The sequence below is a fragment of the Scleropages formosus genome, chromosome 5 (assembly GCF_900964775.1).
Source record: "Scleropages formosus chromosome 5, fSclFor1.1, whole genome shotgun sequence".
NCBI lineage: Eukaryota > Metazoa > Chordata > Actinopteri > Osteoglossiformes > Osteoglossidae > Scleropages > Scleropages formosus.
Window position 1 is genome coordinate 22657746 of NC_041810.1, and position 227143 is coordinate 22884888.

Consider the following 227143-nt stretch of genomic DNA (forward strand, 5'->3'; position numbering starts at 1 on the left):
TATGTAGTGTTGAGCCCACACACCTTATTTGCAAAGGAGACTTACACTGTTAGATAGACTACTTACACTGGGTCACTCCTCCATGCATCAGTGGAACACACTCTCTCTGTCACTCACACACTGTGGGGGAACCTGACCAGCATGTCTTTGAACTGTGGGAGGAAACCAGAGCACCCAGAGGAAACCCAGGCAGGCACAAGAACATAAACTCCACACGGACTGAGTGGGGATCGAACCCATGTCCTCTCACACCACCCAGGCGCTGTGAGACAGCAGCAGTACTCCCTGTGCCTCTGTACCGCCCCATATAGTATGGTTAGGTATAATTGTAAAGAACAGAGAGGTGTATTAAAAAAAGGTATAAAAAGCTCAACGTACTCTCCCAAGGGCCTGTATGAAGTGTTTGGTCAGACACATGAAAACAGAGACAAACTGGTGCCTGTAAGGTTCTTCGCTCAAATCCCGCTCTCTGCTGTGTTACCTTTGATTCCGTTACCTTACCCTGCATGGACGCAGAAAGAACACGTCCGTCCGTCCATCCATCCATCCATCTTCATTATCCATTTGTCCTGCTCCAGGTTGCAGGAGGTCCGGAGCCTCCAACACGCAAACTCCACACAGGTCGAGCCGAATCTGCACCGACACCCCACCCTATTTTTACTGTGCCACCACAGTAAAAAAAAATACCCTGCTGTATAAATGAATCACGCTGCAGTGTGTAAGAGACGCGGGGCGACAGGGGTTCCCGCAGACACACTTCCATCAGACTCGCTCAATGTGAGCTACGCACGTGTCGGAGGGAGGCCACCGTCACACTGCGCCCTGGGGGTTTTGTCCAGGGAGGAATTCCCTCCAGAAGATGCAAATGCAAGGAGCTCCACGACATTTTCAGTTTCGTTATTAACGTCTGATATGAAGGTTCCGTTCGCCGTTCTTTCGTCACTAATTCAAACCCATTGCAGGTGAAAGAAAGCGGCAGAAACCGAGCACAGGGGCGGCAGTAAAGTGTCAAGTCAGGTACATCTGCCCTTCCACTAGGTGGCAGCAAACTGCATTTTCAGTCACGACAAAAAACGTTAAATTCGAGCATGGTTTGAGTACGGTAGATTCTGATGCCGTAAACAGTGCCCAAATAATTAAAAAAAAAAAAAAAACAAACTAAATTATTGATGCGCAACCTTGAATCTCCAGTTGCAATGTTTTTGATTTTTTTCCCCATTATAAAGAAATCAGCGAAATCTAACAGTTTTTGACACCAAAATATGGCCTTGGCTTTATTTCACTACTTTTGGGGTATTTCATCAGTTTTTACACGTTTCATAAGTCAGCTGACAGAATGCCTGCCCCCGAGAGCTGAGGGAACAGGACACAGGGAGAAAGCGGCACGACTCCAAAGGACCGCGAGGACAGAGCGACGAAAGAAAGAAAGAAAGAAAAAGAAAGAAAAGCCTCGTCGTCCCTCTTGCTCCAGGACACCAAATACCATTTATTAGGGCTTTACAAAGACTACAAAATTTTCAGGATGACTTAAATCGCTGTCTCTGTCTATTTACATGATATGTTACATAGAAATGTACAAAATATAAACATTTAAGGACAATGTTTGAAAATAAAAACAGGACCGACACTCGGTGAAATGGGACGGGTCAAAGCGCCGGGTAGAGCAACGACGGAGCGGCTGAAACAGGGTACCGTACTTTTGTTCGCACGCGATCTGCCCGGCCGTGCTTCACTAGTTACGGCTCCCTGGAGGAGCGAATCGGCGTTAACGGCGTAAACCCCGGAATCGACCCAGCACGAGCCCGTCGGCCGTGAGGCGTGACCTTAGCACCACACGTTTGGCGCGAGAGGTATACCTTGGTCCCGGGTGTGCCGAGCGGAGGCGCGGGGGGAGCAGGAAGGGCGGGGGGAGAGATGCCAGCAAGTCGCCGGCAGAAAGCCGGATCGTCCCGAGGTTTGGCACCAGTGACTGCACGCGGGAGCAGTAAACCGCAGTCACGTCTCCTGCACTTGTGGTAGCACCGGTTGCCGGTCAACGCCGATCCCGCCTTCCTTCACCCCCCACACCCGGGCCCAACGGTGCACGGCTAAGCTGGAGTGACGACGAGTCCAGAAAGTCAACGGCTCCTTCTCAGTCGATGCACACGAGTACATTTACTCTGAGTTCTGCGGGAATTTCGCGCGACGGCTGCGTTGACGGGACCAACAGCTGGCGCGAGTAAGAGTAAGAGAGAGCGCGTGACCGTGGGCCGTCACACTGGACTCTCGCCGTGGACCTTTGTCCTCGTATCAGGGACGCAGCCGCTATTTTCTTTGGCGGAAGGTGCCGTTACTCTGGTGTCGCTGCCGTTTTTCAATCGGTGCGTCGACGGTTCATTTCCACGCGCCGCGGTATAAAGAGGTACAGCACGGTGCGGCATGCTCTCTTCCTCTGACCGCGTCTTTGACTGCAGGATGTGAGGAAACGTGACCGAAGCGGAACATGCGTTAGCAGGCGATGCGGCTCCGGCGAAGGCCGAACGCCCGACCGGCACAAGACAGCCGTCTACAACAGTTTCTTATTTTTTCCCTTTGCTTGCGCAAGAAGTGTAAAAAAATTGTCAGCGGTTAAGCGTGGCACGCGCGCGCACGCTCCGACGGGTGCAGTTTCTCGAGCTCTCGTGCGACGTGTCCTATTTACAGTTTCCTGGCGCCGTCGGAACCGCAAGCTTTCCGACGGGAAAGGAATTCGGTCGAACTTAAAACTACGTGAGCGACGTCACTCGGTCGCCCACAACGCGACGCACTTCACCTCCTACGCACCGCGGACTCGAACGAGGCGCTTTCGGCCCTTTCCCGCTTTGTGCTCCTGCTCGTCTTAAAACGGAAAGAAAAAAATGTGCTCCGCTAGTCAGTTCGCCCGCTCCCAGCCCCGTTACCCTTTATACACCGGTATTCCTACCATTCCCACCCTACCCTTACGTGGCCCTCGAGGCCGTGTTTTCTCGTACAGTTTTACCACGGTGAAATTACAAGTCGAGGCTGGCGGTCCCGGGGCATCGTGGGAAGGATCGTCCAGCATCTTCTCCGTCGCCCTCCTTGAGTGACGCACAAAAACACTTCCGCTGGGAGGACGGAGAGAGGTTCGCACCCGGTGCCCCTGATGCTCAAGGCACGGTCTCGCGGACCTGCGGTTCAGACGCCGCATCGCACCCCTCTAACACACGTGTGTTCATATGTTTAAGGCAGTGAGAAAGCACCGTTGTCACATTTGTTCCCTCCTTACATCAGACTCTTTGAGAAGCGTTTCAACAACAACAACAGTAATAATAATAATGATAATAAAATCAATCTCTATTCTCTCGCCGTTGAGCAGCTGCGTTGGCACACCGCCCTCCACACGCAACATAAACCCCAAACACACAGGATGAGTTCAACTGGGCACATGGCAGAGATGTCCAGTCGTCGGCGCCGTCCCGCATTTCACAGTAGCTGTTGTCCAGATGTTGCGTCGCTGAAGAGGCGGCGACATGTAAACCTCAGACTGGCGTAGTGACGTGCGCAGCCCCGCGGGGGTCGGCCGAGGTCCGCATCGGGCTACTGGTAACGCCCGTCTCCATAGCACCTCAGTAAACGGAACAAAATTAATATTTGCCCAGCAGACGTCCGTAGTGAAGAAACTCAAATTTAAATTCCAGTTTCCAGACACTATACACACGCACACGCACACACACACACGCACGTATTCCCACCGCACTCATCCTACACTTTGACACCAAGTGTCACAATGTGCCAGTAAATGCACTGAAACGTGAACTCAATCAACTCGATCTAAACGCAGTGTCCTCGTGGCCACGCGCGCCTTCCCCTTCTCTAACCCTAACCCGAACCCGAACCCGAACCCTTAACCCCTCGCTCCTAAGCCTTCCCGTCCCACTCCGGGGTGCAGCGCCACTGAGACGACTCTCCGGTCAAAACGGCACTCGGCTCCCCCCTCCTCGGAGACCCCCCCGTGGGGCTGCGCCCTTTACAGCGTGGACTCCATGGAGGAATCGTCGTGGCAGCTGGCACCTTCACCGTCACCGTCACAGCCCTGGGCGCTCGAGAAGTTGGCAGCCTCCTGCAGCCTCATCAGCATGGTCATCTGGAGCGGGAGAGGGGGCGGCGGCTTAGTGAAAGAAGCAGGAGCCCCGAGCCGGAGCGCTCGGAGGAGAAAACGTCCCGGGAACCCGTCGGCCTCACCAGCGGGTCGCCCTCGCTCTCGCTCTGAGACACCGGATTGGACGAGGCCCCCTCTTTGGCGCCGAAGCCGTCGTAGCCGACGTCCTCCGGCCGCAGCCGGAGGAGACCCTGCCAGTCGTGCTGCAGGGAGGCGGAGCTCCAGGGGTAGGTGTCCATCACCCACTTAGACGGGTCTTCCCACGCAGCCCTCTTGCCGTACAGCTGAAGACGGGACAGGAACACGGAGACGTAACATTTCGGAGGCTCTGGCGCCGAGAGCGAAACGGCTCCTGTCTCACGTCTCCAGGCTCACCTGTAACCCCTCCCTCACGGCTTCCAGCAGATATGGGACGAGAGAGTAGTTCCACAGGTCGGTGAACCAAACTCTGGCACTGTCTCCATCCATGGGGCAAGACAGGAAGAGCCGGGGACCTTTAAGGAAGCAACACCTTTCAGTATCAGTGCCCTGTCAGTGCCCGTACAGCCTGTCAATCAAATAGGCCCCTCCCCCGATCAGCGCGGTAAAGTAGCTCAGCGGAAAAACAACCAGCGTGTGACCTCATATTAAATGAGAATCCTAAATAAGGGGAATTTTATTCACAAAGATGACAATGTATTTTATAATATTTGCAATAAAAGTATTACTTCTAGCTTGTCTTTCAACGTTATGCTTTAATTGCCCAATATGCTAATTATGATCAATAACTGCTGTAAATGCAGTGCTCAGCAAAGAGAGACGCCCCATATCGCTTAGTCTTTACACGTAGATAACATGTGCAGTACAACTAGGATGTGAAAAGAGCTGTTTCTGTGGTGGTTTTTACCACAGTAAGTTCAAGCCAGTACTGCGGAACCAAGGTGTCTAATCAGGTACAGGACAGGGTACTGTTACCGTACCTGAAGATACTGCATCTTGTTAAAGCAGGCCACGTGTCCAGTATCGCTTCACTACACCATTAAAATTGACAGCTGGTAGTGTAGTCGTTGGAGCTGCTGTCTTTGCGGGTTTGATTCCCACCTCCAGCCGTAGTACCCTTGAGCAAGGTACTTACCCTAAATTGCACCTGTAAAATTACCCAGCTTTATAAATGGGTAAATAACTAAGGAATTTGACATTGCAAGTCACTTCCTAGAAAAGTGTCAACTAAATGAGCATATGTAAAATAAATGCCATTCTTTCAATTTAGAGATTCAGTACATCACTGTGGGGGGATGCGGTGGCACAGCGAGTTTGGCCTGCGCCTGCTCTCCGGTGGGTCCGGGGTTCGAGTCCCGCTTGGGGTGCCTTGCGACGGACTGGCGTCCCGTCCTGGGTGTGTCCCCTCCCCCTCCGGCCTTACGCCGTGTGCTGCTGGGTTGGGCTCCGGCTCGCCGCAGCCCCACTCAGGAGAAGCGGCTTCAGCCAATGTGTGTGTAAATCACTGATTTTTACACACGTGGCCCTCAGACCAGTTCACATTAATGATTAGTGCTGGACCCCCCTGAACTAAATAGTCTTTGACCATGACACGAAGGCTTTATTTACACTGCTATAAGGTGTATTTATTCCTAAGCTGTTTACATGACTGTGGCCATTGGCTCATGCACCCCGGGGGGGTTGGGCGGGTTCCCCATCACCCTCTGTTTAAAGCATCTCTGCTCCCCATGTTCAAGCCACCACCAATAAAAGCAGACAATTTTTCACCTTAAAATACACACACTTCCCACAATCATTTTAAAAACAGTCAGCTGTTACACGTTCGTAATTTATGTCCGTCGAAGCACTGAGGTTTGGATCCCACATCCTGCTGCAGGGTCCTTCCTCAAAGCAGTTACCCTGAATTGCTGCCGTAAAAATGACCTAGCTGCGTAAAAGGGAAAATCCTCGTAAGCAATTTACCGGGGTGTGTTGCTGCGGAGAACAGCATGAGCTCAAGGCTGAACATCCCTCTTACACGTGTGTACAGCGCACTCAAGTAAGATGACCGCTTGATGTGTGTGAACGTCACTCAACCGGTCAATTGTAAACGCAGAGTAATGTCGCCACGGGCCACCGGAGCAGGACTTCATCGAACGGGACCGCGTTTGCGCGAGAGATGTGCGCGCACGTATTGCGAAACCGCTCATCCCTGGAGGTTTCGAGTCAATCGACGGCGCTCGGACCCGACGGAGGCGATACCAACCAATGGTGACGTCAGAAGAGCTGTGCGCCTCCAAGAAGCTGTTGAGATGCTGCCAGGTCTTTGGGATCCAGTCCACGATCTTGATGAGGTCGTTGCTGCGCACGTTTTTTTCGATTTCGGTCTCGATGAGCTTCCTCCGCAGGTAGCGGCCCAGGAAGCCCTTCACCGGCTCTGTGTGGTTGGCGCACAGCACCCATCTGCCGAGAAGGATAACGGGGACAATCAGGTGCACGTTTTACATACACGTAATTACTATACAGGGGCGGTAATTCCCGTGTTCCACCCATGATGCACCGCTCTTCCAGAAGGAGTGCAAGAAGCTTTACTGCAGACACGTTTCTTCAACTCCTCCGTTTTTCAAAGCCTTTGATTCCCTCTTTTCATTTTTCTCTCATTATTCTAGGGCTCAAAACCCGTTGTGTTGATTGTGCTTTGTGAATAAATCACTTCCCTTTTTTGTCTTCCCGACTGTTGGCGCCTAAACACTGCATCTGCTATGTGTGCGTGTGTGTGTGTGTGTGTGTGTGTGTGGGGGGGGGGGGGGGGGGCTCTGCTCACCCACAAGTCCTCACTTGGTGATGTAATTTTCTTGACTGGTTGTCACTTCTAATCCTTGCAATAGGGTCACTTTTGACCTCCTGGGATCTACATGTTCCCACCATGTGAGCTGGACAAGACACCGGGTGATTTCCTGTGACTGGAGTCTTTTGCAGGAAACCCTCTGGAGGTCTATCAGCAGTGCGCGGTGCACAAAAAATGCTTCACAGCGAACAAAGCATGTAATTTACTCATAAAATATAAGTACCGTCTCACCCCATTACTGCTTTATCTGTCCATTTGGGCCCATTACTGTCCTCAATCAGCCATGTAAATGAGTGTTTTCCGCGCACACCCACACACACACACACACACACAGCTTTTAATCTTTCTACGCCAAAGGGAACTGCACTGCGTTAAGACGGCGCACTAAGAATGCTTTTCACACAAAGGTGTAAAGGAAAAACAGCGCAACTGTTACGGATTTACAATCTATGAACACGTTTAGGGTGAAACGTGAACTACGGTGACAAGAACAGAAATTAATCCATACGTTGAAGACGTTACATCCTTACTCAAAGTTTAGCCCACATCCAGCATTCTGAGAGAAAAATCTGAGGTTCGACTGAGCCCGCTGAGAATAACTGTCATGAATATACGCAGACACCCCCCTACCCCCGTATTCTGGGATACGGCGACGGAGGCCGAAGCACACCTGAAATTGTGGTGGAGCTCCAGGTTGGGTGAACAGGACGCCCCTTGGCTCATGGTCCCAATGACGTAGGGGCTAAAAAGATACGATGGCAGTAAAGGCAATTCAACAAACGACTCAGCAATTACAGGTAAGGGAGCGCTAATGAAGATGACTCAGCAAATGCACGTAAGTTTTACAATCAAGGTTCTCGTCACTTTAAATCCCAGCGTTAGTCCTGGGAAATAATGATGTCTGTTGAAATGTCTAGACACGGGAATTGTGCACCACTCATAGCATTATACATTATTACTAGAGCCAAAGGTCAAAATCACTGCGTCTTAAGGAGAAAACAATGAACGATTTATCATCATCATCATCATCATCATCATCATCATCATCATCAACACCTTCCCACCCCTCTTGGGGCACAGGCTGCCAACAAGGGCTCTCCAGGCATCTCTGCCCTGTGCTTTCTTCTCTATCTGGCTCCAGGTGTATCCTAGCATCCTGGTGTCAGCTTCAAGATCCCTGGGCCAGATGTCGCGCGGTCACACCCTTCTTCTCTTTCCCCAGGGGTTCCAGGTCAGCACCTATCTCGTGATACTGGTTTTCAGTTTTCAGTTTGCACAGAGTATGGCCAATCCACCTCCACCTTCTTTTCAGTATTTCCTCCTGAATTTTAGTTTGGTTTGTTCTTTCCCAAAGTTCCATGTTGCTAACGGTGTCTGACCAGCAGATCTGGAGGATTCTTCTCAGACAGGTATTCGTAAAGGTTTGTATTTTTTTTTTTCCTGGTGGCCACTCTTGTTCTCCAAGTTTCTGCTCCATACAAAAGAACAGACTTGACATTTGAGTTGGAAATCCTGACCTTCGTGTGGAGTGCTAATTGTTTTAACTTCCACATGTTCTTCAGATACAGGAAAGCTGTTCTTGCTCTGCAAATTCTAGATCTGACGTCCGCGTACGATTTATAAGAGAGCGGAATGACCGCAAGCTGTCTGCGGGCACAACACACTCACCACCTGTTGTACTTGCAGTTGAGGAAGCCGTTGAAGATGTCGCTCAGGGATCCTACGTGGTGGAGGTTGTCCAGGATGACCACGGTGGGGACCTCCGTGTCGCTGTCCTCTGAGTTACACTGCTCTGCCAGGGTGGACAAGTACTGCCGCAGATCCTGAGCAGAAAAGTAAACGCGCAAAGTGTCCGACTGACTGAGTGACCCTGGTCTACGAACGCAGCCTTGGTGAAACTCGAAAGCGTACGCGACCTGCTGTTTTGGTTCCGCAGACATCGCACAAAGATAAACACAAAGGGAGAAGAAAAAATGTGTACACTTGTGCTACTTCTATTTCTGGAAGAGATGGGAAGCACTGGGTGTTTTCATAAGCATGTTGAGATGACATCAGATGACAGGGTGCACATGCTACCTTGCTGGACTGCTGGTCCACATTGAAGCATGCCAGGCTGCTCTCTGTGACCTCTAGGCCCGACTTGGCCACGATGTACTGGGCCAGCTTGCTGGCCAGGAAGGACTTCCCGGTGCCGCTGGGTCCGGACAGGATGATGCGCCGGTGCTCCACCAGCAGGTTGAGGTACCGCTGGATGATGCTCTTGGGGATGAGTGTGTCGAAGGCCAGTCCATCGATACTGTTCTCCTTGACGCCTGGGCAAGAACGCAAACGGGACCCGAAGTAAGACTAGTGATGGAGTCAGTCATGTGCCACCTGGCACTGCACCTGTGCTCAGCCTGTGAAAAAGGAGCACCGTTCAGTGAACAGAGGGCATCCCCACGTGCAAACATCTTTAGCCAGAGGCCAAAACAGCCCCTTCCCTCAGGTGTCTACGAAGCAACCGAGTGACAGAACGGGACAGGATCCCCGCTAACGACGATCGCCAGCAAGAAACGGACCACCGCCAACCAACGCAGGATCGTGTCAAAGTGACTTTACCGCTCCTGCCTCACATTGCCTCAGCAGTGCCTGTCCTGCAGTGACAGGGGGTCTTTACCTTTGAGGCTTACGATGATGGTGTTGTTGTCCCCCACCAAGTAACCGCAGGGCAGCAGCTCAGGCAGCTCCGAGCCGTGGCAACGCACCACGTCCCCCAGGCGGTAGCGCACGATGCTGTCCGAGCCGAGGCCCAAGCTGGTGAGAGGGTCCAGGCGGAAGACGTACTCCTGCCAGAGACGCAGCGAGACTGAGGATCAGGTGTCCAAACGTCTCACGTTGCTCACTTGCTAACTTTCCCTCATTAACACTGATGTTATTTTTTCGTTATTCTTTTGTTGTTTTTGTTTGAGCTTTATTTTAGAAAATTTCCACGGCAGGATATTTAATCTTGTTAATGCACCCTCCCCCCCGGTGGTGTAGAGCGTGAACATTCACGGTACCAATTTGAGCACCTGAGAGGATTGCAGCTCCCGTCCTCTGAGTGCCGCAGGAAATAATACCCTGCAGTACTACAGTATTATAACAGAGGTTCACTCCCAGTGAGTATTTTACCACAGTTTTCATGATTAATGTTTAGTTGCGGGGGGCGCGGTGGCACAGTGGGTTGGACCGGGACCTGCACTCCGGTGGGTATGGGGTTTGAGTCCAGCTTGGGGTGCCTTGCAACGGACTGGCATCCCGTCTTGGGTGTGTCCCCTCTCCCTCCAGCCTTACGCCCTGTGCTGCCGGGTTAGGCTCTGGCTCCCCGCGACCCCGCATGGGACAGGCGGTTTCAGATGATGTGTGCGTGTGTGTGGTTAGTTGCTCCACTGCAGGGGAGAGCTTATGGGCCGGAACAAAGGGCCGAGTTCCGGAAAGCAGTAAAGCACCTGCGAGGAAGGCGTGGTGCTTTACCTTGAAGAGGCGCCGGATAACTCCATCCAACACGTCCCACTTGGTCTTTCCACTGACCCCAATGGACCCAATGAGGTATTCCTGGCTCTTGAAATCCTGAAGCAGAACACACAATGCGCTTTTCTGCATCACGACCGTTGCACTCACCTGGAGCTCATCAATAACCATACTGTGATGAACAGTGTTTTTCCCATGTAGCTCAGTCACCTTGGTTCTGTTGGCGCTGTTGTTCATGGTCACCACGATTCGCACGCTGCGTCCCTCCTTGCGCAAATTGCCTTCGTACCCATCATCCAGGAGAATATCTGCAAGAGCAGAACCAGAACCAGTGAGTTTTGAGGGAAAATCGCTCAAAATGTGGTCGTCCGAAACACCCGTGGGACACGTCACCCCAGCAGACAACATTATGACTCCAAAACAAAGTACTACTAACACATGACTGACCACCAGATTGTACACATTACAACCAGATATTGGACACATTTACTCATTTATTTGACACTTTTCTCCAACGTGACTTGCAATCTAAGTGACCTTATAATTATTTACCCATTCATAGATCTGGGTCATTTAACTGGAGCAATTTAGGCTAAGTACCCTGCTCAGGGGTACTACAGCTAGAGGTGGGATTTGATCCTGCAACCTTTGGCACCAAAGGCAGAAGCTCTAAGCAATAGGCTACCAGTTGCCCCTTTAATCCATCACTAGCAATACATTCAGATCGTTAAACTTCTAAAAACATCCTCGATTAAAAACGATAATTGCGCATCTTATTCCAACGGGGTTTTCAGTGGAACCTCCTCGGAAGCTCAAAGAGAACATTTCCCAGGAGACAACGAGCAACTTGTCGAGAAGTCGTCATTACGGCTACAGCGCGAGCGCGGACCCTGCTGCCAGAGGGAGGGCACGTCTGACGATCCGTCGCTTGCCTTTTTACGAGGAGCGGAGCGCTCGGAACCGCCTCTCGGAGTTCCTCCCTCCCCGTGAAACTGGGACGTAAACGAGTTGCTCTCGCGGGGTGAAGCGGTAAAGGTCGGGCTACGTGGTTTAACTGACCCCGTCGGCTGCGCAAGCGCCACTTCACCTCGGAAAGTCTGCTCGAGATGATGTTTTGAAAACGCGTATCTTCGAGTACAACGAGTGTGAAGAGCGTAAATTGGTTTCAAGTGGAACCTGGATTAGAAGAGGTGACGCGATGTTTCGCATGTTCTCGCACGCTCCGGCGACAACGGGGGGCTCTCGCTGACACTACTGCCGGGTGTCCTTCCCGTCCGCGGCACAGCTCAATGTTTCGGGTGCTTTCTTACCGGACATAATGGTGTCAGCGATGTTGAGGTTGTTCAACGAGAGTCCCAGCGACTGACGCGAGGAGGACGAGGAGGTGCTGGAAGTCTCCGAGGGGGGGCGGGCAGTTTTGGCCGGGGTGGCTACGGGGGTGTTGCTTCCCGTGGACTTGAGCCGGTCGTTCTCCGCCTTCAGGAGCTCAATTTCGTTCTGCGAAGGGACAGACACTTTCTTCAGACAGCGAACCAACACAGACAGGAAACTGGGGACAGCAGCAGCCTACAGGGAGACCAAGTGGAGAAAGAAGATGGAAAAAAAGGACTTGATAATCTCATCTTTTACACACCACATGTCACGATGGGAAATAAGCAACGCTGCCACTGTAGCGGAGTTCCTTCGTCTTTACAGAACCCTACGTTTCCGGGCCCGAAAGAGCGCGTGAACAGGACAGGCTGCATTAACAGTTCTGACGTGTTTTTATTTTAACTCGGAATGTCTGCTTTTCTCCGCTCTCTTTTCCCGTTACAGGACCAGCCGGCCGTGCTTTAGCCCTGCGCCTTTTTCAAAGCTCCGCTGCGGCACTGAGCCGAAATCCAGTTCAAGGCCGAGTCCAAACGCGACCGATTCTGACCGGGGAGCGGAAAAGGGGGGACCGGACTAGCAGACTGTTCAGGACCACGAGCTGAACTGGGCCATGATGACGTATCAATGTTTTGTGACCAAAAATTATAAACTCTTTTTTTTTTTTTTTTTTTTTACTACTATAAAGAAACACCAATTTTAGTGACTCTTAAATATCAGCTAGTGAGTGTGCTAATGCGATACAAATTAAAACCCACAATTTCCTTTATAATTAAAGGCAAAAATCTTACTTTTTCTCAATTAAATCTATGTAATGTAATATAATCTGAGTCCATGTAACCTTTCCAGCAAGTCTACCTGGTACCTTAGAACAGGACCGGACCGAACAGGAGACTAGGTCAAGGTGGATTACTTTAATTTTCACTTATTTAAGATTTTTCTGGAACATTATTACGGTTCCAGGGCTTATGTCCCTTCTGACAGCAGCAGGTTTATCTTCCATATGAAGGAGGGAAACACTCCATCGATATCGCCTCTGCAGCGGACCGGTCTCTTAGAACGTCGCATTTATTAAACTCGGCAGGAATGCGAAACGGCACGGCTCAGGGACGACACTACTTTACGAACAGAAGAGCGCGTGTGTGCGTGCGCACATTTGAACTTCAATATCTTTATATTAAAAACAAAATAACATTTGGATGCAAAGGGGTAATCCCCGCTGACTGCAATGACGGCAAATATGCACTCGGCCTCCTACAAAACTCACGCGGGAACCAACGTATAGAAATTCATTTGAAAATGCAATGATGTCTCCAGCTATAAAAAGATTCTGGGAGATACGGACTGCTCGCGATGAAGCAACACCAAGTAATAATGGAACGGTAAAGTATACCGTGTTACTGGCTTCATATGCAGCATCCCTAGTCACTCTTACTACAGATCTTAGCGCTAAGCAAGACGGAAGTGCGTAGGTGGGGTGGGGGGGTGTTTTCAAGAGAGATGAGAAGTTCACCTGAGCAGAAAGTGTTATTAATATACCTGTTTTCACACATCTCACAGGTCACGAGGAGGTGTAAGTCGTGCGATTTTAATATTTTCGTTTATATTGCGAACCTCGATTAGAAAAGCCACAAAGTGTAAAAGTAGTTGTCAGCAGCACCCGGCGAGTGCGAATACGCGCATCCTACGGCGGGTCGGCGGGTACGACAGCGTGTTGCAGACCTGCATGCGGTTCATGGCCTCGCGGATCTGGTCCAGATGGTGGGCGGAGCTCAGCGCCTCCAGGCGGATGTCCGTCAGCTTCAGCTCCTTTTCCCGCAGCTCATTCTTGAGCTGCAGAATGATCTCGGCCTCTGCCTCGGTACATTCGCAGAGGCTGGAGGGAGGGGAGGGGTGCAGAGTTGACCTCGGGCCACGCAGCCTGAGCACGTCGCAACAGAACCGACGCTGCCGGGGGCACGTCGAGTTCCATTTGTGAGTGAACATGAGTCACTGAACACCGGGCCCAGCGGAGTTGCTCACTGCACACACCAGGCCTTGGCTGATTGCTTCCGATTCCACACACTGACCGCACGATTCCACATGCATTTATCGTATGATTCCACACACACAGACTGCATGCTACCAAACACACCGATTAATGCCACACACACCGATGATATGCCCGTATTAATTAATTCTCAAACAAGCGTGGAAGCGGGCAGTTCGCACCTTGCTACAAGTCGGTACGAATAAGGTAAATCCACGCCAGACGTGGCCGTCAACCACGGCGAGATTACAGCCACGGCTATTACAGGGCTGTCAATCAAACCGACTTGAAAGGCCAAAGCAATCAAACTCAAGCTGCCTCATCAACGTGTCCGCAAGCCTAAACGCTGCTGCCGGCATTCGGACCGCTCCGTGAGAAATGATTCTGTCCAGACAGAGAACCCAAAGGGCCTTCTCACCTAAGCGAGCGAGCGGCGTGACGACGTTCCGCTTAAGGAACGCGGGAGGTGAGAGCCCATTATGGTGGGTTACCGTTCTCACCTGACAACTCGATATGAGGTTTCAAATTCAAAACCTGTACAAGTTTTCTTCCCGAACACTATTAGTATGTGCAGAGTAGGGGATTCAGTTGCATGCAAGTGCGCGCGCACGCGCGTGTAGGGCAGAGGTGTACGTCAATGCACACTCACTCTGCGGTGGAGGGCGAGACCCGGAGCAGGCTGACACCGCCCTGCTTGGCGGCGGGCTGCAGCTTGGGCGAGGAGGGCGTGCAGGAGTCCAGGATCTGCTCCTCTGTGTCCGAGTGGGGCGACGGCGGCTTGGCGTTCTTCTTCTTGCCGAAGGCCTGCTTGAAGGAGCTGCGCAGCTGCAACAGGAAGCGTGAGTGAGAGGAGCTACCGTTTACCCCCTGCGGTAACCGAGCCCAGGGGACGCGTCCGACCGGCCTGCTTCGGGCCGGCGAGAGGGGAGCCGAGCAGAGAGCCGGAAGACCGGCGAGAGGGTTTAACGTGGTGCGGCATCCGGAGACGTCAAGATCGGCCAATAACGCTTCCGTCTTCCTCTGCAACATTCCTACTGTGAAAACGTCTCGTGGAATCAGCAGCGCGTAATTCACCGTTACGGAAGCCAGAGCTCAAGAAGTATATCTTATAATAGACTGATTTGTTAAAAGTGTAGTTACAGTTTAGCATTCTACTGAAAACAGTGCATAATTTATAGAAAACATCAAGAAAACAGTTTCATCTTTCGAGGTCTATGACAAGGGAGCCATAGGAAGTGCGCTGGTGAATATTTCAGGGCTCCTAGAAAGTATAGATTGAAAACACAGGGAGCAGGAGAATTATTCCTTAACCTCAATGTGATGCTGAAAAAGAATGTGAGATGTGGATGAGATGTGGTTGCAGCTGATGTTTATTCGATATTTTATGTTCTGCGCCTCCCACTTCACTCCATGCCCCAAATGTTAGATTTCACTTTTAGTTTTTTGAGTCGTACTTCACGCATATCTGTTGTCAAGTAGATGGGAATTGCTTCCTCTGCGTCTCTCCATCCATATTAATCGTCTGATGTGCGTGAGAAGTTGTTCCAGCCATAGAGGGCAGCATGGTGGCACAGCAGATAGCGCTGGTGCCTCACAGCTCCTGTCCTCATTTAGTCTGTATCAAACTTGAATGCCTTCCCTCTGCTCATGTGTGTTTCCTCTGGGTGCTCAGGTTTCCTCCCACAGTCCAAAGAGGTGTGTTTCAGGTTAATTAGTGATTCCATTCCAATTGGCCATAGTGTGTGTGTGTGTCACAGTGCTCTGCTGTCTCGTTAAATGAGTTCATCGAACATTTAAATCTAAACGTAGAGGTTGTTTAAGGACACCCCTGAAATGAACAACCAATCAAGACAGATGTGGGCGTGGCTCGTTGTGCTCTCGCGATTCAACACGACTGGACTTTGGGTCTTAGGGAAACAGCGCAGGATTTTAGCTTTGGCTACTGAGTGTGTTCCCTGAATGAAACGAAACATGTTCCACACATTAAAACTGGTCTTCTGATGATATTCCACTGGAAAATGCAGGGGCAGAACATACACGTCCATGTTTAACTCCACCAAGTGTATTATGCTGTGTAATAAATTTTACAGTTTCTCAGTATCGCTATGCAGCAGAACATCTTGTGCACAACGGAAAGCACAGTATCCTTCATGGTGGCTCTTGGTGGAGCACCCAGCAGAGCTAGATTTCTGAAGCGATGGCTGAACAAGTCTGTGATTCGTAGAGAAGAACACGAAGGGTCCGACTTGTGGACCCACGGACCGTTCACCACCATCACCTTCACACGAAGCCCTCGCTCATCCTTCTCACTTTCTGCCCACCACACACCTTCAGATCCTAACACCGCAACCGTCCCCCTCCCAGCCCCCTTCCCGCCCACACCTCCACACCTACCCAGCTCTTCTTTTTCTTCTTCTTGGCCTCTGCGTCCGCAGTGCTGCTCACGCTGGAGTGACTGGCGGCGCTGTTGATGCTGGACATGCTGTCAGAGGAATGCTGCCGCCGGATACTCAGGTCTGGAAACATCGCCATGGCAACCATCAACCACGATCCAATTCCAAAGGAGAAAAAAAAAAACATCCTCCTGAGGACACTAACGCAAATGAGGCGCTATGGTGATATTAAAAAGAAGATATAAAATTCATATCTATTGCCGCACATCAGAGATTTACTGCGATGAAGCGGCTGGGAAGCGTCGCTGTAGAGCGACTACAGACCACACGGCGGGAGGTGTCGAGATTTCTATAGTTACTAGGACTCCCAGTGAGGTACGTGCTGTGGGTACGTTTCCCGTGTTAAAGAGTCACAGATGCACCTCGCCACAACAGCCTCCAGCTGCAGTACCTTTGTGCTGGTGGTCAGGCCCATTGAGGGCCACCTGTATGGCCGTCTGGGCATCGGTGTTCTGGGCTTTGAGCGCCTCGATTGTCTCCCTGAGCTCAGCCAGTTCAGATTCCTGAGGAGAAACCAGCGGTCAAGTTATAAAACCACACTTCCACCAGCTCCCATGCGATCATCAAGCGACACATAAAAAATACGAATATAAAATACGAAACGCACGACCTAACATTCATTACAATGAGCGACTTGAAAGCATAGAACTCCTAACCCTTTCATAACGAGCATAAAGATTGACTTTACATATTTGTACTCATGACACAACGATGTATATTTACGACGCATTTCTTAATGATTGCGATATACCGACTATTTTAAAGCCAACTGCAGAAAGGACATGAACTGGTTTGGGGACAAAGAGCCTATATTTTGCTAGTCTTTATTTTTCTGAAAACTCTCCAACGTGAAGAAGCGCTGCCGATTTCGCCCCAAGTCTGCGCGCGCAAAGGAGCGGCACCGTTCCAAACGTGGACTTGCAGGCTGTTGCCGGAAACTTCCAGTTAAACGAATAGCTGGGCACCGCAGTCGGTTTGGCAAAGACGTCCCCGCGGAAGCTCATCCGTTTCATTCCGCAGGGATTAGAGCCGCCGCAAGCCATCAGCTTTATCGAGGGGCTGATGGAAGCAGCCGGCGAAAATCACGGCTTCGAACGCGAATTGAACGCGGACGGCCTTTGACGGGACCCCCGTTTGAGAACCGTTCTTCTTAAACGCTCGCGAACGTTTATAAATTGGAGGAACCGTCTGCATGTATGAGAAACGAACAGCTTTGCGGCCCGTACTCGGCCGAGACGACGAACCTGCTTGCGCGTTACATTTACTTTTCTTGACGCGGTACGTCTCGTGCCGGACTACAAACGACAGCATTCAACCAACGGAGCCGTTTCCCTCGGGGGAAGCGAGGCGCACGAAAGGCGGCGGCGGAGGAGGGCGGGCGAGGAGAGATCCGGCGGCACGGAGACGGACCTTCTGCTCGGCGGTCATGGTGAGGCTCTGCAGGCGGCACGTCATGTTCCCCAGGCTCTTCTCAAAAGCTGCCACCAGGTGAGCCTGCGGAGAGCGCAGCACAGGACTCCGTCAAACGCGCTGCCGAATGACACTCGCGACATCTCATCTTTCCAGCAGATCCACAACTGATGTGTGAAAACAGAGTGCGGTAAATAAGGGTGGTATCTCACAGCCCTGACCGCGCATATCCTCAAAGGGGAACTATTTCACTTGCGACAACCGGTGGGGTAAACCTTCTGAAGCGTGCAAAGGTTTTACTGTGTTGTTGGGGCAGCTGGTACCACAGTGGTTAGAGCTGCTGCGTCTGGACCCAAAGGTTACAGGTTTGAATCCCTCCTCGGAGTATCTTCGAGCAAGGTACTTGCCTAAAGTACTCCGGTAAAATTACCCAGTCGTATAAGTGGGTCATATCCAAGTAGCTTAACACTAGTCGCTTTGGAAAGAAACCTCGGATAAATCATGTGCCACGATGAGCTGCTGCGTGTGAATTTTACGTGACATTTATTGTGTAATTATACATAACTAGACATTTACACATTCGTTTAGCTGACATTTTTCTCAAAAGCAACTTACAATGTTAAGGTATTAATTATTCACCCATTTATGAATGTTGTGTTAAAATTATATTATTTCACCCTATCTTTACAATCACGCGTCTCAAACTCCTCAGCCAGGGGCCCCGACGTCTCACATGAAGACGCGCTGTAATTTGTCCGCCGGAAGCACGGTAATGTGCGAAAGTGTCGGGTGCGAAAGTGGGAGGGGGAAGAAGATTTTGGAAAACTGCAAGTGAACAGCTGCGGAAGGTGACAGGTCATTATGAAGAGTTGGGTGTGTTTTCCTGGGGACGGTTTTCGTCCCACATCTACCTTTCGGCAGCTTGACCTCACAACATTTTGCGCACAACGCAACTGCATTTTTCAAGTTCTAATTCATGTCGATGTTTGCGTTCGTTATGATTCGTTCAAGTTTACTGACTACAAAAACAGCATTCGTTCTTCTAGTGTCAGTTTACTTCGGTACTTTACAGACATTGGAAGATTCTAGAGGCGCCAGAACATTCCAGAAGGTACTTAAGCACTGAAAGCAAGCATCAGATCCTAAAAGGCACTGGAATATCCGGTGCTTGGAAACTGGTGCCAAAATTCACCAAAATTTGCTAATTCCAAGAATGTGGAATATTTTACATTTAGCTGATGCTTTTCTCCAAACCGACTTACAATGTTAAGGTTACAACTGTTTACCCATTTAGACAGCTGGGTAATTTTACTACAGGAATTTAGCATAAGTACCTTGATCAAGGGTACTACAGCCAGAGATGAGGATTAAACCTGCAACCTTTGCATCCAAAGGCAGCAGCTCTAACTGCTACACTACCAGCCGTCCCAGAATGTTTTTCCTAGGAACTGGCATACTGTACAAACTAATGTCAAAAATATGTTTAATGTAACAAAACTGAACGGAAAATGAAAAAAAAAGACATAATATTTTTGTTGCATTGTGTAATTTGTCTTCCAACCATCCCAGTCGTACAAAGATTTATTTGTCAGTGCTGCTGTACTCGACAATCTAAAATTTATATTATGGTCTGAAAACGTTGAGTTGTATCAGTTAAGGAACAAAAGGGTTTGTGCAAAATGTGATTAACTGGAATGCAGAGTCAAAGCAATCTGGCACAACGGGACATTTTTTAAAAAAAAAAAAAAAAAAAAAAAAAAAAAAAGAAAAAAATCAGCATATACAGTTCTTTCCAAGACTGTGAAGCACAGCATGTGTAAAACAGGCAAGTTACCAGACAGCTTGAGAGCGAAACTTTTAATAAAACAATTATGACAAGTAATAATCCCCTTGTTTAGCAAAACCAAAGACTCCGCATGCTTCAGAACGGACAAAAACAAGAATACGAACAAAGTTCCTCGTTTTCTCATTAATAAATCTTGTTTCTTCTTTGTTCTGTTGATGATTACAATGAATTTCAATCACATTCTGGCTGCTGCTCACCTACCCACATGTAATAAATAGGACACAAGCTATACATTTTTCACCACCCTGCTCCGAACTTACGTTGCGCCGCATTTCCCGACCCCTTGTTCCTGAAACGCATTGGGACTGATGCACACTACCATCAGCCCTTCAGTCTGTCCTTCTCCTACGATTCTCACAGCGTCCCCACCTTGTCGGGTCGCAGGGGGGGCCGTGGGACCGCCCGCCGGTCCCGCGATCCAGTGGTCCCTGCGGTTCCCACGTGTCTCTGGAAAGCGGGGTAACGATTCAGAGACCGCCAGACCAGTGAACCCGCAGAGGCGATCGTTCGGTCCTCAAGCGACTTCCCGCTGCTCATCCCTGTGACCCACATGCGCGTACGCGCACACTGGTGTGGACCTAACTACCAGAGTAAAGTGGGAGGCCCCGGGAGGAAGGGAGGGGCCAATGGAGCGGCTAGACAGAGCGGGCAGGAGGAAAGGGCCGAAAGGAAAAGGGGTGGGGGTGCAGCTGAACGGAGCGAGCTCCCCTGGACAGGGGCCGAACACCACCTCGCACCCATAGCCTTCGGCAGGGACTGTCCAGTCATGGAGTGTGCACCTTACACTTACATTTATTTATTCAGCAGATGCTTTTCTTCAAAGCGACTTCCAATAAACTCTATGTAGTGTCATCAGCCCACACACCTTATTCACCAAGGTGACTTAGACTGCTAGATACACTACTTACACCGGATCACTCATCCATACATCAGTGGAACACACTCTCTCCATCACTCACATAATGGCTAAACCTAAACAGCATGTCTTTGGAATATGAGAGGAAACCAGAGCACAAACCCACACAGACACGGGGAGAGCATGCAAACTCCACACAGACTAAGCGGCGTTTGAACCCATGTCCTCTCACACCACCCAGGTGTTGTGAGACGGCAGTGTTACTCACTGTGCCACCGTGCCGCCCACCTTAATCACACTGAATGGAAACGCTCCAAAGAACAGGACACACGTATCTCACCGCTTTCATTCACCAATCGGCTGTACCATACGGCTCAACTTCCAAAACAGCAGCAGAGCTCAGACACTTTTCTCTGCGAAGTGGAGCAACCAGCCCGATTTTTATTCATCCACACTAATATGTCTCATTTCAGCCTTGATAGCAGTTCAGAAATTATCCTCTTTTATTAGACAATTTGTACCCATATTCAGACTAAACACTTCTCAAGGACAGATGAGTGCGCTCAGCCCGTCTCTCCCCGAAGGGAAAACACATCTGTCCTGTACAGCATAGCTACGAGGAGGCACTGTGTCACTCTGAATTATTCTCTCTCCTTTGTAGTACTACGGCGTTTACCCCGGTACAAAAGTACTACATCCCAGTACTGTATGTTTACATAACAAAAAAAGAGGGAATTCTGTGGTCAGATATTGACATTTATTAATTTAGCAGATGCTTTCCTCCAAAGCAACACACAACTGGGAGAAAACAATTTCACAACAGAAGCTGGATTACAGGGGCAGACATCATTTTTCAAGCACAGTTAGTTTGCCTAAAAAGACAGTTTTTGCCAGCCCACAGAAACAGAAAAGTGACTGATAATGTGCTGCAGGGTCAAGGAGAACAAAGGAGTTCAAGAGAGAAGTTGCTTTGAAAGATGTGTTTTGAAACCCTTCCCGAGTGCTGGGAAGGATTCAGCAGCTCTGAGGGACACCGGGATCTCACTCAACAACGGGGGTCAGTATTAAAGATCACTTCCGCTACCCACAGACTACAGTCATGCCAGGGAAGTCGTGCTGTTGGAAGCAGAATACATGGTTTATGCGGTATACAGCACACACTAGACAACCTTTAAGCAAATCCTGATACTCCACACAGCAAAAAAGGAAAACATGAATTGCAAATTGAGAACCGGGCACCGCGGTGATTTCAGAAGAGCGAACCCTTCATTCCAAAGCTCCATCTGTTCCATTTAAAAACAAAGCAGAACACTTTCAAAGGCCCTGCGCCAGCTCCCTTATCAAGCCTGCGCAGCCCCACACAGCCCAACGCACCCCCACGCAGTCGATTCAGCGAGACTTTACAAAAAGCTGAACTTTGATCATACGTGGAGAAGACCGAAGACCGAAAGAGCCGTAGTGTTGGTGAAGAACGACCGACAGCGCCTCGCGCGACCCTTTGACCCGGCTCCATGAGCCGCTTCCCAGAGGGCAGGCGTGGCCATCCTCTGTTTCGAGGAGGTGCCCCAAGGAGCGACCGCTCCGCATCTCGCAGCACTGGCGCTCGGTCAACCATCAAGCATCACCACACACTGACGCGTGAACGACAGCCGGTCTCGTCGTTTTCCCTTCGGCTCATCGGAGGAGCTGCGTTGACGCCGCGGTCAGGAAGAGCACCCAGAAGAAGTCAAATTAGACAAGTGAAGAAATCAGCAGAGCAACGGCAGTAGCGATATGCCCGTGACTGCGTCCCATAGTAAAGCAAGGTAATGATGGTAACGGGGTGCAGCTCGTGACTTACGTTGGATGACAGCTGAGAGGTGAGCTTTGCCACCTTTTCCTGGGAAGCGTCCAGCTCACGGCGCAGCTTGCGGATTTGCTGTTGGCACAAGGACGTCCTTTTAGTGCGTTCCTGCACCGAGGGACCCCAGCAGACAGAAGAGCGCACCAACTCGGGAGCCAAAATGTTTGTTTCACTAAAAGTCTACTCGGATTCCTCAGTTTTACTGCTGCACATGGGTTTATCTGCTCCTGGCGACAACCAGCCCACCTACTTTTTAGGACCTTTCTAGGAATAGTGCAGCGCAGTGTAAGAGCAAACATGTATGTGCAAGTTAAGAGCCCCCCCAGATTATACTTTTTCTGGCAGCATCTTCAGCACTGAGGGAGCGTTGGCATTTTTGCTCATATTTTTGCACAGGCAACTTGATATTTGAGAGAATAAAATATTATCATCTTCTAACCGATTGGTATTACAGTAATGTTGGTGTGTGCTCATCGGAAAAGTAGGGGTTCTTACTTCCGAATGAGCCTTTTCTTCGGTCTGTAAGAGAGAGAAAAGAAAACGGTTCTCAATATCAGGGCATAACAACAGCTGCGTTCATCAGAACCAACACGTTCGTAAGGCTGTGGTCAGACGGAATAAATAAAAGGACACCAAATGAGTCAGACTGTGCTCAAATAGCGATAACGCACATTAAGACTCAGCTGGCCTTTGTGAAACATGCCTGCTGTGCCATCGCAGCATTTCACTGGACTTCTTTCCAAACCTGCTGTCTTTGTTTGTGTTGGAAAAATCACTCATTTGCATAATTCTGCTTGCTGCTCACTGAACGCTGGCATTGATGCCTTATTACATCTCCCACCTAATGATAAAGAGCATGAAGGATTTCTACAACAATCTCAGCGGTACATTCCCTAGCTGTTCACTATTGCCTTACGATAAAAAAAATAATCAGTATTTTCAGCATTTATTTATTGTCCACAGCACTCAGATACACACGGTACACACAGCGAAGAGAAACGCCACAGCTATTCAGAGTAAACTACAGAAGACTACACTAGAATAGACTGGCCTAGGCTAGAGTAGACCACAGGCCTGGTCCTCATCACTGGTAAGCAGTTGTGCAGTTAGGCAACAAGGAGAGACTCACAGCGGAGTAGAGAGAGGATGTGCTGGACACCAGTGACAGAGATGATCCATGGACTGGGGAGAGATTGGACAGGCAGGGTTAGCTACATTTAATTGGTCCCATGAAGAAAGCATTTTATTCTTCTGAACAAGGCAGTGGAACTCTCAAGCAAACACCAGGTGAGTTCAGCAGCAGGTAGCACAGTGCTAGGAGCCACTGCCATGACTTCGGGACACAGTCCTGGGCCTCCTTGACCATGGGACTTACCCTGAATTCACATGGTAAAACTACCCATCTGCGTACAGGGATAAATCACTGCAAGTTACTTAATACCGCAAGGTGCTTTGGAGAAAAGTGTCAGATAAATGAACAAATATAACCCCCCTCCCCATTTGACTGCTACTTTTCTCCATTGCAGCTTAATATATCAAACTACTTGAGTGAAACAGAGTACAACAAATTAACAACAGAGAATGAGTGTACAGCGCTACAGGAGTAAAGGTGAATACAGCCTCTACAAGTACCATATAGTATGGTGCAATGCCCGTGAACAATGGTCACCCACCCTGCTTGCTACTCGCCGTCTCTGTCATTGAACAAACGTGAACAAAACCGGCCCACGGCAGGCAACGCAAATCCCGATTGTCCAGCTGTATGAAAATAGGGTTGACACCCCGGAGTGACACCATCCATTCACTGCAGGTGGAACATAATTGGCATCCACTGGTGTGACAGGTGGGAAAAGTGTGTCCCTGGCTTACCGCTCCACACTCAGTGAAAGAGCATCACTAGGTGGTGCAAGCAGGAATCTCAAAGGCTCCAACTGCAGGTGTGCATGGGGCTCCCGGTGTATTCTCGGGAACAGCGAGGCAGGGGCGGCACACACACCCACCTTCCTCCATGCTGTCTCGGAAAGATGCCGAGCGGCTCATGCCCCGAGGGCGCTCCTCCAGGGAGGTGGCGCTGCCGCCCAGCGCGTGTGCCTCCCCGCGCAGGTCGAACGAGGAGTCCTGGGCTGGGATGCTGTTGGAGCGGCTCATGCTGGTCCCGGGTAAGGGGAACTGGGACGGGTTGGTGGGGCTCACTGTGAGAGCACATGACTGGCAATACATCACACACCCTCGAGAGACCTCACAACCCTAAGGGCCTCATCTGCACAAAGTCAGCCATGAGGACAGAAAACTCACGCAGGTTGGAGTAGTGGTATTTTCCCGTTGTGGAGGCTGCACCAGGAGGAGACAAGGGGGACTGGCTCCCGGTGTCCTGCAGGCCCCCTGTGGAGTGCGAGCGAAGCCACTCCTTCCCCTCCTCTTGAGACATCTGCCCAGATGAAGGGGGATACCTGTGCGGAGCAGAGGTGTGCGGGGTCAGTTAGGTACGGTGCGTTTGACAGTGAAACCGTCCTAAAACCATACTCTTATGCATGCAGGAAGCATCTGAAACATGTGACAGAGCAGGCGTGTGTGTATGGGATGGTGCCGTTGGCTTTCTTGTGCCATACACACGTGTGCACTCACAACGCAGGGTAAGTTCCCTCGGTCACAGTGAACCCATGTTGCGTTCGCGGTACGAGAGGGCACAGAAACCCACGCAAACACCGTGAGAAAATGCATGCTCTACATAATGCGACGCAGATTCAAGCCAAACACATAGTGCGGGAGCTGTGCGGCACCACCGCTACCCACCGGGGCACGGTGCCACAGTCGGAGCGAATGCACCCATGTACCACTTTGATCCAACCGCACGAATGCAACCGGCAGGGAACAGGCGAGTCAGCTGCGAGATGTAGTCCTGCCGGCGACACGCTGAGACCAAGCAATGCGCCTAGTTTGTGCCCGAGCTTTTCAGAGGCACCGGGTTCGAAGAAACCCATTAAGCTGAGCCATTCACGCTAACTGCCTGCACAACGAGGCATTTTTTAAAGACAAGAAGAATGATGATAATAATGAACGATAATAATAACCCAGAAAACCCGTCTCCTTTTATTTCCTCTTGTGCCACTCATCTGAGCCTTCGCTGCGCGTTCGTGCTACACTGAACACCGGGGGGATGTTCTGAACATCGCAGCACGGTCCACGGTGAGCAAGGGAAGACTTGCACTCGCAACTCTGCCTTCGGACCCACCGGAAGCTCGAGCGCGGCCCGGCCGGCCCGCTCCCCCGACATCCGGCCGAACCGGGTATAAAGGAGGAATGGCCTCCGGCAGGGTTGGAGGAGCGAAAGCCATATTAGAGGCAGCAATCAGGTTATAGAGCAAACAGCTCATATAAGAGGTTTCGTGTGGAACCCAAAGCAGTGGCACAGTGGACAATAATGAGTAAAAGAAGGAAACAACAGTAACAGGAAACTGTACCTCAGCCCCTTCTTGGGGAGCGTGTTCCTGTCCAGTGGAATGCTGGGAAAATTAAAACACACAAACACATCGGTTATGGCACCAAAACGGGCGAGACGAACGGGAAACGCTAAGAATGCGAACCGCTGTACACACACTGTACACAGAGTGTCACACGCTGCACACATAGCCTCGATGAGCTATGAAGGTATCAGCGGCCACCTTTCTCTACACGGTAGGGCACGCCACTTCGCCCTAGTTGGACACGCGACGGACTCTCACCCCTCGGACAGCGTGGACTTGACGCTGCCGGTTCTGGCCGCGCGGGGGGCCGAGCCGTGGTGGCCCACGAGGTCGATGGACTCGGAGCTGGTGGGCAGGCTGCTCATGCTCTGGTAGCCCAGCGTGTCCTTGCTGCCGGCCGACGAACTGCTGAGGGGGGCCCAGGGCCTGGTCCCCGGGGCCGGCGAGAGGGCGGAGGCGGGGCTGGATGCCGGCGACTGCCCGGTTCCGCCCGCGGCGTCGCCGGTGCCCAGTCCATACAGGGGACTGCTGCCGCCGCTGTGCCCTCCGCTGCCCAGGCTGCCGGTGCCCGAGGACGGAGAGTCGAGGCTGATCTGGCGCGCCAGCGTGCCGTGGGGGCTGCCCAGCAGCGAGGGGCACTTTCCCGAGTCTGGGGTGCCCGGGGAGCTGGCCTTGCTGCCGGCCTTGGCGGCAAACAACCTAAGAGCGAAGACAGGTGTTCGTAACGAGGGACTACGGGAGCACAGGCGTGGAAGCCATTTTGGCTCGTTTGTACCGCGTTCACCACGGTACCAGTTTCGCTTCACCTCTTGTTAACACAGCGCTTCACAACAAGACTGTCTAAAGTACATCCACTACTGTGCTCTTCAGCAAACGAGGAACACACACACACACACACACACACACACACACACACACACGTACAGGGCGTCCAGAAATGACCAAAGTGTAAAGTAATACATTTATGCACTGAGCTGACAATTTTACACCAAATGTACCGCATTGACCTACAGCAGCAGTTACAGCGCCCATCGCCGGAAGGAGCGAAATCTCCCTTTCGACTTTTCTCAGTAGAGCGAGGAAACAATCCAGCCGGCGCGACGGTATTCGAGTGCACACAAGTAAACTCTCGGAAACGTGAAAAAGCCCAATCGCCCAATTGGCTTCTAGTGACACGGTGGTTACGGTTACATTTGCTCATCACCAGCCAAACCGGTCAGATGAGCTTCCTGTGAGCTACAGGTACTAAAGTCAACGGTTCGCTGAAACTTCTCATGTTTTTTGTCCTTCTGAGCAAAAATGCTTGCGATTAGCAGTGGTGACTGCAACATCACCGCACCCCAGAACCGCAGTAATTTGTCTGTGCCCGACAGTCCGTGTACCGGTGCGCTCCCGGCATTCTGCCCCTAGAGGCTCGGCCTCGAAATCGCACCTCCGCGGCCGAACAGGAGAACGTCGCCGCCCTCTTAACTGTACCCCCGACGGACCAGGTGGTGCGGTACACAGGACAAATAAGTGCTCTCCGCAGCACCCTTTGTTGCTTGTGTCAGGGAAATTGCTTCATGTGCATTTACACAGACGAGACACAAGGTGGCACTCTTCTCTTATTCCAGCTTTCGCGAGGCATGGAGAAGGAACGTTAACGTAGCAACTGGAAATCGGAAAACGACGGACCGTCGCGTACGCTCGCGTTCCTGCCCACTTCCTGCCTCGTTTCCTTTAGGGGGTTTCAAGGTCACCAGCAGAGGCGACAAAATGCAGCCTTCACAAAGGAAGACTTTTCCCAGTAGTTTAATGGAGTGTTGCGTCGCGTTCTGTGTGAATTTTGCTTCGTTCTCATTACAGCAAACGCGTCTCGGAGGGAAACCGAGAAAATAGACACTTTCAGAAAACCGGGTGATCCAGATGACCACAAGAAGCGGTTCTGACCTGCGGAAGGTAGGGGAAGCGATGTCGGGGTATTTGGACCCAGGTTGCCGGAGCCCAGACTGACCCGTGGAGGTGGGGCTGGACTTGGGCGACAGGCCAGGAGCCTCCGAGTCGGACACGGCTACCTTCTCCTTGTCCGTCTGGTTGACCGTGACGGGGCTGGAGCGACCCGAGCCCACCTTCCCGCCGTCCCGACGCTTGGCACCGGCCGGTTTGCCTGCAGCAGCAGTGTCGGCGCTACTGGACCCTGAGCGCCGGGTCACCGCACCGCTGCTGGAGGACTTAGCTGGCCGGGGCAGCGAGCGGTACTGCAGTGGAGCCCGGGGACTGCCGCAACCCAGCAGCGCGCCGTCATCCTGCGGCTGCGACTCATCTAGACTGGTCTTGCGCCCTCCTGTGGTCGCGCCACCGTTGCTCCTCCCGGACGTTAAAGACTTGGGCGCCTTCCCCAGCGTAGATGAGCCGCTGGTCAGCGTGGCCCCGCTGGCTGTGACCAGCTGGCCCGGGCTGGCTGTCGCCTTCTTGAACCCAAAGGAACCGGTGGTAGGGGGCCGGACGATCCCTGAGGGGGGCTTCTTGCTCTCGTCCCCGCTGCTCTTGCCGGCATCGGAAGGTGAACGCTGGACACCGGATCCCTTGGGCGGAGCTTTGCCCTTCTCCGATGCCTTGGCATCATCCGTTTTACCTGAGAGACAGAGAGACAAATTGGACCGGAGTTGTTGCCCCCAGAGTTGCCTGCTTGGACAAACCGGTGACCCGAACAGAGCTGATGAACATTTAGCACCGTGCATCAATATTTGGCTGTCTCTCTGACTCACGAGCAGCAGGACTGAAAAGGGAGGAATGAGAAAAACGTGTGCGCGCACGCACACGTCGCATTCGGCGTTCCCACTCCCAGACAAACAGAGAGCTGCCGAGCAAAGCGAAACGCGCTGAGAGTCCAGCAGAAGAGCACTGAAGAGCAGCACAGTTCTCTCCCCGCTGTCTTCACCACGTGTCTCAGTTAATAAATTAATACGTTAATATGAAATTATCACTTTCACCCACTCTGAGCTCACAGCTCATCTCCACAGGCTTCGTGTGACTAACGCTGGCTTCACAGATGCCTACCGGGGCTTTTCAGCGTCCCTGGGGTGCCTTTGGTCCTGGGGGGAGTCATGCCCCGCCTCCAGGATCCCGTGTGGGAGAGGGACAGACACGTCCTCTGGCCCAGCCGCTCTGCGTCCTCATACTGTCCCGGGGAAGGGGAGGACGGCTTCCGTTTGGACATTGGCTCCGTGGTATCGCCCTGGTCCTCCTCCTCCTCCTCCTCCGTCTTCAGGCCATCTGTCCCGGCCCAGGTGCTGCCGCCGTCGTGGTCGAGGGCCGTGCGCTTTGGGGGGTCCATCTGAGACAGCGGCGAGTCGGTACGAAAATAAATGCAAATCAACGAGAGATGCGGCATAGTAAACATTTACAGCCCCACGTCCAAGGGCAGAACGGCGTCAGCATCTCACACACGCAGAAACACACAAACAAAATTCGCCATGCTCCCCGTAAGCCCTCCTTTGCTAGGGAACCAAGAGCTGACTCAGCACTCTTTCCCATCATTCCAAGGGGCAGAGGAAGATGTCACACCGTCGCACTGCAACATGTCAGTATGCGGCTCTTCAGGAGAACACCTTGCTCACCTCCCCTCATCCCTACGGGAGCCGGCAACACAAGTCTTAATCATCAGTAACGACACGGAGCCCGACGACACGCCCGACGAACCGGAGACGCGGCGACTCGGCCGAGGAGCAAATCCATCAAGCTATTGTCGCACTCTATAACGAAAATGACAGCCTACTATTGGATCTGTCAAAACCAGCCGAGGTAATTTTTTCCCACCGTTTTTAGACATTGTGCTCCAAGATCTCCACCCACCCCCTCCACACACACACAAGAAATATTTTAACATTAAGAATCTTATCAAGAGCTTCAAGGCATTTCTCAAACATCAGGCTACATGAAGAACAACAGCGACCGGAGCACAATGACATGGACCGGATAAATGACTCGCTCTCTCAGGGACGGGTGGACGCGCGCTCGGTTCGTCTCGGTTCGCACCTGGGGCCCTTTGGTCTTGCGGGGCGAAGATGTGACGTCGCGGTAAGAGGGCGCGTTCAGGTCGTCCGTGCTGACGTTGTCCAGCGTGTCACTAAGGCCGCTGCTGACGGAGCTGCTGTCGTCCCAGCTGGCGGAGGAACAGGGAGCGCTGAGAAACGGAGAGGTGAAGAGATCCACAAGCGCACACACACACACGCACGAGAGGGAGAGCGATAGGCCGAGAGCAAAGAGGCAGCGCGACTGTACAAGCGCATAGAATCTGAATAAGTCGTTCACTTCCCAACTAAGTGCTCCTTTGATGGGGAGGGGGGGGTCCTGCCTCATTACTGGGGAGCGCCGTCTCCGGAGACAGAGCTCCATCAGAGCATCCCAGCATCCTGCCGAAAGCCAGGATGTGCCAATTTCCAATTACCGCCTCTTTCCTGCTGCTGCTGCTCCAATCATTCATTTTTTACACATCTAATTAGTACATCGAGTGTGTGTGTGTGTGTGTGTGTGTGTGTGTGTGTGTGTGAGTGTGTGTGTGTGCACTGCTCTTTTAAACCTTAATTAGACCACTATTGACCTGTAGGTGATTTCCATGAATGATGTGAATTCATACTTGTTTCCTGCTATTTTTTTTTCCCCCCAGAACGGCTTGGCCTTAGAGCTCTGTGAGTCTATGTGGAGGAGTGGACCACGGGGATGAGCAGACCGCCGGGATGAGTGGACCAGGGGAAAGGAAAAGTTGATCTATTATCCACTACAGCCCAACTATATTCATGTCTCATTTTCTGTGCCTCCTGTTGTGTGATGGAGTTCACACACCTGAAAGTTAATGGAATAACTCACTCACTCACCCACACACACACGGCACCCTTACAGAATCCATCAGTGCTCACCTTCAGTTAATATCTGTTAGGATCCGTTTGCTTTCCGAATGGTGCTTCTTGAATGTCTCAGCTGGGGAGACAAAGACCCTCTGGGCCAGAAGGCCAGTGAGCATCACTCACCCTCCCTCACTCATTATCTGTCACCCATCAGCCAGCAGAGCCTTTCTGAACCCTCTATCAGTGAACCAGCCACATGAACAACTGTCCTGCAGGAAAAATGTACTGAAATCGATTAATGAAGCCAATGAATCACCTGGTGCTCATATTTATTTATTAGCACCACTTCTTCTCCAAGACAACACACAAAATCACTAACTTGTACTGGACACCTTTGTCTAAAGTGACTTACACTGTTAGTCACACACACACACACACACACACACACAGAGCGAGCGAGTTCCGCAGCCCCACGACACCCTCAAAGGATCTTCTTCCTCAGTGTCTGTTTCCAACAGATGGGCCCTACCCTAGAGTACTGAGGGGTACCACACGTTGTCACCAGAATCACTGTGGCCAGCAGAAACAAAGCGCAGCGCAGCGCACCCCCCCCGCCATCAGAGCAGAACTGACAGATTTGCACTACTCTTTATTCCACCGATGCGTTCTTTCGTTTCGCCTCAAAGCGAGCGAATGCGATCGTGGGTGATGAAACACCTCGTCTCCCCGTCTAAGAGCTGCGGTGTCACACAAATTCCAACTTTCCTTTAAGGAAAATGGAACTTTGCCAAACTAAGTGCTCCCCGTCTCCCACGCTGCGTCTTTGTCGCTGGTAACCGGGCCGACAGGGACTTCCGTCACGGCGCTAGTTACACGACCGAAATGACAGTCCAACAATTGATAAAAGATCCAATTCAGAAACTTGTTAGTACCCACCCGCCCCTCTCCTTTCACTCATCAAGAGCATCTCAGGCTGATGGGGGTGCGAACCATGAACAGACTGACATTCTAACGCTGATTCCAAATAAAGCCTTTCCCACAGGCTAAGCTGACTGTGCCATCTGGGTGTTCGTTTGTAAGTAGGACGTCTCCGCCTGCTTAACACTGAAAATTTGTTTTAAAAAATATACACACATGTCATTCAGTTTCATGGGAAGAAAAAAAAAAAAGAGTAGTTATTACTTTATAGTCCTTTCCCAATAACACTGTCTATAGAACTTGACAAAATTTCCGCAAAAACAAACTATTTCAAGGACAGCACAGCGGCACAGCGGGTAAAGGCTGCTGCCTCGCAGGCTGTTTGGCCATAGGTTTGAACCCGGCTCTGTCTGTACGTATTTTGCACGGGTTTCCTCCCGCAGTCCGAAGACGTGTTTCGGGTGAACCGGTGACTCTAAACCGTGCGTACGGAGCGTGCGTCAGCGTGCACGTGCGCGCACGCGTGCGTCTTCCCTGCGATGGACCGGTGTCCCATCCAGGCTGCAGCACCACTACCTTTGCGCCCTGTGCTTCCAGGACAGGCTCTGCAGCACATCGACTCTCACCTGGAGAGGCAAATCGGTAAATTCTTTCACAAGAAGACGGTGTGAGAACTTTACCATAGTTTCTATTTGTTTGCTTAGACGATTCCAGTAAATAAACAGTGATGAACAAAGTCTGGTTTTTCCTGTGATTTTCTCTTCTCAGGAACAGTCACAGGTTCACTGGGGTTTTCTTATGGTCCAGCTCTGAGGTTTCCAAGGCAACCGCCTCCCTGTGTCAGGTCACTGATGTTCAGCCTTCACAGCTTTTCTGAAACTGCACTCACCTGCACCACTGCTCACGCTTAAAAGCCTGCACCACCACAGGGGGGTGGGGGGGTGGCTGTAAAACGACACGTCTCCCTGGAGACCGCTCCGGCGTTCAGACAATACGGGGGGGGACCGCAGTTCATCAAAGAGAAGGCCTGGTGTGAGCCGAACACATACCTGACAGCTAATGAAGATGAGCAACCTGCACTGGGAGTCTCCCCCCACCCATCAGCAGCAAATCCAACTCAAACACTGGTTTCATCTACCAGCGAAGGCCTCCATACGTGAGCCCTAAAGAATGACTCAGGGTATCAAATCACAACCCAAGTTTCTCTAGTCCAGCTCACTACCTACAACATAGTGAGATGTTCCACTTCACGGCTATTTGCCCATTTTTCCAACAGCACATTCCTACTCTATCAGTTCTGGGTAAGTACCTTGATCGAGAGGAATTCTAACCAGGAACCTCCGCTCTAAACAGCGTATCACCCGGCGTCACATTGAAATGTTCCCAGAAGATCATTCAATTAGGCTCCTACTTCTAGACACATCGCACCGGGAGAGGTGTGTATAGTACACCATGTTATAGTTTACTACACTACACGGCTCTTCGTACCCATGCCTGGCCACACACGTGTACCCGTATACAGTCAACGCAAACACACTTTGGCTACGAAAGGCTGCGAATGAAGGCGTTCCCAGAAAAGTAGAGAGAAGAGCTTGGCAGTGTAGAACCCCCCCCAGAGCCCACTGACTGATGTCACATGACTGGAGGCCTTTAATTGGAAGACTTGAGCCACATTACACTGTCCTACAACGGATGTGGGAAATCTCACAGCTCCTATCTGTTGTTCTGTGGGATCTGAGCACAGCGCTTCAACACCGCAACCCAAAGCCCAGCGGAAGGACGCATCAGCATGACTTCTTTAATTATATTGCAATGGGAGCGATCGAGCTGCGGGGGGCGGGCCTTCTGGCTTCGCAGTGGGCTCACAGTTGTCATCCAGGGAAAAGCAGAATTAATATTCAGCACAAGAGGCTCCGTGGGCCCTTCGTGGCGGTAGTTATATTCAGCTCCCTCGCTTAAAAGGCTGAGTCACTCTCACTGCTCTCGTCGCCTCGCCGGGACGCCGACTGCGTTCAGTCGCACACAACGCTCAAGCTCACAGGAACAAGAAGCAGGAGCCTTTTTTGGTTTGAGCACAGCAGCAACCGTGTATGTGAGACCAGACAGGAGAGTTCGAGGCAAGGTTCAAGTTCGACTGGTATTACCCTGAAAATTACCCTTAGTTACAGCACAACTCTGGATTGAGTGACGAATCACGAATGAATTATCAGCATTACTGAGCAAGTGAAGCATCTAATAGAATGGTGCACTTAACGGATACAGTTAAGACAAAAAAAGGTATAAGGGTATGAAGGAGCAGGTGAGCGCAAGCAGTTACCGCTGACCGTTCCCCTCCGCTCTGGTCCCGCATTTCGAATTCATCGAATACGAATGTGTGAACAAATCACTGTCCTCGCAAGGAAAACCCCGCTAAGACTGTCACATATTGTGCTTTAATAGTTCTGACAGTGTACCGTGAGCCCCAGCTGCCCGTGTCTCTCGGTGCCCCCTCCACCACCCCACCCACCCCGTGAGAAGGCGTCAGAGAGCCAGCTAACAAAAAATGACAGCAGTCCTTGGCGAACTGTGTCAAGGGCAGCACGAAGGACCATCGGTGATGAGTGCTGACACTCCGGGTTGACGGCAGTCGCGTCACCACGGTTTCGAGCCACGTGCCGGGTACTCGTGATGTTCCGTCTCCCAAGAGCGCTCGTTTTCCCTATATTAATGCGAAGATCATTGGGAACATTTTGTCTTCAGCGAGAGTCAACAGGGAGCAATAAATAGGAGCGGCAGATCTTCTATATAAAGGATGATCTGACAGGCAGCCGCTCTTCACGGAATGTTTAATTACTGCTCATCTCAAGCTGTCAACTCCCGACTCTAATCCGTGACGATTCCGACGGACCCGTCGCGTACCGGAGGCGGAACCCAGTATCACGAGCGAAGGCCGATTGCGGAGATCCTCACGGAGAGGAAGGGCGGTGCCATAGCAGAGGACTGCGGTGCACAGGGTGCAGAACAGAGTGAAACGCGCACCGTGGGCCTCCGGACCGATGAGTCTAAATGGGAACATTTGGGAACGTGGTACATAAAGGGTCTCTCTCCATTCTTTCAGTCACTTCCGCTGCAGCGCTACAGGACCTCGCACTTCCTGGCACTGAGAAAAAGCACCATGGTGCACCGCTCAAGCTGCAGGCTCGACGCACCCTCTCCACGCAGGCTAATATCTCCTACTGTGTCGAACGGCCCGGCAAAGGGCTCCGTCGAAAAGGCGACGGCGCGTGACGCTTCCGCCCGCTGTGAAAAATCTCCTCATGTAAAATTCAGAGTCCCTGAATGATCTGCGCGCACCATGTATAATTCACTGTACATCGCTGTACAGTGCAAATAGACGCGCTGCTCAACAGCGCACTGTTTGATTTGAGAGGCTGTTTAAGCAGGATGTTGCAGCAAATTTGGAAGCTGGGGAATTGCGTCGGGAGATCTCGAAATTTGAAGACATGAAGCGCAATGAGTTCAAATAACCCGGCAGCCTTGCTGTCAGAAGCCGCATGTGCGGCTACAGCAACGCGCTCCGCACTTCTACACGCTGAGAAATCATACGGGCTGCGTCTCTTCTTGGAATTCTCTGCAGATGTGCGGTTAAAGTTCTCCGTTCGGTGCTTTAGAAAAGGTCGCTACGCGGAGAATTGGCCCGAGTCGGAGAATGTTTTGCGTGGATGGGTTTGAACGAAATGACTCTGCGGGAGGAAAGTCCACTAGCGAATGACGCGACCGCTCAACGGAGGTGTCAACACGCACAGAGATCCACACGCGTGTGCGCTCAGCTGTGACCACGTACAAATACCTATTTACACAAGATCAATTCAGAGGCAAAAACTTCACACCACCCGATGCAAAACATTCCACGCAGTTTCCTATGATCGTGTAGCGTGAGCCGACTCTAAATCAGAGATGGACCCTGAAGTTCACCCTGCTCTTTAGAAACTCTAACGGAATAATGGATGGTCTTGGTGAGCATGTCTCACCAGTAAGGCTGTGAGAAGGGCACACACTTCCCAGATGGAAAAGGGACAGTCCAAACGACTATGATTAATTACAGATGGAGACTATAGGAAGATTAAAGACGGTAACAGCACCGGGGGGGTGGGGGGATGGAGAGGTTACAGTCCACCCCCTCGTCTTCTTGGCTCCACCCTGGAGACGCTCCGCAGAGATGCAGTCGCTCCTTTCCGCTGTTCACTTGGGGGTCTGTTCATCGCCGTGCGACACATACGACACACACCATTAAACACACACAGAGACTCGTGAAGGTCACATGAGGTGACGAAGACAAGCAATCGTTCATACAAATCACTGAACTTGTTCTACAGCTCGACTACTTTCAAGGATCCAAGCATCCATCTTGCTCTGTGCCGCAGCCCAGAAAAGGTGCACTGGTCGGCACTTGACACAAAGTACCCTGACAGTCTGGTAGAGACCATGTGCCAGAAGCACATATTACACCAAGCCCATGACACTTTATTTATTATTTTGGGGGGGGGGGATTATGCTTTAAGGTAATTAGTATCTAGACTCATGTGTGTCTCTTCACTTGTTGGCAGAATAAAGAAAGCCGACCTGAAATGATCATGTGACTGTGCCTCTGACCTCAGTAGCAAAGAGATGATCAGCTGAAGTCTCACTTCAACAGATCTGATCCGATTCGATCAATCGGTGTGACTCACTGTCTATCAACAGTTAAGTTCCTCCCGAGAACTGGCATTTATTAGCCTGTGTTTGCAAACTCCAACCAGAATAACTTCCCAGCATAGTGACAGCATAATCATGATAGCAGTGTGGAAGTTCAGAAAATCTGTTAAAAAAGAAAGAAATAAAAATAATAATAAAATCGCAAAAATTTGGCGACGTGGCAGAAAGGCTGCAGCCTCTAAGCCTCCAAATGCTGACGCTGCAGTGCTGGTGGTGCATCGCTGCTTCACACACCTGCGTGCCTCCACCCACCCAACACCCCCCAGGTCCCCAGGAAAGCCTTGTTTTCCGCTAAATCTGCTCAGCGGCGAAATCTGCCCACCGAGAACTCAAAGTGCTGGAGACTACAGCAATGTGATAGTGAAAAGGATGGAGCCACAGTTCAGGCTCCTCTCGCCCTTCTTTTGCGCGGACTTTTCCGGAGGTGAAGCGGTAACCGAGGAACCCATCGCAAACTACCCTTTAAGGAAAATCCAAAGCCGTGCTTTTTCACCTTAAACAACGCACAGAAAAAGTCCCTTTTACTTGTGCCGATCTCAGAGGAGCTGTTGAGATACGCAACACAACTGGATTTTTTTTATGGAACAAAGCTAACCCAACAGCCTTTGTATAGACTTATGTTAATGCTACCTTGCATGGAACGTCCCTGGATGTGAACCGACAACCTTACGGTCCTTACAAGTTATGCTCCGGAGCTTGAAAGGCGTATTTGGTCCCACCCCTCCAGCTTCCCCTAATGACGGTGGCATACGGATACACAGCCCCTAACGTAGTAAACTGACGTAATTTAATCTCTTTTCACGCCATATGGTTACCCCACCCCACTCAACTTGTCGTTCCGCTTGACGCTTTCAGGCAAAAACACATTTACATTGGCGGTCTTGGGCGGACGCCCAGGGAGCGACTCAGCAGACGGTAACCACAAAACGGTAAAGACCCCCCAAGGAACATTTTATTTGCGAAAGACTCCCCACCCCCCTCGAACCTGATCGCAAGCTTAGGCTCATAAGGAGAGAGGGAAGGATAAGCCAATGAGCAGCGGAGCCAGAACAGTGTTCCCACTGATGGGGCAACAGCAGCAGCGGACGCCTTTGACGATGAAAACTCCTGACCCTGCCGTCTATGACACAAGAGCGCCAGATCAAGTCTTGAAAGTCCAGAAACATCCACTGCAGTGCTGTTCAATGCCAACAAATGCAATATCGATTCATCAAGAGTCAAAGCTTTTTCTTTATGCAAATTCTCAGGGTGCCACCGCAACACGGAACACGAGACCCAGCCGGGCCTTTCCCGAACACCAGTCGTAGGGATGTCACAGCAGCTTCGCAGCTCAACGGCCCCATCAGCAGAATGCCGGTTCAGGCTTGCGAAACGAGGAATGGGGGACGTTCTTGACATTGGGGAAACGGTTCTGATTATTCCTACGAGAGCAGCTGGGGAGAAACCACTGAGAAGAACGAATGATTGGGAACAGCAATGGGAGGGTGGGGCTGGGGACAGCGAAGATGTGGCAGTCACGCCTGTCCTGAGGAGTCGTCGTCATCGCTGACGCACCTCAGTTTCAGCGCTGGCTTTAGGTTGCTGCACGGCCTGCAGTCCAGCAGGAGCTTGCGCCTACAAACCTGCTGTCACCACAGTCACATCGAGAGGGACAACGAGCGAGACATTCCGAGACGGGCGTCGCCGCGCTGTCCTCACAACATTCCTGTTCTGTCCCCCTTCCAAACTCTTCACGTTTTGTCCCTGCAGATTTCCAGTGTAAACAGAGTCCACACCATCCCGACTCTTCTCTCACGCACCAGACCGTTCCCGTTCTCCACCTCGGATGTAAAGAGCTGCCCTCCTGTGACGCTCAGTCAGCGATGTCACTGCGCTGCTCAGCGCTGCTCATGGGCACCCGTGTCTCTACCTCATCGCTATTTGACTATTTGTCACACTGGAACACACATATCATCTTCAGCAAAATATGCACCTTCCATATTCTTGCCTCTTCCATTTACAAAAAAAATATGCAGCTGAGCCCCTTCAGAACGGACAAAGAGGCAGGAAAGTGATTCTACATATTAAGTGCGGATCTGCTCATGTTAGGAACCAACTTCATGAGTCCTTGGACATGCCAACGATCGTTTCTTTATAAAAAATTATAGAAATGCCACTGAGTGGTAGAGTATGGGGGGGGTATGGATTCACTGACTTCGTAATTGAACAGAGCTGTGAATGTGACCAGGAAAGCGAGAAGTCCAACAGTCCAACGTCTCAGACATTCCAGCAGGGCTCGGAAGGCTTCACGCTTCCACGATTACTAGCCCTGAGTCGAGTGAAAACATTTTCTGTGTTTTCCCCCTCGCTGCTCAGCGCACAATAAGTCACGACTGTTACAGAGCCTGAAATCTGGAGCGAAGTGAACAGAGGAGTGGGGTCTGAGTCAGAAAAAAAATCACACAGAAGAGGACAGGTCCATGCCACAGTGACGGGGGAGCACGTGCCAGCAGCGACAGACTGAACCCGTCTCCTACCTGTCGGGATCCACCTGCACGTCTCCGAGCGCCTTCTGGTGGGGGTCGCGCCCTGCACTCGGCTCAGGGCCACGGCTTGCGTTCTGAGGATAGAAGTTCAGACCCCCGTCTGTCAGGTACCTAAAAAGTTACAATCAGTCAGAGGCATGGAGCGAGAGAGAGAGAGAGTAGGCAGACAGAAAAAGAGTGAGCGAGGGAAAGAAAGGGAAGGAGAGAGAGAAAAAGAGAGAATGGGAGAGAGGGAAGGAGAAAGATAAAGAGGGAGAGGGGAGAGAGAGAGAAAGAGGGAAAGAGAGAGAGGGAGAAAGCCATGAGAAAACAGCACTTCTCCACACCTCTAAATCTAGCAACTTTTTTTTTCCTTTGTTCTTCTGCTGTACCCGTCAAACAGGAAGATGGGGCTCAATAAACCAGACCTACATACGGCAATAGTAATAAACTGACTGCATGAAAACTGACTGACTGCTATGCAGAGTACAGTCATTATGTTCTAATACTGGCCACCGAGTGGCGCTGCTGAGATTGCAAGCCAGGGACAAGTATCACAGCAGCGTCACACGTTGGCCAGTGACACAAAAACACTGAAAGGTGTCATGCACATTCAAGATGTATGTATTAGATGAAATATTCATATGTTTTCGGAAAAGATTAATTTCTTTACTTTTACTGCTGCTTCAGTGAGAGCTATGCAATACTGGAAATATTACACTGTGTTTACAAACACCCTGCTATCTGAGTATCTCTTACCCACTGCTGACTTCCTCCGGTCTGACATTCTTTGCCAGGATGTCTCCATCGCTCACGTAGCCGGTCACCTCCGACTCCACCCCCACCTCAGTGACCCCCTCCACGCCACCCTTCTCAGGCAGCTCCACCCCTCTCGCTCCCGCTGCCGCCCTCCTCAGGGGTGCCGCGTACATGAAGCGAGAGGGGTCCGTGGGCGCGAAGCGGCCTGCGGGTACTGCCCTCGGAGCAGCGTACGCGCCGGGCAGCGAGGGGGCGTCGCCGGCCTGGAGACGGGGGCTGGCCGACTGGCCCAGGCGCCAGGACATGGGGGAGGAGCGGCTGCCAAGGCTGGGGATGCTGCGCCCGTTCACCTCTGTGGTCACTGTGCTGTCAAAGGTCGTCTCCAAGGTGCTGATGGGGCAGAAGAGTTTGAAGAAAAGGAAGAGAAACTGTCAGGGCAGCTCAGCTACACGCTTCTTTCCGGAAAGAAGGGATTGGAGGAAAACGGATCAATAGGTCTGGCAGCGGTGCCCATCTGCAGTGCTGACACCAGAGCGTCCGCCCAGGGTAAGGTGACACTGGAGCCGCAGCACAGGGCCACCAGATCTCTCCAGCAAGTCAATCCATAACCTTTAAGATGTAGGACTTTGCAGACACAGAAGACACCTCCTCAGATTCAACCCAAAACTCTCAATCCTTTACCTCTTCAAGTTGAAACGTGAAGGATCCTTGATCAAACTGCTCATGGTAAAATTTAACCCTGTACACTTTGTATTTTCACTACTGTAGAAAATAGTAAATATTGTTAAGCCGCTTTGGAGAAAAGGATCAGGTAAACCTACAAACATTAACGTAAATCAGTGATCGGGGGTCTTCTGGATATCTGAAGGTGGAGGAGATGGTGCAGCGTGATGGACAGTGACCAAAAGGTTTTAAATTCAAACTGTAAAATGGGCACTGCAGTTGCTGAACTTTATTTATGAGCAAAGTAAAATAAGGTAAAGAATGTATGCCAGTGTAAGTCATAAAATAGTTACCTAATATTACATCACATCTCACTGTTTCCATATGCAGGTAAATATGATTTGTGCATGTCCAGTATGTCATGTGCAATGTGACCTTTCACAGAGCTGTCAACCTGCACCGTGGTGAAAGTGAGAGCAGTGGGAATTAGAGGTCTAGCTCCGTTGTAAAGCTGCCGGAGCGTGGCGGCCCGCTGCTGTGGAGTGACATCTGCTCCACGGAGTACACGCGCGCACATACACACGCGCACACACACAGCCATACACTGATGCACAAAGCACAAATGCGTGCACTGAATTCTGGGAAACTCAGCAAACCTCAATGATTTCTTTATAATAGCACATACATCACTGCTAATCCCCCAGAAATAACCAGCAAACGGAAGAAAGAAGAGAAACGATGTGTGAACAGTGCTGACTGCAGACGGGTGGACGGTTCCACCCTTACACCCAAGAGAAGCTTCAACACACCTTGAGGGATGCAACAGCAGCTGCTCGATGAGGGCAGAACTACTGTGACGTGCCTCTAGCAACGAAGAGCGACGGAGCGCTCGGAATCCACGGCACCTCGGCCTCGCAGTCTGCACGGATTATCATCCAGTACAAAGGGACGTCATCACACTGTCCCCTGTCCCCAAAGAGAGGAGCACAGTAGACAGAGCCAAGACCCAGGTGCAGACAGCTCTGCGGCAAACTCTCTAACCTTCACTCCATCACTGAGGACACGAAGTGGACGCGACACGTCAGCCATCATCAATACGGCCCATCAATGCGGCAATGTCTCCATCTCCGCTCATCAACTTGTACAGCTTCAAAGTTTCCATCCTGGCTCAACTGCCACATCGTGATACAGCACCGACTCAGTGTAACACCGCAGAGGGTGGTGAGGTCCCAGCTCAGCGTCACTGGACAGAGGACACCTCGGGAAGGCAAACAGGCTATTGAAGACCTCGGTTGCCCTGTATCAGCACAGAACTATTAGCACCACAACCTATAGTACAGTTGCACTGTACTGTTGTTCTATTTACTGTCTGTATGTATTGCCTGGTTAGGAGTTATAACCGTTACAGTCTACGAGGGACGCATACGCAAGCAAGAATTTCATTGTGCAACGTGCACCTGTACTACACACACAGGACAATGAAGGGACTTCAGGCTGTGGAATGTTGGGGCCGCATGTGTGAAACAAGAGCAGCGGTACAGCCCAGCCACAGTCTTTGCTCATACACTAAAACTGCTCCCATACTCATATAAGTGAGTATCTGTCAGTTCCATCCCTCCCCCGTCCCTCCCCACACACCATGGTGAGCTGCCCTGCCTGGTTACTGGTTACTGGCTCAAAAAGGACACCTGTCTGTTGTCCATGGCTCCCCGTACCTGCTGGCGCACCTGGCAGGCTGTCTTGTGGAAAAGTACGGGACGGCGGAACATGCCTGGCGAGGAAACGTAATTCATCGCTCTGCAGGTAGCACAGGTGAACCAGAAGCTCTGCCAGCCTACCCCAGAGCAGAAGCCAAAAAGTGAGACGGGTACAAATGTTTCGAAATAAAAAACAGGCAAAAACAATAGTCAGAACTTTGTGAGAATGTTGGCACCTTCTGTGAACGTTGGCACATGGGCACCGTTCCCACAAGCAGAGCGGCTGCCAAAGGAAAAAGGAGATGGAAACCAGGGCTGTGGAATCGGTACACAAAACCTTTGACTCCGAATCTGACTCCAGTAACCCGAAAATTGCTTCCAACTCCACAGCACTGGTAAAAACTGAGAGGCGAGTCTGCGCTTACTGAGCTGGGTACTGTGTCTGGAATCAAAGGCATCCCCAACGAGAGGAGGTTGAGACCCCAGAGCCAGCAAATCGGCTCAATTTCCTGCTGGCCACAAACAGGTAAAGGGGTTGAAAACCCTACGTTCGGAACGGTTGGGTCACCGAGCTCATGTCATAAAGAACAAACTATGCGAAGCAGTTTCCATGTACATCGGCGGTCGTGATGGGAATAAAAATACAGACAAAAATGTTTCTTTAAAATGACCCTATCCAGATTAATGGGCTCCTTTAAGAATTAAGGGGAGAGGTTGTAGTGTAGTGGTTAGAGCTGCTGCCTTTGGACCCAAAGGTTGCAAGTTTGAAACCCACCTCCAGCTATAGTACCCATGAGCAAAGTACTTACCCTAAGTTACTCCAGTAAAATTACCCAGCTGTATAAATATGTAAAAAATTTTAAGTAACATAACACGGTAAATTGCTTCGGAGAAAAGCATCAGCTAAATGAACAAACGTAAATTAAGATTTCCTGCAGGATGCCATTTGTGTCGCTCACATGGTGAAGGCCTTGCGCTCAGCTGCATCTCTTTGGTGGTCTTTCGATTCTCCACGACACCTTTATAGGCATCTGAATGACCGAGCGCAGGATAGCCTGCTCTGTCACTGGGAGTCGCTCCCCTCGGGAACCAATGGCTCTCTGCCGGCGACCCCATCGACATCCTGGAGCGGCAGTGTCGGCAGCGGTCTGCCAGGCGACGCACGATTGCCATTTGTCATTCCCCTCATTGCACGAGTTGTCATTTGCTTCCTTCTCATCCCAAACACGTCTCCGACCGCATTCCGCAAAGGGGACGGTAGTCAGTGCGATGCGACAATGTGATGATGCGTTGTCAGGCTGACGATTCCGCCCTGATGTTTCTTTCATGTTGGACAGCACCGAAGGCCCAGCGGCAGCAAGACATGCAGCACCTCAACGGCATTCAAAGAGCCATTGAACAGGATCGCTCTTCTCATGGTCCAACTGCTCATCCTGCACCTTTGGCTCAGTTCAGTTCAGTTCAATTCAAACACAAAAACACTTTTATGTTCAACCACACGCTCCTGCAGTTATTTCATGCTTTTCTGAGTCATCCGAGTCTCATTTTTCGTTCGCTCGGCTGCCTATCAAATTTTTTCGGACTAACAAAGACAAAGTTCCAGGCAGTGAGCTTGTTCATTCAAAATGATACCTTAGTTTACCAACAGCAATCATAAATCATAAATGGGAGCGACATGAATATGAGGTATTGCATGCATAAGGGCAAAAGTTCAGGATTCATCATCAAAACACAAATCCCCGTGACAAATTATGCATGAATTTCATTGCTTCTTAATCTCTGTTTCCTTGCTTATAGCATCTCAGCAGTACCTTGAGAACCAATAAGAAGACACTCCACACCAAGAAATTAGCATATCCCCTTGTCCCCACCCACCTGTGACCGATCTGTGTCCCCCGCAGGCTGGACATAGTCTCCTCGAGGTTCTGCCGCAGGTCGGCAATGTTTTTCACCGTTCGCATCCGCCTCGTCTCGGGGTCCTCGCCTAGAGAGCATGGGGTCAGGAGGTCAGGGGTCAGAGCGGCCTCCCGCATTCCCACCGTCGTAAAACAACCCATCTGCTGCAACACAGACTCGAAAAACCGAAACAAGAGATGCACATCCACCTGGGCGCAGCATGTCTTTGCAGTTGAGCGCCTGCTGCCGTCACTCAAGATGGTCGCGTCAACAGATGGGACGCAAGGCAAGGTAAATAAGAGAATGTATTTTGGTCACCCTTCATCACTCGGAAGCTGATGTTGCCGGAGACGCATCGGCGTATCTTCCAAGAGCGAGCATCACTGTGCTCGTGTCCTCGGCAGAGCCGCCACACAGTCGCCGAGCTCCACATTTGCACATGCGTTTCCTGACGCGCTCACCCGCGGAGGATTTCGGTGCAACGCGTAAAGAGCGAATGACAACGCGCTGCACACGAGTGACACCAATGGCGTTCACCGCATGACGAAGGTGCCAAAAGCGTCAAAAGGAGCTGGCAAAATTTTCACAGAAGTCGAGGCACGCAGAAAATGTGGCTTTTGTTTTTTGTTTTGTTTTTTAAACGTAATGCATAAAGAATAGAGTGAATAATGTGTGCCAGACCTAATTGGGAAGGATTTGAGATTTGTCACATTTCAGCACAAAGGGATTTGCTGCCTGTCAGCGTGCAGCTGTTTCCAAAAGCGCTTCTGTTCACTCTGTCTCATAAAAAGTGTTTCAAGTGCGGCTGTAGCAGCGCCTCTCTGAAGACCTTTGCTGCGAATTTAGGTGCTGCGAGGAGTCCCTCCTTCACACCCATCTGCGTGTCCGACAACCGCGTTTCTCATCTCACGTCATCACACGACATGCGCTCACACACTTGTCAACATACACTCCCAAAGGCGCCTTATCCATTGTAGGCCACCGCATACCCAGGAGCGGGACCTTTCGGAGCCAAGGGCTAAACGGGAGCGACCGAGTCGATTGCAGCGCCCCGAGTGCCACGCTGGCGCCGCCTTTGCTGGCCACAGGCTGCACGTCCACTGCCAACGAGCCACGGTGGTAACAGGACTCAGCGAGCGACTGACCCAGAGCTCAGATCATACGTCTCAACTCCCTTTTCACACAAAGGCTGCAGCGGAACGGTCCGGATTCCAGCAGGACTGGACAGACAGAGTGGGAAGCTGCTCCACGTTGGAATAAACCCCCTATGGGTGAGAGTTCTAGGGACATGAAAGATGGAGAAGCACCAACAGGAAACACAAACACCCCGCAAATGATCACTGGTCGTATCTGCTGTATGTTGCACGCACACACACACACACACACACACACACACACACACACACACACACAGTGGGTCACAAAGGTTCTGAGCTCATCTGGGGGGTTCAATCCACCCAGGTGATGTCCCCTCCCACCCAGAAACACACTATTTCCCTCCCATTTGGGACCAAGATTACAGTCTTCTCTGCTCAACCTAGACTTCCCACACTGACACATCAGGACTAGCACCGCGGTAAAGCGTCCACACGGACAACAGGACCTTCCATTGACCCATAACATCTTGGACGCCTGTTTCCCAGAAGGGTCTCATCTAATAAGTGATGTAATCCTTTCACCTTTTTCATGTCGACATCAATACATCGAAGCAGGCAGCATAATAGATGGCGAGTCAGGAGTAAAGATGACATTACTGTAGGGGGCTTGTACATCCTGACTGTTTCACTACACCGAAAGATGTAAAAAGCTACTGAGTGGACACACTACTTTGTGTGACGCACTCAGCACAAGCGCCAAAGCGACATGTGAATTGCAGGAAGACCATAATAACACCATTTACTAAAAACAGAGTAAGATGGAAAAGGATTTATGATCCTTGTGGCCACAGCTGTGTAAAAATAAAAATATAAAAATGAATTTAATTGAATTGTACCCCCACCCTTGGCCGGGTCCTGCTCTCTGGCGGGTCTGGGGTTCAAGTCCTGCTTGGGATGCCTTGCGATGGACTGGCGTACCATCCTGGATGTGTCCCCTGCCCCTCCAGCCTTGTGGCCTGTGTGTGTTGCCAGGTTAGGCTGCGGTTCGCCACGACCCTGCTTGGGACAAGTGGTTTCAGACAGCGTGTATACCCCCACCCCACGCCAACTGCTCTGTACACTAGGGTTACTTATCGCTCTCATTCCCTGTTTAACAGTGGACGCCCCACCATGTTACAGCTGGAGCCGTGTACTCACTCACCTGCGCCACACCCCCCTCAGCATGTCATGCGACCGCTTGCAAAAAAAAAAAAAAAAAAAAAAAAAACCACGATAAAATCCCACCCAGGCTCTGCCAACCAAAGCACCCATCTGCCTGCTCTTTTCACAAAAACTTAAGGGGGGGGGGCCCTGCTCAGCTCCGTGCTTACCCCCCACCCCCACGGCATTACACAGCTCCGCGAGCACACGCTCCCTAGTACCGTATGCAGCGATACACACGTCAATGCCACAGCCCCACTGAGCGCCCTCAGATGTATCACCGCTGCTAAAGGGATGGTGGTGTCAGGAGTCACGAGTCACAGGTCAATGTATCAACTGTAGGTGTCAGTCCAACAGTCAAATTAGCATTTAAATTGTGTGACAGAGCAGCATGACTGTTGAGGAACCTCTTCTAGCCAATTCACGGACAGTAACAGTTCAACACTGACATGTGTCCATCTGAGCATCCATCTCAGGGTCCAGCAGAGGCAGACTGCCGGAGGAAGCACTCTGCGTGTGCGTGTGTGTCTGTGTGTGTGTGTGTGTGTGCGTCTTTCACCAAGGTGTGGGTCACACTTACGGAGCGGGTGGGTATGTAGAGCCTGTTCCAGGTCGCCCAGCATGGTGAGGATCACCTCCTGGTCCAAATGGGCGGTGCCCTCACGCACGCACCCCGCCTCATCCTCGGCCCAGAACCCGACGCCAGCGTCATCTTGTCGGCCACTGCCGCCCTCCTCGCGCGCGCCCCGCCTCTGCTGCCCCCCCGGCCCCCTGGTCGTTCGCGCCAGCAGCGACTGCTCCGAACGGGAGAGGACCCCGGACAGGGAGAGGGACAGCGACCGGGCGCGAGCCCCCGATCCCACCTCCCCTGGGGCCGAGGATCCACCCGCTTCGAGGGCTCCGCCCCCCTCAGACCGGCCCTCGCCGAGCAAGAACAGGTTTGTAAGCGATTTGGGCTTATGCAGCTTGTCGGGGGCCGGCGAGCTGCGCCTGGTGGGGCTCCCACCCTGGAAGACGGAGAACTCTGCCACTTTCTTCATGCCGCCCGTCTCTGTGGCTCCGGTGTGCTCTGCAACCGCGGCTCCACCTGTTAGCTCCTCCTCACATGCTCATCACGCTCAGCGCTGGGCGGAGACTTTTTCTATTCCGGCGTGGTGCCGGCAGCTCTGCTCCTGAGCCGCCGCCGAGGACGGTGCCGCAGCCGGCTGCTCTGCTCGTCCTCGAGTGCAGCGGGAGCCCGTGTCCAGACACTGCATTCTTCTGGTCACTCAGCGCTCGTCCAGCCCCCCCGGAACGCAAAGCATGTTGCTCCTCCCCCCCCCCCCACCTTCAGTCCTCTTCTACACTCGCTCTCCCTGTGCTCCTTCACTGGCTGCTCAGCATCTCGAAGAGCGGGGAGGTGCCGATGCTCTCTCTCTCTCTCTCTCTCTCTCATCCACAGTTGAGAAGCACAGCTGCTGTTTAATCTCACTCCTGCTGCTGATTCATTCAGACAAACCCAACACTCAAACCTCAGTAACCCCCGAACGCATTGAGAGTCTGGACCCCCGCACCTGAGCTCCCGTTCCTGCGGTTGGCTACCATGGCAGCAGAAGAGCACTGAGGAACAGGAGCTTCCCGGGTCTGCAGGAGCAACAGCCCATCCATCTGAGCGCACAGTCGCACAGCGTTTCACCGGGGAGGGGTGTGACTCGGTCTCACAACAGCTGTGGACTTGCTTGTGGGTGTGTAGGCTCCGTAACACTTTCACGCACACGCACACCGGTGTGTATCACTACACAGAGTAGTGCAGAACTTCGCACTCACACAGCCACAGTATCGCGCCGCTTAAAATACCGATGATGAGAGGAGATCACAATGAATGTGTGTGCTGGACACCAGGGTGAAGGGGGTCTAAATCCTACAGTAAAAAGAGTTGAGGGGCTCAAGAGATGACTTCACCAAATCAGTCGGCCGCCTTTGCGTTACTGGTGTGCTTGTGTGTCAGTGTCCGGCGGTCAGGGTTCAGCTCCAGGGTCAGTGTGAGTGCTGGGAAAGGGCCACAGCTCCATGTAATTAGAGTCCAGCAAGAGAAAGACGAAACATTCCAGACACTGCTGTGCAATTTGACCATCTGTGCGAGAGAACGGCAAGCGCTTTAACTGGTCCGCGCGGCGCACCAAAGAGACCGTTTAGATTGTTCCTACAATTTGGAGTCTCAGTCTTTCCCAACAACACACAGCTACAAAGAGGCGCAGCGTGCCAGGAAAAGAAGTGGTGGTGTCGTTGCTGCCGCTGGCACCCTTCTTTATCTGCCGGTTCAGCAAACGCAAACGGGAGTGCTCTGGTGACAATTTTGCAGCCCGGTCGCCGCAGCAGCTCGGCACAATCAAAGGCGGAAGAAGCCACCGTCACCCCTGCGAGAAGCAGCGCAGGATCTACCGGCTTTACCAGCACTGGTGAAGGACAAGCGGCGCTTCTCCCCCTCAGCTAGATCCCCCAGGAGGCGGGGCTGAAAGAGACGCTGACAATCTGCTCATCGCAAAGCTTCAATGTGTGGCAGGCTGCGCAAAAAGCCATCTGCTGTCATCTCCAGGAGCTTGTGGTTTGACATACTGTCTTGTTCCTCAACTTAACCTGCTGTGAAGGCATGAGGAATAAGAAATACCCACAATACCCTCTGTGTCGCTGCTGACCTTTCCTTCTCTACTCGAGGACGGGGGCTACTGGCGGAGGACACATGTCAGCTCCCATTACCTACCCGAGATCTCCTCCAGGCACTGCTTGGCGGTCTTTCCATAGACCAGGTCGGTCTTGGAGGGGCTGAGGCAGGGGTCGGCGGGAGCCACACTGGTGCAGTCGTTCTCGGAATAGGTCCTGGAAGAGAGAGACGCAACGCAGCGGATCAGTGACGGTGCGAAGACGCAGCAGAGGGCATCGGTGACGTGAAGCGAACCTTCCGGTACGAACCACCAAACGACTGGATGGAAACGCCAGACGCTTTCAGACAGGGAACAAAAGTTCATTGAACTCCAGTAACCGAAGACCAGTTTGTGCCCAAAACAAAAGCAAAAATAGAAAAAGCACCGAGTGGAACCAGAGCACATTGAGAACTTGGACCACAGCTCTGGTAGCACCAAGGAAAAGGCCCCGCAAACCCTCCACGAAGTGTCTTCTGACATGGACCCCAATATCAGCTAGTGTCAGTGGAAAGTCCTTCAGTGTTGTTGGTGTGATACACTTCTGTCAAGGCTTGCTCACTTTGTTCTGAGCTCTAGTCTGACTGTACGAGGCGATTCCAACCTGAGTCAACTCAGCTATACATTTTTCTGACACTTTTCTTCAAAGGGAATTATAATGTTAACCTACTTACAATTATTTGCTGCTATATACAGCTGAGCAGTCTTTACTGAAGCAAATTAAGGTATCGTGCTCAAAGGTACTACAGATGGAGGTGGGATTTGAATCTGGGACCTTTAGGTCCAAAGGCAGCTGCTCTAACCAGTACGCTACCAGCTGCCCATTTATACTGCCGAGTGACCTTTACTGGAGTGATTCGTGGTTAAGTACCTTGCTTACGGGTAGCAAAGCAGGTGGGATTCAAACCTGAGTCCTTTGAGTCCAAGTGTAGCGGCTCCACCCATGGTGCCACCTGCTGTGCCTCACTGTCCTCACTCATCCCATTCACCCCCTTTTCCACGGCTGCCATAAGGAGAACTTGGAAAGCTGCTCAGATGGGACCTCGTGGACACCAATCACAGGGCTTGTTGCACCGATTCTCTGACATACTGGTGTTGACACTAAAAACGCTACAGCTTTGAAAGGGACATTTGCATTGTTGAGGGAGATGGAGATGAGACTCAATTCTGTTCTTCCAGCTTTCCTCATTATACAGGAAAGGGAAAGAAGTACCAGTGCGTGAATAAGTAAAAGCCCACGGCAACATAGGTATCCAACATGTTCAAGTACACTGCCAAGGGGTTAGATTACGATAACTTGAAATACACCCTGCAGCTATTAGACGGAGAAGCCTTCAGCTTGTTTCAAAGTGGAAAATATGAAGTACACAGTGACATCCCTGTATTCTGTCTATGACACAGGCTAGGGAGATGCTCCTGAGAGAAAAAGAAATATAGGAACACATTTGTTTGGTCCTTCATGTCCAACACCGCTGGTGAAAGGTTCAAAGGCGACGTGGAGGGGGTCAAATATTTACATTTATTTATTTAGCAGACGCTTTTCTCCAAAGCGACTTCCAGTGAACTCTATGTAGCGTTATCAGCCCACACCTTATTCACCAGGGTGATTTACACTGCTATATACACTACTTACACTGGGTCACTCATCCATACATCAGGGGAACGCTCTCTCTCTGTCACTCACACACTACAGGTGAACATGAACAGCAAGTTTTTGGACTGTGGGAGAAAACCCACGCAGACATAGGGAGAACATGCAAACTACACACGGACTGAGCAGGGATCGAATCCACGTCCTCTTGTACCACCCATGTGCCACCGTGCCGCCTTCAAGCCGCCATGTTTGTGTAGGTGTGACGAACACATTCCTGACTATTAACATGAGTTCCATCTCCCTGGATGATGATTCACTTGCAGCCTCTGCTCTGTGAGGGACTCCAGCTGGAACGGCAGCCACCTCAAAAGCAGGGGTCCCAAAACCATTCTAATACCCACTCAAAGCCCAATATCTGCTCTAGGATTTATTCATCTCTAAAGATGTTGGTAAATTCACAGCTAGTCCTGCAAGAACTTACAACAGTTGCTAGTATACTGCAGACAGTCACCTGTACATGAAGGGGGCAACAGTCGCCGTGTTGGGGTGGTTGAGCTGCTGCTGCTGGGGAAGCTGCACCACCCCGTTCCCTGCCGCTGGAGAGGCGCTGTCGAGGCTCAGCGCCGAGGTACTGGAGGAGGAAACCATGCTGGGGCGTCGGCCCCCAAGGCCTGTCGGCCCCCCAAGTTGCCGCTGACTGCCCTTGGTCGGCTTTGCCGCGTCCCCCTCGCGGCCCCCTGCGCCCAGGGCAGCCCCACTAGGTGCCAGTTTGGTCCCGCTGGGTGACGCTTTCACACCGGGCTTGGGGATGCCGCTGGAAACTGGGGCGGGGCTCTCCTTCTTTACCGCAGAGCACTTTCCTCCCTTGGGGATGAGGCTGGCGATCTTGGAGGTCTTCTTCGAGGGCTCGACAGATTGCTCTTTCTCCTCCTTGTTGGGAGTACTGGCTTTAGATTTGCCCTTGGCCTTGTCCTCCTTCTCCTTGGGCTGGATAGTCATTTTGGCTGCAGAGGCCTTGCCAGAGCTTTTGAGCAGGCCAGTGCTGGTGGACTTGAGGGGCTGGCGGGGACTGCTGCAGGCTGATCCAGGGCCCATAAGTCCTTCTTCCCCATATTCGAGCAGCACTTCCTCCTCGCACAAAGGAAGCTCCGTCACCGAACCCGGCCCGGGGAAGGGCGGGTGCCGGGTGGACGGCCGCGTGTTGATGAGCTTGAACCTCTCCAGCATGGACCTCTGGCCCCCGCTGACCGCCTTCGGTGCCTCGGCCAGCGGGGGCCGGAGACGGTCATAGTTAGGGCCAGAGGTGGGGCTGAAGAGCGGCGAAGGCGTGGGGGAGGTCACTGGACTGGGCGGCGTGACAGCCAGCATGGAGGAGGTGGCGCTGTGCTTCATGTTCATCGACTTGCTGCGCCACGGGATCCCAGAAACCGGTTGCTGGCCATCAGCGCAGGGCGGTGGAGGGGAGCTGCCATTCATACCCGCCAGGTATGGGATGCTCGTCACTGACTCTGGTGGAACAAATGGGGACAAATTTGTGTTTCAAAAAATTAGAGCGTGATATTTTCATTCGTTTTTTTGGGCTTTACTTTTTTTTTTTTTCTGCGGCTTCAGAAAAGAAACATTATGATGGACCGCCATCCTGTCCAGGGTGCATCCAGTTTTACACCCCTTACTTCTGGAAGGAGCTGGGAAACAAGGAACAGTAATTGGTCATTAAAAATGGATGGATGGATGGTTGGTTGGTTGGTTGGATGGAGAGAAGAACAAGTTGTGCATCCCTTTTTCTTTTTTTTTTTTTTTTACAATTGTAAATCATGCAATACCACATTCACGCTTTCCAAGGACTCACACTACTGTGCAGATGAAACTCAACAGTTTACTTGTCAGCAGGTGCAGTTTGACAAAACAGTCCGTTTACAGATTTGTAAGAAAATGACAACATGTCAACATAGCTGTAATCATGATTACCGCTAAACTAAAGACAGACAAAATCCCACTCCGTAATTCAAAAAAAAAAACACCTTATAGAGAAACTGTTGAAGCAAAGTACACGTGTGTGTTCTGGAACGTAGTGTTTGACATTTGTTTGTACAAAAAGTGAGGTTTCCCATGAGATGCTGAGGAAAGGTTGCTGCCGAAACGAAGATGGGTTTAGAAAACCAGCAAGAGCGCTCGACGTGCCAGCTGAGAAGGGAACTGGGCTGCAGCCCTAACAGGGCAAACACAGCAGGTACACAGCAAGGTACATAATGGTGTAAAAAGCGACCAAGATTAGCGGGGCTGGTGTAAGAAGGAACATTCCACCTCCCGATGCTCCGCTAACATCGCCAGAGGCGCCATTCAGGAACTCGTGCGCCGCCTTCGGCCAGCGAGCCCATGAGAGAACCCACGGCAGGTTTCCATGGCAACGCACACTTTTTTTTTCTTCCCGTACACCACTCTCCGCAGCGCCAGGGCAGCGGAATGTCGCGCCTCACGCCTCCGTCTTCCCCCGCAGTGACACACTCCAACAAGCAGGGCGCGATGGCAACGCCCATCAAAAAATAGAACTGAGTTCTCTTCGTTTTGCGTGTGTGTGTTACCAACCTGGTGGGTGTACCTCTACCTGTGACTCACATCCACCTTGAACATCTGGAGCATAAAAGTGGTGTCACACATGTCGCTGTAGTAGGTGAAGGGCTGAGGTCTAATGACACATGTTCAACATGAGACAGCTGTGAAAGGCTCTATTGCTGCACTACAAAGTCTCTCACACAAAGAGTTATGCTCTCTTCTTCTAAAAAGAAGCTTTCCATCTTGCAATTTACAGCTCCATGCGGACCTTGAACCTTTGCTCGCCGCTAAGGGTATGTGAATGCACTGACGCCTGTCCTCGTGCGGCTTTCGAACGTCACCCCCAGGGCCTCCCGATGGGTCAACTGCGAAGCGTTGTGTCGGTCGCAGGGGTGTGACTATGGTGTATGGCACGTGCGTGCATGTAATTCACACCATCTCGAGGCCCCAGGAACACGCGGCAGGCAGTTCCAGGCCCGGCGCATCCATTGGCTACCAACACCCAGACTCACACCCCAAACGGTGACAGAGAGCCAAGTGCTCCAAGATGCAGGGGGCAGGACCATAAACTAGCAGCAGGGGAGCGCCGCGGCTACAAGCGCGGTACTTCAAGGACAGGAAACACTCTCCGCGGGTGGAAATCCATCAAAGGGTCTGAAACGGAACATAAACTGCCCTTTATTTAGCCGGGACCCCCGCGAGAGCGCGGCCCCCGTGCAGACGGGTCGGCTACTGCTGGCCCATGGGTCCCAAGGTCGTATAAATCCAGTGGGTCGCAAGAGCCAAAACAAACCCGAAGCAGAATACAGTAAAGGGTCATGGGGGGAGGCACTAAGCAGAGCATGTTGATCTTTGCAGTGACCTGTGAGAACTGGGGCAGGACTGACGTGGAAGGTAGAAGCAGACTGGAGCGGGGGTGGGGACACTAAAGAGGTTGTGTTACTTCACGTAGCCAAGTTTGGACACACGGTATGAAGTAAGCGTAAAACAGCAGCAAAATTTCAAAGTTCCGGCCATGCAGGTTGTGAGAAGCTGCTTTTTTGATGTCGCTGACAGCACCGAGACCCAGGGAGGCAAAGCCCACCTCTGTCGTTGCCGCTCGCATACTGCAGGGGTTTGCTCTTGTCTATGCTGTTGAAGCTTTGGCTCCGCCGGTTGAGGTTAGAAGCACCATGGACCTTGCTGGTGGTGCCACTGCCTGCAGCTGAGACCCTGGCAGGTCCTGGTAGCCTGGAACAAACACGAAAACACACAAACATCAGCACAAAATATCCGTACAGTTGTGTACCTAAAAAGGATTAACTATTTCTAAAGCAAAGCATAAAAGTTACGGTATCATGGAGACACGCTGAGGATGATGGGAAATACACCACATGACTAAATACTTTCTGTTAGACCAAAGAAAGCCTAAAAACAGTCAATTTTATCCCAGCGCTCCATTAAGGACCTTGTGACAGGTGCAGTAACAGTACGAATTCATGGTAATATCCATAGTAATACCACCGATCTCTGGCCAATGGCATAGCAGCTGGACGGAGCTCATTCCAGAGCGTGTTGAAAAATCGTTCTTGATGCTCTTGTCGTGGCAGCGGTAACGGTTTTATCATACAAAGCAGTCGAGGAAGAAGGGGCAGTGGCCAACAGGTCGGGGGCCCAGAGGAAAGTGACATATTTAAAATAATTGTCTCAATTTGTTTGCGCTCTTCAGAGAAAAGCTGCTCCATTAAGGACCTCCTAAAAGCATCATAATCAATGTTTATATGTAATTAAGTAAGTAAAATCCGGTGGTAGGAAACAGCTTTTGATTACCTTAGATGTAATTACTTGGTCGGGTTTATCACCAGGGTAATATTTTAAATCAATTATATAAACATGGAATCAGAAGTGCAGCTTTTTTTGGTTTTTTTTGTAAGGTTTTTATCAGCTGCACATTCAGTTCTCTCCATATTTCTGGAGTGATCATAAACTCCAGATGATATTTACCTTCAGTCCTCACTGCTTTGTGACCATGAAGTCATGGTTTATTGAGCTTCTCAAGGGCATCGGGGAATTACCACAATGATACCCTGTTTGTCTGTGCCAGGCGACTCAGACCCTGTACCTTTGTCTCACTGCTCTGAAAAAAACACGGTAAAACAAATCCAATGAAACATGCAAGTCTCGTTCCTCGCCCTCGATTTGAGGCTTACGCTCCGAAACGCCCGCTGAAGGGAAGGCCTGTTGAGCACCAAAGAGGTATGTCGTCCTTTCATTCACTGCACACATTTGTTGAGGCCTCACAGCTCATGGGCTGCGACTTGTGGTGCGGGTTCGAATCTGGCTGGTCTGTGTGGGGTTTGCGCCTTCGCTTTGCGTCCCCGTGGGCTACCTCCCACAGCCCAAAGATGCTTTTCACATGAGCTGGTGACTCTAGTCTGCACGTTGTTTGTGTGTGTGTGTGTGTGTGTGTGTGTGTGTGTGTGTGTGTCTGTGTGCCCCCATTGTGATCCGATCGTTGCCCCTCTCTTGCACTGCACAGGCGGTGTTTTTAACAGAACCCAGGTTACACACAACACACAGGTAGGATGAGAAATGTCAGAAGAGGTGAAACATGCAGCTGAATCCTGCACGGGTCGCTGTGTATCTGCTGTACTCTCGCTTACCATGTTCTACATCGAATTAACATTCAGTGTTGGTGTCTGTCAAACACTGCCCCCTGCTGCACGAATGGGGAGTTTGATTAATGGTCTCGAGGTTCTGGTCAGGTCCACAGGGCTGGATGAGCGGCACGGGAGGCATTGTGGGTAACGACAGTGTTTCGCAGCTCTTGAGCTACTCATCTGGGGCGCAGGCAGAAATGAAGGCGTCCGGAATCCACGCGTGATTCTTGTGTAAGGAACACACGTAGATGCTCAAAATGAAACCCGGTTCAATAAAGGACCCAGTGGGGAACTCGCAGGTCCAAGAACACAGTGACCACGAATGTGTTTTGAGGCACAGCACACCGAACAGAACCACGCACAAGCCGCACACGTGTCGCGACATCTAACCGTCTGTTCAAGTCTGAGAATGGAGAGCAAAGTGGCGCCAACAGACCGCTTATTCACTGAGTGAACATGCCCCCACGGGCTCATTCACCCCCCACTTTACAGCCCCGGCCGGCCGGCCAACCGGCTGCCTGCCTGCCCCCGCGACCCCTCGCTGTCCCAGCACTGCCCGCAGGGAGTCCACAAGAGACAACCTCACAATGCAAGTTTCCCCCACTTATTAGCGGAGATGACAAACAGCACTTTGTTCACTGGGGGGTCATGAGGAAGGGAGTGACAAGGGACACAAGAACCTCTTCCACAAACAGCTCCTTTTTGTCTGAGGCTTTACCTTTTTTTCACTTGACTGTACTTAGGCAGAGCGCAGTGTGTGTTCACAGTTGGTTAAAACTTCCATGAAAGGAAAGTACCGCATCGTCACCGCATGAGCTCGTCAAAGGCTCGTCTCGCACCCCTGTCCTCTGGGAACGGACGGTCTTAATGGAACCAGGAACAACTGGTAAAATAGTCCCCACGGCCGGGCTCTCAAAGGGGGTACAGTGTAGCGTGTACAGCGTAGGGAGTGTGATAATGCGAACGGGACCAGCTGCTCCTGAATCTTTGCCATTGCAAAGTGTCGAGAGTCACTGCACAGGAAGCATAACCCTATTTACCGCTAACTTACTGTAAGCATTGTGTGTCTGTTACTATTTACCCCGAACTCACAGACGGTTACTATTTCATCACTGCTCTCAAGTGTTGGATCAAGAAAAGTGACGTCAGAAACCTCTCACACGGGCTGCAAGTTTTATATATACATATATATGTATGTGTGTATATATACATACACGTCACTCCTTATCAAACTCACACTGATGAGGGCATTTTGCTGAAAGGAGTCCACTGTGCACAAATTGAGCTCGACTGCCCTGTCTCAGGGACGGCTTGTGGCGTGGTGGTTGGAGCGGCTGCCTTTGGCTCTGAAGGTTGCGGGTTCGATCCCCGCCTCTGGCTGTGGTGCCCTTAAGCAAGGTGCCTACCCTGTAATTACTCCGGTAGTGTGAACCAGCTCTGTGTCCGGGTACATAGTTCTGACCTTGTGATGGACTGGTGTCCCATCCTGGCTGTACCCCCCACCCCCTTCTGCCTTGCACCCAGTATTTCCAGGATTGTCTCCGGGCACCCCGCAACCCCATGTGGGATGAGTGGTTGTTGAAACTGGTTGGTTTGTCCTGTCCCAGCGCTCTTCTGTCTGAATGCAAGTCATCAGGATTCCAGCACCCAAGTTTTTTTTTTTTTTTCCTTTTCAAATTTTTACCTGGAGTCCATCTTTTGATAATTCTCATTTTTACTATACCAATCTAGGGTAAGTACCTTGCAGGAGTGCGAATTTGATGTTCAATCATTCAGCTGCAAGCTCCAACCAGCAGGCCACTTGCTGCTCCCTTCTGAACGCAGCGTTGCCATGAATTCCTAGGTGGAGCTGTGCGAGACTGGTCTTTGGCGGTGCAAGAGCGCCCCCAGTATACTCACCGGGTTGTCTTCTTGGGAGGAGCCGCTATGCCGCTGTGACTGGCCGGAGCCGCATATCGGGCAGTGAGGCTGCGCACGCGGGAGAGAAGAGCACAGAAATGAGCTCAATGACGTCACTCCGTCCAGTTCAACTGAACGTCACCACAATGTCCAAACACGAAAACTAAACAAACGAAGAGGGGATCAAACGACACGTCCCGTCGTGGCACAGAAAGTAGAGGGAGCCAAAGCCAAACATTTGTTTGTTCCTTTGATAATTCCTTCACAGGACATTGTCAAGACTAGCCGCCATTAGGAAGCCGCTCCTCAAAGACGCCTCTAGGACCCTGTGAAAGTCCCGCTGCTGAGTGAGAATAGAAGAAAGTGTTGCTCTACGAACCTTGAGCCACGGGGAGGAATGGGAAATTCTTGCGAATAAAGTCACAGCTTGGGAGGACACACTCCTCCTTAGTCATGTTGAAGGAAAACAAGCACAGCTCCGAGTCATCCCCTCTGGATGGAGTTCAGGATTCACAGGAAGGAAAGAGTCTTTCATAGAGGAAAAGAGACCATAAAATTGATTTTTTATTTCTTCAGACTCCACTAATAGATATGGAAATGTGAAAGATAACAGTGTGTTCTAGTCACACTGGAATGAATCACAGCAAAAGCATCTAGATCCCACGAGGCCAGCGGTACGGGCCCAAGCACCGAATTGTTGCCCATTCCGTCACACGTTATGCGGTGAATCGGCGCTACGACTCAATTTCCTGCCTGGAGCCACTTGAACCCCAGTTAGCAGACACCGCACAGAGGCATTTATTTTCCTGCCACAAAGGACGCCCATATTGGGATCTGGCAACTTTCAGCAAAACTCATGTTCACACTGCTGTCTGAAGCTCCTGGCAGTTTAGTTTCAAGTTTCAAGTTTATTGTCATACATACAGTACCATGTACATGTATCATGAAATTCTTCCCGAATGCTTCTCCACAGACCATGGACAAGGACAGAGACAATAGAAATACTGCACAAACAAAACAATGACAATGACAGTGAGTAGTGCAACAGCAATAGCATAAATAATGGTAACAGTACTAACGATAATGGTAACAGTCGGAGAACTCAGAACGAGAGAATGAGAATGCTTAAAGTGACAGAGTAATTTACCAATGTGCTTGGGTGGAGCAGTCCAACTCTAGTTACTAAAGGTGGCACATTGGTTAGTGTTGTATAGTCTTACAGCAGTGGGGTAAAAACTGTTCCTGTACCTAGCTGTGCGGGTTCGAATAGACCTGAGCCGTTTTGCAGATGGCAGGGAAGAGAAAAGTGCCCGTGCGGGGTGACTACGATCTCTCACGATGCGCATCGTCTTTCTGAGGCAGCGTGCGGTGTAGGTGTCCTCGACTGCTGGTAGCTGCGTGCCGATGATCCTGAGCTGTTTGACCACCCTCTGTAGGGCTTTCTTGTCCTGTATGGAGCAGCTGCCGCCCCAGGATGTAATACACCCTGTGAGGATGGACTCCACAGCATACCTGTAGAAAGTGTGGTGAGGACTGTAGTGGACGTCCTGGCTTTCTTCAGACGCCTGAGGAAGTGGAAGCGTTGATGGGCCTTTTTGATGGTCGATGCTGTGTGCTCAGTCCATGTGAGTTTGGCAGTGAGGGTGACCCTTAGGAACTGGAAGCTGTTGACCCTCTCTACAATGTCCCCTCCTATGTAGATGGGTGCATGAGCCATCTCCTGTTTCCTGAAGTCAGTCACCAGCTCCTTAGTTTCACTGACATTGAGAGACAGGTTGTTGTCCTGGCACTACTTTGCCAGGAGCCTCACCTCCTCTTTGTAGGCCTTCTCATCGTTGTTGGTGATCAGACCCACAATGGTGGTATCGTCGGCAAACTTTATGATGGCGTTGGGGCTGTGCCTGGTCACACAGCACTGGTCTCAGGACGCTTCCCTGTGGAGTGCCAGTGTTGAGGATCAGTGGGGAGGAGATATTACTGCCAATCCGCACTCGCTGGGGTCCGTTGGTGAGGAAATCCAGGGTCCAATTGCACAGTCCCAGCCCTAGTAGTTTCTGGATCAGCTTGGTTGGGGTGACAGTGTTAAATGCTGAGCTATAGTCTACAAACAATAGCCTTGCATAGCAGTTTTTATTATCCAGGTGAGACAGAATGGTGTGAAGTGTGTGTGGTATTGCGTCTTCGGTGGATCTGTTGTGGCGGTAAGCAAACTGCAGTGGGTCCAAAGTGTCTGGGATGGTGTCCTTAACGTGTCCCAGCACCAGCCTCTCAAAGCATTTCATTGCAATGGGGGTCAGTGCCACTGGGCGATAGCCATTAAGGCAGCTCACTTTGTTTTTTCTTAGGAATGGGGATGATGGTGGTGTTTTTGAAACAAGTGGGTACAGTTGAGGTTTTTAAGGAACTGTTAAATACATCCGTGAAGATAGTGGCCAGTTGCTCACTGCATGTTTTTAAAACTCGCCCTGAAATTCCGTCCGGTCCAGCAGCTTTGCGGACGTTGACTCGGCTAAAAGTTTTTCTCACCTGTGCCATAGAGGCGGTGAGACCGGCGTTATCATGTACTGTGGGGATGCGCAGAGGGGGGTCTTTCAGCTCGAAGCAGCCATAAAACGCATTCAGTTTGTCTGAGAGAGACACAGCAGCACCCGTCAATGCCCGCCTTTCTGGTTTATAATCCGTTAATGTTTGAATTCCCTGCCACAGCCTAGTGCATCTTGAGTGCAGTTAAACTGTGATTCCACCTTCCTGCTATTTTCCCGTTTCGTGCTGGCTATGGCTTTGCGGAGCTCGTACTTGCTCTTCTTGTACGCGTCCGAGTCTCCGGATAGAAACGCGCAAGTTCGCGCGCGGATCTTATTTTGGATTTCTCCGGTAATCCACTGTTTTTTGTTGGGGAATAAGCAGACTGTTTTTTGTGGTATGCAGACATTTACGCAGAACCCGATGAAGTCCGTGACCACTGTGGCATACTCGTCCAGATCGGAGGATGAGTTTCTGAACATGTCCCAGTCCACGGAGTCGAAGCAGTCCCGGAGCCTTTCCTCCGCTTCTGGTGTCCAGCGCTGTACAGTGCGCGTCACGGGTTCCTCTCGCTTCAGTTTCTGCTTGTAGACCGGGAGCAGCAGAATCGAGGCGTGATCTGACTGTCCGAGGTGTGGACGCAGCAGGGAGCGGTACGCACCTTTGTGTGAAGTGTAGCAGTGGTCGAGGGTGTCCGAGCCTCTGGTGGGGCAGGAGATGTGCTGATGGTACTTGGCGTATACGTTCCTGAAATCGGCTTGGTTAAAGTCCCCAGAGATAATGAACAGTCCATCTGGGTGCTTGTTCTCGTACTTAGGGACGACGTGGTACAGTTCGTTCAGCGCACTGCGTGTGTTCCCTTGGGGTGGGATGTAAACTGCGGCCACGAGCACAGCCGAGAACTCCCGGGCAGGTAGAACGGTCAGCATTCGATCAGAAGGTATTCAAGGTCCGGAGTGCAGTTCTGTGTAATCGCTTCCACATTTGTACATCATGCGTCGTTAATAAGAAAGCATACGCCCCCTCCTCTCTTTTTCCCCAATGAATCAGTCCGACGTGCACGGTAAATTGAGAAGCCCTTGGGTTGGACCGCGTGGTCCGGTGTGCTGGCGGTGAGCCACGTCTCCGTAAAGCAGAAAACACAGCAGTTCCGTAAATCTCTTCGGAATTTAAGTCGCCCTCTGAGATCGTCCAGTTTGTTGTCCGGAGACTGAACGTTGGACAGGAAAACGCTGGGCATCGGAGGTCGTAGCCCGCTGCGTTTCGCTCTCACCTGAATGCCGGCCCTGCGGCCCCGTTTCCGAGATCGCGTCTTCCGTGTGGCCTCAGGTGGGATGCAGTCACGATGTTGTTTGTGGCAGAGCGAAGGTAGCGAGTTCGGCTCTCTAACGCTAGAATTGCGTCGTACTGTTTCACGTATTTCCAGAAGTGTTTGGCTGTCATAAGTAATAAGAGAGTAAATTGACTGGAGGAATAGTGACACAAACTAAAATAATATACGCTAAACTAACAAGTCTGCGAGGAGAAGCAATCAACACGTCGCCTCGTGCTGGCGCCATGATGCAAGACCAGAGCAGAATTGAAGGATGAGCCAAAAATGCACAGAATGGACAGAAATGGATAGAATCACCTATTGAAACGCATTCGATATAGACAGTAAAGTGATGCCTTGCATCATGTGACATTCTGGGGCACCCAAAATAACAAAAAGCACCTTTGTGTATAATTTATGTCATTTACATTCATCAAATCGCTTTTCTCCAAAGTGACTTCCAATGAACTCTATGTAGTGTTATGAGCCCACACGCCTTATTCACGAAGGTGACTTACACTGCTAGATACACTACTTACACTGGGTCACTCATCCATACATCAGTGGAACACACACTCTGTCACTCACACACTATGAGTGAACTTGAACAGCCTGTCTTTGGACTGTGGGAGGAAACCAGAGCACCTGGAATAAACCCCCACAGACATGGGGAGAACATGCGAACTCCACAGAGACTGAGAGGGGATCAAACCCACGCCCTCTCGCACTACCCCGGCGCTGCGAGACAGGAGCGCTACTTGCTGTGCCACCATGCCGTTATTTAGCTCACGTCCACCAGCTTTGTAAACACAACCATTCCAACCTAACGAGACCGTCTCCCCTGCTGAGGCACAAACCCAAGGATGTGAATTGGAAAGAGTCAGAATCTTTGGCAAATATGCTGACACAGGAAAATCCAAACAGCGGGATGTTTGGAGGGGATCTGACTTGACACCTTTTCTTTTTACTGTTTTTTTGTAAATCAGCACCTAGACATGAGCTGGTCACATCAACACAGAGAAATATCAAATAGTCCATAAATGTAAAACAAGGTCACAAGGTCAAAAGATCACAGGATTACAATACATCTCAGGTGTGATCAATTGCATAGCTCTGTGTAATAACTCCCAGAAGGCAGTCCAGACTTTCTGGAATTCCTCTCAATTGTTGTGCTGATCAGCCTCATTTTACCAAATTGAACACTCTGCCCATCCACACATTTATAGCAGGAAGTTCCAGAATGTGGAGTAGTCAGCACATGCTCCAGACCCTCACCCAAAGTAATGGGTGGTGGCTTAAGAAGAAACCAGAAGACAAATCTAACTTTTGGTGAAAGGTTTTTCAAATGGTTGCGTGAACATCGCACGGAGACACACTGGACTGAGGGACATTCTGTGAACGAGCGTCAACTTTTATTCCCGGATGCTGAAGGAGGAGCACATATATCATCACCCATCCATCATCATTCTAAGACAAGTCAAGGTCAATGTATGAAACCATGTAGGAGTAGTAGGGGCTTTCAGCAACAGCAGTTCCCCCCCCCTCCGGCCCCCTTCCATCAGACACCAGGGAGCACTTTGAGCCACTTGGCTGGTTAAGAACAAACAGCCTCTCTTGGTTGCTGGTGCTCCCCGGTCATTAAAACCCGAAGAAGCGGTCCATCCAGCGGCGCATAAATCGACATGGCGAAGACAGGACACGATGCGGGAATGTCAGCACTCCCCTCAACACCCACAGTCCCTCTTTATTCGGCCTCACAATGGAGAGTTCTTCTTGGGCATATCCAAACTGGCCCACGGGGGCCAGCGTCCTAGAATATAAAAACTGGAGATAAATCCAGGTCATATACTGCCCACCGTTACCACGCTTGGTCTTTTTTTTTTCCCCTCCCCTCAAAGGTCCTCTGTCCGTGGGCACAAGGAGACCTGCAAAGTGCCACTTCTTCCCGGGGCTCAGCAGTGGCAGGGACAAGGCCGGCGGGCCCCTCGCAGCACCGCACCAGCCGCACAGGCGCCTTCGTTCAACTCGGATCGACACTATAACGTGTGGCACGTTAACCGTTTCGCTAATGGGGCCGTAAGTTAAGATGACGACAAGTACGGAAGAGCGAGCTGCTGTAGACCAACGTGTGCATGAGCTGCGATATCCCGCGCAATCAGGGGGCATTGGATTCGGAGGAGAGCTGGACAGGGATTTTCTGCCATTTTATATTTTTTTGTGAAACTGGCGGGATTATGAGATTTGTTGGCGCCAAGTCCTTTTTCCAGGGGTCCATTTCCCTCCTCCCGAACCCAACAGACGTGCCTGACCAGGTGTCTGCCGTTTCCCTCACCATCGGAGCCCTAATCCTTGGCCTCGACCTTACGGCTCAGAGCGAGGAGGCCCGGGAGACGACCCAGAAGCTGCGGACACTGCCCTCTGTGCGCAAGCTGGGAGGCGGCGCACCCATCCATAAGAGCAATGGCTGTGCCTCTGTCACTAGGACCCAAGTTGGGGGTGGCACATGGCCTGACAAAGGGGATGAGAAAGATCACACTTGACTCATCTGCTCTAGCAGAAACACTTGCTTTGCTAAAAAGGAAGCACTGAAGGCTCTTCTTTACATACTGAATGAAAAGACGCCATTTATCAGATTCTTGCGTTTTGTTTACGTGCCCATCAAACGCAATAAAAACCCGTAATACATTCATACGCCTGACGTCAGTTCCCATGTTAATGACTTTAAGAAGCATATATATGGCATTCGTTTACATACTGGTGCACTGAAGAAACGTGTCCATCCTAAAAAATGAAGTCTTTCGGTGAGCTGGAGGGGTGCTGTCCCACCACTGCTCGAAATCCTACAGACAATAGGGGGGTTGAGAACCTACACCCTCCATCTCTCATTTACTACAAGTTGAGCGCGTCGTCTTCTTTGTTCTGATGTATTAGTACTCCTAAGGGCCTCAACTTTAAGTCGACAGTCACAACTCATCAAGTGCGAAAACAATGTCGTTCCAACGAAAACACTCGAACTTACAGAGCAGGTCGAAAGGTATAAAATTATTTACATCTTCTTTAATGAACGTGTGCTTGAACGGTGGCTTCAAATGAGGTCAGAGTCATTTTGCATATGACAGAAGGCAAATGTGACAAAATTTTAAGGGAAAATACTGCACGGGGACGAGACCGACCCAAACTCTTGGATCAAACCTCCTTTCCAGTCGAAATTAACCTGCACGTTAAAATGACCCATCGCAAAAGACAACATTCCTTTCCACGGGCAGTTAAGTTGCCCTTTAATTAATTGTCTGTAACTGAAATGTAATCGAGTGTCTCGCGTAAACACGAACCCAAAACTGAACAGTGTGACAGGGCAAAGCGCTCATTTCTTCACACACCCTCCTAAGTCTCTCCCCGGTTGGTCTCCTTTCAGCACAACTGCACCAAATGACATGGACTTTGGGCAAAGTAATTGACGAAGCCCGTCATTCCCCAGGAAAATGTCTCGCGTCTCGTACTTGGGGACAGATGAAGCATAATATGAAGCAATCCTGGCCTCTCTCCTGTCAGCATTCAACAAGTAGTCTTACGCCAGCAACGGCACCTCCTTTCCCCGAGACAGCCGGTAATCAAACATGCGTTACCACAGCGACGGGTATCCAGCCGCCGGGCCGTCCGGGGTCTTTTCCGCACAAGGAAAACGCGCTTCTCCACCAAACAGCGGGCCCAACGTGCGCTGAGAGCAACTGCCAAAAAGCCGAGAAGCCGAGAAGCACGAGAGCCGCGGCGGCCTCCTCTTCTTCCCCTTGTCCAAAGTGTTGGACCGGGCTTCTTCTCCTACACGCGCCCGCAGCCTCGCCCGAACCATTGACACCCCCGCGTCCCGGCCCAGCGGCCACGCAGAATCTTTCCATATGGGAAGAGCCCTACAACATGCAATTATGGCTTTGGGGAGAGCAGGGAATCCAGAGATTAGGATCAAACGCTGAGAGTGGTGCCATAAAGTGAAGTGCTGGAATGCTAAATGGAGCCTGCAAGCATTCAGTGAAAAACAACCTCTCTCACATTGCAGTAGATATCGGACCGTATTGTCTGTTGCGGTGCCAACGCTAAATATGTATTTGACCCTGTCAGAGAAGGTCTCGGCTCGACGGATCGAGTGAACAGATACATAATGCATGCGTGGAATGCGCTGAGATTTACACAGGGATCTCATATACTAGGAAATAATGGATGACGGAGCAGTAACACCTTCACACTTCTGAGAGCACGTTGCAGGCCTCATATTATATTAATGACGTATGGACACAGCAGTGCCGTGGGGAGTAGGGATGCGGAGGTCCGGACAGGTTCTCTGGGCAAATCAAACCTTTTGACCAGTGAGAAATAAGCCGTGCCCTTCCATTACTGCAGGTCAACTGCGCACACACACACACACACGTGCATGGGGTGTACCGCTGCACTCTGCTGCTGTGACCCTCCAGAATAATTCACCTGCTTGGCTCAGGCTGCTCTCACTCACCGAGGACCTTCCAGGCCACAACGTGCCACTGCTGGTCTGACCAAGTGGCCAGAGGACTGTCCAGCCTGACAAAACAAACTCAGGTGGACAAAGTGAGTCCAACTCCAAGTTAGAGAAGAGGAGGAAACCTGAGCAAAGACCTGCAGATGACATCAGTCACCAAAAAGCCACACATGACAGTGGGGATTAAACGGGACATGGCCGCGTTGAGACGACCAGCACCACCCTCACGCTGTGGTACAGCTTGCTTCTGGCTGCACAACAAACAGTACCACATTTACACTTTCTGCCTGTGACGTATCAGTGCACATTAGTTCAGCATCTTTCACCAACTAAAACTGCACGAAAACATAAAGACGGCATTGATAGCTTTCGGATCACAAGGGAGTGCGAACCGCTGGGGCGGCAGTCTGGTGGGGCCCAGAAACCCCCCACAGCCCCTAAAAGGCCAGAACCAGACAGGCCACATGGAAACAAATGCGCCTTATCGAGGGGGGGGGGGAGACCTCCAGTGTCTGTTTACATCACTTGACCTTTCCCGATGCCAACTTCATCTCATCTTCATGCCAGTTATCAATAAGAACACAGCATATTATGAAAGTTGTTTACTTTATTTTATTCTGATTTTCTTTCTATCAGCAGCCATCATGCAGCAGGGGGTGACCTCTAAATGACCGAGTGGTACTGAGCTGCTCTGTGCTACCTCAACACACCTCACTTCACTTGTGTAAATACACTGGCTTATTTATTTATTTCTCCAACATTCATCAGCCTCTCTGTCTCCCCGCTGTGTGTGTGTATAGATGTACGTTTGTGTATGTTGAACATTGTATGCTGCTGCAAACAAGCGGAACTTCCCTTTGAGATGACAGCTTCATTCATTCATTCCGTTTCCTGGCAAAGGTCAACATACAACACAAGGGATTATTTTAAAATAAAACAGATTACTTGCAGAAACTCCTCCAAAAGCTAATGAATAAAATTACACTGATGTTAACTATTGCAAATTAGCATTAACAGTCATTAAGGAAGGGGCAAAATCATAGTGGGTTCATTTAAAAGGCTGAGGCTGTCCCACAAGAGCAGCAAATCATTCATTTCTTTCAAGTGTTTAAACCCACATGGAAAGACCGGAGGAAGGCAAGAGCGGGCAGCCAAACGTACCTGGACTGCATGTCCTGTGTCTTGTGGGGACTCGCTGGCGCCGCCCTGGTGGTCTGATGCGTGACGTGCTGCTGGAGCTCCACAAGGGACTGGTAGTACTGCTGTTGGTGCTGCTGCTGCTGCTTGTAGCGGGACAGGCTAAAGAAGAGCCCCAGGATGGTCTTCAGATTGCCATTCCTGATCTCTACCGAGGGCAGGCAGACGACAGACGTCACACCACGGGAACAAACAGCGTACAAACTCTCACTCGGTACCATTCAGACCACAAGGAATTCCTCAAACCCCCGTTTTTACAAATCAAGCTGCCAAAGTAGCTGTAAAAACAACTGTTTGAAAGCGGCCGCACTGACCACTTGAAGCTTAGTCATTTGAAGAGCATTCCTTACAATGATGAGGCGCGTCTCGAAACCCCTCCAGTGATGAGACCCATCTTTTTAGAGACTTTCATGTCCTGGAGCTGAACGACTCTGAAAAGCTCCTATTCAAAATCCCAGACTTTCGAGATTCATGGAGTCAAGGCTGAATTGGGGGGGCTCTCTGTGCAGAACTAAAGTGGGTTAATATGAGCTGGTTTTAACACCCACTGCCTTCCATTAGGGGGTCTGTCATGTGCAGCCCAGTGGAAGGTGAAGAGCAGGAAAGCTGTAGCAGCAATCGAACAGGATGCTGGTGCCAGAGGTGGGATGTATTTCAGCCCTTCTCCAGCGAGATAAAACACTCCTCTGATTTACAGCTCGCTTGCCATTTGCAGATAACGTCTCAATAACTGCCATTTTGACTGCTTTGAAAACAGATGATGTAATTTTGCATGAAACATTTATACGGCAGCCTCTTTGTGTGACACGGCATGCAAATGAGTGTTTCTATTGCATAATTTCCTTATCAGCATACACTTGGGAGTACAAAACAGGGTACGCATCAGTTTGTAAAAAGCGACTCGAGAGAAACCCTTTGGTCAAGAGCTAGAAGAAGCTTTTAGTTGCAGTCATTGCAGCTAAAGGCACCATTCACACAGTACTAGAAGTGGGTAAAAAAAAAAAAAAAGATCGCATATAATTTTACGTCCAAAGGGTCAAAAAAAAAAAAAAAAAAAAGGGCGGGGCAAATACTTTTTCCACGGCACTGTGAATAACATTCAACATACTTTAAACCCTCTCTTCTGCAAAAAGCAGGAAATCACAGAGGCTTTGGCAAACCGAAGGTTAACGCGTGCGGTGAGGCTCTTTTCGCGTCCGAGCTCGGGCGATGATTACAACAACCCTGCTTTCCTGGAAAGTCTAGTGTTTCCTCTGCACATCAAACGATGCTTTCTTTTTGTGACGCATCATAAAATGTGGCGCGACCATGTGTGTCAGCCTGAAAGCCCAAATACGGGACTCGCTGTTAATTTAATTAAACCTGCTCCTTTCGGCTGCGGCAAGAGGTGCGTCCTCCTCGCTCCAAACACATCCCCTTCAATATAGTGCAATGAGCCCCCCTCCCCGTCTCAAAACTGCTGTGTCCTCCTCACCATTTGAAGAAAGGTCTCATGTGTGTCTCGTTTGATCCCACTTGGACAAAGTGACTGTGCATCAAGAAGTGCATGTTTGAATCCATAGGCCATCGTCTGTTGTGGGAAGCACTTGTGTACACAAGGGGGGTGTACGATACTTGTGTGCCGAGTGAATAAAGGTGACTGTGACATGTCACAAGCTACACCGCAGGCCATTGGAGCAGCCTTCAAGAGTTTTTCTGCATTTTCGGCATTCCGACATTCCGTGGGGTGTCCTTTCAGTTAGTCTGCTGCCAACGAGACCAACACTTGGAGCCATAAGTTTGACTTTACAAACAAATGTAGTACTTCTTGGCACACAGAGAGTATTTTGTTGTGTCTGAAACAGTTGTGTGGTGGCTTGCAGATGGTGTCACAACCAAGAGCGTACATTTACCACAATGTGCTGGGTACAATTAGCCCGACTGCCACGAAATGCAACGTGCGGAGCAGTGCTGAGAGACGACAACTCGCCTTCCACCTTACCTTCAGCGGAGAGGCCTTTCGTGTTCACTCCCCTGGCTTCCAGAAAACTGAGGCAGGCGTCCACGTTCTCAATCTGACAGAAAGGAAGTGAGAAGCTTGACTTCTCTGCAACCCACAAAGCAGAGGTCTCACATATCAACACTTCAACCTCAACAGAGAGAAGTATTAGCGGCCAGGCTGCCACGTTGTCCACGGAGCAAATATCATCTACCTTTTTGCAGATTTTAGCCCCCCACCCGCTTTGGCGTCCAACTGTGTGTAACGTAGCATCCCGAGAGTCCCCTCAACACAGCGAGCGGCCAGTAAAAACCAATGTTCGGCTGCCAGTTGGACACAGTGATACTTCTTTAGCCCAGGCTGGAATGTCAGAAATGACAACTGGACTTTGTGTAATAATGAAGTTTAACTTCCAGCTTCACAAGAGGCCATTTACCCCAGAGATGACACCACCACCACCACCAACAGCAGGCTTATCTGTACTGCAGTTTACTGCAGGTGACTCAAAGTCCAACAGGAAGAGTAGCAGGAGGGGGAGCTTGGCACCGGACTCTCACTCGGCAAACAGGCTTTTTGTCACTTCGGTGGGAACCCAGGCATTCGGAGGAAGACATTTCTTCAAGACATGGTCCCTGGAATGTCACTCGATCGCTCAGACATTCAGGTCCTGTTTTTTACTCTCATTACTACCAAGTGCAGCCTTTCCACGCAGTACCAGCACCCATAAATCCTCCGCGTTTGCTTGGGACCAAAGCCAAAAGGTGGTGCGTGAAAAGCTGAAATATGGCACCGTTTCACTAAAGGTCTCCACACAAGCGCTGGAGTTCCACATCGTTTTCGATTCTGTTGTAACGCACACATTCATTTTTAAACAATCTACATTGTTATACTTTAGTGCTCATTTGCCTGAAAAAAACAAATAACGGAAACGTACAAGCACATGGGTTTGCCAAGAAAAATGAGACCGATGAAGGAGTGTGGTGGGTGCAGGGCAAAGTAGCAGTACTTGAGTTCAAGTAAATACTGCACATTACTGTAATGTAGGCGGAGATAAAATACGACCAGGCAACCTGCAGGGAAACTTTCCCAATCTTTGGAGTGATTACCACATCACATATTTAATTACAGTTTTCAAATATTTAGAGCAACTCTTATTAATTCTACGGTACATTTGTGGTAAAGGAAACCAGAATCTGTTCTATATTACAGTGTAATATTACAACATGAAACACACAAAGCACCATGGCTATAAAATGAGATGTTTGTAAATGACACAAGTGGAGGGCAGTGATCTTAAAATAGTAAAAACATTTGGCCAGAGAGTAACTTGCTTCTATGACCTGCAATGATATTTACGTTTATATTTACATTTTATTTTTATTTCACAATTCTACACAAAGCAACGCTGTCCTCCATTCAGGTCATCCAGGTTGACGCTAAATACTTTCTTTCTCAAATTAACTAAAAAATGTTTTCACAAGTGGCTTGAAGTGCTGTGATGTACACATCATCAAATAATTTTACGGTGGCTTTCATATTTTGGAATGGAGCGAAGTTGCTGAAGAGAAGAGCGATCGAAGGGTTCGGGAAGAGCTTCAGGCCACTGGGGCACACGGGAAGAAACAGACTAAGTGTTCCCGGAAAGCCTCGGAGAGACAATTGAGCTGTCTATTTTCCGTCTGCATCCCGATGACGACGACGAGGCCGAAAATTATTGTAAAGGATTAACGACAAGCAGAGTGGAGGCGCTTTCCCACGTTGCGCAATACGAACTGCGGTATTAGTGGGGCAGAACCTCAGTGCTGTCTATTATGAAGCTGCAAACGAACTAAGTTGGAAAGCAAAACATCCGACTTGAGACAAAACCACAGCGAACTTCTTTACCACCCAGCTTCCTGGTCATGATGACAACAAATGACGGCTACTACGGGTCGTCAGATTCATTCTCATTATGACACTGCGCCATACCACAGTCACACTTACTGTAAAACACGGTTAGCAGCTTCATACGCTGGACCACGTCCTGGCTGAGCATCAATGATGCACTGATGATCATCTACTGGGAACTTCTCACATGTAACTGAAAAACTTTTGAAAAACAAATTACTTTTTGTTTATTTTGGTCCCATTATAATTTACCAACAGAGCATTTTAAAATGTGAAAAAATGTCAGATTTTGATGATACATCTAAGACTTGGCTCCTCCACCTATATCACCACTGACATATTTTATTATTTGCGCTAGAGAGACTGACATATACTTTCTTCCTCTGTAAACAGGCACATAAACACAAACCTGGCAATTTTATCTCTTGGACGCTCGTCCTACAGCTGCGTGCACGGTGGTGCACAAAAACGCCCGACTCACTGAAGAGACACCGACCCTTGAGACACGAACAGTACCTGAGAGTCTCCTGCTTTGAATGATGTCCATTTCTGCCGCAATGTAACGACATGGCACGGTCGGCGAAGCATCAAGGCACCCCTGGCACAACGCTGCGCTCGCTCATCTTTTGGCCAGACTTTCTCAGGGTACATCGCCGCACAAGATATCCCGAAAGCAGAGGAAGAGGGAAACGCGCCGTAAATTCCTGCGGTCGCTTCAGTCCAATTAGTGACCACAACAATTTATACGGATGCATTAATTGGCCTCTCCGAGCGCACGCACTCCACAGTGGTCCTTTGAAGCCAAAAAGCTACCAGCTTGCTGGTAACATTAATTATTTCAATGGAAAGCAGCTAAACCGCCACCCTTCCCTGTTGTTTAATGTACATGAGGAAGTCTTGGTGTTTGCAGATAGCAGGTTGCACTGCGGTGAGGTTAAGTAGTGGACAGGTGAAGACAGCTCACCTAGCGCATAAACTGCAAAGTAAAAGCAGCTGTGCGGCTGCATCGGTACGTGCTGGTAGGGACTCGACGTTAGTGCGGCGCAAGGTGCGAGCCTGGGTTACACAATCTCCCCCGGATGCTCTCCGGACAGCCTGCCTCTCCGTTTCCGTGGTTACAGTAAAGCTGTGGAGTTCAGGGACCCTCGCCGTCACAGCCTCACGACAGCAAGAAGCTCACCGTTTACCACAATGCAGTTCTTCGTGACACTGGAAGGCTTGATGGTCAAAGTCTGGCGACCCGGTGACATGGAGGCGGTGGTGATGACAGCATGGCGCATTACTGTACATGCGATGTCTTGGCGGTACAACACATGGACTGTGTCACCGTTACTGGTAATACAGCAGGCGGTATAAGATACAACCCGAGGCAACAGCGTAGCTTTTGTGCATCACTGTAACCGCGTCTGAAAGCTGCTTTTCATACTCAAAATTAAATTTAAAAAATTGAAAATTACTCCGATGATGCACATCTCCCTAAACAAACCCTCCTCCGTAGGCAACAACAAATAATGGGCTCCATTAATCTTACTTTTGCATGTGTGCGAGTCGTTTATGGGGGGAAAAAAATCCCCCTTTGGGTGGTGGTTTTTCTGGAAACGTGCAACGACTCCAAACATGAGGAGGGGGTTGGGACATCTGCAAAATCCCCCCATCCCATCTTAACAAGACTCCCGATAAAAACAGACATTATTCATCAGGGCTGTTTGTGCCTCGTTAAAATTCACTCTGCTAGTCAATTTGCCCTGAATTATGCAGCGATCAACGCAAAGCCCAACGTCGGCCATGCTGCGTCTGCCTGGGATTTGCTGATCCAAGATGATTTGTAACGTCTGGGAGACATGCAGCCAAGCAGCTCTGGGTTGTTGACGTTGTCATTACTCAGAAGACATCGGTCCGGTGGCGAAAGGGACGGGCGACAGGGGTTACGCTTTCCGATCGCTCAGGGAGTCCAGAAAGTGCAATGACTGAGTGGCTGTGACCACTCTTGGTGCGAGAAGATCGAGAAGCTCACTGCTCCGTTCTCTGCTCTCCATCCTCAACGAATGTCTGTTGCTGCGTTCAGCTCAAAGTTGGCAGATAGCCCAAGATGCCTTTAGGGTTCAAACCATTTTCCTGCTGATTTACACCTGAAGATCATCACTTTAAACAGAGAGCTAAACAAGTCCTACAAGCTGGGAAAGAAAATAAAACTTGGGAGAAAGGATAAGGGCTCTTTCTTAAACTTGATTGCCAAGGAATAAGAGGCACAGACCTCTGGCAGATGATCTGCTCATTATGGGGCTCTACGAGTACGAGAGCAGTGGACAGCAGAGCAGCCTTGACCCAGGAACTGCGGAGGAGAGATCTTCACAGGGCAGTTGGAGCAGCTCAGGTCTTCAGACAAAGAGATTGATGGTTTTCCGCTTGAGGATTCAAAAGTACTGATGACTCCTCAAATCCCAACCCAGAAAAGATGGAAGGAGCACCGCACAGGTGCCAAAGACAAAAGAGCACTGTGAACAAGTGAGGGGGGGTCACCTCCACAAGGCGTCGATGGTGCTCTCCACTTTGACACCTACCTCAAGGTCAGCCAGCTGCCCTCCGCTCACTTTTAGAATTTACATGAACGCATAACCGTTGTGAGAGACACTTCTGCATTTTGAGAACTTGAGGGTTTTAGGAGTGCGAATGCAACACAAGCGGGACCGAGGTTCTGGTGCAAGTAGCCGAGCGGCACGAACTCAGCTGGCCGTGGCGGAGGGGACCCGTCGCCACCTGCTGCCGCACATCTCTAGAACATCCGCCAGCAGCACATCCCCCTGCCCCCAGGTTCTTCCTAGTGCATAACTGCGGACCCGCTCGCTCAGCCTCGTTCAAGAAAAGAAAAAAGAAAAAAAAACCAGCCATCATGCAACTATTGGCACCCTTTTCACGCACACCGCTGATTGCTCATTAAGCACTTCGTTAGACACTCTCATTGGATGAGAGGTTGTTGTTCTCTCCGTCTCTCTGCAATGACACTACACACGAGTGCCTCCAGTAACCGCCATCTAAAGGCAACTAAATAAACAGCGAAGTGCTTTCACGCTGCTGCGTTCGAGCGATCGACACTGACGACTGCTATCGCTTTTCACAACGCTGGAGATCCGTGCAGTCAGTACATCACCAGATGTGCCAGACGTAGATGTGATCACCCCACCATAATCCATCTCTCCTCAGTAAACTGTTCTCGTTATTCTACTTAACCTCGAGCGATGTTTCCTACATGTACGTTTATTCATTTATCTGACACTTTTCTCCAAAGCTACTTACAATTATTTACCTATTTATACAGCTGGGTAACTTTGCAGGGCCACTTCAAGTTAAGTCCCTTGCTGGAGGTGGGATTCGAACCTGCAAGCCTGGGGTCCAAAAGCAGAAGCTCTAACCAGTACACCACAAGCTCCCCGTCTTTGTTCAACAGCGCCACCCCGTGTTTGTGAAAGAAGGGCTGGGACACAGAGCGGAAGGGATGCTTGTCCAATCCCGGCGAGACACCGGAAGCTGCCGCATCAGCCGGGAGCGCCGGGCCGGGTTAGGGTTAGTACCGCTGTCAGCTCAAAGCCGCTGCCTCCTCCTCCTCTCAGCGCTACGTTAATTAAGTCTCCCGAGAGCCATCGAATCAGTGGGAAAATGTTTACCGTGCATGTGATTTACAGGGCATTTCTTCAGTCGTTCGCTGCGGTGCATCAAAAGAGACGCACAGTGCGGTCGACGTGAGACCAACGAGTAACCAAAGAACCGCGTTAAATCCTGTATCTAACAGCCTTTCAGCCTCTTCCAGAACCCCAGCAGAGCAGTTTGTAACATTTTCCTTTATTAGCCCCACCAGGACAAAGAAAGGCCAGTTCAGCGAAGAAAGGGGTCCCACCTTGAACAGGACCTGTGTGCGGCACGCCATGCACTTCCCATAATGCAGCACCACTGCGCTGGCCCTCCAGCAGTTCTCTGCTGCTGTCTGCCCCCGAACCCTGATGCCATAGCATTGGTCACCATGCCAAAGGCCTCTTTTTGGACACGGGCCCATCCACAGTGAGGAAGTGAGGTCAAAGGTCATTGAAGGACAGCCGAAAAGAAGAACCCCTCTTTCTATAGAAAGTAACTGGGAGCTGAGCACCGGGAAACTTGTACGAAATGATGGGGTCAGACCCACTGGCACCAGCACCACTGGTTCGTCTCTCTCTCACACACACACACACACACACACACACACACACACACACCAAACCCCACTTCCCGCTCCAGCCAGCAAACACATACAGCAACCGCAGGCGCACAGTCAACGGGAACGGCCCTAAAGATGGTTCTGAGGACCAGTCTGTTGAACCCCAGGAGTGATAGTCTAGCAGACTCCGAGCAAGCCCATAATACCCCGGAACAGCACCGGTGGCGACACGTGGCTGAGCGAAGCTGGATTCGCAGTAAACAAGACACCTGCGGACAGTCCCTTACACCATCCAGCTGTGCGGAACGAACTAACTCGGCAAACTAAAGACATGACCGGGCGTTTGCTTTGGAGGCGAACGGAACACGGTAAGCAGAACCTGTAAACTTTCGCACTGAACTCATGCACAATAACTGACGTACCAGCGGCGGGCTAAGCGGTTAAGGAGACAGGGTCGTAACCTGAAGGTTGTTTGGTCGAGTCCCCTGGTTGGGCTGTGCAGTACCATCTTGGAGCAGAGTAATCAGTGTGAACGAGTGAAGTGAAACCTCCAGCTGTATGAAGTGACGCCGGGCCGCAAAAAACAAGGACAATTAAGCACGAGTGCCGAGAAGCGTGGCAGAGGAACGAGGAAGGAGACTCACCATCTGAGAGCGGCTTCGCGGGCAGCCATTGATATCTTCCACCTTCTCGTTCGCTGGAAGGACAGGAGGAGCGGCGTGAGCGCGAACGAGTCAGGAGGGGCAGCGCGGGGCTCGATCGGCTCTGGGGATTCGGGGACGAGGAGGCCCGCTAACTCGGCGGCTGCCGCCAAGCCGTTACCGGCACCAAGAGCGGAGCCGGGACGCTCCGTCTGCGAGGGCTGGCCGGGGTACTGTTTCAGCACGAGTGGGGGCGTGGGGGAAGGGGGCGGGGGGCAGGGGGAGTAATTCAAGGAGAACACGTGGGAGACACATGCTGTATGCTGTAGGGTAACAACCTCGCTTCATTCCATGCGCCAGAGAACAAACCTGTGTTAGGCACCTGAGCACAGGGGGGTTGGGGGGGAGGGGGGAGGTGTAGGGGGGAACTCTATGGCACCACAATAACCTTCACCGACACTTCTGTGCACGCTGTAGGGAATGGGAGTGTTTGGAAGTTTACTTCTTCAGAGGTGTGTGTCACTGCTGTTTGCATCTTCATTCCCATTCAAGTGTGTGTATGTGTGTGTGTGTGTTGTAATCACTGTCACAAGGCAGCAGCAGGATCTCACCAATGATCTGGATGATTTCGGCCAGCAGGACCCCATCGGCGATGTCCTGTGCCAAGTCCTTGATGAGGCGCGGGCAGCCCGACTTGGCCAGGTAGTGATTGGCCCAGTCCGTGTAGATCTGCACATGGAGGAGATGGAGAAGCACATGGTGAGGAATCTCGGTCGGCCCTCGGGGGGGGAGAGAGAGAAGTCCAGCGTCCGCTCTGGGTCCAATTATCGGGAGGACGCACTGGTCGTCGTGGGGGGGGAAGCTGCTGCAGCCCCCTTCTAGGTGAGGAATGACTGTGGGTTTCATGCGAGGGTGCGCACCGCACTGCACCGTTTAACAGAAGAGAAGAGCGACCCGCACACCAGCCAGACCCCTCTCACGGCAGCGTTCCGGGAATCCTAACCACCCGGAAAGCCAGCATGCGACAGCACGGAAGGAGGCACCCCGACGCTGAGAGGGAGAATAACGGCAGAGGGACCAGAGGGACGTGAAGAGCGCAAACGTGGGCTTGTAGGGTAAAACACGGGCTTCTCCACTACATCTAGCAGGAAGTGACTGAACAAGTGTGACACATTGATGCTGTACTGTGATACGTTACGCTGGCCATTACGGCGTGGGGCAGCGTGTGGTTCGTGTACCCGCGGCACACAGGGAGTTCTTCCTGGATTTTCTGACTTTAAAAAAAAATTAAAATTCCTTTAAGGACACAGCTGGCATACACCCGCTGACACGGTGCTTTCGCTCACTCGCTCGCTCCCATTTACTACATTACAACGCTGTTCTAACGGCAGCGATTGAGCCTTTTCACTAAAAGGGATCATTTCCAGTAAGAAACAATCTCTCGGCAGAACCTGAGGGCGTCTTTTCTGAAGGTCACTTTAATATCATGAGAACAGCAGCGATCAGCGGACGGTACGGCTGCCTGCACATGTCCCCCCCCCCCCCGCCGAAGAATCGCATTTTTCACCCGGTCGACCAGAAAACCCCAGTCAATTAAGCACATTTCTTCCTCCTTGACGCAGCCCTTCAAACCATCGTGTGATGTGGCCGCGAAGCCGCGCTCGCAGGACCGGCACGCAGCCAGGAGATGCACAGAGCGCTCGCTTCCCGCCACCGTGCTCTCCGACATGTTCCCCTCCACAGCCTCTGCGCTCCCCTGACCCCCCCCGCAAAGAGCAGTAGGACCGGTGCTGGTGGCGACTCAGCAAATGCCACGGTGTCCAATGTCACGGCACCACGGGGAACGGGGCACTTCCTTCCCAGCGGGACTCGAACCTCATTTCGGGTTCCCCTCGGTCACCCTCACATGGGTCCCGAACCAGCGGAATGCAGCTGGAACCGTCATAGTGCTGCGTAGCGCATATGCAATCTGTGAACCGACACACACATACTGCACAGAGTGTGTGTGTGTGTGTGTGTGTGTTCACAAATTAATGTTATTAGCAACCCCTCCCCTCCACCACCGAAACTTGCAATGACACTTTCAGAAGACGGATCCCACCACTACCACCTTTCTAGACCATCGACGGTTCTAGACCCCAGGGAGCCCTGTGGGAGGTCCTGGCCTTTCGATTCCGTTGTGTCTCTAAACGACCAGCAGCGTTCGCACACATCCGTTTACGTCCATCACGGAACACAGATGTCACAAACAAGAGGAGCGAGCAGCGGTCACCAACGACAGACTCGGGTTCGACCGTGGGTTCCATTCACTGACGGGAGAGGGCCCCGCCGGCACATTTCCACGCAAGCCGAACGGAAGGCCGAGGGATCGAGGCTAAACACTTTCAACGTCCTTCACCGCAATAGAACTGCGGGGAACAGAGTGCAGCCCCCACCACCTTCCCAACCCCACACGCCTTCTGCCCTCCTCTGTGACAGTGGGGGGGTGCATTACCCTGTTCTCAGCACGGTAGAGCAAAACGCAGGAGCTCTGAAAAACAAATGCAGTGAAATCCATCTCAGCTTGGCACAATTCACAAGCCCCCCCTTCTTCCCAGGCCAAGAGTTTACATCACCTGCACCTTCAAATACCCCCCTCCCCCAGCTGTGGAACAGCAGCATCACAACTTGCTTTATTTGTGTTTTCACTGCACATCCTCTCAGTCTCTTTAAGACGCGGGATGTTGAATTTTGCCCTGCCAAGCAGATGTCTCCGCTCACCGATCGTGGCTCCGGCGGCACTCGCTCGCCCGCTCGCTCTCCCTCCCCCGGCGATGAGCCGCTGGACTCGGATGGCGCTGCACAGCTCAGGTGCACTAGAGTGCCGAGACGCTCATCTTCGGCGCGCAGCCCCGCTCTCCTCGTCCCCCTCGAAAGGAAAACCTCTGGCGGCCCCCCCAGCCTCTCAGAGAGGCACGACCGCGGTCTGTTCGGCCGTCGGCTCAACTTCCGAGAGCGTTGTGGGGGTCGGACCCAGGAAAAGGACAGGACAGGAGGCGTGCAAACGTGGCGAGAAGTGTAGCGGGAGGATGATGATCACATTGTGGCGTCCACAGTCCACAGTGCAGGTGCGGCGAGCAGCCTGCAGTGCCTCGGCTCTTCCACCGGGGGGAGTCGGCACCCAGGGAAAGTCGGGCAGCCGACCACAGTGAGCGAGCGAGAGAGAACGACGGTGACACAGTAGGGGATGAGCGAGCGAGCGGACGAGCTGTTTTCACGGGGGGATCGGGCCACGTGGGGTTAATTGGATCTGCAATCAGGGCTGAAAACACAATTAGCACTTTGAGAGCAACACGCCAACTCAACAATGTTAACGTGACGCAGGAATACAGCCAATCAGGGAGCACGTTTATCTCTTCATTAAATACATAGGACGGCAGCAGCTCATTGAGGTTTTATACACTCAAAGAGGGCTTCGGTGTGTGTGTGTGTGTGTGTGTGTGTGTGTGTGTGTGTGTGTGCAGGCGCACACAACAGCCCTGTTCGCGTTCAAACCAACGGGGCAGGGTGAGAAAGACCACACACAGCGTCCAGCGTCGACAGCACGAGGACACGCCGAGTTCGGCCCCAAAACACTGTCACGGCAGCAGAAACGCGGCCCTTTCCTGATCCCTCTGCTGCGGTCCAGTCTCATCAGTCTGTGTCTCATTTCAAGTTGCTGCTGCTGCTGCTGTTGTTGACTTCAGGGGGAAGTTTCCAGCAATATGACCATTTTTCCCCTCATCGACCGCATCAATGTGACCAGAGACCAACAACATGTGGCAGCGATTTGACCGTGGTCCTCGGCCGCCGTGCTTCGGTCGCAGGCCCTATGCTCAAGTCGCCAAGCTCAGCGGGGGATCTCGCCGTCTGGGAGACGGACGTGGACAGCTGTCAGAGCACGTCTCCTCCGCTCCTGGCGGTCCCCAGCTGTCCCGGGTTTGAGAGGTGAACGCCGGGAGCTCGCTAGACTCTCTGTTCTCCTTGCGAGCGGAGAAGACGACACTGCGGTAAACACACAGTAAACTGGACAGTGTTTGGGAGAACTCGACAGTGAAATCACATTTCAGGGGTTTGCAACACAAGATCCTCACACTGTAAGGAGCTCTCTTTTTATTCAAAGGGACAACAGCACAGACCCTCGTGGGATTCAAGTCTACGGTGACCAGGCCACAAGCTTGTGTCCTTAATCACTGTACCAGCTCTACTGTACAGAAGAGACCAATGGGCAGCGGCGCCACTGGCGCAAGATCACCGACCCATCGTGTCGTTAGATTTAACGGGAGACTCTAGACGCCCAGCGGTCATCAACGGCCACTGGCCGTCGGTTTTAGCAGCCTTTCCTCTTCGCTGGAGCTCAAAGTACTCAACGCTTTGTAGTTCACGGCCCTGAGTCTTGCAGGAGTCCCAGGAAAGACACTGGGAGTCGCTCAAATGGAGGCGTCCTCGCGGTGACCCTCAGTGCGGTAAATCCTCCATAAACGATGAAGGACCGTAGTAAGACGTAACGACTCGACACCTGGCGACAGGCCGCGCTCCGACTGAGCGCGCAGAGCAGGTCCACGGGAGCGATGGCTGTGAACGGATCCTCAAAGGTCGTCACATGGCAGCCATGAAATGTGCCGGTCCAGAGCCAAATGGCATCGCCAGGGGTCCCCCGGCACCTGTGTCTGGAAGCGGTTTTCCACGGTCAACCTGTTCTGAGCAGGCAGCCCAGCCGCATGTTTCTGAATTGATCACAGCAGAGAAGCACTTCTCAGGCGTCATTTCCAGGAGTAATGGACATCAGATGTTAGCATTCGAGCAGAACGTCCTTGAGGACATTCAGCGTTCCCGTAAAGTCACAGTTTAACTTTACTCCACCCGGCTGGAGTAAGGGACACATGTACGGTCTGTGTCACGCTAAATAGCAGCAGCCACACCCCACCTGAGAGAACGGTCAGTGGCTCCATGACCATCAGTCTTCTTCGGTCAACAATGGCGGGTGGACACCAATGTCCAGCTGGAACTTTTCGTTCCGTAAGAGTCCAGTTCTTGTCGAGTTACAACTCTGAAAACTCAAAAAGCTCCATTACATCAACAGTGGACAGGGGCTGTGGATAGAGGACAGGGATTGTGGACAGGGGCTGCGCTGCCGTCCGCACGTCTCAATCTCCTGTAAGGGAGTTCAATGAAACGCTCATCACCCCCTCGTTTTCCCGAAGTACGGGATCAGTACGAGAGGCAGCTGCACTCAGGTTCTCGCAGCACTGGGTTGATCACAGCAACAACCAGCATTTCCAAACAAACAAACAAACAAACACATTTAATGCGAAGAAAGCGAGAGCGACTCCCACGGTGCCTTTTTACTGGAGAAAAGAGGAACAGAAAGTTAATTCATAGCAGAGAGGTTCCTAACTCCATCAAAAACCAAACCACTGAATGAAGTCCCTGCACAGCTGGGGGGAGGGTGCTGGGGATGGAGCTGGGGAGGGACTTGGACGTGTCTCCCTGCCTTGGATCTCCTGGACGTGTCAATCGGGAAGCGCCGGGAGCCCTTCAAACGGCCGATTCCAGCCCAATGACAGCTTTGGCTCGACCCGTAATTAGGAACAGCACCGGAACTCCGCACCGTTTTTTCTGGCTGAGCCCATCCCCACCCCCCCGCCGCTCGGGGAGCCGAGGCGTCCGCACGCGCCTGTGGGAGTAAACAGCGCCGGCCTTGAAGGGGTTTGGGGCCGCGCTTCAAGGGCTGGCAGCGGGTGCGAGGTCCCGGCCCGACGTGGGAGCGCTAGCTTTCGCTCCGTGCTGCCAACTGCGGCAGAAAAGCAGCCAGAATAACAAACGGCAGCCGACGCCGTCGAGGGGGGGGGGGGGGGGGGGGAGCGTGGAGGGGGAGGGGTCTGTGGGAAAAGCTGCGATGTACTCAGAATGTCCTGCGGACGTCTGCTGCAAGTCTCCGGTGTGGCCTAGACCCGGGACCGGGAGCGCCCCGCTCATCTGGGGCAGCACACCTGTGTACCTGTCCCTCTGCCCTCCCAGCACTCAGAGTGCAGCACTGCGATGTCAAAGATGAGCCAAGAAACAAACACAAACCCACAACTCAAGAGTGGGTGAATCCAGGAAAAAATTACAAATTAATAATGAAATGTGTCACTCAGCAAACACACACTTTCATGTGCTGCTGCAGCATCCTGGCAATTCATTAGCATATGCAAATTAGTGTGTGTGTGTGTGTGTGTGTGTAAATGTGTCTTTGTGTTTATGTATATTTGTGTTTGCATGCGTAACTGTTTGTGTATACTGTATGTTTGTTTGTGTGTGTGAGAGAGGGGGACAGAGACACAGGCGCACCCCCCCCATGAGACGTCCCGCTGTCACGGGAACCCACTCGACACACAGATGATTTCACAGAGGATGCCACACCGTCGCAAACAAAGACAGACACACAGACACAGTGTATCTACCACCCGCTGCCAACTCCCCTACCTCACGCCCCCCACCCCCGGAGCGAGGCGTTTGTCGGGACGAGACGTCCACACCGCCGCGTATCCGAGGCCCTGCAGATTCACACTACAATAAATATCCCAGTTTGCGAGCTTATTGGAAACAAACAGTTGTGAGACAAACACTCATCCCAGTGACAAATCTGTGAGGGACATCATTCTACCGGATGTGGTGGGGGGGGGGGGGGGTATGGAAGAGAGAGAGAGTGTGTGTGTGTAATTTGGGGGGGGTGTAATTAAATAAAAGCGAACGCTGTGACACAGGAAGCGCCAGCGTGTCCTCTGGCTAAAAGGGCTGTAATTAGGGGGCTTATCGAGAACACGCGTGATACGCAGCGTGACACTTAGCGTGAAGACGGCCCCTTATCTCCCGCCAAAGAGAGCTCTGTAATTGTGCATTCGTAACGGTGTAAACAGGGGGACGGCGTCGCTGGCACAGTGCCCCTGTACGGCACCCTCTCGCACCTCTAGGCAGCGCTGCGCCGTTTCTAGGGCGTCCGCTCCATAATTAGGAGTTGATCACTGTAAAACGTGCATTTTGCTATAACGCGCACGCAGACGCTACGAGCGGTCGCTAGAGCAGGAGAAACGAGAGTGCGGTAACATTGTCCAGGCGGAAGGTGCGACACACACGGTGTCCACATCCGAGTCCGCCTTCCCTCCAGGGGTCCCTCCGCGACATCCCCGTGGAAACAGCTTCTACCCTGTGTGCATCAGGACACAGCGGAAACCTCCCGTGAGCCTCGCTGACCGAAGCGTCTTATTGGTGGAATACGTGGGGGGGGGGGCTTCTGCGTTCGCTGGACAAAGCAGCGCAGCTCGTTTCCCACTCACTGTCTCAGGGTTACGTTTGCTCACAGTCTATCCTGGAAACACAGAGCTCAGGACGAATGAAGGGTGTACCCCAGACAGGACACCACTCCATCAATGGACAGCCACACACACGCTTTCACTCACAACCACATGGTACAGGCAATCTCCAGTCACTAACTCACCCAAAACACATCTTTAGACTGCGGGAGGAAACAGGAGCACCCTGAGGAAGCCCACAGCAACACCGCCAGAGAACCTGCAAACTCCACACGCAGTGAGCCAAATTCCAACCAACAGCCAAAATCACCACTGGTACTGTGAGGCACCAGCGCTACCTGCTGGGCCGGCATGCTGCCACCACGGTCCTCCGCAACACCGATTCCACTGAGCAATGCCGTGAGGAGTGAGGCATGCTGGGAGCACATGAGCCCGATGCTCCGGAGGAGGACTCGGCATCAGGCGAGTCATCGCCAGGGGTCGCGACACGACTCGTCAGACACTCGCGACATAGCGTTGGCATTTGCACGAAGACTGAACGACGGACAGGGTGAGAGCCGAACGAGGGACAGAGCGATGAGCAGAACCACATTCTTCATGACGTTCCTCCTCGGTAAGCGCCTCTTTCCGTTTACATGTCGCCTCTTCATCCTGCTGAGCCTCATCCTTTCCGTCTCCTCGGTGCTCCTACCGTTCCCCATACAGACGCACCGGCCGCCTCCCGCCAGCAGGGGGAGCTGTTGCTTATGACGTCCTCTGTAAAAGTAGAGGCTGTGGAGGCTGGATGGGTTGGTGGGGTGGTGCGGTGGGGGGGGGTGGGATTATGGTATTTTCCTGAGCGCCTCAGAAAAAGAGCTGAGTCATTGGCTACGTGAAGAGGAGCGACGAGCGAAACCAACAGCGACGCTTTTTAACGAGAAGCAGACAGAACCCCCTGCTCACCCTGCAGCTCAAACTGCCGCCGAAGAAACTTCCCGGACTGCGCAAAGCAGACCGTAGTCTGGGCACGACCCAGACGTGACCGCAGGCGTCAGGGGACCGGGAGCCTGGGGGGTTTTGGGGGGGGGAGATGCTGTCTAAGGGCCACTGGATCTCGTCGCTCAGCGCCCGTGGCCTCCACGTCCGGGATCTGATGACAGCGCTGTGCCTGGGCGAGTTCCCGTTCATCCTTCACATGTTCCGGGTACACCCCGCCCCAGAGTGGAGTCAGTGCTGTGTGGCACCTGTGTGTGTGTGTGTGTGTGTGTGTGTGTGTGTGTGTGTGTGTGTGTGTGTGTGTAAAACCAGCGGATGCAGGGGGGAAACGCAAGCCAAGCACCTCCAGGTCCTGTGAGCAGCGTTACAAGCATCACACCCATCACATCTCCAGCACCCCCAGAGACACGTTCCAGCAGAAAACGATAGCTGCAAAACGACTCGTATCCCTCATCTACGAGTGCTGCGCCTACCGTGTATTTACAGCGGGACATCCGCGGGCAGGGAAACGGGGCCCGCAGTTCATTAACCGCCTCTCGGTACGGCCGTGGTGCATTTTCGTGGACGAGGGAACGGCGACCGATCGCAGACAAAACGCACCTCATTCGCCAGTGACCCACAGGATTCGTCCGGTGAATAAAGCTCAGGATTTGCGTGCGAGATGAGCCGCGTGGTTAACGCTCTCGGCTCCTGGGACGAGCAGCTCTGCCGCAGAGCCCTTTTGGGGCCTTTTTTTCCTGATTGCAGTACCGGGATGCACCAACAGGGGGACCCGTACACCACACAGCCGTCCACCTGAGCACCGACTCTGCGCTCCCACAGGACCGGCGAAGGACTCTTACCCTGGAGAAGGTGAACCGGGGTCACGGCGCCCACATCCCAGATCTTTCTAGAACAAGCAGCTCGTGTTCAGGTAGCGTCCTTCCTAACGCTGGACTCCACCGCCATCGGAAAACAACATTCTTCTGTTGAATCAAAGGGCGACGAGTCACTTGGGAAAGAGGACGTCACGCTGAGTCACTCTGGTCCCCTGTGGCTCAAGGCAGGACTCCGGTTCAGGTGTACAGGGTGTGTATCTGAGGTCAGCAGACTGTGTGTGTGTGGGTGTGTGTGTGTAATGGGCATGTTTCTTTCAACAGACTTGTTTTCCTGGCCTGTGTGTCCCAACAGAACCCTCTGCAGCTCATGACCAATCAGAACTTTCTCCTGGGGACCTTCTGAAAACTCCCCTGCACTCGAAGTTCATCATAGCAGGAAGAGGAGGGACTGCTTGCGTGCATGTGCGTGTGTGCACACTCACACTGAGCAGCTGTCCTCCGTTCCACAGGTGGCTGGGAAAAACAGGAGCGAGGTGACACTGGCTGCCCGTACACCTGCTAGCCAGGAATTCTGGGTAACCTCTTCCGCACGGAGCACGTCCGTACGTATTGGACACAAAATACCTCGTGCTCCTTTTTCGCAGCGTGTTCGTTCACAGCCTGGACTTTCCGCTCAGGTCGCCCCAACTTCCCAGCCAGGCGAGTCGAGGTGCTGCTTCCTGGAGGCGCGGTAAGAGCGCAGAAGGTGGCACGGCAACACACTCAGAGAACAAGATGCCTCACACACCCCTGTAGTTAGAGGGCCTCCAGTCTTTTTTTTTTTTTTTCTTTTTTTTTTAAAAAAAGACGGATCTTCTTTCCTCCATCGAGTGGCAGCTTGAAAAATGAGAACGTCAGACCCTCCCTCAGATGTGCCTTTATCTTCCACATCTAGGTCTTCATCACCTGTCTTTCACAAAGTGTCAGCAGCTCCAGGAACTTCTCATTCGCCAAAGATCTATTATCCGCTCTAATCACCGCGTGTCTATCCACTGATGCCTTACGCACATTTGCATCCGTCACTTCTGGGATCAAAGGTCGCTCGAGTAACTTCAGGTGAACTTCACTTGGTAACGGGCGCAGACGGCGACACGCACGTTCAGTCCCAGTGCAACACGGTGATGTCCCCCGGACGTACCCTGGTCCCCATTCTTTTTTTTCCCCGTCGACTTACGTCACAGTTACTAGTCACGAGGACCCCTTTGTTCAGGGGGTCGGTGTTGGGTTCAAATGCTAAACTGCTTACAGCAATTTAACCATTTAAACAGTCTTAACACAGCAAGGTATTTTTTTTTTTTTTTTTTTTTTTTAAAACTGTAGCCAGTGAGGTTATGTACCCCGCTTAATGTTCTTCTACCTGGGTCTTTTGCTTCCGAGGTGAGAGCAATAAAATACTCTCAAATACCCTCGTCCTCAGGAGAGCGGCCGCAAGGGAGCCCTGGACTGCTAAATGGCGGGAGGCTGGCAGACGAATCAAAGGAGGGACGTTCAAAGGGCTCGGCGAGACTCGGCGCTTTCCAATACTTGGCAAAGGCGGCGCTGTAATGACTCCAATCGCTGCGTTCATCGGAGACGCACAAGGGCTTCGTGACGCAGACGCCGCCGAAGGGCGCGGCGGCCCATCTGTCCTCAGAGCTGCTCGCATGAGATGGGTCGTCTTCATGTCCAGGGTGAGGACATAACGAAAAAAGGTGTCGGGGAAGAGAGAGGACCATGGAGCAGAGCATTTGGAACAGCGGTTACACTTTCAAACACTCAAAGCCCTGTGAATAAGAAAGTGGGGAGGGTGTGACCCATGAACACAGCGCTGTTTCAGGTTCATCTGAGAGCGCTAAGGGACACCACACAAACGACACGGTCACCGTGTTCAAACCGAATGGCAACCCCAGGGACGTAACAGTCAGCTGGGACTTGAGAGCTTTCCTGTCTTCACTTTATTGGAAAGTAAAGCAATTTCCCACAAGGCCGTTCAGACCACCTGTGTTTAAAAGCCTTCGACCAGAAACCCGTTTCTATCAACCAGAACAGGAACACTTTCCGCTGTAGCCATTAGTCTCTCGCTCTATGGCAGGGTCACAACGGTCTGGAGCTTATCGCAGAACCAGAGGGTGGTTGGGTCAACAGGGTACACCCTGGAAGGGACACTCATCCATTGCTGGGTACCAACTCGCACAAGTGCGCACACACACACACACACACACACACACACACACACACACACACACACACACACACACACACACACGTCATCTGTTACTCTGAAACATGTGCCTTTGGACTGTGGGAAGAAACCAGAGTAGCCAGAGAAAACCCATTCAAACAAATACAGACATAGTAGCTTTAGAAGAGACTAAGATGGACTCGAACCCAGCACCACCGTGCAACCCGTAGAGCCATTACAACTTTAAATAACCATTTGGACATGATGGTGTAGACTGCGCAGTGTAATAAATGTCTCTTTCCAGGAAAGATATCACTTCAGTCAGAAAGTGAGCAAGTTTCCCAACTGAGGGCAAAAGGATGAGTGAAAAGAGCTGAGAGCCAAACGTCAGACGTGCCGAGACACACGGGAAACGCAGCAGAAGCCCTCGAGACGTCTGCATGTCACATTTCCATTCTCTCCTTTCAGATCCGCGGCATCCATCTCTGCGTGTTAAAAAGAAACCCCCCCCAGCCATCCAGCACACAGGTGACAGGTTCCCATGGCAAACAGGACAAAGAAGTGGGTCGCGTTTTACTGCATCTCACAGCGCTGCCAACTCTCTGACAGTGACAGTGTCGCCCACCTGCGGGCTCGTCCTGCCCACAGTCCATCAGAAGGCTGAGCCCGGGGCTGCGTCCACACAATGTGCCTCTTCAGTGTGGACGCGAACCCACGTTACACCCTCCTCCGGGTGCCTCCGCGATCGGGGGTGCGGGGGAGCGCAGCCTGGCCTGGGGAGGGAACGAGGACAATGATTCCCATTTATCAGACTTCCGAAGGCAGCCGCACAGACAGACGAGGAATATTAATGACAACGAATATTAATAACAATGTGAGCACACAGTATGTTTGTCCAGCGTGGGGTAAATGAGTCTCATGGCAACATCTGTGGCAGAGCGGCGCTGCTTCCTCCTGTCCAATCATTGACCACACTGGAGCACCGTGATGGGCTTCATGAGGAGCGCTACAAAACACACACACACACACACACACACACACACACACACACGTTCTTGAGCGCATGGAGCGACTGTTTGGACAATTCCCACTACTTGGTCCAACAAACAAACGTGACAAGTCCCCTCCTCACAAAGACTCGAAGGTGGACCACTGTTAGGATCACTAGTGGACACCTGCAGAGTGTAGGACCACGATGGGGTCTTGCCCCGTCCTCGGTTCAGCTTCTTGAGCGAAACGGGTTTTCAAGGAGAGAACAACAGGAGCACTGAACACCGACACTATAACTGAGATGATACGTTTCTAACATGAACAGCATTCATCTGATGCGCTCTTTAAAAAGTCACAAGGCCTAAAAATAAATCATAAACTCATTTCCCCCCCAAAATTAAGAGAAGAGCGAGATCTTCTCACATGGGCTGTTGATTTAAGGGATTACTGAACACTTACGAACACAAAGGGTGATAACACTAATATGGCCTCGCGTTCGGGACACGGTGCGCTTAAAGTCAATATCAGGTTATCACTCTGTATATAATTCATCGCTGCGCTGCAGAGCCTTTTATCTTTCAGCAGTTTAAGGAGATGATTTATTTTCACAACAGTCCTACAACAAAGAGCTACTGTTTTACCCTAGACACCCATCTCTAAATCATCTGTCTACTGTGCTCATATTTGGACCGTGCTGCTCTCATATGTTTAACGCTAATGTCAACTCCAGGCTATGTAGTGCTCATGCAACAGACCCTGCATTCTGCCAGCGCAAGGGGGATTCTGATTGGCCGGGCAGCATCACCAGCGTCGCAAAGAGAATTCTGATTGGCCAGACAGAGTCACCGGTGGCGTAAAGATACTTCTGGTTGGCCGGGTAGCGTCACCAATGTTGCAAACAAAATTTTGATCGGCCAGGCAGTGTCACCAATGTGGCAAAGAGAATTCTGATTGGCCAGGCAGCATGACCAATGAAAGAATGCATGACCAAAAAAGAATTCCAGTTGGCCAGGCAGCATCACCGATGTTGCAAAGAGAATTCTGGTTGGCTGGGGAGTGTCGCTGATATCGCAAAGAGAATTCTGATTGGCCAGACAGTCACCAGTGGCGTAAAGATACTTCTGGTTTTCCGGGCAGCGTCACCAATGTTGCAAACAAAATTTTGATCGGCCAGGCAGTGTCACCAATGTGGCAAAGAGAATTCTGATTGGCCGGGCAGCATCACCAGCGATTGGTTGGGCAGCATTAATCATGCCAATAGTGAAAGTCCTATTGGCCAAGCAGCAGAACTGATTCTGCGAGTGGAATTTTTACTGGCTGGGGAACATTAGCGATCGCTTAAATGGAATTCGTACTTGCTGGGAGCGTTACGCGATGACACAGGTGGAAAGCTGTGGAAAATAATCCATATTGCTGCGGCATGTTTGGCATTCCGAATCAATTCATCGGAGCGGCATCCATCGGGGTGGTGATGCACCGGTATTACCGGCTTGAGAGGGACAGCAGCCAAGATGGGCTTAGAGCGGTTGGAGTCCATAATAGGGTATTACCCTGAGGCTCATCCAGCGAGACGGCCGAGTCGCGGCGGGAGCAGAAGTAAGTCTTAAAATCCAAATAAAAACAGGATGTTTCTAGAGCCTTCAGACAGCAAAATATCTTCCGGCAATCAGCAAAGCACACAGGCAAAGAGAATGTTCCCTGGCATAAAATAATGTATCGATCGCTCTTAATGAACGCACCAGTCATCGAATACGACTCCACTGACCTTTTCACTGTGCTTTTAAAAGTCCATTTGCAGACATTCATATTCTGGAAAACAAATTAGGTTAAAATAAATCATTAGAGACAGACCAATATTGGCTTTGAAGGTTAACTAAAAATAAACTAAAAATATGGTTTAATGATTTTCACAAAAATTGGTTACAGACAATTTCAATAACTATTAAAACAAAAAAAAAAAAACAAAGAAAAATTTTCCAAAGTGGGCATGTAAATCACTGCTGCTTTTATTTCATTTTACTTGCAGAATAAACCTAAATTGCTGGACAAATTCCACCGACGCCAGCTCGGCAGGATCTTTTTCAGGCCCAAATCATTTCTGCCCATGTAAACTGCCATCCAAGGGGCTTCTTTGAAAAACGATACAGGCGTCTCAAAGACAGCTTTTAAATCCCCTCGCAACCTGAGCCTTCTGCTTTCTGTGGTACGTGTCAGTAATCCTCCCCAGTGGGGGAAAGCGATATTTCACCGGAGCGGGGAAATGCCCACGGAGCCAAGGGCCGTCCTCATCCTTTCAGCGTGGAGAGCAGGCCCCGCAGGCTGAGCGGGGGTCTGTCCAGGAGGGTGTGACGCCATGGCCCTAGCTACAGGATGACCGGACGCAGGCGCTCGAAGCTGACGCAAGCAGCACCGGAGGTTTCTGCGGCCATGCCGAGTGAATCGCATAAAAAGGAAAGGCCCCCCCGTGCTCTGCACCACTACCACCACTTATGTCCCGCTGCCCCCAGACTGCAACTGCAACTCAGACACTCTTGTCTCACACCCTACAATTTGTCCGATGCAGAAAGGCAGATTTCCCTCCGACGAATTAGCTGAAGACGGACACCGGGTCAAACCCGCGGCCGAGCTCCACCACAATAAGTGCTCAGTCACGGGTGAGAGACTCAGCTGTTTGGAGCCTTTGTTTCGATCAGCATCTGTTACTTTCGTAGCGGGTGGGAGGGACGGTCATACCCCATGACCCGCAACATACTTAGAGTGTCAGTAACAATGTACCGCATGTTCTGCCCCGAAAGCCAGGTACTCCTTCCTCCTGCAGCAGAGGCCGTGTGAAGAGCAGCCCCCCCCCATGGGCAGATCACAGAGAAGGTCCCTGTTCCACCTTTGAGGTGACCATACAGCCTTGAGAAGGACCTCAGTGCCCCTGCCCCCACATGTTCCTGCGTTGCTTAACACAGACCTCAATGCGGTACTTCCATATCTGCCCTTCCGCGAGGTACTCCTCCCCTGGCCGAGTTTAATCGGCCCCCTCCATTATGGTCTTCACCGACAGTCATCTCGGAGCACCGGCTGTCTCAGACTACCTTGTACTCCTGTGCCATATCGGAAGTATAACACCGAATCAGACACTGCATGGAAAACGGCTCCTTCTGAAACAAAGAAATACGATCCATTAAAAGCCGCCTATGAAAAGAGACAGTAAAACAGAAAAAATGAGGGTTAAGCTGTATCCGCCACGGTCAAATTATTGCTGCTAAACAGGCAATAATGGGTTTTTTCTTTTTAAAAAATGAGCAATGAATTGTTCTTCTCTTCACTTCACAAAGTAAAAAGTCAAAACTTCCACATAAAGACTACCCCATATAGAGTCCCACAGTTTACAGTTACTCACACATTGGTTTCCTCTCACCTTCCAATGACACATGCTTCAGGTGAACTGGTGACAAAATTCACCATAGTGTATGTTACATTTATATTAATCAATTTACTTGATACTTTTCTCCAAAGTGACTTACAACATTAAGGCACTTAAAATTATTTACCCATTTATACAGCTGGGTAATTTTACTGGTGTGATTAACATTTCTTTATTTAGCAGACACTTTTCTCCAAAGCGACTTCCAATAAACTTTATGCAGTGTTATCAGCCCCCACACCTTATTCACCAAGGTAACTTACACTGCTAGATACACTACTTACAAAGGGTCACTCATCCATAGTGGAACACACTCTATCACCCACACACTACGGGGGAACCTGAACAGTATGTCTTTGGACTGTGGGAGGAAACCAGAGCACCGAGAGGAAACCCACGCAAACATGGGGAGAACATGCAAACTCCACGCTGAGCGGGGATCGAACCCAACCGCTGAGAGACGGCAGCGCTACTCACTGTTCCACTGTGCTGCCCATTTAGGGTAAGTACCTTGCTCAAGGGTACTACAGCTGGATTTGGGAATCAAACCTGTACCATTTGGGTCCAAAGGCAGCCACTGTAACCACTTATGTAGCTCTGTTGTGTTGATGGTTAAGAGGATTTGTGTAGTGTACCCAGGGATGTAAGAAGCTGGACCAAGGCATGAACGAAATACAAATTAATGATAACGGTAACAACAACAACAAGGAAATAGGGTCAGTCAATAATTCACTCAGAGAACGAGATGTACCAAACAAGTACTAGCTGCACCAAAGAATGTCAAAAACACAGCTCACCGCCGCCACCGCCAGCAGCAAATAATGGACATTCCCGGTGAGCTCACAAAATCTCCTGCAAGAATCACCTGCCGTTTTACTTCCATGTCCGAGTCACACTTCAACTTTCAGCGTGGAGCTTGGACACACGGAGCACGGCTGCCCCAAACTAGATCAAGAAAAGCCAGTCGAGAACTGAAATGCCCCTCATCGTTTCTCACAGGCACTGAGTATTTTGGAAAACGGAATGACTGGAAAGTGATTTATTAACAGAGTAATAATCTTTGTCCAACTAATGGCTCTGTTGTAAGTGACAAGTACAATGGAAATCACGGAGAAGGACTTTCTGGAGAATCGACAGACATGCAAGCATGAAGACAAGACAACAGTAAAGTATGACTTAAATGGTCTCAAAATATAAGGAAAAGGAAAGTATTTACAGTCAGTTCCACATGGCATCACCTGTAATTAATCCGATAGCATCGAGGAGAAAAAAGACGCAAAGAACACACTTAAATTTAACCTGTGTTGACATCAACAAATGTGTTCATTAAAATGTAATCAAATGCTGTGTCATTGTCCATGGAGAGAATGCAATAACCAGCTTTGATTGCATTTTAATAGGGCTATTAGTGTAACTCAGAGTGCTACAACTCACCACAGCTGGTGTAAACACGTAATATCGCTCTTTTACAGTGTGGATAGGAGTATGGGACAGGCTGGGGCCGAGCGGGATGGACGTACAACGGGGTGGGGGGCGAGGGAGGTGTCGCAGGAGCCAAAACCCCGTTGTCTGCATTTTTTTCCCCTCAGCCAAGATCTTTTGTTCCATGACCCCTGCAAAGCTCTGCTGGAGGGCCTAGTCCATGTTCTTCCTCCTCCTCACATACTGCCTCTGTGGTTCAGTGCTGTGAAGGAGGGGTTCAGCGGGCGTTCGGCTCCACGGTGACAAACATTATCTGGACCACAGTCTGCCCTTCTGTGCACGCCTTGGCAGGAGAGCAGGTGGCACAGTGGTGCAGCAACCCTGGCGTGGCACACAGGTATGAGAGGGTCATAGGTCAGGGTCTCTGTAAGACACAGCTAACCTGGAACTCTTTTTAGAAAAAGGAACCAGGCTGTGCAAATACTGCCAAGGAAGGTGTCACTGTGGATAACTGTTTGAGCCACAACATCATGCAATAAAAAATGGAAATGGAAGATTGTTTTCCATTGAAATCGCAGCCCATTTAATCTCAGAGAATAAGGCTGAATAAAGATAAAGACTCCAAAAGTACCATGTTGAAAACAGTAAGTGTTCAGTAGTAAGTCACTGTGCCACCGGGTGCTCTGGTTTCCTCCCACACTCCAAAGACATGCTGTTCAGATTCACCCATAGTGTGTGAATGACAGAGCGAGTGTGTTCTACTGATGTATGGATGAGTGACCCAGTGTAAGTAGTGTATCTAGCAGTGTAAGTCACCATGGTGAATAAGGTGTGTGGGCTGATAACACCACATAGTGTTCACTGGAAATCAATTTGGAGAAAAGCATCTGCTAAATAAATAAATGGAAGTGGTTCAGAGGGAGTTCTTCTGTGTTTCAGAACATGAAAGAAGAAGCACCACCAACCACTGCTGTGGTTTTGGCAAAATCAGAAGGACACTGACGGCAGTGATTCAGCAGGGAGGAAGTGTGGTCAGACTGTACCGCCTCAAAGTGCAGCCCTCACAGTGACTAATTTCCGGGAGAAATGGAGGCCCACCTTCATATGGGCCAGAACATCACATCTTCACTTTCTGGTCAGTAGTGATAACTTGTCTATCGCCTGTGTTTTGGTGAGTCATACAGCAGCACACAGTCTCTTGGCAACCTGGATTTTCGGGAGACTTAGTTCATTCTGCATCGGGGGTCATGCGCTCAAATCCTTAGCGAGACACCGTTGCGTAGCCCACTTGACCCAAAGCACATCAGCTGTATAGAATGTGGAACACTGAACAGCAAGTGATGAACAATATTTCAGTTCACTGTCCAGGAAGATGTGCAGTCGAGATGCAGAGAGAAAACAGAGTGTGAGTGGAGGTTCCTTTAAACCAGTTCCAGAGACTCCTAATCTCAGGCCAGGTTATCAGTCTGTGTCATATCTGAGAAAGATAAACTGAGCAGTTGGGTTTCCTTCTGTTAACCTTTCAAGATAAGGGCCCTCCAAAAAGTACGACTATGGACGCCCGTCCCAAATTGACGGAACTCCTGCTGACGACCAGCAGCCGCGAACTACAGCAGCAGCAGCAGAGCAGCCGGGTGGCTCCCAGTGGGATTACCATGGTGAGGAAGACCATCACAGCGCACCCACAGGCCCTTTCCAACAGAAACGCACACCTCTGTCCCTGCATGGGCAAAATATCCATTTCGGGGGAGATCCTTGAACAATATGCATTATGCTTAACATGGAGCTACAAATGGAAATCAAAAAACAATCTATTATTATGTTGTCATCAAAACCTTTAGACCCTTAGTACTGATAAGCATGATAAACATTGTAAATACTGACTCGTTTCAGTATCCAATCAGCAGAGAGCGAATTTCGTCCTTTTTCTCCCTCTTTACGATTTCCCGCTTTGTCTCTTCTCTGATACAAACCCTCCCATCCATTCATGTCATTATCAATTTTCCATCACCACACTGAACACTGTCTGTCTGGTGTGATTCCGGAAGCTCTCCACACACCAACATTCAAATCCAGGGAACGACAAAGGAGAATCAAGGTGTTTTATGGTGCCCAACAAAAAGAGATGCCTGATGAAAACGCTAACAATCTCCAATCTGAATTAAGCGAATTGCATCCTGCAAAAGCAATAACGTATTTAACATTCAGCACTTTATAGGGCCATTCTTCTACAATGACCACCAATGAACTCATCACAGCAGCAGCCTCAGGGAGGAACACACAGCAGTTTCACGTCACACTCACAGCTTTAGTACTGGGTGAAAAAGTGATTTCAGCAAATGCTGTGACTCCAGTGCTGTACTGACCTCTTTGGCAGCGAACAGCTAAAGCTGCTTTTCGGATCCTGCAATTACTACTCTTCACCAAAGCAACGCGCAACTCCGAGTAAACCAAAGATCATTTCACAACAGGCAAAGAGCTTCAGACGGAGACACGTGATGTCAAAGCAGTTTGTTTGTCCTACCACTGTTTTTGCTGGCACACATTACATGAGTAGCTGCCTACAACACTGAGCCTGGGAGGCAGAAGAAAGGTGATCCTGACATGCTGAGATGCACATTTATGGAGCTGTTAGGAGATCAGTAGAGAATTATTTTACAAGAGATGCTTTTTGAGACCCTGCTGGAATGCTGAAAATGGGATTCAGCCAATTTGAGGAGGTGAGCAAGCTCAAACCACCAAGAACCTAATGACTTCAAATTCTGAACCTCTTATGATAAGCATGACCAAGGGGTCAGAGGCTGAAGAGTGCAGTGACCTTTTAGGTATTGGGTTGCAGATGTTTTTACCTGTCCTACAAACTGTGACATGATATGGGTGAGGGGGGCACAGAAAGCCAATGAACAGAATGGAGTTATTATGGTTTATGTTGTTGCTGAACAACAGTTAAATCCAAACTCAGTACAAACGGCTTCAAGATTAAGTGTTTTTACAGTAAGAATATCAAAATACACATCTATAAAACTGAGAGATGAACACCCAGTTTTCCCTCATTGCGCATTAATGCAACCAGAGCCTTATCATTATTATTATGTGGCTTAGAAAAGATGTATCCAAAAACAATTTCAATTTTTTTGCATTAAGATACTTTAAGAGAAGCCACTCAAGAGTAGTACCATGTAACAAAACAAAAAAACTACAGCAGTGACTTTCCTGAAACTTGAATCAGTAACAGCTTAAGTCTTTTCTTTAGGTTACCTGCCACCCTTGTGTATATCATTAGTATTGCCATCGTTTAGTTATTTGAGGAATTGAGTATAATCGCTCAATGTGCTGCTTACTCAAAGTTCACGGTAAAAGACTGACTTTCCGATGACAGATCATCCAACCGTAACAAGAAGTGTGGTCCTTGTTATTTCCTTTTATTCCTTAACCTCTTTATTGAAAGCCTGTTTCCCATCAGCTCCCATCAGTAAATAATCATTTCTTTAAAAGTCGATGACAAGTACCACGGTACATTCACATTCCACAACGAGATGTCCCATTCAATGTGCAGTGCAGCTTTTTTACAATGGGCAATTACCATCAAACACAGCCAGAATACAACAATCATACTGCCAAGTTCTTTGTCCTCTGAAAAAGTGACTTTTCCCCAGAAAGCATTAAGAGGCACAACCAACTCTCATATAAATGGTGAATCACAAACAGCACTGAGACATTTTGTTCTGTCGTATCTGGTGTCCTCATTAGGGGAGTCGTTTCTCGTCGGCTATCAAATACCTATGAAAACTGAATTTTCCAGTTTTCTTTTTTAATTTTTCTTTAAAATATAGATTTCAACTTAAAAACAATGCCAACAATCACATTCGAATTTCAGGGCTTTGATATAAAATGTCACAGATAGCAAAATTTCAAAAGACAATTTATGACTCGACAAAAGAATACCGCTGCTAGGCACCGCACCAAAGAAAGTTACGTCACTAAAGATTTCCATTAAATTCTGTATCTCATGCATTACTTTGCTGCCTAACAGTACAAGGTCAAAGTGTGGCCAATATGATGATGTGCAGATGAAAGTTCACGGTAACAACAGACTGCAAAACAAACTGACAAACTTTCTCAGGTCCATCTTTTGGTATTTTGCGTTCATTCAGTGAACGAACATGGCATCTTCCTCCTTTCGTCACTGCACATGTAGTAAAAGAGCAACTGAGGAACACTATCCAGCTCAAGGATCTGGTTCATTTGGAGCTGTATACACCCAAATTCTACAAACGACATCAGTGTGGGTGTGAGGTGCTCTGGTGTAGCACCTGCAACCCTAGATCTTTAAGCATGAAATATGACCAGCAGGCATTAAGCACTTGACCTCTCCATCTGCTACTAAACCATTTAAGTCTGAACGTCAGGGTAGACCTGGCTGCCACTTATGTCACATGGTCGGCTGCAAACTTGACATTCCTAGCATATTAAAACTCAGACGGACTGTGCAAGAAATCAAATGCAATGCATCCTCTAAAAAAACTGGCCGTTTGACCATAAAGCCTGCGAAAGGAGCACACTTCGTCTGGTAAACCCATCTTGGGAAGAATATTTTGCTACAGCTCCATAACTAAACAGCCAAGTCGTCCCGCCAACAGCCATATGTAAAAACAAGAACGTCAAGGATGGTGCAGACTGCAGGATATTAGAGAGGAGCTGAAATTCCTCCACCCAACGGCCGCGATCAACAGCCCCTGAAACAGACCTGGAATTCTGACGGGATTTCAGTCAGATATGGAATCTGAAAGACCTGGCAGAGCAAGGCTTAGAAAGAGCAATGAAAAGATGGAGCTGGACAACTCTGACGTGTGCTTTCTCTCTGATGTGTGTTCAAAGCCCAAAAAGGTGATGTACCGGATTCCAAACGTATTGGGGAAATACAACCAGAAAGGCTCCAGAGCACCTGTTACAATTCCTCAGCCTTAAGGTGACTTTCTATAAAGAAAGCAAACATTTGGTGCATCAAGAAAGGGGGGGGGGGGGAACACTTGAGATCTCAATTAAGGTTCTGGAAGAGTGATCACACAACTACAGTGCAGCCAAAGGCACCTGCACAAGCCTTAGACTACATGCTGCAACAGTTCCCTGGATCTACCTAATGAACTACTGCAGCACTCCACTATCCAATTCAACTACAAACCCATCCTGATTCTTCATATCTTCATTTCTGCAATGAGCAATAACTGTTATGCATTCACTATGTAGTGTACATTACCACGCTTTGCTCTCACTGTAGTCACGAGCAACCTGTCCGGGGTAGGTAATGAGAGGTAATGCGTATTCACAGAGCACAGTCTCTCTAAGAGCATGTCCAAGATGAGCACATCTCTTCATGTTTTTGCTCAATATCCACTAGCAAACTGTCCCAGTAGAACGGCCGGCTGAGCTGCCGGTCACAGTGAGGTTCGAATTCATGCCGCCATTAAAGAGACCTACTCTGCCTCCAGACTTGTCCCGGTGAGCTCTTACGGGACACCATAGGGCAACGACGAGCTGTGCAGGCAGTCTGTTCAGCCCCCTGCAGAAAGCCAGATACCTCCCCTGCCTCCCACCTCCCAAAGCAGGTGCTTAGCACATGAGATGCTGTAGGTTTTTTGAGTAAGAAGAAGAAGGAAAAAAAAAAAAATTAGAGGAGTCAGAAAAACTGTGTGCCAGCTCATCTGGTTGGGAAGAGGAGACCACAACCATCAACTCCTTCCCAAAGGCATCTGTTGTAGAGCTCAGAAATGACTGCGTTCAAAAAAAATGCACAAACAGCTACAGTTTGGAATCTCTTTTCACCATCTCATCCTGAGAGTTCTCTTTCTCAACTCATACACTGCTGGGTTTCAGGCAGAGGACCTGGAAGATATGGCTGTAACACTTTCTCTCTGCCATCAAATTCATAAACACTTAAGTACTCCGGAGCCACGTGGAGAGGAGTGGATCCCCAGGGCCAGCATCAAGTTAAAATTCCTAGGGAAAGTTACACAACCGCTCACTTTTGTTGGGTAAGAAAAAGGTCGAATGTGGTCACGAATTCGGTTAACGGGGGAAAATTAGGCAGGCCGTGCTATAAAAATGGCGACGTCTTGCCAAGAGGGAAACAGTCACTGTTCCTATATTGGGTAAAGTTACTATGGAAAAAAAGATAAACGTTTATGCAATGAAAAGGTTTTGGGCTTTGGTGGAGCAAAGGAGCAGATCCACAACTGTGAGAGGGCCAGCTGGTAGTATAGTGGTTAGAGCTGCTGCCTTTGGACCCAAAGGTTGCAAGTTTGCTTCCCACCTCTGGAAGTAGCACCCTTGACTAAGGTATTTACCCTAAATTTCTCCAGTAAAAATTAGGCAACTGTGTAAATAATTTCAAAGTAGCTTTACATTGTAAGTCACTTTGGAGGAAAGTATCAGTTAAATGAATAAACATAAGTTTGAGGGGTGCTGCGTTTGAGCAGGATAAGATTTCTATTGCAAATAGTTGAGAATTGTGGGTAAAACGTGATTCATGTTGTTCACCCGTTTTGGGGGCTAACGGCGATCATGAAGGTGCGAGCGTCTGTCGGACAGCGAGAAGGGGAAGGAAAGCTTGAGGTACAGGTCCATACGGAAAAGGGGGCCTCAGACCGAGAGCATTTTTCCCCTTGTGTTCGCGCCAATACCTTTCGCTGTGTGCCGGTGTTCCGATAAACGTTCGTAACGAACACTTTCCGTGAGTCCTTCTTCGCCGCATGCGAACCCACTCTACAATATTCTCAGTGACAAGCTTGGAAAAGTACTGTAAAAATTTACTGAATCACCATGTTGCACTGTCAGCATTCTGCCCTTGCTCATGCAATACAGTTCTATTGTCCCAATTGGCCCAAATGTACCCCCACTTCTTCCGTTCTGAACTATTGTGCTTCCAGTCCTTTCCCACACTTTTACTCCAGCAGTCAATGATCCCCAAGCGCTCCTTAGAACCCAGAGCTGAAAGGAATACACTCACCCAGAAGATGGGAAAAGCCAGGCCATCTCTCTATCAGGAGTCATTCCTGTCTCTTCGGGACGTCAGGGGCTGAGCCCAGAGCCGCTCATGGGGACACTCTAAAACAGGATTTGTGTAATAAAGGAAGCGGCTTCCCGAAGAGTTGAGGGATTTGGCCAGTTGGAATGCCAAGAGTGTGAGTTCCTTACCACTGCTGGGCGAACCAGATGTCAGTCCTCAGCAGGGGGTCAGCAGGCGTGGGAGCAGACCTCGTTCTATCTTAGAGCAAATCTCTGAGAGGAACATTTCACAACGAAATCCCGATCCACATGCACCTCACACACAGTTGTGCAACATCCAACTTAGCTATTGGTCAAGAATCCTGTTTATGGAAGGGTAGCTAGAAGACGCGATGCACTTAAGACCTCCCAACAACCTCAGTGTACTTAAGGGTCCAGAACAGACAACCCAACAGTGTTCTGATGTTGGCAGCTGACGAAAATTGCAATGACTCTAGAGCTTCACAGGCAAGAAAGAAGAAATTGTCTCTTTACATTGACTGGAACTCTGCTGGTATTGGGTCACTTAATTGGCTGAACTGTGCTGGTCAAAGTCAAGTCAAAGTCAACTTTGTCAGTATGTGTTTGTTTGTCCTGCTGCAACAACCCTATCAGCACAGTGAGAAATGGCCGTTGTGCAAGACAAGAGACACACACACACACACACACACACACACACACACACACACAGCTGGAGTCCTGCTGAATGTGTGCCAATGATCTTTATCCCAAGCGCTGTATGACAAGTGTTTCTCAGGAGCAACGGTCCGTACGGAACGGAGGAAATGAGCATCAGCGAGCCTTTGACCCTGGACACGGAGGAGGACGGGCCTCCTTCGAGCGTCTGTGCGCACACACACACACACACCATTTCTACACGCTCCCCAGCTGCAGGGATGCGAGGCGGCGTGCTCAAGAGTAAAGCCAGGCACGGCGGCCGTCCAGCAATCAGGTTCACAGACGGAAGGCAATGTGTTTTCAATTCCCAGCTTCTCGTTCCCTTTGTAGCCTAATTAAAACAGTAAAGATCAGTGGAATATCAAGTTCCTTAACTTGCTCTCGCCCCCCCTTCCCACAGCAAAGCCAGGGAGCTCTCCCCCTCCTGACTGTTCACTTCAGTGTCCATATGTGGTCTTTTCTCTGTGTGTGTGTGTGTGTAAGATACCTGCACTTTCTTCTCACACTAGGATGGATATGATTCTATTTTCTCCTTGAATGTGGAGTGTAGACTTTCCTCTGCATTGATTGACCCCAAACAGCAACTCCTTAATTCCTTAATTTTCCGAGACCGCGTTTATCGTCCTTGGGCCAAGTACCACGGAAAGATAAGACCGAAATCTTCTGAAAACAAATAGTCTCCACAGTTGGTCTGTTGCCAACGAGTCCAACCATTTTTTTTTAAAGGTGTCTTCTAGGTTATAAATCACAGCACGCTCCATAGCAGTACAAAAAACGACCCTCTGTCTGATTATGCCAGCTCTGTGAGGGTGGAAACAATACACTCATGGACAAAGGTGAAAGAGAACTTTAGAACTTTCAAAAACGAAGCGGAGCGATGTGCTTTTGAGTGACATCTGATTGGCGTGTGCACCACATGTCGCAGAAGACACAGAACCCTTCATAACATCGGTTCTCTCATTACAGAAGGCGACAAGGTTCCTTTGCCAGGTGGGCATTACGCCCTTAAGCCGCTTTTTTTAGCGAATAATGAAAGAATATTTGTTTGCAGGGTTCCTGAAGGCTCATCAAATGACCGACTCGCCTTAGCAACCAACCTTATGAACAGGAGGCAAGTGGAAGACAAAGAGTTTGTTCATCGAGGGAGTTCCTCAGTGCCGGAGGGACGGAGAACGTTTGGTGGTTCCGGGAATCCGCAATGGTCAGGAAACACGGACAAGAAGATGCCGCTTCTCGTTTCAGTTCGACGGACACAAGGCCGAAACTATTAAAACGCGAAACAGAACCTCGGCTGCGAGGAGCAGGCAAAGCAGAGGGAACCCAAAAAAGTCAAACAGTTTTAGGAAGGAACAGCAACAAACGGGCCACGAAAGCACAAATGATGTCACATAGCGGATGAGATTTACTGGAACAAGGGGGGGACATCAGGAGTGTGTCCAGCATCCTCCAGGGACAGGACAGACGCTTGTCATCAACCACAATCACTGCACTTGCACGCTAAAGCACTTTGGTCTGTTAAGAGGAGGCCCTGCACATGGGGCAGGTTTCAGCTGGAACAGTGCACAATGAACCTGGAGCTCAAGAAGAAGTTCTGACTTGTGGTTCTTGTTTCATTTTGACTAAAGAACCTTTCATTAGTCGACCGCAGCCTCAAACAACCCTGACTAGTACACACACCTTGTGGCCCACTGCCATCGTAAGCTGCCCGGAGCTGTACATGTACACTACTGGGCTGAGGGAGAGTCAGAGAGCCTAAAGCAACAAGTTTTATCCTTGTGAAAACCACCGTGGGAGAGACTACACAGTTAGAAATACCAAGGTGAGTCTTCCCAGTGCAGGACACATGATAAAACCTGTTCTTTAATCATCCAGATGAAGGGGGGGGGAAAGGGGAGGGGGAAAAAAAAAAAAAAAAAAGTTTGCTGCCATCAGGCAGAGAATCTCTACGGAACCCCTCTAAGCGCGCTCGCTTCAATGGACTGCGGACCGCTGGGGTGAACCGTACCGCGCTCACTTTCACGGCCCATTTAGCACGATCAAAGGCAGCCCATGGATCAAAACAGCAGCACAGTCCACCGCATGGAGGGCAGAGAGGTGATGGGGCAAGCGAAAGCAAACAAAAACCCCCACACACACACACACACACACACACACACACACACACACACACACACAAAAAACTAAGGACATTGCACCTCCATAAAGTGGATCCAGGCAGCAGGTCCACACAGAACCACGTGAGTGACGTGACCCAACGCTGCGGTGAACTGAAGAGCCCATTGAGGGAGCCACAGAGCAGGATATCACACTCCATACAGCCACTATGCTTCAGAATATTAGCATGATCGCATCCCAATTATCACATTTTCCTTTAAGAAAACGCAAGGAAGAACATCATGGGAGTGTTTTTGGAAATTCACTGAGCCTTGGCCGTTTCGGTACGGACTAAGCCCGGAGAATCAATCTGAGCGAAAACCAATAAATGGCACCGAGACCTCTGCGTTACAGTAAAACCCCGGTAAGATCCCAGAGATCCGACTGTCTCCAGCCACACCGGTCCACGTGCAGCCAGGTTTGTTCATCCCGTGGCCGAAGGCGCAGGAAGCCCCGCACCGCAGTTCATCCAAAGGACCGACTCAGCAGGCCCCCTCCCACCCCACCCCCCCACAAACAGTCCATCTGCACTTACGCTCGACTGCAAGCGGAGGTCTCGTCCTGGGGACGGGACCAGCCCAAGAAGCGGCGCTCGGGGTCAATTGGCACTCGGAAGGCTCTTTTATATGGTAATGGTATGCAAATCAATATCGAGCAGAAAAAAGGTGAGGGGCGAGGAAGGAAACAGAGCGACGGAGACTCTTGAGACGAGACTCTGGGAGAAGGGACGACTCCAATAATGGTAGATGTGCAGCGGGGAAAACACGAGCGTAGGACAGAGGATGGCAGGAAGGGCTGAAAAGGTACAGAAACGGGAGGAGAAATGCTGGCAGAAAGAAAGAATATGGAGGATAAACAGAGACTATAAAAGGACCTGAAGGCTTGGACTGTTTTCACACACGGGTAAGCAGGACTGTCCACTTCAAGCCACTCAACTTGAAACGGACCCACTGTTTCTTCCACTTTCAAAACGAGCGTGTCGATGCACAGGAAAACAGAAGACCAGCGAAGGAAGAGAGCGATGTCGATTCCTACAGTCACAGTGGGGACCCCCCACGGACAGGCCCTGCGACCCGGAGCGTGTCTGGTGCGTCCAGCAGCCGCGCCGTGGAAGGGAAGAGCGCGTTTTTAGACAAACGGAGCACTTGACAAAATGTGTTTGGGAAGGTGATGTTTCTGTCAACGTGTACGTGCACCACACGGCCAGCTTCCCTCCGCAATTGTTCCCCCGGGACAAACAGGATGTTTCCCAAAGCCACTTTGCGCTCGGGCCCTTTTCAGCCCTGCTATTTTTCTTCCTGTTCCACCGCGGCCCTGGTTTGGCGCCTTTACCACGTTATATTTAACCTGTCGGAGAGATTCCATACACACACGCAGTCACCTTGCAAAGTGTTTCTCAAGTATACTTGTAGAATGTTGGTCGAAACAAAGGGGGGGGAATCGAAGGTTAAGGAAAGAGAAAATAGGAAGGGACAAACATTATTCTGAACCTTAGCCACATTTGTGACTCAACACACATACTCTATACAGTGCTTTGAAAAACTGTTTGCCCCTTTCCAATTTTCTCCATTTTTGACAAATCTCACTGTACATTTTTTTTTTAACAAAATAAAACATTTTAATTTAAATTTGATAAGACCTTTGAGTCAGTTGTAGTGCTATCCAAATGAAGTGTTGGGGGGGGAATGACACCTGCATTATTTATGCAGTTTCTTATGTATGAAGCATAATGCGACGGGGGCGCGGTGGCGCAGTGGGTTGGACCACGGTCCTGCTCTCCGGTGGGTCTGGGGTTCAAGTCCCGCTTGGGGTGCCTTGCGATGGACTGGCGTCCCGTCCTGGGTGTGTCCCCTCCCCCTCCGGCCTTACGCCCTGTGTTGCTGGGTTAGGCTCCGGTCCCCTGCGACCCCGTATGGGATGTGCGGTTCTGAAAATGTGTGCGTGAAACATAATACAATGTGCAATTCTTGTTGTGAAAAGTAACTTCCCCTTCACAGTCGTACCTGGTTGTGTCACTTTAGCTGTAATGATTCCAACTAAACACTTCCTTCGCCTACTGGCAAAAATCACTGAAAATTTAATGCAAAAAGGCTAAGGGAAAAAGGAGACAAAGAGGGGGTGAAATCATTCCACAGCAGCATACTCTGCTGGAGAAGTTAAGGTCAAGTACCTTTTTTGGTACAGCAGCTCTTTGCAGAGATTCTGGAACCTTCAGCTCACAGTGACTGGTCCTGAGACAGGAGCAACATGTGGCAACGTGAGCAACATTTGCTGACTGCTGAAATGTTCACTGGAGGACAAACATTTACAGGTTCCATTTCGTTCCAAGTCCCTCTTTAGCAGACTGGCACCTGCTCTGCCTGTGTTCTGCAGGGCCAGTACTGTTGTTTCTGGAAGAGTTGAAAATGGGGGGGGGGGGTTTGTGGAGAGACGCTGATTCGAAGGGGGAGACACCATCAATAACCCCCAACTCCCGGCTCCCAGTTGTGTCACTCTGCAGTGTTGCTCTCTTCCAGATAAGGTCTCCCTCTGGCCAGACCACCCGCGGCTGGACGCAAACCGCTCTTACGCTGTTTGGATGACACAGCCAGATCTGACAGCTCCGTGTGCTGCGACCACCTCTCCGTCTGCTTCAGCTCTGTTTATTTTTCCCGAGCGCGCTCTTTCTAACTGCAGTGAGTCACGCACTAGGCCGGAGCCATCGCTGGGAGTGCGGTGCGTCGCACGAGCGCATGGTGCTTCTGTCCTGCATATCCACGAGTAAACTAGAGGATATCAACATGCACAAGTTTACTGCACACTTATTGCGGGCAGGTCTGATGGCAGTCATGTGTCATATGAGTAACTACCGTGAGTCACATTGCTGTCCAGGACGTTTTCCTTCATTCTCGCTCAAGAGAAGCCACGGAAACATTTCTGATTACCGGAGTGATTACGTGGTAATGAAGGTTCCAGAAGTGCCTGGAGGAGGAGGTCCCTGTTCTCTGAGTCCAGAAGGAGCACATTGAAAGGGGTAACATGGCAGGATGGCGACCAGCAGGGTGCGATGCGTTTCACATGTGAGGGTGGCGCTCTGATAAATCAGCTGCACTGAGCTGCGGGACACAAGAAATCTGCCAGCGGGGAGCCACGCTCCAGACATCCCCTGTCCACGTCCCCGAGGGGCTTATCCCCACACGGAGGATTGGTGCGCAGCATGTGGCAGAGTGCTCGAGTTATCTAAGTATCTCTGGGGACAAATTGAGATCAAGGCACTGTGGCTGTGGCCAAGTGGCACCACCGCCTCACCATGGTCTCACCGTGATCCAGGGGTCTGGCAACAAGTGGCAACGACCGAGACCCCTCATGAAGCCACGGGATGGCTAAGGGACGTGGCCGACACTGGGACTAGGCCGCGCTGCAAGGGGCATCGAGCGGATTCGCGTCTTGACATCCGCCTGAAAGCCTCGACTGTGGCTGACCTTCCTGGAGAGCAGGGACTCAGAGGACCGGGGTAAACACACCAAATACCTGTTCGACTCTTCTGCTCTTTATTAGTGTGACGCGGGCAGGGACGAGAGTGTTACACAGCTGTTCTCTAAAACTGGGAACAGTACAAAAATAGCAGAAAACAGCAGCTCTGTGTAAGACAAGCAGTTGATGAAAGCAGACTAAACTAAAAAAAAAAAAAATATTACAGAAAATGTTATGAAGCATTACAGATTAGTCCTATATCTAGTGGTAAAGGTGACCAGATTTACCAGTAGCTCCACCTACAAAGAGACTTCTGGTCACAACTGTGCTCATAAGCAGAGGGCCACGGCCCAAGAAAAGACATTTAGCTTTAATACTTTCCGCCCTTATTTAAAAAACTAAATTATTGACCAGGAAAGGTTTTGGAGATGCCAGCAATCTAACCCTAGCTGCACTTTTTCCTCGAACTGCCTGTTAAAGAAACCCAGGAGATGTTGAATGGTGTCCAACATTGTGTCCAGTCCACTTTCTCATAGAAACTGGCATCAGAACTCCAAGGGTGGCACTCGGTAGTAGTTTGGGCCGGTGCCCTGTTCTGCTGTCCGATTCAGAATCGGATCATCAGCACAAACCCCACCTTCTGTACTGGGACACTGGGACACTGTGACACAAATGTATCACTATGGCAACATAGTAACTCAGCAACCGTCACAGCCACACTCATCACAGTTGGACTTTCTCCTGAACTGTCTGAGAGACAGTGGTGAGAGTGGCAGTCTCCGGATCTAAAAGTTACCAGCAGTGCCCTTGAATAAGGTACGCACCCAAAAAATTAAAAACTGCCTGGCTGTACAAAGGTGTATAAACCATTGGGAGGATCCTAATTGGTTACATCTTCAGGGAAGTCACTGGCCACGGACTTCGTCCCTTTAACTGTGGAAGGTTTTGAGGTGGTGGGACAGCGGGAGGGGTGTCTCCCTGCACCCTGCACCCCGCCCCCCGCAGCTGGCTTCAGGGTCCACCCCTTCCAGGTGTCCTCCTACCTCCATGACCACAGCAAACATCTCCCATTATGAGTGACTTTGGAGGAAAGCATCAGTTAAATGTACAAATCAAGAGGACGGAGTTTCACGTTGCAACGCTGTCGCCACCGTGGGGAGACTACCTGAGGGAATTCAGAGAACGATGGACCGAGCGACAAGCTGGAGAAGGTGAGGATGGTGATGTTAGTTTGATGTTGGGGTGTGATGATGAAATCAATCCCACCTTCTGAGTGAGAGGATCGAGACCTATTAATTACCCCAGCAAAGCACTATTCACCCCGAGACAGGTGACCCAAGGATTTAAAGCTTGTCCGAGAAGGTAAAGCACGGTACGACCCATCGTAATTCCGTTCCAATTCAGTTTACGGTAACTTGAAAAAAAGGTTGTTAACCCTCCGAAAACCCAACCCTGGACCTTCATGTAAGCACGTGACAATACCTGATAAAACAAACGGTTTGTGTTTGGCATAACATATATTTGGGGAATATTATAAAAAAAAAAGTTTCAGCTCGTATTTTGCAATCCGCTCGCGTCCATTCTGCAGCCGGCAGTATTATTAAAAACGAGAATATTTGTTATCAGCTGTGCAGAGCGGTCAAACACTCAAGGACATCAGCGGTCCTTACCAGTCTTCCACTGTTCATGTGACTTTACGAAGCTGGCGTAGCAGCAGCGCCAAGTTATCTGTGCAAAATCACACTCATCATGCCAACAGGGGACCTCCAGGTCAATTCAGGTCATTCTGCTCTTTAAAAGTCCTTCTGGAGCAGCACCGATTATCATGCCTTGAACGGGCATCACAGCTCAGCAAATAGGCAGGAATCGGAACAGCGTAGCATCACAGTGTGCGCGTGCACACACACACACACACACACACACACACACACACACACACACACACACACACACACACAAAACTTTGTGTTTACACACTCCAGGGTGAATACCCCAAGTACAAATGTCACTACTGCTCATACCATTGATTTGCCGTAAACCAGACAATGAGTGATCAATAACGTTCCTATTAACACAACAAAAAGGTACAAATTAAGGAATGTCAGGAAGCTGTCCACTCAGAAAAAAAGGCCTGTTAATTTCAGACACAGAGTCCACGCATAAGCGAGTCAAGGATCAAGGTTTAAGAGCCACGGGGCGGCACTCTGCCCTTTGACCCCAACCTCACTGACCTTACTGTCCTCGGACTCCTGTTCCTGTCCCGTTCCCTGGGGGGGCCTCCGCTCTGGCTGCTCGCAGATGGATTTCATTGACACCTGACAGGAGAACACAGAAGAGTCTGTCCCCCGATGGTCAGAAGCACGGGACGTGGGGCTCCTGCCCAGGTTGGGGATGAGGAACGCCGTGGGGACGGGCTTTGACCCCACGGTGGGTTGTCTGAGTTTGGAAGCCACCCCGACCACTGGCATGGTCACAGCAAGAGAATCCCACAGGAGGGGGGGGCCAAAAAAAAAAAAAAAAAAAAAAAAAAAAAAAAAAGTTAAAAAGAGACCATCCAGCTCTCAAATGTGAGTCAGGAGGGGGAGCAAGTGCCGCGTCTCCTGACGTCCGACAAGAAGACCAGGGTAAAAGAAGTGCGGCTCAAGGAGAAGCCCTAAAAGGCAGAGCGGTCACAGTCATTCTGAGGCGGTCGGCAAGAGGAGCGCTTCGCCGGCTCCCTCCCCTCCCCTCCCCTCCTCTCCCCTCCCCTCCCTCATCCCCCCACCTCCTGCTCCACGCGAGCTCTGCCTCTGCTGCTAAACTAAACACGGCTCGGGGGCGTTCAGCTCCTTCCGCGCAAGAGCTCTTCTCGCCCAGAGAGACTTGGGGGCGGGGGGGGGGGGGGGGGGGGTTTATAACATATTTTTTTTTAAAAAAAAAAAAATCCAGACTATAAGTGCCAGAGCTGCACTCCTGCTCCACTACGGTGATCTCTGGAAACAGACACCTCTTCCTGGCTGCAGGCTACGCCAGCCTGCTCACGCATTCAGAAAATAAATTATGTTAATAATAACTTTTTTTGGTTTGGGGGGGGAAAAAAAAAAAAAAAAAAAAAAGGACGAGGGCTGGGTTTACGCGTTCGCCAAAACAAACAGCCATTGGAAAAACGTTTAGCCCGGAAACAATCCCTTCGCTGAAGCCGTCTGTCTGGTTCCTGGCTATTTTTCACCACTGAAGGCACTGGGTTGGGGGAATCTCTCTCTTTTTTTTTTGGTTTAATGATTTTGTGACCCGCGACAATGAAAAGTCAGAGAGTGGGAGCAAAGGGATATTCTGGGTCGAAACGCAGCTCCCAGCCTCAGTGTTACGCCGGGACAGGTCTCGACGACCCCCCCTCAGCCCATCAAATAACCAGTTTCACTCCAGAACACTCGCCTCCCTCCTTTCCGCCGGCCTCACGGAGCCCCGATCGAGGCCAAGACGTACTTACTGGAGACAGCAACGTTTTTCCTTCGGCGCGATACGGCAAGGAAAAGCAGGTCACGGAAGCCACGTACCGGAACGCGTCTCTCGCAATCGGGACCCCTCGGAGCCTCGCTCGGCTGCACAGCGGGCGAATCTCTACACGGGGCGAGACGCCGTCCAAGTCGGACACCTGACGCCGCGCTTTGGCGCTCGTGCCCCGATGCACCGATTGAGAAGTTTTATACGGAGAGATCCCGTGCGTTTGGTCCGGGGCTTCATACTTGCGAGGAGAGGCTCTCGAAACACCACCGAGACGGGACATCCCGGCATCCTGACATCCACGGCGGAGCCGTGTTGCTCTTCACAGCCTCTTTAGAAAACCAAACAAGGGCAGTAGGTCAAGTGGGTCAACACAGCTGACCCCAGCGCACATCCTGCACATTTTTTATTTGTCTGTCACCTTCTCGGGGGGGGGCTTTAGAAGCTCCTCACAGCATCCAACCTCTCCAGTGCAGACACGCACGCACACACGCACTAAGAGAGGCAATGCTGCAAAGAAAGTGTGAGGGCAAAAAGCAGGGCAGCGATAAACCTCACGAGCCAGGAAGCCACGTGTCGCACCCACGGTGCTACGCTCCACCACCGAAGGCCACAACCGTATCATTATCTCCAGCTAAAGAGATGGCCACATCGTGGTGGAGATGCCTCCTGCTTCCAAACACACACACACACACACACACACACACACACACACACACACACACACAGAGTCAAGAACGAGCACAGCGCTAACGCACATGCTGACGTCCCGAATGGCAACGCTTTCCGAAAAAACAAGGAAAAGGGTCCAGAACATATCCCCATTGGAAAGAAAGTTCCCCGCAGGGGTATGGACACGCAGGGACCCCCCCAGAGGGAAAACGCTCTCCAAACAAGCCACCCACACCCACCGAACGGGCCCCGTACCCAGGGAGAGGTTTATCGCTCACTTGCACGGCTGTTGGAGCAGAAAGAAAAACAAGCTCTGTATCCATAACACGCAGAGTTCCCATACGAGCACGGTAATTGAGGATGGGTACGGTAAAGCAGCGGAGCGTCTTTCCCGTGGGGACCTGAACGCCGCACCTCGGTTATTTGGCCCCTCGCTGGCCAAACTTCCCAGGACCGGTCACTTACATTCCTGCTCGCAGAGTAGAACCCTGTTAACATCACGTTTATTCTTTTTGTCTCCAAAGCGACTTACAGCTACTTACCTATTTATACAGCTGGGTAATTTTTACTAGAGCAGGACTTGAGATCTGAACCTTGAGTTCAAGTCCAAGGGCTGCTCTGCCCATCGCTCCAGTCGTGCCCCAATCGCATCGGTAGATGTCGTTATATGAAATCTAAAATGAGCTCCGCAACACTCCCGTGTGTAGTGCAGTCTAGCGTGTGGGTTCACATGTTTAGGGGTGTAAAAGCACTGTAAACGCAACAAGCACCACAATAAAAGACACGCGCATCCTGCTTCCTGCAAGGACCTCCCCCCCAGCATTTCTCAGTGAGCACAGCGCTGGTCTTCCTGCTCCTACAGACCACACACAACTGACAGCGCCCCCCCCCCCCCGTAGCCTGTCAGCTACTTCAGTAAAACCAGAGACTCCATGTTTGAAGTGAAGCCCAAGCTCATTTTTTCGCGGTAACTTTCGGTGATGCTCATCACCTCATGAAAGAGGGTCTCTTCACCCTGTGCCAGTGGGAAGGATACGTTCCATCGGTCCCTCTGCACAAACTGGACTTTGTTACAGCCCCCCCGGTTTCTTCTCAAAGGTCCCACTGTTTGTCAGCACTTCCTGGTCTTCAACAGCTGGCCCTGATAAAGGTCCACAAGGGCTGGCAGTGGGATCCCCATCCACAACGGCAAGCAGATGCAGAGCACGCAGATGTGTCTATCGCTGGTTAAAAATAACATAAAAGGAGACACACCATTAACGTGAGCAAGGGGAGGAAGGAGCTATCATAACAGAGCGAGCGGACGGGCCTTGACTCGGGATTTAGCGTAAGCCCAACACAAAAACAAACAGCTGCAGCAAAACTCTAAGGACTTCAAGGAGAGCAGCTGCACAACGTGGGAGACGGGAACCCGCCATGCGAAGCCTCACCAGACTGCAGTCGCACTCATACGGGGCACGAGATGTGGGAAAGAGTCGCGGCAGCTCCTGGGAACTCAACGGCCGTCTTTCGCGATGCGCATATCCTAAATGCGCACCCAGAGACCCTCAAGGAAACAGCTCACGAGACAGGTCAAGGACAAAAGACGGAAAACGATTCGCGCTACAGTTGCTCGCTGACTCGAACCGTCCAGTTTCCTTCAACACTGAAGCCGAAGGCAGAACATTTGGCCCCCGTGACATGAGGGAATCGCGCTACGGCCGAAATGCCATCCATCCGACCGCTCGTCCATTATCAAGAACTTCTCCAGCGCTCGGTCACAGTGGTCCAGAGCCCACCTTGGAAGCGTGCAGTGTGAGGATTAGGGTACAACCTGAATTAGGAGACCAGTCCATCGCAGGGCAGCTGAGCACACACTCATATATATATATATATATATATATATATATATATATATATATATATATATATATATATATACACACACACACACACACACACACACACACACACACACCAGTTCACCCAAAACTCATGGTTTGGGCAGTGGAAGGAGACATTAGCACTTCCCAGCATGCCCCTGTCCACCCCTCAAGCAATCAGCGTGCAAAACCGCCACCGTTCGCAGTAACGCTGGTTTTCCAAGGACAGCCTGCAGAAATGCAACGCGGCGTACGCTGGCCGAGGTTCTCCGCTAGGACCGCGCGCTGCCCACATTCCAAGGTGGCTTACACTGGCACCCGTTCTACCCCGCGCACAACACTAAACAGAATCACTGCCCCGGCCTTACAGGGTAAAAGCATCCAGCGGTGCCAGCGGCTGTGGCCCCGGTCGGAGGTGGAAAACCTCGCCCAATATAGTCACGGCACAGTAAAGTGTGAATAGAGGCAGCGGCAGCAGGGCCGCACTGACTCTCTGGTACGGAGGAGTCGCGTGTGAGCTAGAGTTCCAACTTCAAGACTAACGTTCTGATAGATGAAAAGTGCATTCAGAAAAACGAAAGCGACTATAAAATCGCCTTTTTTTTGCTTCAGTCTAGAGGCCCCCCCATAGATGCTATCACTATCGGAGCTGTCACATCGTAATCAAAGATCCTGATTTTGGATCCCCGCTCCTGCTCTTACATCCTAACATCTTGCTTACCCAGAACTGACACAGTAAAATATATCCAGCTGTGCATGTGGGTAACTCATTGTAAAGTCACATGGAGGGGGGGGGGGGGGGGGAAAAAAAAAAAAGAAACAAACCCATGACCACCGCACCACCTGCTGCTTCTTCCTACAGCACTCTTAGTCATCATGACAGCCACTCTCCACAATGTGTGCGGGGAAACGGCGAGTGAATCACACAGAAAAGGGAAAGGAAGAACCGTACACTGTTCCGGTAAATATCCTACTTACCGTGCGAGCGGTAAAAAAACTGCACGTTCACTTAAGTCACTGCGGACAGGGCCGTGTGCCGAGCAAACGGATGATAACGAGGGGCAGGATGCTTTTAAACGTTTTACAGCCGCCCCTGTGTGCGCGCTGCCTGCCCGCTACGTCTCGCGCAGATGTTTCCCCCACAACAAGGCCGGTGATTACAGACACGTTTCCCCCAGCGGCTCTACAACGGCTCCACATGTGGTCCTGCTGCTGCAGCTAAAAGACTCCGCCTGCCAGCGCTCCCTCGTCTCATTACGTTAACCAGTTTGTGGCCAGGTGCCCTTAACCACTGCGTCTGCTCTGCCTTACGCACATTCGGATTGTGTTGCATTTTGCAGGATTGCTCGGGGGGGGGGCTATTGGAACAGGTGGCTCCTCGAACTCTGCACCTTCTTTCACTACACGTCTCCGACGTCGCGTTGTCGTCCACCCGGCCCTAGTGATGCTCCCTGCCGCCACCCTCCGCTGTCTCTCTGTCCTCTCTGGCTTTGGCACCTTTACAGCTGTGCTCAAAGCCCACATTAGAGATCCTGTCTGGACACTGGGACACTCTTCATGGTGTCACAGGCCTGTTATCTCCGTTTCCTGTTTACTTGGAAGTAGCCAAGGCTGTCCGAAACCACGCGGCACCGCAGGACAGGACGGTATCTCGGCCAGCTCCATCGAAAGGGATGCGGGAGCGATAGCGAGACCTTATGCAGCACAACACTCCAAATGCTCCCGGGACCGACTCGTTCATAAAATGCACCGAGCGCTCTAACTCTTACTCGAAGCCCAAGGGTTCTGAGAACCACGAATATCTTCACCCAAAAGCTGTGAAATAACCGAGATCTCACTGGCTCTTCTCGCGACGAAAACATATCGAGACGCTACGTCTCCCTCTAGGCAGCACCGAGGAACGTTATTTACCCCGACCCGTAATCAAGCACATGACCCTCCACCAGAGTCTCTCACGCAGGACACCAATCAGTGGTCATGAGCCTCCTGAGACTCTCCCCCTGTTCGTGCCCTACTGGATTGTCCACCAGAAGTGAAGCGTTTCGCTCATTGCTACACACCTCAGAGAGACCCTCCGCACAAATCAGCTAAGGGGTTCATGCATGTTTTGGCAACATCCTGAGGTCTTCTGGTCAAACATGAGTGGACTCTTACAGTAATAAAAGCTGTGGTTGAATCATGATTTCAGACACTCCTGTCTCGTAAGGTTCTTGCAGAGAAGCCCTGAAGAAAGAACAAACTGGGTCTATACGGAGGGCTACTTGAGGTTCTTTTTTTAAAGTTAAAAAAAAAAAAAAGTCCCAAAATGACCCTTCAGAATCCCAAAAAGTGAAATCCCTTTTCTTGGGGTGGAAATAATTCATTCTTATTTTTGCACCAAACAGCAGATTAAGGTGCACTTCTTGGAAAGGAGAACTGCAAGGATGCAAGAACGCAGGCGAGACGTGAGGAGGGACACAATCAGTCAGAGCATCTCCCGCAAAGCGGGTACCTCGCCGTCCGTCACTCTCCAGGACGCTGCCGTAAACATTCGTATCGATCTCCTCGAAAGATTCCGCCCCTGATTTAAGGGCGTTGACAGCACGTTTAGGAGAGATTTAAGCCTCGGCTGAACCATACATCTCCCCAGGCCAGCAGCTCCTCGCACCACTTCATACCTGGAGGACCCTGGCATTCTACTTACCGCCAAGGAGAGGAAACCATCGAGTCCTCCACCGCCTCGCCAGCTCACTGTCAGAACCCACCATCTCAGCGACACAGTTACACCCCAGGACAAATTACACAATCTGTGCAAAAGTCGATTTCTGGAAATTTCATAATCACCATGTAAAACATAATGGGATTAAGGCGCTGAATGGATTTAAATCAATGGAATATGATAGGATTACCCTAATGGATGGGTTTAAATCCAATTCCGCATGTAAAACAGTTGACTTTATCGGTGCCGCGGAGGTAAGTCCTGCAGTCCTGTTAAGGAAACAAAGACGCATTTGCATGACAGCGAACACCATCGCCATCAAAGCGTCTAGGAACACCCCCCCAGCCAAACATAACCGTTGTAGTATTGAGGCCCATTCAAAAATATATTTAATAAGAAAAGACTGAATCTGTACATGCAATGGCTCTACAAAGTGCAGAACCCCACTGTCCCGCATCTTCCCCAGAGAGGGAGGGGGTGGTCTTGCTTAGGCACCGGACATGTGACTAGCACCCCGAAACCTCCGCTCTTGCTCTGGCTCCAGTGCCAGCGAGGTGGCGCAGTGACGTCCCACGGTCAGCATCTCCTCGCCGATGTCTCGGACAAAAGCGAAGCCAAGGAGAAAAGGAGCTGCAGTTCCTCTGGGTGACCAATTAAGGGCCTGTCAAAGAGCCGGGCAGATGGGTCAGAAGCTAATCCGGCGTACCTAATGAGCAGCTCGGCCACTTTGTCCCTCAGGCGGGAACGGTTATGTGGAAGAAGACCATAAAAGGCTTGTGGGGAAGCCCTCAGTAGTACCTGCGGTCCAGCCCACCGCAGAGGGAGAGCGCTTCCAAACAAGGGAGACCGGGAGCTCTGGGCTCGGACTCTGCACTCTTCTCACGTCCTCGGGATATTCAGCCTGCCCTCAGAATGCGTTCGGCCACGATACAGCGGCGCTCTCAGCGTCCCGCAACCTCCTTCCGCTGCGCGTTGTGCCAGAACTTGGGATTCTCGATCCAAAGTGTGACAGAGCCATGGATGACGCTCAAGAGCCCTTTGCTGTTGATACCGTGGTTCAAAGGCACTTCCTTAACTGCACACACAGCCACTGTCCACTGTTAACCTCACAGCCCTGTAACTGTGGCAGTAACAAACAATGCACAAACGTGCAGATAAGGGGGGGGGGGGACAAATGCCATGTGGATGATACTTGAGTGAAGGCCCATAAAGGTCTGCAAATTTAAAGAAGAGTGACTGAAGTAATTCATCCATTTGTTATCAATATCTGCATGGCAGTCAAGGGGTGCGGTGGCGCAGTGGGTTGGGCCACAGTCCTGCTCTCCGGTGGGTCTGGGGTTCGAGTCCCGCTTGGGGTGCCTTGCGACGGACTGGCGTCCCGTCCTGGGTGTGTCCCCTCCCCCTCCGGCCTTACGCCCTGTGTTACCGGGTAGGCTCCTGTTCCCCGCGACCCCGTATGGGACAAGCGGTTCTGAAAATGCGTGCGTGCGTGCGTGCGTGCGTGCGTGCGTGCGTGCGTGTGCGTATCTGCATGGCTGGTGCTGGGTCTTGGTGGTCTGCGGCCTACCCCAGAAATACAGGCACGGTACGTGCTGGATGGGATACCAGTCCATTACAGGCAACCCCCCCCTCATAAATTTCCCGGAAACAAACATCTCTGGACTGCAGGAGGAAACCGGAGCACCTGGAGGAAATGCACACAAACATACAGAGATAACATACAAACACCACACAGATGGAGCTGGATTCAAAGCCCCATTTGAACCCAGGAGCTGAGAGACACCAGCTCTACTCCGCGTGTCCCATGTGCCAACTTTCCTGAGACACAGAACCGAAACCTGGGCACCCAGAGGACCGTCTCGCTCACCGTTACCTTTCCGTGACCTCGGTCACACTCAGCCGTTCTCTCATGGGACTAAACTGCATCCTTTCGTTCCGCTGGTGTCCACAGCACTTCACAGCTTCTCAGCCCCACCATCAGGCTACTTTACTTATCCGGAAGGAATGCGCTTCGATTCCCATAGCGAGCTACACCGATACACCGGCTCCAGTGATTCTCAGCACAAAGATGGAGCAAATACCGCGGTTCGCCGAAGGTAACGTCAACGCACCTTAACTTGGGTTAACGGCCCCGGGTGTCACGCGGCGACGCCACGGAGCTCCAACGCGTTGCGAAAGGTTCCCGACGACCGCAAACAAAGCAGCTTCTCGTTCTGTTCGTTTCTCATTCGTATTCTGTTGTGCTCCTTCTAATGATGTTGTTTCTGTGGGCGAGAAACCCAGGGGCCGTCTGTGCTCTGGCAAGATAACTTTGTGCGTTTCTCACCCAAGCAAAACACACACGGTCTTGTCACAATACGCGGACACGAGGAGCCACGGGCCGTATTTCACGCCAGACAGCAAAACGGTTCAAACGTTGCCGAAGTATGATGCCAGCCGTCCCGGAGCCAGCCACGTCACGGCGCGAGGACATTTTTCCTCATTCTAATCCAAATTACACGCAAACGTGGTCCCGAATGTCCCGTAGAGCTCTGCGGCCTAAGGTGAGGAAGGAGGAAAAGATGCCCGAAGAAAGGAGAGACGTCGCCACATGGCGACATACGCACTTCTAGAAGTGCTGCAGGACGGCCAGAGATGCAGACGGACACGGGAGAGCAGTGGGAATTCTGGGACGTAGTTCGGACCACAGCGTATGAGCGATCCAGGGATTTTCTAATTTAAGGGGAACGCGATGTCACCCTCGCCCTCCAAAGATGTGCTGCTGCCGCTCAGCTGTGAAATTACCACTAAGATTAAATCGTTCACAGCTCTGAATTTTAATTGAGACAAATCCCAAATTATGTTCCTCACTGACTGTTAAATTAGTAAGAACAGGGAAAAACATATGAACCTGAATTTATATAATGTGTAAGCAAACAAAAAAATTAGGAAAGAATATTCTACAAAGACTGAATACGTTCAAGGGAAGGAAATCTGAATACATTCAAAGGAAATCAGTTTTCCGGGAAGATCTGATTTCAAGTTTTAAATGTGTCACAGATGGGTTTCTCTTCCACTGAGCACAAACTACACAAAATAAATAAAGCAAATAAAACAAACAAGCAAGCTAAGTAATAAGGAAGCCACAAAAGTAAATGGAGGGTAACCAAATGTTTAAATTACACCCGAGCCAATGACTTTTGCCTGGGACGCACCCATGGCGGCCCCATGCGAACAGCAGTCCGGCCGTTAGTGGGAAAAGGTGTGGGCGGCACGGTGGTGTAGCAAGTACTGATGCTGTCTCACAGCGCCTGGGTGGTGCAAAAGGACATGGGTTCGATCCCCGCTCAGTCCGTGTGGAGTTTGCACGTTCTCCCCACGTGTGCATGGGTTTCCTCCGGGTGCTCTGGTTACCTCCCACACTCCAAAGATATGCTGTTCAGGTTCACCTGTAGTGTGTGAGTGATAGAGAGAGAGTGTTCTGCTGATGTATGGATGAGTGACCCAGTGTAAGTAGTGTATCTAGCAGTGCAAGTCACCACGGTGAATAAGGTGTGTGGACTGGTAACACAACCTAGAGTTCATTGGAAGTTGAATTAGACAAAAGCATCTGCTATATAAATAAACGTAACAGAACCTCATGCACACTGGAGCCAAAGTGCAGAGGAAGAAGGAAGTGCACCCAGAAACCAGCTAAGGGCAGAGGAGGACAGGACACCTACAAGGAGCGCAGGGACGCTCGTTCGTACGAAGCGCACGCAGTCATTACAGCACCAACACGTCAGACGTGCGCCATCAGAGCCTGAATCCCCACAAGCTGCAGCTTTGTAAGACCCTTCCCATACTTCATTTAACTTCGCTTTCATGAGCAGCGGGGAGAGCGCATCAGCTCTTCAGCAACCTTCCACCCCCTAAGAGCGTGGACAGATAACCCAGGAAACGCAGACCGACCCTCCCCCTGATGGTCGGAAACACCGCAAGAGGAATGTCACAATGCACAATTTGGCTAGATGTGTCACCAGAAGAGAGATACTGGACTCCTCGTATGAAGTCAAATGTCTCCATGAAACGCACAAGGGCTGCAATCGAAGCAAGAAAGCAGAATGAACACAGAACTCTGGGTTTTTCCAAAGAGTACAACCACTTTACTGGTCTTTTGTACAACACCAGCATCCCTGAGAGCCACACTGGTTCAAAACTTGTCCACAAGCTCTGCTACCAGGGAGCAGGGTTGAAAGAATGGCTCACAGGGGTAAAAGCACACTACAGGCAATCCCTGGATTACAAATGAGTTCCGTTCCAAAGTCTAAGTCAGATTTGTATGTAAGTTGGAACAGTTAGGTATGGTTGGTATCAGTTAGTCAAATGTTTGGCGTAGTATATTGTGTACTTCTCTATGCATAAAAAAAAACATTAAAGATACACTTCTGGAAATACTAAAAGATTTTTAATATAGTACATTAATACAATGCAGTGATAATAACAACAATAATAATGAATGTTACTACAGTATTTATAACAGAGAGCGAGAAAGAGGAGGAGAGAGAGTGCGTGCAAGTATAAAAAAAAAACAAAGTAACTAATGTTAACTTTTTCAATATTTGTTAGTGTTTCACCTTTTTCCAATCGCTTTATTTCCGCTTTAGTTTCAATTGTGATTCTTTTCTTGGATGCATCATCACGTGCATCACATATACGCTTTGGTGCCATGGTTAAGAGGGTAAAAACAAAATTAAAGCCGACCACAGTAACACACAGGAGACAGTTAACAGTAATGTGGTTTTTGTCATACCGAGCGGGCAGGCGACTGAGGTAGGTGTGTGGACCCAGTTGCGGGATGGTTGTCGGTACACGGGGGAGCGGGCGAGATTCGCGGTCGGGGACAGGTGCGGGTCGGTCGATGCGCGAACGTGGGTCTCGGGGAGAATCCGATGTCGTGGTCGAGGAGGCGACGCGAGTGTCGGGAGCAGGAACGAGGAATTGTGGAGAACGAAGGACTTGACGGGTAGGTTGTCACGGGTTCACTCGAGAGCGCTGGAGAGACGGGTTTCTCAAATGAGATTCCGCAACCGGTGTGTGCAGGTGCGGCTTCTTCATATGCAGCTGCTCTGATTTTGGGCAGGTGTGGATGTTTGTTGTTCAGTCCGACTGAAAAAAAGTAAATCTTTGTCTTACCTCAGGCCCACTGCCCACGAGCCGACGAACCGCTGTAGAAGCGCAATGTTTTGTGTCGCAAAGTAGGGCCCGTGTGTTGTTACAAATCATTGTATGCAACTCAAATTTTTAATATAGTAGCCTTCACGGGGGGGTGGTTCATAACTACGGGCCGCATGTAACTTGGATGTTTTTAACCCGGGGACTGCCTGTAATCTGTAGCGGGGTGTTGAACACCACCAAGTAGCCCAGGAATAGAAAGAACATTCCACATAAATTCCACATAACCGGACGCGTTTCCTGCAGAACCAGATCACTACAAACTATAGAACTAGGCTCGAGTTCCATTTCTGTGCTCCTTACAGGTCCAGCGCTTTGCTTCCGATATATTTTAGACCCGTGTACTCCATAGGACCAGAGATGTGCTCCCTAAACAATGGCGACCCTGAACTGGAGCCTATGAGCGCCTTGGGGGGGTCTGCGAATGGGCTGCAGGGGGTAACGCACACGCAATTTTTGAAAATAAGTTGATAAAAAAAAAAAAAAAAAAAAAAAAAAATCTGATGCAACAAAAAAGATTTAATGCTTTTACTTTATTTATTTCTCTATGTTCCTCCGGAGGGGTCCTCAGCTTCAGTCCCATTCTTAAAGGCGTTAGTAGGCTAGAAAAGGATAAGAGCATCTGCTATAGAACCAGACCTCGGCTCCCATCCTGCAGGATGAAACCTCATGGCAGCACAGGGGAGAAGTGCTCTTTCGTGTAAAAACTACTACACATGGACGTCAAGGTTCCAATGCATCTGTTATCATCATTGCCATTGCATAGTAAAAATGTCAACAGAAAAACTTTCTTCCAAAAATATGGGTGGAGCTTTTTTTTTTTTTTTTTAAAATGATTTTTACTTTTCTTATAACTCTGAGAAGGAAACTGGTTCTGGGTTTTACAAGGTCAACTTCACCCCCCTTCACCCCCTTTTTCTTTTTAAATGCCATTTATTTTTCAAATAATTCTTTGGCACAAACAATGGTGACACGACAAATCAAAACAAATTTGAGAAGACAATCAAAAGGAGGAGGAACAAAAAAAAAAAAAAAAAAAAAAAAAAAAAACATGTTCTAGCTCATATATGGGGGAAAGACAATGGAAACAAACTATGGTTCATGTCTAGCATTCACCAAAGTCCAAATTAAATAAACTGATTTTCATCACAAAACCATTTAACTCCCTTTCTTAAATAAAACAGAAAAAGATCTGGAAGTGTGTTTAACAAGAGCAACTGAGAGCTTTTTATTAAAACTCTGGTACATACATTTAGATTCATTTATTTAGCAGACACTTTTCTCCAAAGTGACTTCCAAAGAACTCTATGCAGTGTTACCGGCCCACACACACACCTTATTCACCAAGGTAATTTACACTGCTAGATACACTACTTACAATGGATCACTCATCCATACATCAGTGGAACACACACACACACACACACTCTCTCTCTGTCACTCACACACTACAGGGAACCTGCACAGCATGTCTTTGGAATGTGGGAGGAAACCAGAGCACCCGGAGGAAACAGACAAGGGGAGAACATGCGAACTCTATACAAACTGAGTGGGGATAGAACCCACATCCTCTCGCACCACCCAGGCGCTGTGAGACGGCAGCGCTACTCGCTGCGCCACCATACCTCCCCAGTACATCTTCAACCCACACATCCAGCTGTCACAGATATCAGCAGGCAGATTTATCCCGAGTCTTTAAATCTTTCCCACGTTTATGAGTGGACACCAAGTGACGCCACAAGAGCCATCAGTCAACAATGACAAGAAACTTATCAGGTAGATAAACGGCCACTGATGGCACAGCCACGAAGACCCAACTACCGTTAGTCTTTCTTACACTTCACTTTGAGGGACAAGGCTTTTAAATCAAAGGGAGTCCCTTTAAGCTACCATTTGTTCAATGTCACAGTCATGTTGAAAGGAAGATGCACAATCCTGTAGACTGAAAGCTCATCTCACTGCAACGAGACGGAGACGCGGTCAACAAATCCTCTCCTTCCTTGCTTCGTTTTAATCCAATGCATCAGTAGCGCATTAAACGCCAGTGCTGCAGTTCAGGGAGGTTCGAACTGATTTCCTGCCACTCCACACTGAGCATACATCCCATTTCCTGTCCGTTTGTCAGGGAGCAACAATCTGCAAAAAGTCATCTGAACCAATGTGTTGCAAAAGGCTTCTGCACGCACGCACGCACGCACGCACACCGATAACCTTACTACCAGTATGTTCTTTTCCCAAAGCCATGCATTTAGAGCATGACAAGGCAAGTCTAACACAGCATGAGAATTTTGAATAGGAGCTGTTCAGAGAATCGAAATGTGTGGTCAGTAAACCGTGCATCATACAGCAGGTAACATCCATTAGCATTCTTCTTTGCCCACGAGAATGTTTGGACACGCAGCAAGATGTTCTTGGTGCGACTGGCTTGGCCCAGTAAGACAGGCACCCGAGCCATCGACTTGCCCTCCCACAGCTCGCTAACGGGGGGATGTTCTCCAAAAGACGGCTTCTAATTGCTTCAGCCCCCCCATCCCGCCGGTGCTGTAGCAACGTGCCAGTTCCGCAGAATAAATATGCATGAGCAGCTGGAGCTCCGTACTAAAGTAGAACCCCTGTGCTTGCCCCTTCATATGCCTGCATGCTGCACCTCAGCGGTACCTGGTGGAGGAGCTGCCCAGCTTCCCTCTAGAGTGCGTATGCTACGCTGCGTTGCACAGAGAGGTGCTGGCGCAGCAGTCGGACACCTGCATTGCCAACGGTTATTGCCGAGACACTCTACTGGAAACCAAACGTAAACTCCCTAAGAAGTGAAAGACCGCACGTGACGTACGAGTGGAGGGTGGGGGTGCGGATTGGGTGCGCTGAACCCCAGCGAATGCTCCACGTGCAGACACATCGCAGCTGCCTCCTCCACGCCATCAGAAGCGGTCGCTGTAAGGGTCCCGTAACGCTCGGCGACAAAGACTACACACAGAGCCTAAAGTCTCACTACAGGATGTCCCGTTACCATTTTCCTTCGTTCATTTAGCTGGAGCTTTTATCCACAACGGCTCATAAACACCCATCCATCCATCCATCCATTCATGCAAGGTTGGTCATTCTTACTGGAGCAATTTGGGGAAAAGACCTTCTCACCAGCAGTACATCTGGAGTGGGATTTGAAGCAGGGCCTTCAGGTGCTAGGTGGCAGCTGTAACCCCAACCCTACCTGCTACCTGTTACCGTGGCGACAACTTTTGCAGGGCACATCACTGAGTACATCACTGAGCACGCCCACACGTGGTTGTGCACTTAAATTCCATGCGTGACCCTGCTGCCTCATCTTGCTACATGTAGCGTGTACTATAAACAGTACAGTCTGGCCAGCACTACATGAGTAAGTGTGCCATTTAGTGGTACAGTGTCCATGACACACTACAGCGCTCACATACTAATGCTGTGTGTGCAGGGCAGCAGTCCTGCTGCAAGAGCAGCTACAAAGATCTGATTCAATTCTCACACACACACACACACACACACACACACACACACACACACACATATATATAGTATGTTGTGTGGGACAATCCTTCATATTGCAATCAAATCTCAAAGACTCAGCACAATCCGCCTTTAATGTTCGCTGGCTTGTCTCCATGGAAAAACACTCGTGTTGTCAAAGGGAAATTATATGTTGAGCAATGTATGTCTGACATAAATTGCAATACAAAATGAAACTGCTTTATTCTGAAGCCTTGCCAAAGGCAACATGTGTGTTGACATTTTCCCATCAGAAAGACAACCAGAAGCTTCCCCTTGGGGAAGTACCCTGTCTCAGCAAGGGTAAAGTTCTTATTTACCACACCTAGGCTGCGATGACCAAAGGGAATGGCAACAAGCATATTCCTCCTGACTTTTTCATTTCCTTCACTGTGTTTCTCACTCTGGCCGTGGTTATTCTGACAATAATCTGCGAGACTAATGAATCTAATATCACTCTGCAGTGAAAAACACTAAACTGATTCATTCCTTGCAAAGATTTTTTATTTTGATTTACTCGCTGAAGAGGTAACCTACCTATCTTCAAGATTTCCTGGCAACGACAGTTTCATTTGAGCACCTATGCCTTGCTCGTCAGTGGTTCCAATAAGTTCCTTTGCTTTTCCCCAAAAACCCTCTGACCACGGACATCGAGGTCAACCCATCTCGCCGACAACCACGCAGATCCATATCCGAGCTGAGGTCACTTTAGGCTGCCTCCCCACCAATACCGCCTTCACATGACAACACTGGTCATGTATGAGATGCCTTACATGTGTGGTTTGGACCAGTCCTTTCATGTGCAGCACGTCAAATGCACCTCATTACAGAACTATAGCAAACATGCAGTTCTGGTTTTTAACGCAAAGCACATCCATGTTGACTCCTTGAGGAAGCAGCCTCCCCCAACAGCAAATCACAACATGGACAACAAATCAGCGCACGGCACAAAAAGATTTCAAAGCCGTTCCCAAAGTCCACATACAGCTTTTTACAATGAAGACATTTTGATGCATGGTTCTCCGTAAGGCGACATGAAATTCAGATGCACCACTCAACATATCCAGACCTGGTTTTGACGAACATGACAACTGTAGTACACAGTAGTACCAAAATCCTGCACACTGAATGGTGTGGTGTGTACAACAACGCTCCGATCTGTTCTGGAGCTGCCCTTTACACCATGGGTGTCATGCAAAGAAGGCTGGACACACATCATTACATTTGCATGTATTCATTTAGCAGACAGACACTTTTCTCCAGAACAACACACATCTCATAGAAAATACAATGTGTTCATTACATTAGCAGGAAGAGAAACTTATATGCAGATGCGGAATTCTAAAGTGCAGCTAATCTCTTTCCACCATATGAAACAATGTTCATCACACGAGTAGCTGCATAAAACTTGCAGAATATCGACGATTCCAAATCATCTTCCTAGTCTTTTTTTTTTTTTTTAAAGGATACATATAAACATTTGCATTACATTACAGGAGTAGCTGTGTAAGAGTTTATCCGGGGATGATCTTAAAGTTATAGTGCATGAACACTTACACCTTACATGAAGTTAAGAGATTATGGGAAAAGTGAGTCTGGAAGAGGTGAGTTTTCAGACCCTTTTTACACGTGGACAGAGATTCAGCAGTTCTGAGTGAGAGTGAGGTCGTTCCACCACAACAGAGTCAGAACCGAGAACCTTTGCGCTTTACCTTTTATGCATGGGACCACCAAGTGGGCAGATGTGGAAGAGCGTAACAGTCTGGTTGGGGTGTAGCAGATGATCAGGTCTTGTAGATATCTGGGAGCAGTTCTACTGATGCATTTGTAGGCCATTACCAGGGTCTTAAATTTTATCCGGGCAGCTATAGGAAGCCAATGTAGAGAGATACGTGGGAACGCTTCAGCAAGTCAAACGCAATTCTTTCTGTAGAAGTTCTTATAGACCTGATCATCTGCTACATCATAAAACTCAATGCTAAGAAACAGAGAATCACCAGTCAAGAACCTTCAATTAGGTGCATCCTGATGTTCCTAAATATAAAAAGATACTTCACATGTGGTGGTAATTAAATTCCACTGCACAACCATAGCAAAACAATGTGTTTTAGGACATCGGTATTCTAGAACTTCCCACGACCTGGGTAAGAAGAGCAGCCTGATCTTATCAGATACAATATAATGAGTCCTTTATACGTTTGATCCTGGCCTGGAAGGGATTTCACAGAGTTCACCTCCACCATCCCCGTCTCTGCTCTTCCAAATTAAGTGCCTGATCCAAAGAGAGTAAAAGAAGGATAACTGATGCTCTCCATTTGATTAAATTCTTTTTAAACGACGTAAGTCTCCCCATTATCAGGCGAAGGTGTTTGTAAGAGACTCCGTAGAACATAGCAACACAATTTTTTTTTTTTTTTTTAGTTCCACCTTAAAACATCACGAGTTCTGCTTGCTGTGCTGAATGGGTCAATAACAGTGTGTGTAAAATTGGCAAAATGACCATGTAAATCTTTTCAGTCAAGGGTAAACAAGACAGTCCTCCTATCTTTCAGAGACATACATTAGGGGAAACAGCAAGTTCTGTGGCGAAACTGATCAGTTTTTACAAATTGCATTTCTGCCACCGTGACAAGGTGCCGCACTCCAACAAGCACTTTGTTCAGCCTCGACAAACCATCGGAGCAAATCCCTGCAGAAAGGAAGCCCATTTGAAAAAACACACCATAAATCAGGCTGGGGAAGCTGCTGCGATTCGTAAGTCAGAGCGTTTCAGAACATCTCCGCTGCCAAGAGCGGGTAACAAACACACCCACAGAGTTTAACCGAGGGATAACGTTACGGAGTCTCATGAATTTTGCAACCGTGCATTTCAGGATTATTTGAAAACTTTACATATTAAAAATTCATTGCTGCAATACTTTAAGTAAAATGTTACGAATACAATTAGGGCCAAACCACCAATGTTTTGAATAAGCAGTCCTGGTACCGCAGTGTTTGCTGGAGCTTTACAATCTTCAGCTTTACAGGAAACTAACAGAAACTACCATAACAAAAAAAAGTCCAAAAAAAAAAAAAAAAAAGAAAAAAAGTGAGCAGACTTGCTTTAAGAGAAAAGTCGCAATGGTTCTACCTGAGCTACCAGCAGTGTCGGCTGCTGAAGACACGCATGTCCATGTTCCAAAGTGACCGCGTACAAGTTAAGACGTCATGCTCAGTCTTTCAAATTTGATTGTGAGTAACAATGTGAAGGAGCATTCTGCACAATTGATTTTGATATAAAGAGCACAGGATATCCGCACCAATATGCTGTTTTTTGGATTCGTAATTTTTAACATACTCCTTTATACGCGGTCCTTTGACCGTCAGACCCCAGGCACACTTCTTGCTCCTTGTCATTTTCGGACAAGAAGCAGCGCTCTCACGGTGCCAAGGAAGTTCCTCCCCTCAAACCGTACATTAGTGCTGACAGCATAATGACAGGGAGCCTCCAGCGGAGCTTCGACGCTCACATTTCTGGACGACCATCTTCTGCACTCATTTTTAGAAAACCATAGAGAAGGACTCATTGCATGACGAATGGCACATTAATTTTACTCAGCCGGGCTTAAAACCAACAACGTGAACACATGAGAATGCCTTGCTCCTCAGAGAGCAATCGGAGAGTTTCATCTCAGTGGGTCCCGAGCCCCCCTCCCTGTGGAGAGCATGTCACAGTCCACGTCCAGATCCCACAAAGTTTCATCCAGGGCCTAAGGCGAAGGGAGCGACAGCGATGTGCAGTACGGCAGCGGCAAACGTATTACAACAGCGGTCACAGTAAAACCACAGGCCAGCGGGTCTATCACATCCTCGCTGCCCTCTTTTCCTCTAGCACCAGTGCCTATGATCACAACAAGCTTCACTACTAAGGACAAGGGAAGGCCTTTCTTGGAGTGTACTTTCTTTTTTCGCAATTTCCTTACTATTAACTCTTCATTACATCGTTATGACCTACCTTAATCATACTTTACTCATTCTTTATTCTATTACTCACTATATGGTATTCATTTGTCCCTTTTGTTTTTACTCCATTATATTGTACTTGCATGCCTTCCTTTTCTTTCCTTTGTCTACTGCAGAAGATTCTAGAAGAAAGTGCCCCTGTTTCCGGTCAATTGCATTCTGCTGGGACTGGCTGTAAACGACACCTGCATTGTCTGTGTTCCTGATAAGTGGGCAAAGACACTATAAAAGGTTGTGAAGAGAGCGCAGCACAGTTGATGGACTTTGATGAGTAGCATCTAGCAAGAACGTACCGATTTGAAAAAAATCTTTTTGAAGCTTATTTCTGCCTTTTTGCTGAAAATTCCAAAAACCTCAAACGTGGAAAAAGATCAATTGCGACAAATGCGGTCGCAAATGGGATTGTTGAAAGCAAAGACAATTTGGAACAAGAGTCCAAAAGGCCAGACCCACTGGCCACAACTGAGACAGAAGTAAGATCTCCTGATTTCTTTGAGACTTGCAGACATTTACTGAAGCTCGACACAGTACAGGAGTTCTTGATAATGAAGGATAAAAATAAACGAAATTAAGAGCAACAGTTTTGCGTGGAACAGATCCAGCAGAAGACAATCCAACACGTGGTTATATGACCTGGCGGCTGCAACAGGTGTGATCTACTCAATAGGCAGACCGTTGTTTTAGTCTTGATACAGTCCTTGCTCCGTTGGCTACAGGCTCTGAAGTTTCTTTATTACATTTAGCTGACGCTTTTTGAAGTGAACGGACATTCTCCGTGACCTAAGCTGTAGCTTGAGTTCAGCTACGCAGCAACGGTCTACAATTGACCTATGCATGCTGTTTGCATTATCGTCTTTTTCGCTTGGCAAACGGTTTATAGTCTATTTCTGATTTGCACGTTTCTTTGTGAACTCGTAGTGAAACCTGGTTGTGTTCAAGCACAGTGAATTCAAGTGTTTTTGTCATTTTGATTTTCAGTTTTTCTTTTTTTTTTGCTTGTCTCTCAGATCAATTTGGAACTGGAGCTCCAAAAAAGGAGAAGTTACTTGGAATCGAGGGCATCTAGAAAAGAATGATCTGATAGAGCACTTGATCTAGTCAAAAGAAAAAGATTATGGCTTCCTTCAGAATTCAGCATTCTTGTGGAAGCCTTAATTTGTCCAATAGTCCTGTGTGACACACCTTGTCAACATCTGTAAATGACTTTCTCACTTCTTGTTGTACACTTCTTTTGAACACTACCATAACAAAATATGGTTAATTAGTGTTAAGGAGCACGTGCACACACAGTGTCAGAAACTTCTTGTCCCAAGCGGGGTCACAGCAAGCCCGAACCTAACCCGGCAACACAGGGTGTAAGGCTGGAGGGGGAGGGGACACACCCGGGAGGGGACGCCAGTCCGTCACAAGGCACCTCAAGCAGGACTTAAACCCACTGTGCCACCGCACCTGCTAGGGAGCATATAAAGCCTATTCTTAACTGTGTAAAATGGCTTACTACATTTATTATACAAGAGATATTCAGGAGGTGTAACATAAGCTATGATGTACAAATCTAGTGTGGTGAAATCAAAATGTATGAAACCTGTGCCCACACTGGCTGTTGTCCCTGTGACTGTACACCTCCTTACAGTAACTAAAATTCAATTAAGACTGCTTTGCACATGCTGTATTTATTTTGCTTGTTTGTTCTTACCATACTATTGCATGACATATTCGCATCATGAACCAGACAAAATGTTACACAATGTGCTGTGATTTGTGGTCAGCATCTTACTTCTGTACTTGCTGTTATTGACAGAGCTGTCACCCCATGTATGGCCCCTCTCCTGGAATGTTTACAATTCCATCAGCGAGTAACACGTGATGTAATTGCATTTGAATTTTGTTTACAAAAAATTAAAGGAGAAAAATAAAAAGTAATCATTTCACACTTTTTCTGTCATCTGCATTTACTGTAATCACAGGTGGCAATCACCATTTACACTTCCTCAGGATTGTTTAAGGCTGTATTTAGAATCAAAAGGGAGGACTTCTGTACTGTTTTGACTTTTCCACAATTTCCTCACAATTTATTCATATGCTTACTACTTTAATTACACCTCAGCTTCTCTTTATGTTTAGTCACTTTTCTCCAAAGTGACGTTCGCTAATCTACCTACAATTATTTACCAACGCGAAAAGCTGGGTAATTCCATTGGTGCAATTTACTTTAAGTACCTTGCCCAAGGATACTGCAGCCAGAGGTGACATTTGAAACTGGGACCTTTAGGTCCAAAGGCAGCACCTCTAACCGCTGTGCTACGAGCTGTCGATTATGTTAATCATTGTATGGTATCGATTTGTTTTATCTTACACTTTTTTTTTTTTTTTTGCTCTGCTGTGGAAATTTCTACAAGTAACCCATTACCAGTACATTCTGTTCTGCTGGGATTGGTTGGAAAAGACCCCTGGAAGGTCTGTATTCCTGTTAAGGAGGTCAAAGGGCTATGAAAGATAGTTAAGAAACTGCAACAGATTGTGGGACTGAGACACATAACATATAGTGAGATTGTACAAATTTGTAATAATCCAGTTTTTTCTTTTAGCCTTATGTGCCTTCTTGAAAATTCCAAAAAACCTCAAACTGATAAAATTCTAACCATTTAGGACATGTCTCACTGTGGCCATTTCACCTCTGACGATCAAGAAAAATGTAGAGAAATATTTCAGCAACAAATCAGACACCAGTTATTATAATGCAAAACATATCTTAATTTTTAATAGCTCTCCTTAACTATCACTTAAGAAGTGAATCTGTGAGCAATAAATCTTGATTTAAAGTATGGACAATATACTAGGTGATGCTATACGGATTCCCTTTTGATGTCATGGGTGGCTAGCTATTTCTCGAAGTCTTTAATGCTGCAAGTTTGAGAATTGTAACAATGGAATTAAATCTGAGAAGAAATTTTCCTATTTCAATAAAATAATTAAAAGCAAAAACGACAAGCCCTAAGGTCAGTCACCAGTGACATACAGACACCCCTCTACTTATGTCAATCTGACATATGCAAATCCGGATTTATGTAAAAAAAAAAAAAGTAGTCCTGGCAGACACGTTTACAGACAGCGCTTTCATTTTACGCAAAATACCTGAAATACACTAAGTTGGCATAGCCAAACGAGGCACAAGGGTGCATCTTCCCAGTTCCTGCGTGTTTTGAGCCATGAATGTATCTGCTCTCGTTAGCGTAGTGTTTTTCCCCCCCACATTTTACTCATTTCATTATTCACAATGCCTGGTGGTAAATGTGCACTTGAAAGAAAACAAGAACAGTCTCGCAAGCATACAGCAATTAATTTAGAGACTAAATTAAAAATAAAGGATGGATGAAGGTGGACAAAGATTATCGTCTATAGCATGGTAACAAGGTTTAGCTGTATTGACTACAATATTGAAGGATGCTGCAATCTAACATAAGTAACTTTTAACTTACGTAAGGGGACTGAACAGTCTATTTGCATAAGTCTAGGGGTGCCTGTACAAAGAATCCGGGGGGGACGGACGGACGGGGGAAATAAGATTTTCAGTCTGAGAGAAAAACAAACATCTTTTAATAACAGGAGAGTGCTTGTTTTCCGTTCCGGGTTGCAGAGGGACAGCTTCCAATTTGTAATGAGGAACAAAAGTGGCGGGTGAACCACACTTCTGTTGTGGCTCTGTCAGGAATGGGAAGATGACCTCAAAGAAAACTCCGACCCCTTTGTAGAAACCATGAAAAGATTGCACTGGGCGAAGGCAAAGCAGTCTGAGCAACCAAAACTGCTAGCTATACAGATCAGAGCTCAATGGAAATTTACACATCCTTACAGGCACTGCAAGAAAGACAGAGTGAAAGCATTTCCCTGCCCGTGACCCAAGCCTCCTCAGCAAATACAATCCTCTTGTGTCCGTAAAATAAAAAGTTAAACTTGTAAATAGTTTCCTTTGAATATTGCACACCAGCTAAAAAGTTGTGGGCACTCTGAATGTATTGGAATGCTGTTTGGCTCGCCTGATGCGCCTCCTATCTCAGACACGTCCAGACATGCGTACAGTTCAGTCTACTATCAGGGCCTTGAGCCTTTTAAACATGATATTTCAGGATCACTCACAGAGACACCATTAAGCCCACATTTGCACTCACCCTGGGGTCACGCCCGCAAGTAAGCCAAGCTATTCGTTACAGTCTAATGAAGGCGAGAACTGCAGGTCGTGTAATGAATTACAATCATTCACGATGTCTGCAGCTCCCACTCCCTTTACATTATTGAAGGCTATAATGGAATATATTGGAAAACATTGACAAAAATGCATGCCTCTATAATGCTGATGATGAAAAACTATTCAAATGGCAGCCTTGAATGAGACTGCAGTGCTCATGTGTGAACTGCTTATTATCTTAAACGCGCTTTCATTATATTCCTTCCTCAGTTTAACTGTTTGAGGACAAACTTATTTACTGTTTATTTTTTCTTGACTGGTTAATATTATTCTATTTTGCTTGTTTTTTTTTTTCCTTTTATTTCCTCAAGTGCTTTCAAAACACAAAATCCAACGAAGTCATTGTACAGTGATTGCATTTGTGATTCAGGCTATCCATTTTCATGATCATTTCCCAAAAGACTATTTATTCATCATTATAACAAGCTCCGGTCAGCAATTCCTAAAAATAAATTAAGTGCTACAGAAAGTAAAACAAAGGATAAAAGAAATATCTTGTTGCCATTCAACTATATAAAATCCGTGACCGCAATTTATAATGCCATTATAGCCAATAAAAGCTGAAGTGACTTCCTCAAGTGTCTCATGCATACAAGGCAAATAAAAGTGGAACTGGAATAACCGCTACTACACACGCAAGGTCAATGCATACACTATGAATGCTGTTAAGCTGCTATTGCAAAGTATCACGTGTACATATCCCCTTCAGAATTGTCATTCATGAAGACCACCTAGGAGAAAGGAAAGATGCTTGTGTGGCAGCCATTGTTTAAAACAAGGACCGTGAACTCCGGGTGACCAGACAACACTTCCTTTCTCTAACCACAGAATTCCACACTTCTGGGTCTCAGCAGTCATCATTCATTGCATGCCAATGCATTGCAGTAACAGTACTGTGTCTGGATTTCAGATGAAACTGCAGGGAGATCTAGTTGAAGGTGCCAAGCTAAATGGGTGAATTTTTTTTCTTTTTTTGAGATGAGATATTTAAAAAAAAAAAAAAAAAAAAACAGGAGCAGAAACTGCTCACAGCGTTCAGTTAATCATAATATGTACCGGTAACCTAGAGAATCTGAAAACTGCCAAATGTACTCATAAAAAGGTTTTCACGTTCTTTTATGTGACCTTTGCATCAACTTGATTTTACAATTCTAGTGGTCTCATAGCTCTTGTAGGAAGAAAGAATAAAACAGATGGAACCATGTACCCTCCACAATACAAATGAGCTTTAGGAGGCATTACATAATATTATTTCATTAAAAAACTGTTGATCAGACTTTAATCAATGCAACCTACAATGTAATTCATTGTACAGTAGAATATTTTCTTGGGGCAATTTAAGTATTTGATCAAGTGCAGACTACCACAGGACATCTACTGCAACATTTGTGGTCCAGGTCAACAGCAATGTTCCATGTTTGTAGAGCAGGAAGCAAAGGATGCACGGACTCCAATCCAAAAGTCCCAATTTTTCAGTCAGGGATCGGAAAATCCAGTGAGTAGCATTAAGCATCATGAAGATGAATGGCAACCTTCACCAGCGGACAGCGTTTTCAGTGGGAGGGTTCAGTGGTTTTATCTCTGTAGCACAAACTCTGCTGTGACATCATCATGGCTGGAGAGATGGCAGACAAGATGGCCCTCAAAGTCAGCTCAGCAGGAAGGCTAATTTGGGTCCTCCAGGGTTCTTCCATTGACAAAAATTCCTCAGATGTCTCTCTTCCAACTGAGACAGTCATCACCAAAACTACTTCAGCAATCGGAGGGGCAATCAACTCAAAATAAACCCTGGAAGATGTCCACAATGTTGTGCAAGAGCACCAGACAAATTGTGTTTGTTTCCATTCCATGTGGTTAGATACTAACTGACAGGACAAAGACTGAGAATTTCTCATCTCTCCACAAATTTGTTGCGTCTGTCAGGGCCAAGGGAGGTTTGGAGATACAGCGGGAGGTGGAAAGGTGTGCAGCCCAACTCTAAGCTCTAATGCAGCAGTGCAACCTTGGCATCTTTACGGGTAAGACTTGACAGGCAAAGATGTGTCCTTTTGCATTGAACTGTTTCTAGAGCTGCCACAATTCTTCTTTTAGAAGGTGCTGACTGGTTTTCAGAGAGTCATTGCATTCTTTTGTAGTATTTTTTTTCACCTCCTCTCATCATAGGAGTCTACAAATAGGCCTCAGATAGCTATCCAAACAGTATTGAAGTAAACCCCTCAAAATATCCTCATATTAACTTTACTCGGCAGCAACGTTTCCATTTGTGACCGCAGTAGTCTGCCATTTCATACAATCTCCGTTTTACTATACAGCCTTTGAACTTGCAGGCAGCAGTACATTTTAATAACATTTACCACTTAAGTTTGGAATATGTACAGTTTATGACAGTAAACATAAGCCTATTTACTCAGCAATGGACAAACTCAACCAACAGTTCAAGAACATGATAATTAGTCTTCAGAAAGCAACATAAAGGCGAGGAGATTAAGGTGTGCCATTACGTATGTAAGAACAGATGTAACACACATCCTTTCACTTTCACATGCAGAAGTCATGCAACAGAGCAGCCGATGTCAAATCGAATCGTTTCCAACGTCTGACTCTCACGCTGCTCTGAGAAACCAGGCCATGTGACCATTCCTCCTGCCTATAAGGGTTCCTGGCAGTGGGCATTTGTACAGGTCATGGCTTTTTTTTTTTTTTTTTTTTTTTTTAAAAAGCAGACCTGTTCCTCCATCAGTGCCCATTGGTGCAGATTTATTTCTTCCTATTCATACTTGGCAGTAAGCTGATGAATTCTGCCTGTTCTGTACACTGTAGAATTAAATTACCGATACAGCTCATTATTCGGTACTGCTGCAAAGCTTATCTTGCTAAATCACATCTGACGTGAAATATGAAAACTTCTGTCTCCCCTCACTCATTTGCTATAAATTCAATTAAGTTACCTGGCACGCCAAAGATGTTCAACAGATGATTAATTCAACTTATTATACCAATAAAACAAATTACTATTTTATAATTTCTTCACCACTATAATCTACCCTGCTTTTATCAGCACATATAGCTCTATAAATTACAGCCATCAAGTTTGTTTTCTGAAGTCTCGTTCAAAGGTTCACACAGCAACAGCCAAGTCAAATCAGCCTAAGACGACTTTAATTCTATCCAACCGGGAAAATGTGCCAATTCACACCTGGTAAGAAGTTTCCCGCCTCACACGAAACACCATAGTACAAATGGTGTACACTACTCACCTGAAGCCATTAAGCTGTTGACATCAAGAGGGTGATGACATCACACCATCCATTTTTTCACATTGTGTATTACATACTGAAATTGTGTGGGACAGCTAGTAGCATAGGAGTTAGAGCTACTGCCTTTGGACCCAAACTGGTTGCACATTTGAGTCTCACCTCCAGCTGTAGCACCCTTGAGCAAGGTACTTACCCTAAATTGCACCAGTAAAATTACCCAGCTGTATAAATAGGTAAATAATTGTAACCTCAACCCTGTAAATTGCTTTGGAGAAAAGCATCAGCTAAATGAATAAATGTAAATGTGTGAACCCACCAAGTGACACTGCCAGCACGCCTCTGCTAGAGAAGCAATATTTACTACTAAGTTGCTAGTCCTTTGGAAGGTGTATTCAGGGTCTCCTGTCTGTAACATGCCACAGACTAGATGGCGAAATTTCAAGTGCACAAGGACAAATTTCACGAGAACAAGGTCACTTCAACCATCCTGGACAACCTCATACAGGAAAAACTGGGAGGGGAAAAGGACCCCCCCCATCAGGCCCTATGAGCCAACCTAGATACCACAGTTGTGAATGATGAGCTAAACAGAAATGTCTATAAATGTGTATACAGACACAGGGTACCAGGCAAAAGTTTGAATACACTTGTTATAAACCCAGCAGGAAATAAGCCAACATCTTTCCAGCTCCTCTGTAGCAAATTCTGAGGAGATGCAAGACACCGGTGGGTGGCATCGCTTTCACTCTTCTCTCCAGATCATCCCACACCATGTACACCCAAAGTTGCCCGAGTACTCAAACTTTCGAGACACACACAAACTTCCTAACACTGTGGGGGTTTAACAGATTTGCATTTCACTACAACAAATTACATGTATTGAAAGATCATGAAAGTTGAAAAACATTGCGTTTTCAGTACTTTATTTGAAAAACATTTTGTTTTATGGGAATATTAAACATACCTCCACAAAGATTAGTAAAACAAGGCCATGCACACATTCTCAAGTGTGCAGTTCTTTTATGCTAATACACAACATCCGCAATGGAACGAAGTTCAATCCAGAGCGAGCGGCAACTCTTGTGTCCTGTGTTTCCAGGATGGGCTCCGGACCTCCGCAACCACGAGATGGACAAGCAGCTACCAATAGCGAGTAACACAGCGTGACTTGTGTGTTCTTCCTGTGAGCTCATAATTCTCCCAAGCTGGTAAGAGTTTGACAGTGCAGTGAATGAGGAACTGCGTTAGTTCTATGAGCCAGGGACTGGAGACACGACTAAAATATGAACCAGTGGGAGCCAACGGGATATGCTCTCAGGCTCTTGCTGCATTCCCACCACGGGCACAGGTGAAAGATGCAGTAGGCCAGCAGGTTGACTTCACTGTACCTGCTATGGAAATGGCCTGGCAGCAGGCCACAGAGAGTTTCCATCCTCCCTCTGGATGAGAGAGATATGTGGACACATTCTCAGTAAATCCCTGCAGGAAACAGGGGACCTGTTTAAGACAAAGAGGCATTTTCTCAACGGTAGTAAACATTTCTGCACACAATTTCCATCGAAGTGCAGCTCAAGGAGGCATCTTTCCGCAAAGGGAATGGCTGTGTCCTGACTCACTCCCTCCAGACCATGTTTAATGCAACAGATCACAAGGACAGCAGATTGTCTTTTTCCAGAGCTCCGTATGACCACTGGGCCAAATGCTACAGATTAATGGGTCACACGAAGGGGGGGAAAAGGACCGCTCGCAGGCTTGGCCGGCACCTAATTCGTCTTCATAACAACAACAACAATCGTGTACATTTTAAAATCGTTTACCATGAAAAACTAAAGCGCTTTTGATCATCTGTTCTCTCAAATGACTGTCCTGAAAGAACTTGTTCCAGAAACTACATCAGAAGCCTCAACAAAGCACAAGTCCCCAAAGCAGCGGACTCAAGAGGATGGAAAAGAAATAGCACAGAACTCCCTAAACTGCAGTGTTGGTCTTTCCCAAGGAAATCCCAAACCATGTCCATTCTCCAGCAATAAAACTTTATAGGGTTTATATGATGTGGATAGAAACACATGCTGGATGTCCATGTGTGCATGTTTTGAGGTCACAATCTAATTGTATTCATACACCACAGTTTACAAGACATTTGCAATACATTTTGTAGTACGGAGAAAAAGTGGGAGCACTGAAAACTGTTCCTTGAGCCCTGAAAAAGGTGATCTACTAGAAGACCAGGAAGTAAATCAGGAGGTTCACAGCCTTGTGTTGGCCACACACCACTACAAGAATCTGATGAAAGGCAAAGAAAAATGTTTATAAAACAGAATATTGCATTCAGTGTAACGCAGTGAATACTGGTCATCTCCAGAGCAATTTCTGTCCTATACACAGAGTTATTTTCAAAGCAAGTTTGAACTTTGGAGACCCCCCCAAGGGGTTCATGGACCTCCAGGTTAAGCTGCTCTAGTGGTCTTTCTGCTTGTTGGGTGAAAATCAGTATGACAACTTCACAGATAGAGCTTCAGGTTTCACATCTGACATCCAGAGGGAAACTGTACAGCTCAAGGTCAGACTATCCATATAAGGAAGTAGCTAAATGTGATCAAAGTTATGCCCTTTTATTTCCAATTAGTTTGAGTTACAGGTCTGCAGCTATAGACAGCCATGCCAATCAAAGATGGGCAACACTGGATCACAAATGTGTGCTCATACACAAAGTTAAAGTGGCACCAAGCGCTGCTCTGTGTATAAGTGCTGTTATATGTGTGCAGCTGTGCTGGTCCTGAACCTCAGAAAACAGACTTGCAAAACTGAAAGTCTTTTTCCCCTCTCTGAAACTGTGCCAGGTCAGAACGTGTGCCCCGGGGTCTAATGAGATTACATGACCTCACAGTCATGTAAGCACACCTCCATGAATCCTTCAGAAACCTGACAAACTCAAGAGCTGTCGATACATGGATCAGCCGTTCAGACTTACACGATCAAGCTCAACGGTAAGTCTGCTGAGACATGTGACTCGGTTTAGAAACATTACAATTTTAACTCATTGAGCACATTAACGTGAGATGGTTGATTCTACTTGATTTACTGGAAGGTGACAATGGACTTTGCTGGGAGAACTTTCTTCCCCCTTGAAGCAGGCTTCACCTTGTAGGGTCACAGCACTGCTAGCCAAGCTGCCTGGAGCTCGCATGTCTGGCTACAACCAAAGAAAACCAGACCTACACAGTTTCCCGAAATGTGACACTTGTGTTTCCACAAAGGATGGAATGGATGGCCCACTGGTCTCAGGACAATCAAATTAATGGCAAGCATTTAAAGCCATGGGACCAGTACAGGTACAGAGGGTTTTACACACACACACACACACACACACACACACACACACACACACACACACACACACACACACACACGCCAATGCTGTTCAAAGGCTCAAACAAGTCTATTAGAGATGCATTCAATCAAACAGGTTCCTGAAAACAAACCTAGGGAACCTGTCACGATACAGTGAGACAATGGTACAAGCAGGTTGGCATGTTTAACAAGCAAAAAAAGCTGTAACGCATATAGATTGCTATCCATTACCTCATCTTGAATAGTGACGTACACAAACCTAGAATCACCAACAGGTGGCACTTTCCAATCCATCAAACAGAACGATTAAACCAATCAAACACAACAAGGCTGCTATGAATAACTCCGCCAGCCTTCTGACATCGGTAATCACGATTGATTCTACCCAGGAAGCAACAACACGCAGCAAACCTTATTCCTTAATCATGGAAATAGTTTCTGGGCGGAGAATCACATGCTATCGCTAACACCGAGCCTGGGCCCAAGTCCCACCATCCAATGAAGGAGAAATCCATACCCACAACAGCTACCACTCAGGCGGTCCCCCTTGATGGACGGAAGAGACGGTCGAAGGCATTTACAATCAAGCCCACGTTTTATTTTTAATGTGTCTTGGAAGGTGGCCACTACTCATGGTCTTGATGCGTTAACCAGTTTGGTGGGAGTGCTAAGTTCTGAATCCAAACTTTTACAGAGCATGAAGAGAGAATGGTTTAGGGTTGGTCAGGCTGAAACAACAAGAAAGCTTTTTGCTTAGTTGGCATTTTCATACAGGAGAAATGGAAGGAAGCTTGCAAAATAGCCTACTATGCCCAGCCTGCACTCAGGAACAAGAGTAGCACAGTAGGGTGGGGGATCTGCCTTAGCGTCAGGGTAAACATTTTTGTATATAATGGGCAAGAATGAGGTGTGCTCCACCATCAGAATTAAACCCACTGCTACTGTTGTGTTTTCCTCCTACAAAGCAGAAATATAACATTCTTCTAAGGGTAACAAGCAGATTGTTATACAGGGTTGTGTTTCCCAGTAAGAAATGATAGAAAATGCAGTAAAATGGTTGAATGGTACCATGACATCATAAACTTTGACAGCTTAAATGCAATGGTCAGGCAAAAGTACCTAAAGACTGTAAGCACTGTAATTCACAGGGTAACCAATAAGTAGAGGGGGACGCATGGAGAATGAAAAATGTACATGTCATTCATTACAGCGCTCTTAGCAGAAAAACCTCAAATAGGTCTCCAATTAGGACATTTTCTATGGTTTCCCAGCATAACATTTGGCCAAAGAGGTGCAGAAAGCCTGTTGCTAGTTTGGCCAGAAGGCCACAGTGCTCGACACGATACTTTTGCCAGCAGGCTGGGCTGTTTTTCCATTCCTCACACGGTCAAGGTACTGTGTTACTGCAGCTACTAGTGTTTCCGTTCCACATTTCGGACAGCTGTTCTTGCCAGGGTGGGTCCCCGTTATTTAGGACTCATGTTATCCTCCAGTATGTCCGGATTTCGGAGGTAGCTAATCGTAACTTCTGATTGGCGCGAGCAGGATAAACGAATCTCGGTATTCCACTAATAAAATCAGGTTCTGTACTAAGCTGCTCAAAAACTTAAGCCTTATGGCTACAGCCACAGAGCACCACATAAACAACTCCGGGTCCAGAAGTACGAGAAAGAAGCATGCCTGCGACTTGAGCGAAAAAGGCTAACGGTCCTATGTTCACAGCAGTCTGGAAGCCATGGCGGAGACAGCATTAAAGTGATCCATCAAGCTTGTGGTTCAGGCTACCTTTCTAAAATTGCTTAGCAAATAAGACCGAGATCGGTATCTTTCACGGGAACACAGACTCTCATGAATAAGGCATGAATGGTAGCAAGGAAGATTTCCCAGGCGAAGGAGGATGAGTGCTCCACTCCACGCTGAGTGGAGAAGAGTCAGGCAGAATACCAACAGTTTTCGTTTGGGTTGGCACATTTATAAAGCTAATATTGTTCCTATAACTGTCATAAAGGCACTGCAATGGGAATGAGGGAATGGCGTAATGAAACGGGGCACAAATAAAGCAGTCTTTGCTCTTGATTCAGAGTTACTTGACCAATGGGGGCACAGCTCGAAGCACGGGGCTCATCACTGGAGCTCTGAGAGACTGGGCTGCACCGGTAGCCGTCACCTCATCGCAAGCTTGGCAGGCATGTCCGTGGTGAGAGCGACCTCTTTTGGAGCTCGGTGGTAATCAGCCTTTGTGGAATCTGAAAACCTTCTCAGGATTTTGCTTGCTAAGCTGCCACATCCAATGAGCAAGCCCCTTCCTTGTGCTCTTCTTCCAACAGTTGTACTTCTGAAACTTCTGTCTTGCTGAAAAAGTGCAATTCTTATGTCCAGAGTGATAAATAAGGAAAAAGTGATAAAAGTTGAGATTTTACAAAAATGTGATGTGAAAAAATAAGCAGCTATGATATAATTCGATCACAGTGTGAGTTTATCTGCACATTTTTAATTAACAAATCAACATCAGGTGAAGTGTCAAAACAATCCCAAGCAACATGGTACCCAAACACCACTATAAGCAGAGCTCAGAAAACTACAGAATGCCAAAATTTCCTGCACAATTAAAGACTAAAAACTGACCAATGGTGCTCTATTTTGTTGTTGTTCCTCTCTCTTTGTTGGTCCCTTATGTGTTGAAGTGTCCAAGCTATGGGGTGGACAATTTTTACAGTTTTTTTTTTTTTTTTATTCAATTCCATAAGCACCATTAGAACTTCACAACTTATTTGTGGAGTTCCACATTACTTTACAAATTGGTTGTGCATAACTGCCTGCTTGTTTAAAACCGATGAGAGAAGCTAAGGTTCCATCAGAGGAAAAGAAAATCCAGTTTTTCTGCTTTGTTAAATTACGTGTAAATGACAGTGTACACAACACAGATGAGATTATGAGCAACCATACGTGCGTACAAACGTATCTGAGTCTGCTCATGTATAGATGCATACGAGCATGAGTGTGTGTACATCTTCAAGTGGTTCTCGAAGTCGGGAGGAAGTCGGCTTTGGATGAGTCAGTAACAGCCTTACCACACTACAGCCTCTCTCCTACTTAGAACTTACGGAGCTTACAACTATTCAGACATACAAAAAAACTTTATAAATAAAAAAAATATATGCAAATATAAAAATTACGCTTGGTCATATGTCCACCAGCGCCAATGGCTGCGTGTGTACGATACTGACCGCCAGACGATATCCTGGCATTGTGTACATCGCAACATCTCTCTCTGTTGCCATTTGGTAAAAATAGAAACTAAAGAATGATAAATGTACTACTGTATTGTGTTTGGCGAAATCATAAAAAGACTAGTTAAAAAATAAACAAAACTCAGACGTATGTGGGGAATGGCTTTACTATACTCAAGACGTGTGCGGTATTGTTGTTGGACACGGTGAGAAATCCATGCTTTTCTGACAGCAAATTGTGCATATCTGTCTAAATCATACATTAAAACTGCATTCAACGCCTTGAATCGCTATCAGAGAAATCCACTGCTATCATGCCATGAGATACACTGTGTAAAACTACAATGGCAACAGCACCGCATGGTAAAAGCAAAATGGAGGGAAGCGATGCAGAGGCAAAGACCAACTTCCTGCTTTACCAGCCAATGCACTGTAGGTTGTGCATTATGATTCACAAATGGAATAATGCATTCATAAGAACTGCTTGTAAATCAAATTTTCATACACTAGGGAACAAATTTCCATTACTTTAAATGAGTAATTTTACTTAAAAATAAAAATCACCCAAATTATTAAATTAAGGACACATTAAACAGTGCTGACTAACATAGCAGAATTTTAAAAAAAAAAAAAAAAAACCAGCCCCAAGTCTGACAAGTACCTCGCAAGGCTTGTAACCTGCTGTTGAACTAATTCCTAAAGTAGTATTTGCACTGATAATCAGTACCAACATTTACCACAAACGAACCAAAGGACGCAGAACACATGAAAGGTCAAAACACAAGCAAATTGGACATAGAGGAGGGAGGCGCCTAGTAGACATATGTACCACACCATCCTCCCTAGAGAGTTTTCAGAACTCAGTAGCACAGGATTACCATGTAGTTAACTGGAGCCTGCTGGACTATTCATGGAGAAGGCCACACGAAGAACCTCGAGCAGAGCAGGTCCAATTACCTGGATCGCACATAAACAGACAAAAGAACCAGCACAGCTTTCCACATAGGGGCGCAGTACTGCCACAATTCACCGTGCCACCGGGGCATCAACGACCACACCCTAGGATCACCATGGCAGATTTCCTCAGGGTCGAGCTGTGAAAGCACCAAAGCAAAGCTGTCAAGGACTATCTTTATAAAGGTGACTAATAACTTGACAACCAAGCACAAGACTTTGCTGAAGCCAATACCGTTAACCTTGCTATTACCACTAATGAACTGTAGCCAGGAAGTTACTCCTAAAAAAAATTAGGAATATTCAGAGGATAGCAAAATCATGGCGCTGGATATGCGTACATTTATTTAACAGATATTTTTCTCCAAATCGACTTCCAATGAACTCTATGCAGTGTTCTCAGCCCCCACACCTTATTCACCAAGGTAACTTACACTGCTAGATACACTACTTACAAAGGGTCACTCATCCATATTTGAACACACTCTCTGCATCACCCACACACTATGGGGGAACCTGAACAGTAGGTCTTTGGACTGTGGGAGGAAACCAGAGCACCGAGAGGAAACCCACGCAAACATGGGGAGAACATGCAAACTCCACGCTGAGCGGGGATCGAACCCAACCGCTGTGAGACAGACGGCAGCGCTACTCACTGTTCCACTGTGCTGCCCATTTAGGGTAAGTACCTTGCTTAAGGGTACTACAGCTGGATTTGGGAATCAAACCTGTACCATTTGGGTCCAAAGGCAGCCACTGTAACCACTTATGTAGCTCTGTTGTGTTGATGGTTAAGAGGATTTGTGTAGTGTACCCAGGGATGTAAGAAGCTGGACCAAGGCATGAACGAAATACAAATTAATGATAACGGTAACAACAACAACAAGGAAATAGGGTCAGTCAATAATTCACTCAGAGAACGAGATGTACCAAACAAGTACTAGCTGCACCAAAGAATGTCAAAAACACAGCTCACCGCCGCCACCGCCAGCAGCAAATAATGGACATTCCCGGTGAGCTCACAAAATCTCCTGCAAGAATCACCTGCCTAGATCAAGAAAAGCTGGTCTCACAGGCCCAACCTTTCAGAAGTAAAAGTGACAGTCCTGAAATACCACTTCGGAAGAGAAAAATATAAAAAACACACACACCACTACAAAGCATCGTGCAAAGTGTTGAATAAATCAACAATCCGGCGAAACAATTGCCACAGGAGGAGTACCGAGAGTAAACATGCGAGTCTGACTCCATTATACATTCACACTGCATTCAGATGGGGTTTCCCCAATATTTCCCATCCTATCTGAAGAGACAAAACAGGACAGATATTAGAGCCAATGTGGACCTCTTCAGATTCTGTGGATCCAGGCTGCACCTACACTGTCCTGAGCCTGCAGTATGAGGAAGTTTAACCACGATTTACAGCATTGTTAAATTTCATCACTAGGGCAGATTACACAAATTGTGTACTGCTGATTCAGGTGACAACCTGTGCACAATTGCCCCGTGATGGACTTGTGTCCGATCCAAGACGAACCCCGTGTTGAGCCCTACGTCTCCAGACACCAACATCCTGTTTAGGATAAGAGGTTAATGGAAAACAGTACACCCAAAAAAAAAAAAAAAAAAAAGTTTTGAAAAATATGACTAATCACATTATGTTGAGGACCCAGCTGTTTAATTCATCACATTTCCATTTAATTCATATGTATGTGTGTCAGAGTCATGTCAGCATCAAGGACACTGGACCGTGCATCTATAGTTCATCTGTTTACTGCCATAAATCTCAGCTCATGTGCATCAGCTTAATGTGACACAAATATTCCCCTTCATTGTAAAAAAAAAAAAAAAAAAAAAAAAAAAAAAAAAAAAAATTAATTTTTTTTTCCCCAAGTACTAATCGCTTTGCTGCGCTCTGCAGAGTCACTTCAGGACAAGCAAGTCATTCTTCATCCAGCGGAAGATGAACGCAACTCAACCCACTTAGGCCCCTTTGCACATGCTAACGGCGCCAGCTGCAAATTGCCTCCCATCATTCACTGTGGTTAACCTTTACATCAGCACTTCTCAGACTTTGTGCAGGAATTATTATTATTATTTTTTTTTTTTTTGCTGGCAGCTTCAAAGGAAGAAGATGTCTGGCAGCAAGACCACAGGCTTCTGAGATCTGCTCAGTTCAAGAAGGGACACTAGCCAGCAGGATGCTGGGTCTGATACATGGGCAACTTATCACAGTTTTCACCGTTCTTTCATGGTTTTCCTCATAACTGCTCGGTCACTCCTACAAGAGTCAGACTTATCACCAGAAGGAAGCAAGCAGTCAGATGAACCTCCCATCAGCAATGAGACACACTCAGCACTTCCATCTCTATGCCAGGGAATGTCACTTATGTCACTGTCTATTCTGTAATAACCTGCCCACCCAACACGCTGCTTGAATGACAGAAAGCTTTTTTTTTTTTTTTTTTTTTAAATGGTCTCCATAATCAAAATGAAGCCTGTTGGAAGCAACCGCCAGAGCAAACTGTCTAGTGTGTTTGCCATGATCAAACAACATGCAAATCCTAAGTATGCTGATGCTGTGATGCATATTAATTATGAGCCAATCACAGAATCTGCAATTTACAGAAACTTCATTCTGATTCCAAGTGCTTGGAAATAGCTGACAAGAACATGATGAAAAAAATAAATAAATTGTAATCATTGCTGCTATTTTATATTCACCACTTCAAAAATACGGCTAATGGCAATTACAGAAAGTTCCAACAACAGTCTTTTTCCACACTTTTCTTAGGACACCATGAAAGGCCCTTCAATAAAAGCCCAAACAGCAATGACACAAACTAGGCAGAGAGTACAGTGTCAAAAAGTGCCCCAGATTGGGGGGGGGGGGGGGGGGGGGGCACGATGACTTGTGGTTATTGAATTAGTATCACACTTCATCAAGTCCGTATATATTAAACCCAGTATTACCAACTACAGTTTTAATTCCATATCTTTACCTGTCTCCTTCCCTTTCCTTACATCTCAGCTACCTGCAGAAGTAAAGTGATGTTCAGTGCAAAAAGAACATCTAAGTGATCAATAATCACAATCGGGCCCACAGATGCTCAGGCCACTGGATGCTGAGCTCAACAATAATGGTCACATTAAAGACGATGGCTGATCGCTGCAAGGGAATAAGTGAAGCAAATTCAAATGAGTCATTTTAATTTGTACATTTATAGCACAAAGAAGGAATAAGCCTCATCTACTGACACCTCTGGAAAAATGTGTTATTAGTGACTGAGTAGTGTGACTGTACCAATATGTAAACTTGCATAGTAACCATGCGGTTTGGCATTGAAACTCTACATTTAATGCCCAAAGACTAAAGGAATTAGAATAAGCACATTTTTAAAGACTGGGAACAAATATGTGAAATTTATTACAACTTCATTTATAGTATAAAATGTTCAGGGTGGAGGGCATTGCTTTAAATGCAGATTAAGTTCTTCGCCGTCAGGCCGAACGGCACAATACAGAATCCCTGCCGACTTGAAACGGTATGGTCTCCAGGAGGCTACAAAAAGCTGAACGCGGCTGGAGGAGGCTTCCGGTGTGATCCCTCGGTCCCTTTCTCACATCTGCCCACACATGTTCAGAATACCGTCTGCACGTGGGACAGAGCCAGGAGCTCGCTTGTCTCAGGTGCTTTCTGGAAGAGTACAGGGATGTGGAGTCACTGCAGACTGTCCTGTGGCAATACTTGTGAAACCAAAGCATCTCCTTACATGTCTGTAGAAAAAGGAGTGCAGCAAAGGACGAGTGCGCTACAAATATCAGTATTACTCATTGCTTAGCTAAAGCTATTGTCCCAAAGCAGCACGCAGCTGGATGCTGTCATGGGCATAATTCAAGTGTAAACCTCTGCATAAGGTCACAGATCAGAAGCCCTCAAGGGACATAAACAACTTCAGCCGTCAAACCTGCATCTTCAACTTTGCCGTTTGCTGCTACCCTTAAGAGAAGAACTCGTTCCACAGTCAAGGTGTTAAATTCAGCAGCTGGCTGACCCAGATCGGAACCTCCAGTCCAACTGGCCCCATGACACAGAAAGGGAAGGAAGTCCAACTCACCTCATTTCTCTCTGACCCGCACCACACTGCACCCCACCCCTTCACTTCACTGTCTGTCCACTTCACTTTGTGGTTAAAGAGGGAAAGTCTGGCTCATCAGCTTAAGAACACAGATTGTGGGGTCTCATCACAAGGGGAACATTAGATGTTCTAGAACATAATGGATAGCAGGCCTGTTGCATTCCAACGTGTGAATTAGCTGATCAAAGGAGCACATTTCAGCACCCTATTCCGGATTTTTCACATATCGGTAATGCCATGTGTTGTCTGCTGACCACATCTCAGTAAAGGGAGGCTCAATGCCCTTGTAAACCTAACCTCATTTATTACATAGCGCTTTTATCAGACAGTCCAGGGTAAAGGTAATATCCACCATATATTATCTGTATTGCAAGAGAGCAGCCCAGAAAAGGGGTCACAAACCCTGCTCCAAGGAAAATGAAAGCAAATAAATCACCTCCCAAGAGTCCAAAGGGTCATGTCATCATTGATTCAATAGCAGTCAGTATTCATATCGCTCTACACATGAATATGCATTAATATGACACATGAGAGTGTTGTTACATATCAAGCTGCCTTATGGGATGCCTAAATCATGCTCTCTATATCTCTGTCACAATACATATCCAGTGAGATCATAGAGGAGAGACCACTCAAGGAGAGTGGAGGACTGAAACATTCCTCAGGTGCAAATGGGGCGTTGACTGGTGGGCTAGAAGTTCAGCCCTGGAAAGGAAGTGGTGTCCAGATTTTATTTTGCTTAGGCTCCAAGAACGCCACCCTGCACCTGCAATGTGCCTATAAAACATGTTTTGTTCAAGGGGTCCTCAAGAGCTTGCAGTTTAGGATGGGATGTTTTTCTGAACTTGTCAAGGGAACCACTCCTACGAATAGCAAGTACATTTCAAATACAAGCAAACGACACCATGGCAAGAAAAAATGTCCATACCTGAAGGAAAATAACCAGACTCTTCATCTTAGTCCCTATGAAGCTTATTGAGTGGAACCTCCTGCCTGGACACCTCCCGCAATGAAATGTTACACATGATGTTCCCCAATTCTGAGACAGCCCTGTTCCACTAGGTGACACAAACAACATGCTTCCACGCTTCTCCTGGCAGCTGCCAAACAAACAGTGGCACCAACACAAGCATTGATGGAAACTCACCCAGGCAGGACGACAGCAGTCTGCTATTCACAGGGAAATAAAATCTTTTCAAAGGTCAGGTTGACCACACTGACATTTCAGGAAGCCAGATGACCCTGGAGATAGCTCTGGTTGGGTAATTGAGGTCTAATCAACTGAACTTTCCTGCAACATCTGGTCAATTGGACAAGCTGAATGTTTACAGTAAACAGAGTTTAGTTGGCTTGTTTACGCAGCGCTAAAGAAAGCAGAGCAAACAAATGTCACACAGAGACCGTTCCCGCAAAGGCATATGGCACTTTTCCCCACAGCAAACAATTGTTTTGGCCTCTGCATATTGACAAAGCCATTCACCAAGCATTCTGAACTAGACCAAGGGCAACATAAACCAGCAGAGAGCTACCCTACACAAGTCAAGAAACGACAGTACAGGCAGTCCCTGGATTACAAACGTCCTACTTTCGTACAACCTGTTGTTACGAACCGCCACCCGTAAAGCCCATTATATTAAATTTCAAATTACGTACAATGACTTGTAATAAACGGGTGCGATTTGGCTTGGCATCAAAACATTGCATGTCTACAGCAGTTCGTCGGCTCATGGGCAGCGAGCCCGAAGTAGGACAAAGACTTCGTTCTTTTCAGTCGGACCATGTTGGTGTTAACAGTGTCTCGTGTGTTACTCTATTTGGCTTTAGTATTTTTTTTACCCTCCTATAACCACATGGCACCAAAGCGTAAATGTGATGCAAATGATGGTGATGCATCAAAGGAAAACAATCACGACTGAAACTAAAGTGGAAATAATAAAGTGATTGGGAAAAGGTGAAATGCCAAGGAACATTGGAAAGTGAATATTAAAGTTTCTTTAATGTTTTACACACGCACACTCTCTCTATTATAAATACTGTAGTTGTCACAACCACACCCCGCACCTCAACCAGCAGCTTCAATGGGAGAACGCAGCTATAAAAGACACTTCTGAACCTCTTTCCAGTAGCGGAATCTCACTCGAGACAACCATCCCCTCTGTGTTCTCAAACCTACCTCGCTTTGCTCTTCCGACTCGTTCCCCAGTCCCGTTCCACATCTCTTTGATAAGGATCACCCGCCTTGTCCCTCCACCACGATCTTGGATCCTCGTCTCCATTGAGTTCACCGACCAACCAACAATTCGCCTGTCTTCAACCACGAGAACACGTCTAGTCCTGTGATTCTTAATAAACGATACTGCACTTGGGTCCAGCCTCCTCTGTGTCCTCTCTTCATCATGACAGCAATAACATTATCATCTCTCTCTTTGTCTCTCTCTATTATACTGTAGTTACACTTATTGTTACCATTACGTTGTATTACTGTATTGGTATATTAAAGATGTTTTAGTGTATCCGGAAGTGTTTCTTTAATGTTTTTTATGCATAGAACAGTACACAACATACTAAGACAAACATTTGACAAACTAACGTCAGTTACCCACCATACCTAATTGTTCCCACTTACGTCACAAACCCACTTAAAGACAGACTGAGGAACGGAACTCATTTGTAACCCGGAGACTGCCTGTACGTGAGCTCAGACTACGAGGTTAAGTGCTCATGTGCAGTCGTACGCCTCTCTCCCAGCAATCATTCTTCGAGTCACAAAATAATTCAGCTCGTATCTTGCAATGGATAGTATCGCAATTGTGTCGATTGCTTCCGTGCAAGTTGACCATTTGTGAAGCACCATCTATATTCTCCTGTCCCGCTCAATAACAAACAGTACATGTCTCGGTCAAAGGTCCTTGAGAAGGTCAGAGGACAACTCCTGTGGACAGCACCTTTTCAGATAATAACAGTAACATCAGAAGCCTGAACATCCACATCGTTCTCCCCATGATCTGATGGCCACGAAGCCACATCAGAACGGCTGGTGAAACACACGCTGAATAAGATCATCCCGTGTTGTCCTCATGTTACACTGGTTCAGTTAAATTTTACGGTCAATCTATAAGCGAAGCCTTAGGTGGTGTGATATGAGTGTTAAGTTTCGGCACTGTCGTCACCTGATGGTATATTTTCACTGAAACCGGTCAACAGAAATCATACAATCATGAGTATCATACTAGCAGCAGAACCATAACACAAAGCATGTAGAAAACTGATTAATCACTAAAAAGGAGGACAAAGTGAAGCAATATGAGTCACGTGGCAGCGAGACATTAATGCTCTGATGACAAAAACCTCTTTCTGGAATGAGCCCGCCCCCCAAAGAATAAAAACCTTGCTTTAGGGGTCAGCTCCTGATGCTGACCATTAAAATTCCATTAAAATTAATCAAATTATGGAGAGATTTATGGTAGCAGCCTAGAGCTCAAGTACTTTTTCCACCACCACCACTATTTTGCTGAATACAGATTAGAACTTTTAAATATCTGCAGGGTTTTGATGTAAAATGCAATTACACCTCTCTTACTGGTGACAATACAGTACAATTAATGAAAAATTAGCCAATTAAATCCTTGAAAATACTAATTATACACCAATTAGAAATTGTTACAATAAGCCTTACAGACTCAGAAACAACTTTAAATTAGGACTATTTTGTTTTCATATTCTCAAGACTCACTGTGCAGAATTGCTGTCAGTTAACGAGAGAACAAAAAAGATACGCTATTGTGTCTTTATCATGGTAAATATCCACCGATTGCATACTTTTGTTGTAAAACTCATTAAATGCTGAGTTACCAATAGTTCTGCACTTCACTTTAAAAGAATGGTGTAATTTTTACTGATTCACTGAAAATATTAACATGAGGAAAATAGGGGAAAAAAAAGTGAATGAAAAGATATACCTGCATAGACTCCACTCTTCTCCACAGGTGTGTAGCAATAAATATTGTGATGCTGCAGATTCAAGAAAAGCAGCAGTAACACGGTCACCCTCTCGCTCTGCTTTTGCCACTGACTGTGTTGGCTGTCAATCCTAAATCTTGGCCATCTGTGCTTTAATGGAGAATGTGACTGGCTGAGTGATGCACAGAGACCCACGGGGAAGTCCAGTTGATGCGGAGCCGGTTCCACCGCATGTAGTAGATTTGAGCTTCCCGTGAGTCATGCCTCCATCACTTCCTCAACTGTGACAAATGTCAACCGGTAGTTTTTACACTTTACGATTCAGGAGACCCTTTGCTGCAGCACTAAAAGCGTCAGTGCTCACAGAGGACGAGAACTTGGCACCGAGAACTCGTGAGCGCCTCCCTCCCGCCGACAGCAAGAACAATCAGGCCCACGTTCTCCTGAAATAAGCAGCAGTGGAACAAAAAGGGGAGGGGGGAAAAAAAAAAAAATTTAGAATTTCTACAGAACCCTCAAAGCAGTATCTCCTAAAAATACCACTGTGACATGGAGGTTGAGTTTGAATATTTTTAGCACTCGCATGCATATTTCAGCTCTCCTCCCACCTTGGCAGAGGAGCACGTGACGAAGCGCGTACAGCCGGCACAGATGAGACGGCTCAGTGCGCGCGTTCGCCAGAGATAACACTTGCGATTCAGTAGAGGTGGCACAGATGAGGCTGCAGTCTGTGCAGACACGAGAGCGACGGTACCATGGGATGAGAGCGCTCCCTCCGTGTTCCACTCCATCTCAAGACGCTCGGCAGGACATTTGTATTTAAATCTCCGATTTGTCACGGAAGGAAAAACGCAATATGCGTACAGAGCTGAACGTTGGCAAATCGGCGCAGCCCGCACTGATGAACGCTGCATCAAAAGAGAGGAAGCGATGAATTAGTAAGCGATGCCAAGATTACTTTTAACTCATTGTGTTTGCAAAGTTTGGAAAGACACTTCCATAACAGCAAACTGCGTCACTCAGCACCTCAACATAACTGCCTGTGTTTGCACAGAACTGTACAATACTAATGTTTAGCTTGACTCAACAATTTTCCTGTAAAGCATTTGCATCTCAAACTCAATGCAGGAAATAAGACCATTTTTAATAAAAAATTAACAGAAATGAGCCCTTGAACCACAGTCATACGCACTCATCTGGAGATTACACCTGCACCGAATAAGATCTGTCCTACAGCAAAACACAGGAATTGTTTAATAACTATAATCCGGTAACTTAAATATAATGATCTGGTTCTTTGCAAACCATGTAGAATTAGCCTTTCCGGAGCCCGGACAACATTTGACCCTCTTACCGAATTTCTTACTTGGCCTTCATCTAGCTCTCCTCCATCTCACAAAGAAATTTGAATTTTTAGGTGAGAAATGAGCCCTGAGGCAGCTATTTAGGTAAAGCAATAGCCATCTGTTTGTGACAAAGGAAAGAGTTCAAGTAAAATCTGGAGGACAAGTGCAGCAGAAACATTCCTGTAATCAGAGGTGGGAAGATGCACTGAAAACTGGTCAAAATACATGCCACTAAAAGGGTCTGAAAGAAAAGAGGAGGGAAAAAAAAAAAGAAAAAAAAAAAAAAAGGGAAAATGCATACAATTTTTCCATTTTGGCTCTGGGCAGTATGTTGCTTAAGCGCTGTGTGAATGGCATTCTGGGAGCTGAGAAGAGGTTATGTCAAAACACTTCAGGGGGTTTGTACTCATGCCTTTCCCCTCACAATAAAATATAAACAAATATTTATTATCATTATCAAGTATTAGGTATTGCACATAATTGTATGTACTATACTTTTATATGACTGGCAGCACAGTAGGTTTGTTTACAGCAGCACCACCACAAACACACGTGCAATATGCTGCGTTACGATGTTACGACTACAACGTCAGTAGTCGATAAAAATTTTTCAGCCCCATTATCTTACGGGACCACCGACATATATGTGGTCAGTTGTTAAGCGGTGCATGACTGTATAATGCGTTAACGTCATATGACACCATCAGCACTCAGTTACATTAATTCATACAGCAGATGGAACAGTCGCTGCGATATCGATATTATAAGGTTAATCAAATGGCCATCGTAAGTCTGGATCCCTGAAAATTGTGTGTGTCATATTTTTCAGGATACCTGCACATGCACTTGTATTAAATTTCAGGACAGAAGTATAAGATGCGCTGGACTGATTCCTGCTTCTGAGGGCCAAAAAGCCGAGCTGCAGCCCTGGACTCAGCATTTAATAAGAACAGGCTGTGGTCACCGAACAGGCCTGTATGATGCCCCATCCTGTTTGTTGGACATGTCTGAGGTGAAAATTAAAGACAGAACCCCAAACATGCACAGACATTTGTTTGGAATGTGCAGAAAATAAACGTCCTGCCAAGCACTCCTTCCTTGGAAAACATCACAACTGTCATCAATCTTTTAATCAACTCATTTGTGTACCATGTTTACCCCAGCAAACATTAAAAATCTAGACAATCTGCTATCTCATCAGCTCCACTGCGGGAGGGGGGGTTCAGTGCCAGAGCGGTGACAAAGGGTCTTATTTCCCCATGAGGGCTCTTCTGATCAACTGGCCCTCATGCCCCTCTCCCTGTACATCATCCAGAGCTACTTCGACATTCGCCAGCCAACCACAAGGAGATGTGTCGCCACGGCAACCAAGACGACAGATATGGAACAGACATTCATTAACTGATAGGGAAAGTTCATCCACCAGAAATACAACACTTGTGCAACAGTACAAGGAAGGTTGAAGCGGTGGCCTCATGCAGAAGAGAACGTTCAGTCATCACAGGAACACAATCTTTTCAAATTTCCATCATACAGCACACATTTATGCTCTATAAACGGCAATTTATTGCACCAAATCACAGATCGCAGTGAAAACTAAGACTGAATTCTGCAGAATGGTAAAAACTACTCTGACGTAACCTGAAGAAGAACTTTGCACACATCTAAAAATCACCACAATATTGCAAAGGTACAGCAACTTATTTTTTCCTCAAAAATAAATCTAAGGACTGAAGATTCAGCTTTCCTCAGTTGGTTTATCAATAAAATTCCATTTAAATCTACTGAACCTGGAATCCTTTTCAACTAACAACCCCATAGGCCATTACAGCATTTGCCAGTCTATGTATTACCCCGTAATGAGGTACAACAGATCTCATTATGGCACAACTACATATGTTAGTACTTCATTACTGCTACAGAGTCTGGGTGACAACCCTTGAGATTTGAGCCATAAACTGTAGCAATATATACAGTACCATCAGAGATTCATTAACTGCTAATGTACTGGGTGCCTTCAGCCTGCCAGGAGCATTTTACCATCATAACACTGGTAATGTAAGTACTTGGTATCCATTGCATTAATAAAACATTTATGACAAGCCTATTAATCATAACTATAATGTAACGCTAAAACAAGAAGCTGTCAAATAAAATGTAGTATAAAATGCAGGAACTGCAACAAATATTTGACTATAGATCAAAATGAACTGCACAGGAATAAAATTAGGGAAATTAGGGGGAGGACAAACGGCAAAACAAGGTACAATCATTTGCATAGGATCTTAAGTGTAGATGTGGCCCAGGCCTCCCTTCGTACCATATTTATCTTTATCAAACCGCCCCTGAATATGCTAAAGAACACTTAACGCACACAAAATAAAACTTACATATTTTTACACACACGGAAGAGTGAGTGTAGCCAGTGCAGGCTATCCCTACTGGCAACAAAACCATTGTGATTTTGCAGAAAACAAGTGGCAGTAAAAAGAAAAAAGCTGCAGTTAAAAACAGATGGACACTTCTTGTCTCTATTTTAGTAAAATTGTACAAATTCTGAATTCCAATATCTTTAAAAGCCCAGGACTTTAGAAACCATTGTCAATACAGCATTTCTAAAATAATGGAACATTCATGATGTTTGATGTGTTTGGCCATATTTCTGGCATTTGAGGAAAGAAGGAATATTCAATGGGTAGAAAAGCCATTCAGAATAAAAGAGTTGAGACTCAGAGTGAGAACGAGAGCTGCGGTTCTGACAGCCTCGTAAAGAGCCGTAATTGTGCCGGATTACTGAGGATAAGGATCCCTTTTCCATGACGGGTTTCACATACAGAGATGAAGACCGAGGCTGTAGCGGCCATCCGGTCCCTATTCGGTTCCCTGGTCCAGGACGGTGTTGCTGAGAGCCACACACTAGAGCAGGAATGAGCTTCATTAGAGCAGCTATTAGAGGTGCAGCTCTTAGTCAAGAATCTACAGTCTGAACATGAAAATTAAAATAAATTCCATGAATCCACTTTCCCTGCAGCATCTCACATTTCAAAGGCTCACTCAGCAGGCCGCCTGTTTTCCTTCAGCTGCCTGTTACTTTGATGACTGTCGACTGGGTCGAGGAAACCGGACGCACAGGATCCACGACTGGGATTTTGGACGGTGGACCCAGTCGACAGTTCAAAACTCCACGCCTTCATCTGTCACACTGATACAATCGCACTCATTTAACATGTAATGGTAAGAAAAGTGCGCTTGACCATCTACATTTAGTAGATGCCCTTTCTCAAAAGTGACATACAGCTCAGAGTAAACAAATGTGCGTTTCAAAACTGGCGAAGAGCAGATGCAGACAGGCCACTCTCAATGTTTGTGTGTCTGATAATGCTGCTTGTGCTGCTGCACATTAAACAAATAGCTCCCTATTGAATTGACTCTGGCAAGAAATACAAAGGTGATGCTGACAGGTCGTATGATGCAAATTTATGAAACTGTTGCGAGATCAGGAGAGAAGGTGATTCAAAAGACATTAGTTTTGAGACCCATCTTGAATTCTAAAATGAATCAGCTGTTCTGAGAAAGAGAGGGAGCTCATTCCATGACACTGAAGCCTAAACTCAAGAACCTACAAACAAATTTTGAACCCCTTGTGCACAGGGTCAGGTTACCAGAGGCAAAGGAAAGTTCCCAACAGTTGTATGGACCTGCTAGGTGATGGAAAATCTCATTTGAAAGTCTTAAGGATGGAGGTCAATCACCCAACCAGACTCCAAAAGGCAAGTTGCAATGCAAAGGGATACATCTGGCAGATTGGGCGGGAGAATTAAAACTGGGTATTGTGAGCATAGTAGTGACAGAAGTTATAAGATGCAAAGACAAACAAGGGAATTGTGACATTATGTCTTATGGAACACCAGTTTAGAGAGAATGAGGATGAGAAGACAGGGGGCCATGTGAAACCACCTGGTAAGAGATACCCAACTTGAAGACAAACCACTTGAGCTTTGATTGCAAACTCTTCTACACATTAGACTATGACCCAGTGGTTGCCTGAGTGAAAAGCCAAAAAAGAGGGAATGCTAATCTTGTTTTACAGTCTCTCCCCTCAATGTGCAAACATTCGTCAAAATGATGCATTTCCAGTGAATGATTTTTCAGTGTTGATTCCTTATGGAATCAATGGTGCTGTTATGGTCTGAGGGGAAATGGGCAGGCCAGCTTTTCTGCTCTAATGACAGGTATAATGACTGCTGTGCCTTTTCTCCACTAACAAGCTTTATGAAGGCTAAGAAAAATGAAAAGCTGCAATTCTGGGACAAAAGTAATGAGGTGGGTGCAATTTTGGGAGTGGACACGACGCACACCTCAGGAGGCGTAATAAGGGGTTGTCAACTTCCGGTCTAATCACCACTCTCCACCTGCAGCTTCTGCAGTCAATTACAGATACATTAAGCAGCAACCACAGAAAAATCAGTTGACTTTGTCCTCTTCTAGCAGTCAAACATTTTCCTCTGTTTGAACGATGACACTTATGTTCTGAATGACAACGTTTCATTCTTTCCAGTTAAGGCATGCTTAACAAGGTGCGAGACCCCCTGGAGGCAGCAAATTTCACGTTGTGGCAACAGCCAATCATGGTTTCCATGCTGGTAAAGATGCACATCGTGGCAAGCATCCACCGCTGAAGTCTCAGCAGTGGGTGAGTTTTTACATAACTCGCCCAAACTCGCCCCTCATGTCAGCGAATGTGCTTTGGACATCTTCCCATCTGAAATAATCAACACTTTATAAATTCTACTGCTTTTCTACTCATTCACAAACAGACTTCAATTGTCACATCCTGTTAAATTTATCATGCTTTAAGATTTACCATAATAGAGGGAAAAAAAAAATTAAGGCCTATTTAATTGACTCTGGAAAATATGCAAATGTCTCAGTTCACCAATTTGACACAATGACAGAAGTCTTATATCATTCTCCAGAAATGACAAAAACCAGCATCTGTTTTCCATACATGTATTGCCCCATATTGCTCTTATTTTCTCTTAAGAGGTAGGCAAGGTATTCCAAAAAACTTTATGCTGCAGAAAACATCTGCAGTTTTCTGTCTTTTTTTTTTTTTGAAATATACATATATAAATTTAAGTGAAAAAATCTGAAATGTTATTGCAGTTAACAGGCTATTTCACCACACATTCCATTCTACTTCCCTTTTATTTGAAGTCGTATGACTTGATACTCTACATATGAAACCTTTTTGAATGTCACTAATTAATAGATGGCGGCTTCTTACTTGATGCTGCTATTAAACAATTTTTCCAGTCCATACTGACTTTATAATGATCTCTCATTGATTTTCCTCAAAACTTCTGAAAATACTGCCAGATGTTGGAGCTGTCCTAGGTAAAGATCTCATCTAATTGTACCAAAATGTTATTCATGCGTAGCCATGAGTAAAATGAGCATGCCTCAATACAAGGCTGATAACAAAACATTTGTTAATCCATGCAAGCTGAGATGAGTGAATCACTTCCAACTCAAAGAAACACGAATAAGACACAAAATGGGGAGAGTGACCCCAGTCTGCAAAAGGCAACACAACGAAGCAAGGGGTGTCAGTTGCATCAATAGCTCATATGACTGAAGAGGAAAACCAGATCCATCAGCAGAACTGAAACACATGAGCCTCAGGCTTTATGGGTACTCTTTGTTTTTAACATGCCCCATCTCACCCTTCCCAAACTTTGAAATGAGGACTTGAAAACATTATCCAAAAGCCCATCAAAGCTCTGGAGACCAAACCATTCCTGCCCAAGCTTTCTGTCAAAAATGGAGTCTGCATGTCTGAGAAACTGACTAATGTCTCCAGCAAAGGTGTCACCATCACTAGTATACCAGCTCACCTGTGCTATTCACCAAGGTCTCAGCAAACAGGAGGATCAATATTTCATGTCAGGCCAATCAGAAAAACATTTGAGAAGGAAATTCTACTTGGAACACTTATCTACGATCACTACCTTTCAACCAGAGGTGTCCATCTGAGCATTCCTGGACACATGACCTTGCACTTCAATGAATAAGGTTCTTCCACACTACAGCTGCCTCCAGTAGCAGAGTCAAGAGAAGCCATCTGAAAGGAAGCGGTAAATTTCTGTAAATCTAGAGTCCTGAGACATAAACCTTCTGTAAATCTATGGTGCTAAACTGTAAATCAAACCATAATATGTAGTTCTCGGCAGTAAATATTTGAGCAATCGGACACCTTTTTACTAGGCGCAAGAGGCAGCGCATCTCAAAGTCCCTAAACCCAACTATTCAAAACAGGTAATACGTTGCATACGTTGAAGCTCCTTGACAAGAACCAGCTGAGGTTTGCAGAGGGTTGAGAGCACCAAGCCCCATGATCAACCCTTAGCCAATGATCAACAAGGGCACCAGCAAATACGTATAGTTACACGAGGGAGTAATGTTACCTTACCTCACAATTACCATATCCAACCAGTAGGTGAACATTCCTAGTACCTAGTGTAAGTCACCTTGGTGAATAAGGTCTGTGAGCTAGTAACACTACGTAGTATCCATTGTAAGTCTCTTTGGAGAAAAGCATCTGCTAAGTGAATAAATGTAAATGTAGTGCTGGCCTACATACTGGATCAGCCTGATTAACAAATGATCGTGTGTGTTTTCAGTTAAGGAGGGCGACCTCCTAAATGTTTGATTACAGATTCATATCTCCCATGCGTTTGCTTAGTGAACAATACATCTTGCTGATTAAGAGTGATTAAATCACACTTGTCCACGCAAGTCACCAGAACACAGGAAGACAACACAGCAGGGCATTCCTCCCACAACCTGCTGTGTTCAAGTCTCTCCATAATTAGTTGCCCTTATGGGACTCTAAGGACCAGCTGTTTCTGGCTGAGAAGAAAGGAGCTTTTGGTCATTAACAACTGGAGCAGAAGCACCTGTTTGGCTCAGTTTTACATCCATTTCAACTAATAAATCCTTTTCTGGACCTCACCAATGCTACCCTGAGCATTGTTGAGCAACACCTTGCCTTTTGTGGCCCAGTCACACATTGCATTATTCCACTTCATCCTCGACATAGATATTAGGTCAAAACGACAGCAGTATGTTTACACACAAAGCAGAAACAATAAGATCTTCACAACCTTTCCAGAACTACACTGTAAAGACAGTTCTAATCTGGAGGCCTCACTTACCTTCCTTCCTCCTTTACTTCCCTGTTAATGTGACATTTTGACAACCTTTACTGTGACAACCTGTCAAGTCCCAAAAGCTCAAGTGCCAGGCAGTCACTGTTTACACTGACCTCAACCATTTACTCTGCATGTACCTGCAAGTGTCTGACAAATCCATGAGCACACCTAGTAACCAGTCAAACACAAAAGCTCTTAAGAGAAAATACATCACTGACACATCCCATCAAGTAACCAGCCTCAGAATTCTTACCATGATATTAGTTGCTCGTCCTACATTGGCAGCACTCATTTCTCCAGATAGGACTTCTGAAGTTCTTTCACAAAAGGGAGTAAAAGCTGATATTCTCAGAGCCCACAATTAAGTCACATTTGTGTTTCTGAATAATGTCTGTTAATGTTATTAAATGTTTCTGAAAATTTGTCAATGCGTAGTTTATCTAGGGTCAGCAATAATTTAAGTTAATTGCTACTTACAGTAAAGTGCTGAGGACTTAAAACTCTAAAATATCCAACTCTTACCATGTGAGCAAAAATTTAATTAAACTCACTGAGCACACACTATATTTCACACTGTGTTCCATGCACACACCTCACAAGGCAAGAATGCATGGAAAATGTCATCGCACACAAGCCAACGTGAGCCCCAGGTAGGGGCCAGCTGTGAGCATTGGTATGGTACATAGAGATTTCCTGGTGATAAAATCTGACAGGGTCTTTATTTAGCCAAGTACCCCCCCCCCCCACAAAAAAAAAAAAAAAAAAAAAAAAAAAAAAAAAAAGGCAAGCCAGGTTTTGGATGAGGTCCCAGCTGACTCTCACTGCCACCCAGGGAACCCAACGGTACCTCCAGCATGGCTCTGGAGATCCTGGAGCAAATCACACATAGTTCAAGCTGTGTTAGGAAAATATGTGGGTCATTTCTTTTAATCTCTGTTGGAACAATTAGAAGCGGTTTAGCTAGCCACAACCCTTGACACACAATACTAGCGCAATGCACAGTGAACGCCACATCATCTAGATTCATATACCTCCATAGCACTTCATTGGCTGAGCAACGCTTTCTTCAACACTTAAGACAGTAAATGACCCACATCTTCTCTTCAGAGCTTGTACACAAAAAGTTTTTACAGTATCCTCCAATGACCCCCCCCCCCCCCCCCCCCAAAAAGGTACCAGAGAACTAGATGCTGTTGATGCAGGTACAGTCAGGGTAATCCAGTCCTCTTCACCAGGGTTAAACAGGGCTTCAAACAATGTTGACTTTTTTTTTTTTTTTTTTTTTTTAAAAACTGAAGCTGATTTAGGGATGTGATAACATTCACCCCCCCAAAAACAATTTTGTCACTATCTGGCCTTTGTAGGTAACTGGGGAAGGACACTTGGGATATGAAATTTGAGTTCAACTGTTAAAGGTACAACGTGGAGTCAGGGAGACTGTTTCAGTGCATCAAGTGTGTACAGTCCAAACTAATGACATTTATGTGACATCAGAACTCAAGATCATCCTTACAAATGCCCAAGCGCTACCTGAAAGACCAAACCCAAGCTCACATCAGGAAACTGACTGTGTCAAAGTCATACCATGCCACCATATCCCAGTTCAGCAGTAGTTTTGAAGACAGGAAAAGAGCACCAGGTAAAGCCTTGTGGGATTCCAGTCTCACCATTGGTGACACAATCACTGTCACAGTAATGCCACCAGCACTTGTGGCTCCCTGACCTCCGAATCCTGATCGTGTCAATAAAGTGTTGAGAATGGGTGCAAGGATGGGAGGTCACGTCTGCAGAAGATGGACCATACGCAAGGTGGGAAGTGGGCACCACTCGCATGTTCCCCTTTCCCATTCATGAATAATTCATAGCTATAAACACAGCTGAGATCAAAGTAACCGTACCCACACACGTTAACAATGCACCCCCTGGCCGGCCGATTGCCATTCCCAGCAAGTATGTGAATGAATGGTCCCCTCTATCCAGAACCTCTCCAACGTGATTGCCTGTGAGCCTTGTTTCTGTATTCATGGTGAATCGCTTCCAGTGGAAAAAGGACTAATGGAGAGCAGGTGTCTTCCACGCACAGGAGGGGTGATTGTGGGGCTGATGTCTCTCGAAACCAATTTGTCCCCCTAATGAGCTTTTATGTAGCGCTTTTTGACTCAACATAAACCTTGATGCAACGCAGGACAGCAATATTACATTTCTGTCAGATTTCCTCTGCATTACTGAGGCCCAGAAAGCCCATAATACACTATCAATAACACAAGCACTCTTGTTTATTCATAGGGCTAACGACACTGTACTAATAACGGTGTGGAATACAAACCTTTCAGTTCATTAAGGGCCGCGAGGCTCTCGGAATTATATATTTATGAGAACAAAGTCAGAAGTAACTTTTTTTTTTAAAACATTTTCTAGGACATAAGTACAACAAACATAATGCAATACATTTCCTTCAGCTTGAAGTAAATATTACTTCAAGTCTCTCATTCTAGATGTGAGAGAGAGGGAGATCCTGAAAAAAGGTCCAGTGAGTGCAGGGCTTTTCTCATGGAAAAAAACAGGCTTTTCTTTGGATGATTTTTAGGACGAACTCTTTATGATCTTTAAAATTTCAGCCATAGGGATGAATGGAGAAAACAAATGAAGGCTTCAAGGCTGTCCTTGCAGAGACTGAGATGATAGCTCTCTAGATGGAGCATTACCGTGAAGTGTGAACCCTTGCCCCACATGAGTGAGTTCTCAGACTATTCTATGTATATTCCCTTATTGAGTTTTTCAAAAAACAGATGTAGAGGATGCACATGTAACATTTAAACGAACTTGTTGTAAACTTAACATAGTAACTTCCAATACAGCACTATTGAAGTAAAACTTAGATTTTGTAAAATTATCCAGAAATCATTTACAAGTTCCTGTTGTAGCATTTACTGCTATAAAACTGCTCCATAAATGGTAGCATCAAACAAAAGCACTGGCTAATTGCTTAATCAAAATAATTGCCCAGACAAAACAGTATTTCCTTTCTCTGCAGATGTTTGGATGACCTTTTATTATTTCATTCCGTAATGAGAATTGTCATTTCCTCAACAACTTATTCATTATTGGTCTTCAACTAGTTTTTCCCCCTCAAAAAAAAAAAAAAAAAAAAAAAAAAAAATTACTTGAAAGGTGATTTGGAATCGTTGATATTCTGATAAAGCTTTATGGAGCTAATCGTGTGATGAACGCTGGTTCATATGAATCTTAATCTAAGTGCGTTCCTCCTAATGTAATGGACACATTGTATTTTCTATGAGATGTATGTCGCTTTGGAGAAAAGCATCTGCTAAATAAAGACATGTAAATGTGGGGACAGCTGGTAGCGCAGTGGTTAGAGCTACTGCCTGGACCCAAAGGTCGCAGGTTTGATCCCCACCTCTGGCTACAGTACCCTTCAGCAAGGTACTTACCCTAAAATTGCTCCAGTTAAAAATTACCCAGCTGTATAAATGGGTAAATTATTGTAAGCATGTAATAAGTGTGACCTTAACATTGTAAGTTGCTTTGGAGAAAAGCGTCAGCTAAATGTAAATGTTTTGCAAACAAACACTCAATGAGGACCTGAAGAATGTCATCACATCTTGAGAACTTCCTCCTCTATCATGCTCACTGTTCTTTGTACCATTTATCACTTCCTTAGATGGTTCAGAAAAGCTTGAGTGTAAAACAGCTCAGGGAACTCTGATTTCCAGAAAGCCAAGAAACAGCAGCCTGCCTTTGTTTTGGAGCAGAGCCAGGTGACTGACACTACCACTGGGATGAGAGCGCTTTCTTCCCATAACCCTGTTCCAGAACATGCTACAGAGAATCCTAGTGCTGAGCAGACCTTTCAATATTCATAGGTGCAGAGCTGTGACAGGAACCAGGACCATGTGCTTGGCCTCTTCCATCTCTGTGGTCCACGTGAGAGAGCGCCGCACTGGAACTGAAAGTCCTTCCAGCAGCAACACGTCCTGATGAGCGAACTACAGCAAGTGTCATTTTAAGTGAGGAGTACATTTGCTCGAACCACAAAGAATGTCTGAGAAAAATGGATAAGACAAATGCAGCCCTGTGATCGTCAAGAGTGAAAGTTAAGTACTAAACTAATCACTCAAAAATGTTCCAGCAATGTGGTGAAACAGACACCAGCTTCAGGGTCAACCCACATCGAATGGACTCTTCAGCAAGTCGTTAACGTCCAAAAATGTGCACAGTTTTGCTAGAGCAGAAACAGATCTGGACTCCAAGCGTCCTGAGCGCTCTTCAACATACAACCTTATATCCTCTAACGTAACCGGGCCTTTGTTCAGGTTTGTTCAGATAATTCACTTATTTTACACATGAACTTATTTACCTATGAACCGTTAATAATGAAAGTCTCAGAAATCAATGGAAATAAATAAATCAGCCTGATGAAAATTCTCCTCAAAATAAGTTCAAGTGCTGTAGCAGCTCGCACCAACCAGTTCAACAGTAACCCAACGCTCCAGCCAATTGAGACTAGTCTAGTCACTCCTCTCCATTCCACGTGAAAGAAAAGACGTGACAGTAGCAAGCAGGGCTGTGGAGTCTGTACACAAAACCTTCAACTCCGACTCCAGTGACCCAATAATTGCTTCCAACTCCACAGCACTGCCCAAAAGTTGCACATTATTTTGGGGGTCAACTTATCCAGCGTATATAGACCTAAACCTATAGAACACCTCTACTTTTTGGGGGTCAACATATACACTGGCATATAAGGTACATTTAGTTGGTGTCGGTACATTTTTACCGATTCTGATTCCAGTAACCCAATAATTGCTTTGGACTCCAACTCTACAGCACTGATAGCAAGCGAGGTTTCTACTGCATAATGAGAGATTCCTCACCAGCTTTGCCTGAAAAGTTATTCTGTTTTGTTCACACTTCCTTCTGAAGGTTTTTTGTGCGTGAGCCACAACTAATCTGTGAATGATGCAAACAGATCAATACTCTCCTCTCTAAGAGGCCTGAATCCAGCCTTCATCCAAAAGGAATCACAATTGCATTAAATCAAGCATACAAAAAGGAATAAACTCCACTTGTAGCCTGGAATTCAGACAGCTAATCTCATTGCTCTTCACAAATACCTTTATATACAAATGTCTAACACAGCAGAATGGGAATTAGGAATCATCTTCAGCCATTTAGTCATGAGTTAAATAACCTTTCAAGACTTTCCTGTATATTTTTACTCAAGAGAACCCACACAGTGAATAATATCACCTCCGCAGAAGTCAGCAACATCTACAAGTTTTATCCACTGAGGAATCGGGGAGGGGAACAGCAACTACTCTGGACAGTCAGACACGCACATATATTGTACTTCAGCATTTGTCTCTCTTGTGGACATTGTCATGTGCCAAAATAAAGACGCTCGAGATTTTGTCATGTCCATGTATGAAAAGGTATCGTGAAGACAAATCGGGATCTTCCATCAATTCGTCAATGGCAGGAATCGAGGAAATTGACACTCGGAACACCCCCACGGCAGGGATGGTGACTAAACACCATTCCTCACAGGTAAGAATAAGCCTGACCTTGGCAATCCACAGAGCATCAGGGAGTCAAGAGTGACGTTAGGTGAGAGCAGCTCTGTCTGCATGACGGGCAAACTGCAAACTGCTTGTCATACTTGCATTTATTCATTTAGCTGATGCTTTTCTCCAAAGCAACTTAGTGTTAATCTGCTTACAATTATTTACCCATTTATAGAGCTGTGTAATTTCACAGGAGTAATTTAGGGTAACTACCTTGCTCAAGGAGGGTGCGGTGGCTCAGTGGGTTGGACTGGGTCCTGCTCTCCGGTGGGTCTGGGGTTCAAGTCCTGCTTGGGGTGCCTTGCGATGGACTGGCGTCCCGTCCTGGGTGTGTCCCCTCCCCCTCCGGCCTTACGCCCTGTGTTGCCAGGTAGGCTCCGGTTCCCCGTGACCCCGTATGGGACAAGCGGTTCCGAAAATGTCTGTGTGTGTGTGTGTACCTTGCTCAAGAGTATGACAGCTGGAGGGAGGATTTGAACCAACAATCTTTGGGTCTAAAGGCAACAGCTCTAACCAGCTGTCCAGACTGATACTCTTTAAATAGATATTTTAGTATTTTAACTGAGTGTGAGGTTATACAGTACACATGCAAAGAAAGACATAAAATTTGGCTAAAAGAGAAAAGGATCAAGTTTCAGGAAATGTCCCCCTGAGTTTGACTATCTATTCACTGTCATCAGAGGTCAAGACTACAGTCCAGCTGTACGGTGCTGCCAGGTCTCATTCATGCAGGTTACTGATGGGGGGGGGGGGGGGGGGGGAAGAGAAACTCACACTGACCTCTGCTATTCGTGGTTACATGGAAATGTTGCTGCAGTTTTACTGTTGAAGACACTAAAAGACAGATGCTAAAGAGAACATGAAGGAAGAGTTCCGCTGGTCTTACCTTCTTCTGGTCCTCCAGCTTATGACTTGCTGCTTTCTTCCCATGCTTGCTGGCTTCTGATGTTAAATCCATCCTTTGACAAGATGACAAACTATCCATAAATGCAAGGAAAAAAGTACACTCAAGCAAGGGGGGCAAGGCCGGTGGGGGGGCTACAAGCAGCCAACCACACCATGTCCCCAAAATGCACCTCCTCTTCACTCCATGGAACTGTCACTGGCCTTGTGGGACAAACTGGTCACGACAAATTGGGAAGTCAAAGGAAGGTCAAAAGGTCACCCACATCAGCACATGGCCACATGGGGAAAAAAAGATTATGTAACCAGGTGTGTGTCAGCAGCTTCTTTGCCAATTGTATCCACCCTTCAGGTCTGGTCTTCACACCTGAAACAAAAGGAAACATGTAAGTGTTGCCCACAGGAGACACTCAAGGAAGTGAGGCGTGGAAGGACCCTGCTGTTCTGTAATAACCGCAGTGACTGACACACACACACACACACACACACACACACACACACACACACAGGCTGAAAACACTTGGCCCGAGCAGGGTTGCAGTGAACTGGAGCCTAACCCAACAATACAGGGAGCAAGGCTAGAGGGAGAGGGGACACACCCAGGACGGGACGCTAGTGCGTCGCAAGGCACCGCAAGCAAGACTTGAACCCCAGACCCACCACAGAGTGGGCCCCAGCCAAACCCGCTGTGCCACCTAATCGCACTGACATTTACCACGAAACAATATGCAGTACAACAGTAGAATTGCGAGAAGTACCACACATACAGATGTGACAAAAAGCTTGTGAACAATTTGGAATTAAGTGGAATTCCAAATGAATGGACATTATAGGGTGAGGAATTTCACAGCAACAAAGTGTCATACACAAGTGTAAAATGTAAATCCTTTACAAATCTTTTTTTTTTTTTTTTATGCTACCACTACAGTTTGTGTACATAAAACACCAGTCAACATATGAAGCAACAAACTGTGTGAAGTGAACATGAAAGTGAGACAAACTGACTAATTTTACATTCTTTACTCGTTAAACAACAAGTAATATTTAACGCACAGCAGGTCACTTGTAGGATCTGTTTGTTATTTGACACTCACACACACACACACACACACACACACACACACACACAGTAACAGATGGCAGCTCACAGCAACCTTTTCCCAAGTCCCCCCCACCACTCAGCATCCTGACCTATGGCAGTCAATGAGGCCACCAAATTCGGAGCACCGTTCCTGAGGAGATATGACGACAGGAAACGCCGGAACCCACAATGAGCACTAAACACACACTTGTACAATTATGTACTGTTACACATTGACTGCTGGTAGTGCACTGGTTAGAGCTGCTAACTTTAGACCCAACGGTCGCAAGTTTAAATACCACCTACAGCTGTAGTACCCTTCAGCACAGTATTACCCTAAATCGCTCCAGTAAAATTATTCAGCTGTAAAAATGGCTAAATAACCAAGTCATTTAGGAGAAAAGTGTCAGATAAATGAAGTATTTATGCTTCATTTACTCCTATACAGTAAATGAGTAAAGATCAAATTAGTCACCCAGAAGCAGTTTCCCCCCCCCCCCCCCCCCCCTTTAAACTTTATTTAAGGAAAAAAAAAAAAAAACCCAAAAAAACCCAAACACTGACCCAGGCTCAAGCAAAAATGCCCTCAATATCCAGTCTTCAGCCTAAATCCCTTTATATGTTGGCCACAGAAGACGCCAAAACCCTAGTGGAAAGAGCTCACCTGTGCCTGTTGGCTCAAACATGAAGACAAGGCCAGCTGATGCCTCTCAACCACCAACTTTCAGGTCCCACAGGAGGCCCAACATGGCCCACCAGAAAGGTCCAACTTCAGGACATCATTCATGTGTTACTTATTGCACAGCACAAGTACTGCAAGGCACCAGTGCTACCCGCTGCACCACTGTGCAATCCCTTTGGTATTTTGTGCAATTCATTATTCATTGAGGCAACATATAATCAGACTCCAGAAAAAAAAGCATTTAATATTAAAATGTATTACATATGACTGACTTTTGCCAAAAATATGTCTGGATGGCATTTAAATAACGCACAGATGGATGGACAAATACACAGACATTCAAAAGCCAGGAAAATGAGAAAGTCACAGACCAATCACTGACCATCGAAAGCAACTGTCAGTTAGAAGCAGTTCTGCAATATTGGCTTTTTTTTTAAAAAAAAAAAAAAAAAAATCATCGCCGATGAGAAGCAGGACTGTCACTGACAGTCAGTCTTCCACATGTGCTCTGAAACAAAAGGTGAGTTCAGTTTGTTGGGATACAACCAGTTTCTGGCAGGTGAATTAAAGCCCGACTCAGCCGGACCACTAAACAACAGCCTGGATATTCATAAGAAATGTCTAATTGGAGTTTTAAGCGACCTCAAAGACTTCAGTGTAAGGCTACCTTTACTGAGATTTCACCGTTTGTCAAAACTGCAGGTAAATATGGTCCATCTGAAGACCTTAACCACACCAAGCTTACAACCCCAGTAAAGAGAACCGTTAATGATGCCGAAGCAGTGTTTACAGTCACCATGTGAACACAGCCATGAGTGACATGTCGTTTTAAGTCTGCAGAACGCAAAAACGAATCATGTCTCGTTGCTGAAGCGATGACTGACTGTTTCGATCTCTGAAATCTCTACGGGATCCATTACTACAGATACTTCATTCTTCATACAGGGAATCCAGCTGCCCGCTCCCATACCTAACAGCATCTACCCTCACAGAGAAAGTTTGTTACCATGGTGAACCGCTTGGAAAAGGAACAACAGACATGGTGCGCAGCACTTTGAGATGACAGAAGTGAGTCACAACGCAACAGAAGAAAGTACTAAATAACTACCAAATACTATATTAATACTATCACTATAAAAATTATGACCATTCTCATAGCATTTATAATAGTCCAAGAGATCAGTCTCAACAAAGAGACAATGTGCTGAAGCCATAAGGACAGACAGAGCTGCAGAATTTCTGTGCATGAACCACAAACTGTATGAGAAGAACCAGGCAATCTGCCTCCACTGCACCACTAGGCCCTTCGCCTGAAATGAGCCGCATTCCAAAGAGTTCCCCCATTACACAAGTCGCTTTAACCGTCACGGATTCACGTTGATGTCATGTGGCCACATGCTTCGTCACGGCCACCTCGCTGCAGGGTTCCCTCTACATGCACCCAAATGAACATGTTCTTTTGACTGGGCACTCATACTATGTTTACTCTTCAGCCCTCAGTGGAGAACTTCAACCTTACAATGTCTGAAAAACATCAAAAAAAAAAGTGAACCATAGCGAAGAACAAGGTCTCAATGGTACGCTGAAAGTCATATTGACTATACGGAAGACGGACGGACTACAAATATGAGGAAGTGCTGTCACAACATCAAGGCCCCTTTTCTCTCTCACACACACACACACACACACACACACACACACACACACACACACACACACAGTAGAAGCAGCAGGGAAGACCTCCAAGACCAGTATTAACAAAACCACATCCCCGGGGATGGTCTACCAGTAAGGGGTTGTCAGACTCCATCCTCTGTGGGCCACATGAATATTGGTTTTTCACAGTCAAATTGTTCTAACTGGTAATTCTGCCAATGCATCTCCAAAAGCACTGATGTAAAACACTATTTTCTAGGTATGTGGGACAAGCTACCATCCTCATAGGGACTTTATCACTTTGCGCACAAAAAAAAAAAAAAAATTGAAAGTTACGGGTTGCATTAAAAAAAAAAAAAAAAATTGCTTCTGAAACGTACCTTGCGTACCGATTAATGAAGGGGTAAGTTCAGAGTAAAGAGCAAACATGTCAATGGCACTCGGCGAACGGGGGTTCCAGAAACCTCTCCCAGTGCTGTCACCGTTGTGTGAAGAAGGTGCCTTTTGCTCTTGAAAAAAAAGGCCTTAAATGCCAGTTTGGCAGACTATCATTTAACGGAGGCTTGACTGGAGCTTGAGGAAAATGACCCAGGCTTCCTGGTTGTCACGGTAACTGACGGCAGAGCAAAGCGCTGAAGGCCGCAGGTACCACTGCAGTACTAATTCGGTTACTCACCACGCTGAGGGAGGTGTTCTTAAAGGGGCGGCGAACGCAAATACAAACAGGCTAAGCGAGACCTGTTAGCTGCCCTCCCCCTCCCCCATCTGTAATAAGGAGGCACTGCAGACTAAAGTTTGTTTTCACATTTGCGCACCCTTTGAACAACCAACCTGCTATAGCAGGGAAGTCAGACTGTGTATAAGCACAGTAATTTGCAGTACAGATTGCGGATACTTTGAAATAATGATGAAAATGACGGCGCGGTACATGACACAGTCAGTCTTTGTTGTTTCTACTTTTCTAGGCTTGTACTGATGGGAATCAGCACGGTGAACTCCGGCATGTAATCAGAAGCTGCGCAAGGTCGCATGCCGTTTTATTACATCATTTGAATTTCAAATGACAGTCACCACCTTATTTTTATCCTTTTGTTTCTTTCCCCTGAGCGGAGACCCAAGGAAAGCTCTACTGAGAGAGACGGCTCCGAAGATCTCAAGTTTACCATGTGAAGTGCACGGTGTCACCTGTGGTCCATTCTGGCCCCCAGAGAGGGGGAAGATGTCAGACAGACGTCTACAATCGGGTTCATCCAACACCAGCCTTTCTTCTCAACATCCACAGCGATTTTGGCAAATCCACCTTCGTGCAGCAGAGGAGAGCAGCAACAGGGCTGCGATGCAATTATGCTCAGATTATGTTGAAGAGCTTTGTGGGTTTTCATCTGAAAAAGCCTCTTCTCATCCTCACCAGCATTGAGTCTGTGAGGTGTAATCTTGTAAAATCACGCCAGGATTAAAATCAAATCTCATTAGGAGCCCGGCACGAGGAGCCAACCGCCAGAGCTGAAGAGACCAGCATTAACATGCGCCATGTAATCTCAGCTGATTCACACGCCGTCGCCCTCTCCCCAAGTGCACAAACCCACCCGTCAAGATGATCCAGAAGTGCACGAGACAGGGGTCAAAGGTTAGAGGAGGCACGTTGCTCTGCAGCTGCAATTTATTGCTCTCCCTGCCCTGGCGCCAGTCTTGATTCATTCTTAATTCATGTGCTCGCATAACCTGGGGTCACCAGCAAAGCTTCACTGCAAGACATTCTCTCCCTCTCTCTCACACACAGAATGTGATTTTAAACATCCAGTTCCCTTTACAGCTATCCGAAATGGTCCAACACACTGACAACAGTCCCCACCTTGTTCATAAAAGAAAAAATACATTCTGAAGCTTAATAGCACTGAAGAGAGACTCCCATCTTCACACCCATTTTACTTTACATCTGGTGCTTTTCTCTGAAGTGACCTGATCTACCAATTTAAACAGCAGGTTAATTTTTACTGCAGCAATTCAGGGTAAGTACCTTGCTCAAGGCTACAACAGCATGAGGTGGAATCTGAAGCCGAGTCCTTTATGTTTAGAGTACTCGAACCACTACGCTTCTTGCTGACCATCTATGCAACACCATTCGGTTCATTCTGAAAAAGTTTAAGAGGGACACAGGTTTAGGGTTAGGGTTAACCCTAGTCGAGTACCCCATGGTTGGCTTGATGAAGACCAAATACTGTATTGTCCACAGAGCCTCATGAAGAGCTGGAGAACAGAAATAAAGCAGAAACCTGGGAAGGAGAAAGACCACCAAAAAAAAAAAAAAAAAAAAAAAAAAAAAAAAAAAAAAAAGAATATTAGTTTGTTGATGCAAATTAAGGTTTTGTTTTGTCAGTCTAAGTGGCTGAAGTTTGTGTCCTCAATACAACCAAATTTCATCCCCCGTGAAGTCTTTGGAAACGTTGGCAAAGTGATGAAAGAAATGTAAACAGTTGCTGGAATTTTTAAGTTTTGTGTAAATCGAGTGCTCACAACAACTGCAAGAGATTAATATAAATATGTGGTGAAACAAGCGACGAGCAAAACCCATCACTGCATGCAAAGGCTACAACTCGTACTCGGTATGAGATCCTGGAGGACCCCTGAGGTCCACCACACATGGTCTCATGAACGTCCCCGTCTGGACAATTACATGACCGTTCAGAGTTTTCTCCACTTTGGTGCCTTCTATGACCTCTGCTCCTTTGCTCCAGTCAGCACCTGCTCTGAGGTCAGCAGCAGAGCTGCCCATTACCCAATCGTACTTTTACTACGCTCCAGCGTGTTATGGAGCGCACTCAGCACAGGATCCTCGTCTGCCATCTAAGCCACAATGGTATCCATCTGAGCAGCGGCATAGAAACACCAGTGTTCACCGCTAGTTCCCCCTCTTCAAAACTGAGCTCAGAGAGAACGCCGGGCACGATTTTGAACCACGTATGTGTCCATGCAAACGGAAGGCGTGTTCCACCATTTGCTGACAAATATTTAAAAAAAAAAAAAAAAACTGTCACAGTGCTAAGAAGAGTAGGGAACATTACCGCACACAACATTTTCTCTGGAATCACATGAACTAGCTTGTGATGTCCAGTGTCTCAAGCTCGGGGGGGGGGAATGTATTCGGATGTGTTCCCTACCGTCCGTTTACTGAGCCTGGCCAAGACTTCCAATGCAATACCATCCATCAGCTATTGATCGCAGGCATCCACACCATCACGGGGAGGACACTGAGGAACGGCAAAGGGCAGCAGTCGCGCATCTGAGAATGGCTTTTGTGGGAATACGATTTTACCTTGTTAGTTGGCCACCACCCCATTCATACCTTGTTAGTGCCATGTATGAGCAGCCAGTGATGTCCTATCAGAGCACAGGCCAGGAGTGGATCACACCATTCCAGAACAGATTTCAGGAGGCCTCCGACACCAGCCTCCCACTGCTCTTCAGACACACACAGACATCCACCAGCCCTCGTAGTCCAAGTGGGGGGGGAGTGAGATGACAGCGATGCCTCCCCCAAGGAAGATTACATTGCATTGATGAAATTTTAATGCTTCCTTTCTGGAAGGACAATGAAGAGGTCAATACCAGCGAGCAGAGCGCTATTCCTACAGTACACTTTCACACGCAGGTATCCACTCTAAACACACAGGCACCCGCTCCACAGAGTCTCCATCACACAGCTCGCCTGAAGGGAAAGCATGGCTGCCTTTTAAAAGCATAAATAATAGAAGAGGAGACAGCAAGGAACCTTGTCAGCCATCTGCACAACCTGTCAGCTACAGCGATTGTCTCACGAATGAACACATCTCTTTAGGTTCTCATTATGCACATATATTAAGATGAAATCAATGTGGTGACAGCGATATCGCTGGGCGTCACTGTCTCCAACACGGCATGAAAAAAAAGAAAAGAAAAGAAAAGAAAAAAACCCACACACACAGCAGAGTCGCCCACCTCCTCTGCAATGTATTCTCGTCCCATCCGAGTCCCGACAGCGGTTCCTCAGGCCGAGGGAAGGGGTTAATAGGAGCACTTTCACACCTCAAAAAGGGAAATGCACAGGGAGAGATTCGAAATGCTGTACGGTGTTAGGGTACCAGGAAAGTGAACGTGTAGCTAGGGTGGGCATCCAGACAGTTTTTACAGATAAGCGCGTCACACGACCCGAGAGCCACGTACTTACATACACTGAATCTGGGGCAGGACAGTGGGCCAGGCATTCTCATTTAAATGCTATTTGTCATGAATGTCAAAGTAAACAAAGACTCTAGGGTAGCTGCGGCAGCAGGAGACCTGCGAGGAATCACAAGCTCAGCCCAGGCGCAGCGCTTCAACTGATAAGGTGCACTTCCATACCCATGTGCTTCACTGCCGTTGTGTAAAACAGTACCTCTATAACCCCGTAATAAAGGGTTTGCATAATGAACACTCTGGGGGAAACCTTCTCCCCTCAATCAAATCTTCCTCTGCAGAAGACAGATTGGCCCTCAAGTCACGCATTTCCTACAGTGTTTACATCACGGTGCACGGTTCTACAGCACGCCTCGGGATAACGAGAAACTCTTCCTGCTCATCTAGTTCAGCAAATGCGTAAGGGACTCGAGACAAAATCCACAAAACCTTGAATCACTTCTCTCTGCAGTACAAACAGTCTGTGCGGCGCTTTCTGAGGTTGGGTCTTATTCCGCAAGTGCATGACCAAAGCTTGGAACTGCTCTTTCATCACCTCCAACCTAAATAGGCAACAGGCCTTCCACATGTCAGGCCACCCCAACTCATCCAGTTTCACTCTCCAATTAATGGCAAGTGCATTTTACACCAAAAATTGCCCTGCAGATGGACAACAGCTTTGTGCTTTCCCCACGCGGAAGGGACGCACAGAAGGACAAAGATGTCGTACCATTAGCCACAATATCCTCTTCTGCAGGGAGAGGCAACGGGAATGGTGATCATGGACACCGTTTACTGCTTGTTTTGAGGAACAAAAAAATGTTCTAGCACCATTTCGATGACACGCTACACACTAATACAGCGTTGGACTCTTCACAGAAAGAGCAGATCAATTCAATTCCGATCTGTTCTCACTACAACATGGACACAACCCTCCAAGCCCTAAAGAGTGTTTGAAATGCATGAAAGAGGACATCAAGACCGCACGGAGTCATTAATCCCTTTTGTACTCATCACAACGTCGTCAGATGACGACAAGTCCACGGCAACGTGTTACAACAGGCCACGTTTCCCATCCTGAGCACCACTGTGTCAGGGAAACGCAAAACAAATGTTGCCGTAACCGAAAGCTGCTGTAACCATTCCAGATGCTTGGCTCGCCTTTGCATTCATACATAATGTGTTGAACGAACTAATCGTCCAAGGCTGGATATGGGATTTCGGGATGCTGAAAGACGATGGATGGCTTAACCGGAACTGTCCGTATCGTGCGCTGCAGTCGGCCGCATCATGAGAGTCGGCCTCGCCAGGAGGTCCTCTTTCAATGGATGTGCTACACTGTGCCAGACAACCACAGTCCAGTGCTATAGACGTACACACCTTGGCTCGCGTTCACTCTCCTTCCAGGAGAAGAGGGTTCAAATCAACAGCACAGGGACACATTTCATCTACATCTTAACAACTTGCAAACAGACACAAAGCATCGCCTCTGAGATCTTGCCAATAAAAAGCTCTCGTTTCCCTGCATTCTTTTCTACTAAAACAAAACAGTGGATCCTTGTGGCATTTTTAATTATGGAGAATTCCCAGACTGTAAAAATGGCTCTTTTGTAATAAGACTCATTTATGGGCAACAGCAAAAAGTGGATCCAGATCAGAGAGGAATGAGCTGTGGGAACACTCCTACACTAATGCGCAGGTAAACAGTGGGGGAGAGAGTGAGGGAAAAATAAATATTTTTAAATAAAAAAAAAAAATGAAAGCTCCATCAGGTCAAATTTTCACGCTCAGTTTTGACAGGCGCTCCTTCACTCCAATAACCAGACGTGTCGGCTTCCCACCTGACCCCGCAAGGCCTGTCATCACAGTTTCCCCTGACGTGGGCAGCTGCTCCTTCCTCACTGCTACTCTGGAGTTGTGTTAGAGAAATATTGCGTCACGTTCCCAACCGCATGCACCCTCTGGGCTTCGAAAGGACCGTTTCTACAAAATATAATTATGTACTGCAGGGTTTACAGTTTCTCAGACACTGTGAGAAAGTTCTTCACACGCAGCACTTTCAGCAGTCAATTCCAGTGGGCCAGTTAAAGCATCCTCATCTACGTGAGCTTTTTTTCTTTTGTGACGGTAAACAAGAGCAAAGACCTGTACATCCGACACATTCAGCATCTAGCAGACAGTGCCCGGTCGACAAAGAGATTAGGGAAAAGCTAAAGGGGAGTCATGATTAAGTTCAATTACAAGAGCCCTATTGAAGACCTCATTTTATGTCACGCTATCTACGAAATGACCCCGTTGGCACCAGCTTCTCTTGAACTAGAGCAGTGATCATGTTAATTAGTGCAAGTCCTGTTAAGAGTGCTTTATGTTCTGAATGCAGGTCGAAGCCTAGCTATGTGCTGTCTGGAAGGCTGAGGATTTAACACAGTTCCTTCAGGCACAATGAGGAACTTTGTGTAAATTTACGATATGAATATGCAGCAGTGCAGAGTGGATGCTGGCAGACCCAAGCAAGTCATGGATGGTTTCTTTACGGGAACCCAGCTGTACCCATGACAGTGTGTGTGATGGGGGGGGGGGAGTAGTGGTGTGGTAATTAACACAAACTATGCAGAAGGTGGAATATGCATGAGTAGAGAGCAGTGATTTTTTTTTTCCTCCCCTCCTTTCTTTAAATGCTCGGCTCTCGCCAGGCCTCCACTCCTTTTCACAGCTCAATCTTCATAGGTGGTCCATCCACTTGTGATCCTAACTCCTGGAATGAGGATGAACACAGCAAATTATCCACCGCTCATTCAAAAGCACTCATTCAACAATTGGCCACAAAAGAACAGGAAGAATGGACCACTGAGGGAAAATTTACTCCAATTTAGCTGGTTCACATTGCAATTATGGTGAAATATGCTTTGCAGTAGAAGCACATAGTGTTTAATGGAAAGGAAAACCTAAAAATGACTTAGATTGGTATTTTTTTTTAATGCTTCGATGTTTATTAATGATTTCCTGGGTGAATTTAAGGCTTATGTTGCACAGGACAATTGTAAAAACTACCCTTTCCCCTTATACAGTGAGAATTAATACACAAAGTACATACAATTCATAACTACAGGTCAAATATTTCTCCCTCATAACCATAATGAAGCACGCCGCTTACGAAAACTAATTTTTAAAGTATTCATTACCACAAGATTTCAAAGGCTCATTATGAGAACTGACACATCAACTCAAATTACCAGAACAGGCAAATTCTGAAATTCAGCATAAGAAACAGGAAATTTAAGAATAAGGAGAGAGAGAGAGAAAAAAAAAAAAAAAAGTTTGGTGTATACACTACATAAATGGGGGAGTGAAAGTTATCTAGATATCTCAACTACAGCATGGAAGTGTGCTCTTCAGCATTCATTTTCTCTGACTTCTACTACATATTTCACAAATGCCAATTAGTTTGCCTCAAGGCCCTCCCATCTCCCTCTGTCTCAGTGCCCTTTATTATTACTCCACTATTACAGCAACATTTGATTGCCACATATTATGCCACTGTATCAAAGCAGTGCAAAAGACAGGCTGCCTGCAAGATTGAGATTCCCCAAGGCCAACCATGACAAGCTGAGATGGGATCATAAACATCGATAGGTTAAGAAGTCAAGGTGGGCTGTTTAGCTGTCATCTTAAATGACGAGCGGCTCTTTGTTACTCCATCTGTGCCCCCCCTTATTATGTGGCCATAAATTTAAACCACAGTCATGGTAATCAGTAGTATCCTAAAATCAACAGAAGCTTTTTTTTTTTAACGTTCTACTCTATTCCAGGGCACTGCTGCATACTCCAGCTGCGTTTGCTCTCTCACACACAGAGCTCAGCTTAGAGATACCCAATTACCTGTGTGAGGAAAGGAGAAGCATGTTGATGACCCGGAGCGCCAAGGCAGCAGTGCTTCCTATTGAGCCCTTTAGAGAAGGGCAAACCAGACCAGTAAGAAGGCAAATTCGATTTCCACGCTCAGTCATGAGCTCAAAGACAGAATGAAGGAAAAATTCCAATCAAACACAGAAAGTCCTTGCGCTCCTGTTGACTTCAAGGAAGGAAGTATCAACTGAGTGAAAGCAAATTAAAGAACAGAAGTTCAGATTAATCTGCATTAAGATGATGAATTCATTTCTTTTTCATTCAAGGAGAAACTTCATGTGACAGACGAGGACACAATATATATCTGAAAGTCAAAGGTTTCTGCTCAACAGGATGACAAATACACAATCGCTAATACGGAAGTTCATTTTAGTAATGCCAGTAATGAAATGGTAATTAATGCCAAAGATATTTGATGACATTTCTAACTGCAAACAGTTCAAAAGCAGCAGGAAACCATGCTACACACCAGGAATACACCTCTACTCTGTGGGGTATGGTGACACAGGTTAAGCCTGATGCTTCTCAGCTCCTGAACACACGTTCAAGTCCAGCTGAGTGTGTGTTGCATTTGCTCGTTTCTCCAAGTGTTTGCACCCTGTACACACGCTCGGAAGACAGTGGACAACCTTTCGCATCTGTCTTATGCCTGGAAAACCACAAGTTGTCATTGTGTGTCAGACTCAACCTGACAGCACTTTCACTCACACACTCTCACACACACACACACACACACACACACACACTCTGTAAGCATCGCACGGGTTTTATTCTAGAAACTCACCTAACTCAATTGATTTTAACATTAATGTTTTGCATCTGGGGCGCAGTGGGTTGGACCGGGTCCTGCTCTGTGGTGGGTCTGGGGTTCGAGTCCCGCTTGGGGTGCCTTGCGACGGACTGGCGTCCCGTCCTGGGTGTGTCCCCTCCCCCTCCGGCCTTACGCCCTGCATTGCTGGGTAGGCTCCGGTTCCCCGCGACCCCGCTTGGGACATGCGGTTCAGAAAGTAAGTGTGTGTGTGTGTGTGTGTGTGTGTGTGTGTGTGTGTGTGTGTGTGTGTGTGTGTGTGTGTTTTGCATCTTTCCTGTGCATTACTCCACTGAGCCACAGCAGTGGTTCAATTCTGAGAAAGTGCCTAGCAGACAGACTGTGAGCTCAGAGCCAAAGGGCTAAATCTGCCTTTCTTTGAACCCAGGTCCACTTTCAGCGTTTCCTTATTTTTGACTACTCGTCTACCAGAAGCAACAGCAAAACTAGTAAAAATAGACAACTGCTTCTGACAACTTTAATTTGCTTTAAAATGACCATCTTAATTTATTTTATTTTTTATAGAGCGCTCTTCTCACACAGTGACACAGAGCGCTTTAACACAGGCATACAGCAAGAAAAATTGATACAAACAAAGAAGACAGTCAACTAATGGCTACCATAATGAAGAACTTATTATAGAGCTATAAGTATACCTACTGGCTGCCAGGGAAAGGAACAAAAACTCCCAACTGAAGGTTGAGGGAGAAAAAAAACCTCTGGGGGTCCACGGGCCAGTGGTTGCCCACCTCTCCTGGGCATTCTAGAAAGTAATCCATTCAGCACCAGATAAACACAATGTAGTACAATCTCTTCACTGGTCTGGAAAGTTCAACTTATAAGTGACAATAACATGTGGCTGTAACAGCATGTGGTTGAGACATCAAGGCAGAAGACAGACGTTAAACTCTGGATGACTTCCAAAATGCAGTGAAAGTCACTTGAAGTTTCCATGGAAGTGACCATGCAGTCATGTCTAGACATGGGCAGGAAATCCACAGGATGAGTAATAATCTTATTAGGCACCTTGTTCAGTCGATTACCACCATTTCCTCATGAGAAGGATGCTCGAGTTGTTTAGGGCCATTTCCTTCATGGTAGCGACAGTGCTAATGACAGAGTGCACTCACCACACCAATAGGTTCAGAGACCAGTCTTCTTATTCTGAAACACAGTTGTGTTTCCAGCTTCTTTGCTCAAGGAGACACTTGAAGACCTCGTACCCTTAAAAATGTGACCTCGCCACACCGGCCAGCTGCGCATATGAGTAAGAACATACTCAGTTTTCGAAGAATACCGAAAGAATCGTTACAGGCTTCTGACTGAAGCTAAAACCTGTACTTGTTTCACCACTGTTTACTTGCCCTCTGGATGGGTTACTGTTCATAAGATAAACATCTTACAAATCCTTGAAAATAGGTTCTGACAATAAAAAGTAAACAAATGAGCTTTAGTACAGTTGTAGGTAACTATTATTGTCAATCCTATATTGAACTAATTGCTTTGTCCCAAGGTAGTGCACAGACTGTTATAATAAAAGAGTTTACAACATACTCTTGGGGTGACAATGACTTATGCTGATCTCAGAAAACTTGTAGCTGCAACTTTGAGAGGTTTCACCCCAAAGGTTCTGCAAACCCTTCACAAGCCTATAAAACTGTAGTTGCCCTGAGCATAACTACAAAAATCTGCTTCAGTTAAAATTTTTATTTATTTTTTGTTTTTTAAAAAAGGGGGGGTGGCTTATTAAAACACTTGTATCTGTGACAACATGTCATTATAATATACTGAAGAAACCCTTGGCTGTTTGCTTTGTCCTGCCTTTGCTACGGTGTAATCACACAGAACAATTAAAACAAACCCACTGTCGAAGACGCACCAAATGTACCCCAAAAATATCTCACTGATTTACTGAGCCCTGCAGAAACCCAGTAACCAACTTGAAATCCCAGAGGGAACTATCCCATCGTGTGTAGTCCTGGAAGACAAGGTGGCCTTTGTAAGAATAATGCGTTAGTGACATGGCATTTAATAACTTCATGCAAATGGCATGGTAATAGCATGATCTCATTCTGATAATGAGTGTGATCAGTCTTTGTTTCCTACGACTTGTCTCATTACATCAACATACTTGACAACTGCTGTCAGCCTATTGCTGTGGAATCACCTGAGCACAAAGGGGTCATGATGCATCATCTCCCACAACTCAGTTTCCATTAAAGCCTCTCAGGAATATCATCATCATTGACCACTTTTTTCTTATTTTTTTAATTAGCGCTGCCGTCTTACAGCACCTGGGTGGTGCGAGAGCATGTGGGTTCAATCCCAACAGTCTGTGTGGCGTTTGCATGTTCTCCCCGTGTCTGCGTGGGTTCCCCTGGGTACTCTGGTTTCCTCCCACAGTCCAAAGACATGCTATTCAGGTTCCCCCATAGTGTGTGAATGATAGAGTGAGTGTGTTCTACTGATGTATGGATGAGTGACCCAGTCTAAGTAGTGTATCTAGCAGTGTAAGTTACCTTGGTGAATAAGGTGTGTGGGCTCATAACACCACATAGTGTTCATTGGAAGCCGCTTTGGAGAAAAGCATCTTCTAAATAAATAAATGTAATAATTAAGGTCCATGGTTGAACACTTTGCAATGTCCTGCCTGTATGCACCGGAGGTCTCCGTCAGTGTCAGGTATAACACAAGACAGAGAGGAGTGGTCTGACTGATGATCTCAGGCACGGTCATAAGGCTGTGTCAACCACACAAATATCTAACGTTGAAAAAATATGAAAGAAGACCAAGTCATTTCACATCCCATTTCCTGTAGTGACAGCAGACACTATTACAAGTTGCTGACGCGACAGTTGCCAAATGTACTAAGCAGAATCGAGGGTGAAACAAGCACAAGCTCAGCATCCAAGCAATTTGCCAATTCCTTACATTTTCCAGACGACAGAATATTTCAAAAGCACAAGCCCCACTGCAACGTGACCTTGCAGAACATGCTAGTTTTAACATTCAAGCAGAGCACGCCTCCGAAAACATGCAGGTGTAAGTTTCACTTGAGTCTTGTCAAAGATCACTCCCATTTAAATGGGGGGGGGGGGGGGGGGGGGGGGGGGGGAATGAATGAAAGAACATAATCATGGAGCACGAGACCCATTGCGAGTTCATTTACCATCCATACAATCACAGAAATACAGCGCCCGTGTTATACAGCCTGCCCATTTAAGCACCAAACAGCGCCGAATTACCTCTGAGAGCTTTTCAACAAACTAGACGATGCTGCGCCCTTCAGTTCTCAGCTCCCTTGAGCACGATTCAAGTTCAGACTATTGACTGCCTTGATCAATTTAAGGCCAATTTATGGATATTACCAGCATTAATTCAGATGTGTTTACAAGCTCTGATGTATCTGCCTTCCAGCGCCACTCAGTATTCTTTCAATTACAGTACACACTAATTATCAATTACTCTATGTTTTAACACGATTTAATTACACTGACAGAGACAAAATTTAATCTGAGAGAAACCAAGTTTGATTTATTATGAATAAAGGTATTCATGAGAAAATTAGTAAAATAATTATTTATTTCGACTGAGCTGATCAGGTGTCAGTAAACCGCTTGGAAAACATCTGACGTAATACACGGTAAAGTCGCACTATATTGATAAGCCCAAGCTTTTTTTTTTTTTTTTTAAAAACACAAAACTACACAAAAGCAAGAACAGGGATTCGACCCCAGGTACTTTAGACTATACGGCAACAACTTTAACCACTACAATACCCGCTGCCTGTTATGTTTTACCTTACCTGTAACAGATCTCTTCCTTTTCACATTTAGTACTTTTTTCAAAATTTTTTCAGGCAAAAAAAAAAAAAAAAAAAAAAATTCACACACTGATGAATTGCACTGCACAGAGACTACAGTATTTCCAGTGAATAAGAGAATACAAATGAGACAGAGACATTTATTCTATTCTACAATACTGTCCTTCAGGGAAACACCCATCGAATGTCACTCATCACCAAACAAACATAACTGAAAAGCACCCAAACACATGTGAAACATACTGAAGCCCACAGTATTCGGCAATGTTCGTTCCCTATGAGACATACTGATGTACATCGCAATATATATATGAAATTATTGATGTATGCTACAAAACTGGGTTTGCTCTCCAGGTGGAGATCACCAACACACCAATCCAGTTCTCACAAGAGAGCCTGGTATCACAAGCCACTTTCTCGCTTGCAGCAAGAAGTGAAAAAGAGCATTAATAACTATAGTCAGAGATAAGTGTACTCAGATGTTTTGGAGTTGCCCATCTGAACGGTCCCAGTAAGAAGAGGTCTGCTCAATAGGCCCAAACTGATGACGCTTTTAACACTGCTGACGAAACAATCATTTTCAGCAACAGGCCACTCAGTGACACATTTACATTACATTTATTTATTTAGCAGCTGTTTTCTCCAAAGCAACTTCCAACAAAATCTATGTACTGTTATCAGCCCACACTCCTTAGTCACCAAGGTGACTTACACTGCTAGATACAGTACTTGCAATGGGTCACTCATCCATACATCAGTGGAACACATACACTCTCTCTCTCTCACACACTATGGGGAACTTGAACAGCATGTCTTTGGACTGTGGGAGGAAACCAGAGCACCTGGAGGAAACACACACACACACGGGGAGAGCATGCAAACTCCACACAGATCGAGCGGGGATCGAACCCACGTCCTCTCGCACCACCCAGGCGCTGTGAGACAGCAGCGCTACTCGCTGTGCCACGACACAGCAAATAAGTGTGGTCCGTCTGCACTACTCTAACAACTGGACCAGAAGTCAGTGTTCCTTCACTGGCTATAGTTCCCTCAGCAGTGATCCAAGGGCCCGACTGTCCCTCAGCAATCTCTCTCACTTCCATTTAAACAAGTCATATGGGAATTAAGGGCAAAGACTTGTAACCTGATGCAATTATTGTTAAAAACTAAAAGGGGGTCTTCTGTAGTACTCTTGAGCCAGGTACTCAACCTAAATTGCTGTGGTGAAACACTGAGCTTTATAATTGAGTAAGAAGTCAAGGTGTTTTGTGTAAAATATGTGAGAGAAGCAAAAGAAATGTTTCTCCAGAGACAACAAGACCAAAAGTAGAAGCAGTGATCTAGGGGATGAGGATTTATTCTAATCTCTACCAAGACGCAGTGTGCAGCATCACAATGACAGTCAAGCCTACAAGGAATGGAGTCCACTGCTAGAACGTGACACATGCAATAAAGCTCATGTGCTTCGCTGTCGGCAGAAGGTTAGGTCCCTCCACGGGGGACCATGTCAAACAAACGGAGACCTCGCAACCCTCCGGTCCTTACCTTCTGCCTGGGAAAGTGAAGAACGTAGTTCTGAAGAGAGAAAGCCAACTGAAACAGAAAAAAAAATGCATACTGAGGAAATACATTTCATTAAATCAAACTATTTATCAGCATTCCACGATAAGCGCAACACCTTAACGGAAAGCAGACGCTCGAGCCGAAGATCTCCCTTGGCCTTATTGCTGTAGCCCTGATTTACAGCAGATTGCGACATTGTGCAATCACAGTGTGGTAAATTCAAGGTCGGGAAGCGAGGAGGGATGGCGGTAGGAATGAAAATCGGAACGCGAGCACAGCGCAATTAGCAGTCAAATGGCATCGGGGCTCGGACCTCCAGGGGCAAACAGCGATACGGACCCAGCCACCTTTCTCAAAAACCACGTCAAGGTCTGCAATCCCACGTCGCACCAACGCCACTTCCGGGAAGAGTGAACCCAATTAACAACAGTCCATTCATGATATTTCAGGTAATAAAGAAACTTGATCAGGTCAAAACATATAGGAAATACACACACACACACATTTTCAGAACCGCTTGTCCCTTACGGGGTCACGGGGAACCGGAGCCTACCCGGCAACACAGGGCGTAAGGCCGGAGGGGGAAGGGGACACACCCAGGACGGGACGCCAGTCCGCCGCAAGGCACCCCAAGCGGGACTCGAACCCCAGACCCACCGGAGAGCAGGACTGCGGTCCAACCCACTGCACCACCGCACCCACATATAGGAAATATTTAAAATAATTTAAAAAAAAAAAAAAAAAAAAAAAAGGGGAAACTAAGGGGGAGGGGTTAAAACATTTTACTAGAATTCTGATTTAGGAAATGTTAAAAGTATTTTCTTTTTAAAAATGTTAGTTTCAAGTGCACACAAAAGTGTGAACAAACTGAATCTGACATCAAGAAAGAATAATTCCCCTTGCTCGGCCACAACAAATTTGCTTACCGCACCAATACCACACTGCACACCCTAAACTGAAAGAACGCACAATAATCAACGCACACTCAACAGTGCTTTGTCTTCAGCATATTACAATGATGTCATTGCATTAATTTGTACATAGACTCAGACGGGAAGGTACTCAAACATGGCCTCAGCTTTACTCTGATCGCACCGCTTCGTCATATGAGAACCCTAAATGGCATCGACTACCATGCAGTAGGAGAGCCTGTCAAATATTTATTGAAACAGATCGGCGCTTATCTCCTAGAGGCCAAGGCTGCATTTGGTTATTTGCTCTAAATGAGATTTAGGGATTCAATTCCCTGGAACAATATAGGTATGCAAACACAATTACCCCCCCAACAGGGCAGGGAGGAGAGGAAAAAAATAAAATAAAATATATATATGTATAATAAAAAAAAAAAAAAAAAAAAGCCCTCACCTCTGATGGTGAAGCACACACACAGAGTCTGAAACTGCTCGTCCCAAACGGAGCTACAGCGAACCGGAGCCGCAGCGAACCGGAGCCTAATCCGGCAACACAGGGCGCAAGGCTGGAGGGGGAGGGGACACACCCAGGACAGGATACCAGTCCACCGCAAGGTACCCAAAGTAGGACTCAAACCCCAGACCCACCAGAGAGCGGGACCCAGCCAAGTCCGCTGCACTCCCAAATGATGGTGAAACAGTACTGTTAAATTTGGATCAGGTGGATTGAGACAAACCCTCCACAATCACACACTGGGCACATGGAAGTGGGCAAAGATGCAGCAGGTGAAAAACAAGGGAAAGTGGCAATTCTCATGAACCAGTGATGTGACCAATGACATCTGTGGTCATTTCAGTTAGATTTTTAAAAAAGTAATACAACTAAAATGTAAAATCTCACGAGTCCAGACAAAATATCTAACAAGAAATGCACAGTATTTTTGTAATGTCAAATAATGCATAAATATTGTAAGAAATCTGCATTTTACTATAAACAGTGGAAAGACCTTTAGTGAAATTACGGTGTCTGAACACACATTTATTAAATAAAGCTTCGATTCTTCCACAACGCCTCATCAAGAAGATGACGATATAGATGAAGACAAGTTGATATTTTGTTTAAAACTTGTCTTCTCTGCATGCCCTACAAAAGCATGGCACCTCTTTAAGAAGGGCCTTGTTGGAAATATTAGTTCAAGTTTACACTGTGGAAGATGAATAATCTAAAAAGGCACTAAAATGTCTATCTGGCTTGGTTTCATGTTCATGACACTAACCCACAGGCAAGAGGTGTCTGACAAAGGGAGAGCCAAGAACACGTCACGGTTTGATGTTAGTCACAGGTGCCATGTAGCCTGATAAATCGTCAGTAAACTCGATGACTGACAGCCAATCACCACATCAGATGCCTTCGCTCCATTGTGCACCTCAGCTCCCGGTTGAGCGGACCTGAGACGAAAAAGAAAAACCGACAGCGGCCAGAGACACGGGGGGCAAAGAGAGAGGTGACACAGCCACAAAACCGACCCCTCCCCCTAAGCAATGAGACGAGATGGTTTGAGTAACAGTTCAGGAGTCCACGCTTGGAGTTGCAAGCCTCATATTACCAGACAGTGTTACAAAAATAATGTCGACTTCTGCCCGTGTACATGTGGCTTCAAGCCTTTCTGCCAGCCACTGAAGGAATGTCAGACATGGAGAAAGGGCAGCAGGTGGCGTAGCGGTTACAGCTGCCGCCTTTCACTTGAAGGATGCAATGCTCCCGAATCTCGTACCGTAATAGTCTGGCGAGTGCGATTCCTGGAGATCTTCTGCGGATTGTACACTGGTACTTTAGCAGAGGCTCCGTCTACTTTATCCCAGCCCTCCAGAGACACGGAGCCAGCGAGCTGTAGGTGGAGATCGTAGGTCTCCCTGTTCAGTTTATCTAAAAGGCGCCGGTGCTCCCGAATCTCGTACCGTAATAGTCTATTGAAGGAGGCAAGTTCAAATACTACCTCCTGCTGTAGTACCCTTGAGCAATGTCCGAACCCTGAACTGTTACGGCAAAAACTGCACAGCTGTTTAAATGAGTAAACACTTCTAAGCCGCTTCGTAGTAATAACAGCGTTAACTAAAGAAGCAAACAAACGAGCGGAAAATTTCCCACCACACTTTTAGTAAACCTTCCCAGCCCTGCGACCTAAAAAAGCACTTTCGCATGTACACCCCGAACCATGAGATAAGCAGTGGCGCACTGTTACGTTCTCCACATCTGGTGAGGTTATTAGGAGACTCCCCAGCTTCACACCGAAGGGCGATACCTGCCAGACTGCAGCAAAAAGCCATTCCAGAGCGAACGAGGACGTCAGTGGAAAGCTGGAAACCTCCAAACGAAGCCATGTAATATTCATCACTGATACTCGGAGAGGAAGCATCCAGCCAAAAAAAAAAAAAAAAACAGCCCATGCACTCATGGAGCCTTCCTCTCAATAAACGTGGATGCCCATGTTGACATCTTGGATAACGGTGAAAGTGGCAGGCAGTTGGGTGCCGTTGCTGGTGTGTCACACACCATTTGTAAGCCATAGCTTTGCATCACTTAATTTATTCACAGTCACAGACAGCAGCAGCATTAGTCTGCTGATTTATTTCCAAAACAATCTTTCAAACACCTACTGTACTTCTGCTTTAAAAAGGGCAAGGTAAACGACTTCCATGGGTCAAAAAAGGCCCTTTCCAATTCCATAGACTTTGTCCCAAATTGCCAGAAAAGATCCATAAATAGACTGGAGGGATAGGGATACAGGGATCTTACTAAAAATTAAATAAATAAATACATACCATTTGAAAGCTGGCTTTCTGTGACTGCTAAGGACTGGGGGTGGGCATTGGTGTAAAGCAACACTGCAATTCCATGTGTGCCAGGGCTGGGAGGGGTGAGAGGATGTATGTGTGAAGGGTGATAGAGACAGATGACTAATGGTCAGCAGACGACAGGCCGCCTGGACACAAGCCGAGGTGGGGGGGGATGGCGGCAATAATGAGGCCACTTTGTCTGCCCTCTCACACGTCCAGCTTTATAGTACACTGCCAAAGTTGGACCCATACCGAGGGTGGGGGAAAAGAGTGAGCGAGAGAGAGAGAGAGAAAGCGAAGGGAAACAGGAAGTGTTTGGCTTACCCGGCTCATACCTAGACCAGCATTTCCCAAAGTGCGGTACACAGAAGGTTGCCAGGAGGTACACTGAAGAATTTTGTACACAAATCTGAATGAATTCGTTATCACAGCAAAATACTTAAAATGAGCAAGTTCTCACAATCGGACATCTTTATGAAAACAAAAATCAAGCAGCAGCCCTTGTATATAAATAAATCATATATGAGTCCATATGTGGACAACACATCAGATACATCAAATAGAGCACTTGACTCTGCAGTGAGCAGGCAGTGGACAAAGGTGACTCGAAGCCTTGAGTACAAAGTCTTCGCGACAACCGAGCCGAACCGTTTACTCCGCAGGCTCCAGGAAGACATGCTGCACCATGAACGCTCTGGGAAAGGGGGCCCATCCGCCCACCTATGCCAGCAGTTCTGTTCGCAGACACAGGCTCACCGAGGAGCTCGGCATGAAACGGGGCGGGGGGAGACAACGCACCGGCAAAAGAGTGGGTCTATCGAGCTTGGAAACCTTATCATTGCAAACGTGAGATTGGCACCGTTGTGTTGATTTATTCCCTCCCAGTGCTTCACCCCCACACACACAATCCCAGGAGCCACAATTGCAACACAGTTCCACCGAAAGAGTCTGAGTTAGGGGGTTGGGAAACTCTTCAAATTAAGAGGAAAGTCTGTCTGGACGACAGCCTCCCGTGTGTATTTTAGACTCTCACATAAGAGGGAGACGGTTCCCATTCGAAGCTGGATGTGGAATTTGAGCAGCAACTCTTCGCACGGCAAAAACCACTCGTTTCGCCAGGGTCCGAGGAGCCGCAATCGTGCGGAGGGAATCTGGCAAAACCACACAGCTGCTTAAAACAGGGGCAGGCCCTGCACAAGTGATTAATCCCCAAAAAAAAGGCTGACCGCTTGTAAATTTACAAGTTTGAGGTCAAGGGGGAGGGGGGAGGAGGAGGAGGCTGGGTTACATTTAGAACTGTTGGGTGTTTCCCAAAAACAAAGTGCTGAGAGTAACAGAGCAAGTTCAAAAAAACCATAAGGATGGACTGCAAGCCAACAAATTGAAATTCAAAATAAATAAAACTAAGTGTTTGAAAACCTCTCTTCCTTCTGTGAACATTCAATAAATGGGGGGAGAAAAAAAAAAAAAAGGAAAAAAAAAATCACTGTCCATCCCAATTTGAGGCTAAATAGGCTCATTATTCAATGCAGCCACACACAATATCTTGAGAGATCACACAGGTTATACGCTGCCATGAGTGAAACCATAATTCATATACAATAAAATCAATGCTAAGAAACTAACAAACAGCAGAGCTTCCAAAACACCGCCAACATACCGCCTTTTGCATTATTGCAAATAGCTTTAAACTTTATTGCCAGGCTGAGAATTATGTAGAGTAGCGTCTGAACTAACCAAAGGGGCTGGAGGGCAGAGTGCTGGCTGAGAGTACCCATCTCCCTCGTATTATTTAAATAGCCACCAACGTCCCATGACCGATCCCGTAATCCTGAAGCTGGTCCGAATCATGCCTCGCTGCCTTTGAACATACCTGCAATCGATGGGTTTGGCTTTACCTGCATTCTTGCCATCAGAACACTGCAAATATGGATACCTATAAATTTAGCACAATTTGCACATATCTGACATGGGCAGTCATCTGTAGGCGCAGTCGTCAAGCTGCAGTCACGCACCAAGCCCTTGTCATCACACACACATTCAATTCCTATTAAGGTCATTAGGTTATAAAGAGGCCAACAACTGAGAAATTAAATAAATCGAGACATTCTGCTTCAGCGAGGCCCTTTAACAGGAGAAACCAGCTGCACAATTGAGAAATGAAATGTTCTGCGTGACGCAGACTATAGCGCTCGCTGTAGCCAAGGCCTGGACAGCTGCCCTGCTGATCCTCCGGGGGTGATTGCTATCGTTTCGCTCCATGCTTTGGCAACTGCTTCTTTATTTGGATGGGAGATGCACTAGGCCTTGGTGTTTTTTTTTTTCTTTTTTTTTTGATGGTTGTTTCTAGCATCTTGTAAGACCAACATTCAGGTGATGAACACACACACACACACACACACACACACACACACACACAGTGCAGAAGTCTAAATCATGTGCACACCTGCTTCATGAAACATACAGTTGATGCAAAAATGTACAATAGATAAGCTTGAAGAATCACAGCATGAAGCTCTACATGCACCAAACTAATAAATGTCTATCCCTCAAGTACATTTTTATTTTACTGAGATTTCACAACAAAAGCCAACGAAAGCAATGAAAATCCAATTTAATTCTCCCTGTACTGTTAACAAAAGCAACATGGAATTACAATGTTTAGCGTGCCTGTGATATGTCAGCAGATGGTGTGCATACTTTTTTCTCGCTATGCAATTTTACGATACTCAGTAATTGCTTACACTTTTCCTGCTGGTATGAGATAGACTGAGGACTCATTTCACATTGCTATCCAACAACAAGTAACAACTGGTCATCCGATTTTGACAACATGGGGGGGAAGCATGGCAAACATTTGCAGCAAGTCCCGGGCTATAAATTGTGAGCACGCAGCTTACGCCGAGATGTGAGCAGAACTCTTCCATTTGAGTCGGCTTCAGCGCCGCAGTAACCTGCCGGAAGAGGAGCGCAATCCACGCGATTCCCCTTCAAGTGGAGCCTCAGGGTAAACACTTTGCCTAAATGGCAGGAACTATTAAAGTCGTATTTCCTCTGGTCTCCCCCACCTTTTGTTCTCGACAGGCCGTTACAGGGAATATGGTAAAACACTCCAAACTTTCTCACAAGCCTGACAAAAATAGGAAGGGCTGCAATCGGCCTTTTCGCACACAAACAGGAATACAACCGCCACGGACAGATATTACGGGAATTAGAGAGAACAAGGGGGGTGAAGGGGGGGGGAACAAAAAAAAAAAAAAAAAAACTCTGCTTTTAGAGGTTGTGTTGTTCCTTGGAAGCAACTTGGCTCAGAGTGGCACAGTACAGTACAGCCCCAAATGCCACCGCACCGGGTGCCACGGACAGAATCTGTCGTCTACCCTTCCCTGACATCATAATTATGACTTCCCCACAATGATTTCAAGAAAAGTTCAAATTTGTGGGAAAACCAGCATAAACATGATGCCCAGTTCAGGCTTACATGGACGTGGTTTCACCAATCAGACTGCAGACAAAGTCTGGCAATTGGAGGGTAGAAAGATATTCTTAAATGTGGGGTGAGGGGAAGGAGGCAGGAGACAAAAAAAAAAAAAAAAAGCCGGGCAACAACTGAAACTGCCCTTTCTCCAGAGCAGCTGGATGCTTACCGATCATAAAGTTAATGGGTGACACATTTAAAAAGTTTTACACAGGTATAAAAACCACTAGAAAATGTTACTGACCTGATGCATTTTCCCTTGGAAACTGAATGAGGAAAAAAGTCTCAAGTCAAACAATCTGCTAAATCATTCTACATTTTTAATAAGCATTTTAATTGTTAAAGTGTAGACATCAAACAGTTGAACTTGAATTTTGATCATATCTTCAAAATGAAAATGGATAAATTATGGAGCATATAACCAAATGCAGAGATGCAACTGTCAAGAAGAGACCGCAAAAAACAAACCCACATGAAAACAAGACGATCGTTTCCTCATATTTATCTTACCGTCAACACTCTGAGCTGTTGACGGAGCCACTTGACCAAGTTAAACCCTGCAAAAGTTGACCCCGTTTCCAGTTTAGGGAGGGCCAAACTCGAAATACAGCAGATACATCATATTCTACACTCTTTGAACTGACACAGCAGCGCTAAAGCTGTCCTCCGTGAGCCACAAAATCCACAAAAATAAACATGTCCTGACAAGGCTGGTTGAGATGATGAATAGGCATCTGTAGGCAACTGGCCTGCACGACAACTTTTGCCCCAGTCTGGACTTTGAGCAGATCCACCACGACGGAGTTGTCAGGTCTGCAAAGGGGCCAATCGGCAAAGACTCCATGCAAGACGGCCAGAACGCTCAGAGTGGGGAAGCACTGATGCCCGTTTGTCGCCCAGCTTCTTGTTTGTTTGTAGCCCTAATTACATGCTCCCTGAGCAAACCAAGAAGGCTTTGCCAAAAGCAGTGAAAAGGAATCCCTCCAAGGCAACAGGACGTAGCCACCTGGACACCTGTTGTTCTGAGCACTGTCAGGCTGGATCAGGTACACCTGGATCTGGGTCTCACGAGGTCTAACATGAAATGCATTCACCATCCTCCACACTCGCGCTGCTGCCTGCAAGCAACAAATGTAAAGATAGGCAACAACTGCCCACTTCATCAACTAGAGCCTCACGCCAGACCCTTGAGCGCATGCTGTGAATGTAATCCAAGACACTTTGTGGAAGCAGCCTGCGTGAACAGACCGTTTGGGGGCTGACAGGCAAAACATGACGTGTTTACAGCTGGCGACTCGGGGGTGATAATGCACGGTACTCCAGCAAGGCCTGCAGGGTAAAGCATTTTCTGCCAGACTCCAAAACGTGTTTGTGTTGCTCCATCACTGCAACTTGGGTGCAAAGTTTTTAATCTGGTATGGAGGACCAAGGGCGCATCACATCAGAACAATCAACCCAAGGCTTGTTTGATCACTTCTACGCGTGATAGCTCAACAGCTGGGAAGCAACCAGAGGCATTTATGGCAGCTTGACAAATTGACTGGATGTCTGGCAGGCAGGGATCTATACTCTGGATGGTTTATGGAAATTTGGGATCGGGGCTTGCCGCTGAGGCCCAGTGCAGCTGCTTTCCCTGGAAGAACATAAAGAGCCCAGTGGCACTGATACACACCTGAAATCAATATCCAAGAACAAGGGCTCAAAGACAATACAAGTCAGAGCAGATGATCAAATAATTACAGCCACACAGGGAAATAATGGTTTCTATGGAAACAAACGCCCAACATCACCAGAGGCACAAGCTGTGTTCCTGTGTTCTGGAACGAACATCATTGCAGGAACCCTCCCCTCCTTACTGTATATGGGCTTCTCTAATGTTCTGAGATGTGCGAAGGTCTTCTTTCTTTTCCCTGCACATCTGGGGGGGGGGGGGGGGGGGGGGATTATTGCAATGTCACCCAACTTCAGGCAATACTTCATGGCTCTTCCAGGTGACCTGGCTTGGGGGCCAAAATATTTCATAAACCCCTCCCTCAACCCACAAAGAGGAGGACCCGAACATGACGTGTGCCAGCCTCATTGAAATCTCATCTCCACTGCTTACAACGAAGGACACAATTTGAACCCAACATGCATATTATTACATTCCCCCCCCTCCAAAGTACACATTTCAAAGTCAATACTCAAAACGCACATCATTCTCTCATCTTCATTTGTTGAAGCCAATCTGAGGGAACCATCGGAGGAGATGAATAAAATGCGGTTGTGAACAAAGGAACCGCATGGCCAGGAAAATGTCTTTGCCTCCATGTACGCCAATTCCCAGCTCTTGCTCATTCCTCAGTGTTGAAACAACAGAACCAAAAGCTGATTAAAATGGCCAACAAATTTTGTGGGGCACCACGTTGTTGAAACACATACCCTGAGCAAAGTGTTAAGAGCGGGACTCTTCTGCCATCCTGGGGCATAAACTTTCAAGTGAACCCAACTCAACTGTTTGCTCTTGTTGTGCTGGGTTTCCCTGTGGTTCATTCCTGTAGCTGTCATCACTACACTGCTGTCTAACTTTATTGCGGAGAATAAGAAAAAAAACTCCCATGACATATTGAGTTGCCAACTTGGATTTCAATTGGTTCAAGCACCTGAAAATAAAAACTGCTCAATTCTGGGAACTCATGTGGTGGTTGCATATCTGAGAGACCAAACAGAACTGAAGAAATATTGTATTCCATCAAAATTTCAACTATGACACTCAGCACATGATCACCAAAGCCACGACAAAAGAGGAAAAAGACTAATGCAAGATCCATCTGATAAATAAAGGCAAGCCACCTCATATATCCGGCTATAGAGCAAAAAGTATGAAAACTGAAGTTGTACAAAAAACCATCTGCTAAGCACATAAATGTATAAATACTGGAGAGAATTCTCACACTGACAAATTCAATGAATATGCTCACTTCCCCACTGCAACGTCCCGTTGGCTCAAGGAGGAACACCTGTCGTGTATCAGTGGGCAGAGTACTGAAATGATGCGAGCAACAAGCGGACCCAGCAATGCCATGCACGCACCAAATAAAGCTGCCTTTTTGGGGGTCAGAGGCAGCTGCTTTTATACTGTGTTTACAACACATGGCATAGATCAAACAGCTAAGGCCTTGAGCTCCGAAAATACCCTGCATGCATATTATGAAAACATTGTAGGAAAAATTCAGTGTGGTGAAGCTACACACCCAATTCTTCCTAGTGTGCTTTTGCCACCATTGGGTACGGTTGAGATGCATGGAAATACGCGAAATCGCATGGAAGTTGCACGCCGAGCGCAATCACAATGCAGTAGAGCTTCACCTTCTCCAGCAGATGCAGGCTAAACAGCAGCATTCAGCAAGGAGCATGCCAGCCTTTTCCAGATGATTCTACAACGTTCCTCAGTAAACAATGACAGGTGTTCTGGCTTGGGTGGCTTAAATAAAAAAAACATTACAAAACCAGTCTCCACAACACAAAGACCTAAAGGACCCAGTGTAAAGCTCAGTGGTTGGATACATCACTCAAATCAGTCTCCTCTACTTTGACACAATTCTGTTTCAAGCCAACTGGTTTCCTACAGAGTCACATCCCTCGGGTGTCAGCTGCTGGTGTCCCATTATGTCTGAACACCTGAAGAAATCTGGGAGGAAGCCTCTGTTCCAGCTATGCTCAGAATTACAAGTCCTGCAGTGACCTCGTGTCACCCCATCTCAGCACAAACCTCTTTGTAACTGTACGGTCTCATGGACATGCAAGCATGGGCACGGACAGGGGTAGCTGTTCCGATTTCACCATGGAATGCTTCAACACACACTTGCTCAGTTTGAGAGACCAGCCACCCGACGTGTGTAATACTGGCATGGTAAGGATGCCAGAATGTTCTACAAGAGGAGTCGAAAGCCATATTGATTCAACCAGCGAGGAAAACGAAGGAGGAGAGTTTCCCTATTTCATCTGTCAGGAGAAGATTAAGCCTCTAACTTGCCCACAGGAGGAACCACACTGGCTGAGAAGATGGGGAGTGCTTTTCAGACAATGAACTTTTCTAGTATATCTGCAGAGTAAGGATATCGACATTTTTGAGGGTGAAATACTAACAAAGCCAAAATTCACACGGAGACCAGGGCCTTTTTCACAGAATATGAAGTGAAGTAAAGAGCACCTACACACCTTCTCTTCCCTTCATCTGATCATAAATGTATAACCCCTGCACCTGGTTGAAGGCAAAGCCTATACCTTGGGGAAGACAGTGTGATGGCACAGATTAGGTCTTTCTCAAGCAGTCATGTTAAACCTCAAGTCCCCTTCCACTCAAGAAAAAGGTCTACAAGTTAGTTGCTAAAGGTTGGATTTTACACCAAAGCTGAAAAGAGCCCAGCTTGCTGCTGAGCAATGCATATGTAAGACATTTGATGTAATCAGATGGCTCCATGAAGATGTTCTTCAGGAGCTCTGAAAGAGCCAACCACAAGGCCTCTTAATGCCTTACTATATTTTCCATTATCTCCATACCTTTGGAACACCTCCATGTTTCACTGAGAGCATTTCTACCAGTATACTTACAGGTATCCTACATATACAGTTACAGTGGTCTACCTTGAGACACATTAATAATCCACAGTTTACAAACAGAAGCTGGTTTACAGCAGTCCTAGCAATAAAATATTTTACGTTTTTTTATTTTTGACTCAAGGACGAGATGTGGGAATGAGGACCAAAGTACATAACTTCCTCCAGTGGAAAGACTATTTTTTACCAACAGAAAAGAAAAATTCAACACTTTAGTAAAGGAAACATGCATTAAATCTCAATGCTCCGCAACATAAAACTGAAGTATGTGGTAGATCACACCTAACGGTGATGACAAGTGACAAAGTGAAGGAAAAGCTGCGTAAATCGACTTCGGAGCTGGAAATGAACCATGGTACACTGAAGGAAAACTACAGTCTCACTTTAAAAATACAAAGAATGTAATTTGACTCCCTTGGTCACCTCCACAAGTCCCCGTCTTCTTGACCATAAACCACAGGGTTATCAGTTCTGTGTCACACATCCAATAGCAACTGACTGAACACACACTCAACTGAAGATGTCCCCCAGCCTACAAGAAGCCTGGTGGAGAGACATCTTCCAGGTAACCAACCAGTTAATCCAGCAGGAACATGACCCCTGACCAGCTGCCTTGTATGTATGGTGAATTTAGGCAGGGTGTTAAGGAAAGTTCACCACCACGACCTTCAGAGCACGTTCTTCCTGGAGCCTGAGAAGAACATTAAAATGAAAATGTGAGTTAATTTCTGCTTTTGCCCTTTGCTAATTCTTGTTAGGCACTGGGAACTGAAGCCAGCATGCAAAGCGCCAGAAAATTTCCTCCGACAATTACTTAGCAAGGAAGTATTTTTGTGAATGGTCCACTGGTGCATATAAAGAAGGGCAAGCTCATATCAGGCTTTTTTTTTTTTACTGCCTTATGTCTGTATATCTAATAAGCGGTCGATGTCAGAGCTACACTTGACTGCTTGGAGGAGGATCTGACATCCATGTGACCTGTTTGCTTCCACTGCTAGTACAGCAATCCCCCGCTTAACAAAATTAATTAATTCCGGAAAATAGCGCAGATACCAAGATGTCAAAGCGTAAGCCTGTTTTCCATAATTTTATATGGTGAAAATAATGCATTCCCAGCCCACCCAAAAACCTCAAAGCCATTTTCCTAAACACTGTAAAACACCTATGTAACTATTCATCCGTAATTTCAGCACATTATAAAACACTTCATGATTATCAGACACTTAATGAGGTAATTCATGGGTATATTTCTAGGTGGTAAGTTTCGGAAACTAATTGTACATTCTTTCTGTCTAGTAGACGGCAACAAATATTCAAAAATCCAGTTGATATTAAAGAGAGAAAACCAACAGGAAACAGCCAATGGTAGAGAGGCACCAACTAAAATACTGCACTTCTGCTTCACTCACAGAATGTGCAAGTCAATTTTTTTTTTAGGCATGGTTGGATAAGTTTCATTATACTGATTTTTTTTTGTTCTACAAATCGAACGATAAAAAATGAGCACATCTCAGACCCAACATAATGTCTCCCCATTCCCTCTTCAGCACACATGGCTCCAAGATTTATGTGCACAATAATAAAAATGGTCCCACTAACAGACTGGCCTTCTGTCGAGGCAACATTCTACCTCCTGTTTCCAGGATAGGCTCCTGACACCAATGATCCTCCACTGGACAAGCAGTCATTGATAATAGGTGAATTAATGGTAGTGTTAGTTTTTTCTTCTTTTTTTTTTTTTTTTTTTTTGAACAGAACTTGAGCATAATAAATGAAAGGACATCTGCAGCAAGAGAACACATGTACAAAATCTCATCATTCGCCAATCAGCCACTTAAAAATTTCCCCAGCAGGACGGAGACCCTGAGAAGATGACCACAACATAACATTTAAACATATCACAAATAAAGCTCCATTCTAGACTGACCTTCAGTCTGCCCTCAGTCCTGCAACCAGAACAAACAGTAACTTTATGACTTACAGGTGGAAGTGACTCAAGTTAAGAACAGAGTTACAAACTGACTTGTGGTCTGAGATGCGTTCACAAGGTAAGGAGCCAGTGTAGTGAAAAGGAGCACGTAAAAAGTATACAGATGAGTTAAATGTCCTTAAAAGTCATACACAGTGCATTTGTCTTTGGACGCAGGCAGGCACACACAGTTTGAGCTGCCTTGGGTCCCATCTCTTCAACTTTCTTTTTCAGAGGCCCTGTGCAATTGAATTTTCATAGGTTCCCCGCAGCCAAACAACGCAGGAGGACAGCAGTATTGACAGGCCACGTCATTTGCCATCAAAGTCAAGGCAGCGTGAATGGGTTCCTAACGGCCAGAGCAGCACAATTCCACTTCCAGAGGGAATTCCACATAAATCTCAGAGCCACGCGTGCTCTCTGAAGTGCCAACAGGGGAGACGTTATGTCTAGTAATTAGGCTGTTGGGGTAATAAATGCTCGGTAAATAGTTCAACACAGACTTCTAAAAGAGCATGAGGGGACTCTCCGCTATTGGTGAGCAAAGCTCTGTTCAGATGATTTGTTTTATGCCACATATATAAAATGTCTTCCTGCAGAGTGCTCGCTACTGAAGGACCAAAATGCTCTGCCACCTTGAACCAGCCGGTCAGATTAATCACTTTCCAGAGACCCGTGGCGACAACTTTAAACCTTTGCCACGTGGCTAAAAATTCATAGGTGGCAAGACTTTTTAGAGAGGCGCAATTTCACACTGTGTCAACACTGGTGAGGGATAAATCCCCTTGTGGCCCCTAAAGCCACACCTATACAACTGCACTGCTGAGTGTGTGTGCACACACTATGTTGCACATTCTTATATTTGTCACCTCCACTACACAGTGCCACCCAATACCCAACATTCTTTTGGAGGTCAGAGGTGAGCACACTGCAGTAAATGGCCATGCAACTTGACCCAGAGGTTACTTATTGTAAAGGGTTTACTTACCATAACTGTTTGTAGGACCACATCTAAGCCTAGTAACTGTTCAACCAGCAAGAAGAATTTCCATAATGTTGTAATGGCAAAACATCAACATTTCCACATTGCAAAGTTGTGTGTGGGCATTCAGCACAAACTCTGCACAGCATCCAGTGTTTTACCTACAGTAATTTGTAAGCCTTAGGTGACGGATGTTATTCTAAACGGATTCTTTAACATCTGGGTTAAATACATCAGAGAGACACCATTTCAAAACACTGTCTGTTACTGAATATGTGCTAATGATCCTTTCTTTTTTGTCCCTATAAGCTCATATAAATGATTGCAAAAGACTATGCAGCCAAGTGAGTGATCTTCAAAGAAATTATACAAGGGGATATAAAAAAACAAAACCAGAGGACTTGTCTCCCAGTCTAGCTGCAGTATTTATGGTTATATTGCTGTCTATTTGGAGAGAGTTGGTAGTTTTCATCATGCATTCCTAAATACACAGAGCTATGGCTCTGCTTTGGATCCCCATTAAAACAAACAGGGGTCATGCTTCACAATTACCAAATACTGCATTCAACACAAGAGATCAGACAGTGATGCGAGTCTATTTAGAAATGTGGAAAATGCAGTTCCATTTGTTCCATCTGTGACCTCAAAATCACAGTCAACATGCATGTGGATGCTTCACTCTTCACACCGAAGCCGTGTGCTCCGAGTCACGTCGCTTGGTAAACAAGCATCTGTCATATAAATAAATGTAAATGGAGAAGGTGCAATGGCAAAGCTCATGGATGAATTTGGCAAAGTGAAACTGAAAGGCTTCCCATTTCAGGTGTTCATGTCCCACATACTTTACTGGTTGCCATTTTCAACAATTTGGCATCCTTAAAACATACTTTCAGGAGAAGTCTAGTTGGCTTTATTACAGATACTCTCACAGAAACCAATCAATCAATCAATCAATCAAGCAAGCATCAGCACCACAGTCCCTAGTCATCAAGTGCCTGAGGTTGGTATCATTATCCCCAGCTGTAATGAGGGAAACTACCCATAAATCTACACCCGTAAACCACTGTTAATGACCTTCTGGAAACACACTTCCCTTTTAAACACACCTAGAAGAAAAAGTTATGCGGTTGGTTGCACATTCTTTTCTTGTGTGCAAAACCAGGAAACCCCTTGTCCTCCCACCCACTGCCAAGAAACAATGACTGATAGGCATCTTAAGAAATGCACCTTTACATTCAATAAAACAAGCGTAACACAAAATGACCTTGAACAGGATGCTGGATATGAACACTCAGTACAGCAGCAGAAGGTAACAAATCTCCAAATAGAGCACTTGAAAACCAGAAATGGATGTTATTTTTACTGCGGCGAACATGCACCCATTCCGTGCGTTAATCAGAATTCTGCATTGTTGTTTGCTTTTTCACATTCTGCAGCCCAGCATGTGATTACTAAGCAGTAATAAATTGCCTGCCATATAGGGAGACGTGGTATTTGTCTGTCAGTATCAGCCTACTGTTTCCCAGCTAATATTCCTGGTTCTAGCAGTACAATAAACTCGATTGAAGAAACTGTATAAAGAATGTAAAGCATTGTTCCCCTTAACAACATGGGTACAAAACCCACCAGTCGGAGCCCCTGCGAGTCTCAGCTCAGCCCGAACCATGAATCCAGGCCCACAGAAAAAAAGTGGGCCTTAAAGTGAGGAGTCCTGGTGATGATGGCACAGACGGCATTTTGTGGAACATTAGCACAGAGAACCAAATGGAATGACGCAAATGATGCCGACAGATCCCAGTTGCGCTCGGTGACCAGTGCGCATCACGCAGAGTCCAAATGACAAGCCTGACTGGTAAATACAGACTTTCGCTGAAGGCCGCCTTACGGCCAGGATTAGAAGTGTGCCGTCCCAGATGGGTCTGCCCTCTGCCAATGGAAACTGTGGCCGGGTAAATATGCCCAAGGACCAAGGTCAGTACAAATTGCTTGGCAGCTGCTGGCAGCCACATGAGAACCGGGCAACAAATCACGGGAAAGAAGGGGAGAAGGGGGGGGGGGAGACAAAACCATAGGCTAAGGGAAATTCTGATGAGCTCAGGCAGTTGGGTATCCATTGGGGGGGCTGGCACTGACGTGGCATCATTACCCATTCAGTCCACATGCAGCATCAACATGATTCTTCATATGGGGGGTGGGGTTTCCACATTTCTCTCCTGTCTGTACCTCCAAAGGACTCAAGAAGAATTTACTAATGTTGTATTTCAAGTAATGGAGGGATAACAGAGTACATTTGTTTAACTGGTTTAGCTTTTCACCAAAGCAACTTCTATTTATATACCCACTTACACATATTGGTCATTTCAAACCGAGCAATTTAGGGTCAGTGCCTGGAAAATAGTACAGTAGGGAATGGGATTTGATCCTGGGCCCTTCAAGTGCACAAGGCAGCTCTAACCACTACACCACCTGCTGGTGGAAGCAGTGCATTCAAGGATGCAAGAGCGGAATGGTGATCCCTGTCTGGAGATGCTGATGATTAAAATTACGACACTTAAAGTGTTCACTGTACCAGTGAGCTACACCCTCTTCTATAACGGAGCTACATTACTCCTCTATGTCTGTGGAGAAAATAGGGAGCTGTAGATGCAGAGACAATGAAGGGGCTCAATGAAGCCCCTGGCCTGTTGGGAAGTGTTCCTTGAAAGAGCTAAAAAGAGAGGAAACCAAACTCCTTTACACCCATTATTCACTAAGGACTTCTGTGTGCGTGAGAAAAAGGTGCGTAGCCACATCTGATACCTGTTTTTTCTGTGGAGAGAAGAGAGTGCGACACAAAAGCAGAATGCACACATAGTAGGAGGCACACTAATGGAAAGCATTATCTATAAGTCTGTCACTTAAGGAGTTCACAAAAGGCAAGTTTACAATTCTGCAACCACACTGACTTCAGAGCCTGGAGGATAAGAGTGATGAATGCAGAGAAAAAAGGACAAGAAACAAGGCTTTTCACTGTGTCATTTTTATAGAATCACAATTAACTTACAAACAGAGCTAAAGGAGGCAAATAAGCTTGATCACCATAACTTGGCAGGAATAGCAGTGGGCCTGATACTGTATATTCTTACGGTTTTACTGCCTTCTCAGCTTCACTGGTGGTTTAGAATATTGTACTAAAGCGTTACTAACTTCATGTTTAAAAATACCACATTTTGCCATTTTGGAGATGATTACTGCCAATCGACAAACCTATACCCTATATATAAAGTCATTTACCATAAACCAGTTTCCTCAATTACCAAAAACTTTTAAAGCACTTTAGTTGAGGGTGGTGACTCAGCTGTCCCCCAATAAAAATGACAATGTGGAATTTAGCAGCCTCTAAATGTAGGAATTTCTGGGATAAGGTTATTCAAAACTGTAAAAAAATTAAAGGACAGTCATGTACATAAAGGCTCATATACCTAACTATGCACGTCTATCTGTACATCCATCCACTGTCAGTAACTGTTTGTCCAGCACAGGGAGGTTGCGATCTAGAGGCACAGGGTACACCCTCCATGGTAGAGCAGTTCATCATCGGGTGATCATACACAGCCATACATGGGAATACACTATGGGACACTTGGAGTCACCATAATAAAATTTTTGAATAATACATTCTATGGCATATCAGCAAAGCAGTAAAAATAAAAGCAGGCTACAGTCAGAGGTAGACTAAGAATTAGGGTTTGATATAGCTCATAGTAAATAAAACATGATAGATCTGCCAAGATGATCAAGAGGGTTGCGGAGGAGCACCAGAACCTGTTTGAAATGCGGCACAGGTGAAGCCGTCTCCCAGCTCTGACTCGCACCCTTTACCCTTAATCCAATCTCATTCCAAACGAAGCAATTTGACAAGAGCTTCAGTGAAGCACCTTGAGTTTAACTGGTGTTTGAATTGCAATGAAGGAACCTTTCGGTACACAATAGCAGAGTCAAAATGTCAAAGAACCTATGAAATTGGTTATCAGGCAGTCATTAAAGAGATGCGTATGTCACAGTAGAAAGTCAAATCAATGCTTTCAGATTCTAATGTGACTGGGGGGAAGCTACTGAAAGGGGACTCAAGGCAAACAGTTTCCACTATAAGAAAAAAGTCAACATAAACAGCCTTACACAGACAGTGAGAAAAGTACTCACTGTTCCAAGGGAATCATTTTCATGAAAAAGTGGTTCCCTCCACATTAGGATCCAAAAGACCTTTCCAGAGATTTCAGGAAAGACATTTTACATACTTTTACCCCACATGTGCATCCCTTGGAGCACTGCACTTCTACATATTTTGCTGTAACTAACTGCTCTTAACATTATTCACTTGAAAAGGAACTTCATTTACATTCAGAAAGCAGGCCTGGTAGTGTTTGTCATCTCCGACAAACTTTATGAGCAATAGTAAAATTTAATTCCCACAATGCGTTACAACTGCCGTAAACACGGCTCCCAAATTAGACTCCCACGGCACAGCGGCAAGCACTCGCCAAGCAGGCCCTGCACAGAACGTGACACGTTTAGCAGACCTCATGGTTTAATCCTGGCTTTGCTCTGCTCAGACCTGGGCAGCACTTTGGCAGCGAAACCTTCTCTGTACACAAGCTCACCCTAGTGACACAGCAATGGTGCACATGTTGAGTGCAAAATGAGATGGGGTGGAGGGTGCACACCTGCGTGGCTCAAGCGAGTAGCACAAAACACATATATTGTCTCCTTCAGACTGTTCTCTACCAGGGTTGGTGCAGGGCTCTACTCCTTACCTAACAGCACGCTACCTACATGGTGTGCTGCAAAGGAAACAGGACATGCTCTGTAGTTACAGTTTGCTTTGGCAGCCTCTCAGCTGGACTCGGGTGTGAGGGAGGGCAGGAGGTTAATACAATGGGCGAGTAGGACTTAAAACCTCACTGGCAGGGGCTCAGAATCAAAATCAAAATTCACCTGCGACTCAAGTCGAACGTGATGCGTTCTCAACTTCCAGCTGACAGACCACAGAGCAGATGCATCCTGAAAGTACAGCATGCTTTCCTGACCCATAAGCTCCTGAATCCTGTATGACTCAGTAATCAAAAACCGTTCAATGTATTTGCAAGGGTTCCAGCAGTATAGACATTTACACAATTGCCCTGTCTGGTGTAGCATGCATTGACATTTTATGAAAACCAACAAATTCACTGATATATAGCCATTTGTTATTAATAATCACTTGTCGAATGCAGATTCATGGTGGGGCAGATCTTATCCAAGGAGCAAAGGGTATGAGGTAGGGTACAACCTGAATGGAATGCCTGTCCATCACAGGGGAAGCACATGTGCGCACACACACAGACAGACACAAAGTGGAAATCAGAATCAGCAGTTCACCTGGAACACATCTTCAGAGAAACCAGAGTTCAGAAAACCCACACGAACACAGGGAGAACATGCAAACTCCACACACAGAGCCCCTGTCCAAAGTCACGGCTGAAGAGCAGGACCTACCGCTTCGCCATGCTGCCTCAGACAAAGAGTAACTCTTGGTATCTTAGTTGCTTGGTTGATGCTTCAATCTAAAGTATCGATTATTGCACCTATTTGCACAGCTCTCTAATGTTAATGCCAGTTCAAAGAGGCACAGAAACAATTAGAATAACAAACCATCACACCTCTGTATTTCAGCTAATCTGAACTGTGCGGCTGGTGGCAGCGGAACATGTGTTAACTGTCACGTTTGCTACTTTCCATGTGAAAAAAGATCCCCTCAAGAGGGAGGACATTCTACAAAATGTCAACGAATAAAGGATATCCAACCGAACAACGTTCCATTTTCTTCAGTACCTCCGTCTTCCCTCTGTGCTACTCTTCACCACCATCTGGATCCTACACACAAAGCAACCAGGGAAGAGAAATGATGAAAAGGTGCCATAAAATGTCACGCACGTTTTGAGATCCAGACTAAGTTTGAGGAGCTGGACAAGATGGCAAATGAACTTTTAAGTGGGTGTAGGGAATGGACAGGAAGTGGACACGAGGGTAACTGGTGCAGCAGGAAATCAATCATTGTAAAATGTTAATAGGGGGTCTACAGTCCCCGGAAACGTGCTGACAAAACCCGCAAGACTCAGAATAGTGACAGTTTATCTCTTGACACACTCGCACGACAAAAAGAAGAGAACGGTCAGGCTTATTTTGCAAGGAGCCTGGTAAGCTTTGGCAAAGCTCAATATCCATTTCTGCAGTATTGAAAATCATCTTGCTACTCACTACCCATCTGCAGCTATCGGTTGCATGAAGTTTGCTTCAGCACATGATGCGTTGGCCTTGGGTGCCAACGCATCATGTGCTGAAGCAAACTTCATTTTTTTTTTTTTTTTTTTTAAATGCAGCATCTTTCACTTTTTAAGCAGACCCATTTTGCATGATCCGAAAAAAGCAAACGCAGACCACTATAGCCTGTAACGCAGACTCCACAGCGCTTTCCTCAGTATCTTCTCTTGCTTGATATTCTACAAATAACAGAAAAGACCCACAGGGTCAATCATGTGCTACAGCAGATGTATTTCTCCATGGAGACACCACGCACGAGTAGGACATCGGTCAGTCACGACAGCTGTGGGATGCACGTTCCTAGTTCATGTGAAACGGCAGCTTGTGGACTCCACTGCCGCAATAACGGCTTAGTACCTTGCACTCCAAGGGGCCTGTTTGAATACTTCCATCTCCATCTTGGGACTGACCTGAAGGTACCATTGTTTCAGGCCAGGCAGACCTTCCAACATACATTAAAAAGGTAGCCAGAAATTGTAACCAGAAACTGGGTCAACCTTGTGCTTTTTCCTCTGGCTAAATGTACACCTCCAAATCAGAGGCTGACAAATTAAATAATAGTCTTCATCCCTGCCCCCGCTCAACAGCTCACTGGCTTCATTTATGGTATGGGCCTGTGATAAACGTCAAACAGGTGGCGTACGCAGCTTATGGGTTATCGTAATTCACATGCAGGCAAACCCCAGGTTAGAAACGTCCAACTGACGTACAACCTGTAGTTACGAACCACCCCCCGTAAAGCCTATTACATTAAAAATTTGAGTGACATACAACGATTCGCAATAAACCGGCACTACTTTGCGACACACCAAAACATTGCGCATCTAAAGCGGTTCGTCCGCACATGGGCACGTGAGCCCAAGGTAGGACCAAAATTTCTTTCTTTCAGTCGGACACATTGCTGTTACGTGTCTCATGTGCACTACTGTATTTGCCTATAATGTTTTGGTTTTTACCCTCCTAACCACGGCATGAAAGCGTAGGTGTGATGCAAGCGATGGTGACGCATCAAAGAAAACGATCGCAACTAGAACTAAAGTGGAAATAATAAAGCACTCGGAAACAAGTGAACCGCCAATGGATATTAAAAAAGCAAACATTAAAGTTTCTTTAATTTTTTTTTTTTTTAATACCCACACACACTCTTTTTCCCCCTCCTCTCTCTCTCTACTATAAATACTGTAGTAACATATCATTACATTGTTACATCATTACTATTGTTATATTAAAGATGTTTTAGTGTTTCTGGAAGTGTTTAATGTTTTTTTATGCACAGAAAAGTAGACCATACACTACAGTATATACTAAGACAAACATTTGACTGACAGATACTAACTGTACCTAACCGTTCCAACTTGCGTACAAATCCGACAAAGACTTAGGATCGGAACTCGTTTGTAATCCGGGGACTGTCCGTACAGTATAGGTTCTCTAAACTGTAATACAATCACATCTCAATGTCAATATATGTGAACGTGTGGTCCACATGTACCACACGTTCACATATATGGACACTGACACATATTGACACTTTTAGTTTGTACAAAAGAACTACAGAGATAAGTTACACAACTATTAAATGACTGTTACCCAAAGACACGTAGCTTCAGTGCAGTACAATCCCAGCAGCAGTCCCTCTCATAGCCAACCAATTGTCTTGGGACTCCAAATAACCACTTTTCTCAAACAAAGACTCCACATTTCAAGCACCGATGACAAACGTGTCCCAAGATCAAAGTTGTTTGGAAAAACGCTCCCTCCCAGAGCTGCTCATATTTATGCAATACGAGGGCACAACGTGTCACAAAAACTCACTTCACAGGCCATCAGCGCCACCGTCTCGGCGCTTTTCCGTCGCAGGGGACAAATCGTCATCCTGACAGCCTGGAGGCCTCTTGCACGCCACCATTTATCACGCCCCTGCAACAAGTGTCAAATAAGTGTGTCCAGAGTCTGCGTCCTGTCCTGGTTCTGAACCAGCGCCAACAAACGTGGGGAGACACACGGACGTCACGCCAACATCACAGCCTCGCGTCCAGGGGAAGGTTGTAGCTTTGCTGGGCAGAGTCTCGTCGAAAAACCACGACAGCTGAGGCCTCTGGTACCCGACGCAGTAGCGGCTTGGTTGGAGTTGCTGAATACCGACTTGACCGCAGGACCTCGCGCTGGTCAGGACGTTCACCTCAAATGTCAAACTGTCTTGGGATTCTGCCAACGCACATGAACTGACTGTCCTTAACCAGAAAGACGGAGACACCAGCTTCACTGATATGCGCAACAGCCACCAAATCACCCAGACAAATCCACACTAATGTACCGGAGTAGCATCTGGCCTCTATCCAGGTGCAGCTCAAGGCATAATTAATCAATCGAGTGTTGGAAAATTACAAAAAGGCCTGATTGATGCACAAATGAATGACTGACTCTGCTCATTAACATGTTCATAAAAAGATATCTTCAGGGCCACCCGCAAATCTCATCTTTTATTATGGGAACAGCTTGATCGCCGTGCACTCGACTAGGATCCTCGGCACACGGGCTCACGCTCACCTCGCACTTCCCGGTAATTCCGAGCCATACGACGTTAACGGTATCATTCGTTCAAAACACACACTACGTACTTCGCAGGAAGGTCCTGCCAAACATGGAGCGCTGCGCGTGGAGACCTCAACGCTGATCGAGTCAGGCTTCCAGCGTACGGTAGCACGAGCGATGTGGTTTTCATTTATTTAGCAGACGCTTTTGTCCAAAGCAGCTTCCTATGAACTAACTCCATGTAGTGTTATGAACCCACACACCTTATTCATCGTGGTGACTCACACTGCTAGATACACTCCTTACAATGGGTCACTCATTCATACAGCAGTGGAACACACACACACACACACACACACACACACACACACACACACACACACACTCTCTCTCTCTCCGTCACTCACACACTAGAAGCAACACGTGTGAGGTTCTGACCCAGAAGGGATTTCCGCTGGCTCGGCTCATGGCTGGAAGCAGGAGAAGCGTTGAGGTTTTACTCTGCCGTATACCACGTGGTAGCACCGAAAAGGCACGAGGAAGAAGACCCATGTTCCACTGGGAGTAAAACTGGTCAACGCACATTTTGTGCCTCTTGTGTGAAAATTACTGCTGTAACGTGTATGACTGGAAGTGGGACGGCAGGTGGCGGAGCTGTTAAGAGTTTCTCACCTTGTCATCTGGACGTCCTGCTGCTGCAACAGCCTCGATCAAGGTACGGATCATTTGAGAGTAAGGAAACCGTGCTGGGTAAATGAGCAAATCAGTGTAAATCACCTTGGACAAACGTGTCATGATGATGTAAGTAACGGTCAAGCATAAAGGAGGAAAATCCACATCTGTTTACATTAAAATTATGAAAACGAAGTGAACAGTAATGTAGCCAAGTTAAGAAAAGCCGCTGTGCTGTTCTCCAGCGCGAGGCACCAATTCACGTCGTCAGTCAGAGACGCAGCCTGATCGATCGGAAACGCACCGTGTTTATTAATACTGCAATATCACAGGGCAGCCGCGCGGGCTGAACGAGCTCTCAGGCACGAGGACGGCGCGGCGCAGGCAGGTTCTCCCTCTCCCTCTCACACACACGAGACCGGGGCCACGCAGGAAATTCTCACTCGCGCGCGCCTCACAGCCTGATAGTTACGCAGACGCGTGCGCGCAACGCCGTTTCGCGCTCTTTCCCGAAACCGGGCGGGAGTCCGGAGTGACGCGGAGCAACGACGACAAAAAAAGCTGAGCTTTTCTGACAGACTGACCGACGCTTCAGTTACCGTTAACGCGTCCTACCTGTCATGTGTGGCGGCGGCTCGCGGACTCGGCAGGTGATGCGACGCGAAATCCCGCGACACCGACGTCGCCCCTCAGCCCGCTACGTTAGCCATCCGCGCGCGCGCCACTAGTCTAAGGTGCTCCTCAGCGCGAGGTGTCAGTTCGCTCTAGTCTCAGCACGTCCAGCACCGGCAGTCTTACCTGTGGCACCCGGTGCGGCGGCTGCGCGCGCGTGGGCTGCTCCGCGCGCCTCCACCGCCGGCTCTGCGTGGAAAGGAGCCACGCGGGTTGGACGCACCGTGGGTGAAAATCCCGCGGAGGACGCGAACGCCGGCACCGCGCGCGCTCGCCGCTCCTTGAGCGCCGACTGGGAGCCGCGCGCGCGCTCACTCACTCGCTCGCTCGCTCGCTCCAGCGCCAAAGGAACACCCCCCTGCCCCACCGGAACGCGGAGCTCGCGCGCGCCGCTGCACCACTCGCAATGAAGTCATTCTTTTTCCGGTGAATTCGCTGACAAACATGAGACGGCACATTATTGCCCAAGTTAGTAAGTGCGGTTCTGAGCAGAAAATGGATGTTTTACGTGAGAGGGCATTTCAAAGACGGAAAATAGTTTGGCTGCAAATCACTTGCACGTGTTAAATTAATATTAACGTGCCACGAGCAGCAGGTGGCGTTGGGGTCACAGCCTCCGCGGCGGCTCTCGGTTGCGGTGCGGCTCCTGCTGTAGGACCGCTGGACCGCTGGTCGGGCTTCATTCCCTGAATCCCGGCTCTGTAAATGAGTTAATAGGGATCCTTCGCTTATGGTTCCACAAGCGCGAACTGTTCTGGCTGCAAGGAAGGAGATCATAAGCGGATGCGGTTCATACTTGTCCTATATTGCAGAGACGGAGATGAACGCGAACTGCTCATTTTATCCCCCTTATTATTCTTAATGTCACTGAGTGAGTGCAGGATTTATGCATGATTTTTTCACTGCTTTAAATCGACTTAGTTGCTAATATTGAGCGATTTCCTGGAAAAATAAGCTGCTCGGAGCATGAACATGTCATGTTGTTAACTGAGCGTCACCTTCCGTAAATTACACTGTTTCTTACCGTGTTACTGCTATATAGATTGGTCCCGGGGAAAATTTGTGCCCCCCCCCCCCCAAAAAAAAGGGTAATTTGTTCCTGAAAGTTGAACACCCTTAAAAAGCTGAATTCTCATAACTCGAAGATGTGCTTACGATTAGTGTCAATGGTAATAATAATGGATTCCCCAGTCCAAAATTGACACTTGTGTGCTAAAAAAAATCCCCAAATCACATTAAAATAAACACAATTACTGCAAAAGTTAACATTAGTTATTATAACAAGGCAATTTCCCTCCAGTGATTTCTATAAAATACAGTATGGCTGTCTTCCTGGGCTCATTCAGCGCTTCCCTACCTAGTATGTACTGTAAACTTAAATAATCCTGAACTAACTGACCCTGTACTGACCCTAACCTTTAATGTATAAAAACAGAAGAGCAAAGAATACATAAATCAATGAAAACGCGCACACACACACATTGTCTGAAACCGCTCGTCCCATACGCGGTCGCGGGGAGCCGGAGCCTAACCCGGCAACACAGGGCGTAAGGCCGGAGGGGGAGGGGACACACCCAGGACGGGACGCCAGTCCGTCACAAGGCACCCCAAGCGGGACTTGAACTCCAGACCCACCGGAGAGCAGGACCCGGTCAAACCCACTGCACCACCGTGCCCCCCCTCAATGAAAACAGTGGGGATGAATTCACACTCTGGACAGGTTGATATGGTGTCTCGCAGCACATGGCCGCCATGACTGGACACGGGTTCGATCCCTGCTTAGCTGTGTGTGTGTGTGTGTGTGTGTGTGTGTGTGGAAGGAGCCAGTCTGTTACACTGAGAATGACTGGAGGGAGTTAAGGGATACCTTTGCAGTGTATTTGCTGTAGGGGTAACTGCACACCTGTCATTTGGCCCTCTGCCTTCCTAAGAAAGCATCCAGATGTCAGTGTCACACAGCAGCTGGATCATCACTGACCTTCAGGGATCCCAGTTTGGGAGGGAATTTAGAGCAAGTCCTGCGGTGTGTCTCCACCATTTCCCTCCTGTCTTCTGTCTGCTGGCCAAGGGAATAGTTCCATGCTTCAATGGAGGTTTAATCACTTTAATATGCGGAATATCCTGCAGAATATCATTTCAGAGAAAGATCTTTCTTTGATTAATCCTTCATAAGGCCATGTGCCAAATCTGGTAAAAATCACTTGTTTTCCTGCATAAATATACTGATGTACATCAGTAAACTTGGCAACAAAGGCAAAGCTCCTCTAAAATGAAAGTATAATGTGAATAGTGAGGTAGATGTGTTTGTATGAATTAATTCTCAGTTCTTTTGTTGAATTTTATGACAGGTCCGCATGTAAAAATAGAGCATTTTTAATGAGAAATGTATCAATGAAGGACTCTGTTCAGCTGTAAGGGGTCACTGCTTAGTGTGCGTGATCATCCTTACATTCTTAAGAGCAAAAAAAGAAGAATACCCAAAATATCACAGATTATGTAATAAGAGATACAGTGAAGCAAATCCTTGGTTTTGAATACCCTTTAAAAGTAGTCTGCTGACTGGATCAAAAGGACTCATCTGGTTGCTCAAGTGCAGCAGTGCAGTTAGAAGAGCAGTCCTGTGTAGCGGGGGCAGTGTGCAGTTTTAATACACTATGTGTATCTTGGACAGCTTCAGACGCGTTCTTTTATGTTGCCGTGTTTGAGGGTATGACGGCGAGGGCGCACCCAGGATTTGTGGGAATGGCCGCCAAGTCCTCAGCGCAGCGGCTGGACCGTGATTTTACACTACTGCTTCGTGCTAGCCGCAGCGAGCTCCACGGGGGGCGTTCTCCATCCCAGCATCGACCACACGACAGCCCCACAGGCCAGGCCACCAGCAGCACAAGGCCTGCCTGTCACTTCTGCCAGCCCATGGGATCCATCATGGCTAATAAAGCTCATTTCCATTTCGCATTCACTCATTAAGATCAATCCTTATAAACAGGGCTCCTTTGAGGCCGCAAGACGCCATTCCATCTGTGACTAACAAATCTTATACAAAACTCCGAGCAAGAAGAAGGAGGCATTTAATTCTCTACTAATTCCACATCAGCCATTACGTAGGCATGAAAAGAATGTGCAGGTGCACAGCTCGCTGTTTTTAAAGCTCTGCTTAATCAATAAAACCATTTCAAAGCTCTCAGTAATCAATGAAGGAAAAAAATCTGTCCCGGTTAAAGCGAGAGTGAGACAATGCAGCGCCGCCTGGAAGAGCATCTGAAACAAGGCTGTGGGCGAAGGGTCATCCCTTGCATTGCATCACTCCTGAAACTACTGTAATTACGACCTAGAATTGTCTTGAACACGAGCAAAACTCTGGACCGAGGTTCGTCACGTTGGCCCATGTGACCCGGCGAGGGTCGCCGATACGAGAGCCGACAGCGCGATGCACAAACGAGAGATGTTCGCTGCTCCTCGATGACTCCGCATTACTAGCCACACTTGACTCCGGTTACGCCAGCGGGACTCTAATTACGAGGCTCATTATCCTTACTTTCTGGAGTCGTCGTCATCCATGTCATTTATTTAAGGTAATGGAGCAAGACAGCCGCTCAACTATGAGTGTGCTGACGCGTGGACGGAGCATGAAAAGTACGTGAAACATTGCAGACGAGTGGCGCCGTCAGTCACAAAGCTGAGCACCATCCTTTTGACACCTGTGCTCTTTGTGCTACTTTCACATTATTACATCATTTATTAGCTTCACTTTTTTATAGAATGCTTAACGTTGCTTTCATCGCGCAGCAGGGCATTTTACTGTGCTTCAGGAGACGACCTCTCTCGCAGGGGTTCTGGAGAAGGGAACTCAAAACCTGTGGACCTTTTACAGTGGGACTTACACAGAACTCCCTGTTGATCATGAGCCTGCTCCCGTCTCCAGAAAGTACTCATGGGTCTGTCTGTGAGGCTTCATTAGTAATAAAGTGATTGTATTGCATTGGCTTCCTATAGCTGCCCAGATAAAATTTAAGACCCTGGTAATGGCCTACAAATGCATCAGTAGAACTGCTCCCAGATATCTACAAGACCTGATCATCCGCTACACCCCAACCAGACCGCTACGCTCTTCCACATCTGCCCGCTTGGTGGATCCACGCACGAAAGGTAAAGCATGGAGGTTCTCGGTTCTGGCTCCGTCGTGGTGGAACGACCTCCCCCTCTCACTCAGAACTGCTGAATCCCTTTCCACATTTAAAAAGGGTCTGAAAACTCACCTCTTCCAGACTCACTTCACCCATGATATCTTAAATTCATATAAGGTGTAAATGTTCATGCACCATAACTTTAAGGTCATGTCTGGATAAACCTTTATACAGCTACTCCTGTAATGTAATGTAAATGTTTGTGTATCTCAAATATATATATATTACTAGGAAGGCGATCAGGAATCGTAGATGTTCGGATAAAGTTTTATGCAGCTACTCGTGTAATGAACATTGCTTCATATAGTAGAAAGAAAAGAACTGCACTTAAGAATCACACGTTTGCATCTGTCCCTCATTCTGCTAATGTAATATTGAAATTGTATTTTCTATGAGATGTACATCGCTTTGGAGAAAAGCCTCTGCTAAATGAATACATGTAGATGTAAATAAAGACCCACTGAAGGATGTGCTGTTACATCCCTTTTCAGGATAGAGTCCAACAAGCTGCACAACAGGTCCTTCTCAGCTCACTTTACAATGGCGTTAAGGTAGGATCTTGGAGTATTAAGTTCTCGCTGTACGTTATGCTGTACGGTGCTGTGAAAAAAGTATTTGCCCCCATCTTTATTTCTTGTTTTTATGTGTCTCATACTAAGTAGTTTTAGATCTTCAGACAAAATAGAACATAAGACAAAGGCAACCTGAGTTCACAAAGAATAGTTTAGAATTTTTTTTTTTTTTACTGAAGAAAAAAAATGTTATCCAATGCCTATCACCAATGTGAAAAACTAATTGCCCCTTTAAACTTAAAATCTGATTGTGCCACCTTTAGCAGAAATAACTCCAACCAAACTCTTCCAATAACTGGAGATCAGTCTTTCACAGCGCTGTGGTGGAATTTCGGCCCACTGTTTTTTTGCAGAACTGCTTTAGTTCAGCCACATTTTCGAGCATGAACTGCCCATTTAAGGTCCTGCCACAGCATCTCAATTGGGTTCAAGTCAGGGCTTTGACTAGGCCACTCCAAAACTTTAATTTTGCTTTTTTGAGGCATTCGGAGGTGGACTTACTCATATGCTTTGGATCATTGTCTTGCTGCACAATCCAGTTGCGCTTGAGTTTCAGTTTACAGACTGAAGACCGGACATTCACCTTTAGGATTTTCCGTAGGTGGGGGGCACGGTGGGTTGGGCCGGGCCGAGTCCTGCTCTCTGGTGGGTCTGGGGTTCAAGTCCTGCTTGGGGTGCCCTGCGACGGACTGGCGTCCCGTCCTGGGTGCGTCCCCTCCCCCTCCAGCCTTGTGCCCTGTGTTGCCGGGTTAGGCTCTGGCTACCCGCGACCCCGTATGGGAAAAACGGTTCAGACAAGTGTGTGTGTGTGTGTGTGTGTGTGAGAGAGAGAGATTTTCTGGTAGAGAGCAGAATTCATATTTCCCTCAATTATTGCAAGTTTCCCAGGCCCTGAAGCAGCAAAGCATCCCCCCACCATTACACTGCTACCACCATGCTTGACCATAGGTATGATGTTCTTTTTGCGGAATTTTGTGTTTGGTTTACACCAGATGTAAGGGGACCCCTGTCTTCCAAACAGTTCCACTTTTGACTCATCAGTCCACAAAACATTCTCCCAAAAGGTTTGAGGATCATCAAGGTGTGTTTTGGCAAAATTCAGACGAGCGTTAATGTTCTTCTGGGTTAGCAGTGGTTCTCGCCACTCTTCCATGGATGCCATTTTTACCCAGTGTCTTTCTGATAGTGGAGTCATTAACAGTGACCTTTATTGATGCAAGAGAGGCCTGTAGTTCCTTCGATGTTGTCCTTGGCTCTTTTGTGATTTCCTGGATGAGTCGTCGCTATGCTCTTAGTGGAATTTTGGAAGGTCGGCCGCTTCTGGGAAGGTTCAGTACTGTGTCGAGTTTTTTCCATTTAGAGATAATGGCTCTCACTGTGATTCTTCGGGGTCCCGGAGCCTTTGAAAAAGCTTTGTAACCCTTCCCAGACTGTATTTCAATCACCTTCTTCCTCATCATTTCTGGAATTTCTTTCAACTTCGGCAGTTTATTACTGGGTAAGACCTTTCACACAACGTAATGCTGTTGAAAAAGTTCTATTTAAGTGTTGATTTGATTTGAACAGGGCTGGCAGTAATCAGGCCTGGTTGCTTCTAGTCCAGCTGAACCCCATTATGAATTCAGTTTCATAGATTCGGGGGAATCTACAATACATTTTGACACAGGCCCAGTTAGTATTGGAAAAGTTTTTTGCTTCAATAAATAACATTATCATTTAAAAACTGTATTTTGTGTTCACTCAGGTTGCCTTTGTTTTATGTTAGTTTTTGTTTTAATTTCTGAAACAATTTAGTGTGAGATATACACAAAAACAAAAGAAATCAGGATTGGGACAAATACTTTTTCACAACGCTGTACTTGCAGGAACTCCAGTGCCACCAAACTGCACAGAGCTGGAAGCAGTAAAAGGCGCATTTCCCTCCGTTGGACTCCAGGTGTTTTCCGTGTACAAAATAGCAGCCTATGGATGTCAGCCGAGGTGGCTTTGACCTCACGTTTAGCCTCAGCTCAGCGTCTCTGTTGATGTTCTTGGAAGTCTCTGTGATGGAGCTTATTTTGGAAAAATTGGAAGCTCAAGCAGCAGTGAAATGTACAAACAAACAAACGCTTCTTCTGAGCCGTTTCTCCAGCTGCAACACATTTATGTGTGAGTCAGTGAATGGCTGGGTTGCAGTTTATGTTGGGAAGCGAGGTAAAACAGAGTGCTCCCAGGGAACATTATCCTCTTCCTCAAAACAGAAAATAAAAATTGAACCCACTTTTTACGGTAACACATTTTAGCGGCTCTGCAGCAAAGAGGCCCCAAGGTCGAGCTGCTCATTGGACGTTGTATCTAGTTATGGTCTCAATACGGTTAAAAAAAAAAAAAAAAACACTCATGTGCGTGAAGGAAAAGCAGATTTTGGTTCATGGCAAGCAATGTGAAAAACGTGCTGGTCCTCCTTTGATAGAAAGGTGGTAAATGATGGTTTAGCACATGTCCAGAGCTCTTAGGATCCTGTTATGATTCAGCAAATTGTGTTTCTTACAAGATAACAATTTTGTAGATTTTTAACAAACAAAATCAAGGTGATAAAATGTTCTCTCCAAAGGGTAACAGCAAGAGTAATGAAAATCCACTGAGTGTGGAATCCGGGGAAAAACTGGAAGAGCAGCGGTCATCCCTGATGTTGATGGTGTGCCCTTGGTTGCATGGTGGTGATAACACCTCAACTAATATATGGTGACTTCACCATTTGTGAGAAAAAAACCTTCAGTAGTTTGTCCTTTAAGGAAGTTTATGAAATGATATGATCTATGCCGTAGTCTCACACACACTGCCTGAAACCACTTGTCCCAAGCGGGGCCACAGTGAACCAGGGCCTAATCCGGCAACGCAGGGCGCAAGGCTGGAGGGGGAGGGGACGCACCCAGGACGGGACACCAGTGTGCCGCAAGGCGCCCCAAGCGGGACTCGAACCCTAGATCCACTAGAGAACAGGACCCAGTCAAACCTGCTACGCCACCACACCCCCTTCATACTGTAATCCAGCTGGAATAATACTTCACTATCGGTGTTGTAAAACGGATCAATAAAGCATGAATGGGCTCAGATTTCAGCGTATGGTTTGAAATGCTCCTTTTGAATTCAGCACGGATATTCGGGCTCCTTCCCAACATGCATCACGCAGGGGAAATAACGCTGTTTGCTCCCCGCAGGGCAGGACGTTCAGAGACCACATCAGCTGTTTGCTGTTGGGTCCATCAGGCTCACTCCATACTGCCACTTCATGACGTTGATGGGTCACCGCTCACACCCACAAAAATGACTTCGGGGAAGTAGACATACAAAATATAATTCAAGTCAAATGAGCTAATTGCCTCTGTCCTTAGAGAAACTCTACTAACAGTTCAGTAACCGTCTACTGTTGGCATTATTAGAGCCATTCATATAACGAGTGGGGTTCTGTTTTTGAGTTGGTGTTACAGGCAGCCCCCCGGTTACGAATGTCCGACTTACATACAACCCGTAGTTACGAATCGCCTCCCATAAAGCCTTCCATATTAAAAATTTGAGTTGCATACAATGATTCATAATAACAAACCAGCACTACTTTGTAACGCACATCAAAACTGTACGCATCTACAGCGGTTCGTTGGTTCATGAGCCCAAGGAAGGACAAAGGCTTCCTGCTTTTCAGTTGGACCACGTTGCTGTTACCAGTGTCTCATGTGTTATTGTATCTGGCTTTAATTTTTTTGTCTTCACCCTCCTAACCATGGCACAGTCGGTCAAGAATCGGGACAATTTTAAAGGACAAAGCGAAAATAATGGAGCACGTAAAAGACTGTCCCGATGTCTTTCTCTCTATTATAAACACTCTAGTAACATTTATTACTATTATTATCTCTTTCGATGTCTCATTATTATAAAAACTGTACGTAGTTACATTTATTATTGTTATTATTTCCACATCATTACATTGTATTATTTTTATTATCACAGTATTGTTCTATTAAAAATGTTTTAGTGTATCCAGAGGGGAGGGCAGTGGCGCAGTGGCCTTAGCCAGGTCCCGCTCTCTGGTGGGTCTGGGGTTCGAGTCCTACTTGGGGTACCTTACGATGGACTGGCATCCCGTCCTGGGTGTGTCCCCTCCCCCTCTGGCCTTGCGCCCTGTGTTGCCGGGTTACGTTCCAGTTCGCCACGACCCCATTTGGGACAAGTGGCTTCAGACAGTGTGTGTGTAGTGCATCCACGAGAGTTTCTTAGGCATAGAAAGGTACACTACTAACACAAACTTTTGACAAACTGACGTTAGATACCTACCATACCTCACTTCCAACTTACATACAAATCCGATTTAAAGACAGAATTAGGAACGGAACCTGTTCGTAATCTGGGGCCTGCCTGTAGTGTGCAAGGCTAATACCTTATGCACGAGACCACCTCGTTGTTCAGTTTCTCAATGATATTAAGATTTAAAATCCCACAGGTACTGTAACAACTATTTTCATTAAAAAAATAACTAAATATTGGAAATGTGACACAAAAACTGGAATAAGAACCTCAAGCAGTGAATAAGAGTCTCCGTTTCTTCTCGTTGGACTAGTCCATCCCACGATCATCCATACGTCTCTTGCATACCGTTTGGACGCGACCCGCTGTTGTCCGACCACCCTTCAGCATGACAAACACACTGTACGTCCTGCGCATTTCTGTGCCACAGCTCACGAAGGATTTCTTCCGTTCGGAGGCGTCTGTTTCGCGTCACGAGCTGTTGAAGAACAAAGCCTTTTCGGAGAGTCAACAAAGCCCGTTGCGGTGCAGCATCTGATAGGTCTCAGCACACCCCCTCCCATACATTGCTTTTCATTCCCTGGCCCGTCTTTCATTGCAGAACGCCACGAACAGCCACACCAAAGGACGGCTCCCTAAGGTTTCCACGGAGCTCTTAGATACCAATTTGAGATGCTATGTGCCGCACATTCTTTGTGGAAGCATCATTAAGACTGCTCCTAGAGGCTCAGCACAGACATGGGGATGTGTTTTGTCTGCTGCGAACGCAACCTTTGCTGAAAACCCTTCTTAAACGCTGGGGTCTGAGCCCTGAAGTGTTTTTCTTTCCTCTCGGACAGATATGAAAGGCACATATTTGTAGGGGGAGCAGAAAGCAGCCGATATGCATTACATTACCTTCGAACCAGCGACGGGGGCACACCAACACTATTGATTATCTATGGGGCGGCTCACCGGGGCCAATTTCCCAGGAAAGCTCTAAGACTTGTATAGAATTTTGATTGTGATGAAGAAAAAATGGTAAACACCTCTTCGTTTTGGCTCCAAAAAGTGATGTGGAAACCATTCAGTTCTGTCATCGACCTACTGTGTCCCTGAGGGGGTGTACGGGCAAAATCGAGAGAGAAAGGAATGCTTGTGTTGCTGCAAACTCGATTTCCCTCTAATAATTAGGGGCCACAATGGAGAGGATTTATGAACGAGTGGTAAACAGAGCAGCGGAGTGTGTCGTCCTCACCGTTTCCCAGCCTAAATAACGGCAGCGCAGCATCAAGTGCACCCCTTCCTCACGTAACATGGTTAATTCTCTTAGCGAAACCATGCTGTTGGGTGAATTCCCTCTGCGAGGGGGGGATTACCGTTGTTTCTCATGGAGAAACAATAATCAGTTCTTGCACAGTGAATATGTCACCTAGCATTCGTTGAAATACCAAAAGTGAACGATATTTTCACGCAGGACGACGATGTCGCGCCCTCCACCTCGGCAACAAGCGACGCCTGCGGCCGATCGGGGTCCGGGCGCATAAAAGGACAGCCCGGAGCGCAGGAAGACGCGGAACCTCGTTCAGCCTCGCTCTTCGCTCTTGCTTCTCGGATTGTTTGCTTACCTCTTCCCTAACCTCCCTGTCCTTGTTCCTGTTCCTCGACCCTCCTTCTCCTGAACCTCCTAACCCTCTTCGTCTCCCTCTACCCATCGCCTGATCTTCGACTCACGGTTTTCGGATTCTCCTCGTAACGACGTCCGCCCCTCGGTGACCTTCGCCAGTTTCCCGACCACGACTCTAGAATCATCCACTCATCCTGTGCGCCTCCGCACTCGGGTCTGGAGACCCGCTTCCCGGACGGAATCGCGACAGATGTTAACGGCGGTATTTTCTTTAATATTTGTAACCAAAAATATGGAATGTAAACTATTTTAATGCTGTTTTCACGCATCCCTTCGTGATCCATACCTACGCGCTCGACGCAGGATCGGAGGTTTGTTGAGGAAGCAAAGAGCCTGAGACCAGGTACACCCGGTGGAGACGTCTCGCTGAAGGCCGCGGCACGTTACCGCAGAGCCGTCTCTTCGATTTCTTCACGGCCCCTAATAGTAACTGACAGCTCAACGGATAGTCACAAAAGCGTCCGGGGACCGTGGAATCCACGTTAAAAATATACGAGTAAACAAGTTTACCGCACAAGCTGCTTTGCGAAGCATGGAAATGCAGCGATAAAGTTATACGCAACGGGGAGCGTGTTTGCCAAGATCGCAGCGCTGGCGAAGCACGGGAAACGCCGGCCCGGGTCCACGTGCTTCGTTTCTCAACCCACAATTCCCTGGGCGAATAAGGAAAGACGCAGGACGGTGGAGGCAGGGGAGCACGTTGCCAAAGTCAAGGATAAAGGCAAGGAGCACAGCATGCGTTCCATCTCATTGGTTATTGTCACTGCGCTCCATCCAATCCTCTCAACGGTTACGTGCGTTAATCCCAGTGCTGTGGAGTCGGAAGCAATTACCGGGTTACTGGAGCGGGAGTCGGTAAAAATATACCGACCGACTAAACGTACCGTATACGTTCATCAGGCGTATGAGTTGACCCCCAAAAACTAGAGGTGTAATACAGGTTTAGGCCTATATTCGCCGGATGAGTCGACCCCAAAATAACGTGCAACTTTTGGGCGGCGCTGCGGAGTCGGAAGCGATTATTGGGTCACTGGAGTCGGAGTTGAAGGTTTTGTGCACCGACTCCGCAGCCCTGGTTAATTCTGCTCAAATAAGAGCGACGCAACGAACGCTTTCAGAAAATAGAGCAGACCTCCACATTGAGACTGAGGGCATCTGTTGCGGCAGGAAAGCTTTTCAAATTGCTCATTCAAGAGCTGGCTGCACTGTGCACTTGGACTTAATGTGTTCCCACAGTCAGAATTCCTCAGTAATCACGCTACGGGTCGTAAAATATTGATTTTCGTCATTTTTGCTCACAAGAAGTCGCGGCATCCTTCCAGTGGGTATGACCTACAAATCAGGATTCAGGGTTTTCAGAATGATGTTGTCAAAATTAAAGGTATGAAATAAAATTTAGTATTTAAAGACACATACCTTGATTTTATAGTATAGCATTAACTACTAAAGATTTAATATTTAAATAAAATTTAAATGCTAAATCATTTTTATGACTTACTTTCCATGCACTCAGTTCCATGACTCATACAGCTTTGTCCAACCAACATCTGGTGAATCCCTCGAAGACCCAACCCATGTTTTATTTTAAAGCAACAAGATTAATTTTAGGAGGGGGGAAAAAAAAAAAAAAAAATTAAAAATGGGATTGGATAACAAAGGGAACTTTAGTCTCACATTCATTTTCTTCATCAAAAACATTAAGCTTAGAGTGACTCTGAAATTCTAAAGCAGTCGCTTCCCTTTGGCTCGCTGGGTTACCAAGATCTGAGAGCCATAGGAGAGTACGACACACACCTTTACTTTCCAAACGCGAGGACTTGTCTGTCCAGCTGTCCATCTATCCATCCACTGATCCACCTTTCATCCAAAGCACTTCTTGAGGAAAAAGGGCTGGTTCGAGGAGAGGCTTAGCGAGCACCAGCTTTCTGACACATTGCTGAGATCCTCCATATGAGCGCCGATCACAGGCACACTGCTTAGGAGAACTTGCAGCTCAACTGAAACATTCAGCTTTTCTCTGCTCCCAAGCATTTAAAGATTACTTTTCCTCTCTCATTCTAAGGGGACGGTGAGGCACTGGCACACAAGCGGTGTTACGTGCCGTGGAAACACACATGGGGATCTGGAGCTCTTTGGGGAAGTTCTTCACTTCTGAGATATCCTCAAATGCCTGCTGGACAGGTGTAGAGCAGGTGTTTACATTTATTCACTTAGCAGACACTTTTCTGCAAAGCAACTTCCAATGAAATCTGTGTAGTGTTATGAGCCCACACAACTTATTCACCATGGTGACTTACACTGCTAGATACACTACTTACACTGGGTCACTCATCCATACATCAGTGGAACACACTCTCTCTGTCACTCACACACTATGGGTGAATCTGAACAGCATGTCTTTGGACTGTGGGAGGAAACCAGAGCACCCAGAGGAAATCCACACAGACCTAGGGAGGACATGCAAACTTCACATAGGCTGAGTGGGGATTGAACCCACGTCCTTTCACACCACCCAGGCGCTGTGAGACAACAGCACTACTCACTATGCCACCCACTGTGCCCGTTTAAGCCTTGCTTGGTAAATTGCTTCTGAATTCCAGTGCAAAATCTTCATCGCCTTGAGAATTGGGAACAATCTGGGGACCTGCCGTATGGGCAAGCAGCAGAACATTGTACCCGAACCATCTTCTGACTGATTCGATAGGACGAAAATTACAGCATGTCGGCGCAGGGAGGTGCTGGTCCTTCGGATGTGGGTTCGATTCAGTCTGTCTGCGATAAGACTGCATGTCAGCATGGGCTTCTTCCAAGTGCACCAATTTCCTCTAATACTCCAAAGAGATGTTTCACGTGTGACCAAGTGATGAATCTAAATTGCCTGCACTGTGTCCCATCCAAGATGCACCCTGCCTCAGGCCCTGGGCTTCTGGGATAGGCTCCAGACCAGCCCAGCCCTCCCTGCATTGGACCAGTGTCTCTAGATTATAATGTAAGTAGAAGGATGGAAACACCACATATATTTACAGACATAATCATACAACATGTCACGATCACACACCAAGACGTTTGCATGCCCTGCCGCTCTTTGCGCAAGACACTTACGTTCATTGATTTAGCAGACGCGTCTCTCCAATGCAACGCACAACAAAGGTGTATTCCGCCGCAGCTTTAGATGAAGATTCTTGATTCGTCTGAGGAAAACCGGTGTGTTTTTGACACGAGCGGATGCTTACAGAATTGAGTCAGACAGGCGATCCGGAGGTGATCGTGACAGATTATTGGGAGGAGTCAAAGGGATATGTTTCGATACCTTTCTTAAATGTCAGAAGGGATTCAGCAGTTCTGAGGGAGAGACGGAACTCATTCCATGGCATCAGAGCCTAAAAAAACCAAAAGCATGCGAAGTGTCACTTTCGGTCCCTTTGCGAGTGGGACTGCCCAATGGTCAGAGGTGGAGGCCAACAGGAGTCTTGCTGCAGTGTATGGAGTGACCAGGCCCTGTAGGTAAAGGGGTGCTCATCCTATCATCATCTTGTAGGTCAAAGCCAGAGCCTCCAAGTGGATACGGGCAGCCGTAGGAAGTACAAAATTAAATGCGGTACACTAAGAGAGTTCATTAGTTTTAACAGGTTAACGATTACAGGCTTAAATTACAAGAGTGACTCTCAAACTGTCTGCAAATGAGATCCTGCAAAGCACTGGGGTCTCAGGCAAACGACCCGGTGTGGCTTGGAACAAGTTTAACTGGATTATGGAAACGCACTAATCGCCTCGACGGTTTGTATTTTTTTATTTGGTGGGAATTTGTTAGCCATGGCGAGTCTCACGGGGGCTACAGTGAGGCGTGACCGTCAGCACAGCCCGGAAACGAGCCGTCAGCAGGCGATGCTGACATTACATTAAGACACTTTTCTCCAAATTGACTTCCGATGAACACTATGTAGTGTTACCAGCCCACACACCTTATTCACCAAGGTGACTTGCACTGCTAAATACACTACTTACAATGGGTCACTCATCCATACATCAGTGAAACATGTCAGAAATGCGCTGAAATAAATTTTGTAACACGGTAAACCCATCTTGAGAAGTGGTGATCAGAGTGATGGCAGAACACCGTGGGGACCCATACTTTGGAGGGAAGGCGAATGGCCTTGGTCTGGGGTCTTAATCATAGGTACTTTATGCTGAGGGTTCAGACGCCTCTGCGCTCCGTATGTAGCTGCCATTAACGCTCCTGTAACAGGACGACAGCGTCTTCCTCTTGGGATTGTCTCTTCTCTCTGTCCATCAGCCAGTCACTGGAGCCCTAATCCCGTTAGTCTGCCGTCAGCTCAGTCACCGACCCCATCGATCCCTCAGCTTGCTGTCCCTCCTCTCGGCTCTGGGTTAGGGACCGTCCAGATCTGGACGCCACTCATTGCGTTGCGTCACTGTCGCACAGGAAATGTCTAAATAATTAGGTTACTTTTGCTGTACATATGATTACATATTTTTATAAGAGACATTCATTGCAGAAAATTAAGGGAAGCAAACTGAATCCATCTGTGTGGGGTTTGCATGTTCTCCACATGTTTATCTTGGTTTCCTGCCACACTCTAGAGACATGTTTCAAGTGAACTGGTGACTCTAAATTGCCCTCTGTGTGTGTGTGTGTGTGTAATTGCCCTTCCACAGACCATCTCATGCCTGGGGTCCCTTGCAGCTGATGTCTCCAGGATAGGCTGCATCACCACAACCCTGGACAAGCAGTAACTCACTGTGGATGCAAGGATGGTTGGAAAAAGTCACTTTCCCCTTCTGGAAACCTCCAGCAGCTTCCAACCCAAGAGCACTGTGAAGAATGAGATGCACATATCATTCCTCGTACGGTTTCCGCCACATCCTCCAACAAAGTAAGGAATCGCAAAATGGCGCAACACCAGATAACTCTTTTTTTGATGCACCGTTGACTCACATCCATTCAGCCGGGCATCTGCAAAGGTCCCGGTGTCACATCCAGCTCCGCCCTCCACAGGAAACACATCACTTCCTGCATCTTGTGCTCCGCAAGTTATGTTTCGCCATCGGCCAAACCCAGGACCGCGCATCACCGCGTTGGGACCACAGCCGAGCGAACGGTTTCGCGGCATCTCTTTCGTAGGTCCTGAGCGGGAACAGACAATGTTCATAATTCTTTCATAAGGGGAGTTCAGAGCAGGTACAGGGAGTGTCATCCATCTCCAGACCCATCTCCATGGCAACCATGTGGACCACAGGCCTTTGACAAAGGACTAAGCGAAAAAAGATAAAAGAAAGGGACTCCTTAGTGTCTTCATGTATGTCTAAGGCTGGCAGCTCTCCTGGTGAAGGGACAAGTAACTGCAGGCAAGCTGGACGCAGGTAAGTAATAAAAAAATAATCCGTTTCCTCTTTGGAATTCCACACACCATTCAACATCTTCTTACGCTGGAGCACCATGTACAGCTTTCAGAGGAGATCTGCTTTCGCTGTCTCTCCTGAGTCCCACCTCCTGCCGAAGTGCCCCTTCAGCAAGGTACTTACCTTAAAACTACTCTGGTAAAAATGCGTCATGCTGAGGACAGGCAGACTGGAGACAGACACGTAAGTGATGGCCCCAGTTGCAGGCCGGTTCTATTCTTCTATTCTTTACCAGGTACAAAGGGCAGGACACAATCAAGGTCAGGAAGAGGCGAGGGGCTTTCAGGCATCGGTGTCCGTAACACAGGCAAGGCAGAACTCGGTAATTGGGGGAAAACAGATAAGAGTCAATAACCAGGACCATGAGAATCAAGCAGGCTGCACCGATCACAATGCAGCCACTGAGATTTGCAAACCCCTTTGGGCATTTGCAAGAATCCGGAGTGCGGTGTGGTCCTGGAGCTCCTTTTATCCCGGGTTTCCTCAGTCAGCCGCAGGTGTTGCCGCTCCGCTCGTTCCCGGGGGTGTGACAAAATGACCCAGCTGGATAAATGAGTAAATCATTGGGTAAATCACTGTAAGGAGCTTAACACTTCAAGTCACTTCTGGAGCATCAGTGGAATAAATAAATGCAACACAGATGTCTCAGCTAAATACTTAATAGTCTTATTAAGTAATACTTGATTTAATACTTGCATTCTTAATACTTAATATTAAATCAGTGCATGTTGCTGTGGAGGAACATATTTGCCAAATTAATAAATGTAAATTAACACAGGGCTGTGTCCTGAAGTTCAGATCCCAGCTGGGACCCTTGAAGTGGTAAACGAAATTAGACGCCACTTTGGATAAAACTGACGGTTGAACAAAACAATAATAATGAGTCATCTGACACGTTCATGTGACCTCTGCCATGGCGGGGGGGGGGGGGATCATTTGCTCACACTGACACAGGCGTGACGATGTGGCTCAGTTATTGTTTGGTTTACAAATTAGTTATATCATGCAAGTCTCAAAGAAGCTCAGCAATCAGGGAAAAAAAATTATTAATTTAAATACGGAAAAATGTAATCTTCCTTTGGCAAAACGCTTGCGATTCGATAGTGTGTGTCATACACACACACGTGTTACGTGGAGAGGAGAACTTCCAGTTAAAAAGGTATTGAGCAAAAACGAAGAACACCAGAGCTCTGGGGTGTGCGTCCTCGCCCAAAGTCCCCGCTGAGGCCACAGTGAGTACCAGAGGACCAGTAAATAAGGTAAAAGTAGTGTACTGGGACGAGGGATGAGAGAGCCACCCTGTGGACATGCCGCGTGCTGCACACAACTGCACTGCAGGCTCTGCACACTTCGTACCTGCACCGCTCTTCACGGAGAACACTGGCTTGGGGGTGCGGGGGGGGATGCGACACATTTTTTTAAGGGTGCATATGAGCGGCGGTGGAAAGATTACGACACGTGTTTCTTTTCACAAATCACTGAGGACAATCAGAAGACATACTTAGCGCTGTATGAAACTGTCCCGTACCAGCCGTCTCCCACACGGCACAGGGTGCCACCAGCGTCATTTACCCGCATCGGCCTCTGCTTAGTAATCGGCGAGTAAACTATGGGATTCAGGCAGAAACTGGTTAGTAAGTACGGATGCTCCTCTACTTACGACGGTTCGACTTACGATTTTTCGAAGTTGCAATGATACGATAGCGATACAAATTCGGTAGAATCCGTACTTGGAATTTTGAATTTCGATCCGTTCCCGCGCTTGCGACGTGCGGTACGATACTCTCTCCCGAAGGCAGCGAGCCGCAGCATCCGCTTAACCACGCTCGCAGTCTCTGTAGCGATCAGGCCAACGAGCGTAAACAACCGCAAGTGTGAACAACGACATTGTGTTGAGAGCATTTTTTTTCTTTTGTTTTTTCGCATCCCATCATGTCTACTAAACGCCCATGTTTGTCTCCTACTTACATTTGCCCAGCTGTAGGCTATGGTAAGCGTTCTGAGCACGTTTAAGGTAGACTAGGCTAGGCTACGATGTTCGGTAGGTGCGGTACTGTATTCTTTTTCCACTTGCGATGGGTTTATCGGGACGTAACCCCCTCGTTAGTCGAGGATCATCTGTAGTTAGTAAGTTCTCTCAGCACTACGAGATACCAGCTCCCAGGAATCAAACACTCGAGCGTGGCCACGTTTACCCTCTATTTCCCTTTCTGCAACTCCTCACAGCTCAGGGCCCTGGGCTGTCAGCAAGGGCTGGGAATAAAACCTGCGCACCACACGCAACCGGCGGGGCAAACGGCGGAAAAGTACCAAGGCTTGAGAGAAACACAGCCGGAATGTGAGACGGCGTTCCCAGGGAAGGAGGAAAAAACCGGCACTTTCTCTGACGGATTCCGCATCAGCGTCCTCTGCTTTCACCGCTGCGGGGGATGTGTTTTCTCCGGCAAGCAGCGCAGAGGACAAACGACCGCCCTTGACCACATTAACGTGTCTCGGCTGCTGCTCGCCGATGCCGGCGACGCTACGAAAGGATGATGCCGGCGAGACGCTCGGCGACAGCGGGGCATCTCCGGCCTTCGCTGGTGTCGACCACACGAGAGCTCTTCACCGGGGTGAGCAAACGATAGGAATCCATCGTTCAAAGAGCC

The 227143-nt window shown here is 47.6% G+C and overlaps 1 protein-coding gene and 1 long non-coding RNA gene across 5 annotated transcripts; one reads left to right on the forward strand and one right to left on the reverse strand.

Moving 5' to 3' along the window:
• Positions 1-1184: 1184 nt before the first annotated feature.
• LOC108942194 (neuron navigator 3-like) lies at positions 1185-208673 on the reverse strand. Of its 4 annotated transcripts, none has more exons than XM_029252127.1 (39): positions 208498-208673; positions 165650-166033; positions 76202-76319; positions 75594-75646; positions 68880-68952; positions 66863-67046; positions 57360-57428; positions 53906-54051; positions 50780-51776; positions 48737-48852; positions 43679-43787; positions 39444-39833; positions 38697-38816; positions 29720-29867; positions 28742-29018; positions 27632-28316; positions 25961-26401; positions 25700-25741; positions 24534-24688; positions 24239-24430; positions 23368-23420; positions 22734-22757; positions 22236-22313; positions 17694-17777; positions 16675-16786; positions 16225-16346; positions 14480-14655; positions 13524-13677; positions 11744-11930; positions 10644-10741; positions 10437-10532; positions 9601-9769; positions 9021-9256; positions 8613-8767; positions 7615-7686; positions 6363-6559; positions 4514-4632; positions 4222-4422; positions 1185-4123 (listed from the first exon to the last, which is right to left on the reverse strand). In XM_029252127.1, exons 2-39 carry the CDS (start codon positions 165746-165748, stop codon positions 4007-4009), a joined length of 6864 nt encoding a protein of 2287 aa, XP_029107960.1. In that variant the 5' UTR covers positions 165749-166033; positions 208498-208673; the 3' UTR covers positions 1185-4006. The 4 variants fall into 4 exon arrangements, with proteins under 4 accessions (XP_029107960.1, XP_029107961.1, XP_018620856.2 ...); XM_029252128.1 differs by lacking the exon at positions 208498-208673 and adding an exon at positions 208315-208353; XM_018765340.2 differs by lacking the exon at positions 208498-208673 and adding an exon at positions 108284-108367 and having other exon boundaries at positions 165650-165694.
• LOC108942277 (uncharacterized) lies at positions 91934-94671 on the forward strand. Its single transcript, XR_001966696.2, has 3 exons — positions 91934-93120; positions 93663-93858; positions 94251-94671. It is a non-coding gene; the product is annotated as an uncharacterized LOC108942277 (long non-coding RNA).
• Positions 208674-227143: the final 18470 nt, after the last annotated feature.

Bases quoted from the DNA above. Each gene is read 5' to 3' on its own strand.
- LOC108942194 (XM_029252126.1), bottom strand. From the start codon at position 108,520: ATGCCAGTGGTCGGGGTGGCTTCCAAACTCAGACAACCCACCGTGGGG. The intron at 43,788-48,736 runs GTAGGTAATGGG...CATGCTCTCTAG, and splicing joins GTGCCTGGAGGAGATCTCGG to GCGAGGACCCCGAGACGAGG. The intron at 10,533-10,643 runs GTGACTGAGCTA...GTTCTGCTTCAG, and splicing joins ACAGCGCCAACAGAACCAAG to GATTTCAAGAGCCAGGAATA.